Raw genomic sequence first — 281,716 nt, forward strand, 5'->3', positions numbered from 1 at the left:
TTTTTGCTTTCACACGTTGATTCATACACATCTCCGCTTCTTTTGACACTTTACCTGGGATTCTACACCTTCAGAAGCAGCACAAATCGTTGCACTATTGCAAGAAGGGCTCAGCCAGCGGGCTGTCGCACGTCAGCGCCACATAAGCCAGTCCTGGGTTTCGAAAGTTTTAAGACGCTTTCGGGAGACTGGTGGCTTTATCCCGAGACCAAGTTCTGAACAGCGCCGGCGCACAATAAGCAATAGAATTTAACTCCAAAAAGGCCTGCCACAGGCTCGAAACTGACGGCAGGTCACCGATAAGCACGCTTTCAATTTGCTCGTACACATCGCGATGTTAAGTCGAGCAAGCCACCCCCATAAGCCACTGTTTCAGCCAACCAGCACTGCACAAATCGCTCCTCAGGCCGCCTATAAACCCGACCTCTTCGACTGCTGCCCTGCAAACACAGTTCGCATTCATCGGAGAACAGAACTCGCCTCCATTACTCGCCTTCCCATCGAGATGTGTACGAGCAAATTGAAAGGGTGCTTATCGGTGACCTGCCGTCAGTTTCGAGCCTGTGGCAGGCCTTTATGGAGTCAAATTCTATTGCTTATATCTTAGACGAACTGTCCACTCGCTAACAGCTATCTTACGAACATTTCTGAGCTCTTGATGGACATCGATTCCAGTCAAATGACGATTTCATAGAGAGGTTGACATGAAAAAACGGTCTTCCCTCTGCGATGTGCACCGGCGCTGTTCAGAACTTGGTCTCGGGATAAAGCCACTAGTCTCCCGAAAGCGTCTTGAAACTTTCGAAACCCAGGACTGGCTTATGTGGCGCTGACGTGCGACAGCCCGCTGGCTGAGCCTTTCTTGCAATGGTGCAACGATTTGTGCTGCTTCTGAAGGTGTAGAATCCCAGGTAAAGTGTCAAAAGAAGCTGAGATGTGTATGAATCAACGTGTGAAAGCAAAAATCCGAAAACACGTGCTTTTATAGGGGGTAAATACGCCGCAACTCGCGACGTATCAAACAGTTCATACATGTCTTTTTCGTTACTTCTTCACATCAGCCGGGATATCTTTTTAAATGCTGGTGTGATTTAAATGAATTTGGTATCAATTTAAAGATAAAAGTTTAATCTTGAAAATGGTGCCACTTTTTTTGTTACTAACAAATTCGTTAGTACACAAGTTCGCGTGGAAACAACTTCATGTGAGTGATTCCATAGTTTTGCTCGCGAGTGTAGTTATAATGAAAGAAAATCATTGGTTCGAAAATCCTCATAACTGTTTTCATGACTTTTAAATTATCTGTGATAACATCCAATCTGTTTAAATATTTTTTCATTCATGATTAATGTTGTTTTTCAATCAGTTTACAAGTTTCTGCAGTGGTGTACTAAAAAAAAACAGTACTAGCAAAATTTCCTATAGAACTAGCTCTACCTACACCAGTAGGTAAAGATTTCGATGCGATTATCTTATAAAATACTAGCGGCCCGAACCGGCTTCGCACGGTTGCAATGGAATTGCTTTTCTCTTTTATAATATGCATGTTTTATACCTGTAAACCTTCCTCTTGAATCACTCTATCTATTAAAAAAACCGCATCAAAATAGTTCTAAACATCTAAGCATACATAGGGACAGACAGCAGAAAGTGACTTTGTTTTTATAGTGATGTTGAAATCATACCTCTACGATGTTCTGCGAGGGTCTGGTCAACCACGTCTGCAGCCCAGGGAACCGCTGGCAGTGCGGACAGAACTTCTGGTGGAAGTACGCCGCTCGGTTCGAGGCAACCATCTTCACTAACCTGTTGAAAGTAGTCAATCTTTAGTTCGTTCGTTCGTTCGTTTCAGCCGAATGACGTCCACTGCTGGACAAAGGCCTTCTCCAAGGTTTTCCACAATGAACGTCCTGCGCTGCCCGCATCCAGGCTCTTCCCGCTACCTTCACCAGAACGTCGGTCCACCTAGTAGGAGGCCTGCCCACGCTACGTCTTCCAGCCCGTGGTCGCCACTCTCGAAAACTTTTCTGCCCCAACGGCCATCGTCGTGATCGCAATTTTTAGTATCAGATAAATAATAATTATTGGTCGGACGGCACATCAAGGTAAAGTAAGGTTGACTTTGCAATGATATGTATGTACCTATAGCCTAATGTACTACGTCGTCTGTACATTAAGCCTAGGCGCAGACCACAGATTTTTTGTCGACCGATAGTTTAGTCGGGCAGTTAATCAGTATGGGCATGTATGGACACATTACACCGATTGATTCTTTATACAAATTAGAATCGGGCCCAACAATTAGCCGACTAAAATCGGTGGTCTGCACGTAGGCTAAAGCTTAGTTCAGATTTGTTCACGTCACTAGCCTAAAACTTAGAGGTAGCTCAGAGGTCAAGCTATCTCGCATAGCAGTTTGATTCAATCATTCTGGGACACCCTGTATAGCGTTCAATCTACAGCGCATCAATAAATGTATATTTCATTGTAAGACGCCACAATGACCAACTTGATGTGCCGTCCCCTGTTCAAGAGAACAGAATAAAGTACTTAGTTCTAGAAATTGTCCATGCATTAGATGCTGATATTGAATTCTTCAAAACAGTTGCTTACAAAATTAACTTGAAAATACTCCCGGTTTTATTAAAAAAAATCCGGGATTTCGAAGGCTTTGTTCGACAATAGCGATTCTAATCATGGCGGCTTCGATATTTCATCAGTCCTCAAAGCTTTGATTCCTTTAACGCAAAGAGTGACTTTTTTAATAATGGATGGATATTCGTATCCCCAGTTCCCCACAGATTTAATCAAAACAGTTTTTCGCGAAAAGTGAAAATCATTTTGACATTTACGCCGTCAACAATCCTCTGGAATTTAGGGAATTCGTTCTAACTTCGGAATTACTTTATTACAAGAAACTAAAATATAGATAGAAACGTATCAAGTAAATTTGTGATTTGCGAAGACATTTTTCCACTTAACGATAGGTTCTTCTTACCTACACTTGGATGGTTTATGACGTCATAATCGTTCTACAAAGTTTAATCACAGAATAATAATAAGTACTACGTACAGAAGTTTTACTTCGCGAAGGTATTTAAAAAAATGTATGCTCAATGTCAATAACAATATGGTGTAATTTAGCTTGTCTCAAGAGTCAAGCAAGTTTGTCAGAAGTTTTGTTGACAAACATCAGTGATCGGTACTGCGCCGAAGCTATTGGCTCTGTGCACGATTACAGCGCCAACTAGCGTCCACAACTTTGTGGGCTCTGTCACATTGACATTTAGGTCGTATATTTGGGAAAAAATATCGAAATGAAAAAATANAAATCGCAACCCTGCGAGTGTAATTACGGGTTTGTTAATCCAAAACGTGACACAGTGGCGAGCTAGTTTGCACTTTATTTCTTGGCCTGCAGAGTAGTTTTTAGGTAATCCTCGAGCTAGAACAATGCTGGTTGTGTCACTATATACTCTGTCACGCCGGTTGTCACGGTCACGTACAATATGACGTATAGCACACCACACTATACATTTACCCGCTCTCCTATTGTAGCGCAAAGTGCACGAATAAACTCGTAAGGAAAGGAAGCATACTCCCAGTTTCTAAATTGAGATTTTCAACTATTTTTCTTCTACTTAAGTATGAAAGTTCATAGACAATAGGTAGTGCTTCCCAAGTGTAAGTTTTAGGCCTTAATGAAAGAAACTGATTGGTTAGACTCATCACATAGTTCTTATTAACTTTTTAGGGCGAGAGTGAATAGGTACATACAGAGCAGATACGTACCATCCTAGACTGCATCTCATCTAACACCAGGAGCGATTGCGGTCAAATAGCTTGTTATCCTAACTATTAAATTTTAATCATCTGTGTAAATATTTTTTCATTCATAAATTAATATTGTTTTTCAATAAGCTTACAAGTGGTCTACTAAAAACTACCTACACCATTAGGTAAAGTTTTCGAAGCGATTATCTTATAAAATACTAGCGGCCCGCCCCGACTTCGGTTGCAATGGAATTTCCCGGCTTTTCTCTTCTATAATATGCATATTTTATACCTGTAAACCTTCCTCTTGAGTCACTCTATCTATTAAAAAAACCGCATCAAAATCCGTTGCGTAGTTCTAAAGATCTAAGCATACATAGGGACAGAGAGCGGAAAGCGACTTTGTTTTTACCCGACTACGGCAAAGCAAAAGGAGAGTTATGATTTTGACAGGCTATGTATGTATGTATGTATGTATGTTCATCTGTTCCCTCGTAACTTCTAAACTACTTATCAGAATTCGACAAATGACATATCATTAGAAGCGTCTTAATTGTCCGCTGGTTATAGGCTATAGGCGTAGTCACACGTTACATATACCTACCTACCGTAGCACTTTGACAACGTGTGACTGCGGTTTTCCAAACATGAAAATTACTATGCAATTCTACATTAGCAACTTTGTTCAGTTCAGTATTCTGAAAATCTTGTTTTATACTTTTTCAGCGTCGTTTGTTTCAGTGTCGTAGTTGGGTTTTATCTATGTAGTGATGTTATGGTCATACCTCTACGATGTTCTGCGAGGGTCTGGTCAGCCACGTCTGCAGACCAGGGAACCGCTGGCAGTGCGGGCAGAACTTCTGGTGGAAGTACGCCGCTCGGTTCGAGGCAACCATCTTCACTAACCTGTTGAAAGTGGTCAATCTTTAGTAACAAATACAATTATTTATCCTCCGGACGGCTCATCGAGGTAAATTGTAGGGCTGATTTTGCAATGAAATGTATAGCCTATACTACGTCATCTGTACATTAAGCCTAGGCGCAGACCACCGATTTTTTGTCGACCGATAGTTTAGTCGGGCAGTTAATCAGTATGGGCATGGGCATGTATAGAAGTGCGCACATTACACCGATTGATTCTACATACAAATTATAATCGGGCCCAACTATCGGCCGACTAAAAATCGGTGGTCTGCACATAGGCTAAAGCTTAGTTCAGATTTGTTCACGTCACTAGCCTAAAACTTAGAGGTAGCTCAGAGGTCAAGCTAGCATAACAGTTTGATTCAATCATTCTGGGACACCCTGTATAGCGTTCAATCTACAGCGCATCAATAAATGTATATTTCATTGTAAGACGCCACAATGACCACCTTGATGTGCCGTCCCCAGTACAAGAGAACAGAATAAAGTACCTACTTCGTTCTAGAAATTGTCCACGCTTAAGATGCAGATATTGAATTCTTCAAAACAGTTGCTTACAAAATTAACTTGAAAAAACTCCCGGTTTTATTAAAAAAATCCGGGATTTCGAAGGCTTTGTTCGACAATAGCGATTCTAATCATGGCGGCTTGGCAGCCTATGCCTTCGATATTTCATCAGTCCTCAAAGCTTTGATTCCTTTAACGCAGAGAGTGACTTTTTTAATAATGGATATTCGTATCCCCAGTTCCCCACAGATTTAATCAAAACAGTTTTTCGTGAAAAGTAAGAATCATTTTGACATTTACGCCGTCAACAATCCTCTGGAATTTAGGGAATTCGTTCTAACTTCGGAATTACTTTACAAGTAACTAAAATATAGATAGAAAAGTATCATGAAAGTTCGTGATTTGCGAAGTCATTTTTCCACTTAGCGATAGGTTCTTCTAACCTACACTTGGATGGTTTATGACGTCATAATCGTTCTACAAAGTTTAATTGCAATAACATGAACATATCACCGCCAAGTTGTTTTGAAACTAAAGGTGTTCTCACACTTAATACATTTAGACATCTGTGATTTTAAAACAATAAATGTTAATATGATAAAGCATTTTCGTTAAGCACACATTGGTTTTTTTCAAAGAAGGCCTGGCCCCTGGCCTGGCATGTTATAAGAAGTAGGTTTGCGAATTGTCAAGCAGCTTTCACTGCTTTTGAAACATCTTGTTTAGTTGCATAGGCGCTATATTCGCAACATCACAAACACTAATCCTCACTATCGCATCTATAGAAGCTATTCTGGTTGCTGATTGCGTCCAATCATCCAGAATTTCAGACGCTTTGGGTGATAAATTGCAAAATTTGCAAATCAATCACGCGTTCGGTTACAAATAGTTTGCGTTGGGGTTGAAATTCGCTTGTTAAAATTACAACGTACTTAGTTTTAAAGTTAACTGATATTTGGAAGAAAAACTCAGGTGCGTGTATAAGAAACTAAGAAAATAAAAGTAGCTTAGGAATTGCGGTTCATTGACTCATTGTTTAATGAATTTACTGACGCTACTGCTGTTTATCCAAAAAAACTCTACATTTTTTTATTTCTGTGAAGTGCTTACCTAAGCACTGTACTTACAGAAGTCAGAATGTCAAGCTACACACTGTGGCGTCTGGTGAACTTATAATAGGGATGAATTTACAATAATCTGTCGTCTGTGTACTTGAAAACCATCTCACTCAATAGGTGTAAGATCATAAAACAACTAGATTTAATAGATTCACGTCAAAGAACAATTATCCAAACCGATTTGTGCTAACGGACTAAAATCATACTTATGCCCGTTTTCATCATAAATCCCTAATTTTTAAGTGACCCCTATGTAAACAAAATTCCTGTTATTTGTTTCCATAGGGGTCACTTAAAAATTAGGGATTGATGGTGAAAACGGGCATTAATCGCGCAATTAAACTGATGGAGATTCATTAGAACTGCACTTAAACTCTATTACTTTAGTGTGAAGTCGCCTTTTACTGCATTTGCCTATTCGCTGGCACATTCCCGCGTGGCTTAGTCCTGATGGGGGAGAATTCGGCCAAGTTAGATAGGTTTGGGGCGATCGCTGCATAAACTCTGACTGTAAACGTTATTTTATGACGACAGCGGCAGTAACGTGGGGACTTTACGCCGGCTATACGCTTCGAGAACACGCCTGGGGCTAGACCTCATAGAATATGTAGGAGAATAATAAAATTGTGATGCTTCGATGGTTGTGAAGAGATAATAATCTTTATGAACGAAGGTGGTTTAAAATATGACGCAGATTTCTAATTAGGATAACAACGGTCGCCAACTTAATGAAAATAAAAATAAAAGTGTATCTATGAAATTACTTTTTGATTTAGGTAGAGCCACAATTTGTTAGAGTCAAATTTATGGAAAAAAGAACCGATTACACTTATTTACATGCTTGAGGAATAATACAATGATTTTCATAAATTCAATCACACAGTAGGGTACCGGGTACAAAATGACAAAAATCAAACGTAGTCTCTCTCCTAGACTTTTCCATTAAAGGGAAGTTTCTTGCACTCTAATTTGACGGAACGACAGTGAAAGTTGTAAAATCAGTCGTTTTTCGGTTTCCGTATGCCCCCTCAATGCCTGATGGACGATGTTTGAGTTTAACTGCTGGGCCAAATTTTATTTGATTGTAGAAATACGATCAAATAAACGAAAGAGGCATTATAATTATTATGCCGACGAACTTCAGAGTTTCGACGACTTTCTCGGTTTGAAGTCTTCAAAATATTTAAGAAATCGCGAAAACAGCAACTTTAGTTGCAAGTTTTGGGTACTAACAATAACTTTTGAATGGAAGTTTCTTAGTTTGTAGCTCTTTTAAAACAACTAACTACTTTTCGTCATGAAGTAGGCATAAATTGAAACTAATGTTTTTTATGCATAACAAGGCAGGTATTTGACCAAGAGTAAGGGCATGCTCAGTGCATACACTGCGTTGTTTTTTCACGCCTCATTTTTTCCAGGATAATATGTTTGTTCGCCCATAAATGAATTCATTTTCCAACAGAAAAGTCCGTGGATATAGCTCTCATTTTTCTGGATGCTCCAATGACTAGTTCATCCTTCAGGCGATGACAGGCACCGATTTGCCTTCTGATAACCCTTCGGGTCAACATCGTAGCGTCTGAGATAAAGAATGAGTCACCCGGTGATAGGGTTGCCAGGTGTCCGGCTTTAGCCGGACATGTTTGGCTTTTTACGGTCTTGTCCGGCCTGTCCGGCTTTTGTGAGGCTTTTTATGTAGCTGCCGCGCCAGTCGAAAGTCGAGCCACAGAATAATGTCAAGCGCTCGCATCAGGGTGTTGGGCAACCGATGATGATATGGTACTCACTCGTAACTCTCCGTGAGCTAAGCATCCCGTGACATGTCCGGCTTTTAGTGTAAAATGTCCGGCCAAATGAAGCACAGAGTCCGGCTTTTGTGTTTTTTGACCTGGCAACCCCACCCGGTGACCCTTTCAATGACATAGATATCTAGTGAAAATATCTGAGGAAAATATAAAAGCACTTTTATGAAAGTGTCGTGTTGAAGAAGACAACAGCCCTAGCACTAACTATATTGAAAATGAAGTCTTTTTTCTGAAACGGCACTTTACTCGATCCGAATTTAAGAACTAAGTTCATGTTTTTGGATTAAATATTGAAATTCACGTTATGAATCAATGAAGCCCAAAATAAATAAGTGGTGACTGAGTTTGTTCCGGCGTTTCTTCTCAGCACTTGCTATATGTTTGTCTCGAAGCGCTGGTAGGGCCCAAAAGATAAGGAGACATGTAAAGTGCCCCATAAGGGCTACCTTTTCTTTTTTTATTATTTTCTATTGACGTTCATAAGTGCCACTTGTGGTCTAAACTGAATAAATATTTTTGATTTTGAAATGAATACTTAACTTTTTGTTAATTGTTGTATTAATGTTTGATGTATCGTTCTATGATTACATGAACTTCATACTTTATATCAACACATACTTTATATTTTATGAAAATGGGTGTTGCAACATCTTTGAGCACTTGCATGTACTTTATTTACTTTTAGACGTATTTTAAACCTTTATTGAATTAAGAAGTCTGAAATGAGATGCAATGTTAGAAAGTTGTAGGTCTTTGTTTGGTAAATAAACCCACAATCACCGAAACTTAAAACATATCGCACCGCTTAAAAGTTTAGTTGATCTTTTAGAAATATGCACGCCATTCATATTTATTACGATACATTCCTTCCTTTCCAGTCACGTCTCTAAAACGAACAGATAGAGTCTTATAAAGGCTATTTTATGAAGAAAATGGGAGGACTTGCGCTGTAGAGACGTCCCTATGTGCCCACTTAGGATATTGAGGACGTCTAGTTGAGCGAGCTTTGAAAAATAACGTTTTCCGAGAATAGAGCTCAATGTATCTCTATTTTAATGCATTATCAATGCATAACTGATGGCTTGATTGATATTAAAAATTCCGAAGCTCAACCTCTAAAAAATCATTCTTTTTTACGGCTATCCTACTAAAATCTATAAGGGAATCGCATTAAGAGAACTGATGAATAATAAAATTGGTGGTTTCAATTACTAATTGTGTACAGATTTACCATGATCATATCAGCATCTAATGAACTAAGTTCAACAAACAAATCTACAATCTACTTCAAAAATCCCAGTGAATTTACATTTATTTGAAAATCGATAGGCAATAAAGCTTTGCTTAACGAACTCCTAATCAGCGTAACTCAGTCTTGTGTTTGCTCTAGCTACAACGTAGCACATTTAAATTCCAATGTACACAGCGCGAGTAATTCGCTCATTCATCCGCAAACACGAGCGCTCATTTATCAACTTACGTGTCTTTGTCGCGAGGGATCTCCTCCCCTCTCTCCACCTCGAACAGCGGTACTACAAAGACAGCCTTAGCGAATATACAGCCCTCGTCGCGTTTCTTATCGCCCATAAGTTTCCTCACCATTGTCAGAAATTTCGGAGCTAAGCCGTCACTCGGCACCATTTCTATATCCGACACTATAAAGTAGTTCGTCCTCGACGCATTCCTAGCTACGTTCCTCCCGACGTTTATTGGGTATATCATATTATACTCTCTTCTATACGTCGCAATATCAAACGTTTCCAACCCCGAACAATCGTCGAATCTCAAATTAGGCGCCAAAGTTCGCTTCTTCGGCATACGCACCATCATTCGCTGGATCTTGTTTTTTCTCACCCACTGTATGTATTCCGCTCTTGTTTTATTATTTAAATTCCTAAATTTATCCAATTTGGCTCTCAATATCTCCTCTATCGTGATATTCGATGTCGTCGTCGCGACAGTTGTAGTAGTCACCATTTCTTCTTTGGTCCTTATTTTCGGCGGATGTTTTCTAGGGTAAAATAAATGGAGGGATACTTTTGCCATTCCAGAATAGCAGTGACAAAGTTGGGTCATTATTTGCATGGTTAAATCCAAATCGTAACCCGGGACGAACACAGACAGACTTATGGGTCCGTCCCAGTACCTTGCGATTTCTATAATGTGGTAGATGAATTCGGGGGTGGATTGTGTGGCGTACGTTACTGCTTCAAACTTGCTGACATTCGAAAAGGCTTTTCCTTTGATGGCGTTATAAATGACACTGTATGGGCTTAAATGTCCCGCTTCGGGCGTTGGATGTACGCGGAAGGTTCCCCATTTCAGCGTTTCTGGCAGGCCGTATCGGAATTCGCAGTAGGAGGTATTCTCAAGCGGCTGTATGTCCTTAAGGAAGGACCCAGGCCTGTAGTCAAAATCACCGATCCTCGGTCTCATGTGTGGTTGCTCGTGGTGCCGGTAGGAGTACAGCTGCAGTACAATCGTGATCGTGAGGATAAACGATGCCAGGAGCAGCATCGTCGAGTGCCTCCTCGTCAGCCTGAACGAATAAGCTCCGAATATTCGCAGACATCTCGTCATTTTTAACAGACATTGTCCTTTTAGTTGATGTTACATATATTTTCCATTATGTTTATCACTGTTTATTGAACCTTTTTGCATCATTTGACTTCCATTCATTGCGACATTGATAAAATTGTGGATTCCCTTGAACTTTTTAAACTCATAAAAATGTACTAAAAACAAAATGTTGGACCGTTTAGCCGACCTCAATAATATCGCAAATAATAAGCCTTCCTTGTGTCTTGCTGGCCTTCACCCTCAAGTTAAACGGTTTAAAATCAATAGGCAGACAACCAACTGGTGTATTAAGTGTCCTATTACGAAACTATTTCCCTACTGTGCTGCTAGAGACCGGCAATGCAGGTGAAAAATCGGCCTTGGAGGCAGAAAGCCAAAAGAATATAATAATTCTAGAATAGTTACATTACTATGAGAAATTTAGATTTGATTTAATTACCAATAGGTATAATGAGGTAGGTATTAAGAAAGTCTAATCAGTATTGTTTACTTAATGGCTTAATGGTAATAAAATTGTTATCACAGAGTTGAATCCCACACTTTACCTAACCAAAAACCTACTTTATGTTGCTATGGAAATTTGCCGCATACGTGCTCTTTTGGTCATAATATTATCTAACAATGCATACAATATGATCAGAGGAAAACACGCTCTAACAATAGATTTGAATCAAAACAATAATGCTTTAAATATCATCAAAATATCCTTGTTTATCAATGCAGCACAGAACGTTCTGATTTTCGTCATTTCCCGGATTGGTATACACTAAAATAAACACTTTTTATATTATTCACGGCACTGGCAATAAGTTAAATAATATCACAGTAATAATTTCCACAAAACACTTGAATTATTTACATACAAATAATTTATATTTCAATCGCCTGATATTTCATTTTGACAGACGCTGCGCGCGCCGCCTGGCGAGAGTTTTCCGCACCAAAAAATCAATATTCCCGCCAAGAAGTTTGAGCGCGTTCTCGTTTACGAAGTTTGTTTCGGTTTTTAGTCTATGGAGGTAATGGAGAACAAACGTTCATGATCCTTGTTTTCTCAACAGAGTGGTGGTGAAGACTGGTTTCAAAATGAAGTAATACTTATTTTTAAGGCTTATTCTTGTGAATAAGTTAAAACTAATAACAACCTATTATTAATAACTTATTACTAGGAATCGAAGTAAAGACCCTCGAATTGAATGTCCGAGAACTATCGCCGATAGGTTAATGTCGCACTCTTTCATCAGTTGGTACCTAACTAAGTGGAATAATTATATCTAAATATATGGTTCTTATCATCATCATCATCATCTCAGCCATAGGACGTCCACTGCCGAACATAGGCCTCCCCCAATGCTTTCCATGCTGCCCGGTTGGTAGCGGCCTGCGTCCAGCGCCTTCCTGCTACCTTTATGATGTCGTCGGTCCACCTTGTGGGTGGACGTCCCACGCTGCGTTTTCCGGTATGGTTCTTATAGAAAATGGAAATAATAGGGTATAAATAAATCAGTAAAAGTGAAAAGGCTCTGAAGATGATCTTGGAAAATGTCGAGAGGGATAGTCTTTAACAATGTAACATAATGAAACTTGCAGCTGAAAGAACTTGTAAGCTATATTCTGCAGTATTTCTTAAAAGTGGACTAACCATAATGATGAATTTTCATCCCTTTTTCTTATTTAGGTTAACAGAAAATCATCATAAAACCTTTCATCTCAAAGCTTGGCTCTGATTTAAAAAATCTTTAATTAACTCATTTCCAAGTCGAGGTGTCAACGAAAAATATCGCAAGGCAACTTTTGTTTTTCACCAGCGAAGTGATCTATCACGTATATCCTAAAATACAACCTGTGTTAAATCTCCTTCAAGTCTACATTTATTGTCGCCCGGTTTGTGAGCACGTAGAATTTTGTCCAATGACCCCAAGCTACCCATCCTTATCGCTCGCGAGTAATTATGTTGCTGTCGCGCTCGCGCACTCACTGCGGGCGCCGCACAGTCGTGATAGCAATATATATGTATTTACGCGTCATTATTACGCTTAGGGTCATTGGACAAAATTCTACGTGCGCACAGACCAGACTACTCTTCAAGGCTCAACAAGATCGCATAGTTCAGAAGTTTTGAAAGAGGATAGTTTGGAGATATAGAAATAAGCTATATCGTAACTGAGTGGATTAACAAGTTGACATACCTATGTACTTAGGCAGAAACGCCTGCGTGATTGGGAATCGAATCAAAGGGTTTTGATTCGATTCCCAAGGGTGGCGCACGTAGTTGGTACCCAGTTTAGTTAAGAGATGAGACGGGTGCAAGCTTCAATCAACATGATTGTCCAAAAATAAATAGTAAGTATTCCATGCTCCAAGAAGAAGAAATAGCAGAGCAGAGAGCGCATTAATTGACTCTCTAAATGTATGTAGGTATTGGTAATTAGTACGAGTAGAACTTTGCTGGATGCAAGTCGCCTGCTACGACAACTTCTTTTTCGCTTGCTACATTCTCTTGGGTAGAATTAGAAGGAATTGAATTTTGAGCTTGACGTCATTGGGCTAATGATTATGATTAAAATAACTCCTTGGGTTATCCAAATAAGGTTTATTTTGATAGCAATCAATCTCCTATTAGATGCTATCGGCTCTCGTAATACGTCCCCGTTCGTCATTAAATCGATGCGGAGGCTTATTTGCATGTTTCTGTGAAAGGTTGACATGGACGAGGGCTGCTTAGAAATGCTAATAAACATACTACGTAATAAACAGGTTGGAGGCTTGAAAATATAAGAGAGAGAAAAAAAGGAAAAAGGAACCACGGTTTTCCAGTTTCGTTGTAAAATCGCACTTATTAGAAAGGAATAAGTTGCTAAAGTGTTTACCTTGATGTGTGGTCATTCTACTTTATTAATCTAAGGATTAGTAAGGCTTTATCACCCATGCAAGACCATGAGTAATCACCTTCAGGTCAATTACTTGGAAACTGACCTGCAGAAAAACAACCCTCTCTTTACTAATGATTTAACTATGATATTTGCCTTTACTCCTACAGCAGGTAGGCCTATACTATTGGTAATAGAGTAGTTTATAAAACAACAATACATGTTAGAGGCATTTCAATATACCATCAAAATTGTTTACAGCGCTCTGAATGTTAGAGACATAAAAATTAATGTAAATCGATAAGAAATCCCTTAGTTACTTGTCACGCGTGACGTGACGTTTTCCTCGAACGTAAAGCATATTATTCACCATGAGTGAAATGAGAAAAACATGTTAATACATGCCATTTATCTTGATATTCCTCCGCTGATGTAATGCGAAAGACGAAAATAATATATTTACTCCGCTCTGTTTGTTTACTTGCTAAAAAACATAAAATCAGTATGACATTTTTACTTACCAATCTTACAAAATCTTACCTATAACGACGATTTCGGCTTATTTCATATATTTGTTCTGCAACATTAAACACTGGCTTTTGCCCGTAGCTACACCTGTGTGTGTAACGATCTATTAAAAATAACTTTATCGCGAATGCTGTGTCCTCCTTAAAAAAAAATATGTATTTCTCTATACCAAAATTAATTTATTGAGTGGCTTAAGAGGGTCTAAGCGTGAAAAGGTAAGAAGGAAGTCCTTTGTCTGTTTTGTTTTTGCATTAATAATATCAGATTTTTTTCACAAAATATGAAAGATGATTCAATTTTGGTATAATAACAAATTGTAAGGAACAAAAAAAAACAAATCTCAGAATTTTGTCCCAAACTTTTTACATAAACAAAAACGTAATAAACAGTTAATAAAGTAAAGCAATAACTGTAAAGATATTACCATAATGCTCCCAATAAAGTTAATTCTACTCCATAAAATATATAATGAAATCTTACCGGTCCGATGGCTATTTCATTATTCAACAAAGACGGAAAATCAAGACAACTCATCAAAACGAAGTCTTAGAGGTACAGAATAAAATAATATTTTTACGGAATGAATTCCTAGAAACCAACATCTTTTCATTCAGTTTATCTCCCTGTGTAAAAGACTAACGCCCGTATTAATAAACATTACTATGAAGTCTCACAGTGCGCGTGAACGCACAGGGTGACACATGAGCCAATCACAGAGCTCTTCAACGCTGTGCGTTCGATTTGCTGCTTCACTTAAACAAGCATCGCTTGTGAGTTAAAATATCATAAACGATATTGTACTAGTACAACTTATTGACTTTATAAGGTCACTATAACGCTAGTCCTCTTGATTGGATACAGATTTCATAAACTAAATTCATGTTATTTTCCCTTTAATAGACACTATACCATTAGGTAATACCTTGCTTCAGTATTGTTAGCACATTTTTACAAATATGAGAAGATGTCAATTTTACCTGAAAATAAATCTAAGCGACACGGTATGTTATGTTCGCTAGGATGAGTAAGTAACGCTTGGTGTAACTTGGTATAAATATTCGTAAAAGGAGTTCCACGAACGGAATTTTTTGTGACAAAAATACCTTCTTCGAGAAGCCGTTTGTCATGGTAACCCTACCTCCTTAGCCCAACGTAATTCCGACGTGTAGGCTCGCATGCTAATTAGAGATCAAGTTTCAGACTTATTAATGCCTTTATAAGAGGAACATACGAGAGTCTTGGTATAATTATCTGCAAAATAAGCCTCTAACGACGCGCATTAACATAAAGTCAAGGATTACCGAATTTTATACTCAAACAAACATTGAAAAGGCTTCATGTGATCAAATAAGATTGATGAATGTCTGAAAGGTCAAAGCAACATCTAACTTGAAATTACCTAGTTGTAGTTGAAGGTTTTCTGGTTACACCATCACAAGGTGGACAGACGACCTCATAAATGTAGAAGGAAGGCGCTGGATGCAAGGCGCTACCAACCGTCCAATCTGGAAATCATTGGGAGACGCCTATGTTCAGCAGTGGACGTCCTGTGGCTAAAATAATGATGATGATGATGACACCATAGTAAGCTGATTAACGAACTTAGGACTATCAAAATGTATTTGCGTATTTGGCTACATATTAAAACAAAATATCAGCGTTAAATTATTCTATCTACACAGGAGTGTTGATCCTGGCTCACAGGAGTAGAAGAGGTGAGAACAGTCTTACTTTTAAAAACCTCTAGTAAACTCTAAAAAACCGATCATATCGTTAAACTCTCAACGCAAAACGGCAAAGGGATCTCCATTATGAAAAAAGTTTCGCCTGTTCCACATTCAGCGGTCCTAAGCAATGTAGGGTAGGACCGTACGTGGATACATAAAAGATGCATATGGACCCTCGTCTGTGTGAAAAACTAATTTGTCCACACGGGTTCGGCTTGTAACACTCCTTCCAGTGAGTGACAAGCCACATGACACCAACTCAATTTAAACTTTGTTTCTTTCGCGCTCTGGAATCGGGATGCCTTTGTGTGTGCGACTGACTTTTCCAAGTTGATTGACGACCCAATGATTGAATCTGTCGATGGTTAACTTTTTGCAACTTTTGGGTGATTTTCTTCATATGGTATGTTCAATATCGAAGTGCGAATAAATTGATCACATTAAAACAGCTGCGCATCAACTGTGTAAGCAAAAGTAACTTAACGTTAAGTCTTTTCTTAACATAAGTTAAGATTTCAGATAAAATTCTTATCCTTATATCCTCACAGTGCATACGAATGTATTTCCAATATTCAAAATCACGAATCAAGTCGCCCAGTGATTTATATGAAACGGACTTGTTCCAAACTAGGTTTGTTATTATTTTTCTGCATCAACATTAAGCTTCAACTGCTTTTAGAATTGTACCTTTTGAGAGAGATTGTAAGTACTTAAATACTTTAATAAATATTCTGTACCGAAAGAATTCTCAAGTAACAGGGTTAATTACTCCACATTTTCAAGCCTCGAACGAAAACAATATTGCGATTATACTGTCTTCGTGCCAATTCATTCAACAACCGACCAAAATTCGAAAACCTACTGTGAAAGTTTGGAAATTGATGAGCAATTACGATCGGCAAGCTACCCTACTCCAGTCTTCAAGTTTTAGCACGCTAGACCATATTCGGTTACCAGTCCCTTCGTAAAACCCTTCCTGAACACTCGGCAACATGAAGTCCTTGCACGCGAAATTCAAACAAAACGACAATTTTGTGAAACCCCTTTACAGAAAAGTGAAGTTCGGAAACAGGGTTAGGCCTATGAAAAAAATGTTTGTATCTGTTGACACGAAACCATGTGGCGATGGATTGCATGTCAAAAGAAAGGTCGTTACAAATAACAGTGTTGATTATAATGTTGTTGAAGTTAACAGTGAAAATAGTGATAATACTTTACCTGGAACCTGTGATAAGAGACTCCGAGATTATTATTCAAGATTTAAAATTAATAAACCTAAACTCGATTTTAAAGTAAGGAAAAATGCGCCATTTACAACTTACAGTTTAAAAGAAAGGAATTATGAGAAAATGGATGATGAAAAGCGATATAGTAGAGATGATAAATCTATTCAAGCCAAAAATAGTTCAATATTGATAGAAAAGGTAAAAGCATTTTTATGGGCACGAATGATCTGAATCGTAATAATTCAAAAATATTAAGGTACTTTTAAAGTTGAAGCTATGTAATGTCAACATAATAAATATCTAAATAACTGTGTAAAAATTAGAAGCTAAGGCTTGGTTTCCACCAAAGCGGAAAGGAAAATAAATGTAAGTGTTTGAATAACCATGCTGATTTCCGAACAGAATCTGAGCGGAGAGGTGATGTGGAAACAATGAAATCTGATTGGTTGTTCAAATACCACAACTCCTTTCCTCTTTTGAAAGGAGAGAAAAGTGGCTATTAAGCCAGATAGTAAAATAACTCAAGTGTTGAATTACATAATGTAAAGTAATCAATAACCAAGCTTTTTCCTGACATTCTTATTTCTACAAAAAATCTTTTATAGGTCCCAGAAACCTGGTTACGGGTGTACCCTGCCCCCCAGATCGCTCACGAGGCGACGTGTTCTGTCATCTTCAGATGCATCGTTTGTCAACTCGGACTGGCCACCTTTCTCGTCCTATGGAACATTTTGTGGGTGTTTGTCATACACAATTTTGAAGGTAAATACAGTTATGCACACTGTTTTAAAAATTGCAATGTTTTACAAAAAATACTTTGGTTCAACATTGCATATCACGGTTATTAACTAACATGTCACAGTATTCCACTTGATGTCAAATCTGTAACTTAATGTGTGTTAAAAATATTTTCCCTTGCACTATTAGAAGAGATAATATCAGGGACAAAATTTTACGAAATAAAAATAATGATACTAGGTATGTACTTTATCTTTCAGGGCCCTACGAAACTGAAGTGTCCATACTATTCGAGAAAGAACAGAATCAACTCGTCATTGACCTTGCTACGGAGTTAAGACAGGTAAGTGCTTTGTTTATTTATAAATAAAGCAATCAAAAATAACTTCAGTTAAAATGTTAGGGGAAGGAGAAGATAAGTCATTTAGTTCGCCAATAGTTCGTCTTATACATTTCCTATGTCAGTTAGTAATCAATATTTGGATATCGACATTTCATTTTGACTCCTTTTTTCGGCTTTTAGCTACATTACGCATCCCAAAACATGGGAATTCTCGTAACATTATTCTCCCTCAGGTTTGGCAGATTACAGACATTATTTCAAACTTTAGCGTGCTACACCTTTTCCCTTTCCTCCACGTGTAAGTAAACTTTTGATTGATGAATATTTAATTTGCGAGAGTTTGTAAAAACAATGTCTTTTTTCGTTGTGAAACACCCTCGTACACATTCAAAAAGAATTTTCCTCCAGAGATCACAGAGCTGTATTTCATTTTATTACTGTAGCGGCCATACTGGCCACCACGAAACTTTTTTCTTTTTTCGTCGACCAATATCGTTACTCATTTGTTATTTTTCACTCTGTATTTTTGCTCGCATTAGAACTTGTTTCGAAAGTTAGGGCTAATGAGTTAGGGCTTTCAAGACTGACATCAAGTAAACTTAATATAAAGCCTTTTTTGATGCGGATAAAACTTCTTTACGCATCATATTACCTTACATTGGTAGGTTATTTAGGAGTCCATTAGGAGTGACGACACTATCGGCTAAATAATAGACATCCAAGTATACCAATATAAAAGCTGCGCAAGTCCCTCTATAAACAAAACGTAGTAGTCGTTTTGTTAGCGTGATATCTGCCAATAAGCCAAACCTTAGTACCTAACGATACATAGAATTTTACTCAACCACATCGTCATGTATTACATAACATTACAACAACGTTATTCCGTACCGAGCTACCGCAAAAACGGTCCCTTATGATAGCGTCTCTTATCCCGAAACGTCTGGATTTTGCTAGAATATTCAAATTTCATTTTCGCGAGATGTGCAAATTGGTGCGTAACGTATTTCGGGTATTCCCCCGTATGGGGTATCGGTATGAAATATGAATAAATGTGCGTATTATATTAGGCTGGTGTCTATTGATGTTCCATAATCCATACTCCAAACCGCGGGGTAATAATAATAAACGAAAAAAGTATGAACTGCCTGATTTCTAAGGGATAACATTAGATTATTATATTATTATTAGATATTAGGGATAAGGGATATATTTTTTTAATCTAATTCGTGTTTCCAAAACATAAAAAATCTCTAACACCGAAATTAACATTAGTCAAAATAAACATTTTTAGCGTACTATCATTATTACCTTCTCTGTAGTACTAGGTACTTATACACAGTCACAAATTCTCAATAGTAAGGTTGCTTACTTGACATTCTTGAAACTTTTAAGACGAGGCTTCACTATTCCTAAACTAAACTAGGTATTATTCTGTAATGAATCTCTGCTCTTTGTCTCTTGGTCCCTAACCATTACTACCACATCACCGCAATTCGAATTCAATTGCCCAAATAGCATGCAGTCCGGACATTGCAAGAAATACCAGCTCATACTGAGCTAAGCGAGCTGAGCGCAATATAAACGCTGTTGTTAATCACAGCTCCGTAATTGGGAAAAGCGAGATTTGCCGGCATTCCTTGAATGCGCTTTCACCGGGGAATGTTGACTTTCGGGTGTCGTTTGTGCAACGAAAATTGCGTTTTAAATGGTGTGGACTAAGCGTTATGTTACTAGAATGATGATGCAATTTTAACGGTGATTTAGTTAGATAAAACTTCAATGGTCTTTTTAAGTGCATTTTAGGTGTTTTCTTTAAAAACTTGATGATAGCATCATATGGCAAGGAAAAAACGAATTAAATCAAAGCTGGAACGGGAAAACTAGGTCTTCATCACACCTGATGGAAAATGATTTTCAGGTCAAAGATGGAAGCGAGATCCAACTGGAATCCTAAACAAGTACAAAGCAACTGGCTATTTTACCTCCAACTGCCGATATACGTCGATATAATAACAATGTTATAAGTATATGTTACATACGAGTAAATGATTGCCCACAATGCATATGAAATGAAAATCCCATTGCCTCGATATTTCAGCCTCACATACTATTCCAGCGAGACTCTCTCTATCTAAAATTCTACTTTCTTTACCCAAAGGAATATTTTTATTCCCGTTCTATAATATTTACTATGCTCATGATATTTGCAACTCAACTACATTTTCCTTTATTCGCTTGAGCGGCGTTGGAAGCACCCATAGCGTTGGCACGCCGAATGGAAGGATGCCAAACCATTTGATAGTTTTCGAATTTAACACAGCTAGGTGTAGAAAGTACGTCAGAATCAATAGTGGAACCTACATTTTTGACTCTTGTATCTTTGGTACTAAGATACACACTGTCAAAAGTGCCTATCTACTTTTGATGCTCTCTGTGCATTAAGGGAGAGTCCGGTAATTTGGACCAGTTTTTTTTCAATCCCATTTTACACATAGTTTTCTTTTGTTTTTGCTAATGTTCATGGTATATAATTAAAGAGAAATTATTCAACTTACTATTTCATAGGTATTAATCAACACAATTGTTGTATATTTAGCACAAATCAACAAAATACGAGTTCAGAGCTTCGGTCCAATTTAGCCAACCGGTTCGATAATTTGTACCACAGGGTTACTAAATTGGATTTCAATAAATTTCAAGCCTAAAAAAAACTATAGCAAAATATTATACGATACATTCTTAACAAATTAGGTAAAGAAAAGGAACAGTAGTTAATAACATAGACAATCGATATTGTTTTACACGTTATCACGATTTTGAGTAAAAGTTTTGTAATTTCAATTATCGTAACGCACACTTGTACCTAATCTACTTTGCCAGTCTTTTGTTTTCATTTATTGTTAGTCAAACATAACTACGCTATTAAAACTTCAAAATATGATTTACTAAAAAAAATTCAAAATCCTTTGGTAAAGTTCCATACCTACAACTTGATGTGGTACAATTTAGCCGACTAGGTGATAGTGCTTTTAAAAAATATAGCATAAAAATACCGAAAAATGTTTCAAATAATTGTAATCCACACTAATTTACGCTTCTAAATAATATATTAGAAACACTCTGTCATTAAATTTAACAAAATTACAAACTAAACATGCATTGTCAAAAGTTACTTGAAAACAATGAAAAAAATCTTTTCAAAATAAAACCCACGTGTTCGTTGTCACGGCAAAAACCACATGGCCGATATTAATTGAATTTAGTTGTGTATCGCTGAGTGTTGCAATTACAGACATTCAATAAATACTTTACGAAATATAAGGGTGGTACAATTTACCCGGCGGTACAATATACCGAACTCTCCATATTAGAATTATGTGAAAAGAGTGGCATTGGTTTCTTCTATCGACTTGGCTGTTTTATTCTTTAAGCAGTTAATAAAGTTTCACAACGTTCGTTTGTGATGCTCCATTTTTCATATATTGCTATATGTGTATTTGACACCAGCATTTCGTATTTATCTCCTCCTTTAATAAAATATAACATTTCTCATGTACAGCTCCAGTTATGAGATTATGCATTGAAACTTTTTTGCTTATCTTCACCTGCGCCAAAAAACCAGACCGGTTCAAGCACTGCAAAAATGACTCTTATTTCAGGTGCACTTAAAGTTAAAAGTTTCAGTTTCAACATTTAACCCTTCCCGTGCTGTAGTACCACGAATGAATTTACATAAACCACTTGCTAACATAGGAGAATGCGGGTCAAAACGGGATGTTCCTTGGGAATAATCGACACAAGCGCTCCCTGAACAATTACAATATGTAAACCGGTTCTGCTTGTAATAATATCCCGGAAAACTTGGGCAGTAGAGAACTGGAATTTGGTCCTTTGAGTACTTGATATAATTTAATGGATAGACAGTGGAGGAACACTATCTGTGGTCGCGATCCTCATCAGTGAGGGACCGAGGAAGAAGAAGAAGACATGGTATAAAAATGACATTGTTTAATTTGAGATGTAATTGAACTAATGGGTTAACAATCTTCCCATTTTCTCCGGCAGCTAAATCGGATTTTTTGGGTTTTGATCCTGAATAGATTTTGGGACATAATTATGGTTATTCTTTATTAAAAAAAATAAGCAAGCTAATTAAAAGCCCCCACTTTTTTTTAAGTCAGTTAAAATATGTGCAATATTCCTATCTCAAGTTAAGATACTTTTTGTACTAGTTGGTATTATTAGAATCCATAGACATATAAATTGTTATACGGTAACCATGCCTCGTCTCCCAATGCAATAACATACCTAATAATTATGTAACCTAATCCAATCCTGTAGCTATTAGCGTCGCATTGCAGCCATTATAACCCGTTTGGCTCTAAATTGGCGACATAAACCACCATTGCATTGAACAGATCAACGCCCGCTTTGACCACTGGCCCGTCTGATTTCTAATTAGTCTATGGTAATTTGCTTTTAATTTATACAAGGTGTTTTATACTTGATTAACGACGAAGTCGGTTAAAAAGGGTTGGTTCTACTGCTCAAATGCAACAACATTTTCTAGAGGACCGTTATAAATACAATACAAGTTAAATCATACTAAATGACTTGATTGCTGATGGCAATTTGTATGTAAAGGTTTTTTTTACTAAAATTTTATAAAAATTTGAACTCTGTCTTTTTAGAAAAGTTGTTGCATATGAGTAGTAGCTTCAAACCTTTTCGTTTGATCAAGTATAAAAATAACACACTGTATAAAGGACAATAACACTCGTTGATAAAAAATAAATTTACTGGAATAAATTATACATATAAGAATAGCTCAAGTACCTAGTTGTATAAAAGGCGCTATCAATTCCAATAACACTTGAGACGATCTCTCCAAAGGCTTTCTAACGAACTGTACTCGTATATAAAAAGGCTATTTTGCTTATAAAATACTTTTTTATTTAGTAAATAGACCTTTTAAGTTTTCCATCATTTTACTTAGGTTTTTATTACATTTTCTGTACACAACAAATAAAAAGAAATGTAAAGAACGGGTAAAGTCACAAACTTATCGTCTTTTGTAGGCAGCGAAGCGATTCCAAAACGAATTTGTTATAAATGATACATTTCTTAGGCCCCAGAAAGGTTAAATACGTGGAAAAATACTTTATGAAGAATCCATACTTTGTGTGTAGTGTGCTTCAAGAAGACATACAAGTGTCTCTACATTGAATATATTCCAGAAAAAAACATTTAGATTAAGAAACTAGGAAGGTAACATGCCCAGAAATGTATCTACATATAGATAGTGCCATCCACGAAAACGCGCCCTACCTATGATTTGAGCGCCCCACCATTCTTCCGCTAATGTTTGAGTGTTATCGGTACACCCTAAATTATCTATGAGTGCACACGCACACTACAATAATGACGCTCGGATTGCTCGGATCAAACTCCCGCCCGCGCTTCCCTCGACCAAAAATTGGTGGGGCGCGCCTTCGTCGATGGCATGATCTTTAGGCCGCTAGCAGATTTCTTGTCTTATACAAAACTAGATGCCGTTTTACTCCCTTAGGGGTGGAGTTTCGTAAAATCCTTTTTAGCGGTTGCCTACGTCATAACATCTACCTACATGCCAAATTTCAGCCCGATCCGTCCAGTGGTTTGGGCTGTGCGTTGATAGATCACTATGTCAGTCAGTCAGTTACCTTTGAGTTATATACAATTTACATTGGATGCCCATACACTGAAAATAGTTACGTAAATACTCCTTTGCTTCGTCCAGCCACAACCACGCTATCGGAGTCATCCTCAAGGTGGTTTAGAAGCATTTGCGTCTATCGCAATCTGCCGAAACTTGGAACATTCTGGAACATTCCTCAGATGGTCTCGGGATGTCGCGGGCTTCGTCCTGCTGCATGCCATTGGTCGTACCTGACGAGCTCCTTTGACTAAATACTTGGCATAACTTGGTACTGAAATCTGTGGAATCTGGTACTAGTGTTGATAACTGTCTAGTTAACTGGGTAGGTAATTAATAAAGTTAGAGAAAGCTGCCAGAGCCTAATGAAACAATTAGGGAAATTCTTACTGTATCTGAGATAATTTAAAATTTCGTTTCGATTCTCAATTGCGATTGTTATTTTCTTTTTTGTAATTTATTTCAGACTACCACGCTACTTTTGCAAGACGCTTAAAAGTTGCTCCATTTCTAAAACCGTTTTGAATTTTCACTGTTCGGGATCCTACTAATCCTACTTAATATTATAAATGCGAGAGTTCGGATGTCTGGATGTTTGTTACTCTTTCACGCAAAAACTACTGAACGGATTTTGATGAAACATTACAGTATTATTGTTTATAATACCCAGAATAACATATAGGCTATATAAATTGAATAATGACGATCTGTGACAAACTAAATTTCACGCGGGTGAAGCCGCGGGCAAAAGCTAGTTCTAAATAAAGTTTCCACAATTATTATTCCGAATATTACAAGCACAAAGCCTATGGTATCTTTTAATCCTAATGCACGATAGGAGCTTTACTTCTCCATCAAAAAGTTCCCAAAAAAGGTAGATACTTAGATCTTTGTTATCCAAACGCATCACAAGAAGAACGAGCATTCGATATTCCATAACGACGTTAAGTCCCGGATTACAGGCATGTGTTGCATTATAAATTCAAATCTCGAGCACGTGCTCGATAAACTCTGGAACGGGATGGGCGCAATAACTCACAATATCGGAACCGGGATGCGGGAAAAGGGCGCAATCCCGGCTAGCGCTGTGACGATGTATCGGTCGAGCAATATCGATATATCGATTAAAATGCAGTGTTTGTAATGCAATATCGATATATCGGTTATGCAGTGTTTGTATTTATTGAATTAAAGCCTTACTTCTAAGGCAATTAAGTTTTGTGTAGTGTTAGCACATCAAGAGTCTTTTCACACCCATTTAGAAATAAATACGATATTAGTAATTTGCCATTTGCCAAAGTCATTAAACTCTCCAAGCCGTTATGGAAAAAGTACTTATAGCCTGACCAGGAACATAAAAACCCTGGCATAGAGGCGCGTCANAACTCATCAAAACGAAGTCTTAGAGGTACAGAATAAAATAATATTTTTACGGAATGAATTCCTAGAAACCAAAATATTTTCATTCAGTTTATCTCTCTGTGTAAAAGACTGACGCCCGTATTCATAAACATTTCTATGAGGTCTCACAGTGCGCGTGAACCAATCACAGAGCTCTATTCAACAATGTGCGTTCGATTTGCTTTGCAGCCTCACTTAAACAAGCATCGCTTGTGAGTTAAAATATCATAAACGATATTGTACTAATACAACTTATTGACTTTATAAGGTCACTATAACGCTAGTCCTCTTGATTGGGTACAGATTTCATAAACTTTATTTATGTTATTTTCTCTATAATAGACACTATACCATTAGGTAATACCTTGCTTCAGTATTATTAGCACATTTTTATAAAAAAATAAGAGATGTTTTTGCCTGAAAATAATCTAAGCGACACGGTGTGTTATGTTCGCTAGGATGAGTAAGTAACGCTTGATGTCACTTGGTATAAATATTCGTAAAAGGAGTTCCACGAACGGATTTTTTTTGTGACAAAAATACCTTCTTCGAGAAGCCGTTTGTCATGGTAACCCTACCTCCTTAGCCCAACGTAATTCCGACGTGTATGCTCGCATGCTAATTAGAGATCAAGTTTCAGACTTATTAATGCCTTTATAAGAGGAACATACGAGAGTCTTGGTATAATTATCTGCAAAATAAGCCTCTAACGACGCGCATTAACATAATTAGTCAAGGATTACCCAATTTTATACTTAAACAAACATTGAAAAGGCTTCATGTGATAAAATAAGATTGATGAATGTCTGAAAGGTCAAAGCAACATCTAACTTGAAATTACCTAGTTGTAGTTGAAGGTTTTCTGGTTACACCATCACAAGGTGGACAGACGACCTCATAAAGGTAGAAGGAAGGCGCTGGATGCAAGGCGCTACCAACCGTCCAATCTGGAAATCATTGGGAGACGCCTATGTTCAGCAGTGTGGCTAAAATAATGATGATGGTGATGACACCATAGTAAGCTGATTAACAAACTTAGGACTACCAGAATGTATTTGCATATTTGGCTACATATTAAGACAAAATATCAGCGTTAAATTATTCTATCTACACAGGAGTTTGATCCTGGCACACAGGAGTAGAAGAGGTGATAACAGTCCCGCTTTTAAAAACCTCTAGTAAACTTTAAAAAACCGATCATATCGTTAAACTCTCAACGCAAAACGGCAAAGGGATCTCCATTATGAAAAAAGTTTCGCCTGTTCCACATTCAGCGGTCCTAAGCAATGTAGGGTAGAACCGTACGTGGATACATAAAAGATGCATATGGACCCTCGTCTGTGTGAAAAACTAATTTGTCCACGCGGGTTTGGCTTGTAACACTCCTTCCAGTGAGTGACAAGCCACATGACACCAACTCAATTTAAACTTTGTTTCTTTCGCGCTCTGGAATCGGGATGCCTTTGTGTGTGCGACTGACTTTTCCAAGTTGATTGACGACCCAATGATTGAATCTGTCGATGGTTAACTTTTTGCGACTTTTGGGTGATTTTCTTTCATATGGTCTTATATTCGATATCGAAGTGCGAATAAATTGATCACATCAAAACAGCTGCGAACGGTGCGCACCAATATGTAAGAATAACTTAACCTTGTACTCATTACTTGATATAAAGTAAAGATTCAAGATAAAATTCTTATCACAAAGCATACGAACGTGCTTCCAACGGACTTGTACCAAATTAGATTTGATGAGTTTATTCTACGTCAACATTAAGCTCCAAGTAGGTACTTTTAGAACTGTACCTTTGATCGTACTCAATGTAAGTAAATGCAATTTGCAAAAAAGATTATCTACCGAAAGAATTCTCAAGTAAATTTCGTGCCAATTCATTCAAGAACCGACCAAAATTCCAAAACCTACTGTGAAAGTTTGGAAATTGATGAGCAATTACGATCGGCAAGCTACCCTACTCCAGTCTTCAAGTTTTAGCACGCTAGACCATATTCGGTTACCAGTCCCTTCGTAAAACCCTTCCAGAACACTCGGCAACATGAAGTCCTTGCACGCGAAATTCAAACAAAACGACAATTTTGTGAAACCCCTTTACAGAAAAGTGAAGTTCGGAAACAGGGTTAGGCCTATGAAAAAAATGTTTGTATCTGTTGACACAAAACCATGTGGCGATGGATTGCATGTCAAAAGAAAGGTCGTTACAAATAACAGTGTTGATTATAATGTTGTTGAAGTTAACAGTGAAAATAGTGATAATACTTTACCTGGAACCTGTGATAAGAGACTCCGAGATTATTATTCAAGATTCAAAATTAATAAACCTAAACTCGATTTTAAAGTAAGGAAAAATGCTCCATTTACAACTTACAGTTTAATAGAAAGGGATTATAAGAAAATGGAAGATGAAAAGCGATATAGTAGAGACGATAAATCTATTCAAGCCAAAAATAGTTCATTATTGATAGAAAAGGTAAAAACTATTTTATAGGCACAAATGTATTTAATGATCCTTCTGTAATGATCCAAAAAAAATGTAAGGCAGTTTTAATTTTAAGAAGGCCAGACACTATCAGTACTTTTGCTATCAATAATACTGATAATTCTTCCTTTGCCGATGATAGTCAATCTTCCCATTTACAAAACCAAATTGCCTTATCGCACTAATCGTCATTCCTTCATTCCAACCACCGTACTGTCTATCAGACAGATAGAGTCTGATCCGCTTTAAAATTTAAATGCAATGATTGAATTAAATGATGACATTGAAATAGAATATAACTTGTTGATATCATCTAAAATTATCAAATTCAAATTCTTTATTGCTCCGTGTTTGAATTTCCATCAGTGAATCATCTTTCTCTTTCTGATTTATGTCTCATTTACAGGTCCCAGAAACCTGGTTGCGCGTGTACCCTGCCCCCCAGGTTGCTCACGAGGCGACGTGTTCTGTCATCTTCAGATGCATCGTTTGTCAACTAGGACTGGCCACCTTTCTCGTCCTATGGAACATTTTGTGGGTGTTTGTCATACACAATTTTGAAGGTAAATACGATTTCTCTATATGCTCATCAGTCCACTTGACATTACTATACCACTGCACAGTGTTGTAAATCGCTAAAGATTATTATACAGGGTGTCCCAGAATGGGTGAATCAAATTGCTAGGGGAGGTAGCTCTACTAATGTAACTATCCCTAAAAAATATTTTTTTAAAAATTGAGTTCGGATTTTTTTTTTAAATAAAGTGCTCGAAATCGAAATCTAGTCATTATTTTCAAAAGTTTATAGATAAACGAAGCAATCATGTACAATTAATATTAGTAAGAAAAAAGTACAAATAAACTCCAAACGCAGCAATTATAGCCAGATACAGGCAAAGCTGATTTATTTTCACTTTTTCAAAAAAAAAAATGTATGTCCTTATGCGCTTTTTTTTTCATATTTTTTAGGGATAGTACATTAGTAGAGCTACCTCCCCAATCAGTTTGATTCACCCATTCTGGGAATACTTTAACTAAGTAATCATAATTTATAACATGTATATCACAGTATTAAACATGATGTGTATCGTATGTGTGTTAAGTATTATTTTCCCTAGACAAATAAAAATTAAATATTGTGTCTTACGTATTTTTTACGAAATAAAAATAATGATACTGTTATCTTTCAGGGCCCTACGAAACTGAAGTGTCCATACTATTCGAGAAGGAACAAAATCAACTTGTTATTGACCTTGCTACGGAGTTGAGACAGGTAAGTGATTAATTATTTTTTTTTTATGCATTCAAGGCAGGTATTTGACCACAATCGCACCTGATGTTAAGTAGGATGCAGTCTAGGAAATTAAAGCATTTAAAAAAGACTTGAGATAAAAATCTTAGGAGAAAGAGAAGAGAAGAAGGAAATGTATCATAAGACGAAATATTGGCATAAGCTAAACTAAATAGCTTATGCCAATATTTCGTGTTATGATACATTTCCTATGTCAGTTAGTAATCAATATTTGGATATCGACAATCTGATTTCATTGTTAATCCTCGGCTTTTAGTTACATTACTCATCCCAAAACATGGGTATTCTCGTAACGTTATTCTCCCTCAGGTTTGGCAGATTACAGACATTATTTCAAACTTTAGCGTGCTACACCTTTTCCCTTTCCTCCACGTGTAAGTAAACTTTTGATTGATGAATATTTAATTTGTGAGAGTTTGTAAAAACAATGTCTTTTTTCGTTGTGAAACACCCTCGTACACATTCAAAAAGAATTTTCCTCCAGAGATCACAGAGCTGTATTTCATTTTATTACTGTAGCGGCTAAACTGGCCACCACGAAACTTTTTTCTTTTTTCGTCGACCAATATCGTTACTCATTTGTTATTTTTCACTCTGTATTTTTGCTCGCATTAGAACTTGTTTCGAAAGTCGTAAGTGGTGGGGCTTTCAAGACTGACATCTATAATAGTAAACTTACGCCCGTATTCACAAACGATGCTTGCATAAGTGAAGCAGCAAATCGAACGCGCAGCGTTGAATAGAGCTCTGTGATTGGTTCGTATGTCACCCTGTGCGTCCACGCGCACTGTGAGATCTCATAGTAAAGTTTGTGAATACGGGCGTTAATGTTAATTGATGCGGATGAAACTTCTTTACGCATATTATCGGGATGTAGTTTATTTAGGACTCCCTTAGGAGTGACGACACTATCGGCTAAATAATAGACATCCAAGTATATGAATAAAAGCTGCGCGAGTCCTCTTTCCTCTACTACTTTGCGTGATCTTTGCCAATAAGCCAAATCTTTCGCTACATTGAATTTTACTCAACCACATTGTCATTTATGTATTATACATAACATTACAACAACGTTATTCCGTACCGAGCTACCGCAAAAACGGTCCCTTATGATAGCGTCTCTTATCCCGAAACATCTGGATTTTGCTAGAATATTCAAATTTCATTTTCGCGAGATGTGCAAATTGGTGCGTAACGTATTTCGGGTATTCCCCCGTATGGGGTATCGGTATGAATAAATGTGCGTATTATATTAGGCTGGTGTCTATTGATGTTCCATAATCCATACTCCAAACCGCAGGGTAATAATAATAAACGAAAAGAATATGAACTGCCTGATTTGAAAGGGATAACATTACGTTACGGATATTTTTTTTAAATCTAATTCGTGTTTCCAAAACATTAAAAATCTCTAACACCGAAATTAACTTTAGTCAAAACAAATATTCTTTAGCGTACTATCATTATTACCTACTCTGTGGTACTAGGTATTTAAACACATTCTCAATAGTTAGGTTGCTTACTTGACATTCTGGAAACTTTAAGACGAGGCTACACTATTCCTAAACTAAACTAGTTATTATTCTCAAATGAATCCGTGCTCTTTGTCTCTTGGTCCCTAACCATTACTACCACATCACCGCAATTAGAATTCAATTGCCCAAATATAGCTTGCAGTCCGGACATTGCAAGAAATACCAGCTCGTACCGAGCTAAGCGAGCTGAGCGCAATATAAACGCTGTTGTTAATCACAGCTCTGTAATTGGGAAAAGCGAGATTTGCCAGCATTCCTTGAATGCGCTTTCACCGGGGAATGTTGGATTTCGGGTGTCGTTTGTGCAACGAAAATTGCGTTTTAAATAGTGTGGACTAAGCGTTATGTTACTAGAATGAGGATGCAATTTTAACGGTGTTTAGTTGGATGAAACTTAATGTTCTTTTTAATATGTGTATTTTAGGTGTTTTCTTTAAAAACTTGATGACAGCATCATACGGCAAGGAAAAAACTAATTAAATCAAAGCTGGAACGGGAAAACCAGGTCTGCATCACACCTGAAGGAAAGTGATTTTCAGGTCAAAGATGGAAGCGAGATCCAACTGGAATCCTAAACAAATACAAAGCAACTGGCTATTACCTCCCACTGCCGTTATACGTCGGAATAATAACAATGTCATGTATGTTACATACGAGTAAATGATTGCTCACAATGCTTATAAAATGAAAATCGCATTGCTTCGATATTTCAGCCTCACAGACTATTCCAGCGAGACTCTGTATCTAAAATTGTACTTTCTTTACCCAAAGGAATATTTTTATTCCCGTTCTATAATATTTACTATGCTCATGATATTTGCAACTCAACTACATTTTCCTTTATTCGCTTGAGCGGCGTTGGAAGCACCCATAGCGTTGGCACGCCGAATGGAAGCATGCCAAACCATTTGATAGTTTTCGAATTTAACACAGCTAGGTATATAAAGTACATCAGAATACAATACATATAATACATACAATAGTGGACCTACATTTTTGACTCTTGTATCTTTGGTACTAAGATACACACTGTAAAAAGTATGTATCTACTTTTAATGCTCATGTGCATTATTATTAGAATAGGCTACTTTCCTAAAAAAATTTGTTTAGTCCGTCATGTTTAATATCAAAAAATATTGGACACTTATATTTTTATTTGTCAATCTAACAAATAATTACATAGTTATGGTGCGTTGAAGTTCCGCGCGACGTCACAAAGTGCGGCACTTTTATGCACTCATTGACGTCACGGGCATCTTCTTATGAACTTTGGCGCGCTTTATCTCTTTAAATTTTCATTAGTTTGAAAAAGTGAAAAATACGTGTAGAGTATTTTTTGATAATTTAATTGACGGACTAATTAAAACTCTTGCTTTTTGACCCAGGAAACATCCCTATTAGGTATGTGAAAAGAATGGCATTGGTTTCTTCTATCGACTTGGCTGTTTTGTTTTTAAAGCAGTTAATAAATTTTCATAACTTTCGTTTGTGATGCTCCATTTTCATATTGCTATTATGTGTATTTGACATCAGCATTTCGTACTTATCTCCTCCTTTAATAAAATATAACATTTTTCATGTACACACGGCCAGACTGTTAACTATCTATTTCCTTTTTTGACTGTTAATTATCTATTTCCTCTCATCAAATCGTGATTTTTTGCGATAGAACGAGACGACATGACCGGCAATGAGTAGTTAATACTGTTGCCGATAGTAGGTACGATCTCCAGTTATGAGATTATGCACAATGACATATCATATTTATGCATTGAAACTTTTTTGCTTGTCTTCACCTGTGCCAAAAAACCAGACCTACATGCACTGCAAAAATCGCTCTTATTTCAGGTGCACTTAAAGTTAAAAGTTTCAGTTTCAACACTTAACCCTTGCCGTGCTGTAGGATCACGAATGAATTTACATAAACCACTTGCTAAAACATAGGAGAATGCGGGTTAAAACGGGATGTTCCTTGGGAATAATCGACACAAGCGCTCCCTGAACAATTACAATATGTAAACCGATTCTGCTTGTAATAATATCCCGGAAAACTTGGGCAGAGAACTGAAATTTCCTACTATGTGTATTTGATATTAGTAGATAGACACAGTATAAAAAATACATTGTTTAATTTGGGATGTAATTGGAGTAATGGGTTAACAATCTTCTCATTTTCTGCAGCAGCTGAAGTCGGATTTTTTGAGTTTTGTTCCTGAATAGATTTTGGAACATAATTATGGTTATTCTTTATTAAAATAATAATCAAACTAATTTAAAGCCTCCACTTTTTTTCTGAAATCGGTCAAAATATGTGCACTAGGTACTCCTATCTCAAGTTAAGATACATATTTTTTGTATTATTTGGAATTATTATCATCCATAGACATAGAATAAGTATGATATACCTAAATTGTTATATTAATTGGTAACCATACCTCGTCTCTCAATGCAATAATACACCTAATAATTATGCAACCTAATCCAATCCTGTCAATATTAACTATTAGGCTGGGTTGCACCATCTTACTTTAACTTTGACAAACGTCAAAAATCTGTCAAACTCCATACAAAAAACCCCGGTTAATGTTATAGTTACGGTCAAAGTTATGTGGTGCAACTCAGCCTTAGCGTCGCATTACAGCCATTATATCCCGTTTGGCTCTAATTGCATTGAACAGATCAACGCCCGCTTTGACCACTGGCCCGTCTGATTTCTAATTAGTCTATGGTAATTTGCTTTTAATATACAGGGTGTTTTTATACTTGATTAACGATGAAGTCGGTTAAAAAGGGTTGGTTCTACTGCTCAAATGCAACAACTTTTTCTAGAGGACCGTTATAAATACAATACAAGTTATCATACATAATAACTGATTGATAATTGGATGTAATTTGTTTTTACCTGTTTTATTTGAACTCGGTTTTTTGCGAAAAGTTTTTGCGAATGAGCAGTAGAATGAAACCTTTTCGTTTGATCAAGTATAAAAATAACACACTGTATAATGGACAATGATACTCGTTGATAAGAATGAAATTTACTGGAATAAATTATATGTATAGAATAGCTCAAGTACCTAGTTGTATGAAAGACGCTATCAATTCCAATAACACTTGAGACGATCTCTCCAAAGGCTTTCAAACGAACTGTACTCGTATATAAAACAGCTCTTTTGCTCATAAAAATGCTTTTTTATTTAGTAAATAGACCTTTTAAGTTTTCCATCATTTTACTTACGTTTTTATTACATTTTCTGTACACAACAAATAAAAAGAAATGTAAAGAACGGGTAAAGTCACAAACTTATCGTCTTTTATACGCAGCGAAGCGATCCCAAAACGAATTTGTTATAAATGATACATTTCTTAGGCCCCAGAAAGGTTAAATACGTGGAAAAATACTTTATGAAGAATCCATACTTTGTGTATTGAATATATTCCAGAAAAAAACATTTGGATTAGAGAACTAGGAAGGTAACATGCCCAGAAATGTATCTATAGATAGTGCCATCCACGAAAACGCGCCCTACCTATGATTGAGCGCTCTACCATTCTTCCGCTAATGTTTGAGTGTTATCGGTACACGCTAAATTATCTATGAGTGCACACGCACACTACAATAATGACGCTCGGATTGCTCGGAATTCGGATCAAACTCCCCGCACCCCGCGCTTCCCTCGACCAAAAATTGGTGGGGCGCGCCTTCGTCGATGGCATGATCTATACTATACCCCTAGCAGATTTCGCGGTCTTTATACAAAACTAGCGGCTGCCCGCGACTTCGTACGCGTGGATCCCGTTTTACTCCCTTAGGGGTGGAGTTTCGTAAAATCCTTTTTTAGCGGATGTCTACGTCATAACATCTACCTGCATGCCTTTCAGCCCGATCCGTCCAGTGGTTTGGGCTGTGCGTTGATAGATCACTATGTCAGTCAGTCAGTTACCTTTGAGTTATATACAATTTACATTGGATGCCCATACACCATATTTTCAATAGTTACGTAAATACTCCTTTGCTTCGTCCAGCCACAACTACGCTATCGGGGTCATCCAAGGTGGTTGCAAAAGCATTTGCGTCGATCGCAATCTGCCGAAACTTGAAACATTCTGGAACATTCCTCAGATGGTCTCGGGATGTCGCGGGATTCGTCCTGCTGCATGCCATTGGTCGTACCTGACGAGCTCCTTTGACTAAATACTTGGCATAACTTGGTTCTGAAATCTGTGGAATCTGGTACTAGTGTTGATAACTGTCTAGTTAACTGGGTTGGCAATTAATGAAGTTAGAGAAAAGCTGCCAAATGAAATAATTTGGAAAATTCTTCCCGTGTTTGAGATAAAGTAACATTTCGTTTGATTTGATTTGATTCTCAATTGGGATTTTTATTTTCTTAAGCTCTTAGTGTTCAGTGTCCAATGTCTGGTATAAGCACTAACATCATAATTATTTCAGACTACCACGCTACTTTTGCAAGACGCTTAAAAGCTGCTACATTTCTAAAACTGTTTTTAATTCTCACTGTTCTGAATAGTGAGCATCATTCTAAATAACCCCAATTCTTTACTCCGAACATTACCTATCTACTTACAAGCACAAAGCCTATGGTATCTTTTAATCCTAATGCACGATAGGAGCTTTACTTCTCCATCAAAAAGTTCCCAAAAAGGTAGATACTTAGATCTTTGTTATCCAAGCGCATCACAAGAAGAACGAACATTCGATATTCCATAACGACGTTAAGTCCCGGATTACAGGCATGTGTTGCATTATAAATTCAAATCTCGAGCACGTGCTCGATAAACTCTGGAACGGGATGGGCGCATAACTCACAATATCGGAACCGGGATGCGGGAAAGGGCGCAATCCCGGCTAGCGCTGCGACGATGTATCGGTCGAGCAATGTCGATATATCGATTAAAATGCAGTGTTTATAATGCAATATCGATATATCGGTTATGCAGTGTTTGTTTTTATTGAATTAAAGCCTTACTTCTAAGGAACTTCATTTTTGTGTAGTGTTAGCACATCAAGAGTCTTTTCACACCCATTTAGAAACAAATACGATATTAATAATTTGCTAAAGTCATTAACTAAGAAACTCTGCAAGGCGTTATGGAAAAGTATCTACCTAAAATCATGCAGGGTCATATCATCATGCAATATAGAAAAAAAAGAATAAACAAATTCAACAAAAAGAACTCAAATAATAAATGCCAAGCTTTTACCAATGTTTCCGATACACCCAGTTTTTAGATGAATCAGATCAAAAAATCTCTTTCAGCTAATCTATCCATGTACATGAGTCTTGTGTTTGAAACGCCAGGGCTGGAAAGCAAAAACAACCGTGAACTAGGTTCTATTTTAGTGTCGGTCGATAGTCGATATCCACAATCAAACAATGATTGATATCGATGTCTTTGAATCGATATTTTCACCGCTATGCAATCACATCCTTTACCGGGATTTTCCAAGACGCTCTCGTTAAATGAAGCGCAAGGATTGATGCGGAGACAATCGCCTGTGTCCTTGATAAAGTTCTGAACTGAAGAAAATGCAATATTTATTTTGTATCTATACTAATATTATAAAGAGGAAAACTTTGTTTGTTTGTTTGTTTGTAATGAATATTCTCAAAAACTACTGGACCGTTTTTAAAAATTCTTTCACCATTCGAAAGCTACATTATTAACGAGTAACATAGGCTAAATTCTATTTTGGAAAAAAATAGGTTTCAGTGGTCCATGCGCGCGAAGCCGCGGGCGGAAAGCTAGTCTTTTATATGTCTGTTGCCTCCTCTCCAGAACCTTGCTGCCCCATCGGCCGTCAATTCTGCGTACAATGTGCCCTGCCCATTGCCATTTCAGCTTGCTAATCCGTCGGACTATGTCAGTGACCGTACCGGAAAACGCAGCGTGGGACGTCTACCTACAAGGTGGACCGACAACCTGATAAAGGTAGTAGGAAGGCGGTGGATGCAGGCCGCTACCAAACGTGCGATGTGGAAGTCATTGGGGTAGGTAGGCCTATGTTCAGCAGTGCACTTCTTGTGGATGAAATGATGATGATGATGATACCTTAAGTCTATTGTTACTTTGGGGCTAGATGGCGCTGTGTGAGATTGTCCAAAGATATTTATTATTTATTATTATTTATTGTTTAGTTAATAAATTATATAACTTCAGCTTCAGGCGCGTTAATTTCAGTTCCTCACAGAAGGTCTTCATCGCGCGATTACCCCATTCATAAACTCAATGAGGTAATGAGTTTTCATAAATGATTAATTTCCCCACACAAACTTTCATCCCCTAGATATTTAACTCTTTCAAGTTTTATTTTCAGTGGGAAAAGGTATCAGAAATCGGAGTTACTTTTGCATTTACATCTCTATAATATCTATGTATAATAGCGCTAGTATCATGAACACGTTTTATCGGATTTGTGTAACTTATTTTCTTTTCCAACTTTTCATTTTCCTTTTCATCTATTTCCAAGAATGACTTCTCTCTTATTATGGATGAATTCTTCGGAAGTGGACCTTAACATAACTAGCAGCCGCCCGCGACTTAGGGGTGGAGTTTCGTAAAATCCGTTCTTAGCAGATGTCCACACCCTATAAGAAACCTACCTACTTGCCAAATTACACGTTTGTAGGTGTTATAGTTTCTGAGATTTCGTGATGAGTGAGTCAGTCAGTGACCTTTCGCTTTTATAAATGAATTAATAATAATATGGGCTATTGTTTGCCTATATTAATATTCATTAATAACACCCAAACCCAATATTGGCTATTTCATGGTCCCCCAATCCTTCTGCCCCAGTTGGTCCTGTCAAATGCATCGGCAGTTGATGTGAAGTGGGATAATTAAGGTCGCTTCAACGCCCGCTCAAGGCTTTAGCAGGATCAGTGGATTTACCTGATTCACTGACCCTTTAATGTAGGAATTACGAGTGTTTTAGCATATTAACCTCAAAAGTTCCTCAAAAGAATGGCATATGGCATTAAGTTCGCCTTTTAATATTTTTTTTATTTTTATTAAGAGACAATTATCACAGACTATCATTAGGTTTATGTTAATCTTATGATTTTATCTATTCTTTATTGCTACTAAAAATGAATCGGCGAAGCTTTCTAGCGATTCCTTGCTATTTACCCATTTTAACGGTAAAAACCACGACCAAAGTTCAAAGGAAGTCCAAATATTTCCATCAGTATTTGTTTTTACATATAAAGTGCATTCCAACGGCCCAGAATATAAAACACCGCATTTTTAATGTCCCGCTAAATCTGTAGAAGTTTAACATGACAAAGGGAATCCCGGCACAGCGGCGACACTCCCGAATTCCCGGGATTCCCCGCGGAATACCGCCCTCTGATTTTAGGCTAAGAATTCAGCAGCAATATTGCCACAGTGGAAATTTTGTTACGCTTTAAATAACGCTGTAGCGGATATTTTAGGGTACCGCTCTAACGTAAAAAATAGTTTTTCCAAAACGCACTAGGTACCCAAGTACCTACTCATTAGTACTCATAGATACAAGTTAAATACGAGTACAACTACAAGTTAAATACGAGCGCTGCTTCTTCTCAGAACTGGCCCATTTACTGTCCCGAAGCAGTGGTAGGGTTAATACTGGGACCTGTAAAAGTGCTTTATAAAAGCCTATTTGCAAATATAAATGAGTTTTATGAGCCTTTTATGAGTTTTTTAAGATGTTAATCTAGTCGGCTGTTACAGCCAATTTCCAGATAAAAGAATTAGGTAGTAGATTTCAAAGTGATCTACAGGATGTATTGAGTAAAGAGGAAGGTTTTTATTTAAAGCGTCCATCGCTCAAAGCTTCATTCAATCTATAATTATATAAGAGACATGTTAAAAATAATGTGTGTGCCATGAAAACATATTGGATCCTCTGTACGCCACTATAACTCTCACTTGATGGTTTTTATTTTATTTTAAAAACTGTACCATGCACAAAAAGTTTCATAAAGGATGATACGCGAAAAAGTTATGAAATGAACGCGTTCAGGTTCATATTGCAGTTGAAATTGATATTAAAAACAGTGTTCAGAACTACAGACAGAAAAACTGTTGCCGGATTAATTTTGCATACTGCTATGAATCCAAAATGTTAACTTTTGAAACTATTGTAAAAGAAATGAATATTCAAAATGTTTTTACATTCTGCTCGGGAAAATTATGAATTTAAATTACATAGTAATTTTCTTTCAGGAACAATTCCTTACAAAACTTAACTTACTAAGTTTTTCCAACTTTTTATCGTTTCGTCAAACTCTTCTGATGATAGTATCATCAAAATAATCAGCCTCTAAAACTCCAATGCTGAAAACAAACTTAACGTAGTTGTCAGTTGATTTCTTTTGTACTTTTTTACTAGTAGGTATTAAATTGTAACCAAAAATATACCGTAGTAGCTAGAAGCTGTCTAGAATGATGTTGTGAATCCTTGAAATATTTGTAAGTAGTATTGGTTGCTGTTTGTATTCCATATAAAAACCTACATGAAGGGGGCAGAGCACAATTTAAAAAATATCTTGGTTAAGAGGGTAAGATAACTTTCAAATTACAGAAAGATGTCAAGTTAATCCAAAGCAAACTTTACATAGGCACATCCTTCACTCACTGGACCTATCCTGTTGATTCAGGTCTTAGCTTTTTCGTCGGTTTTCTTTCTATATTTACCCGGACGATGTGATGGATTTGAAGCCCACACAATATTGACCTTTAAATCAAAGATTTTATCTGCTATTTGTAGAAGTGGTTAATCCAGAAGAGACTGATGGATAGAGATACCTACCTACGTATCAGTTTTGAATATTAATCCACCAACCAAACAACCAAAATATATTGGCATGCAAGTAGCTTACAACTACATAAGCAGTTCTGTGTACTATGTGCCCTGCCCATTGCCACTTCAGCTTGCTAATCCGTCGGGCTATGTCAGTGACTTTAGTTCTTTTACCAATCTCTGATTTGATCTCCTAAAGAAATCAATAAATACATACTACATAATATACCTACTAGCTACTGAACTTTTACTGCGTTGAACTCTCAATTTAAAGGTTCGAAATCAGAAATTCGGTTTCACATTTCTTAAATTTTAACGAACACGTATGAATGTAAAACCGGTATTCAGGACATGACTGGTTTTATCAAAGGGTGGAAATTGAGTGGAATGTTTAATCAAATATTGGCGAAACGAATTTTGGGGTTGATCAACGCTTGTTCGTTTTTGGTCCTCGGTTTTTGCACGTGGGGACAAACTCCAGCATAGTTATTTAATTTTTAGCGTTAAGGCTGGGTTGCACCATCTTACTTTAACTTTGACAAACGTCAAAAATCTGTCAAACTCCATACAAAAAACACCGGTTATCATCAAGTTACGGTCAAAGTTAGGTGGTGCAACTCGGCCTAAGAGTCGCATCAGTTGGAAGAGCAGTCGCCCGGCAAGTGGAAGGTCGCGGTTTCAATTCCCGCCTTAGACAGTTCTATTTTTTCAAGTTATTTATAATTTTCAAACTCCAGCATGTCAAGATAAATATTGCAGTAGGTACCTTATGTAATCGTAAAAGGTACTATTTTGCAATAAAAATGTATAGTCTGAATTGATATCAACTCTACCATTGAAAGTTTAAGGTTTGATTTAAATAAAACACGATACCTACCTAAAAGCTTAATCAGGTTTAAATCCTGGAGACGAATGGTTTTCGTACGATTAGAGCCATTGACAGTGAGTCATCATTTCAGCCATTGATAGTCTACAACTGTACAGAGTACTACAAGTCAAGTTATCCGCTTTTTGACATCCAGTCATCGTCTTAAGGTCGTCTGTCCATCAATCAACAAGGTATTCTACACGTGTTCTCCATTCAATAACCCTTAGTCTAGTCCACCTTATTCTGCGACAGATATGTACACAAACACATTCTACTTTTATCTACATATCTTAAAAACATTATCCCCTTTATGATCCTTATTTACTTCATCAGTTAAATCAACATACATTTTTAGCTTCGAGATGGCCATTCCTAAACAAATAACCGGAAATATAATGAAAAGGAAAATCGACAAAATAAGGCTTGCCAAATAGCGTGTTTGTTTTGTGCTTGAGTAAATAATAGACCGTTTAGGGAATGTGTTGGCTAGTTTTTATCAATATTATCGAAGATAAATAGCAACACTTATTAGCTTTGTGTATATTTTTTTTCGTTTTTTATCACAAGGGTGTCTCATCTGAAACAACAACGGTATTTTCAGGCAAGTTTATTTATATGAGCCGTCACTTTTATCATGGCATGGGTCTATTAAACCAACAACTTATCGTGCCCTCCTAAAGTCCGAAGAAGAAATTATTTTAGCACGTAATGTCTTAGCATGTTACGAGTACGCAAAGTAATTTTTCAATTCGTGTGCCTCATTTTGGAATCGAACCCGGTACCTCTGTATCGAGAAAAATCAACTCGCACTCATAATCACGAAGGCTCTCAGAATGACTAAAAGTAGATATTTTCAGCTCCATTTTCAGTAATAAATAATTAATTTCGCTTCGCAAATAACTGGAAAATGTACATACGATCCGCCGCAAAATTTCACCGAAATTCAATTTCCCGTGTGAAATAAAACGTGACAAAACAAGTTGTACAACCTACTTTTTAATAGTTTGCACAATCGAGCAAATTCTCGCTTCGAAATGTTAGGTTTCACGTTGTTTCTCTTTTGCGGATTTTTTAGCAAACTAGTGGTAATTGGAAAATAAACTGCTTTACTATTTTAAATGCAAGGTAAAAGCTTTGTTTTTATAGTAGCTATAGCCCGCGTGAACTCAAAGACTTATAGAAATAACAGTAATGTAAAGGTTTATCAAAATTGTTATAAAAGTTTATTTGCGCGAAAGACTGACAAACATACATCTTACAGTAAAATGTCATGCTTAAAACAAGCGTGCTAGAATAACTCGAAAAGAGCCTGCTTATTTTTTTTATGCATGCTTATAATTTATAAACACATGCTACAAAGTAACTATTGATCAACAGTGGCATGCTTTCGTACTAGAAATGAGCATCTGTATTTGTGTAGCTTTATATGGTGTATCGGCGTATCTAGGGTTCTTTTTCAGGGGGGGACATGAGTATAGTACAGCCTGGCGAGTATTAAATATCTAGAAGCAAGCAGCCTTTGGAGATAGATAAATATACTATGTTGGATATCATTAGAGAAAACGATTCAAGTTGTCCTTTTGTACTAACTCCCAAGCTACGATTAGAATTCTACAATTTGAATCCTGGAACGAATTTAATCTAAATTCTTGCTACATTACCAACAACGTCTCGTTCTAAAGTGTAAGAGCAAATAAATAGTGCTTTAGAATTCCTTTTGAATCAAATGTATTTGTACTATTTAATTAATTACGTACCTACGAAAAGGGTAGGTAATTTATTTGTTTTGTAGTAAGCCGTTACTACAGTGTTCACTAAGGAAAAACACAGGAGGCATTTTTAAGGTCAGGAAAAGAGCTAGAGATTTTTTGAGGAAAGTAGCTTTTAGAAATTCTATACTATCTGCACAATGGGGTGTGGTTTAATATCTAAATACTGCACGTAATAAAATCGTATGTAAATATTTTCATGCTTTGTCGATGGAACATAATTTGCGGAAAATTGATAGTGTGGAGATAGAGACTCGCTGAAAGAGAGAACTTCTATCGTAGCGAATTTTTTGATATTTGCCACTCACTTAATCCAAGAAAAATACCTAAACCAACTACTGGAAAGCAACAAAACATATTACAATACAATAATGAATTCAGCAATTATTACCACGAGCAACTAATTAATTAATTGCCTATGCTTAAAACTTGTTAACCTGTTAAGTGCCTAATTATCCACATCGTCAATATTACGTCATCGTTCGTACTTAACCTAATTCTGACCCTGAGGGGAGAAGCGGAAACCAATACATAGCAGTGACAGGGTCAACAGTCCCTGCATTTGACATACCTGCCTAATGGAGCATACGTCTACACACTAGGGATGTAAGATAACATATACGTTTCACGAGCACGACAGAATCAAAAACCGGTGATTATACAAATCAAAAGCCACACGTTTTTATCGAATCAGAGAATCAGGATTAGTAATCTAGATGCTAGCTAGATGCTATTACTTTGGTTATAGCTCTAGATTTAGTCCGTGGAAGGTTGTTTCTTATGAAAGGAATAGGTATTACTTGGAATCCAAAATATCGTTTGCTTTACTATAAGATATAGGACTGTTTGATTAAGCGACCTTTATCTTTTAACTAGTAAGTACTAATACCTGAGGTACCTAAACACCAATATTATGTAATATTTTCTCCGCAGCATACGCTACAACAAGCCGCTCGAATCAACATTATAGATTTATAAATATTTTTTCACACAACATACGTCGTCATAATGACGTAACCACGTTATATCGAATCGAGAAGAAATACGAACATCGCACATCCCTACGTACACTTAAGCGCAATGAAATAGGTATTAGGAAGCCATTAGGCGCCCATGCAAGCTTCATGCAACTCCATCACGGCACGATTAACGCTTTCATGAAACTAACGTGCATGAAATTAATTAAATTCTTGTTTTCCGATGACATGCCTTCAATTCGATTTATAGTATGTATTCTTTTGTTTCAAAATTTATAATATGCAAATATGTAGGTATTAACTTTGTATTATACTCGTAGATTAGTCTTATCTCGTGGAACCTAAGTGGTCGCATGAGACCGCGGTAACAACTGATTGTATAGTCTCGATTCGCTGGTACTTAAAGGATTGTTCAATATAGAGGGATGGACATCTTAAAACGTCAGTTTGAAGAGATAAGTCTGAAATCCGAGCGTCAAACTGGTAAAATAAGGATTTGCATAAAGGTTCGGANTCAGGCTATACATAAAAATAAATTCTGATATTGATACTTTATTCTAAAACCATATAGTTGAACGATGGTAGCGCCCCCCTGTCATTGAGTTTGGTGGGACAGTTCAGCGTGGGTCATCTATACATCGATTTTAAAAAACAGAAACGTCACAGTGACAAATTTCGCGATGATCGCTGATCGCTGCGTGCAGACGCTGCATAGATCGCCGCGACCAATGACAGGACGCGTTGATGTGAACACATCGCTACAAATTCATACACGCTGTCTGGTCGCCATCGCCATCGTCATCGTGCACGCCGGCTGCACGCGTTGGTCTGGTCTAACCTTTACTTAATACAAGAGTACACTGACGGACAAGAAAACAAGTATTTGTGTATGTTTTGACAGCAGACTATAGGTATTAGGTATACATATCATTCACTCACTAGAAGTACCTAGTTGTGGGACTATTCATACGTCTGTAACTTCTGTGTAAACGATCTAAAGCTTGACCGTCAATAAAACCCAAGGTTAAACGGAATTAATGCAAAGACTTGGACACCTTCCGAATGTTATTGTTTATGTCTTATGTCAATCAAAATAGATTGCATTTATCTGTGGTTCGTAGCTCTACCACAATCATAATCTGCCTGTAAATTATGAAAGTGTATTCTAATTATTCTTGCTGGGGAAAATGCCACTAATTAAAGTTGCTATGATAACGTTTCATCTGGAATCGAATTTAGAAGTTGTTTGCGAGTAATCTCGTCTTTACTAATTTCACGCCCGAACTCGAACATAATTGTCATCAGAGAATAGTTAATGATGTGCTATCGTCACTGTTTATCGATGAAAACTATAAATTACGTAGATTATAAAAAAAGTGAACATATTCACATTGGCTTACTTTGATTTAGACCTCGTCGGGTTCCTGGTGTAACGAGAACGATATTACCTACGATAGTTATTAAAATTTGCTGTTAAGAGTTGCCTCTCGATCTAAATATTTTTTGTCGTGGTATCGATTCCCACGTTAGGCAGTTCGATTTGTTCAAGTCATTTTAAAAAAAATATTACCTTCTCCTTTTTTGCGTTTGATTTAGTAGAAATGTTACATAGCTTTGCTTTAAAAATATGCAGCTTTAATAGCTCATGACACTTGAACAATCAGTTTATAATAATTCGTCAGCCGTTTGGTGTAGTGGTTCGAAACGGACTACTATTCCGGAGGTTGCGGGTTCGATTCCCGCACAGTACAAATATTTGTGTGCATGAATATATTGGTTTGTATTGGACTGGGTGTTTTCTATGTATAATATGTATGTATTTATTAAAAAAAAAGTATTTAAAAAGTATGTTTATCCGTTGTCTAGTACCCAAAGTACAAGCTTTGCTTAGTTTGGGACTAGAAGCGCAGTGTAAAATGTCCAAGGATATTTATTATTTATTTATTATTTATAATGTGGATTGCCACATACTTAAGATATCGAACACCTGTAAACCCACAACACTAAAGCATAAAGACAGCTAATTTGTACTCAATTAAAACTTTATCTCCACTCGTGGCCTGGAGTGTAAGCTCGCGTGCACTCTCACAGAAAATCGTCCTCTTACTCCCTTAGGCCCAGACTCAGACAGTGCGGAGATGGCCGAAGCGGAGACGAGAAGAGACAAGCTGAGCTGTATGTGCTGGCTAGAGAATGTGTGCGATGAGCATTAAATGTGATCGCATAGTTTAACGCGATCGGACACTGGTCACTTTTTAGCTTTTGTAAGTTTGCGGGCACAGCTGACATCTTTGGTTTTTTCGCTTCGCTTTGTATCCGCCGCCCGGCCTAATTTTAGCAAGGCACAGGACACATCACCGCTTGCATGCAAATATGACACATTCCAGTATCCACTTACTAAAGCTGAGTGGCGACAATAAGTGTCATCATCATCATCATTTCAGCTATAGGACGTCCACTGCTGAACATAGGCCTCCCCCAATGATTTCCTTAAAGACCGGTTGGTAGCGGCCTGCATCCAGCGCCTTCTGCTACCTTTATGAGGTCGTCGGTCCACCTTGTGGGTGGACGTCATACGCTGCGCTTGCCGGTACAGGGCCTCCACTCCAGAACCTTGCTGCCCGATCGGCCGTCCGTTTTGGGTAACTTCGAAGTTCTGCGACAATAAGTGTGGATAACATAATATAAAATACGAAATTATATTGGTTATTTAATGTGAGTCGCTCCGCTAGTCTCGTTTCCGCTTTGGTGGAGGCCAGGCTTTAACAGAGCAACTGAAGCCAATGGTCCAGAAAACAACGGTACTTAGGCGAATTAAATTCAGCTCAGGGTCGATTAATCACCGGAACCATCCGACCCACAATGCCTTATAAGGATTTATGGCGCCGATACCGGATTGCTTATTTATGCGCACTTTAGAGATAGGACGCTAGCATAAATAAAACTTTAACTTTTTTACCTAGCGTCTATATTTCTTCAGTTATGTTAATAATATAGTTACAATCAAACTGCCGAGAACGGCGCGCGCGCGTGTTCCTACGTTTATTGTGGATGATTGACATAGTAATTTATAAGTTGACAGCCTTGAATCGCTATTTTTATAGCTCATTGCCCACAAAAGAAACAATAGAACGTTATAAAAATACAGTTTCTCATTTACGTCCGTATTTATAAACATTACTATGAGGTCTCACAGTGCGCGTGGACGCACAGAGCTCTATTCAACGCTGCGAGTTCGATTTTCTGCTTCACTTAATCATCAAGCATAGATTGTGTGTATCATTGCTAGAAATACCAACATGTGCGAGTGTCACTTAAAGACCAATTACTAGATCTACAATATTAACTAAAACATCGCACACAGTTTGTGAAAATTCACTAAAATATTCTCATAAATTAAAATTTCTTAAATAAATCAAAGTTAGGTAACCAAATTAACCCGCGTTTTCTTTGCAAACTAATTACAGGGGAGATTCCCTTTTGATTTTCCCACCGCGTAGTTAGACCCAATTGGGATTGTCTCTGGTCGGGGCTGCACCGGAAGTACCGGCATTAGAGGCTTAGTTCCTGTAAGCTTGGAGGCTCGTGTTTATAAACGGATCCGGATTTGGAACGTAAAGGAATTACTCAGTGTATAATCATGTTGGAACCTTATTCATTTGCCTGTGAAATTACACGGTCTAACTTTGACTATGTCTAAACATTTATTTGTATAGAACTATAAAAGTCTAAATTATTGTGTAAACTATGGTTTACCAAACCAAGTGGTCCATTAAGTTTAAAACAAATGAAAGTAGTTTTTCATAAATGACATAAAGTACTTATAATGTTTCTGCGAAAGGACCACATGTTTTTTGTTACTTACGTTATGAAAGTTTGGCTAGATCTAAAACTATTATTTAATTTGTTATTGAATTTTTGTTTTGCTCACATTGCATTATTGTTTTATTAATACAACAACTTTACCAAGTACGGGTAAAGTTGTTTGTATTTATAAAATACAATACCGTTTTGAGGTACCTAATATTCCAAAATATTATCTTGAAAAGCAAGATCGGTTTAAAAATAAAACTTGTCTTGCCAACCGTGAAAAATTTATCTAACCCTTGAACAGTGGGCTTCTACCTTTTTGTAGGCGCTGCCCGAATTTTAATTAGTTTTTGTTTTTTGGGCAAGAACCCCTTTTAATAAACTTTAGGCATTTATAACATGAACAAGCTTATTAACATTCCTTGTTTTAAAAGTAACCATTTTTTGTTTCGGTGGGTAGAGGAACACGTAAAATCATACCTACCTGACAGTACTTAGTGTGTGAGTGTACGTCTACCTACGTTTTGGTCACTTTATGAAAATTTTGGAAAGATGTGTTTATGTAAATAGGTCAAACAAATAATTTGTGTTTTTCATGACATACCTTATTAGATAGATTGTGGCACAACGGTGCCGAAACCTTATAAATTGGTTTTTCGGTTTGTGAGCATTGTTTTGCAGGCATTCTTGGATTCAATTCCCAGTTAGTAACTGTATGTGGATGACGTACCGTCTTTTTGTTGATGATTACATTTTTAGACTATTACTTATTTATTCTATTGCAGATCACGCCCTTATCCCCAAAATGGAAGCACGCCATAGAGAAGCGGATCGAAGACGAACGCCAGCTGACTATGCTGGCGATGGCGCGCGGAGCCAAACTGCACCCCGGCCAGTTCTGGGACCTCAGCGGGACGTTCCTGTTCAGTGTCTACGTTATGACTGCTCTGGGTAAGCATCCTGACTCTTCTCTTTATTCTATTAAGATTGCATTTTGTTTACCTGCACCCCAGCCAGTTCTGGGATCTTAGAGGGATCTTACTGTTCAGTGTCTACGTCATGAACGCCTTGGGTATGCTTCTTTGAGTCTTCTTCTTGTCTTCTTGTGACGAGAGGAAGAAACTATATTTTGCATAAAGCCAGCTGACGATGCTGAAGCTGACGATCTATGCTTGCGATGGCGGAGCCAAGCTGCACCCCGGCCAGTTCTGAGACCGTAGAGGGATCTTACTGTTCAGTGTCTACGTTATGACTGCTCAGGGTACGATCTTGAGTTTTGTCCTTATGCTATTAAGAGTGTATTTTGCATAAAACCATGGTATTATGCTGACGATGGCTCGTGGAGCCAAGCTGAACCCCGGCCAGTTCTTGGACCTCAGCGGGACGTTCCTGTTCAGTGTTTACGTCATGACTGCTTTAGGTACGATTTTCAGTCTTTTGCTTCTACTGTTGAGACTGTATTTTGCATAAAACCCCTAGTAGTGCCAGCTGACGATGCTGGCGATGGCGCGCGGAGCCAAACTGCACCCCGGCCAGTTCTGGGATCTCAGCGGAACCTTCCTGTTCAGTGTCTACGTCATGACTGCTTTAGGTGGGTAGTTTGAGTCTTCTCCTTATGCTATTAAGAGTGTATTTTGCATAAAGCCAACTGACGATGCTGGGGCTGGTTCGCAGAGCCAAGCTACTCGTCGTTAGGGAGCGGGACATCCCAGTTCAGTGTCTACGATGACTGCTCTGGGTACGATCTTGATTCTTCTTCTATTGCTACTATGCATATTGAGTCTGAAGAAACTGAAGGCAAAGGATAACTTACCTCTATTATCTACGCAAATAAATAACATGAATATGTTTGTTCCAGGTTTCGGAGCTCCAGTACCGCAAACAACGTGGGGTAGAACTTCAGCTTTAATTTACGCAGTACTAGCTGTTCCTATACACATTTACCTTAGTAAGTTAATCAACTACTTCCTATCTTAATTTAGTGACATTTGCGAATTTTAATAGCGAAGTAAGTCCATGTTTTCTTTACAGTGGTCAACGCAAGCACATGCGTGGTAGCAAAGGTTGGCTCGTGGGTTGAAAAACTAAGAACTCGACTTGAAAAAAGAAGACATAGTGCAGATAATGGAACAACTGCAGGCTTTAATAGAGGTAATTATTATTTTAGCTTTATAAAGGAAAGTTCTCGAGTGGCGACCACGGGCTGGAAGACGTAGCGTGGGCAGGCCTCCTACTAGGTGGACCGACGATCTGGTAAAGGTCGCGGGAAGAGCCTGGATGCGGGCAGCGCAGGACCGTTCATTGTGGAAAACCTTGGGGGAGGCCTTTGTCCAGCAGTGGACGTCATTTGGCTGAAAAAAGAAAAAGAAAGAAAAAGGTGGCCCGCATCGCGACAGAAACAGGAGACCGAGACGGGAGACCGCGAACGTTTCTCGCCTTAGTCAAGTACGGTCACGGTCTCCCGTCTCGGTCTCGTGTCTCGGTCTCCTGTCTATGTCGCGGTGCGAACCGCCACCTTAAGACCTTAGGAAAAGCTTTCTGAGAGTTATTTACTCTTACTTACCTAATTTAGCTCATCATTAGTTTCCCAAATCTGAAGGTTATCAATATTTTTTGTAATTTTCTTTAGACAAGTAGGTAGGTATCTACAATTCCTTACAGACTACTTAGTTACATTTAATTGGCCTCTCAAATCTAAAGGTAATCATCATATATTTTTAGACTTATTACGATATACAAGTACCTATTACCTACCTACTTACGAATTTGCTTATGGAAATACAAACTACTTAAAATAAGAACGCTAAAAGGTCAACAATAACTAAAGGTTCATAAATTATGCAAACTCTAAGAAGTTGTAGGAAGTTTTTTCACTATTCAAACCTTTCTTCCATTCTATTATATTTTGGCATACCAATAGCGTTTTCCGATACTCAAATAAAAGAACCATAAGAATCGGAAAGCAGTAAAGAAGTGGAGCTAGCCAAACGCTTGGGGTTGCCAACTCCAAGTTTCAGCACACCACGACGAATTTATGAATTCGACTGTTTGTGAAAAGGTTGTATAAATTGTCAATAACCAAAGTCATAAAGAAAATAGATAGACTGTAGGAAATCTTTGATGAAATTAGTTGGAGGTGCTTATCAGATTTCTTTACCTACACCATGTCTTGAATCAAGCAACTAATATTTATACGTTCGGGAGGAGATCAGGACAAACCAATGAAATCTCTTAATATACAGGGTGTCCCAAAAACAATGGATAACCCTGTAACCATCGATAGGCCTCGCCATGGTCTCCCTAACGTATAATTTTGACCCCAGTAAAAATATCACCGTTTTCAAGATTTTTAAGTTTTTGTGCAAATTTAGAAAATTGCCACCTGCGATTACTTTTTCTCATGCCATTTCTACAAATGAGGATACTTTTCAATCTAGTTTTTTTCCTTATCACAAGGGATAGTTGGGCTATCAAAAGAAAAGATTAAAGTTCAACAAACTAGTTTAAAAGTATGAAAATTTTAAGAAATTGCAGAGAAGAAGGAAAATTTCATTCATTGTCTTGCACTTTTGATCAGCCATCGTGTAAAAAAAATGTAGGAAGACCATCGTGCCCATTACCTTAAAAACTTCCTTGGTTAATTGAGATTCTAAAAAGGTATCACAAGCCAATGTATCCTGTATCATTTTTATCTTATGGCTACTTAAATAGCAACTAGTATGAAAACTGCAAAAATGAGATTTTCTCGTAATAGTTAAACTAGGACTGCATAGTGGCATTAAATACAAATGGATAATTTTTAGCGTAGGAATTTTAATAAAGCAACGTTTTATCATCATCATCATCATCATTTCAGCCATAGGACGTCCACTGCTGAACATAGGCCTGTACCCCAATGCTTTTCATAATGACCGCTTGGTAGCGGCCTGCATCCAGCACCTCCCTGCTTACCTTTATGAGGTCGTCGGTCCACTTTGTAGGTGGACGTCCTACGATGCGCTTTCCGGTACGTAGCCTCCACTTGAACCCTGTTGCCCCATTGGCCGTCCGTTCTGCGTTTTTGTGATTACTTATTTTTTGTTTTAAACCTTATAAATGTGCCTATAGACAGATACCCGTGATAATACACGGCTCGGAAACGTGGATTTTTTGGACAGCGTGCTATGGAGGGGCTATGCTCGGGTTTCTTGACGAAATCATATCAGAAATTAGGAGATCCGTAAATGAACTTAAGTCGCTGACATAGCTCGACGGATCAGCAAGCTGAAGTGGCAATGGGCAGGGCACAAGTTTGCAAAACTGAGGCAGCATGGTTAAAGTGGAGGCTACATACCGGAAAGCGCATCGTAGGACGTCCACCTACAAAGTGGACCGACGACCTCATAAAGGTAAGCAGGGAGGTGCTGGATGCAGGCCGCTACCAAGCGGTCATTATGAAAAGCATTGGGGTACAGGCCTATGTTCAGCAGTGGACGTCCTATGGCTGAAATGATGATGATGATGATGATGATAAAACGTTGCTTTATTAAAATTCCTACGCTAAAAATTATCCATTTGTATTTAATGCCACTATGCAGTCCTAGTTTAACTATTACGAGAAAATCTCATTTTTGCAGTTTTCATACTAGTTGCTATTCAAGTAGCCATAAGATAAAAATGATACAGGATACATTGGCTTGTGATACCTTTTTAGAATCTCAATTAACCAAGGAAGTTTTTAAGGTAATGGGCACGATGGTCTTCCTACATTTTTTTTACACGATGGCTGATCAAAAGTGCAAGACAATGAATGAATTTTTCCTTCTTCTTTGCAATTTCTTAAATTTTTCATACTTTTAAACTAGTTTGTTGAACTTTAATCTTTTCTTTTGATAGCCCAACTATCCCTTGTGATAAGGAAAAAAACTAGATTGAAAAGTATCCTCATTTGTAGAAATGGCATGAGAAAAAGTAATCGCAGGTGGCAATTTCCTAAAAATGCACAAAAACTTAAATATCTTGAAAACGGTGATATTTTTACTGGGGTCAAAATTGGACGTTAGGGAGACCATGGCGAGGCCTATCGATGGTTACAGGGTTATCCATTGTTTTTGGGACACCCTGTATATTTGGTAGATAGAGCACATTACATGGCCTTGGATGTGGGTCCAGATATAATGTATTACAGATTTACCACTCAATAGAAGATTAAAAGTATTCTATCATGCTGATAACAATTAACATTACAGTCCTCTGTTTCTTGCTTGTTAAAATAATTTGTAATTTGTAACCACGATAGCCGACCGGTGAAGGGGTCGGAGTGGCCGACTCGAGATCCGAAGAACGCGGGTTCGAATCCCACCTCGACTATTGTGGTGATCCCACTCGTAACACAAGCTTATTTAGCTTAACACGAGGGGCTAATGGGACTATTAGTAATTCGGCAATACAAATTGCTAATAATATTCAAAGAAAAATATCTAGGTAACTAGGAGTCGACAGCCCTACGCCTAGGAATAGGTACAAACAATGCACAGAACACACCGCAAGCTAATTTTATCTTAGCTTAGGTCACGTAGCTGCTGTGATCTTTATATGGAAGCTAAAAGAGCTGAATATGAGCTAATTAAACAATGTCTATATCTACTTGCCAACAGTAAACAGATGGACCTAATTTGAAAATTATAAATAACCTGAAAAAATCAAACTACCTAAGGCGGGAATTGAACTCACAACCTTCCGCTTGCCGGGCGAATGCTCTTCCAACGGAGCTACTTAGACACTGGATGAACCCGTCGAAATTTTCAAGTATAATACGCTGTTACGGCCAGCGCTTGTTTCATCAATGTTGGGTATACCTACCCTTAAAGATGGACCTAGCCAAGATAAGTGAGCTTTGTCGCATTCTTGCCTGTATATTATACTAACTTACTAATATTTTTTATCCCACTACCTACCTACTCAGTAACATGATAAATAGGTGAGCGATTTTGAGATTCAATTTACGAGGTGTTTTCAACGACAATCCGAAAATGAGTTTTACTCGTAGTTTGCCATCACAATTACGTATGGTAGTTTAAAGTGTAACTAGTAATCTTGTTAACCCCTAAGCTAGATAAATGTTCATGTAGGTAATGGTTTTACCAAAATAATCTACTTAGCCGTCGAAGAGGATCAAACTACCGACCCTCGATGCCTACGCCGCTATTGTCACTACATTTTAGCTAAGATAGGTTAACCAAGCTTATATTTTAAGCTTACGTGCACCCACTTGTTATGTAAGTGGGCCCGTATTTACAAACATTACTATTACTATGTCTTACAGTGCGCGTGGCCGCACAGGGTGACATTACCAATCGCAGAGCTCTATTCAACGCTGTGCATTCGATTTGCTGCATCACTAGCAAGCTTAAGTGAAGCAGGCTGGTTGGTGGTAGGGCTTGTTCTAAGTACGCCTGGCTAGCTACCACCATCTTACCTAAGTCTGTCGCCATAACAACAATGTTAACAGCATTGTTGTGTTCCGGCAGTTAGAGGTAAGATAGCCAGTTCGTCCGTGGTTGAGGATTCCGGGTGAAGCTCGCTTCCACCTTCGGCCTGATCGTCACTTACCATCAGGTGAGATACAGGCCAAGAGCTTCTTCGTTGTGGATAAAAAAAGCATCATTTGTGAATACGGGCGTTAGTTAACTCATAGTGTGGTTTGACCTTAGCTCGCATTGCAGGAATAGCTGCGGTAAACGTACCATTATTACACGTACTTGTTAGCTCTGGTCGGTTAAGCTGAACTATTGTGGAATTAATTGGAAATGTTTATTGCCCCGACTAGAGCTTTCTTTTGTTCGGTTTCTTCTCTGGTATTTTACGCTAGACTTAAAATAAAAGTGTTTAAAGCACTTTGAATTTGTGTCTTTACTTAGGTAATAAGAAATGTACAATAAAAGTGGTTTAATTCCATCTTAGACATGTGCAATGTGCGTTGTACATTTTATTTAAAATTTGAGTTAGAGACGATGATTTCAAAAGTTATCTACCTACTACAAAACGCTTTTGAATTTGGAATTTCTCCCCTTTAAGACAGGGACGGATTCAGAAACAAGGCTACCCCCAAATCAAGGAAATCATAGAGTCCCATTAAACGCGGACATCGATGATATCAGTCTTAAAAACGCTTCGCCATAGATATGTAAACATTGCAAAAATCTTCATAGCACTAAGTAGCGCTACATTGAATGTTTTGTTTAGTGGGACTTGCATTAAAACTTTTTAATTACATGCTGAATCACAATCAGTATCTATTACCAGGTGACCTATAAAACACGTTTACCTCATAAATTAATGAATTCATTGTCTTCCGAGAGGCACTTATCTAGAGGCTTCCCAAATCCCGTCCGGTCCCCACCGGCATCGATTTAACGGCGTTAGCAAATTAAGCGCGATTATAACACCAAAAGCGATTGTAACAGGCGCCCGAGCACGCTTGTTCAGCGTGTTTACAGACTGGGAAATTGCTGAGCAAGCTCACTTTGTTGGTGTACGAAAAACCCATTATAATAATTAATAACGTATAAGTTATGTCCTTTCCTGTTTCATCAGATTAGTGACACTTCATCACTGCTGTTATAAAGTATTAAACAAGCTGAAACACTAACATTTTGTGATATACTTAGCCTTGCCTAGCTAAATTCTAACAAAAAAATACCTATAATTTGTGTTTTTGTTGTAGTTCCACCACATTAGTCCAGCGTTCGACGCAGTTCGTGAAATGATATCAAATTCAGATTGCTTATTCAGTACATAGGCCCTTTCTAGGGCATTTATACGCGTCCCAAATATAGCTTGCCCTACCACCACTTCGGGGCAACATTATGGGCTGGTGCTGAGAAGAAGTGGCGGAAGAAACTCAGTCACCTTTGTCAGCCTCTTTTTCAATAAAATACAGTAATTTATAGCTTACATGACACGCAATAAGTGCTAGCTAGGCAGGTTAAATCCACGCACTCCTGTCATTTAAATATCATTCACTTTATAGTATCCTTTTTTCATCCGATCTTTGGATTATTGTCGTGTAATTTTCTCTTCACTCGATCAAATTCCTCCATTAAGAATCCAAAATACGGTTAAACATGTGAAGGTAATGGGAAGCATTAAAATTTGTCAACGCTGTAAACCATTTTAAGAGCCCTAAAGAGCTTTCACGCTTCACACTCAATGTAATAATAAACAAAGCATTTGTTAATTAAGAGCGATTATTAACACTGCTGTAACGCGCCGAATAGCAGCATTTACGCACAGTTCAGTATTCACAGTGCAATAAAGCGGTAATTATATTACATAATTGGTACCTACCTTACTTGTTAAGTACCTATTCCATTAAATAAGGGCACTTCTAAGATCTCAATTTAATTGACCCATTGCAATGGTTACTAATTATCTACGTATATCCCGAGCAATGATGAAATTACACGACCTCTCTCTCCAATTTTTGCCCCAAAAGTTGACTGGAAGAGAATGTCATATGGGATTATAGTTTTCAGAGACGCTTTCCTACAAAGTGACAAACTTTAGATGAAAGTAAATTATACCTAAGAGAATATTAAAAGCAAATGCGCCACTGGTACGTAATCACTCAAATGACCATCGATCGTTCTCCGCAAATGTATCCGTTAATAACAAGTGTTCGATGGAAACAAAGCAAACACTCATTCACTAATTAAGCATCGCAAACGAGGCCGCCGCAGGCCTACCGCAGGCCTGCGGCGGCCTACGCGGCGTTATTTCGCACCTAGTTAAGTAATCGTAATAGCTAGCCTTCATTTGAAATCGCCAGAGCTAATCTATTTGACTTTACAACAGTCATGTTTTGTATCTTTGTCTAGGGGCCTAGGGGGCATAGTTCTTTAAATTGAAATAAGGGATTTCATCATCTTCACCACCCTACAGGAGTCTATTGTCATAGACCTCCCTTTTGCTTCCTGTCCTTAGCTTACGCATCAAGCTTCTGCAAACTTCGCAAGTAGAAACTCTACATATCTGGAAGGTTACTTTAGTTAGGCTGTTATAGATCTTTTTATCCACGAAGACGCGCCCCACCATTCTTCCACCAAAATGTTTGAGTGTTATCAGTACACGCTAAATCATCCATAAGTGCTCGGATCAAACTCCCCGCACCCCGCGCTTCCCTCGACCAAAAATTGGGGCGCGTCTTCGTGGATGAAACGAACTACATATTACCATTGTAATCTACAAGAAGAAAGGGTTACCTATGAACTGCTGGAAACCTACAATTACCAATCTGCTTTCTCTCTCTGTAAACTACAGCACCTGAAAGTTTACTCTATAATGCGTTGGGCGTCTCTTAATCAGGTAAATTGACGGGCGTTTGTATGCCGTTGTATGATTTCTGTTTACGTTCCACCGTCCATTGAAAATGGAAAACTTAGATTAAGGTTTTCAAAAGTTCTCAAATGGACATTAGACTCTACCATAGATAAAATTAAGGATTTATGCATGACTACATTATGGTTGCAAATAAGGATTTTTGGACCATGGTCCAGCTGTGTGGTCCTGCTTGTCATACAGGCCAATTTTTACGTAGTTATTTGCAATTTCCAAATCAAATCTAGGTCTGTTTTCCCCTTTAAATAGAATGTTTAATCAATACAATGCCCTGTCTAGGTCCATTAATGTTAATGTTGATATTTTTTTCCTTAGTTTACGTAAATACAAGTCCACATGCTTGGACAAATCTCACCGATTTGAACAAGCATAGGGACTTCTTTACACCATATTAAATATTTTCAGTTTTAACCCCTAAGTAATTGCTGTTGCTTTACTCTCTAACGCATGATGTTTTCTTCACCTTTAATTAAGTTTGCATTTAACAAGTGTCATTTTTTATAGTTACCTACTTTTGTGAAGCCTCAATGTAACCTTGTTGGTGTTTAAATAAATAAATTTCATGAAGCCACAGTGTTTAGTTTGATGTACCGTCGTTTATAGTTGTTAGTAGACAATGTAACATTAATTTCTGTTCGCATTCTTGAAAGACGCACGCACACATCAAAGTTTATCCAAATTAGGGATGTAGCGAGAGGATCAGGAAATCGATTTTCGATAAAATGTGCAATGTTAGGATTGTTCCCTGAGGAAAGAAAACATTTTGCCTAAAAAAAGCAAACAACCGCTGGAAGCAGCTTAAAGTAAAAAATGCTCAGCAAAATATCAGGATTTTTATAACGCTGAGTGCTGGTAAAAGCTGTTTCTATTATCTCTGAGCGTAAGTAGAGTGTTAGGTTTGTTTAAGTAATATTATGAAACTAGCTTTTGCAAGTGGATTCGCCCGCGGGATATCTAATAACAAAGTCTCGATGCAGTTTATTTCTCGACTATTTTCTCTTATCCTTAAGAAATTAAGGGCAGTACAACAAATTGTCTTTTATGTCTATTTCACATGATTGAAGTTTTCTTGGTAGCTATTTGTAGCATAGTAAATCTTCTTTCAGGTTCATTAAGTAGGTATTTTTTAATTTAATTAAAAATACTTGCTACTTAAGTAAACAAGTACTTAGCGTTGTTAAACTGTTCTACTTATTTCAGAGAGTCCAAACTGCAGAAGAAACACGGAGTTAATGAAAGTGAAGAAACGCAAAGCTTTTATTCTGCGTCGGAGAATACTGGTTAGTTAATTAAAGGGAAACACCACAGACACTGGATTGTATAGAGCAGTGGTTCCCAAACTTATTTAGTCTACTGCCCACTTTGAGAATAAATTATTTTTAGCGCCCCCCATTTTTGTAGTCAAGAGTCGAGCTCAGTCGATGTCTAAGAGTCCTTCTAGTAGATGACGCCTCCCAAGCCTCTACACAACGTCCCGATTTCTTTTCTGGGTCTTATACCGCCCCCCTTTAAGCCTGCAGCGCCCACAAGGGGGCGTTATCGCCCACTTTCGGAAAGACTGGTATAGAGCATTGGTTCCCAAAGTGGGAGGCGCGCCCCCCAGGAAGGGCGCAAAGACCTTTAAAGGGGGACGCGGGCCATCTGTAAGAAACCTGCGACCGCTGAGAGAATGCATTCCAGACTGCTCGATACGACCAATAAATAATCATGACTGGAGGAGGGGGGCGCGGAATTTTTTGTATGGTCGAAAGGGGGCGCGTCTCAAATAGTTTGGGAACCAATGGTATAGAGCTTGCTTACCTTTTAGTATCATTGAAGTTTACACAAAGACCTAACTTTCTATTTTCTAAAGTAGTCATTTCATAGAGCCCTCAATGTTTTAAGTACTGTGTACCTAGTGTAGTGTCTGCGATGTTGTTACACATTTTTAATTCCCAAGGAGGAATATTAACTTTATGGTTTTATTTAGATTACTGTAGTAGGTATCACGGTGTGCGTAATCCCAGCAAAATGCTGTCTCCTTTCAAAAATCTAATGATGCAAATAAGTAGGGCCCTATCTGGTGTTCCTAAATGTGCCCGAAATTTTAAATTTGAGCCTTCAGCCGTTTCAGCAGTATTAAAAAAAGCGGATTCTACCAACGTTACGTACAGAACGTTATCGCAGCTACACTATTTTTATCTGTCTAGGTGGATGAAAAGTAGGTACATATATCATTACATTAGAGAGCTTATATTCGAGCCTAATTGTATCCTAAAATAAAATTTTCAATGCCAAAAAATGTTTATGACCACTATTTTTTTTTCCAGCGATTTCTCAACGCCCTCTGCATAGGCCGCTGCGTGCCAGCGGCCGCGGTGCTATACTACGTGGGCGGCGCCATTTGCTTCGGAGCGATGCGCGGGCGCACGCCGCTGGAAACCATTATGTTCCCTTTGGAGTTCACTACCACGGGCGGGTTGGAGAATGTAAGCCTAAAAAACCTGTCTAATCAGCGTGGGGAGTGTCGGAAGATAAAGTTAAGCGTCCACATATCGGTATCGTACGCATCGGACGTATCGCACGCAACGGATCGTAGTATTATTTATATGGAAACTCATATAAGTGCGTCCACCTGTCCGCATCGTACGCATCGCACATCCGATACGATGTGTTTCGTACGATGCGTCCGTTGCGTACGATACCGGCAAGTGGACGCTTAGCTTAATCCTCCATTCGCCTCTACAACACGGTCGAGTTAAACTACGCACCTGGCAGCCGTGACGTCACATCGACGCTCTGGTACGGACGGGTGAACGCGGGGAGGTGCGCGGTTAAGGCTAAGTTGTCACGGCGCGATTTTCCCCCGCGCCAGCGGCGGTTGTGGAATTACGGTTTTATTTCAAAACTCACGGGAGCGGTTATTTGCGCGGTTATTCACGGCGCGGTTTTAAATCGCGTCGCGTGCTAAGTCACTGGTACGAAATGTTCGCCCCCCGATCGGGCGGGCGAAAACCGCCGAGCGGGACCCATTACAACCGCGCCCGCTGCGGGCGAAAACCGTGTCGTGTGTTGTGCATTAGTTTTTACATAAGTAATATCGCGCCATGAGTTCTTAGCCTAAGTGGGAGGGAGAGTCGCATTCGAGGTGCGCAGTTAGCTCGATCGGGTTGTAGTAAATTACGTAGTGCAGAGGAGCAGTGGAGACTAAATCTGAAGACAATGATTGAATGAATGAATGACTACTCTGCCGTGCTAGCAATACCAACAGTAACTCAATTTTTTGGCAAAACTATGACTTACTTGACTTATGGTCCTATGTCCCCTAGATGGGGCAGAGGGCGTCCACAACAGTCCTCCATCTCGTTCGGTCTTGAGCTTCTCGCTTGATCTCGCTCCAGGTCTTGCCGATCTTCTTCGCCTCGTCCGCTACAGTGCGCCGCCAAGTTTGGCAAAACTATAATCAGCTCTATTTCAGATGAGCTGACAGGAGTTTTTTTAACAGCACAATATTGGAGTTACTACTGATATCGCTAGCACGGAAGTACTGTGGACGTAAAATTCTCCACCGCGTACACCGTCTCCAGCTTTCTCATCCAGCGACTTTCAGCTATTTTTTTCTGATTGTAGATCAATCTAGCAATTTTTGCGTCGTACACTAAGGTCTTTAGAACTAGTGTACTTTAGTATAACTGTATAATCAATTGACTAAATGTGAACTAGCCTATTGACTTAATTTCAGGTGGAGAACTACATCCGAATTTTATACGGCTTCTACATAGAGGGCGCTATGGCGTTGCTGGCTTGCGCACTAGCCACATTGCGGGCGCACAGCAGCGCGACTGTCAACTTTATGTCCGACAAATACAGACTATTTACGATTAACAAACAAAACTAGGACTCCTTGGAGGTAAAGTGACATGCAGCATCGTGTTTAGTAAGTTTTTTTTTATTTGTTCGTTTCAGTCGAAAGACGTCCACTGCTAGACAAAGGCCTCCCCCAAGGATTTCCACAAAGACCGGGCCTGCGCCGCTCGAATCCATTTTTAGTGTTTAGTAGATTTTTTTAACTATGAAATAGATATTTATGAACTTTGTAACAAGTGCGGTTAAGGTTGTTTTATAATACAATAATGTTACGGAAAAAGTTATTTCAGAGGGTATAGTCAAGTCAAGGACCAGTATTGGTACTGGTTTTTAATAGACTTATTGCTGTGGTAGGTATTTATTACGTAGAGTTAGAAGCATTGTCCGTGTAAATACTTACGTTTTAAGTAAGTAGCATAAAATATAATATTAGGGTTTGTAATAAAAATGCCACATTATTGTAATGTATTGTTTTAATTTCCTACAAACTAGTCAACGGCTATGTACAGCTTTCTTTGATCATTTTATGTTTAGCAACATATTACAATTTGGTATTTTGATAGAGTATGTTTTGTTAAATCAACCAGATAATATAATCGTTATATTCGTTTTAAATTGTATCTAGTGAGTCCAAAAAAAATAATATCGAAAAACGAAAACATATCTTTTGCATTAGCTAATGTATCACAGAGTGTACCTACATGTATTAACGTTACAATGTTCCAGCATTCGAAATTGTAAAATAAAAATACCCAAATAATTATAAACATATCCAATTCGAAACATCGAAAATGTATGACCTAAAAATTGGAATTGGCTATTCTTCATCCATCCTCCCTTTAGAATGGCAGTCCAAGAAACTACAAAATTACAGTGCAACCATCTTCCAAAAATATCCATCCAACAAGAAAAATAACTCGATGATAGAGGGCGCCACATAGCTTTAAGTCACGACAAAAGTGGCAATTTTTATAAAATTCCATTCCATTCTCTAAAACAAAGATCTTTCTTATTTAAAAGTCCTTATTAGTTGTCGAATTTCGAACAAACACTATTCAAAAAAGTCCCATCGCTAAAAAAGCGCTTTTACACTGCGCGGAAATTAGCCAAGTCAAAAAAACAGTGGGGTGGGGATGAAAAAATTAGGCGGTTATCACACTGCGCCGCGCTCCGTCGCGGAGCGCGGGGCGACAGATTTAATCATTGTATGCAAGTACCTCAGTTTGTATAGAAAACACGCGCGGCACTTCACACTGACAACGCGTCCGCGCGCGTGATTTTTTATATGAAAATCACGCGCTCCGCGGCGGAGCGCGGCGCAGTATGATAACCGCCTTAATTAATTTCATCCCCACTCCCCTGGTTTTTTTACTTGACTCGGCTAATTTCCGCGTAGTGTAAATCCGCCAAAAGATTGGCACACCAAATCATTGCCCAAAACTTGTGATTACTTGGTTTTCTTCAACTCCATTTTCAGTCAATTTCACGTAATCCACATTAAAAAAAACACGTTCTGTGGACTGCCGATCTAATACTAAATCTTTACATAAAATACCTAACCTATCCCTTGCTCCTCTTGGATTCCTTCATGACGTCATCGTCCGGAGTCTCGGGCGAGTCTTGACTACCCTCGATGGTCTTCTTGTCCTTGATCGCCTCTTTCACGGCGTCCACCAAGTCTTGGGGATCAGAAACTGATATTTTCTTACCTGAAAATGTTCGGGTGGTGTTATGGGATTCTACTTATTGTGATAGAGAATATACTTGAATAACATCAAAATCTAAAAAACTACGTATTCTACACCTCTTCACCACCCAAAGGAATCGTTTCGCTGTCAGTTGTTTTGTTATGTATAACTTTTATTAATTAGGAATTTACCTTATTTTACGTTTTATTGTGTTCTTTATTACTAAAAACTATCACTTATAGCAACTGTCTACGAGTCGTCAAGTTACTATTGAGTAGTCTTACGCCCGTATTCACAAACATTACTATGAGGTCTCACAGTGCGCGTGGACGCACAGGGTTACACATGAACCAATCACAGAGCTCTTTTCAACGCTGTACGTTCGATTTGCTGCTTTCAAGCATGGTTTGTGAAGACGGGCGTTCAAATTAGGTATAGGTCGCACAGCAAGAGTTGAGACGATCAAAACAAGCAAAGATCTACCTATACGGTTGTCGCGCTGAAGTATTCCGATTGTTTTGTGTGTTCTGTATTCAAATATTATAGCCCGACCAGGAACATAAAAACCCTCGCCATGTTGCGGAAAACTAATGGTACTATTTTCTTTTAATGGCAACAGTAACTGAAAACTTCATTGACATGTCACCTTGCATGTCAGTCTATTGCTGTCAAAGTGTAAACAAACTTTATTTTAAATGTGCGCAATTGATTTTGTGAATTAAATTGCTAAAATATTTTTATAGTCGTGAAAGAAAAGTGGTTCACAATGTGTTAAAGTATTTGTCGAAGAAAAATACTAAGGGTTCGGACAATATTTTCATTGAATAATGTTTCCGACAAAGATTGTCAAATTGACTGACATGTTTATCGTATCGTACAGTCCACTATGAAAATTAGCTGTGGTTTGTTTCAACTACCTATTTTAAAGATTTTTTTCACTTCGTAAGTGTTGAATTTTATGGAATTGGGAAAGAAGTACCGAGCTTGAAACGTTCATGAGCAGACATTGCAGTTGAATATTCAAGTTCTGAATTTGATTATTGATGAATAATAAAATAAGTCCTACTAGCTCGATTGAGGGTTTCATTTAATTTATTTAAACCAGGTTACCTATAATAATATTTTTTCGTTAATTTATGAAAATATCAAATTAGCCCGTAATCCTGAATCCTGATACATAAAGTTAGCCTATTAATTTAACACAGTTACGACTGTACTCAGTGTTGCACTATCAAATGCAATTGACGCGCCTCTATGTCAGGGTTTTTATGTTCCTGGTCAGGCTATACATTAGTATGCTTGTGTTCGCCTCAACTTTCGTCGCGCGACCTATACCTATCTACGGTTGATTTTTCAAACTACCTACATTACTTCTGAGAACTATCTACCATTTATTTGAAAGTGTATCCAATAGGAATAGACTCACAAAACGTTTAACTGCTCTCATCATTAGATTGTATCACCTAAACGAGCAAAGAAAATAGTTTTTAATCGCAATTCTGTTATACCATTTTCTCTAAGCTTTTATCAAACTAAAACGGATTTATAACAGAGACTATCACCTATAACGTATCATTTATTATTTTCTAGTAATCTGTCTGTCGCTGCTGGTCATGCCAGTATCACATTATGAGTGAGAAAGATAAAAATACAGAAAAGTTCTAAGTTTTGTTTACAGTTTAGTGAATCAGAAGCGGAACTATGTATGTATGTAAATTAAAAATTTTGAAAGCTACTCAGAATTTGGTATTATTCAGGATTATAGCATGATGGTGTAAGGGAATCCAAATGGGTTACAAATAAAACAACAGATAGCGTTGAATTTCGTATATTCATTAAATTATTTACATCATTATGTATGACCATCATACTATAGCCCTTGCTAAACTACATACACAGGCATACACTCATCTCTCACTCATTGTAAATAAATACAACATTTACATAACAACAATAAGTCAAAAGTAAACTCCAAATATGCAAAATCGCAGACAATCAACTGATTTATAATATGAACTTATTTAATTTGTGTTCGCAACTAATTAAGTATAACACGCTATGTGATAAGTATTTGAACCCATTAATTAAGATTTAGTATATTATTCAACCCATTTTATTCCTATCTGATAATACATTCTGAACCGTATCTCCTTTACTTTGGCCTAAGCGCAGACCACCGATTTTTAGTTGGCCGATAGTTGGGCCCGATTCTAATTTGTGTGAAGAATCAGCCGATACCAAATCGGTGTAATGTTAGCACTTTCATACATGTCCATACTGATTAACAGCCCGACCCAACCATCGGCCAACTAAAAGTCGGCGGTCTGCGCGTAGGCTTAAGCTTCATTCGTCATAACCATCAACTCAAGCGTCATACAATTCTGGATTCTGTTCCTTTTGCCTTTTCAACGCTCTCTCATACCCTAAAGGCTTATCTGGCTCTCTTATCACTCTGTTATCATACTCTCTCGCATACCTATGCACAAAATTATCAGGGTCATTGTCCTGTAGCATTATCATCGTATAAATGACCACAGACATCAAAAATCCTACAACAAACGCTGGTCGATGCGCATTGTATGTATCGACTAGGTTTTCTAGAAATGTCCACGCTTTCGTTTTGTCTCGCTCTGTTTCTTCGGAGTCTCTGTTCAATGGGTGTACTTTTTGGTTATCGTCTTTAGTGCTATTTTTGGTCTTGTCTGCAAAACAAATTTGGTTTTATCCCCGAACGTTTTGGAAAAGGAAGAGCAAAGCAATATAAACTTTAAATGAAAAGAAAGAAAAGTATTCCCCTGTGACTAACTAAGACGGTTTTCCTTTCTCTCAAACCCATTTAGAAAAAGCAATCATTAATGTTCCTATGTAATTATCGCCATTATCGGAACAAAATCACATCATTAAAATTATCTAGGCTCCTAAAATGATAAAACAGATAGTGAGAACATCAATCAACAAAAAGTAGTGTATAAATAGCAATAAATCCAACTAAATTATTGTACTCGAATATTAAAAAGTCGTTTTGACCCAATAATGAAATTAATAATGTCTGGCTATAAAAAAAGTGTATAAAATGCAATCAATTAAAACAAACAAACGAAAAGAGATACTCTATGATTCACTCTTTTATGATTCACTCTTTTATTGTCTTTGGCGGTTAACATCGCATTAGTGCTAACTAGTAAAGATAAAACAGCAATTAATGTCTGGTCGCCAAACACGTAGAATTTTGTCCAATGACCCCAAGCTACCTAATACCGTAATTATATTGCTGTCGCGACTGTGCGACGGGCGGCAGCAGTGAGTGTGCGAGCGCGACAGCAATATAATTACGCGCGAGCGATAAGCATAGGTAGCTTGGGGTCATTGGACAAAATTCTACGTGCTCGCAGATCAGATTATAGTAAAGATAAAACAGCAATTAGTAATATGCCTGGCCTATAAATTAACTATGTTTGATGTCCTCACTTCCCGTTTTTAACCTAACAATCAAATAAAAATGCACAGACAGCACCATTTATTGTTATTTAGTTTATTTCTTACCGTCTCTGTCGTACGAGACGCCGTGAATTTGTCCGGGCGTGTCCTCCTCTAATTCCGCGTATGCATACACCAACGCCTTCTGTTTGTCGCTCAGTGACTTTGGTACCTGGAAATGAAAGAGATTACGTATTGTTGATAACTTGAAACTAACGAAACTTCCTTAAAACGCAAAATAGCCCTGAAGGCTAGTTTCCTAAAAAAATTTTTTTAGTCCGTCATGTCTATTATCAAAAAATATTGGACACATATATTTTTATTTGTCAATCTAACAAATAATTACATAGCTATGGTGCTTTTAAGTTCCGCGCCACGTCACAAAGTGCAGCACTTTTATGCACTCATTGACGTCACGGGCCTCTTCTTATGAACTTTGGCGCGCTTTATCTCTTAAAATTTTCAATAGTTTGAAAAAGTGAAAAATACGTGTAGAGTATTTTTTGATAAGTTAACTGACGGACTAATTAAAACTTTTGCTTTTTGACCCAGGAAACATCCCTATTGTATTGTGTCTTGTAAAAGTAAGTATAACTTAACGTAAATTCGCTGATAGTGCAATAAAAAGTGCAAATGAGACAGCGCAAATAATGCACGCTTACCCCGGGCCACACACATCGCAAAGACCCGAAGATTCGCGATATGTAGTCAAGTATTCGCGTACGTTTCGGCGCTTTTTAGCATTCGCACTTCGCTCCGCTGTCGCCCGAATGTTATCGCCATGTGTGTGGTCCAGGAGATCAGTAATTGAGTTGGTGAAAAAGTTACGTCAAACCATGTGACAATGTTTTGACAGCTCGTAAATTGGGGAGAGAATTATTGACATGATAAGTGAAATGACATCATTAATCTGTATTTTTTTCTCTATCATAATCTTTTGGTTGGTTGGTTGACAGTTGGAAGATCGTATTTACCTGTATTTTGACGTGCACATAATGGTCTCCATAGCCGTGTTGGCTGACTCTCTTCATGCCTTTGCGGGACAGGCGGATACTAGTGTGGGACGATGTGCCGGGCATTATCTATAAAAACAATAAATTAGTTCATAAAAATTATACTGTATACAGAACATTTGCATTTGTTGAATGGCAACTGCTTTTTTAATTTTAATTTTTATACTAACCTGGATAGTATGGTCTTCATATAAGCCTTGTATTCTCACAGTACCACCTAGTAGGGCTTGCGATACGGAAATCTGAAAGCAAACAGGATATCTTGTGTTTATTTAAGAAACAGCACATTTTAATATAAGATAAAAAGTGCCAATGTTATTCGAGCTTTGAAGTAGACACACAGATTGATCTTGAAACGGAAGTAATTTAATCGTAATGAATGTTAATCAGTTGGCGCCACTGTAGTTGTTTTGGTGGCTTAGTGGCACCAACAACAGTTCAAAAGTGCCTAAAAGATATCTATTTATTTCATTTCATTTCAACAGTTGGGCTCTAAAATGCTACTCTGACAAACGTTACTTCGACATTACATTACTCTGACACTATACTACTCAGACAAAGGCGAATATCCTTTGTCTGAGTAGTGTAGTGTCGAAGTAAACCAGTGGTTCCCAAACTTATTTTGTCTACTGCCCACTTCGAGAATAAATTCTTTTTAGCGCCCCCATTTGTAGTCGCGTGTCGAGTGCTTAGTCGGTGTCTAAGAGTCCTTATAGTAAATGACGCCTCCCAAGCCTCTACACAACGTCCCGATTTTTTTTTCTGGGTCTCTTACCGCCCCCCTTTATCTGCAGCGCCCACAAGGGGGCGTTATCGCCCACTTTGGGAAAGATTGAAGTAAACTCATGTCGATATTCACTAGTGTCAGAGTAACGTAATGTCGAAGTAACTTTTGTCGGAGTTTACTTAGGTAGCCCAACATTTGAGCCAAATACGAAAGGCTTCATTCGCATTCCATTATACAAAAACTCCGCTCACTACACTACTTTGTGGTAAACAACCACAAAATACTATACAGCAAAGACACAAAACTTTGCACTCTTACTTTGCAGTAAATAATTAGACACAGACAACTTACAGCGCAATCAGTGTGGACATCAGGCCCGTCCCTCTTGAAGTAAGCCGACTTCTCGACCTTGAAGGTGACGAAGATCTCGTTGCTTCCGACCGCCATGCGGACCGTCTGTCCATCCTCGACGCCGGCCGGCACTGGCACTGTTACCTTCTTGCGTTGGACCTGAAAAAAATCATGACATTTGATTAATATACTCACATGTCTAGTCAAGTAACTGAGATTGGCAGATAACTGCGTGGCGATCTACGCGCTTCAGCTGGACTATAGGACTAAGGAAATAAAAAACTTGATAAAATTGTGACTGCTGGGCTGGGGTTCCACAGCATGAAGACATTAGGCTTAATTGTTTTAAGGGCTGAGTTGAATCACCGTATTTTAACCGTAACATTATCTGGTGCTTTTTGTATGGAGTTTGATAGATCTTGACGTTTGTCAAAGTTAAAGTAAGATGGTGCAACACAGCCTAAGTGTTTTCACAGCATTACAAACTTTTCATGTCTTAAATTCAAGTCTGGCCTGCTAAGTTTTATACCAACGCAATACACATAAGTCAACTATGTAAAATTATGATCTAACATCTATTTCTTGGAAAGAATGCATTCTGGTCATAAAACGCTTACTTCAATAACTGCTTAATTATTATACTTACAGACTGCCCTTTTCCTTCACACTCAACACAAGGGAATTTAATCAGCATTCTGGTGCCATGACAATGCCGACATGTAGAACGCATCACAAATGGACCTGAAATAAATGCATAGAAACATTATTCTATTGTCATAATAGATAACATTCGTGTCATCATATGTTGTGACAACACACTCCCAATCTTCCTGTGAGAGTCGTTAATGGCGATTAAGGGCTATGCTAGCATCAAACCTCCTAATTCTGTCATCATTATCATCATCTTCAGCCATAGGACGACCACTGCTGAACATAGGCCTCCCCCCGTGATTTCCACAATGGCTGGTTGGTGGCGGCCTGCATCTAGTGCCTTCCCTCATTTTGTGCCTCTGTATAATTAGATAATGTAGTGCTCTTTACATTATAACTTTAACGACTTACCTCTAGAGAAGGTTTCCATGCCAGTTCCACTGCAGTAAGTACACTTGATGGCCTTTGTGCCTGGCTCACAGCGGGAGCCCTGGCACTTTGGGCAGGTGTCCACCACATTGATGTTGATATCCTTGTTCACCCCACGAGCTGCTTCAGTGAACCGGAGATTAACAATCACCTGGAGAAAGAGGAGTCATTTAGGTGCTGGTGTAATAGTTGGAATGCATGAAAAAGATATTGATCAATTACAGATTTTTTTTTTTTATGCAAGACAAGGCAGGTTGACTGCAATCGCAACTGATGTTAAGATTCTAGAGTTAAGTTAAGAATCACATCTATTCTATTCTAATATTATTACAGGTACCAAAATGAATATTGGATTAAGGTGCTAGTAGATTATGAATAGTCAAATGAAAGTTGTTTTATTAGCTGAAAGAAACTGTTCTATTAGTAATCATTGTTACTATCATTGTGCCTATAGATCAGTGCAAACTACTGCTAATAAACTGTTTACATGGACTAAAATCAATTTGAAGCTATAACAAACAATAGACAAGGTTATGCTTAAAACAACTACCTCTTGTGCTGCACCAAACCCAAACTGGCTCTCTGCAAAGTCACTGAATGCCTCACTCTTGAACCCAGCATCACCGAATATCTTCCGGAACAGTTCCTCAGGGTCTATGGTGGACTTGTACTGCCATTGGTGAGTAAAACCGTCTGGGCCACTCGGGCCTCCACCCATGCCCATTTGTTCTGATGTTGTGCCGAATGTATCATATTGCTTGCGCTTGTTTTCATCTGAGAGGATCTGTAAATAAATATGTAATGTTGAAATACTGGTCTATTATCTTAGCTTCTAATTTAAATAAGACATACACTTTTTAATTATTGTAAACACAAAATATTACTAAAAATGTACAATGAATGAACTCAATCTACTAGTCTACAAAAATTGTTAAGAGAACATCTAGATTACTGGTAGATAACATTGTTACAGCCAACTTACTTCATAAGCTTCAGAAACTTCTTGAAACTTCTTAGAAGCCTCCGGGTCAGACTTATTTGCATCTGGATGGTATTTCTTGGCAAGCTGATAGTACGCCTTCTTGATGTCTTTGGCTGAAGCATTCTTAGCCACCCCGAGCACTTTATAGTAATCAGCACGAGCGTTTACACTGTTTGTAGTATGAATGTACCGATAATTTTTGACCGAAACATCTGAAATAGATTGAGGTTATGTTTCAAATAATATTGCGAAACACTAATAGTAGTTTTGTAAAACTGTGATATCATAATTAAGAAGATAAATAAAGTGATACAGACTTAAACAAAACAGTTTTACTCAAGGAAATAACCCTGGATGATGTAATGAAAGCATGTAAAACTTACGACTAAAATCTTTACGACCTAAAACTGCACCGGACAAAGCCGGGGCACCCAAATATTGGTCACAATAATTACTGCACTTATGAACAAATCTGCAGGGTGTTTTAGATAAATTACTAGAAATTACAGCGGTAATCGCTTTGGGGTTCAAAAATCCCAGAATACTCCGGGTAGGAGCCATCTTGAAAGAAAATGACATGACTGACAGCTGTCACACATTACCCCGTGACCATAGAGTGAAGAGCCGATTGTATACAGATTATAAAAGAGTTCAATTGGAATTCAATTGAATATTAATTATTCACCGAAATCATGTATGCTAGCCTTAATAGAAAAACTACCAAAATCTACTAAATTTATATTTCAGTAATGTAATGATTGTGGCAACATTATTTTCCGGGGCAACGGTAGGCAAGATGATTTATAAACAAAAATGAGCTTACAAAATGCCAATTATTCTATTTAAATTTTGAGATAAAAGTTTAATGAAACAGTTAATATTTGTATCGAGTGGTAGTGTAAATATTGTAACACGAAGAAACCTCTGTGACCATGGCTTCAATAAATGTTCGCGATCAAAAGATCGAACAGCAAGTGAGTTTGCGTTTTAAATTTAATTTACTTGAAAAATCGTTACAGTTTCAGCATTTGGGGCAGCTTTTGAATAAATAATTGACATTCATACTTAATTTTTGTAGCGTCAATTGATGGAGCAAAAAATGAAGCAGAAAAGGCAGAATTCAGGAATGGTCCAAGCCAACGATCTGCGGGTCGGTTCAGCTAAACGTCCGATATCTGGTAGTCGCTCCAGAGAACTCCATGGTATGTTCTTCAATCTATTCTTGCCTGAACATATTTTATGTTTAGTTTTTTGTATGCATGTTTCATGTTGTCAGTGCATTTAATTTTTTTATGCGCATTTTATTTTCATAACAGGCTATGATGGTCCGATGCAATTTCTTATGTCGCCAGTCAACCCAGACCAAGTTATTCCGCTTCAAACAAATAGAATGTCAACGTATGACGGTAAGTAAAGAGCTCGGTGGAGAATATCTACATCGTAGCAATAGTGTTTAACACCACACATTTTTTACTATTAATGACTTCAATATTCAGTCAAATCATACAACTTAGACTTGCAACAAACATAGCCACCCACAGGGATCAGTAATGATTTTTAGAAAAAACATTTTCAAGGGGCAAATTATTTTTATTCTTACTCGCACTTACTAAACATTTGATAGTATTCAATTAATTTCTTGCAAGTGTAATTTTTATATTATTTTACTGTTCTATGTCAATTCTAGCAACTTATTTGGCATGTTTTTTGTTAATTTTACAATTGCTTCTTGTCATTTTTCTCTTAGATTTTGATTATTGATGTGAAATGATCAAATTCTTTTATACTCGCTCAAGGTTGTCCTGAAACTTTAAAATCGAGAATAATAAAGTCCTTAAATGTGTTTAAAATAAAAACAAACATTTTGAATTTCAATAAAATGTATTTATTCATTTAAAATTTGTCATAAAACAAAGCTTCCACAAAACATTTTAAAAAAAAAACTCATTAACCTACTGCATGATTGACCCAGTTAAAATACCTACTACCTTAATTTTGTTTCAATGAACATGTAAACAATGAAAAACTGAGTCTTTTGTTATTTTGTGAGTCATTTTCATTTGAATGAATCAATGATGTATGACTGTATGACCATGATATCATTGGTTCACAAAACTTACAAATGTCAACCATCCATTACTGATCTATTTTACATCATGGCAACATTGTCAGGGTGTCCATCGTACTTACACAAGTATACCAAATTTCAGCTCAATTGATTAAGGAGAACTGGTTTTAAATTCAGTTGTAAGATTTATCCCATACTAACTAACAAGCGAAGTGCTTGTAAAAATGTACGCATATCTTTTTTGCGACTAGGTTTCTTAGAGTACCATTTTGGAATCTTGCATAGTTGCGTCAACTTTGAAAAAACTTGCCGCAGTAGTGTTCATACTTTTTTTTTACAAAACGATGAGTCAAAGTGGAGTGAAAGTAAAAATCGTTCAAAATTTTAAGGAAATAAAATATTTTGATTAACTTATGTGTAAAAACTGCAAGGATTCTGGGGGTTTTAAGAGTTGTGGTGAACAGCAGCACTACTTAAGTTGCCGATATAAACAGAAAACCAGGAATAATTGAAAAATTGTGGTCGTGGTAATGTAAAATATCATAAGGGGTGTCAATTTTCGTTGAATTTCATAATTTATTGTGTAAGTTAAAAAATAATTGAGATAGATTTTTTTCTTATGTTTCCTAAAGTAGTCATGACTATGTCCATCCTGTGGGGTCCGTGGCCGAGTCCCCCTGTGTTCGATGCACCCGTGGTCGACGCCCCCGGTCAGATAGAAGCAATTTTTAATCAAATGTACAGTCAGTCACAAAAATATTTATAAACGAATAAATATTTATACTGATCGTACAAATAAATGTTTAATATTATTTTAAAAATATAATAGGTTTTATTTATCTATAATAACATGTAAATCGTTTTACCTAATCAAAATAATTGTAACAATCAGTCTTTAAAATAACTCTACTCTCTCTACGTTTAACTAACTACAAATAAAAGTTTTAATTATAAAAGTTTTAAGTATTTTTAACAAAAAATTAAATACATCATTTTAAATAGCGTCAAACATGCATGGTTTTCGTTGACTGTACTTAGTGCAAAAGGCGAAAAAAATATGATATTAAATTTATTTAAATCGGGGGCTTCAACCACGGGTGTGTCGAATACTGGGGGACTCGGCCACGGACCCATCCTGTGGCGTCGGCTTATCCTTGAATTTTGGGACACGTATACATAGTTGGTCAGGGAATTTTGAAAAAATAGTCAGGGAAAGTCAGGGAAAAGTCAGGGAATTTTTTCGAACATTTGCAGTGGACACCCTGATTGTGAATAATTTATCTAATATCTTCTAATATTGTGATTATCTGCTGCTATGTATTTAAAAGGAAGGATATTTTTTATTTTTTTATGCATGTATAGCCATGGGCGAAATCTAGATAAGATTTACTACAACTATAAGTGCTTTTAGAATTTAATTTTTAAAATAAATGAAAAAACAACTTTAATATAAATACAATCAACAGCATATCACCTAACCAAAAAATAGCACACTTCCCCAGTGTTTTGTATTTTATATCCTAATGTTGCAGACAAACAACAGAATCTCAAATCATAAGTTTTCATTGCAAAATAGTGCTTATTACAACTACATAGGACCCCAGTGTGTTTAGCTTGATATGCCGTCGTCTGTACCTAATTACTAATTAAATTAATTTTGTTTTAATATTATACGGAAATTTCCGCGCTGCAGTATACCTCACTATTATACAAACTAAAGCATTATTCGGTGTATGCCAGACTTAGCATATTTGCTCAGGCATAAAGGTATTCCACGTTTCAAACATTTCATGCTGGAACTAGGGTTACCATTCGTCCGGATATGTCCGGACTTTTAGACTAGTTCTCTCATCAATTTGTCCGGTTTTTTTAATTAGGAATACTTATTATGGGGAGGCCTTTGTCCAGCAGTGGACGTCATTTGGCTGAAACGAACGAACGAACGATTATGAGTAATAAAACAATGCGAGCGTCTACTACCATGCTCACTCTAATGTAACTGAGTAATGTTTCCATTTCTTGACTAAAAAGCCCGAACTAAAGAAATGTCAGGACTTTTCAAATTCCTAAAATGGTAACCCTAGTTGGAACTTGGAACTGCGTGATTTCTTTCGCTTGAACTCAAAACTGCTTTACTGCCTTCGCTCACGCGAATAGCTCTATGGAAATATCGGTATTACGAATCTTATGGCGTGTGTTATCATTACCGTTGCTTGTTACGTAAATAGCAACCAAACAGATACAGATGGCATGTCAAGCTTGACACTAGCATCTTAAGTGGTTGTAATAGGGGCTAAAATCAAACAAACATGTAAAGGATGATGTGCTGTTGCTATACTGTTTGATAACTAAAATAGGCGATAGCCGTGAAGACGGAAACGATGTTTATCATTTATCTAAAATCGATTTTAAACAACTATAGGCTCCATTACTGCTCTTTAGTTCGGAGTTAACTTATCTGGCGTAAAGAATATTTCTGTGAAACTTTCTGAACTGCAAAAAATCGTTAGTTAAATAATGTGAGAACATAAGTTATTTGACTGGAATTGCAGGCGATAACTTTATTCATCATAATTCAGTGAAAAATTAAAATGGGTGAGACTCAGATTCATTCAGAGAGACGAATAATCATGTTGATGACGGTTGCTTTATAGTCCGTCTACATTTTTTTACGTAGAACCTACTTGAAATTGTAAAATGTACGGATTGATCGGAATCTGTAAAATAAAGCCATAAATTCACCAAGGAATAAGCAACATGTTACGTAGTGCATCTCAGTAAAGTCGGATACTTTGCCAAAAGATTGAACACGCGTTGCCAAAAATTCTGGGGCCAGTAACATCCTTTTGAACTTAATTGCCTTTATATTTAGGTCCAAAAACTAGAAAAAATTTACTTGTTTGTGAGCTAATACACTGTAATGCTTCAACTACACCAACGCGTGCAGATCGCCATCGCCGGCGCGATCATAGGCCAATGACAGGTCGCGCGAACTGTGGTCGCGCCGGCGATGGCGATTTGCACGCGTTGGTGTGGTTAAAGCTTAACTAAATAAATAAATAAATATCCTTGGACATTTTACACTGCGCTTCTAGTCCCAAACTAAGCAAAGCTTGTACTATGGGTACTAGACAACGGATATAAACATACTTAAATACTTTTTTTTTTTGTAAATACATACATATTATACATAGAAAACACCCAGTCCAATACAAACAAATATGTTCATGCACACAAATGTTTGTACTGTGCGGGAATCGAACCCGCAACCTCCGGAATAGTAGTCCGTTTCGAACCACTACACCAAACGGCCGACTATTACTAACTCAGACTATTATTTAACTCAAACAAATGCTGCATCTGTGATCATACAAACCATCCTTCCAGAACTAGGCAACCAAATAGAGGTGCTGACGGTAGGCGACGGCTCCGGTAGCGGAGAGGAGGAAGAGGAGAGCGTGCCCGTTTGTAGCGTTGGCCGCGACGCGAGCGCCGATGACGTATGTGCCGACGCGGCCGTCGCTCCCCTTCAGCCGAGGGGCGCTGTGCGCAGGGACCTGTCTCCGAGCCAGGTGAGCGCGGTGACGGAGCGGAGAGGAGAGCGGAGCGGGCCCGTGTGCAGCGTGGGCCGCGACGTGTGCGCCGACGCGGCCGTCGCTCCCCTACAGCCGAGGGGCGCTGTGCGCAGGGACCTGTCTCCGAGCCAGGTGAGCGCGGTGACGGAGCGGAGAGGAGAGCGGAGCGGGCCCGTGTGCAGCGTGAGTCGCGATGTGTATGCCGACGCGGCCGTCGCTCCCCTTCAGCCGAGGGGCGCTGTGCGCAGGGACGTGTCTCCCAGCCAGGTGAGCGAGGTGACGGAGCGGAGAGGAGAGCGGAGCGGGCCCGTATGCAGTGTGGGTCGCGATGTGTATGCCGACGCGGCCGTCGCTCCCCTTCAGCCGAGGGGCGCTGTGCGCAGGGACCTGTCTCTTAGCCAGGTGAGCGAGGTGACGGAGCGGAGAGGAGAGCGGAGCGGGCCCGTATGCAGTGTGGGTCGCGATGTGTATGCCGACGCGGCCGTCGCTCCCCTTCAGCCGAGGGGCGCTGTGCGCAGGGACCTGTCTCCTAGCCAGGTGAGCGAGGTGACGGAGCGGAGAGGAAAGCGGAGCAGGCCCGTGTGCAGCGTGGGCCGCGACGCGAGCGCCGACATCAGGTCATTTAGTCCACAAGTTTTGTCGTGAAAAATACAAATACAGTGCACTTTTAGCAACATCTTGATAACATAAAGTATTATTTTTAGAAACATTTAACATTATTTGCACAAGTAAAAGCCAGTTATCAATGTTAACCCACTTGTGGACGTACAACCGAAACAATCTGCTTGATAACGTGAATTTGTTTGTCTAATTACTTACTACCTCATGTTGGTAGGTACAAGTGCATTTTCACGCGATGTTTTATTTAGGTATTATTGTGGTTTGCCTTGTTTTAATAAATAGTAGTATTTCCCTAATATGAAACCAAACTGTATTTATCTATCTATATATATAAAAATGAAACCCGTTTCGCGTTGTCACGGCATCACGTGTGAACGGCTGAACCGATTTCGATAATTCTTTTTTTTAAATGTTTGTGGAAGTCCAAGGATGGTTCTTACGGAAAAAAATATTAAGAAAATCTCTACGCTAAGGCGGTACGAAGTTCGCCGGGTCAGCTAGTACTAATATAATATGAAATCTAACGAATCCGTAAGCTTCAAACTCGCGAAAGTTTAAACTTTATTTGAAAGCCGCTCTTATTTGATAAGGTCCTGGATTACTCACAGGTTTACAGGTAAATTCCTCGCAAGAAAAACATAGGCTAATAATACACCGCATAAAAATAAAGAATAGAAGGTGGAAAGGGCACAAAAGTGGCAAGGTCACTGCAGACAACCACTAGTTGATATGGTAACCTTTGAACTTTGAAACCTTGAAATAAAGAGTTCCTTTCAGTCCCTGAGTGGTCCAGACAGTATCAAAATCGAATTAAAACATTTAACTACTAGTGGCCGCCCGCGACTTCGTACGCGTGGACCCCGTTTTACCCCAGGGGTTGAATTTAGCAAAATCCCGTCTTAATGAGCATCTACTTTCTAAAAGGAACTTCCATGCAAAATTTGAGACTCCTAGCACTTCTTCTTTCTTTCTTTTCGTGTCGACAACAAACCTACACAGTGTCCGCCCAAAACTCCGCCACAAGAGTGGCGTTGTCAGTAGCACTCATCAAATCCTCCTGAGTGCACTTCTAGTGTCTGAGATATCAGGATGAGTGGGTCAGTCAGTGACCTATAGATTACTTAGGCCCTTTCAATGACACTTGCAAACGACGTCCCAAATATAGGTAGCTAGCCCTACAACCACTTCGGGTCAGCCTCTTTTTCACACTTTAAGACGTATGTAATACATAGGTAGGTAGATTACACAAGGTTTCAAAGTAAACAGTAGATCTTTGGACTAATCAAGTTAGATATTATTGCGATAAGTACCATAATATCTAATTTTAACAAGTACCTGAAAGTTGTTAATTCGTCTTCCAGACAGCAGAGATCGAGGGTTCCGTAGAAGGAGCAGTGGAGATGTTCGTAGTGACCCCTGCTAAGCACGGCACCCTGTATAAGTGCCGGATAGCACGCGACCGCAAGGGAATGGATAGGGGGCTGTATCCTACCTACTTTCTGCACCTGGAGAAGGATTACGGAAAGAAAGTTTTCTTACTGGCTGGTGAGTTGGTTTTGTATTACTGGTCTCTCTGTCTACAATTTTGGTATGTCACAACAAAAAACCGTTGATTTTTCGTCGGCCGATAGTTTAGTCGGGCTGTTGATCAGTATGGGCATGTATGGGAGTGCGCACACTACGCCGATTCGATTTGGCCGATTCTTCATACTATTTGAAATCGGGCACAACTATCGGCCAACTAAAAATCAACGGTGTGCGCCTACTCTAAACCGAAATTGGTAAAAATTTGTACAGCTGTTTAAACTTGATTGACTACCATGACAATATACAGAGTAATTTAACATTTATAATGATAGTCTGGATTAGTTTTAGCTGCATATTCCAAGTAGTAAGTTTAGTTTAATCATCAGCCACAGGACGTCCACTGCTAGACGTAGGCCTCCCCCAATGATTAGAATATGTACTCGTAATTTAATCATAGATAAAACTAGTCAATCAAGTTGCTAAATATCTCTTAAAAATGTTTTGTTATTTAAATAATATCGTATTTATTTGCTAAAGTCAAGGCTCAAAGCACAGCGACCGTAAAATTTTTGACAAAGGCTTTGAACTCTGCCTATTTGCATGTAAAGCAAGTTAAACCGCACTTATTACCGATAAATTTATTCACGCACTCTCAATGAGTAACCCCAATAAGCGTCACCATGGTTTTGAGAGAGTTGTAAACAATGAATCACACGTACAGTCAGCGACAAATAGTTCGTGACTCCTAGTGGCAAAAAGTTGACAACACACCTTATTCCAATGTAACAAAGACGTCTTGCGAACTTTATCGCTACTTTGGGTGTCACGAACTTTTGACGCTGACTGTACCTCTGATGAACTTTATTGTGAACTATTGGGTCGTTATTAAATAGTAGTTCTTTATCGAGCTTGTTTGTTGAATCATAATTTTGCTATTACCTCCATAGGTATTCATTGTCATTTATGTACCATCAAAAATATTGTCTTCTTGTTAAGATTAATTATGAGTGTATTCCGATTTTGATTGAAAGTACCTAGTAAAGGTGAAAGTACCAACTGATAACATTATAATTCAAAAAAATCCCCCAATGATTGCCATAATGACCGGTTGGTAGCGGCCTGCATCCAGTGCCTTCCTGTTACCTTTATGCGGTCGTCGGTCCACCTTGTAGTTGAACGTCCTACGCTGCGCTTTCTGTGGCCTCCACTTCAGAACCTTATTGCCCCATCGGCCGTCAGTTCTGCGTACTGAATCCAATTCTTAAATTTTTTGCTAAGTATTGTATTAGGTCTCTTAATAAATTAAAATAACTTATAACTTTATCAATAAATATCATTTCCCAGCTCGCAAGCGCAAGAAGTCAGCCACCTCCAACTACCTGATCTCAACTGACCCTACGGAACTGACGCGTACCGCTGACAGTTTCGCTGGAAAACTCCGCTCCAATCTCCTGGGGACTGCCTTCACGGTGTATGATAACGGCAAGGCTTGGAGAAAGCACGACCACGCAAGAACCAGACACGAGCTAGCAGCAGTAGTTTATGTAAGTGGGCTTATAAACTTTTATTGCTAAAGCCCGGTCTGTGAGCACGTAGAATTTTGTCCAATGACCCCAAGCTACCCATCCTTATCGCTCGCGCGTAATTATATTGCTGTCGCGACTGTGCGACGGGCGCCCGCAGTGAGTGTGCGAGCGATCCTTCCAATGCCTGTGTGGTCCAGTCAGTAGCCTTTCACATCTAGCTTTTCATCACAACGCGCACTAGGCTTGGCAGCTATGTATGTGAGTTGATATAATCAGTTCCGAATTTAGACCAAGAGATGGCGCTGTCCTGCTTTACTTTTCAATATCAAAATATTTCTATATGCTATTGTAAGCGATTGAAAACATTTCTGGCCCAGCTGCAGTAGTTTTAAAAAGAGATGTATTATGATATAGTACTGTATGACATCGGTTAGTTTGCGGAAGCATGACGACGCGCGCACAAGACCCGAGCTGCCGTTAATTGTTTAGTTCTAAATATGACCAAGAGAGGGCGCTATCCGATTTTACTTTATTTTTATTTTACTTTAACATTAATCTAGGTACAACTTGTAATTCAATGTTACTTATTTACTTTACAGGACACAAACGTCTTAGGCTTCAAAGGACCTCGCAAAATGACGGTAATCCTGCCGGGCATGACACCAGACCGGCAACGCGTCACCATCGCACCCCAAGACGACAGCGAAACGCTCCTTGAAAGATTGAAAGCCCAAAACCTGGACGACATAGTAGTACTACACAACAAAACGCCAGTATGGAACGACGAGACCCAGTCGTACGTGCTAAACTTCCACGGTAGAGTGACTCAAGCCAGTGTGAAAAATTTCCAAATAGTGCACGATTCGGAACCGGACTATGTGGTGATGCAGTTTGGCAGGATATCCGAGGATGTCTTCACGATGGACTTCAGGTATCCGCTGTGTGCATTGCAAGCGTTTGGCATCGCTCTCAGCTCGTTTGACAGCAAACTTGCTTGCGAGTAAGTTTAGTGTTTTAATATGGTTAACTGGTTTGAAATGTTGGAGAGATACTATTGAGATTTATTTCAGCTAATCTCAACGTCACAAATGATTTTATTCACTTTTACCTTTATCAAGTAAGTTCTATTTATTTATTTATTTAAAGACTATTGCACACACAACAATGTTCTGTACAAAAAGGCGAGCTTAATGCCATATTTACATTCTATGTATATTTACAGTCACAATTACTAACGGACAATTTCAAAACAGTTAACTGTATTTACTCTGACGAATTTATGTATAGTTTAGTTATGGGTACGTCATGGGTAGAAATTAAAAGATATCTACTGTAAATTCCCAGCATTTGCTTATGTATTTAAGGGTTTATCGTTTGAATACATAATCCACAGAGAAGAGAGCTGATCAGAAAAACTTCTAATTTCTGCCCATGATAAATTATTATCAAATATTAGATAGCAATGTGTTAATAAACAAATGCGCACATTTTAGTTTGGTGCTTGTCGTGACGTAGGTTGTGTTAGCGTTTTGACTTTTATCGATTGTATTCATAAGTCTCATTTTGTTTCTCATTGAGGCTTGTACAAATGTACAGCCAAATGGACCGTTTTATGAAGATGATTGTAGGCAAATAATCCATGTAATAACATAAACTGCTGGAGTAATATTATTTATATTTTTAAAATGATATCCCAGTGTCTGAAAACTTGTTTCTCAGTATTCGTATATCAACTAAAGTCTGGTCGCGGAGCACGTAGAATTTTGTCCAATGATCCCAAGCTACCCATCCTTATCGCTCGCGCGTAATTATATTGCTGTTGCGCTCGCACACCCACTGCTGCTGCCCGTCGCACAGTCGCGACAGAAATATAATTACGCCCGAGCGATAAGGATAGGTAGCTTGGGGTCATTGGACAAAATTCTACGTGCTCGGCGACCAGACTATAGCTAGCGATATATCGCTAATCATTACCGAAAAAGGGAATCTGACTAAATTACTTATATCCTTTTAAATTTTGTATTCGATTTTGTTCCTAAAAATAAATTACGTAATTTATATTTTAGTAAATGTAGATTGTAGAGCCATTGATACTAAGCTCCACTTTTTTAAGCTTGGCCGTATCTTTCCCGTGGTTGGTAAGGCGTAACGCACAGGCGGTTTATATTTTTAAAGCAGATGTGATGGAAGCGTTGTTCTTTATGCGGATTCTTTATTTTACCGCCGCATTGCTATGAAAAATTCCTACCCGTTTTTGTGTGTAATGTCCCTTACAATAAAAATGCCACTTGTCACAATAAAAACAATGTCACAAAAGTGTACAAATAATATCATAGCATAGTAATTAAGTTAACTAGTCATTTTATGTAAATATTCGATTTGTTGCATTTAAATTGCCATTATTGTAGGTGTATTTTAATTGATTATGAATTGAGTCTATTATGTTTAATTATTTTCATGATTTTTTCAGTAATCCTAAGAATTAATTGATTATACGTAACTACAATAAAATAAAAATGTACATTTCGTACTTACTTTGTACATAATGGTTGATTGAATCCTGATGATTGAAATTTCATGTATGAGATTTTATTTTTTAACAAAAATGTGACCTAATCTCAATATTATGGTGATTACTTATTTTGGCTTTTAAAGAACAGTTTAAATACTATAATGTACTTAATCAAGTACCTAAGTACTTTTTTAAACTTTAGTTTTAATGTTTCTTTCATTAAGTTATGCACATAATGAAATCCAAAACCAAATCAGTATTATAATGTAATTAATCGTAATTTAATGGTTGCTTAACATTTTGGCACCAACTTTACTCAATAACAATTCTTTCTAAAGATCTTTGTACTGGTGATAATCTATGATAAATAATCGTCTAAAATAATAATGGTCGTCTTCAAATAGAGCTATTTCTGGCCGTTAATCCAAAGACGTGGCTTAAGAATTTCCATAGTAAAATAGAAGTAGTATATCATCTCGAACCATTTGAATACTGGCGCTACGACAAAACTACGTCATCTAACGTAAAGCACACATAATGGCAGACTACTACTTCAGATATTCCGTCACTAAAACGTGGTTGGTACGTACGCGAAACTTCGCAACGAGCTAGGAGACATCAAACTCACTTATGCCCGTTTCACCATCAATCCCTAATTTTTAAGTAACCCCTATGAAAACAAAATGCCTGTTAAGTGTTACCAGAGAAATCACTTAAAAATTAGGGATTGATGGTGAAAACGGGCCTAATTCGGGGCGTATGCCCTATGTGAATGTTCCTACCTTTAGCCAGTCTTAACACGAAGCTAGATCAATTACGAAGATGTTTTACTGTTCTCTTTTACTATGCCATTAGTTTCAAGCTCTTGCAATTCGCCATACTTGGCTTGCTCGGATTGTCCCACTAACTTTACTGTATTAACCTTCTACACTGCCTCTTCTAGTTTTATTTGTAAGATGATAAACTAAATAATATGGATAAATAAATGTGTGCCTATGATAGGTTATGTGTCTAGATAGCTAAAATGGGAAAATAAATATTGTAACTAACACGCGTCAATACTAATGAGCTTCTGTAGTAAACGGGCGTTGTGCTCGTACACCTAAATATATCTCTATCTTAAATGTTGTAGGAATTGTATTATAAATCATCATGAATTAATATTTACTTACCTATGGCGGTAGACAGTGCAACATTCTTCATATTCATTTAATTTTATGTTACAATATATGTTAATCTCCAGCCTACCACAGGCAAAACAGTATGAGTATGAGATGTTGTTTACATTACAAAATAATAATAATAAAATGAGATCTAAACTTACTCTAAATAAATATTTTCTATTTTTGCTTTGAAATACTTGGAACAGTTATTTTCTAGACACGCACATTATACTAATATCATAATCATTTATCCGGTATTCTGGGACTAATTTAATATATCTGTATGTCTATGTAATAAATAGTATAAGTTGATGTGATGTGTATAATAAAATTAAATAAATATTTGGTCCACTACATTTGGAAAGTGTTATAGTAATATGTATGTATAAATAATATGAATATAAAATTATGAAATGTACTTTATACGAGGGCGGCACTGAAAATTTCGGGAATCAAGGAAGTGAAACAACATTACTATTTAAAAATGTATTTATTGCTTTTTAAAGTATTCTCCACGAACTTTGACACATTTTTCNTAGTTCCAAAATACTGGACTGTCCTGTCGATGACATTGACAGTGGGGCGCCACCGTCTATACCGGATCGCTGGTTCAGATTTTTGCCATGTTGGAAGCCATATAGTTGAACGATGGTAGCGCCCCCCTGTCATTGAGTTTGGTGGGACAGTTCAGCGTGGGTCATCTATAATTAGATTACTTTCATATAGTTTTTTTTTTCAGGATTAGAGTGATCTATGATATGTTTTTTTTTGTCTTAACTAGATTACTCCTTTTTGTTTTAATAGTTGTACTTTATTGTCGATGTGAAAGTGCAACTTATAACTAATTATTTCTTGATTTGATTATTGAGTGCAGACTAGTGAGCAGTTCACTGTGAGTGCTATTAATACAGGGTGGAAACGATAAGTGATCTCATTCGATTATTTCTAAACTTCACAAGATNATCGCTCTTGAATTTTCTCGAGTCAATTCCATTTTCTCAACGACTAAACAAGTTTGACAAGACCTTGTGATACGACCGAGAATCTTTTTTTAAATAAATAAATGGTATACGATTTTTAAAACCCTGGAGTTTGCAATTAAATAGATTTTAATATGACTGGAACAGTGGAAATATTCCATTCCCGATACTTTTAGTGCAGCCCTCGTACTCCAAAATTCCCATAACATTGGATATTTATAACATTATTTGTCTAATATCCTGTATTATTGTAAGTAACCTACTTGGATGAATTTTGGTGTATTGTGCCTTTGTAAGGGTAGGTTAAATGTTTGTGCCTTTTATTTTTCATGTCTACTATGTATTTTGTACCTGAAGCTTTTCATAGACGCTACTAGCCCCCTAATAGAAAACAATGCTTTATGTCCTTTTAGATTGTTAGAAGTTTGATAGGAGTGAAGCTCTTGGTAGTATAGGAACTTGTAGATGGATGTTTAATATCAACAAAGAACAATAATATACTTGTTTAGTCTCTTATAACTTTATATTATAACAGAACGTTTGATCTTGCAAACTTGATCTTGTGCACAAAGTATTTTCCTGAACAATTTAAATATTATAATGAAATCAAATTGATAATATTAAGTATGTAGATAATGAGTAATTATACAAGCTCAAATACTTTTTCTCTTTAACTTACAGTACAAACTAATTTAAAGTTATTTTAGTTTATGGGTATACTTTTTGAAATATTAAAGACAGACTACATGTTTTTTTTAAATAATATCATTATTTTTGGTGATATTACATAATGAATTTCTATGCATATCAAAATTCTTGTTAGAATTATTTGCTCTATTCATTTCTCGTATACAGTTCATTTGTTTATAATAAATCTATGTAAATAAATATTATAAATTAACTTGAAGCAAGGAATGTTTCTGTACTAAATAATGTATTGAATATTTGAAGCGAAAGCACTGCATTTATTGTGTATTTATATAATGTCCATTTACAATGTGATTTAGTCCAAAATTATGTATGATATAGATTTTTTAAAATCATGTGAGGCTAGTTTATTCAATATTTCACAGTTAACCAGTGTTATTAGTAGTGCGTTATATTTTACATTCCAAATGTTTGTGATGGTAATCATGGTTTGTTTTGAATAAAATATATTATAATGCATAAACAAACATATCTTTTTTCTTTTAATCCATTAAATTACTTTTTCAGATTTAATCTTCTGGCTGGCAAAACTTTGCTCCAGAATCAGGGTTCGAAAATATCCGATATTTATTATAAATATCAAAATATCGGATATTTATGATATATATCCGATATATATCAACTTTGATATATATCAATTTTGTATGAAAGCCATAGTATTATTTTATTGTATTATTCATGAATACTATTGCATATGTGTTACATAAACATGTTTTTAATGTTTTAAACCTTAAAATCAGACAAATAAAGCAAAAACATAAAATATCTTTAAAATACGGCAAAATAAACTAAAAAAATAAAAATCGTATGTCAAAAAGTACAAATACAGTGACAAATTTTAAAAGTTGATATATATCATCAAAACCGGCTTGATATATATCGGATATATATCCGATATATATCTTGATATATATCCCTTGATATATATCCTCGAACCCTGTCCAGAATATTTAGCAATTGTAATAGAAGAAAACTTATACAAGCTTATGGTCAATAATGATGGCAATAGCTCCCCCCAAGCCTAGTGAGTCTAGAATCTAGACTAGACATCTACTCTAGATGTAGAATGCAAAGTTCCAGTGATGAATAGACTGCTGTCCATAATCACAGGCTCACAGAATTGCACATGAACTGTACAGCAAACCAAGTACTTGAGAGCGATTAATGATTGTAAACAAATAATATTGTATATTAAAAAACTATCTTACTAGATATTTACTTTATACCTATCTGGAAGTTTAAATGGGATATCTCAATGTGGTGAAGTGGTGATCCTATTGTTTCTTTCCCATACAAGGTGATGGACTCAAAAGTAACATCTAGGAAAAGTCTGAAAACTAAATAATATGTAATTATTTATGCTAAATTTACAGTATACAAACTAAATGAAATTATTAGATATTGTAACAAGGAATAGTACTAATATGAAATGAAAAAGGTTATAGTTTTTTAACTTTTTTTATTAATCCCTTACATGTTAAAATTATTCTGTCTTGGCAGCTGCCGCCTTAGGTTTCTTCGCCTTGATGGGCCTCTGAGACCTGAGGATGGCAGACGCGCGACGAAGGGTAGCCTTGCAAAGGTCGGTGCGGTAGTGGTTGGCTTTCAGCAGTCTCTTTACCTTGAAGAGGGACCTCCTGGCGCCGGCTTTGAATGGCCGCCTAACAGTGTTCTTGGCGGGCTTGTGGGTTGCCTTAGCCTTTTTGTACACAACTGTGAATCCTTTCCTGTCCGGGTTCTCAACCACGCTGACGGCCTTCTTGTGGATCAAGCCATTGTATCGGTACGAGTTGAGGTTAGTCACATTGTTGGGCTCCTTGCTGAACGGCTTTTTGATGTTCTTCTTCTTGACGAGGAAGGCGTTGTTGTTACGAATGATCATCCAGTTGAGATGGGACGACATTTTTGTAGTTTTTACCGTAAAAACTACACTCAATACAACGTGCTCACGACGTGTCCGTAGACAAAAAGGAAGATGTCGCTAAATTATTTGTCTATGAATTTGACATTGTCAAAAACTGACGTTTAGTGTTGCTACACATATTACAAATTATTCCCTTTCATTCCATTTCGATTAAGCTATGCGATTAAGGGTTCTCCGTTCAATGAATTTTCTTATTTTTGTAGTCGAGTGTAATATAGTTATTTTTATAACATTGAAAAACTTGAGTCCATGAAAAATTAAAAGAACCAACTAACTTAACCGTGTTTCGTTTCAGCCAAATGACGTCCACTGCTGGACAAAGGCCTCCCGTGTTTATTTTGTCCAATAATTTTGTCAATATTTTAAATCAACATTGGAAGAAATTAAAGACTAGAATAACCATTGAATTAAAAGTACCTTGGGCCAAAATAACATGGACTTTATTCAATAGATAAAAAAAAGTTGATTGTGTGTTAAAAAAGTACAAAAATTGCTAAAACCGCTCAACATGACGTCACAAAATTAAAATTAAAGGCTAGGTCAAGGTGGAATATGAAGCATAGATAAGTACGCTCCATCACTATACATAATTTTAGTCCATACTTCATATCCACTACGAAAATTGACTTAGCCCACCTTAAGTATCAAAATATTTATAAATATGGACTTGACGAGCGTGTGCGTGGAATATGACGTGAATTGTGTGAGTGAGCCTACTAGCTCTCTCACACAATTCACGCAATCATGGTAGTAGGGCAAGCTAGTAAGCTTGCCCTACCCTACTACCACTTCGGGACAATAATATTATCTCAGTCACCTATAGTTATGATGATAGGTGATTAATGGGAAGAACAAGGAAGCCTTTTAATGTCTTAATAGTGATTAGTTTTCATCTGAAGAAAACAAAATGCATTACAAATTGTTTGTGTAACAGTGTGATTATGATTCAACATTGACATAGATAGACAGCATCTCACTTAATATTAGTGAGTGCTACTACTGATTACGCCACTCTTGTGGCGGAGTTTTGGGCTGACACTGTGTAGGTTTGTTGTCGACACGAAAAGAAGAAGAAGGTACGGTTGCGGTTAAATACCTGCATGTTCTGCATAAAACAAATTGGCTGAAAGATTGAACATCATTTCATTACTATCATGATGTACATTGTTATAGCTTTGTCAATATTTTGATCGGTAGTTGGACTACTTTCTTGCTCGAGGAACGTTAAAACTTTAATGGACAGAACTTGAAGTCTCTCGCCAAGGGATCATTCATTTCAAGATTTACAGTGGTCTAATTGACATAACTTTACCCTGGTTACTTTGTAAAATTTAAAGCTGTCAACACTTTCCATTAAATCATAGACAATTGAAAGAGTTTTTTTTTATTAGTTATCAATCAAACAAAAGTAGTAATAAGGTTGGGTTTTAACTAGATCTAACCGCGTGAAAATTAACAAAAATGTATAAAAGGCAATAGATTTTAGTATAAAGATATTTGCCGTAATTGTAAAAGGGTTATTTAATTTTTGAAACAGTAATTTTCTTTTGGGAACCATCTATAGGTTTGTCTATGGAAATTACCGTTGTTTCTTTCTTTTTTTTTGGCAGATTGCTTATGGCGATATGTCAAATTCCAAACTAAACTTGTCTGGGACAATTTCGTGTTGGTTCTACTAAAATAACATCTTTTTCTTTATATTTATACAGTATTCTTTATATTAAATGTAGTTCTTGTTTAAAATTCATATGTGATTTGTGTCAAGTGCCAAATTGATGTTTCGACATTACTGGTATTATGAATCAGGCTGATCAAAATATAAACAAAGATATGTTCGATTCTGATCTGATCGACGTGGAATCTTTGGATTTTTCCGATAACCAGACATGGTGAGTACAATTTAAGTTACTTAAAATGGCAGGAAATGGGTTATGTACCGTGATAAGTCCTAATTTTGGGTCACCTGTGAATGTCTCACGTTGGGTGGAAATGTCAGTTTTTCTATCAATAGTCGACTTGTAACTTGTTCCAATTAATCAACAAGTTGTATCATTTCCAGTCTGACCGGTATACAGTTGGATGTTGTCTTGACGCCTTTCAATGATTCATCTCAATAAAGACCCCAGACATGTCTATGCAGTTTTCCAATTGTCTAGTGCAAATTCACCCAGACCATTTACAGAATTTAAATTTCAAAATTCATACCTAATTACATATAGAATGCACATATTGGTGTTCAAATAATTATGCGCTTGTAACAATAATTTCCTGTTTAGCTTAGGAAATATTTTTCAACTTACTGAAGCTATATAGCTATATTCCTTCAGTTTAATATAATATGATTGCTTTGTAGCAGCTAATTTTATTGCTATTGTGATAAATGTGTTAAATAATTTATTAGTTACTAGTCTGGAACATATAATTTAACTACTTTTATTTATTGTTAAAATCAGTTGTTGGATATTAAATTGTGATTAACATAAAATTGTGTAACTTTTTTTTATATAAAAAGTTGTGTAACGCCTCAACGCGACTGCGACCGCTCTGCCAAGAGAGAAACAAATGAGAAGAAGAACTTTCCTGAGTAGATTAATATTTTTTCTTTTAGATACTCTTCCTATTTGTTTAATGTAGGTACAGTAATCACCAAAAAAAATATTCTAATAAGAAAACTTACATTATTTATTTTAAATTTTGTCAGTCAAAATCTATTTTTTATCAATTGCTCTGTGTAAAATGCTAAATTTTGCATTATAATATCTAGATGCACTTGATAAGGCTAATTTAGAACTTACAGATAGTGTTTATTGTTGATTACATATGAAAATACATAAACAACTGCATTGATATTACTCAATTTAAAAAGTAGATTTCAAAATTAAAAGTATAATTTTGATAATGGGCTTACATTTGTTATTGTTTACTTTTCTACATCCAAAATTATTAAAATACAGTTTTAAATTGTTATTTTTTGTAAAAATCAAAATCAAATATTGAAATTATTGGATTAGGAATAATTAACCCACAAATAAGTACAAAAAATATGTTAAGGAAATCATATTTGTTTACATAGTATTACAGATTACTACATTAATCAATCACAGTTTAATTGGATATAGCTAAATAATAATAACCTAGTTCATTTTAATTCTAGTTAGAAACATTGCTAAATCTTCTTGAATTCAAAATATCTGATTAAAATAGCCCTGAATTAGGCAATTTACTAAATAAACTGGATTTAGACCTACTTAAACATAGGTACCTACTTCATAATATCACATTGTATCCAGATAGAAAAACAAAGAATTGTTGTCAATCCAATTGACGTTCCCTGATCCAAACCCTTCACAGATAAATAAACGTCTTATGTGGAATTGTTATCAGTTTTTAAAAACTTAAAACATTGCATGCAGCCCCCTTGTCAATTCTAGATCCAGTTACCATTATTGAATGCATATTGACGGTGTATTATTTTTTCCCACAGGTTGTACACAGTCCCCAATGACTCTGGCAATAAGGTGGACATTGTGGATTGGAACCTGTCCTGCGACTGGCCCGGCAACGAAGACAATGATTACCAGCGGATGGAAAAGGAACTCAACACACTCCTCGATGATATACTTAAAAGTAAGTCTTTTTTGTCATAAACTTAGGCCTTGCTTCCACCAATTGGATTGAATAACCGATCAGATTTCATTCTCTAACAATGAAACCACTTCGCGTTGCTGGAAACCGGGCCTTAGCTATTCCTAATCTTACTAACATTATAAATGCGAAAGTTTGTGTGGATGTTTGTTACTCTTTCACGCAAAAACTACTGAACGGATTTTGATGAAACTTTACAGTATTATTGTTTATAACCCAGAATAACATATAGGCTATAATTTATGACGATCTATGACAAACTAAATTTCACACGGGTGAAGCCGCGGGCAAAAGCTAGTTTACTCATAATTTCATTGTATAAAATTAGATAGTCTCCACCATTAGAAACTGGCAGTTTTTTAAAGAAATAAAATCAAATTACTACAGCCTCGCTTCACCACTCATTATTATGTTTGAGTAACCGTCAAGGTCGTCTCAAAAACAAAAGAATCAATTCTTCTCATAAGTCAATGCGTGTAATTAAATAAAGTTTCAAACAAAGCCCCAATTAGCCAATCAGCTGCAGTTGTAGTGAAAATAATGATATGAGTATAACTACTGCAACTTTAAAGCTTCAAAAGTGGGTGTTAGTAGTGTATCTGAACTAGCCTTGCTACCTGTTTGAAAGCAGCTTAGTGCCCCCAGTTAGATTTGACTTTACCAACAAATGATTTGCCTATAGGGGCTTGAACCTAAGTAATAAAAAAAACTTAAACAATGTTCTTGTTTAATTGTAGATCCCAGCTTTACCTCTGTTATTATAAAAAAACAGTGGGTTAGGTAAGCACACGCCACCAACAATCCGGTATTGCGTGAGCTTCATAGTTCTGTTTCTTCCGATTTAGATTGTACTCGACACATCCTAGTCTACGGACGACGTCGTCATATCACACGACACTATGACTATGCATGGCATATTTATGTAGTTGTGGTGATAGATGCTATTTTTCAACAAAGTTGTGTCTCAATACGCTAAGAGTCCCTGCAAACTTTTTCTCAGCCGATAAATGGCAATGCCAGATTTTGTATGGAATTTCTTACAAAACTTGCGCGCAAAAAGCAAATCTAGTAGTATGTAAAATCATCAAACTTCTAATGCTCGTAACTCAGTTCATCAGACTGAATTTAGAGGTATACATGTCATATTAAGTTTGGTTTATTATACTATTTTGTAGCCAAAAAACATGGTTTGGTCGATGGCCGCGCGAAAAAAAAAGACGCCAATTTCCGGCATTGTCTTTTGATCGGCATATAATTTTTATGAGGAATCGGCCGATACCAAATCGTTGCAATGTGAGTTTCAATGCGTACTTTCATACTTGTTCAAACCGATTAACAGGCCGACCACATGAGCATCTTTACTTTACTTAGGTATATGACCGTACTAAACTATCGGCCGATAAAAAGTCTCTAGTCTGTAGAGAATCTTAATGTTCTTATTTCTTATCGATCACAGACTTCATATCGGGTCTGAAATCAATTGGGAACACCGCTATGATTCCATATTGGCTGCTGTGGTTTGTCTAGCTACTAGGCAAGCCAGCCATTTCATTCATGTTTTGTGAAATGCACATTACGAAAAGTGCCCCTTGTAAGAAATGCACCTTCTATGAAATGTACTATCGGCCACAGTAACAGACAGAACTCTCGCTCTCATTGAATGGTGATTCTTTGCGATAGAACGAGACGACATGACCAGAAATGTACACATAATAGGAAAGAAAAAAGGTAGCTAGAAGTGCTGGAACTGTGGCCGATAGTACATTTGCTCATTTTGCGAAGTGCGCATTCTGCATCAAACCCCCTACACAGTATGTGCTTATCCAAAGAGTATCACTACCCCAGAGGCCCAGACAGTAATCAATGGCTGATCTCCGACACCCGATACGCACCATGAGCTGGGGACAAAGATCGGATTACCAATACACCCACACATGTATACCTGGGAATGTGTGCAGTCGTCTGGAAATTCTTGTACATAAGTACAACAGACGACAGATCAGACTATACATTTTTATTGCAAAATCTCCATTATTACCAATACATAAGATGCCACATTGCTGTGTAGCCAGGATCTACAGCTTGACCACCAATAAAAAACCCAACCAGTGAAGTCAAGTTTGTCCCGGGGGAAAGTTAAACTGTCATTAGACCCGGAACGAAATAAATCAGAAGAACATACACAAAACATACAATACTTGTATTACAAGCGCTGTCCCTTTTGAAAAACACTCAAAATCAATATTGAGCTTTGCAATTATTGTCACTGGGACAAGTTAATCCTCAAACCAAATTTTCCTCATGCCGTCTCTGGGGAATGTTACCTTTAGCTAAATAACCAAACCGGACTTTATCTTTGCATTTAAGTAACATGTAAAAAGCTCTTATGTGCAGCAAACTGTAGTTTCGTCGGACTGTTAAACTTACCTTTACTTAAAAGTAAAACTTTGACATTCGAATATAATTTAAATAAATCATTGATGATTCATGTTTGGTTATTGTGTTACTAATCGATCAATCATAAAGATCATGCATCTATTTGTAAGCTGTAATTAAGCTTTTATTTTTAACGCAGTGTAACAACAAAAATAAATTCTGTTGCTGTACCTAAATAAATAAATAAATAAATTACTTGACAAAAATGCTTAGCCTCGCAAAATCGTGGCACTAGATCAATCGACTAACTGTGGTTAACTCTGAAGAAATAATTAGGCAAGAAAACAAAAACTACGTGAGATCTAGTTTGCTAGTTCTTATAATAGGCGTAACCTTTCATTCAGTTTCTGGCACGTCCCAGTCGTTTTCACTTAACGTAAAATGCTAAAAATAGTAACAAATATCGTCGTAAATGATATGTGATTGTCAATAATTAACACTTTGATTCATTCTACTAAATCATAACATAAAACAGCAGTGTTTCTTTTACAATAAATCGTGAAATAGGGGAACATTATATTTCCGAAAAGTCGCAATTTCTCTTCTACCGGATGATTTTTTTATTCCGCAAAGAAAATAATGTAGCATGCTAAGTAAGTTAAGTAGAATGCAATCATGTTGTTTTTATAAAATTAATGTAACTTAATTTTACTAATTACCTGCGTCAATAAAAAACTAACGCGGCTACGGAAATAAAAAGTTAAGAAAAACTGTAACCCAACTGTGAAATTATAATGTAGCCTGTTACGCCATATTAGAGAATCGATTGACACCTTATCAAAATCGGATGAATAGTTTATGAGCTACAGAGAAACTTACGTAAATAAAATCATACATACCTAGACTTCTGAAATTCCCTTCCTCCCCGAAAAAAATAAGATTTCTAATTTTTAGTCATGTTCCTATCATTTTCTTCATGTGTGTGTGTTTTGCTCTAGGCTTCTTATATGATAGTAATTTGACGACATCACAATCAAATTCTCATTAAGGTCTAGTCAATGCCTTATTATGAGTTATGAAACATGTCTCATCGTCTAGCCTGACAGACGTTTTAGTGGACTTGAAGAGATGTCAGAAAAAGGAATTACCTACATATTTTATAAACCCAAAGGTCTTAGTGCCAATAAGTAGAAGGTTTATATGTAGAGTCCACAAGATTAAGGCACTCGTTTCGTGGGTGTATAATGTGGGATTTATTCTTTTGTCTACGATTGCAACTGATTTAGAGTGGCGCCAAGTAGCTATCAGAACATGTTTGTGTCTTGGCCCTGTGCTCATGCACGGAGGCAATCGATGAGCACAGGAGAAATCGGGAGAATAAAATCAGTATTTTAATATAAAAGTTTCAATAACGAATACATAATACCGGTATAGTCGAAAGTTAATATTTTTTGGGGAAAAAGAAATCGGAAAGTTACGCCTGACTAATTAAACGGTTTAACGGTCCATTCGCGACTTATAAGGAGCTGATGGAGCTTACAAAGACATCCCACAAACATGACGCATTATACACAAACTGAACCGCAAAGAAAAAGGGTCGGTTAGAAAATCTTCAATATCTCAAAAGTACTGACTGTAGTTTTCTAGTAACTTTTATTTCATAAAGCTAGATAAAGTATTTTTGAAGATGTACAAAATTTTCCAACTGGCGCTTTTTCTTTGCGGTGTCCCAGTATACATTTGTTCGTATATCGACTTCCTAATGTAACTGATGACTCTCCCAACCCATTGATCGCTGCGCATGATTGTTCATTTGTCGATTATTCGATGGCCAGACGGCAGCCATTGTAGGTACGGCTCGATTCAATGTCAGCGAGGCAATTTTTCAATTACGTACATCCATTTGCCGTCGTGGGCATAGGAAACCTAGCTTGTTCTAAATCTCGAACGGTGAAGGTTTAATACGATATTGCTTCGATTTTCTTGTGAGAATACGGTAAAGTGATATTATACTTTCATTCATGATGATACATTCAACGCCAATATTCTCTGATTACAGAAAACTGCTTAGTTAAACTTCAGTTCTCCAAATAATATAATTTAGTCCCTATAAAAGGTATATTTATAGATAACAAGTGCGATGAGGTTTCGATGATAACTTATTATATGGAGTTCCCAAGTGACGAAGCCCGCAGATACATTTCACTAAAACGACGTGACTCACTCAACTTGACAAGGGTGAAGCTTACACATGTCACTCTATAAATGTACTCAAGTTTTAGTTATAAAAAGGTCGTTTTGTAAAATGTGATTGGTCTATAAAATGGGCAGAAAAGCTTTTATGGTTAATTAGGTCAATGCTGCCTTTTTAGATACTTGTTTGAATTAAACATGAAGACAAAACTGTACTTTTTCCTCAAAACCTATCTCAAATACAACCAAAGCAAGTATTCACTGAGGCGAATATAACACGAAGTCGCATAAATGCAAATTCCTTATATCGTAGAACTTCAGATATTTGCATCGGTATCCAGTTTCAACCCACTCTGCTTACGGTATTATGTCGGTTGCGTTGCGCATATTTCGTTTCGTATCACATCAAGTTTCCGCAACTCAGTAAAACATACGTGCACATTAGTATTCTCAACTCAGGAAGCAGGCGAGGAAGCGAGCTCGTTGCACGAGAATTCTCCCATAATACAGACGTCCTCGTCGATCCATTGATTGTATTGCTATAAACGTATAAACGCCACAAGAGCAATTATAAATTCCGTAGAGGATTAGAAACACTCGGAAACTGAACCGGGTACTTTATTCGTACCGCTTAGTGAAACTTCAATTGCATGTATGGATAGAGTCTACATTGTTAGACTTATCTCATCAGCAGGATACACTGTCCCACATTTAGTTGCCATAGCAAATATTAGCACCGTTGTGACGCCACTCTATCATGTTACGTTTGTTTATTGTAATGAAGACAATCCATATACATCAAGGAAAGTCACGCCCACGAGCCGATTGCCATTGGCGTTCGGAACTTGTTTCATAAACGGCGAGTTAGTTTCACTTTTTGCAACACCGAAAAAAGTTTTAAACTAATTGAGAATTTTTACGGCAGTGCGGTTATGCATTGTAGCATGTCATTGACGTCTATATTTTAGAACTTGGGATGATGTTACATAAATTATAGTTGCGGTATGAGGAAGTACGTTGATGGATGCAAAAACTGGCTGTCGAGTGTTGACTGTAATCAATGCATGCCGATGAAAGTTCGCAGAAGTGTATAAAGGCATGAGTGCACTGATCCATGTGAGGTCTTGTTGCGTTGTGGTTTAGATGAATTTCTATTGGCAATAGAGAGAAAAAAAGTCTTCTACTCAATTGCCGCTGTGGTCTAGTGGTTAGACCACCTGCTTCAGACGCAGAGGTCCCGGGTTCGATCCCCAGTGGGGGGAAGAATTTTCTGTTCGGTTTGGTTGGTGGTAGGGCTTGTTCCAAGTCCGCCTGGCTAGCTACCACCATCTTACCTAAGTCTGTCGCCATAACAACAATGTTAACAGCATTGTTGTGTTCCGGCAGTTAGAGGTAAGATAGCCAGTTCCTCTATGGTTGAGGATTCCGGGTGAAGCTCGCTTCCACCTTCGGCCTGATCATCACTTACCATCAGATAAGATACAGGCCAAGAGCTTCCTCGTTGTGGATAAAAAAAAAGTGTACCATGACCTTTTATGACAAGTCTTTTCGTTTATCACTGTGGCCCTTTTTGGGAACATCACAAGCGCGTGGGCCGAAGTAGGAAGGGAATTACCTATGGTCGGACGCACCGTGCATGGACAAGTAGCGCAATGAATCGTAATAAACGTTATTTACCGCTTTCTTTTCGTAAATTATGGCCGTCCAGATAATTGCTTTGAACAAGATAAGGAAATTGTATTAGGGTCAATACAACACTCATTCGTTATATCTTATCGTATCGTCTACGCATTTGTGTTTTGGCACAAAGATATTTTGGTCATAATCATCAAAATAAAAACACTAATGACACTAGTAATAATAGTCTCTCAAAGTCCTATTATCGCGTCACCGTCTTTCTTATTGTGTGCAATTTTATTGTCTTAAAACGTCTTACTTAGAAGTCTTCAAGCAATAATTTCATCATCATCATTCCCTAATAAGGCAGTGAAAGTACGTATAGGTCAAGACCAGCTTAATTGTTACAAAGTGAAAGACATTAAATGAGCATGTCATTATGAACACATGACACCAAACGTTTCATAACGATCATCGACCTGCCGATCAGGTGTCACCACCACCATAAACAATACGTATAACAGCTGTCAATACTGTCACCCAAGTTCCTGACGGAACCCAGCCGCAATGCATACCAATTGCAAATCGTTCACCAATTTGGGCGCCAATTACTTCAATGGCGTCGCCAACTGAATTTCGAACTCTTTATTTTGCATCACTCCATCTATAATTTCTTAACCCACCAAAATGCAACGTTTCACTCAAGCCATAAGGTGGAATTTCCTGTGGTGCGATTTGGTCAAGTTTTAGATGCGATTTTTCAAATGGGTTTGTTAACCTCTTCGCTCGGTTATCTGCCGCGACCGTCTCTAAAATTGGGACTGATGTAACGACGTGAATACTGAATACCTCAATGTAATTTGGATTAGGCAGGCTCTTCCAAATATGTAATAGGTTTCGGAATGTGATTTCAATTAATATTTTTAATTGCAGCTCCAAAATCGTAACGTAATAGAACTATTTATAGATAGTTTACCTAAATGTAATTTAAGTAAATTATATGCTCATCTTCTATCTTAAATTAATAAGAAATTCAATCAAGATGCTGTTCCCGTATTACTGGTTCCAACAGCATCCACCAGCTTCCGCTCATTTTCCTTATCTTAGTTACGTCTTCCTTGCCTTAATCCAAGTTAGGCCAGTGACCTTAAACTTGCTCTTGACAAAGCTCATTGTTTGATGCGCATACGTTTGAACCATAGGGTTAACAATTTCAATTTGTTCCAGATGAAGTCCTCTCAATGCCAGATAAGCACAAATTCGACTCCCGCACATACGTCAAGCCGAAGAAACGCGTCCAGCGTCCGTCTATACAGAGCATCGTCGAGGTTTCTTCCAACAACGCATCGCCGAACAACTCGCTGCATCAGTCCGCCAACAAATACCTGACGTACAACAAATACAGCATGCCTTTGGGGCCCATCAGTCCCATGCTGAGGCTGAAGACGTTCAATGTGGATACGAATACAGATAACAGTACGGCGGTCAAAGAGTACGCGATGAAGAGACGGAGTTTAGTACAAGATGACGATCCACAGGTATGTACCGATTCATCATCATTATTTCAGCCACAGGACGTCATCTACAGTATAGACGACAGCACGTTAGATGTTGCAAATATCGCTCTTAATACAACTGTCAGTGTTTACCTTCACGTGCCCTCGTCTGTACATTACGCCCGTATTCACAAACATCGCACAGGGTGACACGCGAACCAATCAGACAGCTCGATCGCTTCGATTTGCTGCTTCACTTAAGTTTAAGGATTTCTAGTTTGACTGGTTGGAAGCGCCCTGTATATGCACCGTTCGATGAGTCTTCCTTGTTATACAACTATACATGTTTGTTGCAAAATAATATAATATTCTACATAACAACCTTCATAAAATTGTGTTAAACTTGATGATCAATACCTTTAATCTGTACGTAATTGCTATTTGTCATCGACTGATAAAGAAATAATTAGATTTTCCCCCTCCTCTCTTGTTTTTATAAGGGTTAACGCTCCAACGATTGTCAACCTTCTTAGTCAGGTTCATGACTCAGTATTATTTATTTTCTCCGGTCCAGATTCAATATTATTACCCACTTTTTAAGATGTGTAAAGTTTTTAAGTAGATTTCTTTCCAGTTTAACAATCGGCTAATGCAGTGTAAGTAGTTTTCCAATAGCTTTTACAACCCCATTTTTCCCCATAAAAAAACTTTAGGATATTTTCGGAAATACTCGAACTATATATACATATATGAGAGTATGAGACTCATAAATCGATATGTCAACATTGTTTTACACAGTATTATTATTATTTACGGACTATTATTTGGGACAATCGAGTAATTGTTTTAAATAATAGTCAACATACAAATAATCAATCACGCAAAGTTTCATTACATTATGTAGGTACTAGTTAGATAGATGTAATACATCTATACTTAATAATAATTATTATAAAGTTGAAGAGTTTGTTTGTTCGCCATCTCAGGAACTACTGGTCCGAATTTTAAAATTATTTTTGTGTTAAATAGCCCATTTATCAATGAAGGTTTTAGGCTAAATAACGTCACCCTTACAGCCAATAGGGGCGGAGCAGTAAAGAAAAATGTTACAGAAAACGGAAAATGTTATTCAAAATATTTATTACACGCGTACGAAGTCGTTACACAGCTACTGTAGTATATTTTGTTAACATTATGATATGAAACAATGTAGGAAGCGTAGCCCAATTATTATTATGTACCAACTATTAGTCATAACTCAGAATTATCTAGGATGGCGGCAAGTGTCTAGAATGCAATGCAAGTTGCCAAAATTACAGCTTTAAGGGGATGATTCATTCTTTGGCGAGCCTTGAAACTATATGATCATTTCTTCTTGTATTTCTTGATTTAAACAATTTGACGTCGAAACTAATTCTAGAGAAGAAACATAGAGTTACATAATTCAAGTGGGCTGGTGTTTCGCGTATATGACCACGAAACCAGTCTAGTAGTGGATTCGAATCTCTACAGAGTCAAAATAGCATGATAAAAAGCATCTGGGGCAAAAGTAGCTGACGCCCGTATTCACAAACGATGCTTGCTTAAGTGAAGCAGCAAATCGAACGCACAGCGTTGAATAGAGCTCTGTGGCTCTGTCATTCGTTCGTGTATCACCCTGTGCGTCCACGCGCACTGTGAGACCTCATAGTAATGTTTGTGAATACGGGCGTTAGTTTCTTCAGCCACTTCTCAGCACTAGCCCATATGTTGTCCCGAAGTAGTGACTGGGCAAGCTATTTGTATTTGGGACGTTTATAAGCGCCCTGGAAAGGGCCTAAACTGAATAAAAAACTTTGGCAATTTATATTTATTGTAGTATTATTATTATTTACTAGCTTTCCGCCCGCGGCTTCGCCCACGTGGAATTTTGTCTATCACATAAAAAAACTTTATCGCGCGCGTCCCTGTTTCAAAACCGGGATTAAAACTATCCTATGTCCTTTCCCGGGACTCGAAACTATCTCTACGCCAAATTTCATCAAAATCGGTTCAGTGGTTTAGGCGTGAAAGCAAGACAGACAGACAGAGTTACTTTCGCATTTATAATATTAGTATAGATTATTTATTATGTATTTTTATACGTTGACTGGTAGATGTAAAAAACCTTTAATTTTCTATTAATATTGAATTAAAATGAACAACGTCAATATTAAATCTAGAAAAGAAGCATGAGTAATATTATTTAAGTAGGTTACACGACTGTACTAATGTTACCTCTCACAAACTGTGCGAACGGTTATGTAAAAGTTAACAATAAAGGTTAGCGTGACCGTGAAATGATGTTGCATAATTAGATATTATTTACACAATAAAATACATTCCTACTTCTTTCATTAATAGTCTTATTTAATGTATGTCACGTATGTATAATTGTTGTTCGAATGCGCACCATGCTATACATTTGGGTGGCAAAATGACACTTATGACAACTGCCTAAGGTACACCAGTATTTAACTTCACGCGCTATATGTAGTGTGACGCACACAAGTGAGCATATAGGCCACATTACTTTAGTTACAAAATATACACAAACAAGTTATTTACTAACTAAGCGTCGCATGTGATTGTCGTTTAATAATGCAACCTTTTTCCTAAGAAATAAGTATTGTTTTAACTTGTAATTGTAGTTAAATGTTTACTAACAGCAGTATATTTTTTTAAATAAAGATAAACGATGCTACTATGATTTATTGTAATAGGAAGTGACTTAATTTTCTACTCGTCAGTTTTTAACATCGGTAATATTAGCAGATACTGCATTGAAATTTGAAATTGTAGAGACGATGGTATTTTAACTTTACAGTAGCATTTGCTTTTCCTTATACAATTAAAATATTTTGTTTTTTAATTTATATTATTACAAATTGCTTTCTTACGACTTCGTGAGTCGATATTTTTTAAAATCAAACAGTGTAAAATGTAAATAATCGTATAAAACAAGGAGTATTGCCAGTATTGTTCTTTTTATTGACGCATGCTTGGCTGAGTGTTTACATAGGTGCATAAAAAGCACCCGACTATGTAAATGTTGTGTGAATGCTGTAATAAACTACATTTTAACGGTTAGCAAACGTATGTTACTTTAGCACTTGTTCTTGTAGCAAGATTACCGAAATAAAATTAATATCCTCAACTTATGAAGGATGGAAATAATGGAATGTAGTCTATCAAAAGCTGTGACCGCGACTTCGTACGCGTGAAAATAGTTTGAATATTTTTCATGTTTTTGCGATATTTTTCATCGTTGCTATTGCTCTTAACGTGATATTTTATAGCTTTCCTCGATAAACGGACTATCTAACACAAAAAGGTTTTTTCAACCAGTAGTCTTGACATTAGGGCGTTTAACCAAACAAACTCTTCAGTTTTATATTAGTGTGATCAACTCAAACATCGCACAAAGATTTCGGAAACTTGTGATTCATGCGTATTCGATTAGATAATTTGCATTTATGATTTATAAAACACAGAACATAGCCAGGGCGGCCCGTTAGTAATTTCATAAATAAACACCAAATTACCCGTAAATCACCTTTTCTGGTTATTGTTTTCAATTAACATTCTTTATCTATCAGTTGCATAACGATATGATTTGAAAGTAACGAAATGATGAGGAACTCTCACTCGAAAGTTTAGTCGATATTTTCTCTCTCTACCCAAACATTGAACGCCATCTTTTCGCTTAGTGAACCTTTTTTTTCGAGTCAAAACCAGAGAAACATGTACAGTTAGCAATCAACCAACCTGCCTTTTCTTTATCCATTTTGAGTTGTAAACTAAAGATACAAAGTCCAAAATACATCGTTGGATTGATGTACAACCCGAATTCATTAATCAATTGGGAAAATTTAGTCTCACGGTAAAATACAGAGGTATTCAGTCTTAAAACTTATGGGAACTTCATTAACAAGGTTTTATAAACTCTACCTTTGTTCTAATATTCTAATCTAAAAAAAAATAAGAATAGACGGTAACATACTATTGTTTTTCTTCACCATTAACCGTAGCTTTGCCCGTGTCAAATGTTTTGTAATGTAGCATGTATTTTAGAAGAACTAACCGTATTGTGCACCATGGATGCAAGCCGCCACCAACCGGCCATTGTGGAAATCATTGGGGGGGCCTGTGTTCAGCAGTGGACGTCCTATGGCTGAAATGATGATGATGATGATGACCCGTATTGTGTAACTACCACATCTCACATTTTGGTATTACTTTGAGTACGTTCGAGAAAGAATCTATGATGTAGAAGAAACGTTAAATGGAACACTAGGGAATGCAATGTCAATGAGAACATCCATTATGGCTTGTGACGTCATAATCCCACACCCTGATCGCGCCCGCCCTATATTTCATTACGAGGCAGTCCGTGACGTAATACAGTGCAATATTGTCTTCAGTCCACGGTCCATTGGCCTTGCCCGCGGTTGATTAGCCGGTAATCTGTCTGTGTAGCTTAGTTTTTGTCTAACGTTCACAATTAGGCTTTATTTCAACCCGCTTGTCTCACTTGATTGGTGTGCAAATAGATGATGGCTGTATTAGGTTCGTCAGACTTACAAACTCTTTTTTTGTTATAAGTTCAGACAGAAATCGACGCTGCTCTATAACATGAAAACAAATAAAGCTTACTTAATCACACATAATATGCATTCGACTAAACTTAATGAACTTTGGTTTTCCTTAGATAATTTATTAATACAACAATTAAATTTTTTATGAACTATCTTTCTACTTACTTTTCTCAGTGCTATTCTGCAATACGGAATCAAAACCTAATTAGAGAGACTATGTTCCCAGGGGAAATAAATATGTAATAAACTCCGTTCCCGCGTCTAGTAGAAGTCACGTCCCTATCTCATGTACGAGATTAACCTTCAGTTCAAATATACTTCACCAAGTTATGTTTTTCCAGTTGGAAGACTTAGACGTGACGCTGGCGTCCGAGGTTTCGGACCGGCTGTCGTCGGAGCACCTGCCGTCCAAACCGATCAACATAGACCTGTCACAACCGGCGCACAACCTGCACAATACATTCAACAAGTAAGTACATGATAACACGTTCGTTAGTTTCAGCCGAAAGACGTCCACTGCTGGGCAAAGGCCTCCCCCAAGGCTTTCCACAAAGAACGGTCCTGCGCCGCTCGCATCCATTCACCTCCCGCGACCCTCACCAGATCGTCGGTCCACCTAGTGGGAGGCCTGCTCAAGCTACGTCTTCCGGCTTGTGGTCGCCACTCAAGAACTTTCCTGCCCCAGCGGCCATCAGGTCTACGAGCTATGTGCCCCGCCCACTGCCACTTGATTTTAGCGATGCGGGCTATGTCAGTCACTCTGGATCTCCTTATTTCTGATTCGATCACGCAGGGAAACTCCGAGCATAGCACGATTATATCCTTTTTGATCACTCCGAAAATCGAATCTCTTCACGGAGCGACGTAACTAAAAGACGCCGGAGCGAAAGCCTTTCGAAATTACAATTGTCACGTTTTGCCACTTGTCTAGTGGGGCAGGTTATTTAGTCGCAACTACAGGAACGAACGAACAGGAACTGAGGAGTTAAGTTTATTTATCCGTTATTCGCCTTTTTACGACATCCACTGGAGGGGTGGGGGTGGTCCTATTCTTCTCTACCGTAACCACACGGTATCCGAAATCCATGTAAATAAATAAACGAAATTTCGGTACCTTACTTAGTCCCATCCCATTATTTCCATGGTAAAGTTCTCTTCACGCTTTACAACACAGGTTTATGTTCTGCTAAACGATGATAATGATGATGAATGATGATAAAATTCTCTAATGGTTAAAAATGGCTTAATTTATCTAGTCGATTCAATGCTACTGCAGACGCACAATAACTTTTAGATGTAGCTTAATCTAATCTAATTCACAGATGAGTCGTTACATTATATTTTGTGAATGAACGAGCGTCAGTCACCGGACAATAGTAATTGAATGCTGACTGTCAAAATAAAAAGACAACCGCGTTGCCGCCTTTCTTGTCAATCATCTCGAATGACTCCGCATGTACTAAGTAGATGATACACGAGAAAGTGTATGGCTTTGCTAAAAATAGTACAACACTTTCTAATTCGTCAACATCTGATAGACGATTATCCACGCGATCAGCTCCAACACAATGTTGTTATACATACATCTTAATAATGTAGACTAATGAATTTCCTCGTCTAAAATAATGTCTTATTGATAAAAAATTTACGTGCACGCTACGTAATCGCTGTTATTTAAACTAATTGCTATTTACATATTGTAGTGTGTACTCATTGTAATTACATACGTCGTTGCAAATCCATCAGCGTGGTAGTTGTACAAATCAATCGTTAAACTCGTGTCAGGTATTCTAAACGAGTAAACTCAATTAACGTTCAGTTGGTATTACTTCCATAAAAATAGGACATTGGTGTTACAATTTGCATTAACTTTAATCTTTGAATGCAAGCAAACATGTAGAAAAGACAATGTCTATACCGTTTTAGTAATCAAATAAGATTTTATTTGTGTAAAAAAATTCTTCGTCGAAGGACCGTTTAGTTAGCATCTTTACTGGGACTTTTGATGCTCAGTTCAGTTAATAAACACATTTAGGCCAAAAGAAGACATGAATAATACTGTCCTTACCTTATTATTAGTTTGTAACCAGCAGATAATATTGACATTATCTATTTTCAGCCCTGTCTGTATTCTTTCTTACAATGAAAAAATAGTGTTCAAATGAACTTCTCTTATTTCCTCAGAGGTCTAACAAACATGATGAACGAGCGCGGCAGTCTGAACATGTACCAAAGCGGCGAGTCGCTGATGAGGATGTCTCCGCCGAGCCTGGTGTCCTCTCTGCTTATGGAGAGCTCGGGCACCTTCAACCCCGAGTCTCTGGACAGCAGGAAGTCTATCACCTCGCACAGGGACTCTGGTAAGTCTATCACCTCGCACAGGGACTCCGGTAAGTTTTATCACCTCGCACATGGACTCTGGTGAGTCTATCACCTCGCACAGGGACTCTGGTAAGTCTATCACCTGGCACAGGGACTCTGGTAAGTCTATCACCTGGCACAGGGACTCTGGTAAGTCTATCACCTGGCACAGGGACTCTGGTAAGTCTATCACCTGGCACAGGGACTCTGGTAAGTCTATCACCTCGCACAGGGACTCTGGTAAGTCTATCACCTCGCACAGGGACTCTGGTAAGTCTATCACCTGGCACAGGGACTCTGGTAAGTCTATCACCTCGCACAGGGACTCTGGTAAGTCTATCACCTCGCACAGGGACTCTGGTTAGTCTTATCACCTCGCACAGGGACTCTGGTAAGTCTGAACATGTACCAAAGCGGCGAGTCGCTGATGAGGATGTCTCCGCCGAGCCTGGTGTCCTCTCTGCTCATGGAGAGCTCCGGCACCTTCAACCCCGAGTCTCTGGACAGCAGGAAGTCTATCACCTCGCACAGGGACTCTGGTAAGTCTGAACATGTACCAAAGCGGCGAGTCGCTGATGAGGATGTCTCCGCCGAGCCTGGTGTCCTCTCTGCTCATGGAGAGCTCCGGCACCTTCAACCCCGAGTCTCTGGACAGCAGGAAGTCTATCACCTCGCACAGGGACTCTGGTGAGTCTCACCTCGCACAGGGACTCTGGTAAGTCTTATCTCCTCGCACTGGGACTCTGGTATGTCTGTCACCTCGCACAGGGACTCTGGTAAGTCCATCACCTCGCACAGGAATTCTGGTAAGCCTATCACCTCGCACAGGGACTCTGGTAAGTCTGAACATGTACCAAAGCGGCGAGTCGCTGATGAGGATGTCTCCGCCGAGCCTGGTGTTCTCTCTGCTCATGGAGAGCTCCGGCACCTTCAACCCCGAGTCTCTGGACAGCAGGAAGTCTATCACCTCGCATAGGGACTCTGGTAAGTCTTGAAAATAACATGGAGAATGTGATTTTTGTAAAAGACATCCCAACTGGTAGTTTAGAACCAACAGCGTCTTCTTACGAATGATAATGTTAGACAATTTTGGCAGTTTTGATTAGAAAGTGGCGCTACGAGTAATAACACCTAATGTAGGTACGCACGTGCTCCTCTCTTGAAAATTACTTTGTAATCGTTTCAAATTATAGTCTCTTGCTTGACCAGTTGAAAATTAAATTACCATAACCTACCTCTACCTCATAAGTAATGATGAAATAGATGTTTAATGTTTATATTTCTACAGGTATTCCACCGTCCGGTCGCGACAGCATCGATCCCATGATGACGAGTATGACCTTAAGTATTCTAGACGAAAAGGACATGAGCACAAGTTTCCTCTCACAAACCACGTACCCAGACAACGATAGTTTGATGGACTCCCTCCCGCCTAGCCTCGTCAGCTCCGTCAACTCTTCCTACGTCGTCTCCAACACGTCCAAGCCCAAAACAGACACTCCGGATTCCAACATCTTCAGTTCGGCCACGTTCACACACCTGGAACAATCAGAAAAACTCCTCTCAGCCAGACCAAGGTGCCAACTCTTCAACAGCTTCACAAGACGAGAATCGGGCCTAAGAAATTCGGAAAGCTACACAAAATCACGAGAGGAAGCCTGCCAAATAGACACGAGCAAAGTCCTCAATGAAAACTGCGACAACAAAGACTCGCCCAAAACGATTCCGAAGTCGAGTCCCGATATGACGGAGACGATAACGCTGCACTACTCCAACACAAAGTTCAGACGAAACAACGATTCTGAAAAGGAGAACTTGAATGCGACTTTCGAACAGGACGACGCGTTCTACAAAGATATGGGCATGCAGAGGACGGTTGATCTGGGCAAAAACAGTCTGAACGTCACGCTCGATAAACAGGAGTTGAACGAGATAATTCAGGCGCGACAAAAGATATCTTTAGCTCGGAAGGCGTTGCCGACGGAGCCGGATAAGCTTCCGAATCAGCCGGACCCATCGCCGATAAAGACGATTCAGCTGCCGAATCAGACGATCACAGTGCCAAGACAGAGTATGGAGAATGCGTCAGAGCTATTGTCGAGGCGGAGAGTGGTGAATGGGGGCTTTGACAGACACGAGGAGCCGCCGGCGAGGGAGACTCCCAAACGGAACGCGACCTTCAAGAAAGCATCTCCGAAGATGAGCTCGATGGATACGACAGTGGTGTATGTGAAGGCTGAAGAACCGAACCAGATGATCGACATCAATTCGGCGACCTTGAACCTGATCGATGCGAGCGAAAGGACGCTGCAGCAAGAGGTAACATTTCATTCTTATGCTGAGTTGCACCACCTAACTTTAACGGTGACTATTACGATAACCGGAACTTTTTGTATTAACTTTGAGAGATTTTTGACTTTAGTCAAAGTTAAAGTAAGATAGTGCAACCCAGCCTTACTCTTTAATTTCTTGATATGCTATTCCTATTGACTGTCAAACAAAACAAACAAATCTCTTCATACGTGAAATATTGCAATAGGATGTTAGTTTCACACTTGTGCAGTGTGTGAAATATACCTAGTACATGCTTTAAGCATTATGTAGTGACATTTTGGTAGATACTGCTTAAATTATAGTGAAATTGTTCGTTTGTTTCTAAAGGTCTTGACAGACAGAAAGTGTTGTCAGGTGTTAAATTCACGTAACGCGTTGATACATTTTCATACACGCGAGTATTTCGATAATGCGATTTGAATTTCACGCTCAGACACGATTTCTGCAGATAACTTTATTTTGCATACTGAATTGCAATGCAATAGGCTATTTGACACCACCAATCAATTGACGTACTTTTTAATACGAGACTCTCCCATAGATTTTGTATGGTAATTCAAACAAGCGACATCACTATTTTGTCAATTTAATTGAACTACTTTTTTCAATTAAAATGCAACCAAAATTCTTAATTTACAGTAAATTTTAAATTAATTAAGTTTTTAAGACCAGAATGCAGTGTCTTTTAAAAAAAAGTTTTATTTTAAATTATTCAGCAATGGTGTCAAATAAAGCCTGGTCCGTGAGCACGTAGAATTTTGTCCAATGACCCCAAGCTACCCATCCTTATCGCTCGCGCGTAATTATATTGCTGTCGCGACTGTGCGACGCGCGCCCGCAGTGAGTGTGCGAGCGAGACAGCAATATAATTACGCGCGAGCGATAAGGATGGGTAGCTTGGGGTCATTGGACAAAATTCTACGTGCTCACGGACCAGGCTTTAGTATATTCAAATAACATACTAACGTTGAATATTTAATCAGTGTTAATTTATTTTTGCACAGGAATGGGGTTCCCAGGAGCGCGCGATGGTGGGTTCAAGTGAGAGCACAGACACGGGCACGTTCAGTTCATCCAGTCCGCCTGATAGCGTGCCAGACACCGCCGCTCATGACCCTCGTAAGTGTCAATGTCAAATAATAGTGACAGGATGTCAAAGGGGCGGGGCAATCGATAGAATGACATGTGAACAACTTTTCACGTAACGTTTGGAGTCGCATCTCAAACTAAATTATAAATACCCGCGCGCTTAAAGATCGTGGTTTCGATTTCCGCCTTAGACAGTTCGATTTTTTCAGTTATCCATAACTTTTCACATCACAAGAAGTCAAAGAATTTGTGAATATCGTCTGATTACATTGTGAATTCAGAACACATATATTAAACATCGAATACACTAGCTACCTCGCTCTTGCTAAATGTGTGCAAGCGAGATAGAAAACACTTATCAGTCTGACTACGCAAGAAGTAAGCGCGGCGAGCGTATACAGATACAAATCTTTGCAAATGTGCGCGACTTATAACACAGAAATTGCGACAAATAAGAACTTAAATGAAAATGTTCACATATCATTACTGTTATTGTTCGATAATGGGAATTGGGAGTTAGGTGTGGTAAAAGGGGAAAATGGGTATTTTATAAGATTGTCATTGGGCCATGAAAACGGGTTCGCCTGCTTTATTATCACTGAACACAATGTACTCGTGGTTAATGTTTTTGTGTCAATTTAATGACGTTTTTCAGAAACCAGAATATTTTTTTTAATAAGAAGCCACTGTGAGTGTTATAAATAACGAATTCGCTCAGTCTGGCAAGGCTCCTAAATCGTCGCACTTAAGACAAGGCAATAAGGTTCCAAATGTTGTAACTTAATATTCACTTAACTTCTTATCATCAACAGCCCTTTACAGTCCACTGCTGGACTATGAGCCTCCTCCACTATAGTGGAGGGTTTTGCCATAATCTCCACGCTTGGCAGGCGGGTTGGAGATCCCAGTTTAAAAGATTGATGTTTTTCAGAGAGCGCTGCTGCCTTCTTATATGCCGACTTAATCAAGAGTTCATAACACTCTTGGATCAGTGAATAATAAATAAAAAATATCGTATTGGTGTAACTAACATAACTCACTTGTCCTCAAAATAGGCGTACATGAACTAAAATAAATTGCAGGCGCACAAATAGCTTCCACCCCTCTAATGACACTGAAGAAGGGATCCAAGAACGACCTGCTAAACCTGCACAGCACGATATCCCCCATATACGATATGATCGACGACAAATCCTACACCTTGACCAAGGTAGCGAGCACAAACTCCTCAGGGATGGAGAGAACTTATGACATGCACAATACCACGGTCATAAACAGTGCCACAATGGTCAAGAAGTCGTCGGCCAAAAGGGATATATTAGCATCGAAGACTAGTCCTGAAAAGAAGATCCTGGGACCTACTCCTCAAAGGTCACCGCCTAGTAGAATGTCTCCAACGCATGCAGGTAAGAAAAGACAATGCCGGAAATTGGCGTCTTTTTTTTTCGCGCGGCCATCGACCAAATCATGTTTTTTAGATACAAAATAGTGTAATAAACCAAACTTACTATGACATGTATACCTCTAAACTCAGTCTGAACTGAGTTACGAGCATTAGAAGTTTGATGATTTACATACTAAATTTGCTTTTTGCGCGCAAGTTTTGTAAGAAATTGCAACAAAATAGTGACATTGTATGTGTAAACAAACAATACCATCCATTAAAGGCTCCAGACATTCAGTGTGGAGTAGAATCAGCGCAATAAGAAAATATCGCAATATTTTGTTGCAATTTCTTACAAAACTTGCGCGCAAAAAGCAAATCTAGTATGTAAATCATCAAACTTCTAATGCTCGTAACTCAGTTCAGACTGAGTTTAGAAGTATACATGCCATAGTAAGTTTGGTTTATTATATAATCTATATATATAAAAATGAAACCCGTTTCGCGTTGTCACGGCATCACGTGTGAACGGCTGAACCGATTTCGATAATTCTTTTTTTTAAATGTTTGTGGAAGTCCAAGGATGGTTCTTACGGAAAAAAATATTAAGAAAATCTCTACGCTAAGGCGGTACGAAGTTCGCCGGGTCAGCTATTTTGTAATAAAAAAACAGAGTTTGGTCGATGGCCGCGCGAAAAAAAAAAGACGCCACCTTCCATACAAAATCTGGCATTGCCATTTGAGAGTTTGTGTGCGTGTGACTTTTAAGGCTTGCGCAGACGAAGGACTTTTGTCCACAGAGGACATTTTATATTGAAGGACAAAAAAGTTTCTCGTTAATAGTCTCTCGTCTGCTCAGACCTTTATAAAAGCGTGCAAATAACGTGTGTGGACATTTCGTGGGTTTGATCAGTGTAAAACTGGTAATACGTATTGTTTATGGTTGTATAACGATTGTTTGTTTACTTACTGTAACTTTTGTTTTTAGGGTTTTGTTGTGTGGGGTGTTGCACAAAATCGAACATTATCAATGTGAATACTCATTACTTTCGTCCATACATACCATTGCTATTCATCAATTTATATTTTCTTAGAATCATATTCAAGCTAAGTTTATTTATTTCCCAAATTCGTGTATAAAAACTACGACCTTTAGAAAGAGACCCAGATAAAAAAGACTTTCTTATAAGCCATAGTATGACAGCTTATAAGCCTAATAGCACCTAATAAAAATAAATAAGATGCCAAAGTATTTAGCTCGTTAAGCTGTCTTTACTAACATAATATCAATGGCTTGTCAGTCACATACAGCAAAAACTAAAACAGATCTAACGAAACTTCTAAATGTCGTTGTTTATGAAACTAGTTGTGCATCCGCATAGCAATGTCCGCACAACAACACAACATTAACATACAACCGGATCGAGTTAACTGCGTACTTGGCGGCTGTGACGTCACATCGACGCTCTATTACGGACGGGGCGAATACGGGGAGGAGTGCGGGTAAGTGGGAGGGAGAGTCGCATTCTAACGAGGTGCACAGTTAGCAGAAGCAAGATTCTGTGGAGGCCACATACTGGGTAACGCAACGCGCATCTTATAAAGCTTGCAGGAATGCGTTGTATGCAGGCTGCTACCGACCGGGTGATATGGAAATCATTGGGGGACGCCTATGTTCAGCAGTGGACGTCATGTGGCTGAAATGATGATGAACTACACGCGTTCGTTTCGTTTCAGCCAAATGACGTCCACTGCTGGACAAAGGCCTCCCCCAAGATTTTCTACAATGAACGGTTCTGCGCTGTCCGCATCCAGGCTCTTCCAGTGACCTTTACCAGATCGTCGGTCCACCTAGTAGGAGGCCTGCCTACGCTACGTCTTCCAGTCCGTGGTCGCCACTCGAGAACTTTTCTGCCCCAACGGCCATCGTCACTACGACCTAAGTGCCCTGCCAACTGCCACTTGATTTTAGCAATTCTGCGAGCTATGCCGGTCACTTTGGTTCTCCTGCGGTTCTCCTCATTTCTGATTCGATTCGACACGCCAAGAAGAAGAATGATGACGATGATGATGCACAGTTAACTCGATCAGGTTCTGCGCTTACCCAGCTTGGTTAACGCTTCGCACGTAGTCTCACCCTTTGTATGTTGCAGGGTCATACGGCATGGCGCCTCCCACCGCGGTCCCTAGGAAGACCGGTTTGCCAACGTCGAAGCTTAGGCAATACAGTTCGCATAGGGAGCTTAGCAGGATACCTGGTGAGCTAGCACGCGTTTGATAACAGTTTGCTGGGCTTGGGCTAAGGTCACATTCGTGGGTGATAGTGGTGGGTTAGGAGTTTGAGCACTAACTTTGGCAGTGGTTGCAAATGTGTGTGATGCCATATAGGTCAGTTTTGCTTAGGAAAACTCGATAGTTATTAAGATAACTATTTTCTTCTACAAAGATGGAAGAAGGTAGTATAACATTTTAAACTTTTTATAAAATTTCAACTGAAATAGAGAAACACGGGTCTCAACGCTAGTCTGCTTGTGATCACTGCTGCAACAAGCAGCCGAAACGTCAAGCCGTGAGTACATAATTATGTAATTCGTATAAAAAATGACGAGTTGAGACCCGTGTTTCTCAATTTTAGATGAAAAAGTTGCAAAGGCTATTATGTAACTAGCTGCGAGTTTTTCGCATGTTGAGAGAGTACAGTTTAAAAAATATTATACTGGCATCAAATCAAATCAAATCATTTATTTGTAAAACATAGGTAAATGTAGAATTCAGGTGGTACATAATAATGGGTAGAGCTCTATGTTTGGCCTATGTTGGTATCAATATTGGATGCACTGCATAGATAAGAGAGCAACTTTTAGCAACACTCGACGCTTCGGGCAATATAATCTCCTATCCTAGTTAGACTATAAACGACTTCCTGGTATCACCACTAATGACCCTCTAATGTGGCCTTAGCTTTACAGTTGATTGACACTAATGCACGGGACTTAACAATGAGACGACAGCGAGGAAGTGACGTACTACAATCCGTAATAAACTAGTTCTAACGGACTAGTTATTACAATTTAAGTGACTTTTGGCTGATTTACACGTATTAAGTAGTTAAGTTGGTAACTCAATTTTAACTTAATTTTAAGTCTATGTCCAAATGTCAAGTTCTTGTGTACTATGAAACTGCTTGTCAATATGTGTCAAATGACAAGCCCCACCCGCCAACTTACCCGAAAAATTAAGTTAAAATTTAGTTACCTTCATAACTACTTAATACGTGTAAATCAGTCACTACGGACTAGTTATTACAATCTATTTATGTGAGGTACAGTCAGCGTCAAGTACGTGACACCCAAAGTAGCCGAAAAAATGCCAAGCCAATTGGAATAAGGTTGTTTTGTCAACTTATTGGCCAATTTGGGTGTCACGAACTATTTGAAGCTGGCTGTACAAGAATATATGTATATCTTTTGCAGATAGTCAACTGTTATTTACTATTTTAAGATCGATTTAATCTGATTCCTAGTGGCGGTTTTCCGTATCATCATGATGTAGATAGTTATGATGCACTATTATGTTTAGGTTGCCGTCACCCTCTTTTATTTGTCACGTAGAATGCATTTATAATCAGCACACTTCTTTCACTCACTAAGACGGGATTTTGCAAAATTCAACCCCTTAAGGGGTAAAACGGGTCCACGCGTACGAAGTTGCGGGCGGCCGCTCTAGTATAAACTAAACGCAGTGGACTTACTTTAGTAGTGCAGTGGGTTTCAGGATTATGTAGGCCTGATATTAGCATGTTTTGTTCAGGAATAGGGCAACATTGAATAAAATAATAATAGACGTATTGACACCACCAATCAATTGACGTACTTTTTTAAACTGTCAAAACGAGACTCCCATTGATTTCGTATGGCAACACAAGCAAGTGACGTCACTATTTTATCAACTCAAATAAACTACTTTTTCCAGTTGCAATGCAACCAAAAATCTTAATTTACAGGTAATTTCAAATTAGTTAAGTTTTTAAGACCAGTGATGGCCAATGAAGTGTGAAATGGGTTCTAGTATTAATTAGTATTTTTGAATTAATTTAACTTTAATTTTAAATTTTTCACTTATAAAATTTTCATTTGTAAAATATTATAAAGTGTACTTATTTATTTATTTTGTTCTATCCACACTAAACGCATTAAATTAAATTTGCCTACCTACTGTAATATTGTTATGGAAGAGCGGTGCTTCCTAGCACAAGTATCATCTGTTGCTTAACAGGAAGCTCCAACAACTTGTAACTGAACTAGGCTAAGTTAAAGAAATAAACGAATTTGAATTTGAAGTGTATTCTTAAAAAAGTTGTAATTTGAAATATTGGGGAATGGAGTCAAATAGTCCATTTGCTATTCTCAGGCAATCCCACGCCGCTGTCCCGCACGGCGGTGACGCGAGGGACGGGCGGGATGGCACGGCGCGGCGTGTACGCGTCCAACCCGGCGCTCAGCCCCACCGCGCCCGCGCCGCCGCTGCGCCGGGACTCCTACACGCTCGCCGCCGAGCCGCAGGTGGGACACAGGTCGCAGCGGGCTCCAGGCAGCCAGGCGTCCCGCGCCGCTGTCCCGCGCGGCGTGACGCGTCCAACCCGGCGCTCAGCCCCACCGCGCCCGCGCCGCCGCTGCGCCGGGACTCCTACACGCTCGCCGCCGAGCCGCAGGTGGGATATAGGGAGTCTGAAGTCTAATCTGATCTACGGGAGGGGGGTAAATCAGATATGTTGGAGCTTTCTCCTGAGCTCCCCTCAGTCCGCCTTGTCACGCCGCTGTCTCTCACGGCGACGGGACGGTTAGACTCCCACACACCTGCCGCGGAGATTAATTGGAGCTAGCACTTTAGTGGAGATGGCCTGTGCCTTTTAAATCAAGAACCTGAAGTCTATAAGCCTGCCAGAACCCAGCTTCTGGCCTGGGGATAAGGGCAGTCTTATCCAGGGGGTTGGATTGGAGTCTGATCCGGAGGAGGGGGGCATATCAGATATGTTGGAGCTTTCTCCTGACCTTGAACTCCCCTTGGTACGTCTCTCGCACGGCGATGGGACGGGCGGACTCCTACACGCTCGCNGCCTGGTCCGTGAACACGTAGAATCCCGGCCAATGACCCCAAGCTACCCATCCTTGTCGCTCGCACGTAATTATGTTGCTGTCGCGCTCGCACACTCACTGCGGGCGCGCGTCGCACAGTCGCGACAGCAATATAATTACGCGCGAGCGATAAGGATGGGTAGCTTGGGGTCATTGGACGGGATTCTACGTGCTCACGGACCAGGCTTTACACGCTCGCCGCCGAGCCGCAGGTGAGACACAGTCGAGTCAGGAGTCTGCTGAAGTCTAATCCGGGAGAAGGGAATAAATCAAATATGTTGGAGATTTCTTCTGACCTCGCCTTTTGTCACGCCGCTGTCTCTCACGGCGACGGGACTTGTAGACTCCTACACTAGGTTGGTTTAATTGCAGCGAGCTTTCTGGTGGAGACGGCCTGTGCCTTTTAAATCAAGAATCTCACACCTCAAGCCTGCCAGAACCCAGCTTCTGGACCAGGGAAAAGGTCAGTCTTATCCAGTGGGTTGGAGTCTAATCCGGGAGAAGGGAATAAATCAGATATGTTGGAGATTTCTTCTGACCTCGCCTTGTCACGCCGCTGTCTCTCTCTCTCCTACACTAGGTTGGCTTAATTGCAGCGAGCTTTCTGGTGGAGATGGCCTGTGCCTTTTAAATCAAGAACCTGAACAGGGGGGCATATCAGATTATGTTGGAACTTTCTCCTGACCTTGAACTCCCATTGGTACGCCTCTCGCACGGCGCTGCGCCGGGACTCCTACACGCTCGCCGCCGAGCCACAGGTGGGATATAGTCGAGTCGGGAGCCTGAAGTCTGATCCGAGGGAAAAGGCAATCTGATGCAAGAGACAGTGTGATCCAGGATTCTCCCCCTGATGCGGAAGGGGAGAATTTGATACGGGAGGGCAAATCAGATATGTAGGGACCTCCCCAAGGTACGCCATGTTACGACACCGCTGAGATACCGGCGAGACGCACGGCGACGGGACGGGTGGACTTCTACACACTTGCCGCGGAGCCGCAGGTAGGCTTAATTGCAGCGAGCTTTCTCGTGGAGATGGCCTGTGCCTTTTAAATCAAGAATCTCACACCTCAAGCCTGCCAGAACCCAGCTTCTGGACCGGGGAAAAGGGCAGTCTTATTCAAGGGGTTGGAGTCTGATCCGGGGGAGGGGGGCATATCAGATATGTTGGAGCTTTCTCCTGACCTTGAACTCCCCTTGGTACTCCTCTCGCACGGCGCTGCGCCGGGACTCCTACACGCTCGCCGCCGAGCCGCAGGTGGGACACAATCGAGTCGGGAGTCTGCTGAAGTCTGAACCGGGAGAAGGGAATAAATCAGATATGTTGGAGATTTCTTCTGACCTCGCCTTTTGTCACGCCGCTGTCTCTCACGGCGACGGGACGGGTGGTCTACACTCTTGCCGCGGAGCCGCAGGTGGGACACAGTCGAGTCGGGAGTCTGCTGAAGTCTGAACCGGTGGAGCAAATCAGATATGTTGGAGATTTCTTCTGACCTCGCCTTGTCACGCCGCTGTCTCTCACGGCGACGGGACTTGTAGACTCCTACACTAGGTGGGCTTAATTGCAGCGAGCTTTCTCGTTGAGACGGCCTGTGCCTTTTAAATCAAGAACCTGAAGTCTATAAGCCTGCCAGAACCCCGCTTCTGGCCGGGGAAAAGGGCAGTCTTATCCAGGGGATTAGATTGGAGTCTGATCCAGGGGAGGGGGGCACATCAGATATGTTGGAGCTTTCTCCTGACCTTGAACTCCCCTTGATACGCCTCTCGCACGGCGCTGCGCCGGGACTCCTACACGCTCGCCGCCGAGCCGCAGGTGGGACACAGGTCGCAGCGGGCTCCAGGCAGCCAGGCGTCCCGCGCCGCTGTCCCGCGCGGCGTGACGCGTCCAACCCGGCGCTCAGCCCCACCGCGCCCGCGCCGCCGCTGCGCCGGGACTCCTCGCGACTGTGCGACGCGCGCCCGCAGTGAGTGTGCGAGCGCGACAACAACATAATTACGTGCGAGCGACAAGGATGGGTAGCTTGGGGTCATTGGCCGGGATTCTACGTGCTCATGGACCAGGCTTTACACGCTCGCCGCCGAGCCGCAGGTTGGACACAGTCGAGTTAGGAGTCTGCTGAAGTCTGATCCGGGAGAAGGGAATAAATCAGATATGTTGGAGATTTCTTCTGACCTCGCCTTGTCACGCCGCTGTCTCTCAACGCGACGGGACTGGTAGACTCCTACACTAGGTTGGCTTAATTGCAGCGAGCTTTCTCGTGGAGACGGCCTGTGCCTTTTAAATCAAGAACCTGAAGTCTATAAGCCTGCCAGAACCTCGCTTCTGGCATGGGGAAAAGGGCAGTCTTATCTAGGGGGCTGGAGTCTGATCCGGGGGAGGGGGGCACATCAGATATGTAGGGGCTTTCTCCTGACCTTGACCTCCCCTTGGTACGCCTCTCGCACGGCGATGGGACGGGCGGACTCCTACACGCTCGCCGCCGAGCCGCAGGTGGGACACAGTCGGGTCGGGAGTCTGAAGTCTGATCCAAGGGAAAAGGCAATCTGATGCAAGAGACAGTGTGATCCAGGATTCTCCCCCTGATGCGGAAGGGGAGAATTTTATACGGGAGGGCAAATCAGATATTTAGGGACCTCCTCAAGGTACGCCATGTTACGACACCGCTGAGATACCGGCGAGACGCACGGCGACGGGACGGTTAGACTTCTACACGCTTGCCGCGGAGCAGCAGGTAGGCTTAATTGGAGCTAGCTCTATAGATGACATGGCCTAGGCCCTTTAAGTCAGAGAACCACACGCCGATAAGCCTGCCAGAACCCAGCTTCTGGCATAGGGAAAAGGGCAGTCTTATCCAGGGGGTTGGAGTCTGATTCGGGGGAGGGGGACATATCAGATAATAATATGTTGGAGCTTTCTCCTGACCTTGACTTCCCCTTGGTACACCTCTCGTACGGCGATGGGACGGGACTCCTAAACGCTCGCCGCCGAGCCACAGGTGGGACATAGTCGAGTCAGGAGTCTGCTGAAGTCTGAACCGGAAGAAGGGAATAAATCAGATATGTTGGAGATTTCTTCTGACCTCGCCTTTTGTCACGCCGCTGTCTCTCACGGCGACGGGACTTGTAGACTCCTACACTAGGTTGGTTTAAGCAAGCCTGCCAGAACCCAGCTTCTGGACCGGGGAAAAGGTCAGTCTTATCCAGGGGGTTGGATTGGAGTCTGATCCGGAGGAGGGGGGCATATCAGATATGTTGATTGTTGAACTCCCCATGCTACGCCTCTCGCACGGCGATGGGACGGGCGGATTCCTACACTCTCGCCGCCGAGCCGCAGGTGGGACACAGGGTCGTGTACGCTCGCAGCGGGATGGCTTGATGCACCGACGACCTTTAGGAAGTCAGAGAACTTTACGCCCATTTGCGTACCTAATTTCTGACTCTAGGGGATAGTCTGATCCGAAGGGGAGTGTTAGATTGATAGGGAGGGGATCAATCTAGTACGGGGAGGGGAGAAATCTGATACGGAGAGGGGAGAAAGCTAATCGGGGNCCTCAACTACAGAGGAATTAGCCGTCCTACCTCCAATTGAAAAACACTTGTTATGGCGACAGAATAAGGTAAGATCCAAATGGAGCAGAAAGTTTTTCCCCCACTGGGAACAAAGATTGTGATAATGACTGGAAGCATCTGGATAAATTTTTATTATAACTGAGATAGAAGCTATTTGTAAAGAAAATTAACCACAATCTGTGCAGTGTAATGCGTTTAAAACCTCAATCTTAAACACATTTTAAATAATTCCAGAAAGAAGAAGAGAAGACAGCGCCCAAAGTACCGCCCACGCCCGCGCTCGTGCGGCAAGGGACTGAGACGCTGCGCCGGGAGCGGCCCCAAAGCCAGCTGGTGGCGCCCAGAGATGTGAGTATTTGGAATAAATACGCTATGAAATGGAAATAGAGTTCTTTGTACGGTAAATCCGGAGAAGAAATGGGCTTGCCTGAGTATAGATCGTTTCATCCACGAAGACACGCCCCACTATTTTTCCACTTATGTTTGAGTGTTATCAGTACACGCTAAATTATCCATGAGTGTGCACTGTGCACGCACACTACAATAATGACGCTCGGATTGCTCGGATCAAACCTCCGCACTCCGATGAAACGATCTATACTTGTGATTGTGCTATGGTGTTGGTTATATCAAACTAAAACATTTGTGCTGTATCAGTAACATTCATGGTCCTATATTTAATTCATTGTCTATAATTAACTTTGTGTTTTAACCAGAACCATTTTTGTAATAACATTTGTGTCTCAGCTTGCGCAGTGTATACCAAATCTGAATCGTCAACGGAATAATATTTTCCATCGTTTTTAGGGTTCCGTACCTCATAAGGAAAAAACGGAACCCTTATAGGATCACTTTGTTGTCCGTCCGTCCGTCTGTCAAGACCCTTTATCTCAAGAACGCGTGAACGTATCAAGCTGAAATTCACATGAAATACTCAGGTCTATTGTCCCTTTAAGCTGTGAAAATATCAAACTTCTAAGCCAAGCCAATCAAAAGATACAGCCGATTATGTCGATATTTTCAACAAATTTTCGACACTCGCAAAGGAATCAAAACCTACAGGATACTTCCCGTAAACTCAGAATCTTGAAATTTGGCATAAAGCATTGTCATATAATGCAAATATAGGAAAAATTGCGAAAATTACATTTTTTTAGTTATATAATATAATAAAAATATTTTAATAAAATGAAACTTACTACCTTATTTCTCACGAACGAATAAAGGTATCAAATTGAAATTTATACCAAATACCTAGATCTATTGTCCCTTTAAGAAGTAAAAAAATCAAACTTCTAAGTTAACGCGATCAAAAGATACAGCAGTTTATACCGACACCTTAGACGAATTTCCGTCACACGCTAGGGAATCAAAACCTACAAGGTACTTCCTGTGAACTCAGAATCTTGAAATTCGGCACGAAGCAACGTTATATAGTACAGATAAAGGAAAAATTGCGAAAATGATAAATTTGAAGTTATATAAAATTTAAAATATTATTTTTGCTTACATGACATAAAATATTTTTTTAATAATTATAAACTTACTACCTACCCTTTTTCACATGAACGCGTAGAGATATTAAAGTTGAAATTCATATCAAACACTTCTTAAATCTAATTGCCTCTAAACTGTGAGAAATTCTAAATCAACGCAAAAATTCAAAACGCTGAGGTAGGTACCTACCTATAATGCAAATATAGGAAAAATAAATAAATAAAGAATAAACATACCGCATATTTTGAAATTCGCCACTACTCGCAACGGAATCAAGTAAGTAATTTGATTTAATACGTCATAAATTGTAAACCGCTACGTTTGTACGGCGGAACCCTCGGTGTGCGAGCCCGACTCGCACTTGGCCGGTTTTTTATTGATAACAAACCGCTAATAGCTAATTTGAGTTACTTTACTGTTACAATATTTAGCTATTCATCTTCCCGTTAAAATAAAATAAGCCTGCCTCTAACTAAAGTGGCGTAACTTGTCAAAGCAATCCTGGCTCATAGATTTTAATATTTAGGGGTGAATTCGTGCCTAATTCATGCCATACGTCCAATATTATGCTATAATCTTATGGTAAATATACATGTCTTTCCGACCAAATGTTAGGTGTTTGAGAGAATCAAAGATATTTTTTTAAAGTCAGGCAATAAACTCTTCTGCTCGGATGTCTCGCCATCAATTTTCCATTCAATGCATTTTCAAGCCTTCTTCTCGAATATCTCACCATCAATCTTCCATTCGATTCTGCCCCCTCCCCCATAAACAATAGCGGTTACTTTGGTATACGCTGCGCGCGCGTCATAACCATGTGTTGCGACAGCTTCGAGGCGCGGCGGGCAGCGGCGTGCCGGTGTCGATGCGAAGCCACCACATACCCGTGAGTGTCCGTGTTAACAATGCACAGTCAGCGTCGAATAGTTCGTGACACCCGAAGTAGCCAAAAAGTTCTTAACACGTCTTCCTAAAAAAACTTTTAGTCCGTTAATTTTTTTTTGTCGGCCGTTTGGTGTAGTGTTTCAGAACGGACTACTATGCCGAGAGGTCCCGGGTTCGATTCCCAGTCGGGCAGAAATTGAAATGATGAATTTCAATTTCTGTGACGGGTCTGGGTGTTTTCTATGTATAATATGGTATGCATTTACAAAAAAAGTATTTAAGTATGTTTATATCCGTTGTCTAGTACCCATAGTACAAGCTTTGCTTAGTTTGGGACTAGCGACGCAGTGTAAAATGTTTAAAGATATTTATTTAATTATATTATCAATAAATATTGTCATGTATATTTTTATTTGTCAATCAAACTAGTAATTACGAAGTTATGGCGCGTTGAAGTTCCATGTGACGTCAAAAAGTGCTACTCTTTTAAGCACTCCTTGACGTCACGTGCCTCTTCTTTTTAATTTTGGCGCGCTTTATCTCTTTAAATCATTAGTTTGAAAAAATTAAAAATAAGGGTCGAGTATTTTTTGATAAGTTAACTGACGGATTCAAACTCCTAATTTTTTATCCAGGAAACATCCCTATTGGAATAAGGTTGTGTTGTCAACTTTTTGGCCGCTTTGAGTGTTACGAACTATTTGACGCTGACTATACCTGTAATTGGGGTCCGATTCTCCTAATAACCTTAGCCGTATCAGTACCGTAAAAGTTAAAAATGTGCACCATTAAGTATTTGTTACATAGCGCGACAAGATTGATTTTAAACATTTTTATTACGAGAATTGGTGAGAAGTAGAGTACCTAGTTGTTGATTTAGGTTTACATAGTAATCGTTTTCGTGATAGCAACATTTATCTCTAATACACTTTTTAAACATCACAATTACATATTTTGTTTGTATATTTAAATGGAACATTACTCGTACATGCTGAATACATAAAAATAATCCTTTTCATTTATTATGTATCTTCCATCCAGTCCATGTTAACTGAATAATATTACATGTGCATGCTTATATGTTTCAAATAATATGGGGGTTTTCATAAATATGCAATATTGGTCTTTATATTCTTTAATTTACTGTTGTATTGTAGCCACCAACGACACGACCGTACTCGATAGCGGGGGCGTCACAACTCCGCGTCTCAAGGCCGACGTCTGTTCCTTTACAAAAACCAGCTCCAGGTTGGTACACTATAATAATAATGAGGGCTATCGTTTTTATACTTAACAGTTGGCACCCCTGGCGATTGACAGGACCTTACTCTACAGTGGCGCTGAACGAAATACGTCACCGACACTACGAGAGATTATTTGATTGAAAGGCTTTGTGGTGTAAAAATAAAATTATATTGTAAAAATAAAATCAAGTTACATGTTTAGTTCGAAGTAGAAAAGTCAAGAGAAGAGAAACAAGTGACAATCGATAAAAAACATAAAAAGTAAAAAGAAGTTTCTCGCCGGCCAGGCGCGCGGCCAAGGAGTTTGGTCACACATTTGCGACCTCTACCATTTTTTCCTAGGCCGTCATTAGACAGACCTGTACAGGCGCCATCTTTATGAGTGCAAATGCGATAGTCCTCCTACCACTTTAGCGCTCACAAGTTGGCGCCACTGTCTTCGCTACTAGCAAGTGACAGGACCTTACTCTACAGTGGCGCTAACTGGTGAGCGCTAAAACGATAGCCCTCATTATAAACATCATCATAGTCATTTACAGGCAGGAAGACTAAGGGGCCCAGAACAGACGGTGAAAGTTTCAAATTTTCAAACTGGTCGCGTCATGTGTGGTCTCAACGGACGCTATGGCAGAAACTTAGATGCAACTCAAAAGTAACTAGCAGTTGCAGTTTCCTTGCAGTTGCGTTTCACCGTCTGTTCTGGGCCTAAGAGAAATCTAGACTGCTTCTAACTTAACATCAGGTGCGATTGCAGTCCAATACCTGCGTTGTTTTTTAATGCAGAACAACGCAGGTAATGGACTGCAATACCTGCGTTGTTCTGCATTAAAAAAAATACCTCCAAGTCATTTAATTTTCACTGCAGGAGGAAAACCGTCGAGTTCACAGAAGCAGTTCCTTAGTCTATTTATGACATCCACGGGAAGAGGGCTCTATTCTATTCTGTCTAAACCACGCGGTGTTGTTATGAAAGACGGCTAAGGGAGAAACCAACATCGAATGTTAACCTTATACTAATAGCATTAAAGTTCATAATCCATTTAATGTTCCAGTGCCAGTAGTGACGACGGAACAACCGCGGCCGGCGTCAAGCTCAGAAGCGCGAGTTTCTGCGTTGCCGAGGCCTTCGCGACTGCCTGCGCCACGCCGCGCGCTAAGGTAATGTGGTTCTTGTGTAAAGCCCGGTCTGTGAGCACGTAGAATTTTGTCCAATGACCCCCAGCTGCCCATCCTTATCGCTCGCGCGTAATTATATTGCTGTCGCGACTGTGCGACGGGCGCCCGCAGTGAGTGTGCGAGCGCGATAGCAACATAATTACGCGCGAGCGATAAGGATGGGTAGCTTGGGGTCATTGGACAAAATTCTACGTGCTCACAGACCAGACTATAGTTGTGATAAGTTTTATATTGGAACAAAGCTGTAGTCTGAGGCCGGCGTCGAGCTCAGAAGCGCGCGTGTCTGCGCCCCGCCGCGCGCTAAGGTAATGTGGCTCTTATGGTATTGTGATAGGTACTATATTGGAACAAAGTTGTAGTCTGCGGCCGGCGTCAAGCTCAGAAGCGCGAGTCTGCGCCCCGCCGCGCGCTAAGGTAATGTGGTCCTTATGCTATTGTGATAAGTACTATATTGGAACAAAGTTGTAGTCTGCAGCCGCGTCGAGCTCAGAAGCACGAGTCTCTGCGCTAAGGTAATGTGGGTCTTGTGGTATTGTGATAGGTGTTATATTGGAACAAAGCTGTAGTCTGCGGCCGGCGTCGAGCAAGTTAGCGCGCGTGTCTGCGTTGCCCAATTCGCACTAAGGTAATATGGTTCTTGTGCAGTTGTAATAGGTGCTATATTGGAACAAAGTTGTAGTCTGCGGCCGCCGTCGAGTAAGGAAGCGCGCGTGTCTGCGCCCCGCCTCGCGCTAAGGTAATGTGGTTCTTATGTAGTTGTGATAAGTGCTATATTGGTACGAAGTTGGTCTGCGGCCGGCGTCGAGCACGGAAGCGCGACGGTCTGCGCCCCGCCGCGCGCTAAGGTAATGTGGGTCTTGTGGTATTGTGATAAGTGCTATATTGGAACAAAGTAGTCTGATAGAAAGTTGACACTATACGTGTACTTATGTCAATGTAACACTCGCCTGTATTCAAAAACGATACTTTCTTAAATGAAGCAGCAAATCGAACGCACAGCGTTGATTAGAGCTCTGTGATTGGTTCATGAGTGACCTTGTGCGTCCACGCGCACTGTGAGGCCTCATAGTAATGTTTGTGAATACGGGCGACTGTCCATGTGTAAGAGTCCTCTATCGTGTGGATTTCATTACTCAGGCCAGGAGCCGACTGAAAAGTGCCAGTAAGGCCGGTTTCTACTAAATCAGAAAGGAAAGGAAACGAGATGTGTTTGGAATCATCACATTTCAGATTTCGTTATTTCCATATCTAGAGAAAGGAGGTTCAGGATCAGAAACCTGAGGTGGAATTGTGTATAGCAATCGTAATCATTTGACAGTTCATAATGTACGATTAATCTGTCAAACGCTTTGTTTAACTGACTTTATCGTACGTTATGAACTGTCAAAATGAATGATTACGATTGCTTTACCAATTCCACCTCTGATTGGTTACAAAACACATCTCTCCTCTCCGCTTTAATGGAAACTGAGCTTTACCAAACACCAAATAATATTTCTTTCCGACTACTCAAGGGACATTAAACATGTTTTATTTCCCCCAGGCCCCCATCGGTGTATTCCGTCGCGCCGACGGACGCGGAGCAATACTGACCCGCGTGTTGCGGGCTCTGGCCGCGCTCACCTCACGACTGATCAGAGTAACGCTGTCTTCGCAGCCATTTGGCGCCTGCGGACTTTTTAGGCTAAAAACTCACGCGGATTATCAGCTCGCGGTTGTGGAATGAGGGTTTTCGCGAATGAAAAATCCGCCAGATGGCAATACGTAGACGCGAGGTCCAAATGCTGCATGATTGGTTATTTTTGACATGACATTGACAGATATGTCAAAATCCACCAATCACGCAGCAGTCAGACCCCACATCCACGTCCCGCCATCTAGCGGATCTTTCATTCGCGAAAACCCTCATTGCGGTTTCATTTCAAAACTCACGGGACCGGTTAGTTGCGCGGTTATGCAGCCGCCGATCATCGCCCGCAAACGTGGCGGGCGGTTGCAAGACGGGTAGTTAAGTCACTGGTACAAAATGATCGCCCGCCAATCGATCGCAGAGCGTGCGGGCGCAAACCGCAGAGACTACTAGTTGCCCGCCGGTACCAAATACAAACTCAAATAGTACCGATACAAACCGCGTCGTGAGTTGTGCATTAATTTTTACATAAGTATGTGCATTCTACAGAAGCTGCGGGCCCGCAACCGCCGCGGGCGCGGGTGAAAATCGCGCCGTGAGTTCTTAGCCTTACAGCTCAACGAAATCCGCACGCCACAGAAACAAGGCTGCACCAACTACTACTACCCTATTTATTAATTATCAAGCTTTTTTTACTAAATTTCATCAACTGTACATTCTCATCGCTAACTTTTATCGACATTTACTCATCGACGGCGTCGGTAGATTAGTTAAAATTTAACGTCGTTCGGTGTTGCTATATGAAAAAATATTTTAACTAAACGACCGATCGCCGTGTTACGTTTTAGAAATCTTTTAATATGACCAATTAATTAATTAAAAGCAATTTTTGGAGATAGTTATTGTCATTGTAAAAATTACGGTATTGTTTGTTGACAATAATTTGTACGAGGGAGAAAAACAGCGATTACCAGTTTTGGAGTGTCAAATTGAATTTAAAAATTATGACTGTCCTATTCATATACGTTGTTTGTTGACATTTTTTTATATTTGTGTTTTTTCATTCGTAATTTTGGTCTCGGCATACAAAATTTTTCCTGTAAAAGTTTTGCTCATGTCCTTGATGTGAGGTGAGAAATTCGCTTTTCGTTTCTCTGAAAAGTCGTAACATTTCTACCTCGAGGGTGTGCTCCTCGCAAGAGGGAACGAGAAAACTTTTAAATATTATCACTTCGACGACGACGATTTGTATTTTAAGGTTGATGACCGTGTATCGAATACAGTTGACTGCACGGGGAAGTAAAATTTCGACAATGTCGGACTCTATTACAAGGGAGTAAGCTTCCAAATGTAACAGAAGTGTTAAGGAATCCTGTGCATCGACTGTATGTGAATCGCGTCAGTTCTCGACTCCCTGGGGCGCGCCGTGAAGTCTGTTCGGTAAAGCTCTCTCGTTTGTTCTCGTTGACGAAGCTCAAAATTACAAAATTTCTGCCTAAATCATGATTTGGTACAAAGACATACAAATAAGATATTATTCCTATATTATTAACAAATGTAGTATTTTAGTATATTATGAGTCGTTAACTTGGGGCTTAGTAATTTATTTCAGATTAAGATTTTTGCATTTTGTTTAGAGTTTGTAATCTTATAGGAAAATTGTAATTTTACTGTACTCTTGCTTTGGATGTAAAACTTTAAATACTCTATTGTAACATAACAAATATTGAAGTATACGCACAGCACTCGCATCCATTATGCTGCAGGAATAACAAACTTTGCAGGTTTACACCATCTCTATCACAAACGATATGACAGTAAGCGCACATGTATATTGTTAAAATAACTCTTCTTGTACATTTTGTAAATTTTACCATTGCTTTATACATTAATACATGTCTATTTAACCTTGTATTACTGATATTTTCTCATCAACTAGGTAACATATCGAAATGAATAATAGACTTTGTTAAATTGCTATTAAATGACTTTTAATGATGCTATTAGAAAATGTTAACCGTCATATTTTTACACGTTGTTCTTGTTTGAAGTTTATATTGTTTGGTATAAAATTCGTTATTAGCACATCGATTCGCGTACCGGCAACTAAAGTATTAGACAGAGCAATATATTCGTTACCTACCAGCACGTTCGTTTTACAGCAAAATGTATATTTTGTAAACTGAGTATTTATGTACAGGGACTGATTTTAGTATGTACCGTTTTGTAATATGAATTGTTTCCCGCTACTGTATCGTTCGCCGTGCTGTGAGAGACTGGTGCGCGCTACGCGGTTTATTTGGACACGTCGTGCCTTATTTAGGTAGTGTAAGGAATTTTGTTTTCATTTTCTAATAAAACTATGTATTTACAAGTCTGTTGTTTTATTTTCTTTTATTTAGTTTAAAATGTGTAGCTATCTATCCGGTCGGAGCCTAAAGACGAAGAACAGAACAGACTGGTCTGTTTCTATCTAGACGCTTCTCTCAAATTAAAAGCTCGTCCATCCGTAGAATTTTAAAAATTAGGCACAAAGAGATTCGCGCGTGAACGAACTAAAGTCGCTGTCATAGCCCGACGGATTAGCAAGCTGAAGTGGCAATGGGCAGGGCAGATAGTACGCAGAACCAGAACTAACACGCGATGTTCAGCAGTAGACGTCCTATGGCTGAGAGGATGACGAGTTATTCGCTATATTTTTTCTAGTTGTAACATTTAGGTATTTACAAATCTTTAAAAGTATGCGATATCTTCCTATTTCTAGTTAGCATTTGCTCATTATCCTATGTTACTATTTACCTCTCACTGTATAGCCAGGCACCTTTTGAGTTAGTGCGCAATATTTTTTTCATATGGTCATGGCCACTCATTTATTGAAACAGGAGTATATCCTCTAAAATACTTTCTACTCTATGGGTGCCAATAAACTTAAAAACCTGATGCTCAAGTCCGTGAAACATGAGACAGTGAATTTAAAAAGTTGTGATGACATTCTAACTCCCAGTGTTACCAGAAGAAATAAATAATTGCATCATTTTTATTTGCAAAAACTGTTTCAAATGTACTAAATAAATTAGTTTCAATTAAATGCGGCTATGACAAATTAATTTTGCATCGATACAATGCAAGATAAACAAATAATTAAGATTTTTTGAAGATTTTACTAACTAACGACACAACACAAGCTTCGAACTGTCAACTCGTTTAACTACATGTGTGTGTGTGAGTAAAACACGAAATCGCACGTTACGTGAGTGTGCGACGTCGTGAATGCTGACTACGAGTGAATTTTGCTTTGTACGTTTTTATTTTTGTAATTAAAACTGTTGTAGACATTGTGTTTAGTAATGTAGATACCTCAAGTGATAACAATTGTGATATATGGAACGTTATGGCCCTCAAAGTACGCAGTGTTTTCGTCTTCTATGTGATCCCGTGCAATAACTCGTCACTTGGGTTGTTTGTCAATGACGTCTGCGTTTAGCGCAGCAAAAAGTGGATTTTTAGTTTAATTGTGACAAATAGTGTGACCAAAAATAGCAAAACTAGTGCAAATTGACAAGTGTTTATAAAATGGATAAGTGTTTTCTTCATTGGAACCTTCTTACACCAACTGGGGCCATCAGAGGTGGCTCATGAAGAAAGGGTTAGTTTACCTGTTTGTGTTTACTTCGTATATTTCATGTACCTATGCTTATATGTGTAGCAACTATTTTTATCTAATTACGGCATCGTTGCTGAAGATATTCATAACATTACATAGGTGTATAGGTTATAAGTTCTGCCATAGTAGTTGTTTATTGAGTCATACCATCTAAAATATGTGTTGGGATTGAGTAACAGGATTATTGAGTTGTGTAGGCAGTTCCTCATGAGGCGGATGTAGTGGATTCTCTGATTAGGGCTAAGATATGTTATTTTCTTTTGTTACTTTCTCTTAGCCAAGGAGTGAAGGGAGTGAAAAGGATAGATGATGGAGATTGTCGGTAAGAGCGAGCGAGAGAGCGCGCTACAAGGCGAGGTGGCCGTGTTTTTGGTGTCCACAGTCCACATATGACAAATGCCTTACTTTCCTATATTAAATAGAGGAATATTATTACCATATTTAATTATTTCACTAACAGATTAATACACAAATTCGTCGTAAAATTACTTATTGCTGTGAGCATTCTTTTTCAAATACAGTTGTCCTAGATTGAGAATCTATTGAATACATAGTCAGTGGGTTCACTCCCAATGCTCAGGAAGGCATAAAATTATATTTTATAATGACATAATGCCAGTTACTGGTTAATAAAACTAAAAATAAACTAGCAGTTACTGTTTTCCTTTAAGTGCAATAAAAATACAAAATATGATTGCAGAAATGTAATTTAACATAATATTATGTTCAATCAATTATTTTAAGTTGAGAAATATACTATGTTACATAATAGGTACTGGAGTATATTGAGCTTAATTGTTTCAACATTATTAACCTTTAACTATGGACTTGAAAAAATAATCACACTCCCATGGACGTCGGGACTCACAGACCCCTATCTAACATTCTTCTTATTTTCATATCTGAATCAATTTGAATTTATTAAAGAGTTGATATATATCTAATAACTATTAATAAAGGATTTAGTAGTAAATGTAATCAAATTTTAACCATCATTTAATTATTTTTTTGCAAATTTAAAAAACTTAGACATTTTTCAGTGTAAATTGACTTGCCATCACATAGGCTCCTTGATTACAGTCGATCATTAATAAATGAAAGTAATATTGTTTTCTTTGCTAATTAATAACCATGTAACATAAAAACATGAACAGAATTTCTGAAGGACATAAAATAAAAATTTTGACCAGGGTTAAAGTTACTAAAATTATACACAGTGGCCTAGAACACTAAAGACAAGTTATTTCTACATGCATGTGTTATCTTTCTTTGAGACCTTTAGTAGGCAAAATGTACACCATTCAGAATCGGAATCTGCTGCAATGGTGAATTCTAAGACATCTAAACTTAAATTCTCTGTTTTGTTTAATTTTCTGGTTAGCTGGAAGAGAATGCCACATGGCATTAAGCTCGCCTGTTGTACCACTGTATTTTTATGTGTGCAATAAAGATTTTAAATAAATAAATAAATAAACTTAAAAGCAGAATCGTCTACAAGTAATACCTTACTCCTGAAATGTTCTTTAGATAGTTGGGCTAATAATATAGCTGATGTACTCAGATACTTTCTGCCATTATGTATTCTTAAACTAGAACAATTGACTTAAGATTATAATAATATAATATAAAAAAATTATAGTTGACCAGTCACAGCCATACAAGTATGTTTGTATGGAAATTATAGTCATCGGGTCTCCCAGACCCGGACAAAATTTTGAATGGTTATTACTCACGTAATAAGTACCGGAAGACGCGATTTTATGCCTTCTCGGTCCAAACACAGTTAAAACTGAAGCTACTGAGATGGTCGAGAGCAACACTTGGCGGGAAGGTGTTTAAACCGAGAAATCGGAAAGGGGGTGGGCCTCTGAGACCCGACGTCCATAGTTAAAGGTTAAACTGAATTTCTCTTAGATACAAGACTTGGATTAAAGAGAAAAATTTACATTCCAAGGAATTCAAACTCAAGAGTTCGGTATTTAGGTCAAGAGTTTATTTCACTTGTAAATCTTGTAATAGTTTTATTAATTTCTATATAAAATTATTTAAAATATGACCTACTCGATAACATTAATAGTCAGTTTGATTCACCAGAAATGTAATCAAAGTAAAATACATATCATGAAATATTTATCAACAGTGATGACACTGTATCAAATAATTATTAACAATTGATGCATAAATTGTCCTACTTGAAAGTATAAATTATCTTTTTATAATAAAAATAAGAAACTTCATAGCAAATAGCAGCCGCCACTGAATTAAGAGTTTTGAACGCCTTTGAAATTACAAACATAAGATACCTTTTTTTCATTGAACAAATACTAGCTCCAATGGAAAGGTAATTAATAAAAATCTATCAAACAATGATCAAGATTCAATAAATCAACCAACACTAGTTGAACATTAAGGAATTTAATCAACTTAAGAAAATATCCGATTTTCCTCAAATAAAATGATATCTTAGACTTAGAGAGACTTCTTAAATATGTTCTAAAGTCTGTGAAAGCAGCTTATCCATATTTCTTACAAAATTTTAACTTCATGAAAGTTTACCAATTTTGTTTTAATAAACTTTATCCTTTGTCTAACTTTGTCCAGCAGTGGACATCTTTCGGCTGAAACGAACGAACGAAACTTTATTATTAATGAAGAATAATTAGGTTTTATTTGAAAACAAAATTATTGTAGTTTTATACCACTTTAAAATGTTTGCAATTTCAGATTGTCTATCATGTATTTTAAAAAGATTTGTGTTGTGTTGAAATTTATTAAAAAAACTAAACCTTAAAGGCAAAACTCAACTATTTTAATTAGGTATAAATAAAAAAATAAAATAGCTAGTCAAGAATTAAAAAATAATAACTTGATAAATACAATAAAAGGCAATTGTTTTGTGGGTCTTTTAACCTGTTTAGCAACAAAGCTCAATTTGACATCCTACATTTTTATGTGGACCAGTGCAAGTGGCAAGTTTGCCAAACCAGGAGGTATTTTGGCAAGCAGACCACCTTGACCTCCATCAAGATTTCACTGTGTCAAGGGCTGAATATGGCCATAAGGGGGGGACTCTGCAATGTGGACAATGTCGGATATTATTAAACATTATGTAATAAAATTTCTCCAATGATTCCACAATTTTAGAGTAATGATGATTCATCAAAAATATTTTAGTTAATGCTGGTTGATGGCTGGCTGGATTTTAAGAGTATTACTTGCATCTAAAAAACAGCATGTGGAAAGATAATTATTATGTACTAATTATGTATGGATTACATAATAATTTATTATGTGCAACATCAATCTTGGGTCATAAATACTGCTTGATGTAATAATATGTGTATAACGTGCCAGATAAATAGATTTTGAAAAAATATTTCTCAGATTTCAAGAGTAGAGCCCTTCCCCTAATCCCCTTGCACTAATATGGTATACTGTCCATTAGAGATGAAACGGATATCCGGTAACTATCCGGTAGGCCGGATATCCGGCCTAAATTTACTATCCGGCCGGATACCGGATAGTAACTCACTATCCGGCCGGATACCGGATATTAAAAAACTACGAAAATTTCCTAATAATAAAATGAAATACATTAATCTTTGAGGGAAATATCAATAAAATGGCTTATAATAATTAGGGCTTTTATTTAAAGTCCAGAAAGTTACAAAAAAGCCACATAAAGGCCTTTCAAAAAACTAATTTCTTTTTCTGAGCTATTCACTCTAATGATGAATACATAAATATACTCAACATCAAATAAATCGCACCGTCCGCGACGCGAACTTTAAAGATTTTCTTCTGACACAATCATGGTGCCCCAACAATATTGGTGTTATTTGAAAGCCCAATAAATAAACTTAAAGAAAAACACTTTTTTTTTATTAACATGTACCATAAATGTGACTTGAAAAAAGGCCTCACTTTTTTTATGTGACAGGAGGAAAACGAGCAGACGGATCACCTGATGGTAAGTGATTACCGTCGCCCATAGACACCCGCAGACCCAGGGGCGTTACAGGTGCGTTGCTGGCCTTTACTTGGGGCTCACCTCTGGGACCAATACCCGTTTTCACCATCAATCCCTAATTTTTAAGTGACCCGTATGAAAACAAAATTCATGTAATGTGTTACCATAGGGGTCACTTAAAAATTAGGGATTGATAGTGAAAATGGGCACAAGTAGACCAATTTCAGTGGTTATAAAACCAAATAATGATCTTAAGTGTTCTTTTTAACAGATGAATAACAATTAATCCCAATTTAACAGTTTTATAGCCATAAAAGTTGGCTCGAGCGTAACTACCTATTTTTTGAAGTAGTGACTCTGGATCCTTCTAAAGACACATTTTTGGGGTAAAAACCTTTCCTTTAATGAAATGAAGTTTAGAACTAGGCTTTCAAATGGTTCCAATGTTGTTGGGAAGTGGGGATGCATACGTTTGATAAGTGCTTGTCGCGGGAGGTGCGATTTATTTGATACCGAGTGTAGTAAATATCTGTTAATGTCGAAATATTGCCAAATAAAATAGGCGATCTTTTTTTCACTGATGGTCTACTAAAATAATTTAATTTTCACTATTCAATCAAACACGATGGTAACCGAAATCACCCGAATTGAACTGCCCCCTAGACAAGTGGCAAAATCTGACATTCTATTCGGACGGATTCGATTTTCGAAAAGTGTGACTAGTCTAGCCTACTAATAGACCCATTGATCGCGTTCGAAGCACCTGTGCGGCGCTAAACTGGCCACGACATGCAACGAGACAATGGGCCAACTATCCGGCCGCCGGATATCCGGCTATCCGGCCTAGCAGCTGGCCGGATATCCGGTATCCGGTATCCGGCCAAACAACTATCCGTTTCATCTCTACTGTCCATCTCTCTGTCATGTCATATACACTTCAATGAAGCAGGACATAATGATCATCGTTTTTAACTTGCGCGTAGGTTCAAGTAAGGGTCATTCTAAGTTAAGAGGTAATGTGTTGTATGGAGCGACGGCACGGCATTTTTTTAAATATTTTTACTTAAGTATATATCTGTTTTATGGAAACCTTTAAGTTGAAAATGTTTACAAAGTGGCCAGTCAATTTGTTGGTTTTTTCTCGTTTTATAAGCGACCAGGGTAAATACTCAGTCCAGGGTAGAGACAAGGTGCACAGGGGAGAAAACATTATGGACAGGGAAGAGACATAGACATAATAAAAACANCACAAATGTATCTTCCCTGGACATTAAGAATCTCCCCTGCCATCAAAAAAGCCAGGGGAAATACGCCAGGGGAGATACATTTTCGATCAATATCTAAAATAGCCGTAAAAGTGTTTCTCGTACGCAATTCACAACCAAACGTAACAATGTATGCACTATTCATAGTAAATATTGAAGTTTACATTAGTATTTTAACAAATAATTGCTAAATAAAACTTACCAGAGGAAAGACTGCATTCACTCATCACTTCTACACCTAGCGAGGCGGCGTGATTGAAATGGCGGTTAAAATGACTTCGCAGTCGGCTTATGCGCCTCTTGTTGATAGCTTCACGTTACATCCTATGCACTAAAGGCCACAACTTCCACAAAATAGTAAAACAAAACTGATTTTTAAAGAAAAACAAAAAGCCAGGGGACGAGACACAAAATACGGAGGACAAATTTCGGCATTGATATTATTTATGAAAAATTTGAATTTATGTAATTTGACTTATAAGACAGTGTTCCTAAGTTATTGTTCTGTATAAAATTAATGATGATGAAGTAATTATTTAATTTTAATACATTCATAATAACTGGTTTACAAATAAAGTCGGGTTTGGGACAGCCCAGGGGAGTGACTTTTTTCTTGTATTAGAACTTATTGTGACTAAACTGTGTACATTTCTGTAATAAAATTAAGTGAGCATGTAGAAGACATTTAGTTTTAAGCTATAAATAGGTTAATTAGGTAGTTAGAATAAAAAAAATGTACTTTTTTGCCCTTGCCATCGAAAGTACCTCTTAACTTAGAATGACCCGTAAACCAAATAAATCAATAACGTCACGCGCTGAATACACAATAATGGTGGGCAATTAATCTAATCGCCTGTAGTTGCGCACGCGCTGCTCTTATAACAGGCTCGTTATCGCCGTTTTACGATTGGTCCATTTCGCTCCTAAACTCCAAACGCACGGTAATTCAGATGTAAATGTAACAACACTATTATTGGGCTATTTGAGAGTAACTAACGTTAAGTGATTATTGTTACCCCCATGGGTTATCGATTAATTTAATGATATGGCGTTTATCGATCGCCTTCGGCATCTGTATTGGTTTGTTTTTATTGGGGGCGGCTGAGGAGTTAAGAGGACTAGAGTTAAATATACATAGTACGTGTTATTTTGTACCATAAAAATCACTTCCTCTTATAGGCCCAACATGTTTTGTCTTTCACTCGTTAAATCAAATGTAATCAACTAATTTGAGTACGTGTTATTTTGTACCATAAAAATCACTTCCTCTTATAGGCCCAACATGTTTTGTCTTTCACTCGTTAAATCAAATGTAATCAACTAATTTGTTGTGTTCCAATCAAATTAGTGTGATAGGTATGAATCGTTACGTTACAAGTGTATATTTAGCCATTGGAGAATCAGATAAATAGTACACTAATTGTTTTGGCAATGCAAATGTTACGAGTGACGTACTTGAACATAAAGACGAATGATTAATGATTGAGAAGCGAAAGCAGATGTCTAGAATCCAGCAGCTGCTAAAATTGGTACGCGTTTATAAGGACTTGGAGAAACTCACGTAACCGTGTTGATACTAGGAGGTTAGACCACCCATATGCTCTGTTTGTTTTTGTTACTTCCCTAACTAGAGACATTAACAATTTCAAGTGGCCTCTCCCTCCCCCCCACTATGCGTCGTAAAAGGGCGACAACGGAGTAAACCATAAATCCCCACGGGTCACAATAAACTGGCCGCCCGTACTATCGGTTTAAAAAGATCCTTCTGCGCGAACCTTGCCTTTTTTGTAGGCGTGTCGACCTACCTTACTTCACGGAGCCCTCGGTTCGTTAACCTTGCCGACACCGTTCAAAGTTTCTACAGAAGTTTAAAGTAAGTAGTCAATCATTTGCAGTCTTTATTATCAACGAATTGATCGGTATTGAAATACAAATATTGTACTTCACTTCCTCAAAGTAGAGCACGGTGAATGAATGAAATAGTAAGGCCTCCGCAGTCTGTAGAGAAAGCGTGCAAAATCTGGCAACATTTATGGTACCAGATATAAAGCATTGATGTCTTTTTCGTGTCGCGTGGTTAAATATTCAAGAGTCAAGACTAATAATAATTCTGATGTGTTGACAAGACTCTTCTTCTTCTTCTTCTTCATTTATTGATGGCGATGGACTTGTGTTTTTTCGCCACTGGGGGCACACTGTTCCGCCAATGTCACGTGCGCAGCTTTTACACAATGTTAAAAATAAATATAAAAAATAATAATTCAACTGCAAAACTAAGCGGACTTATCGTACCTAAAACAAAAAAGACATACCCCTTGAATCAAATGTTTGTCAACAACGCATAACCCGAAACTGGTAGGAAAATTCCCTTATTGCACGGCAACACGTTACGCTAAATATTTTTGAAATTTTCCTCCTTAAATGATGAAATAAAACGCTGAAATGTTTTTGGGAAACCCGAAACTTACGTAAAAAAGTTGGAAGCACGTGGAACGACGTTTCGCAATGAAAGACCTGAAAATAAAAGCTTTTATTTACCCGATCCATTATAAATCTCGATGCACCAATTGGAACGAAGTGTTCCATCGGTCGATAGCATGGCAGCTTTCGCGAATCCGCAAATAATTGCAATAAATACCGAACACAGTAGATCCTCGCAATGGTGTTGGCAAAACGCCCACGACACAACTCTGTTAATGTCTAAATCGTTTACTATATCTTGAGGAGAGCGCGCTACTTACGAATATCCTTGCTGGAACTGCGAGTTAAATGCTTTATGCACGGAATAGCATACGTCGGCTTAAACAGAGTAATGAAACTGTCACTTGAAACCCAAATTAGATGCAAATTAACTACTTCCTTTATAAAATAGTTTTCTCATCCCATTATTACAGTGCGATTCGACCTTGAGCTTGAGTGTTTTAATAAAATGAAAACTGAAAAATGCTGACACATATTTGGCTCCAACATAGTCACTTGTGCGAAGTTTTATTTGAGCTATACTCACAAAATGTACAGATTAGTTAGAAGTAATAGTTAAATACTTACTTCAATTTATTAAATCAAAAACCTAAAAATAGTGCGTTTCAATCGCCAATAGCTCTCAGTATCTACTCTCTGATCCGCTTATCGGCCCCAGTCATTATTTGGTTATATTGCGCGAAATGTAAGATAATCCCTTACCTTATCCCAAACTAATGATACAATATGAAATTCGTTAGGGTTGTTTCATATTGTTGCCTCTTTCGTTCCAGGAAGGGTCAGTAATATCGAACGTTCCCCTTTCTTTGCTTTCCCCGGAATCTATTTGTTTATGTTACTCGTCACTTTTGTCGCTGTGATCGTTTCCTGGTGAACCACTTCTATCAGAAACCATTACGTTATGTCATTAGTTATTATTATCTTTATTGCTCTGATCAAGAGCAAGCTGCTTATCATCTATATTAATTATTGTGATAGCAATATTTTATAGGGCATTGTTATTTATGATGATATTTACCTCTACGGAAGTTGAGTTGAGTGAGTGAGAGGGTTGTAATTGACGCCAATTTTCTAACGGAATGTTGTAGGTCGTTGGCCGATAACGAGATTCGTTGGTCATCGTTGCGTATGTAATAACGAATTAGTTACGGGAATACGCGCCTTTTGAGAATAAACGTCCAACAGAGGAAAGTCTATTGAGATTATTTCCGAATAGATACTATATTAGGGAATAATTCTCCATAGCGTGTGTGCCGCATAGATGGGCATTCGAGCAGATCTTAAAGTACGGACAAAGGCACATAAAGCTAAAACTGTGGCATCTAATATGAGCTAATTTGCAACATAATTTATACTCTGATGTTTAGTCAACTGTATTTAACTGCCTACCATATCAATGAAATATGTAGATTATTAGACCCCTAGCCTAGGTAGGTAGCAAGAATTCATGATAAGTTTCGCAACATGCGTTTTGGTTGAACAAAACGAATTTTAATCTGCGAAACCGCACCGCACTGTGGCTGATATCCGCTTGATGTTACGGTCTTTGAGCGTGGCACACATAACATACTTCGAACGCCAATACAGATTTTACAAAGGCAACTGATGTGGCGTAAGTTATTATAGCATACAAAAGTCGAGTATTTAATACATTTTGCAAATTATTACTCATTGTGAATTCTACCATATACCTACATAGTTTGAATTCTTAAATTCGTTTGTTCAAGTGTCGACAAAGTTTCACTACACATTTTTCGCCTAAAGAAAATACGCGACTGTTCTGTTTTTCTCTGATATGTTTCTACGGGATAGCAATCAATAGTAGCCCTCATCCAGGTGTAAGATATGTATGCTTAACCCTCCCTTGCGATGCCAATAGGGGACGGACGGACGGGACAACCCTCTTTCTGATAACGAATGTGGCATTTGGTTACAAATATACCAGGAAAGGATTTATTTAGATAATTTGATTTGATGTTTACGTGCCGCCTTGTTGTCAAAAATGTAATGTTCCAAGATTCACGCCAAAATGAGCACAGCTTGTCTTGTAAGGGGCGGCATATGCATTTGCAATATGTGCATCAAAAATTATACATGTCATTACAATAAAATGTGCCCCCAGGGTTAGAATTCATCAGCACCTACCTGCTTTAGTCGTTGTTGTAGCCGTTAGGCGATCCTCCATGCCAGAAGAGTTAATATGAGGAAATCTGCTTTGGAAGGCTCACTTAGGACATTTTATAACTCATTGTTACAGTAATAGCTTACAAATGTCCTTAGTTCCTAAATAAATTATTTCGTCTACGAATAGTTCATAATGTCCCATTTGTTTCACCATGAAAGGTATTGTTTTGTTCTATTTCTGTTCCCTTAACATCTTCGTGGTGACTTAGTGTTACGTCACCCGCAATTACTAAACGGTTTTATTTTTGAGTTCCTTCACCCCAAATAACGTAAGTCGCTATTTTTACCCTCAAAAATCTTAACAAACCTATTTATATCCTTGAGCCCTTATTGTGTTCTATGTATTCGGTTTATTGATTTCTTGTTTCCGCTATTTTGAGTTGTTTTTGAATGAAGCAGACGTTTTTACTTGCTCCTGGCTTAGGGGATTGCTCCCTATACCGCCCCGTGATTGAAAAGGTGACATTTGGCCCGACTATTTTAAGGCATAATCCAATATATTACTTCTGGTTGTTTGTTGTACTATTATTAGAGCTTTGGAACACAGGCATGACTGTAGCGCGACGTGAGTTCAGTGTTACGTTTCCATATAATTAAATAGTAGTCGCTTCTTCGGGTCAAGTTAATTAGGTAATTACACTATCCCACTCGCTCACGGCTGTCAATTTGTTGTTGGAAACGTCACGCAAAATTGCGTCGCACTTACGCCGGCTGTATTCAGAGACTTAGTAGACTTTTGTTGGTACATAAGACATTTTACCTCTATTACTTACATTTTATGATATCGTCGATTATGAATGACATAGCAACAATCTTTACAATGAACAACAGACCATTCTCGTCTCGCATCCTTAAAAACAAAATTAGAGTCAGTTCATTATAAAATTAATTCCGTTTTAAACGAGAACGATTTCCAAAAATGACTTTTGTGTGTTTTGAATTTTAAATTGGGGTCATATCAATGAATTACTTCATCAGCTTTTCGAAAACTAGTTATGTTACGTTGTTTTAAATTCATCTCGCATAGAAACGAACGCATTTCATTACAAGGATCATATGTACGTGCTACTTAGTGCGCGTGCTTTCAATACCAATTATGGGCATTTGAAAATGTTTTTGTTGCTAATACGCAATACTAATTTGTATAGCGTTATTGTTCAAGTTCAGCGCGTTTTCTATTACACAGTTATATCACAGCTGTATTATTATTATGTCATCCATGTAACTAAAGACATACTAGCAAATCTTTCCTCTCTCTATTAATGCTCAGATTACTTACGCCCGTATCTTCTACCAACGAAGCTTGCTCAAGTGAAGCAGCATTTCGATCGCACAGAGTTTAATAGAGCTCTGTGAGACATCATAGTAATGTTTGTGAATAAATACGGGCGCTAATCTTCTTTCGTTCATTTTCTAACGTCTCCAACTTGGTTCATGGGTTTTAGTTCTGGCTCCTGTTACCATAGTGAACGTTAATTAGACTTTATGGGTCATTTTCAGACGGCCGTCGACTTTGTTTGCCCTTGGGTCATTAGCGTCAGTCATTAGTGAAATCATCTATCGGTGTTTTAAAGTGCAGCGACGTAATAAATTATCGCGCACGAAGACTGGGACGGTAGCTTAAAACATAGCGAAGTGAAGTGAGTCGCGATCGCGAGGAACTTAATTAATAACTAAGTTAGCTCCGGAACAAAGGATCCCACGGAAAGAACTTCAATTATTTTCTCTCACTAAACAAGCTTGCACGGAGTTGCGGCAACTTGGCGGATTAAGGACTATGGGAGATCGCATAACGCCAATGTGCATGTTTATTGCCCGAACGGAATGTGAACGCGTATTGTTATCGTATTAGGTGTAAAGCGTGATTTTAATGTGCAAATCTCAGTAGGTACCTACTACGCGTAGTAATTCGGCCTTCTACACTACATACTTACATTCTGCTGCACTAAAGAATTTAATCCACTCAGGAATTTTCTTCAGTTCAAAATGACATTCTTTTTCACTGTTTTCTTGCTCTAGATGTTGATAAATTCGGATAGTTTAAAAATTGCGCATTAAAGTCTAGTTTCGCATGAGTTTTTTAATGTAGAGCGAAGAAGATCACATTAAGACAAGTATCTACATTGGAATTTTGTCGCAAATCGCTCCTTATTCTAATGGAGAAAGTGAACATGGTTTTTGCGCATGTGACCGGCAATGGTGCCATTCCACGGCGGCCGGTCCGAACTGGGTCACCCGGGGCAAGCGCGCGCGCAACGTTACCTCAGCTACACATCTTGCTTCGACGAAGTACCGAAGTTAGCCGAGTAGTGTAGTCAGGCATTGTGTTCAACCTTTAAAATTCTTCGGGCCCTTTGACTCAGGCGCAATACCGACAACATTCGGAAGTTGAGCGAGACGAGGTGAGTGCGTGTCTACACTATCTATCTTACTTCGGCCGACTTCGCAAGTAGTGTATTGAGGTATTATGTTATAGTTGTCCAGCATTATCTTACCGCTTACGGATCGATTGTAGAACTATAGTGTGCTGACGACGCTCCGCGGCGAATGTAACAAACCAGTGAAAGTGCATTCCTCTATTCGAATAAATTGTTTTCTTCACGACTCTACGTTCGATTCTATGATCGCGAATGACCGAGAGAACATCCCTACTCTAATTATTAGATAATTATCTATCCCGGGCACAAAAATATATACTTTGGTGTCTTATTCTTATGTAGCTAGTAGATGCCGTTTTTCTACAAAATTGTGCCTAATGTTTTACACATTTGCAAACGTAACGTGACTTTTGAGGTAAAACACGTTTTAATGTTCGTCATGAACGTGACACAAATTCTTTTGAATTTTTCTGAATACATTATTTATAAATTAGTAATATACGTAAAATATGATATTTCTTATTTGCTACTAATTTTAACAAAAAACCGATATTACTTATATTGTATACTATAATTGGCGCAAAAAGGTTTAAAATTTAAATGAATATGAAAACACTACAAACATTAGATAATTCGTGTAGGAAGGTTACATTCTTTTGATATTTAATTAAGCTTTGATTGTAAGCCATCTTTTATACCTTGTGCGAATTAATCGAAGGTTAATAGCAATATTAATTAGCAGTGCATGTTTTTGATCACCCAAAAACCGTTATCGATTGCTAATAATCGATCTTCTATTTAGACTTTTTAAATGACGCGATGATAATTTAGTTTTACTGCTCAATAGTTTAACACTATTTTATTGAAGTTTAGTAATTGGGATTAAAAACACACCCTTACATACTCGTGCTTTAAAACATTAAACTTCCAAAAATAAAAGGCTTTTTATAATGACAAAGCAAACCTTTTAACACATTGAACGCCAACGCGGTCAATGTTGTCCGACACTGCACTTTCCTACCAGGCCAAGTAAAAATTTCAATTTTTTTCAATTTTCGTCGATTGTTTTTTTTTGTTAAATCGTTACATTATAAACATAAATAAAGGATTTTATTAACATATAGTTGTTTTTGAGTCTCTACATCGTATTATTAAGCGTCGGACATCATTAACCCCCATGGCCCCAGCGAGCGAAAATTCGAAAATCCGTTCCGTAGGGCCGCGCGGTCATGTTGTCGACCATCCCCGCTCGCATCCAAAAAAAAAAGGAGAACAACCAAAAAAATAAAGAGTTGTACATTGGTAGGTTTTTGATATATTATATTACGCATAAATAGGAATATTATAAGGTATAAAATGAGAAACGAAACTAGCAGGATAAGTCTTAAATAGTGATTAAAAATAATAATAAATAAATCGATGATACCGTAAAAGGAACGCTAAAAGTGATTTTTTTCAAATTGTTTTAATTAAAAAAGGTTTAAATTTTATTTAAAAAATTGAATTTATCAATAATTCGTATAAAAGTTGTCCAAAACTGAGCCGTCCCAGCTATGGCATTGTCAGGAAGGCGCTACTATCAATACTGAACTATTAGTTCCCATTTTTGCCTCGTTGGACAGCCATATAATTATGAAATTTACAGGAAGGTGCTACTAACAACTGGGTTATTAATCCAATTTTTGCGACTTGACGTTTTAGAAATTGTTTGACTGTATTTTGAATTTTTCATCCATCACTGTAGTGTCACTTTCGATCGGTTCTTTTTTCAAAACAATATTGAATTGTCAATATATCTACAAATAATATTTAAAAATATACTTAAAATTAAAAATAATTATAATGACATAGCTGATTTAACATGCCAATACTTTGACCAACATGAATAATAAAAAAAAGTTCTAGAATAGAGTATTGATAAGAGAAAAAATGATTTTTTCATACATTAAACAAATCTATTTTTCTCGACAATCCTGCTAGGTGTAAGCATCTAATAAGTACAATAATTTATGCCACTAATAAGGTTTTAAATGGCATAAGTTTTGTAGTTGTACAAAGAACTTAGTACCTGTACCAACCCTTCATACAAAGTGGTTGTTCAACAATGAAAGTGATTTTTTTTTATTGTCCTGCAGAATATAAATTATGTAAAATAAGTAAACGATATGTTTTAATTAATAAACCGTTATTATCTTGCTAAAAAGTTGATACATTTGCAAAAATGCATTGTATAATTACCATGTTTCATTGCGCTACCGTTATCCACATTTTTTTTTCTAAGTCCGAGCTTTACTTGAGAACCAAGTGACGTACACTAATCTTGGGAGCCGCGCGGGTCAGCTTATATGAGAATTATTGAAGAAATGCTGTCCATCGGCTCAATACAGAGGTTTGAACATAGGTCTGACTCGCGGTCATCATTTTCCGACGCGGCCCGAACGGAAAGTTAAAGTGTCGCCCATCATTGTCCCCCATGGCCCGAACGGAATAGTGCCATTTTTAGGCTGGCAGCGAAGGTGTTAAGATAATAATACTTTTGTCTCTAGATTTAATAATGTAATTGGATATTTTTTAAATACATTATTTTGTGGAGGAAAATAAAAAATATCATATTGGCAATAAAATTGTTGTTTTATGAGACAACGAAGATTGTAGTATTTTTAGGTTCACCTCTCAGCCACCTGGCAGTCATCTGTAAAAAAAAAGTTCAGTCTTTTATTAATTTCCTTATAGTTTTAGTGCTAAGGTAGAATATTAAGAGGCCGTTAACACTTATTATAGTGCCATAAATTTCGCATTTCGGTGGGAAATTATTTTCATCGTCAGTCGCTTTTGATTTATCGCCGTCGGCAACGAGTAATAGTTTCACGATGGCGACCGAACTAGCCGAATATATTCGATGTGATCCCCGTATTGGTAAATTGCAATTGAAAATATTGAAACATGCGTTTGATAAACGCTCTTCAAACGATGTTTTCGTGATATTACACCTTGTTTTCTAAAAGTTCCGATTTTTAGATATTTCCTGTGTTTGTAGGTAAATTAGGAACATTATTAATAAGTTATCTAAGAAATAAGAGAAGACTCGGTAATAACTCTGTAATAAATCATAAAAAATAAAAAAGCCGATAAGACTAACTCTCTTAGTTTTTTAACCAATGAAAATGTAATTAATAAAAATATCGAAGAAAACTATTTTCATCGAAATAAGATATTCATAGAAAATTAAGAATTTTCTTGGAAAGTAGAGCAGATTGTATTATTGCAGGTCTTTGATCGGCTATTATTAAAATTGTAAAATACATACTCTGAACATTGACCAGGTATTAGGTAGGTTGCTAGCCACGTCTTTGTGTAGGGTAAAATACAATAGATCTAGCCTAGGCACTAAGTATCTATCATCTTAGGGTTCAGACGGTATTTATTTTACTCACCAATGGGCGTAATCCGTTCCCTTTATTCCCGACCGCGTCGTTCTTTTATTTCTTTCTTCCATTGATATCAGCCTCCCTAGCTCACAGCCTGTCCGCCAGAGATTTTTGTAACTAAACATTTTTGTAACAGCTTCGTCTGTCTAGTGTTTGATTTTAATACAAATAATATCCGATGTATACCATTCGGGATATTTATAGTCAACATCATAATATTGTTCAAAGTCTGAAGCCATTGGCTAAGCTATTTTTTGCAAACGGGCTTTTCAAAGTAACTTGTACATAGATAGGAGCTGGGTAGTGAAATTAAATCAATAATTCAGTTTAGTTAGACTGTTAGACCATAACTTCACTTATGAACGTCAAAAATAAATAAATAAAAGTAGCTCGGTCCCCATATCTTTAGGCTCTACCAGCTCTTCGAGTTAAACATTATAGCAATTTCTGAGAAGAAGTTACGTAACATTCCAAACATTTCACTTAAATTGCTTCAACACTAAGTTACACTATAATTAACAGCTCCAGCAGTAGTTAAATTAGATATTGAACACACTATTCTGTCAATACTTCGCAATCCGCAGTCGGTTATAGCGAGGGAAAGTGAGGTCGTGTCATGCCCCTGCCTCGGCGTTGGCAATGCAAAACTGCTCAGATGACGGCGCATCAAGCTGAATACTGTGACATTTTATGTAGTTGTAATAGGGGTTATATTGCAACAACAATGTGTAGACATGTGCTGACTAAAGGTGAGTATAGACTAGAGCATTTCTATGTAATGTAACGTTCTTACGAATGGCACAAGTTAAAACTCAGTTTCTATTAACATTTTCATGTAAGGTAACATTCTGGCGAATGTTCACAGCGAGTGTACATCCGTAACACTTCGTTGTACCTTTCTTTCACTCTTTACTGAAATGTGCATCGCCCGTGCTCGTCCAAAGGCTCGACGAAATGTTGTTGTGTGTTGTTGGTTTGTACAATTAGGTTGTTACAAAACGGCGAGCGCGCTCTACGTTTGGTTCCTGAAAGTATGATACACTAGATTCACTAGAACTGTGTTTTTCAACCTGTGGGTCTGGGCCCCTGGGGGGTCGCGAAGCCTCTATAGGGGAGTCGCGAGAGGTCGTAAAAACTACCTCAGTAAAAAAATAGTAAAGTTTTAAAGTTAGATTCATCCGAAATCTAATTATGCAAATGCATAAATGTTGTACATAGATTGAAGAATTTGGTCCCTGCAACATCTTCGTAAAAGGCATGAAAAAAAGCGAAAACACTGCACTAGAACATATCATAGAGCGGCTCGTTCGCGTTTTTCTGTTACAAGTAAATGCTCTAATCTATACTCACCTTTATGGGCCTTATCTTAATAATAAACAGTGTATCTTCAATTGGTTTGTGTAAGCTTTACTTGGATTGACATTATGAGGACTGTTTTTGTATTCGTCACGTGCGAGATCGTATACAAATTATCTGTGACACGTGACAGCTAGAGCTGATATTGTGACAGAAAGATCCACGATACAATTAACATATTTCCTTTAATAAATGCCTAAATGATTAACATATTGGATTTTAGAATAAAATGGTAATTTGAAAATTGTGATTCTAATCTAAATGCAACGTTGAGGACTAACTTTGCTAATAGAGCATTCAATTAAATTATTTTTTCTATAGCTCGTTTTATTCTGAACGTTAGGGTTAAAATTGCCTATATATACCTTTTGATTTTACTTTAAATTACATACTAAGTATGTACCTTACGTATGTGACTCTATGAAGAATCATACATGAATGAAAATGCTTAATAAATAATATAGTCATGAGTAACACATTAATTTTACTTTTGCAATCATGTTTGACGTAAGCTCAATTTGACGCAACTAACATGCTTATTTATCATGTACTTAACTATTATTTAATTTATACTAGTTTACTTAAATTTATCAAATTAAGATGCAATTGAGATACTGACACGTGAAATCTTGTCTTGAAATACTTATCTGACAAAAAATACAATTAAAAGTTGAATTGTATTTCATTAATTAATTTATTAACATTAACAAGGCATGCACATACATACATTATTAAAGGCAAAACAATAATAATGTAGTCTTAGTATAATAGCTTGAAACAGATAAAATGTATGATAGATAGATATTAATTATTAATGCTAATAATTAATTAAAATTAGGATTGATATTATCGATTTTTATTAGTTAACAGTATTAGCTGTCAATTATAATATTCTTAGGATAATTTGAATTTTGTTAAAGATGAGGTATTTATTATAAAGTTAGTCGCAATGTAGGCAATATTATATTATTATTTAAGTAACCTTCCTAGTATTTGCGCCATTCGAATGTAAACATTGACTCAATGAACTATAGTTAAAATTATGTTAGAATTTTGATATCACCGAGTTGATAGAAACTATAGGTACCTATTACAAAACTTATATTTGTTGTATTGTATGTAATATCTTATCAATTCGCATTGCTATTTTAAATTATGAACTGATACTTGCACAGCCGTTTGAAACGGCCTTGTACAGGATTTTGTATTTTCTCTTTATGCTGTTACGACTCAATTTAGATTGCAAGACATTGTAACATATTCAGTGTTATTTAAAATTATCTACACCCGGCATTGTGCAGTGCTTGGTTATAATTAAATATGTAATCAAATGTCGATCGATTCAATTTGAATACCTAACTGATAAATTGTCCATGTCTTTATTATTACTTATTAGTTTTATTTGGCGGCTGCTAGATACCGGACTATAATGTCATTTGTCATAAACGGGGACAAATGTGATGAACTCGAGTTTTAGGTAAACTCAGACTTAGATTAGTACATGATATGATGAGTAATAAGTATGTTAATTCGCTATCTAATCGCCATAACTTGGTCTTAGATCTATTTTAGGGCTATGGGTCATTAATTTGCTAAAGCGTCTACAACACCAATGTTTTACCCGATTGAAAATCCGTCTTAAAGTTTGTCTTTTCGTCTAATAATGACACAATGTTAATTACTTCACGCAATTTGTAATTGGTTCGCTAAAGAAATACTATTTATTAAATATTTATTACACCAATAGATTGAAGTTGGACTGTAATGATGATTCGCTTTCCTCTTAAATAACAAAAACCCATTCAACCTTTATTTTTTCAATCATTTATTGTTCAGACTAGAGCACACCAGACTATTCATTTTTGTTGCAAAATAGCACATAAGACAACGAAATAAGATGCTACATTGTTAAGCTTGATGAGCATCACTCTACGTGATATCCGACTGATTGCGCAAACGCCGTATAAAATGCTCAATTTTACCCAACTTTTGCGTGCAAAATGAAGATTGTAAAAGCTCATAAGAATTACAAATCGTTTATTAACTTATTAAAACGTTACATAATTGTGGCTGCAAGCTGCGTTTTGCCAGTGGGTGCAATATAATAATATTATTATTAATGCAGTTGATTTGCATTGCACTCCTGCGCATGACGGGTGACGGAACGGATTCGCTGATCCATTGATAGTGTCTCTGAAGGCACTTCCTTTGAACGAACTGAATGAATTTAAAAAAGGAAGAACAATTTTATTTTTTAATAACAGTGTCAAGATTTTTTTCAAAACTGTGTCAATGGAACTCTTTTAAAGCTGTGTTTGCGCTAAAAAAGATTTCGCTTGATCAATGTATTAAAATAATAGAGCTAGAATAACTAGCTTTAAATGAGATTTAGATTTAAAAATGCTGTTTTATGACTTTAAGCAGTAAATTGACATTTTAATGATCATTAAAATGTCCATTATAATACTATATTACAAGAAAGTCGTGTTTTATGTATTGTTATGCGGTTTTATGGTTTTTATGCGATTTTCGACATCATTTAGTTACTTTAATTTCATAAAGAAGGTTAACATTAACATTCATAAACACAGGCCGGCGCGATGCGTTAATATTTCATAAAAATAATTTCACAACGACTGATTTGCATTGCTTACAAACATTTATGAGGCTGTTTTTTGAAGACAGATCTTTTAAAACTACCGCTTCGCACGAAAAGAACTTAAAAATAAAACTTGCATTTAGTTTCATTTCAGATTTTACATATTATGTATTTACAAGTTAAATACAAGTTCAAAGTCGAATTATGTCATTGTTTACTTAGCTGCAAATGCTGAAATATTTCGAATACCTATCCTTTGGTTGAAAAATTTTATTTCTTCACATTTGGATGGAATTTAATATCACACCTCACAGAGAGAGCGAGATTTCAATACGTGATCGACAATCGAAATTATTCATATTTTCACAAAAATCTAAGCATTTTGATTGAACATAATATTATTATCTAGTGAAACTCATTAGAAATTGGTAGACTTTGTAAAATTGTCCCAAGTATTAAAGTAGGTCCTTTAACGATTCAGTTATGTTCTTACATAAGTAGGTGTAAAACGCTCAATTATATTAGTACCTATGTCAAACAAGGACTACAGTCTACATAAGAGTATAAATCGCAAAATAGCCTCTATTCCAACTGTATAAGCACCGTGTTAGCTTGACGTGCCGCCTGTACGTCTGGCGACCTTGTCCCGTGCCGCAAATGTTAACGAATCGCTCGGGGTTACGGTTGTCGACGCGAATCCACAGACGCACTTGTAATAATAAAGTCAAGGGCTCGCATATCGAGTAGATAACCCAATTGTAATTTTAAAAGTTATACAAGAGTTACAGTTAAGGCTAGGTTTCACGGTGCCCCATCTTGCTTTAACTTTGACAAACGTCAAAAATCGGTCAAACTCCATTAAAAAAATACCGGTTATCGTTATAGTTACGGTCTAAGTTAGGTGGTGCAAATCAGCCTAAGCGTTTTTATTTTCACGACGTAGGTATGGCCAAAACTGAAATCTACTACAGCACAGAATAAGAGAGCAATTTTGCTTGAAGGTACTCGAATCTCCGGAACGATGCTATGTATTACCAATCTCACGACTAAAAGACACCAATAAAACAGTTGTTCTACCTACTCTTGCACTATTAACAATTCTGTTGGTGATAAATTATCATAATAGTCAGAATAACAATAACATATATGGCAGCTAGTGAAAAGAGATTGATAAATAACTAGTGACATTTATTTTCATCCTCCAATCAATTAAAAGCTTCAACTTTAATTGCTAGTTTATCGTCATTTGTTTACCCCGTCCGTATCAAACTGTACACCTGGCAACACCGGTCATAGTGGTCATGCAACTCATGCGCTACGGCCTTGCACGGCGATGTCGTCGAACTTCTGAATTAGCACCTTTTGTATTATGAATTTTTCATCCTGAAATCAATTAAGAGCGACTTAAAAATGTTCAAGTTTATCGGTATTGTTTAACCCAAGTCTTCCAGTGACTTGGCCCACTTTTAGCTTAGTCCACGGGCCAAGTCGCTAGATTTAATTTTTAAATATTTTTTCTTCCGCCAACTAGGCCCCACTAAGATTCTAGAGAAGATTTTTGTTGATTTGGTGTTTAATTTGTTAATATGCACATTGAAAGAAAAAATCTATCTCTCTCTATCTATAGCAGCCTTTAGGGGGTTCGCCTTCGAACATAGGCCTCCTTTCAACCCTCCACCGACTTCTATACCTGGCCACACGCACCCAGTTCACTCCAACCTGCTGCCGTATGTCGTCTGAAAGAAAAAAAAAATTAAAAAAAAATCCAGCCACTTGGCCTGTGGACTAAGTCGCTGAAAGACTCCTGGAAGTATGAACACCTGGCAACACCGGTCACAGTGGTCATACAACTCACGCGCAGCGTCCTTGCACGGCGATGTCGTCGAACTACTGAATTAGCACCTATTGTATTATGAATTTTTATCCTGAAATCAATTAAAAGCGACTTTAAAAGTTTATCGGCATTGTTAACTTACAAGCGTATCAACGTGGGAGTCCTAGGCCTTTGCCCGTGGACCAAGTCGCTAGATTGAATTATTAAATATTTTTCTTCCGGCAACTGGGCCCTAGAGTACATTTTTGTTGATTTGGTGTTCAATTTGTTAATCAATATGCACATTGAAGGTGGGTCAATTGTCGGAAGAAAAAATGTTGAAAAATTTAATCCGGCAACTTGGCCCGTGGACCAAGTCGCTGAAAGACTCCTGGAAGTATGAACACCTGGCAACACCGGCCACAGTGGATACAACTCACGCGCAGCGTCCTTGCACGACAATGTCGTCGAACTACTTAATTAGCGCCTTTTATCTTTCAGTGGAGTAGTGGACCTTTCCGTCTTAATTTATGTGCGCATCGCGCACGTATTTATGGGGCCTTGAATATTAATTGTGCGCAGTGACATGCAAATTGTACGATTTTGTATTCAGTGATTGTTAATTGAATATACCTAAAGTGAGTTTACAAAAAAACATGTCTAGTTTGAATTTGTTGAAGAATTGTAACTACTAGACTTATAATGTATCTCCGTTGAATGATTTTATATTAAATAAAAATTTGTTAGCAGAACAGAATAGATACTTGATTAATAAAGCTTTTAGCTGCTTTATTACTTCGTGATTTTTGATAAGTATATTTAATATATCTTTTAAAGATGCGTGAATGGTAAAAGTAGAGAAATATTCAATAAAATACTATCGCAGATGCCACCAACAGATTATCAGACCATTATCAATAATCAAACTTTATCAGTACTTAACCATACTTGTTATTTTTGCCTTTATTCTTGAGCACTCGTGTGAACGGGTCACACTGCACGTACAAAGGTTTCACAAAAAGTAAGTGCTTGTGTATTCACTAAAGAGCAGTTGAAAAGCCAATTTCACAACTGGCCAGGCTTCATGTATGAGTGCATTTAATTAATTCATGGTTAAAGTCATAATAACATTGTTTTCAGTGTCAGCGATTTATTATTTTTGATATTGACACCGATTTAAACGGGAAAATGTGATTTGGGTAATTAAAATCTGGTGTTTTCCTGTACATGAAATTAACACGCGATAAGCTTAAAATACTATTTGATACTTAAATCCTCTTATGATCAACACCTTATTAACTCCAGAAGATAAAGCTTTGTGGCCAAAGTGAGTATAAGATTCCCTGAAATAATATCAACAGTTAATAACATAGGTGTGTGCTTCTGTGTATTTCTAATTACAACATAAACCGAATAAATATTAGAGTAAACCAATTTAATCCGAGTTAATCTCCAGTATACAGATTATATCTAATTAGAGTGTGAACTGCGAACTTATCGTGCGGAAGTGGAGCGTATCAGATGCGTAGTCTGTGACATTGTGTCGTAATTTCCTATTATTTCCCGAGCAGAGTGCGTGGGCGCGCCGGAAGCGGTCTGCATCCCGGTGCATAATGGTCGTCGGGTACCTGAGGGTACCGGTAACATTATGGTTAGTTGCTGTCGAATTTTTTTGGCAAGGATACTGTCTACAGATAAAGAAACATTGAGGTAAAGCCGTGGCATTATGTGCAGTAGAAATAGGTGCCATTTTGCAAACATTTACCGAAAAGTACAGACAACGCCACATCGAAACAAACGCTGCTCTATGGTTTTTATGCAGTTCTCAAGGGTGCGAGTTTACAAAATTTTTTTGCGATTTATGTGTTTGCAAGTTAACTGCGCAAGGATGGTCTTATTGTCCAATTATAACAAACAAGTTAACTAACCATCGAGGTACCAAAAAGGTTTCTGCGCCGAAACTAACGGCGATTGAATCTCCCATGAAATTCTTAGGTATTCTAGTTGAAAGAAAACTGACACTAAGTCAATAATTTTAGTTCATGTTTACAAGTCTATTCTAAGGCTAAATCTAATCAGATTGGTGTAATCACACCAATGCCTCTACATTCTTCTGAGTGTACGTCTTCACTCATAAAATTATTCTACTTGTTATTTATTCCTTAGCCATTATAAATCACCAATAAAAATCCCCTGAAATAGAACTAAGATTCCTCCTCCATTTCCGTTTTCCATCATCGCTAAATTAATTCAATAATCTGGCTTATAACTTAAAAAGTATCCGCTCCGGTATCTCGCAGTGGCATCGGTTCTACACTCAATTTCCCCAATGGAAATGTCGGGGATTGATTGAATATGCACTTGAGAGCAAAATAAACAAAAACAGAGCTATTTCTTGAACTAGAATTGTTTACATGTGTGGGAATTTGCCTTTTATGTTTTCATTAAGTAGACTTTATGGACATTGTCATGTTAGATTGCGCGTTTAAAAAGAACTGTTACGGCCCACACGATGAATGAAAAACATTTTATTTTGCAATTCATTTCAATCTAAATCTAGTTTCATTATAGGTTTTTTTATTCAGATATTCAGAATATATTGCTAAGTAAGGCGTGTGCACTACAAAACACGATAACCCCATATTTAAATTTTTTGCGCAACTAAAATCTCTTCCCATTCAAGCTTTACTTAGTTTGAGACTAGATGGCGTTGTTAAACATATTGAATACTAAAAGATCCGTAACATTGTCAGAAGTCGTTAGAATAATAATAATGTATCACAGACTGTATAAACCTAATGCGTTGTAATACCGAAATTACTCGTATTAAGAAGGATCTCGAAAATTAAGCGGGGAGGCAGGGCAACTTGCCAAGTCGAACTAGCGGCGATAGTATGGTTTGGTAGCTTTATACTGAAGGTAACATTATTTCAGCATAAAGCCAACCAAAGTCCTCAATGCCAAAAAATTGCGAGAAAATATTAAAACTGCTCATGCTCTAATAAAAAAAACTGGATGTTTGTCTTTTAATTCTAATAATTTCTTTAACCACAACGATAGCTGGTTCGTCTATTCTGGTAACTCATTAACACACTATTTTCATCGTAAAAATACTGTCTGTGAATACTGCTACCGCTGATAGTTGGCCATCTTGGGTTTGACCCACTTTAGGACATACATTTAAATGAGTGGGCACCTTCCTGAACTCATTTTCAATGCCCATGGACATAGATGCTTGACACTGGTAGGTATATTCTAATATTAAAGCAGTATTTGTCATCACCATTTTTGGAAGAATTTATCAATGTTGATGTTCGCCAGTTGCTGTAATCAACGTTTTTTTTACTTCACGAAACTCATTTCCAGCTGATATCATTTAGTGTAAATATTTTGGTTCTTTCAAGATTGTTCAAATAAATTAAACTGACAAAGGGTTATCGCCTCTGGACCCAGATTGTCTGTTTGTATTGACGTCAAATTTTTGCTGGAAACATTATTATCACGTTAATTGTTTGTAATGAGGTTCGTTCGTTCGTTCGTTTCAGCCGAAAGACGTCCACTGCTGGACAAAGGCCTCCCCCAAGGATTTCCACAAAGACCGGTCCTGCGCCGCTTGCATCCAGGTACTTCCCGCGACCTTCACCAGATCGTCGGTCCACCTAGTGGGAGGCCTGCCCACGCTAAGTCTTCCAGCTCGTGGTCGCCACTCAAGAACTTTCCTGCCCCAGCGGCCGTCAGCTCTTCGAGCTATGTGCCCCGCCCACTGCCACTTGATTTTAGCGATTCTGCGGGCTATGTCAGTCACTCTGGTTCTCCTACGGATCTCCTCATTTCTGATTCGATCACGCAGGGAAACTCCGAGCATAGCACGCTCCATCGCTCTTTGGGTGACCTTGAGCCTTCTTATGAGGCCCATAGTAAGCGACCACGTCTCATGTAATGAGGTAACTCGCATTAACTGGGTTAAGTAACTAATACAATTACCTACACTGCTACTGTGTGGAACGCGTGGTAAAATGCAAGGGGTCGTCATAGTCAATTTAATGTAATGTTTGTTAGACATTTTGAATTAATCATTTTAGGCTCCGTTTACAGAGATTTTTATCACGTTGTTAATGTTAATTAAATATCTTATTAGGAGTTTTATTTATTATTTTATGATTGTTTGTTTTGTTGTGATATGTCTGTCTGACCATAGCGATAACAATTTAGCTCTATTTAAAGTTGAACGAAAATAGTTAATTTGATTTTATACATTAAATGGCTTACGCGGTTGTTAAAACGCACGTTAAGTCATTGTTTGAGAAGCGTGAAACAAGTTAATAGCTATTTATCGAAAGAAGTAATGAGTTTCACCAGTTTCACGTCTTCCTCAAAATTAATGGACAAATGCCGCTTACGACGTTTGTTTCTTGCACCTCGCGCCTGTAATACGGCGACGGTGGCGCTCCCGCGCGCTGCCTGCCCGACGACTAATGACTACGTCACGCAACAACAAAAACACTTTCATCTTCCTCTTTCCTAAGAAACAAACCGCGGCCGTCTCCGTCGCACAACACCCGGAGCGGCAACGTAGCGTTTTAACCCGGATAAATTACGTCCTATTAACTTCGTTCCGGTGCTCGATTTACGCTTTAATGTTTTAAGGCGTAAGGATTAAAATTGAATAAGAATTTTGGCGTCCCAGCAAATATTTACGTTGGACTCTATCGATTACATTATAGAGCCGAGTTTGGATCGCGGCTGATGTTAGTTACGCCATTTTGGTCTCGTTTGTGATTATTAATTTGCTGTCAAATAAAGGGGCCGCTCACTTGGGCGTGCGTGTCGGCGCAAATTTCTGCCATACTTCGGAATCGGTGATTATTTTTTTGTTGCCATGTCTCTGGATTCGCAGACTGACAGACATTAGTGCTCAGTATTTTAGTCCGATATCGTAGGTGGAATGCATGTCTGTGTTTTAATTAGGTGTTGTAGATGGAGCTGGGCGATAACGAAATTACAGTTGGCTTTGAATTCTAAGCTACAATTTTCCTCGTATGGAGTTCATATCTAGTTAAAAGTTTTAATTCATCATTTTAAAGGGAAACAAATGACATTTCTTATAAACGCCTAAAACAAAGACATTGCTGTACATATAATATGTTGTACCTAACATAGATTTTATCTTTCCCTGATCCAATTTGACCTCATTCTTATTCAAGTCACTCTGCCTGAAACGGATTCTGGTAGGGTAATTGCGCCGGTNTAGCGCACTTACCCTACAACATTTCGAATGCATTAGGATTTTTACGAATACCCGCGGTTGGGCGGTTTTAAACATACACGTGTGTATTTTTTATTACGGAATCACTTCCCTTTGAATGTTAATTTAATTTTAAAAGCCAATGAAATCGTTCAACCCAATGGAGAGTTATGACAAAAAAAAAATTTAATGTCTATTTCGCAAAAGATCTAAATAAAATATGTTTGCTATTTTTTTAAGTTACGGCTTATTATTATTGTTCTATCTAAAGATTAATGTCAAAGTCATCGCCATCAAAAAACCAAAAAACAAACTTACACACATCTGCAACTCGGCCGTTCTTTAAACTTTAAAAAGCATTCCGATTTGAATATCCGTATCACAGCAAACTACAAGATAAAGATCAAACTCGTTATCTTAACGTATTCCCAATTTGAGGCAAGTTTGCGAGTAAGTTATAACAAATTGACGAGGGGGGCAGGGAGGGTCTACTCGCGGGGTGGTCCCGGCGCGCCACCCCCCGAATTGGCCTTTAAAGGTGAAAACGCCAGTTAATTGAAAATATAATTGTTATTAAAATCACGATTTAGTTAAATCACGATCGCATTTACGGCTGTGAACTATTCAACGTGAATGATCTGTTGATGTAGTCGTAAGTTAGATTTGTTTAATGTTTTCACGATAGAGCTTTGAATACACATTTAAACGCATGTTTTGCTGTAAAGCTAATTTACCAGACAGTTAATACGTAAAATAACAGTGTTTGTTGTACAAACAACACAAAATATACATCAATATTATAATAATTAAAATAAGAAATAAAAAAAGAACATATAAACATATTTTTGATCTCCTCATTTTTAATAAGGGCAAGGATTTGCTTTGATATTTGCTTTCCGTTAAAAAGGCATTAAAGGGTATACTTTAGATTAAATATTAGGTATCTGGGGGCACGGCAGTGCCCCCGCCAAGTCGAGCGCGAAGCAAACATTATTACTTACTTGCATATTCCCTACAAATCGTGTGTTCTGTATTTGATGATTCACGATGATACACAATATTTGTCTGTTCAAGTATAGCCGTTGAGGAAAATACGTTGACTCCAGTAAACAAAAGGCATCGCTGCTAACTTTTTAATTAATGGCAGGTACTTACAGACAAATGAAATAGTTATCAAACCTTTACAACGTTAATTTTACTGTAAATCAATCTGTTTTTGTTATTATTATTTATTTTTAATCGGATAGTTTTGTTTATTTATTTAAGGCTCACAAAACAAGTTACAGTCATATTTAGGCACAGATAATAATCCATAGATTGATCTAAACCGCAACTCTTAACATGTGTGCAGTGTGCACAGAATGAATTGAAAATTATGAAATAAAGAGGGTAAGTAGTTTAACTTATTGTATACTTAGTATTTAATGTTATTGTTATTAAAGTTTAAGTTTTCGATTAATATTCGGTCAGAATAAGGTAAAATTAAGTTTTCAGATTTATTTTAAAAATAAGCCTCGTTTAATTAAATTTTTAGTTAATTAAACGATATTGTATCGTGCAAGTAATATAACATAATACAATAATGAGTATTATGCTTTTATTTTTGTACATTGTACCGGTTAATATGTTATAATTTGTGATATTTCGTTTATAAAGTCAAATTATTTCTGATTTATTATTAGTTGAAATCATTTTTACTAATGCATTACGAAAGTTTTCATTTATAAAAATTCTGAAACGATTGAACTAAAAACTAAAAAATCAGTATCTCTAACGCATTGTATCAAAATGGGTATAATTTCTGCATCAATTACACTCACCGTGACAATATCACCTTTGAATATCATGTAGAAATGTAACATTTGAGTTAATAAGGCAACAGTTTGCGTTAAGATGGCCAGTTAACATTTTAAAGTCAAAGGTTGTGTCGGAACACGGCACCCACGGCGCCTCCGCCCCCACGTACACTTAATGACATTAGTGCGGCTACTGCATATAAGGGTAGTCGCTCACGGGTCCTCAGATACGGCTAATGCAAGCATAAAGGCGCTCATGGACCTTAAGATGCGGATCGTTCGTTCGTTTCAGCCGAATAACGTCCACTGCTGGACAAAGGCCTCCCCCAAAAATTTCCACAAAGACCGGTCTTGTGCCGATCGCATCCAGGCACCTTCACCAGATCGTTGGTCCACCTAGTGGGAGGCTTGCCCATGCTAGCTACGTCTTCCGGCTCGTGGTCGCCACTCAAGAACTTTCCTGCCCCTGCTGCACTAAGATGCGGATACTACAAGAATAACGCACTCGCACTGCACTCGCTCATTTACCCTAATGATCTTCTCACATCGGTAGCCGACATGATATGCATGCATCGCTCTATGGCCCTAAGGATCCTCAAACGCTGGACATTGGCAACCGACATGATATGCATTACATTACAGGCAGCTCACGCTCTTGGCGGCCAAGAACAAGGCTGCTACGGCCTTTAGAACATGTCACACAGTGATTTCTGCAGTTGAAATAGGAGCTATTTTGCTACAGAAATGTTTTGTATGAAATGCTATCGACTCTAGTACTATGATGTGCTGTTCCCGGTAATGTTTCTCAGGTAGTTCTGGTTGCGTTCCTGAAATGTTCCCCTGAGTCGGGTCTCTATCTAATTCTGGCTCTTACTAGTGCAATAGTGTCCGTCCGTATAGTTTACTTGCCACAAATTACAGCTAAAAATATCCGGAACAAAAATCGTAGTATCACGTAGGAAAGTAATGCAACCAAATCACTCAGTCAAAAATTGGTCAACGTCCAAAACGCTGGAGACAAGGAGATTGACTTGTCAGCTAGTTCCTAATTACTCCTTAACATTTCGATTGATGCACCCAATTTATGTCGTGCGTGGGGGTTCTAAGACGTAGTACTATTTCTGTGCCCTAAGAGTAAGTGCCTAACGCAGAGACGCGATCGCATCCATCAACCCGGCGTCAGATCGGCACCGCCACGCCTCAATCGCGCCACAGGAATAGCACCGTCAACGGGTTTGCATCTCCGAGATGTCAACGTGATCGCACTTGACAGACGATGAATATTGGAAATAATCTCGTCACTTTAAAGTACACTACAGAACAACAGTTTTTGTTGCAAAATAGCACGAATTACAACAGCTTAAGATGAAATAGTGTGTAGCTTGGTGGTAAACCAGCACTGAAAAAGTCACTGCTGTCAGATAAATAAATCGGCATGTGTGTGAATACCTTTACGTCGCTTGCTCAACGATGTACGTGCGAGGATGTTGTTGAATTTTGATACCGTTATATCTAGATGATCTACGCGTATGTTCTCTGGTATTTATTTTGTTTGCATTAGCCATCTACATGCAACTTTCATAGACTCTTTAGTTTGTATATGAATGCATAGCGCAGTAGCTATGAAATAAAGTGTCTGCATGTGGCAGACACGTGTCATTGTGTCATATAGGAAGTATGATAGAGCGTTGTCCGCAGGTCGCTAGTCTATAACGGTGTCGTGTAATCCCTGCGCAAGTGCCCTTAATGTTTGCTCAACGATTGTGAACAAAAACGTATGCTCTTCAGATCTTGACTCGATCATATCATGATGATGGCGTTCTAACCGCTTTGTACTGGGCCACTCTGCACTGTTTGCATCATTTGACTATACTGTAAACTTATGACATTAGACGCTATCTTATCGTAATGCAATGTAACTATTTGCTATGGCTATTGTTTTCGATGTTAATGTGTTTGACGGAGCTGACGTACATTTTCTGATTTTGATGCTATACGCATTGGATTTTACTTTTATTAGCATTTTAGTTAATGGGAATGAAGTTTCTGTCTTTAGAGTTGCTTAATGGCTTAGGCAATTTTTGTAGAATTGATAGTGGTTTCGAAGAATATTGAAGTGGGTAGGTTCTTACTTAAATATGCTTTATTTTTAAAAAGTATGCCAGCGATCTCTTGAAACATTCGTGGCTATATTGGACTTTTAAAATTAATAGAACTTACGAAAAGAAAAACAATTCGACCAGCGCGCTCAGTGCAGTGCATATCTTAGGCTACGGCTACACTGCACTAGGGAACTATTCATAGTAGCTGTTCAAGTAAAATGAGAAGAATTTTTAGCCTAAGTCCAAATATCCAGTTATTTGTAGTGACTCTAGCTAGAGATTACCCTTTAAATGTAATAAAAATAATTAAATTTGCTCTTCTAAAGGGAGAGCCCTTTCTTAGTACTAATTTGTATAGAGTTAACTCAAGTTATAATATCTTTTAGCAGTAGCTACGAGGGGCGGCTGAAAAGTTTTGAGCCTAAGTATCTTCAAGTGTTATTATTGACTCGGGCTAAATTTAATTAATTTGCCAATAACCTCCTTAGTATATGTACAAAGGTTCATTTCATTAGCGTCATCACGCTTTTAGTAATTAATCCGTAAACATCATCATGTCTCAGTCATCCGCGCAATGTACGAAATTGAAGTACACAGTTGTCATAAAATACCTCAAAAAGAGGAACAAAACGCTGACGGTAACATTTGAAGAGATGTCTACAGTTTATGGGGAGTCTGGGCCTTCATTTGCCACCATGAAAGATTTGATCCAATAATTCAAGCATGGCAGGGAGTCGCTAAAAGATGACCGCAAGTCAGGGCCGCCGGATTTCGCCATTAACGAATAAAATAATGAAAATTTAAAGAATCTTGCTTTAGAGATCAGCTAATTAAGCTGTGACATATAGCTGAAGCCATAGGCATTAGCAAGGAACGTATCGGCGATATTTTTCATACTCATTTGCACATGAAATAGGGGTGCGTGCGATGGGTGCCAAAAATGCTCACGCCGTTCGACAACCAGCGTCGAGTCACAACTTCGCAGGAGTTTTAGGACATCTTTGGCCATAATCCTGACAATTTTTTTTCTCACATTGTCGCTATTGATTAATAATAGATCCGGCAGTATGATCTAGACTCAAAATTAGAGTCAATGAAATGGATTCAACAGGGAAAACGCCGCCGCGGAAATTCAAAGTGGAGCGATCGACACCCAAGCTCATAGCCACTATTTTTGGGATTGTGGAGGAATTTTATTCATTGACTACCTACTTAAAAAAACTACAATGAACGGGGATTATTATGCTGTACTGTTGATAAAAGTGCGTCAAGTGATTGTTGAAATATTAAGAGGCAAACTGGCGAAAGGAAATCTGTTATTGCAATACAATTCGCCCGCGCACACAGCGCATTTTGCATGGCTTGCCCCGGGTAAAACTGGATTTCAAGAAATTAATCACCCACCACATAGTTTAGTCCGAATCCCTAGCTCTTTTGTCTAATTCTCAAATTGGAAAAAAAACCTCCAGGTACGAAGATTTTTGAGTGACAAAGAAATGAAGGCGGCGTTAAAGGTTCATTTCGAAGGCAAAGATTGTGAATTTTTTTTCACTGGGTTAAAAGCTCTTTTACACAAATGTAAGAAGTCCGTTGTAGTAGAGGGAGATCAAATAGAAAAATATATTTTTTATACTTTTCTATCGGCATTTTTAATACCCTAGGCTCAAAACTTTTCAGCCGCCCCTCGTATGCACCAATTCTGCCATCGGGGACAGAGAAACAGTATCTTTGGCGAGTCCGAAACTTAGGCGTTTAGTTAAAGGTCATCGGAAACAAGAGACAAATCTAATAGCTCTGCGAATACATAAAACGATTGCGTACACGTCACATTTAAATGGACATCTTGCATAAACATATCGATTCTAGGTGTATATCATAAAACACATCAAAGTTGATAAAGATTTGGAAAGGCACCACTATACAATAGATTGGCTAGGTCGCGAGCTTATGTGACTTGTGACGTAATATGCGGACGTCCAGTGTGTTCGTCGCCTTAGGCATCTACTCGCGAGCTAAAACAAAAAGGTCAAAGCGACAAGGCCGTTGGAAAGGGACTTATCGCCGGTTGGTACGACCTGAAGACGATGAAATTGCGATAAAACAGTCAGCTTTCGCCTCAAATTATAACCTTTTGGGAATTGGAATAGGGCCCTTGATAAGTCGTGTTCCACTGAAATTAATACCGTTTTGTTATTGTTACAGGTATGTACAACACTATTCGAGATACCATCGCTTCGGTTTGCGAAGGAGTGGAGAAGTCTTCTACAAAAAATATTTGCGTCTATTTAAATGTCCACAACATAGAGTTTCGTAAAGCGCATAACAAATTAAGATTTGTATTGTTATGAGGATATAAATAACTGTCACCGTCATTCGTGCCGGTCTGTTAACAAATCGTAACTTATTCCGAAGTTTTACGACTATCGTCACATTTTTATCGTTAAAACCTAAATTAGCATGCATAAAACATCGACTTAGTGGTTGTGGCTGTACGTACGCATACTAATTTGTTGCCTAACTTCGCCCGAGTCTTGTTTAATGGAAGGGTACCGCCATTAACTAGTCGCTCATTACATTAGTCGTTAGTCGCATTGACCCCATCATCATTCCGTGGTTTATTAGTATATGATCAGCTCCACGCAATTCGTTATTCCATTAACAAAACAAATTGCTGTTTTTATCTTCAGATGCTCATAAAAAGTTTTTTAAACACTGGTTTCGATTAATCAAACAATTTTACTAATTTAATCACTGTTAAAGGATTAAATATTTGATTAGGTTGAAAACAGATGGTAAATAAATCTGTTATCGCCTTATCGTTAGATTGAATTCCACCAATGCTGATGTCTGGCTGCATTGTATTGACACAAGCATCTAATCGTAGCATCTCGCCTTGTTATGTAACCAATATTGCTACAGAAAAATAGATCATATTTCAAATGCTGACAGCACAAGAACTAAAAAATCCACTGTAGCTGTACGTCTTAAACCGTCTCGCGCTATCCACGCGGTCTGTCAACGCTGTATTTCCCCAATGAAATATGAAAATACTATTAAAACTGAAATCCGTACACTATTCAGTCGGAAATTAGTCGCTGGGAGGCGGCTGGTGTGTAGATTGCTCCCACTGCCCCACTTTATGCCCCCCCTTTAGGCTGGATCGCGAGTGTACGAGTCAAAGTTTCGTGCACAAGTGCATTTTCATACTTGAATAAATAATCGCCGGTTTGTAACCAGACACTTGTTTTCACTACCGTGTGTTAAAATTGAATAATTGATTCGACAATTAATATCTAATACTTTAAATATATTTTTAGACATATGTATACATTACCAAGTACATTTAATTGACGACACAGTGAAAGGTAGTTGGGAAAATGAGCTCAACGCGGAGCACAAGAAACATAAATAAATAATAAATAAATCTTTGGATAATTACACACAGCGCCAGCTAGCCCCAAAGTAAGCAACTTAATGCTTGTGTTATGGGTGCTAGCTTAACGGATATACTACATATATCCTTTTTTTTTTAAATACATACATATTATACATAGTTACAACATATTAATAAACAAAAAAAATATAAACAAACATGAATACGGACCAAGAGTTTGTAGAAAGAAATTAATAACATTAAAAAAATATGCCAAACAACGAACTCTATCTATAACCCATGTAAAATGACATGGAAATCTTTTTATGAACAAAGGATGTCATTTTTTTTTTGTTTTTCATTGTTGTAATCATATAAGCACTTTACATACAATACAAAACATTATCCGTGTAAATAGCGTCAAGTATTGTAGCGTTCAAAGTCAGTTTATGTATGTTTATTAATATTCTTCACGTGTGATTTGCGTGTGACACTTGAAATCTTATAGTATTTTAATCGAAATAATCATATGTTATTTAAAAAGAATAGTAAATCCATTCTCGCTTTCAATAAATTGACTAAGTATCAAATAACTGACCTACATGTTACAGCAAATCATCTAAGCAACAGTAGATTAAAATAGCATAATTAAATAACCCATTCGTTCGTTCGTTCGTTCGTTTCAGCCAAATGACGTCCACTGCTGGACAAAGGCCTCCTCCAAGGCTTTCCACAATGCACGGTCCTGCGCTGCCCGCATCCAGGCTCTTCCCGCGACCTTTACGAGATCGTCGGTCCACCTAGTAGGAGGCCTGCCCACGCTACGTCTTCCAGCCCGTGGTCGCCACTCGAGAACTTTTCTGCCCCAACGGCCATCGTCTCTACGAGCTATGTGCCCCGCCCACTGCCACTTGGTTTTAGCAATTCTGCGAGCTATGTCGGTCACTTTGGTTCTCCTGCGGATCTCCTCATTAAATAACCCATTGCGTCGATTAAACAACCCACGCCGCATTTAATATGTGAAAATATTAATAAATAATCTTACTAGTGGGGCTGAAAACGCCCGTTCTTCCCGTGGGACGCCTCCCACGCCGGGCAATACGTAGGATTTGCTTAGTATTACACTAACATTACCACCACATCCAACAGAATATATCCTACTAATATTATAAATGCGAAAGTTTGTGTGGATGTCTGGATACGGGACTATTCCCACCTCTCGTTCCCACTACTGCAACTCCTGTGTAGCCAGGATCTACAGCTTGACCGCCATAAAAACCCAACCAATGAAGGTCAAGTTTGTCCCTGGTGAAAGCTAAACCATCATTGGACCCGCAACGAAATTAATCAGAAGAACATAGGAGGAGTTCGAAATTAAAGCGGATGACAGGTGACAGGATGTCTGGATATTTGTTACTCTTTCACGCAAAAACTACTGAACGGGTTTTGAAACTTTGCAGTATTATTGTTTACTAGCGGCCGCCCGCGACTTCGTACGCGTGGATCCCGTTTTACCCCCTTCATCTATCTTACACGGTTAAGATTTTTTCATACAAATGTTTTTTTTCCCGCTAACTCCCGTACCCGTGGGAATTTTGCAATATCCTGTTGTATCTAAGCTTTAAGTTTACTAAAGTACCTGCATGCCAAATTTCAAGCGTCTAAATTAAGCAGTTTAGATGTTTCACACAAAAAGATTTTCCCGCTAATTCCCGGTCCCGTGGGAATTCCTAAGTATCCTATAACCTGCCCAGGAGTATGAAGAATAATTGTACCAAGTTTCGTTAAAATCCGTCGAGTAGTTTTTGTTTCTATAAGGAACATACAGACAGACAGACAGACAGACAAAAATTTTAATGATTGCATTTTTGGCATCAGTATCGATCACTAATCACCCCCTGATAGTTATTTTGAAAATATATTTCATGTACAGAATTGACCTCTGTACAGATTTATTATAAGTATGATAACCCAGAATAACATATAGGTTATAATTTATGACGATCTGTGAGAAACTAAATTTCACGCGGGTGAAGCCGCGGGCAAAAGCTAGTATAATACACGGCAGCAATAGAAAATGTACAAAACACAAATTCTGAACTTGTCGTTTGCAGATGCGCGTATATTGTTTGCGTAGGTAGTGGGTATCAGATTCTATGGTATCAGTGACAAGCCTCCGGGTTCAGAATACCGATTAAACGGTGTTTTATGGCAATCGTAATTTCATTTTCATTCCATAAGTGACATTAAAAATCTCGTAATGAAAAGTAACTAAAAGAGGGTTTGAATGTAAAGCAAGTTTTTGAATAGTTTTTAAGTAATTTAAATAATGTAGAGTACACTAATCAACACTCTAGCTGTGATTATGAGTGGCATTAGGGCATCATAACTTGAAATCCGGATTAGGTGGCATTAAGGTAAACGATGATGATGATCAACCATCTGTCAGATATATAGGCTTAACAGTATTTTCTTATTCGTTATAACGCTTACTATAATATCCGAGAGGGTTGTTTGGGAAAGGACAGTTTACCCAAATTACCATAAATAGTATCCTTCGAAGTAGGAAAGATTATTTTTTCGATAATGGTTAAATACGACTTCCTTTACCAATTTATTCCGCGATGCCCCTAAAGTCACTGGTATAGATTACAAAGCCCTCGGTAAATCAAATCAATACTGCTCAAATGGCTTCTGTCTGAAAAGCTTCTCCGCTTTAAGAAAATTCGATTCTCATTATAATATTATTGATACTTCATATAATACTTCGAATCTAGTCAGATCAAATTATATTTGCGTAAAGCTCCTTAAAATGTATTGTCTCCATTCAAAGATATTTGTATTCGTAATCTTTTCTCTTTTGATAAAAATATTTTATTGTATTGTATATTTGTCTTACAATTGGAATTTTTCCACCGCTATTTCAAAAGGTAAATAAAATGTTTTTAACACGTGGGCCAAGTCTAGGCCCACATAGTCAGGACATCGGACATGTTCCTAGAATAAAAAGTAACGGTACGCCGAAGTTTTAGCGCTAACTTTAGAGTTCGTTCGTTCGTTCGTTTCAGCCAAATGACGTCCACTGCTGGACAAAGGCCTCCCCCAAGGTTTTCCACAATGAACGGTCCTGCGCTGCCCGCATCCAGGCTCTTCCCGCGACCTTTACCAGATCGTCGGTCCACCTAGTAGGAGGCCTGCCCACGCTACGTTTTCCAGCCCGTGGTCGCCACTCGAGAACTTTCCTGCCCCACCGGCCATCGTCTCTACGAGCTATGTGCCCCGCCCACTGCCACTTGATTTTAGCAATTCTGCGAGCTATGTCGGTTACTTTGGTTCTCCTACGGATCTCCTCATTTCTGATTCGATCACGCAGGGAAACTCCGAGCATAGCCCGCTCCATCGCCCTTTGGGTGACCTTGAGCCTTCTTATGAGGCCCATAGTAAGCTTTAGAGTATGGCATTTAAAGTTTCTTTATTTCCAGAAACTAGACAAAATGAAGTTATCGTATCGAGTAGAGGTATGAGAGTAGTCTTTTCCATGTTCATAAGTAATACAAGCACTTTATTTTAGTGTTCAAACTTCGATTGTTGTATTCCCAGGCAAGTTTTCTTCTTTATTCTCTCTCAGACGTCATCCATTCATAGCCGAGTGACGTATTATTGTAGAGCGGGTACTTTCGTACTATCGCCACCCACAAACGCCCACGCGCTTGATTGTTACCGCCATTCAAAGAATTTCTTCAAATATTTTGTTTAAACATTATCTTAATTCAATAAGGCAAATAAATGATTATTATTATTATTTTTATTAACTTTGGTTCTTAATTTTAAATAGTTTTTTACAATGTAAATTATCAAAAAAAAAATTATTATTATTATTAAGTACTTCATTACGAAAGTTATATTTTTGAACTCTACATTGTCATTATTAAAAAATACGAGTACATTACACGTTTTTGCAACTTAAACCATACATTTTCTCAGTATCACGATTAAAAACTTGTTAAAAAATACAGAATAACATAATAAATAAAAATCGGTAACGATAACTGATGCCATGGGAACAAAACTTGGAAATTGTTTGTGTGATATTAAACAATTGGACGTGCAAATGTAAATAAATTTACATGTCACTTATCACATTACCATCATAAATACCACAACACAAACGGTGTAACGTTTTGGTATTCTAAGTTCTCGTCTCGCTCACGTGGGAACTCGGTCATTTCCAAGGAATTTGTCCAATACATAATAAGGCTATCCACTTCGAAGTTCGAACTATGGAGAATCGGTCTCTAGGAATTAATACGTATAAAGACTAATTTATCATCTATTATTACATAATCATTAATACTCGGTGTCATATTTTAGAGCTGCAATTAATTTACCTTATAATTTATGATGTATTTTGTTCGAGCACGCCTCAGTTTTTCTCATGAACATTCCATTATGTGTAAGTTAGATACAATCTTTATTATGCGCATCAAGTTGTTAGTTGTCATCCGAGAGAATAGTCCTAGGTTCACTGTCCAAGCGAACCGGGTGTAAAGTTCCGAGATTATTAAAAAGCACATATTCTCGCGTGTTTCCGAGAAAAGCTCAGCGGCGAGCGTAGTCGAACATGGGGATCTTCCGAGCTGGCAGTGTGCTTTTAAATAAGGCTACGCACTCATGATGACGATTTATCTTAAATCTCTTGATTCGGAGTTCATTCTTAAATCAATCGGGTTATAATAGAAATGTTCTTAAGGTAAATGACTGCTTAATTGAAGCTTATTATCGTCACAGCATCATTTCAGCCATAGGATGTCTGCTGAACATAGACCTCCCCCAATGATTTCTACATCGCCCGGTTGTCTGCATCCAGCACCTTCCTGCTACCTTTATGAGGTCTTCGGTCCACCTTGTGGGTGGACGCTTATTACATAGATAGATCAAGGGACAAATAGAGCTTGTCAAAAATATTTCTTTAAAAAATTCAATTACATATTTTACTTAGAAGAGGATACTGGAGGGCCAAACATAGCAAACATTGTAAATTCCCGCAAAGTGTGATGTTGTCCGGATTCACTGACGATGTATTTTGTACCTGCAACGACGCTGTACGCAATTCCGCGAACGGGCCGGGCCCTTCGCCCTGAGGGCGTGAATTTCAATATCGGCGTTTCGCACGTTTCGATTTTCGTATTTTAGATTTTGAACCTCGATTTGTTTACGGGAACTAGATGCTAAAACGTTTAAAACAATTCGCGCTTGTGTTAGATTGGAATTAAATTGATGTTAACATTTTAATAAATTATGCTAGTTAAGCAGTTGGTAATATTAGGCTGAGTATGGGCTATTTCGGTTCAATGTTCGGTATTTGAGCCGTAAAATGACAACAGACTAATGTAATTTATGCTAACACCATGCCAGAGTAATCAATCTGTCTGTAAACTTTAAACGCGTCTGAATGAATTTCATAAATTATGGGGAGATGGATTGGACCTTGGAGAAGGACATAGTTTTGCCGCGAAAATAGAATTAATGATGAAAACTCATTAGTCTGCTTTTGATAATAATAAACCTAGAGTTTCTGAATAAAGGACGTGCACTTCATTCTGTGACTGACTGTGACGGACCGTAATTCCACGCGAGTGACGCTGTGAGCAAACCCTAGTCACAAAATAAGTGAGAAAAATAGCTTGTGAGTTCACAGCCTACGAAATAAAAGGAACATTCCAAGTACAGCGACTGATTTTGCCGCCGCGAAAATAAAATTGATGATATGAAAACTCATTAGTATGCGATTGATAATACTACATAGAGATTCTGAATAAAGGACGCGCATGTCATTCTGTGACTCTGACTGTGACGGACCGTAATTCCACGCGAGTGACGCTGTGAGCAAACCCTAGTCAGAAAATTTGCGAGAAAAATAGCTCGTGAGTTCACAGCCTACGAAATAAAGGGAACATTCCGAGTACAGCGACTGATTTTGCCGCCGCGAAAATAAAATTCATTATAATATGAAAACTCATTAATAGTCTGCTTTTGATAAATAATAAACCAATGCCAAATTTTCACCATCAATACCTAATTTTTAAGTGACCCTTATGGTAACACATAACAGGAATTTTGTTTACATAGGGGTCACTTTAAAATTAGGGATTGATGAAGAAAATGGACACTAGAGTTTCTGTGCGCGTTTCGGACGCTGCAGCTGTGAGTAAACCCTAGTTATAAAATAAATGAGAATAATAGCTCGTGAGCTCACAGCCTACGAAATAAAGGGAACACTCCGAGTACAGACAGCTACTGAATACTTATCGATACCACAGATTTATGCGGCGGGATTCTTATTGAATCTCACTCCATATTTTATTTCTAAATATTTATTTATAGAGCCGTCTCGAAGACAAGTGATTGGTATTTACATTTATGTACTCGACGTGTTTACAAACCAACTCGTTCATTTGTAATGGTAATTTCGGTGTTATGATACATAATAATTATTGGTTTAACAATTGATTGATAAGATATTTGGGTTAATTGCTAGTTTGCTTCTATTTGGTTGAAATTTATTACGTTTTACGTCCATTTTGCTTGGAGATCTTTTATTTCATTTGATTAATTAACGAATTGTTAAGCTCGACACTCGTAGCTGCATTGATCTCAAAATTAAAGTAAATAAAGACATTACCATAAAAAGATATGATAACAGAAGGAATATTAAGGAAATAGGCATTAATTTGTTTCCTTGTTTCCATCAGTCAATCTAGGAAGATGACTAATGACATATTTACAGACCAGTTTGCAAGTTGATGATGAAAATAGCACTCTCGTTATATTTCAATTAAAGATCGCTATCACGGTTAGAGAATAGTGATGTCTATGTTTAGTCCGCAGAATGTTCAGTAAACGACACAATATTAGCCAGTAAAATGTTTAGCTGGGTAAACGAGTGGCCAACGATTAGCCGAGTTATTAATCTGCCTAATCCAGAGCTAGACGTCGCCCAGTCTAGATTAGCCGCCGACCGTAGACAAATGTTTACACATTTATCGCGGTGCACCCACGCAGATACGGATTTCGGAGTTTGGTGCCGCGCTACTCTCGTGTCTGTAGGTGTTTAGTTGCACGCGCCGCCGATAGATGGCGTTAGGTGTCGCGTAACAAATGTAGAGATTTTTATTTTTGGGAAAATATCGCTTGTATTGTAGATAGGGGGGTACATTTGATACACCAATCAATTTCGTACTTTATAAACTGACATTTTGTATCGAAATACAATCGGATGACGTCACTATTTTGTCACAAAATAGTGATAACTCAATTACTAAACTTAAGAGCACCTAAAAGTTTAAAATAAATCAAAACGAATTGAGCTTTTCAGACCAGAATTATAGGTATTTTTCATAGTAAAATTGTGCTTTGAAAATGTAAATGTCAGATGATTACTATCAGTATATGATTAAAGTGACTTTCACTGACGACGTGAATAATAACTGTGGTTATTTATTGGTTGGAGGCACACAGGTTTTTTAGACTCTACTGAAATGAAAATTTTAAAATAGTCTCTCCATGTCTAATGATGATACATAAACTGAGAAATTAGCAGCCTGTTACGCTTGTATTGTGCTAATCTTCAAGTTTATTTGCCTACCTGATGGTGATAACTACATTATCTCACATATATCGCATCCATCACTTCTAGGTCGCGATCGGCTGTACGATTGATATATCGACGTGCAAATACAAATCGACTATTACTGATAAGGTAATGTTCGCGTTCAATCGATATTGATATCACTTTCATCGAGTACGCCTGTTGCGCACTTCATGGTCTGAGTGAATTGATAATATTGAGCATTAATTTTAATATTCTGAAAATTATTAAGAGTTAAAAGTCTTGCTATAAAATGAATAATGAATGTGGTGGCCAATAAAGGTTCAGAAGCTATCGAGGATGGATTGGATGACGTCATGCATTGAACATGTCTGACGGTCGGGACTTGCGGTAGTCACCAATTTGCTTACTCTCAAATGGAAATAATAAGATCTTTCAGACATCTTAAAGTTTTGTAATTTATATAATTTTTAATCTAAGTGGCTTCTATGTGGAAGTCATTGGGGGAGCCGTATGTTCAGCAGTGGACATACTGTGGCTGAAATGATGATGATGAAGTAGTCATTTCAGTCAATGACAGTTAAGTTTCTTGAAGTGACTCTATGTCTAAAAAGAGACCTAGCAGTTCTCGATTTGCTGACCATGCGCTGACGCTTTAGCTGTTTGTTAATGAAATATAGGTACATACACCTACTATATTGGTATAGTATAGATAGATAGATGTGCATTTGATGATGACATTACGCAAGTGCTTGATGTGACAGTAAATTATTGCGCGGGCGACCGGATCCATATTGTCTAGCGGTCTAGTCACCACTCTAGTGTGTCAGTATGTCATTGTCATAGGGCTGCCAACGCGATGTATTTTTATCGACTTTTCACTGTTATGTCAGTTGCCAATTTTCATTGGCCGTGACATCTGCAATAAAATTGTGTCGACCAAAGAGTTATGTTGTTAGATGCAAAAACAAAGCTTGTGGCGATAATTGTGATTTTATGAAATACTGATAAACATAAATATTAAAACCGTTGTTTTCATAGATCAAAAATTCCATTCGAATGCATCAGAAAATGAAAGTAAAACAATAGTTTTTTTTTCTTTCTTTCTTTCTTTTCAGCCAAATGACGTTATTTAACCCATTATAATAGCTAGTGTGTGGGCATTGATTTCAAATCCGCAAGAGTGTGATGACATCATTATTTCTATGTTTGAGAATTTCAGTCTTGACACAGTAAACTCTAGTTCAACATAAATGTACTTATGTATTACATTTGGCAAGAGAGCCAAATGCGTTCGGTTAATGGATTGCGTTGATAAGAGGAAGGTAAATTGAGCACTATCAAAGCAAACTCTGTTGCTCGAAAAGTTTAAAAAACCGGTTTATTATTTATAACCGATGTTTTGGCAGCCCTGCCGTGTTTAAAAATACATGACCGCATTAAAACAATCACTGTTTACTATTAGTATTTATTATGATTCACCCAGTTAGGTTAGTTGTGTGCTTGTGTGTCTAAAATCTGATGATTTTCAATAATACCTTTAATTCATTATTTTCCTTAGGTATTCAGCTTCGAACTTCCTCCAATAAGTTTAAAATTCGTTACGATTTGGAACTCTATATCCATTAGGCTTCATGCAGACTTCAAAGGCCTGATGATACATTAATTTTACTAAGTCATCATTGTTGTACAGTCAAATCAACAGCACATCAGAATGTACATTTTTGTTGTAAAACAGCACCTATTGCAACGTCATAAGATGACAAGAGTTCAGCGTGATATGCTGTCGTCTCCATGCTTAGAAAGACTTGATGATCAACAGATAATTACTATGCCATCCGTTTCGGGGGTCTCCTTAACATTTGTAACCCGATACGGGCACGGATCCAAGGTTAACAATCTTTATTACAAACAAAAGAGGAGGCCGGCTCGTTAACCGTCCTCGTGATTGGGTTCGATGGCCCCAACATTGACAAATTACATTTTCCAGCCGTCTGTTATTTTTTAGTCGTAAAGTTATTTGATTAACTTTTTAATGAGAAGCTATCAAACCTCTTTGGGATAACGTTTTAAGACGTGATAGCAAATTGGCATAGACATTGCAACGTAAAATTCCTGTCACTAACGCCCGTATTCGTATTAACGCTTAAGTGAAGCAGCAAATGGAACGTACAGCGTTGAATAGAGCTCTGTGATTGGTTCGTGTGCCACCCTGTGCGTCCACGCGCACTGTGAGACCTCATAGTAATGTTTGTGAATACGGGCGTCAGTTTAAAACTTTATCATAAGGTTGAACTTTAGGAACAAAAATTCACAATACATCAACTGGTGTTGTTGTCAAATGAATGTCAATTGTCATGTTTGTTTAAAGTGCGCACTGCAGTTGAAATAGAAAGAGCAACGATCAGTCGACACACGACTGTGATGCGCTGATTGATGCAGACTGTTTGCAGGCGGCGACAGGCGACGCTAGGGACGTGCGAATGTGGTTCTGTAGTGGCATTACGGGACTATTCCCATCCCTCTTCCCACCGCTGCAACTCCTGTGTAGCCAGGATCTACAGCTTGACCGCCAATAAAAAGCCAACCAGTGAAGGTCAAATTTGTCCAGTATATTGGAATTAGTGACTGGTTTTGTGGTATTGTTTACAGTAGACAGTAAAATTACTCTAACGACCCTGTTATTAGCTTATTACAATCCATTTTCAGCCGTTTTTAAACATAATTTGTGACAGCGTTTTATGAGTGCAGGCAGGTACAGCCCTAATAAATTCAACTTTTAAGCATTCCTATCAGAAGATCCTAGAACTTTAAAACCACAGACTGCTCACAGCTTTCACGGGAGAGGCTATTATCAGAATAGATTCTATTCTGTGACAGGAGACAGCGACCATCCGACACGCTCTGTTTGGTGCTGTATGCAGTCGCTGCGACAGTGATACTACAGAAGCAGAGATGCAGTGAAAAATCAGTTGAGTCGACACGCTATTTAATCTAATGCAGTAGTGGCAAAGGGCACACAGCTGTCGCACGAGACAGCGATCACTCACCGCGCGTCAGACACAAAGTCGGACAACAAATTAATGGAGTCGTTCAGAGTTGACTTTTTTTCGGCCAATACGTACTCGGGCTGTTCTTCTTCTTATCGTGTCGACAACAAAACTACATAGTGTCAGCCCAAAACTCCGCTACAAGAGTGGCTTTGTCCGCAGCATTAATTAAATCCTCCTGCGTGCAGTTGCTCGGGCACTCAGGGCACGACATCATGTGGGTTAATCGACTGTTAATCAGTGAACATCTATAAATGGCGCACATAACACCGAATTGGTACACCTAGAAGCCGACCAAACTATCGCCCGTTAAAAAGTCTCTAGCCTGCGGGGACTCTATCGTCCCTCAACACACGCAAGTGTATCGCATCTCTAGCGGATGACGCGCGTCGCATCCGGCTCGCGTCGCGAGTTACCGTTATGCGATTGGGCGGCCCTCGGCACGCTCTTGTTACGCGTGACGCCATCTGAGACGTTACGTTTATTGTATTGTTATTGCGGGAGGATGCGCTTATAGTGACGGCCGAGCAGGGTTGCCGATAAACGGGCAGTTTTGCAGCCGATTTATGACTGAATTGATCTTTCATGGATTTGTGAACAGTTCCAATAGTTTATTGGCCTAATTTTTCTTCGATTGATATCGGTGTGCTGTTAATACTTGGATATTTTTTAAAGAATTGGAGTACAGTTTACGTTAGCAATGCTCAAGCTATTTTCTTAATTCCTTCATCATAATATCATCAGTCCACTGTTGTTCGCATACATTGCCCTATATTAATTACTTCGACGAGTTTCCAAGCATACGTTTCTTCTTTCTATTGTTCACTGAATGTGTGTAATTTATGAGCAAGCTTTGCTGTCATGTTCAGATTCCTATTTTTCAAAGTTTTTAGAGCATTGAATTTGAATCTGAATTAAATAAAATTGTAGAATTCTAAATCTAACGACGAAGCCCGCGCAACAAGTTCTACTTATTTTAATGAATTAATTTTATTTTAAAAACTTCGGGTGCGGGTCGAGGACCGCGACGCGTTGCGCTTGCGACTGTCCCGTTACTTCTCCCGGCCTATATTCTCCTAGTACCTCCTATATTATTCTAGGTTTCAAAGCCAGGTGCAAAAATAATCGTATACAATACATTTACTTCTCCCGGCCTATATTCTCCTAGTACCTCCTCTACTATATCCTTGATTTCAGAGCCTGTTATGACAATAATCGTATACATTTATTATTAAAATCGTCTCGCAAAACCACTTTTCCGATAAATGTGTTCTGCGAAACAACGGATTGAAAAGAAGAACGGTCATCTGTGACCCAGACCCGACAGAAACGAGACATGCCTCAGTTTTTTTGTCATGTCTTAATTAGTTAAATTATATATTTTTTATATTCGAAATCTATGTTTAACACCAAATTATTAGGGTAAGGTTGCCACTATTGGACCACTTAACTTTAAAATGACATAACAGCGGAATTGTGATAGATAGGAGCAACATGATTCAACATTTTAATAAGCCTTACATATAAGAACTTGCATGTGTCATTTGTGATTTTTAGCATTAACCATAAACAGAGAAAATAGAAAAAAACTGTTTTGCCATGGTTGCTTTCTTTGGACCACTGTTTCTTTAATTGGACCAGTGAGTTGCTATCATTGGACTTAGAAAAATTTGTGCAGTAGTCCATTCAACGGTACCATGAGAATTCAAACAAATAAAAGACAATAATAATATAATAATCAATTTTATTAACCTACAATTAGTCAACGCTTTATAAAGCTATTTTGTAAGTAAGCTTCTGACATCTTTTGGCGTGATTCCGTATAAACAGCTTTCCAACTCCAAAATATGATCGACTAACTTTTTCTCTAAGTCAGGAGTAAGGTCACCTATCGAACCAATTATTTGTTTTGCACCTTTTGCTCTTAAATTTTTGTCGTCCAGCCTTCTTTTTTGCGTCGCTTTTGGTACACCATAANGATAGGGCAAGTCTTTTACGCGATATAACCGTAAAACCGAAAAAACGCCCCTTTCGGGGGCCCCCACCACTTTAGCACAACTCCGTCGAAGTCAAAAATTTAGGATAGTCTTAATGGGTAACAAATGAAGCCATTGAAACAATAAAATCTTTTGTAGGAATTATTTCCGATTTTAAAATTCTACTGGCCTATTAGGCAGTTCGATTTTTTAAGTTGTTTATTTAATCAATATTGATTTCTATTATTTTCATTAAAACGTCATTAGCAGGTTAGTAACTAATAACAATGTCAGTTACCAACTGGTTGGTTACTTCATTCAATGATTAAACATTTTTTTTTTATATTTTCAAAATAAAAATTATTTAAAAATATCCCCAAGGATATTCCTAGTTATATGAGTATTAATTTACATACTATTCTCGTATTGAAAGCGGTTAATAACTTCATAAAATAACATCAAAGACTTGAAAGATCACCTACCGAAAATTCAAAATTTCCAAAGCTTGGTATATGCAAAGCGGCACCCAAAGGCACAAGAATTGTATGTCATCTTGATCGCCGTGTATGGTGCAATAGCTCATGTGAGTACCAGCCCTTCAGTTCTATTCAGTTTAAAAAAAATCCACTTTAAGTGTTTTTTTCCATACAAAAAAAATGAAAATATTTTTTTTCTCACACATGGAGCTACATATACCCTTCATACTATATTAGTAACACAAAGGGAGGTATACTAAACATAATACATATTTTTATTGATTAATTTCTGACATTAAGTTTCTATGGTATGGGAGCTTCATTTTCAGACCACCGTGCGCCGGCTTGACACGGAGCGAACGAAGCGGAGAAGTGGAAATAATGAAATCCGATTGGTTATTCAATCATGAGTTTTGAGATTATGACCAATTATAGTTATTTTTAAAGTATTCTTGTTCGATGCGTCCGCGTCACCACTACCACTACCTCGCGGTGTCAGTGTGGACGGACGTGGAAACCCTTTAGGCAGGATTCCCATTGACCAGCGCGAGTTGGCGCGCAGCGCAGCGTCCGTTCAACCCACAATGTGGTGGAAGTGGAATGCGCGCGCGTATCCGCTGGAATACGCTCGGAGCCAACCGGCTTCCGGTTCCGAGGCATGCTCGCGCATCCGTCCGGATTAAAATGTCAGTTAATCAGTTCTAAGCAATTACGACTCGAACTGTTAATAAAATATGGTTAAAGATATTTATTTCTCAAAAAGATTACAATTAGTCCAGTCAATAAAGCATTATAGATGGAAAACTGTAGAACACAATTTCTGACTTCAGGACTTTATTTAGACTAGTTAGGAGGTGAACATAGCAAAAGTCCCCGCCCTTAGCCCTTGAGCCGGCGGGGAGAGGGGGGTTTAAAGGTGCCACTTTTCGGTTTTTCGCTTAATCCTCGGAAACTATGCGTCCTAGTGACATGACTACTTTGAACCAAAAAAAGCATATTCAATTTGCTACAGGTGAGATAAACAAGTTTTTCTATAAATTGTATAGTTTTCGCGGCATCTGCTCTAGAAGGTCTGTAATATTGGAAATTTTATTTTTGTCTTACATGTTTCCATCAGGAGAAAATCGACTAAATCAACATTGAGCAATCATTCTAGACATGCGGGAGCATGTTAAGCCTAGTTCCAGCGAGGGGACTTACCATTTGTTTTTGTTCAGGCGTCATACAAAAACTAATACAAAATGCCTATTTATCACCAAAATTGGTAAATGTATGTACCTAAATAGCTGCTAGGGAATGTATCTAGGTGACTTGGAAATACAGCCGGATTATACAGGGTGGAAACGAGAAGTTACAAAATCCAAAAATTCAATTTTACCAGCTTCCATAATCTGTAACCTATTATTGGTGCCGTTTGAAAGAGCTCATGAAGCACTTTCAGAATCAGTAACTAGTTTTTCGATATCTTGTATAGTTTAGAAATAATCGAGTGAGATCACTTATCGTTCCATATGTATAACCACCCTGTATAATCCGGCTGTATCTCCAGGTCACCTAGATACATTCCATAGCAGCTGTAATAGACATGTAGGTACATACATTTACCAATTTTGGTGATAAATAGGCATTTTGTATTAGTTTTTGTATAACGCCTGAACAAAAACAAAGGGTAATATTTTGGTGTTATACATAGATTTCGAATATAAAAATATATAATTTAACTAATTAAGACATGACAAAAAAACTGAGGTATGTCTCGTTTCTGTCGGGTCTGGGTTTTTTTTGTATGGGGCGTGACCGTTCTTCTTTAAATCTCTTTTTCTTAGTACAACTATAAAAACATATTCGTGGAATTTCGTCGCGTTTTATGCTAAAGAGTAGGCCTAATGAAGTTTTGTCTTTCGGGAATCACAGGCTTTTCAGTACTTTGCTCTCCTTAAATTGGATTATGTCGGCTAGTGTTACAAGAAATGAAGTTAACAAAACTTTGTCATTCGTCATTCATTGTAGAATTCTGATAAGGCTTAAAAGCTGAACACAACAATGCATAAGTTCAATGGAACTTTTTGAAAATACCTGCGCACACGCATTGTATTCATTGTACAGTCAACAGTACAACACGACTATAAATTTTCATTGCAAAATAGCTCCTATAGCAGTCACATAAGACGCTGCAGTGCAGCTTAACGTGTGTCTGTCTGTAGTACCGATTCCGTGGGAAACCGTACGCAGGAGCGCGGTCCGTTCAGTGGCTTATCGCTGAAATATCGCCGCTGACAACACGGCTCGCTAACTGCCATGCTGCCACGATGCCGCGGAAAATTGTTAGCGGCTGCCCATTAATTTTATTTAGTCGCCGAGGAAAGTATTTCGGCACTAATTTAACGACTGATTAACTAACGTAAGGTTGTGTAACATCGGACATGAGGTTATAACGATGTGTTGTTTCATTTTACAAATTAGGAGCATCAAGAGCATTTGTATGAAATACAAATACATAAGATATAAAACATTCTATCTTATTTCCAAGCTGAGCAAAACCTTTTACTACGGGTACAAAACAAAAAATAAATGATTGGATCAAGTTTACATAAAGACCTATTATTTAGCATATTCATAGAGCTCATAAAATAGTAACTATTTCAACATAAAAAATAAATTAACGCTTAGAACAGAAGACTGTCGATTTTTAGAATAATTATTAATAAGACGTTTAAAGATTTAAATGGAATTTCAGCTAAAAGAGCTGTCCTCCAAGAAACCTACAGACATAAAGTATATCATTTTATTGCTACGATATCAATGTGACCTATGCAATTAGGTCAAATTGCCTTGTTTCACCTTCAGCCTTATTCAGCACAACGCCGATTACTCTCGAGAAAAAGCCTAAAAGATACTTGAGCTAAGATTTATCTCAGACCGTATTATTTATACAGCGCACATCTAAGCACTCGTTACTGATGAATTGAGGGAAGTGGCTAAGCCTCTCATCAGTTTTACTGTCTATTTAATATCACAAAGATGGTAGAATATGTCAAAATAAATCGTCGTCCTTCGCTAATATTGAGCGCGCCGTGATAAGAGTCTCGACTCGTAGATATGGTAATGAAGGAAGCAGTAGTTTTGTCTGTGTGCACCGTCGTCGCCGACAAATAAATGTCGTGCACCAGACAGATTTACGCTTTGACGTCGGGAAATGTACTCAACAGCTTGTAGCCTTACCAAGAAACAACTATTTTTGCAGCGCGACGAGATTTTAGCGCAGCAAACATTTTAATGCCACGTAATACTTCAAAAGATTTGATCGTTTTAGGGTTTCCAACGGTATTTTAATGCAAGGTTTTAATTAAGCTAGTCAACAAACCGTTTTCGACTACGGAAAAGTACTAAAGTAGCAGTGTGAAAAATTGTTATTTGCTCTTTCCCTATATCCTTAGTTCCAAGAAAAGGAAAATCAAATAATGAATCAAATAATGTTACGGATACTTCCGATGCGAAAATAGGAAGTATCGCTACATTTTTTTATTTTCTCTATTGTCTTTAATAGGATATTGGGAAAGGAAACGGATTAAGATAGTCGGGAGGGCAACGAGATCAAAATAGGTCGGCCATGTTCCGGGCGTAACAATAAGTTTCACCTCACAGCCACTTTCTGCAGACGAATGACTGAATAAATGTAAAATAGTCGGTTGAATTTACATTTTGATTGGAAATTGTCGGGCTACTCTTCAATTGTGCTCGTGTGGCGAGCCAGGGAAAAGTTGATTCACTGAAGGGACATGGTAATGAGATGGCGAATCGATACCGCTCGATCTGCCGGCAATAAATTATGAATCTACAACTACTTGGGGAAATGCTCTCCTGTATCGTTCAATTAACTCTCGTTTATTTACTCTAGTGCCCACATAACTCGATTTAATCGAGTCGATTTCATCTACACTCGATTTTTGTATCCACTCGATCGTGTCTAGATGTAATCTGACCGTAAATTATTTTGAACACCAATTGTTCTCCACGGAAAAGGTTTAAATGCATTTATGTTATTCATGGAAACTGAACGAGTGGGCGCGGTTATTCGACTACTATTTCTGTAATTAATAAAGTTAATATCCATTAACAGTGTGCTATAGTTTTTGTACGTGGTGTGGAAAATGGAGAGATGCAATTAAACTAAGTATGTCGAATATCAATCATAGGCACATCAAGCTAAAGACTAGGGTTTTATGAAAGTATTTTACATTAGGACGTGAAATTGACAACCTAAACTGCAAAACTGACTTGGCTATTAGTACTACAAAAACATGAATATCAATTTGCAATGTTAAATCAGTTACTACAATACAAGCCAATGCTCCCGGTGAGTGACCATCTTAACAAATGTATAGAAACACCACATCCGTAAATGTATTATTAATGTTATTCAAAACAGCAATGCTACAATCATCATGTGTTTTTCAAACATGTTTGCCATTAAAAAATTGGTTGGTAAAAGTTGTATTGTGAAAACCAGCTGGTTGAGTGTTCTGACGCGCTAGTAGTACATTAGGACGTGAAATTGACAACCTAAACTGCAAAACTGACTTGGGTAATAGTACTACAAAAACATGAATATCAATTTGCAATGTTAAATCAGTTACTACAATACAAGCCAATGCTCCCGGTGAGTGACCATCTTAACAAATGTATAGAAACCACATCCGTAAATGTATTATTAATGTTATTCAAAACAGCAATGCTACAAGTATGATGTGTTTTTCAAACATGTTTTCCACTGAAAAATTGGTTGGTAAAAGTTGTATTGTAAAAACCAGCTGGTTGATTTGACGCGCAAGGTCACCAGGCCCGGCTGTCCGGCTGGTTCCCGTTCTGGGTGGCCGGTGCAGGGATGCCTGCAAACAAGTTTCCCCACATGCCAAAATATTTCTACTTCTTGGCCTCAATGGTCGTGCTAGTGGCAAACGCGAGCGAGCAGAACTCGGGGACTTTGACCCCAATCAATTGACGTTCAGGTTTTCACTTGTTTATTCCTTTTGTGATGCTTGTTTACTGAAACCGAGCGGGTGTTGTTATTCAACAATGATCTCAAGATATTTATAAATTTTATTACATAATACAGAACTTTTTTTCTTTTTGCCTCTAGTAAATTAAAGACTGCTCCTTCAGTGGAGGCTAAATGAACTGATGATGATTGTGATGATTACTGAAACCGTTACAATTGAGAATGTTACTAGGTATGCAAAATCACTTGAAACCTATGTTACAGTTAGGCTTTTACATTTACAAATACATTAGTTTTTATTTCATTCAAAAATACCCAGTAGTTATGATTTTATAGGCATCCAAATTTCGCTTAAATATTGAGTCCCGCCGACGGTCACGTGACCCCGCGTGACGTACATTCACAGTGTCCGCTCACTAGAAAACGGATATAAACATACTTAAATACATTTTTTTTTGTAAATACAAACTTATTATACATATTAACAACCAGACCCATCACAGAAATTAAAATTGAACCAAACCCAAACTTGATGCGATTGTGTCGTTTTATTGCGAATTACCTTCCAGCTCCATCATTAGGCCCTGATTACTATATAGAATTAAAGTACTCATCAATACAAAACGAACGAGCCCAAACTCGATGGATTTAAGTCGTTTTATTATAGAGTTCCTATGGCCACATTCCAGCTCCATCATCAGATCAGCTCCATGTCATCATAATATTGCATGGTCATCCAAATCACATATGTTTGCGAAATTTCAGCTTAATCGGTTGCCTGGAAGTGGGTCTTAATTCAGCTTGCAAGATTCCACCCATACAAATATGAGCCAGTCGCTGTAATATGACGTCACGCGCATAAAATGGCAGGCCGGCCGCCGCCCGCACTTTTAAAGTTCAATATCTTGGAAACTAATTGACGTATCGAAATAATTCTTTGACGTGTATTTTTTATTTTTAACAGAGAATACAGAAAGCTAAAAAACAAAATTAGTGAACATTCTTCATTTATAAATTATTGTTATTTGACAATAATCTCAAGATCTGAAACAAAATTTTAATACAGAACTAACTCCTAAAAACGCCTTAAAAATTAGTGATGCCAATCCTGCCAAGACATGCGATGATCCGTGAATTCCGTGATACATCTGGGCGTATCCGTCCAAATGGTATCCGATATCCGAAACCGTTGCCATGGCGACAGCCAGGATAACAGTTCACACGTACGCGTCACGCGACATCCTGCGAGGTCGTTATACCCCGTGTCTTTGACTTTGACTTTGGTTTTGATGTTTAAAAGTCGATTAAAGTTGTGCCACACGAGTCGTTTAATTTTTCACGCGTGTTTCTTGTACGAGTATACCTGTTGGTTTGTTAGTAAATGGATACTTTTTAGTTAGTTTTAGTTTTTTCCGATATGTAAGATGATTAAGTGGATGCCAATATACCTTAATATGTCCGCACTTTCATATTAGTGATTTTTAAATAGATGTCATCATAACATGGATTACATTGTTATCATATTTAACATTCCAAATACAAGCTAACATACTAACTGTACCTACCGATAAATGTGTCCATACAACGTCGAATCATCCAATAAAGTCCACTAAAACAAGTTGTAGGCCTTTAATCGCCGATAACCTAATCAATGTTGTGAGACCGAGCTTTTTAATTAAATTTAAATACGAAATCTTGCTGTGAAATGTTGTGTTGACTAGGGTTGACAGATTCTAAAACAAATCTACATAGAGACGACACATTTTCGGCAATTAGTCTCAGATTAATTTAAATCGTGATAATGAATAATATTATATCGGTAAATAATATAATTATATGTATTAATTAAAATATAAATAATGTTTTATTATCAAGTCCCTCATACTTAATGTCAGATTAGCCTTAACAGGATTTGAGACCTGATTGTCATTGCTAACTCTACAATTTTTTTTAGAACTTGCATGGTGTCAATTAAAATCTAATAACGCGCCAATTTATTCATCTTGCCATAGTAATCTAGATATTATATTGCCTAAATCTGCAAAGCATAACAGATGTCTATCCTATTCCTATTTCAGTAACTTAGACACGAAAATTACATTTCTTGAGCTCTTAACAGGTTCATTTATCAAGCGACCTAGTTTCTTTATATCTCTACCTTTTTATTCTATTTGTTGTGTAGTAGGTACTATCCGAAACTTTGTGAAAAGGACTGGTATTTTAAATGACAACTTCTAAAAATTACTTTAACTTAGTACTTTTTGAGTACGTTGACAATATTAGTTTGAAAGATAGTAATTAAATTAATTATTATATTTTGTTGAAACCTATAATTTTGATCTAATGTTTGACGGATTGCTACACTGTGATAATTTACTATTAGCTGGCAACCCCGTCTTAACCGGAATTACGTAACGTGCGACAATATCGCACGTTTGGATGAATATTCGTGCATTTCGTGCATATGTATGGAGATTTCGTCACGCATTTTGTACGTGACCGGGTTTTTTACGACCTAAAATCTAATAGGTGAAGATGTGGAAAATGGAGGGATCCCCCGCATTTATATTTGGCATTTTCTAACGCGAATAGAAGTGGGTTTGAAGTGGGGCTCTATGTTTTATTGTCTGGTCATAAATGAGTCGACAATTTAATAAAAGTGACTGTATTCCAAACTAGCGGCCGCCAGCGACTTCGTACGCGTGGATCCCGTTTTACCCCCTTAGGGGTGGAGTTTCGTAAAATCCTTTCTTAGCGGATGCCTACGTCATAACATCTACCTGCATGCCTATTTCAGCCCGATCCGTCCAGTGGTGTGGGCTGTGCGTTGATAGATCACTATGTCAGTCAGTCACCTTTGAGTTATAAATATGTATATGTATTTAGAGTTTACGCTGTAACGTAAACTTTTATCGCCTTTCGCCTCCACTCCTGAAACTACTGTAAACTGTATTGCCAGGTTCTACAGTTGGGCCTTGGGCCGCCTATAAACCTAAAGCTTGTCTTAATACATAATCTGGTCATTCATTATCCATTTCGGAAGCTCGACCCTCACAAACTCACCGTACTATAAAGTTTGTAAGCATATCGCTTCTTGTTTTCGGTTTATCTATTTAAGTTTTATTGCCATCTATAGACTAGTTTTGCTGACGTTGCTTTTCATTCTGATGTCAGCGGTCGTCAAATACCAATCGGGTGGCCGCACACTGCAATCGCAGTGCTCGAGCATATGAAATTAGCGTACTTGGTGAACTCATAAGCGTCGAGTGCGTCGAGCGTGGGAAGCGTTGCGCTGCACCGCACAGGTTGGCGTAAACGTGGTTAGTAACGAAAATGCCGTATGGTTCAGGCAATAAAGGCGAAAGAGCTTAGTCATCAAAATGACAACTTCTCAAAATGACAACCGGGACGGAAAATGTCCACAAATAATCGAAATATCCGAAATAGACAATATTATTATGAGTAGTTGTCTTTTAGCGAAGTTGACATTTTAAGAAGCCGGCGAAAGGTGGTGGAGAATAAGAGCAGTGGGTTTTACACCGTGCAATATTCTATGGAGTTTGATTAATGAAATTCAAGTGATTTCAATAAATTAGGCCTTAAGTGTTATGAGAGCCTATGATAAGAAGAATAGTATTCCTATATTCTGTATCATCTTACGGTTTGCTTACATAACATATCCCCACATAACTCGTAAAGAGTTGAACTAAACCTTACAGTCGGTCCTTTGTAGGAAAGTCGGCGGAGAATTAGTGGAGTTGGTAAACTCACTCTGTCAAGAGCTGACGTTTCACGGTACGCAGAGCATGAGCACTGTCTTGCGCCATGCGAGATGCCACGGTACTTCACTAGTTACTGTTCATTAGAATCCAAAGGTAAAAGATGAGAGTTGGTGCAAATTTAATTTTGACGAAAAATGATTCCATAATGAAATTTTTATTGTTCCATGTGTATGGATGTAAGCATACCACCACAATCGCCTTGATACAAATAACTTGAAAGTTATTAACAGAAGAATCTACGTGTTTAAAATGATTAAAAATTACTACGCGTTTCGCTTAAAAAACGCCATTATTAATGTGCTTTAATTGTGATATTAATTGGATCACAAAGTGATCCCTTCATTATCGCGTAATTGTACAGTCGGCGGCTCACCAGACTGCATTTTTGTTCCAAAATAGCGCTTAATACAACGACATAAGATGTCAAATTGTTTTGATGTCGGTACAAGTCGGGTTTGATAGAGCGTGGCCGGCGCATGTTCGCGCACGCTCCGCTCGCCGTGCTAATGAGGCCCTAGACTTAGTGTGCGTCTACCTTTTATTATGGTTTAACTAGGATGCTTAGCTATATGACTCCAATTTGTGGAGGATTGTGAGTGCCTGAAGTGTGTACGGCATTTTTGAAGGACCACTATCCCATCCTTTCATCCCTTTTATCCGTTGGTAGTTAACAAAGAGTTTATATTACTCTGACATAATGATCAGTCCGTTTAGTAACAAGAAAAATTTAAGTCATGGTCAAAATATGGATCAACACAACCTCGTGTCGCCTGTGCAAGCATACCTATTAACCCTAACTGGGTCGATTCGTCATACTTTTGATAGCTGTGTAAATTGTGCCTACTACATAATTTTCAACGCCGACCTCAATTTCTAACGTGCCGCCTGTAAGACACTTGTAGTTTTATTTCTTCGCCCACCGGGAACACCGACGTACCCATACATTAAGGTTACAGGTGCGATTAACCGAACGCTGAACTCGTTTTTATCAAAATTCATATTTTCCTCAGCAAAAAGTCTCGATACATCCGCTATAAATTGGAGGGCTCCAAATTTCGCATTGTCGGTCCTTAGCTCAATTATTAGGAGCTCGCCGTTTGGCTAATTCATCAAAACGAAATTACAGACCAGTTGCCCGCGCGAGCGGTCCTTCCACAGAATTTTCAAGAACACCACTTGATCTAGATAAACAGATTAACAAGATTTCGCCACAAAAACGCTTCTGTTTTAAAGTTGTAAAACACTGACAAGTTTAATATTCATTTTTCGCGTCACACCGCATAAAATTATAGACGAAACGTTTCCAACGACATGAAAGAGAATTCGTCCGCAGTTAATTTGAAATTTTGCTTTTATTTGTGCGGTTCGCGTCATCTCGTTTATAAACATTTCAACTACTTTATGCTTATTTCAGTTAAGAACTAAATTCTGTGTCCGTGTGCGAGTGGTTATGCGCTCATTTGCAATTCGTAATGTTTCACATGCCTCACCAAACCGACTCTACGCTACTCAACCTTGAAGTTGACTGCATTCTTTTTTACATTAACAATATAGTAAAGTAATAATAAAACAAGGAAACAATTATGCTCCTCAGAGACGTCTTTACGCAAGAAGGTAAGGTCATTAGAACGAGAAATATCAAGGATGTTTCTAATACTTTTTTCTGATATATCGTAAATTAAATCTTTGTAAGTGCCGACGACCCGTTACGCGGAACCGATCGTGGAAATGTGAGCTCTGTTCGTTCTTTTCATAAAACACATTTATTATGACATACAAAGGCTCTTGTAAAAAAATAGACGTTCATTTTTATGGCTCGGATGTTAGGGTAAGAAGTCCTTTGTACTTTCCCTAAAGCGAGCGATTTCGGGCGCAAATCTACCTGCTAACAGAGCAGGATGTTACGTTAGCCGCCTTACCGAGCGCGATATGAGTCGTGATTCTATTATTGAAATTGATTTATTGTCCGACTATGATTTGAATAATCTGTACGTACTACAGTCGTGACTTAATTAGCATTGTTTTATGTATAGCAATTACAATAGATGGAACAACCTTTGAGACACCTGTGTCACCTCGCGAATGATGATATCACAATTTATCATAAGGCATAATGTGTTCTAAGTGGGCATGTTAATTGTAACTCCAATAAATTCCGAAGAGCTTATTCTGTCTTTGTCGTGTCTGTTATGCCTATACACGAGCAAACAGGGATCTTTAAAGATGAAAAAGAAACTAAACGATTTTACGTCTTCATTTTGCAAAATATTAGGGCCGATATAAAACCATGGGACTACCGCAGGACGATAATAGGGCAAAATGAACATTGTCAATTACCGGCGCAGGAGTGCAACGGCGTAAGTGGCGATATTAAAATGGATAAGACGGCGTGTCATAATGTTATCTCCGGATGTGGCGAACTGGCGACGCGACGTGGATTGCTGTGTGCGTTTAGGGTTGCTTGTTGCAGTGCTTAAAATCAATAACTTCGTCGGGCAATTCGGATCAGGGAAAGAGGAATAGCATTTCTGCTTTAAGGATTTGGAAGATTGTAATGTTTCATAAATTTTACAATTAGTTAAAACCAAAATGAGCTGTAAAGCAAGTATGGTAGTCGATCTAGCATGAACTAGTATTAATTACTCGTATACTATAAACGCCCATACTGTGTTGTGTAAAGTGATATCAATTAATATGCTAATTGCTAGGTATTTCAAAAAGAAGAAAGGAAGGCTAAGAAAATCTCAAAAACGGAAAAGATTTCATTTTATCTTCTTTTAGTCCAATACTGGCTGAACGCTTCGTCTTATTAGAGCAAGAGGGCAAGTTATAAAGGTCTTTCATACCCGTCTGTATCCGTTCTAGCAACCCTACGAGCGTTACAATAGGGCTGGCGTGTGTATCGTTTTTGTAACCTTTTAAAATTTCCCATCGTGCAATGTAGAAAGTGTCTGTCATTGAATTAGCAGAGCCTGGCACTAATAAGACGAGACATATAAAAGTTTTGACGATAAAAACAAAGTTCAAGTTTCCAATTTAAGATAGTGAATGAACTTTTATATAGATTTTTTAATAAGACTCTATCGAGGATTGCTCTTTCAATGTTCAACAAGTTTTATGCGAGATAACGACAAATACTTTATTACGACGAGATAAAAATATCTCGTCGTAATAAAATAAAAATTTGTAAGAATAAATCGGTAAATATCACCATCATGATTTAGCTAGATACTATTCATTTGATCAATACAAGACATATTCAATGAGCCATTACTTGAAGAGTATTGGTTAAAGATCAGCCTTCTCCTCCATCTCAGGGGAACTTACCCCCAAGCCAACTCCCAAAGTACAACAATGTTTTAAACATTGTTGTTATGTCGATAGGCTTGGTGGCTAGCCAGGCTTATGAGAAAAGTGAAGATGAACGAATTCATAAACAGGAAATAGCTCCTGTTTATGAATTCGTTCATCTTCTAAGTCTACAAGTATTTTCGCAAAGAATCTTTGTAACAAAAGTGGCAACCCTAGCTTACTCATTGGTACATACAGATATAATGCATGGCGGTGTTATGTTACCGGCGCTATGTGACGGACATTCGTTTTATTGTTTATAAGTATGGCTTATTGTGTTACACCATTATTGGCGATTAATACAGACAAGTGGGTCAGTCGATCTATTGTAATAGGAAAATACGGATTTTTTGATAACAATAACGATATTCATGCAATTATCTTTCTTAAGCTCGATTCTTCCAAACTTTTATCCGAAAATAACTCCTGGTATAACTGGCACATTGACAGTTTCAGTACGGGAAATAAAATATGTCAAATCTGACGATTTATTCTGAGATTAATATTTACTCTTGGTCGAATCCACCCTCAAAATTTAATCTAATTATAGGGATAAGAAATCCCGATTCGTTTAAAACAAAACTTCATATCTATAGGTTCTTTTACACAACTGTTAAGTTAGGACAGAACATGCATTGTCAAAGTTTTGTAATAAACTTTTTTAATGGCTCCTAAAGCTAAACTTGTAAGTACTATTAATAATTCTAATCATATCTTAACATAAGTGTAAACTTCTAAAGTTATGTCATTCGTCATCGTGAGAAATCGTAATGCCCTATCTAATCAAGCATGATGATTTGAAAGCTATTAGAGCGAGACCAGCCATGATTGAGCAGGATGCGGTGCGGTCACAGTTTCCTATCCTTCCCAGGATAGACTGGGAACATGATTGTATATTGACTGGTTAACCTCCGACACGTACTCGTAATTGATAGGTGACGAAAGTTATACAGGGTGTAAGCAGCGCGGTGGCTTAAAAAAGTAGAACAGCTATTTCTGACTGATTTGTCTTAAAACAGTTAATTTTCGTTTTTTTTTTTACTCCTGGCTGACGTTTAATATCCTTCCCAGGATTGAGACTGCTTGGGAACATAATTCTAAATTGACTTGGTTAACCTCCGATATGTAATTGATAGGTGACGAAAGTTATATAGGGTGTAAGCGGTTAAAAAAATGTAGAGCAGTTTTTTTGGCTATGTTCACCAAGACGCAATAGTTTATTAGCTATTGACAGTGTTCTTTTTGTACAGTTTTTTTACTTCTGTCTGACATGGGCCTGTTTTGAATTTAACATCTGCTAGTAAACTTGGGCTTATGAAGCCGATAGAACAGTAAAGTTCTGTCACAAAAGTTATTATTTTCTCAACTGTTATTTTTTACATTGTATTATTTTTTCGTACAAATATTTGGTTCTTATTCAATACATCAGTATGAAACGGGAACTTTCCACTAGTATTTCCGGGATAAAAATATAATAAAATATTGAATATCAGATTCGGATTTCTCTTTACACCCTTTATGTTTGCGTCAACACAAACGATATAATTGACTGTCTTACATAAAGGTAAAAAATGTTCTCGAAAAAGGAAAAGGATGGGCCTATCATTAGATAAAATATATTGCTTTTAAATGCAATCTAGAAAAAATACACATGGAGAATTTTTTTTTCTACCTTTAGTAGTGAAGTGACGAGTACTAATTAGTTGAAACAATTTTAAGTGAAAATAACATACGGTTCTGAACAAACTTTAACCAGACTTATTGTGTTTGTATACGCAGCAAAAAATAGAAAGTGCAAATATCTCAGTTGCAATTATTACATGGAGGTGCGCGGTATTAATTGATACATTCATTGCTGTTGATTTATATTTATATAGTCACGCGATCATCCGAGTACACGAGGACTCGTTCGTCATGGCCAGTGACCATATTATCTTTCACCGACACCTATTTGTGTTTTTCTAGTAACGCTGCTTCTTTTACGCAGATTAATCGTACAGTTTTTAAAGGCGTTCTGATTTGGATGATTTTTATAGTGTTCATAAATCGTCATAGCGATAAAATCTGTAGTCTGAGCAACTATGTGTAGTATATTGCTTGAATGGTACGGATAAAGCGAAGATTGAGGACTTATAGATAAATTCTTAAATATTTTAAGCGGCTGCTCCTCGAATTAATGTATAAGTAGATATGGACGGATAGTAGATAATACTACTACAATTTTTATGGAGCTACCAAAGATTTATTGCTAAAATATTAAAAGGCAATTGCAATGACACATTTACATGATCAATTTAATTAGTGCAATGATCAATATTATTTTACTGCGTCACCTCGCAAAATTAACTAATCAACTTACTCGGGATAAGTTTATTAATTACGGCATTAGGTAATACAAATTAGAGCCGTGAGAGCTCATTAATGGTTCCACAGTCTGCATTAAGCATGTTTTGCTTGACACATTGGTATTGCCGGGTAATTATACGCAACTCGATTAATAAAACTGATTAGCAACTGTCGCTCTACAAACAACTTATGTAGTTGAAATAGGTACCATTTTCCAACAAAAATGTATAGTCTTATGCTGTCGACTGTTCTTAATTGTATTGATTAATTTGCGTATTTCCCCACTTGATATGAACAATAAAAAGTTAATCCTAAAGTAAGAATGACAGCACGACAGCAGAGTTATAAAAGGATTTGTAATTAGATATTTCGACACAATCTGGCCGAGAGTTTATGAGTTTTAAGAAGATAATACAATGTAAATATCGCAGGCAAATTGTATGATTCCGCATTTTACAAACGGCGTCGTCAGTTTACAAACGCTCGCTGTTCTATGAAATGCCGAAGGCAAATTGGCGACTCGTTCAATTGATAATTTCGACTATGATTGTTGCAATAGGGTGACCATCATAAAACACATGTCGGACAAATCAGACTTTATTTCAAAAACCAGGAATCTATTTATTCAAATAGGACAAACTTAATTAAAATATTTTCGTAACAAAAACAACACTAAACTAATTTAAACTGATGACGCGACGTACCTAAGTATCAATAATACATAATTTTATGAATAATATGGTACTTTCGACTAAAGACAAACGGATAGGTAGGTACATAAAACTATGACACAAAATAAGTTACGATAATCAGTTCTTTAATTAAGTCCTAGAACTCCTAGACTGTATCCCACTTAACACCAGATCACTGTGGTTGATATGCATAAAAAAAAAACATTTTAATTATACCTGGAAGAAGCCATAACACTATATTTTTTATGCCAATAATATTCCGCAGAAGTCCTCCGAGCACCAGATTCCATTGTCACTTTAGCGTTTTTTACGTGCGGGATAACCTCAAAAACGTTTTCATTTGTTCACGGCTTTTTCACTGCTCCTATTTGTGAATCGTTAAATTTCCTCAATGCACTATAATACATGTCTTTAAAACAATAGTTTTTTGGGAAAAGTCCTTTGAATACGTACGTTTTCTGTATCACAATACCACTACTCGACGCCATTTTTCTTGTTTTGATAAGCAGCGCCTCGCGTGGTAAGAAAAAGAACTAAATACTTCAATTTGCCGCGGCATTTTGTAAACGGCGATTGAATTGGCTATCAAAGAAGAACGGTCATCTGTGACCCAGGCCCGACAGAAACGAGACATGCCTCAGTTTTTTTGTCATGTCTTAATTAGTTAAATTATATATTTTTTATATTCGAAATCTATGTATAACACCAAATTATTACCCTTTGTTTTTGTTCAGGCGTCATACAAAAACTAATACAAAATGCCTATTTATCACCAAAATTGGTAAATGTATGTACCTAAATAGCTGTTATGGAATGTATCTAGGTGACCTGGAGATACAGCCGGATTATACAGGGTGGAAACGAGAAGTTACAAAATCCAAAAATTCGGTGTTACCAGCTTCCATAATCTGTAACCTATTTATTGGTACCATTTGAAAGAGCTCGTGAAGCACTTTCAGAATCAGTAACTAGTTTTTCGATATCTTGTATAGTTTAGAAATAATGAGTCGAAACCATATGTATAACCACCCTGTATAATCCGGCTGTATCTCCAGGTCACCTAAATTCATTCCATAGCAGCTGTAATAGACATTTAGGTACATACATTTACCAATTTTGGTGATAAATAGGCATTTTGTATTAGTTTTTGTATGACGCCTGAACAAAAACAAAGGGTAATAATTTGGTGTTATACATAGATTTCGAATATAAAAAATATATAATTTAACTAATTAAGACATGACAAAAAAACTGAGGTATGTCTCGTTTCTGTCGGGTCTGGGTTTTTTTTGTATGGGGAGTGACCGTTCTTCTTTTGTGGCATATTATAAAGTGCCAAGGCAATTTACATTTTGCCTTCGGCATTTCATAGAACAGCGAGCGTTTGTGAACTGACGACGCCGTTTGTAAAATGCAGAATCATACAATTTGCCTGCGACATCAACACTGTAAATCACGTCTAGTCAGTTTGACGAAATTTATTATTAAGTGGAAAAGTCTATTGGAAAAGAACTAACGCCCGTATTCACACACATTACTATGAGGTCTCATATTGCGCGTGGACACACATGGTCACACACGAACCAACACAACAGAGCTCTATTCAACGCTGTGCGTTTGATTTGCTGCTTCACTTAAACAAGCAAGGTTTGTGAATAAGGGCGTAAGGCATTTTTCTTCGGTCAGTGAAGAGAGCTGTAGTAAAAATAACAATAATATTCGTTTGCTGATCAATGTGAAATATTGGGATATGAAATGCAGCAAATCTATTTCAGTATTTAAGAAGCACATGTAACTGAAATTCGGTGGGCGTGTCTTATAATTATTACCAACAAATGTTTTCAAAACACGTGTTGATTTGATTTCGTTTATCATTCGCGTTATCCACCAGATTGCGCTATCTAGACATTGGACAAGTTTCGCGGGCGATAGCCACGCTTGCACGATTTTTGGCTATCTTTTACAATAACATTTATAGTACATACTTGTGTGTTTGTTATCGCTGATAACAGTTTTAATGACATTGGTCTTTTTCTTTCTACTATCTTTATTACTTAATTAAGGTCATTTTAGGATTTCAAAAGTAGTTTCACTGTCAAATATTTTAACTTTGTTGATATACAGAGGAGCCTGTATTCCACGAGAGGGAAACCTAGCGTAGATAACACAGCAACAAAGATTTGTAATCTAGTTAGAGAAAAATTGAGTTTTCATTTCATACTCTAATAATATTATTTTCTTGCCTTTTCCGCCAAAACAGCCCATTCCATTACTTTATTTCCATATGCTCTATAATCCGTTTATTAACAATTTAGGGATCCATACGATGGGAATATACATAATGATATTTCTTCTGACGTCACGTTATCGTAACCTTCCCCTTACATTTCGTCACACCCAGTTAACTTCATCCCTGAGAAATTGTCGTTCTGTATGGATATAGCCACTAACGATGATCGTAATATAAAATAGCCTTCTTTAAAATATTGTTATGTAATCATTTCTTACGGACTGCGTAATCTGGAGCGATAAGAATGAACTATTTTTGCGATTTACACTATGTTTTATAAAATTCAAACGCGTATAAATTCCTACTTAAAATGAAGATAAATTTTATGAAAGCTAATGTTTTAACGTTAGTTTTAGATAATAGCAGCTTATTTTCGCAATTTGCAAACTCCAAATCTAATTACGCTGTTATCATTTTGATAGCGGTAAATTAATTTGTTATGTATCATTTACTTCATTTGTTGATAAAGAACTGCCTGTCAGAACTTGGCAGTAACGAGAAGCAGTCTCAAAAACAGCATTTTGATCATCCATGTGTAATAGTTGGTGATTCATACAATTTAAATGCATTTTACAAGGTGCTCGACCCAGATCGCTGTGCACTTGACCGAGCCGGGTTCGAATCGTGAACTGTTAACGTAAACGCTCCATTATTCCGTAGGCGTACGAATTATTTCATGCTATTTACGCGGTTACGGCCGAATGGGCGGGCCTTCATCAATTTCTTACTGGCGTGGAAAAATATTTATGTCCATTCGAAATCAAGAATAACGTTATTTTATGAAAGGCAAGGCATTGAAATGCTTAATATCAAGATATATTCTACGGGTTCGTGTTGCTGTTTAGCTATTGTATATTTATTGGAGGGAAAATAGATTGCCCACTGATTCTTATTACAATCGATTACAGTCAATTGTAATTTTTACCTAGTTACAAATACAGTCGGTTTTTGTATCAATAAAGAATTGAGCACTGGTCTATTTATTGTCCTGAAGCTGTGATATGTTTAAAATAATACTAGGTCGTGTAACAGCGCCATTTAAAAGCCTATTTGCAGAAAATAAATGACCACCCAAAGTATTTGTAATACGATTTGTGTATGAAATACGAAAATTGTCTTTAAGATAACCTAGTAAATCCCACCGCGGCAGAGTCAAAGGAGTTTTTACGTTTCCCTCCTATTATAAAGTTAACTTTAAGTTCTGAGTGCTCCGCGGAGTCTGTAAAATAAAGCGACCTCCATTAAAAGCTCATAATTTTGTCAAGAAGCGACTTGAAAAGTAAATAGGGCCTTCAAATAAAATGTCTTACCCAAATGATGCCAAATATTGTCCCCGGGGTGATCGCTCAATACCTAGCGGATGAACGTCTACAACCCCTTGGCCATGAATTCTCAAACTTGAAGGACGGTTGCCCCCCTTATGTATGTACCAGACGGCCAAAAGCAAGACTTAGTAAATTAGATTGCAATGATTTGTTGCGATCATTGAACACCGCTTAGCTTAGGCGCAGACCACCGACTTTATGTCGTGCTTTTTGGGTCGGGCTGTTAATCAGTATGAACAAGTATGGAAGTGCGCACATTTCTGTCGGCCGATTATTCATACAAATTAGAATCGGGCCCAACTATCGGCCAACTAAAAGTCGGTGGTCTGCGCCTAGGCTTACAATGGCCCTCAAAAGAAGGCTTAAGGTCGCCCAAAGGACGATGAAGCGTGCTATTCTAGGAGTTTCCCTGTGTGATCGAATTAACAATGAGGAGATCTGCAGGAAATCCAAAGTAACCGATATACCCCGCAGAATTTCCAAACTTAAGTGGCAGTGAGCCGTGAAAAGTTCTCCAGTGACGACCTCGTAAGCTTTTCAATGTACCTGAAATATGCCCAATATTACTAAAAGTCCCATGCTTTATTTAGTAACTTAGCACACGCACAGGTGGGGCGTTACAGACTTTGGAAATAAGTGGAATAGGAGATTATCGTGATTGGTCTGCGGTCGTTGTCCTGCTCCGTTCTATTTTCATGAGGATACCTTTGCGTTCGCGAAATCGGGACCTCACAAATCGGTTATGTGAATATTAGATGAAGTTATAAAGATTATTTTACATTTGCCTTTTTTCGCATAATAAATAGGTTTATAACTTTACTGTGTGCGCAGTAGGCATCTTCAGACAGCAGTTATAGCTAAAATATGATGTCTGCTATTTAATTGGTAAATGTAACCGAGTTACGCTATAAATCTTACTGAAAGTTTGAATACCAATAACTGCGTAAATGCACGAACATTAAAGAAATTGTACTATCAAAAACGTAAATCCCCTAAATGAGTCCCAAAGCGAATTATAAAGTAGATAACCTTTTAGTGCTTTTCAGGTGTATTTAGCCTAATCAAAGGCTATTGGCAACTTGGGAATATGTCCGAGCCTTTCAGTTAATCCCACACTTAAACCGATTGACGAAGTTCAACGGCAGAGCCCTTATTTTGTAGAGCCTTTGACTGCTCATAGATAAAAGCTACTGTACTATCCAAGAGTACTTCAAAGACAGTTTGTATGGATGTCTGGAATTCTGGATGTTAACATGTTTGTTACTCTTTCGCGCAAAAACTACTGAACGGATTTTGATGAAACTTTGCAGTATTATTGTTTATAGCCCAGAATAACATATAGGCTATGTAATGACGATCTGTGACAAACTATATTTCACGCGGGTGAAGCCACGGGCAAAAGCTAGTATACGATAAATCTTTCTCCTCTAATTTTTGCCTGACAGGGTCCTTATTATTTTGATGATACAAATGTAACGCGAGGAATAGCTCTATAATAAAGAATTTGAATTATAAGGCACTAGTGTCAGTGTATGTGACATTTGGACAAGTAATAATGAATCAATTTTTTTTACAGGCCACACAAAATGATGCTGGAGTCGAGCCGGTAAGAACTGTTTGGTGATGGTGGTTTGGTTGCTTATCGCTGCGGTGTTGGTATTTACAGTATTTATTTCATCTCTGAGCGGAAAAGTTGGATTAAAAGTGATATAAAGTCATTGAATAGTCACTATACTATTCGCGTGAAAATGGTTTGAATATTTTTACCGTTTCCGCAACATTTTTCATTGATGCTCTCGCTCGCTTCTATTGGTCTTAGCGTGGTATAGTCTGCCTTCCTCCATGAATGGGCTATCCAAAGATTTTTCAAATCGTACCTGATATTAGCGCGTTCAACAAACAAACTCTTTACCTTTATGATATTAGTTCAGACTTTTCAATAAAACTAGTAGGTCGAATAGATCAGGAATTCAAACAGGACATAATATTTTCAGTAGGTATTCAGACGGCGGGGAGCGGTCCCCAGTAAATCACCGGGATTGGTAGCATCTGTAACTATGGCCGTCGTCAGATGCCCGCAGATATATCGGTGTGCTAGTGATGTACTTAGTTATTTAATTAAGATAAAGTTTAACCTCATTTCTAAATTCTTTTACTTTTATTGCCGGTTCCTTCTGCCAGTTCTGCAAAGTTTTGAAGACGGTCCTCCGCGGTCGTAGCTCCTAGAATCCTAGAGGTTTTCTTATTATCGAAAGCTATGCAAACATTTTGTTTTCTACGTTTGTTCACACGAAATTGAGGCTATTATTTCATTAAATAAGAGTAGGTAATTGAGGTAATTCGACTGTTGCAATGATAAAACATATTGCATAAGATGATAAACCGATAAAAATACACAAACATTTATAAATTATCTGCATCTTATCAATTCTCAACAAATGACCTCCACATCCCTACGCGTCTTATGAATAAGCGAGTATCTGCTAGAATCTAGAATTCTAGATTAATCTCAAAGGGAGTTCTGTTACAGACCTCCAGTATAGGTCGAGGTGAACACACCCTTGCCCTGAAAAACATAGCACTTAACTTGATAGTGATGCTTGTGATAAGCCTTACGTGAAACACTTATTTCTATTTATAAACTACATTTGAGAGAGCGCTTCGGTACTCGTTTGGGAGGACCCGTGGTGACACCCACGCGAGGGTCTTATTTATTTACATCGAGAGGTGTGATCTTTTATAAACAAACTCATTTATTTTTGCAAATAGGCTTTTAAGAAGCACTTTTACACCTCCCAGTATTAACCCTACCACTGCTTCGGGACAATCAATGGGCCAGTGCTAAGAAGAAGCAGCGCAAGAAACTCAGTCACTATTATAAGTATGTAGTATATGTCCAATGGGCATATATCTTGTGTGGGGCCAGTTTTCACCAAAGTGGAGCAGAGCGGAGAAGTGTATAAGTAGTAGGTATAATATTCATAAATATTTAAAAGAATAATAGAGCTGTGACATGCATGCAAACATAACAAAATTAAATCAATTTAACGAAGATGTTCTTTAATTTGCATAGTTATTTTAAAAAGTAAAACTTGTATTTATTGAATTAATTTAAATGATCCGTAAATGTATATTGTAGAAAGTTTTCAAACGGGTAATAAATATAATGTTTTCACCTATTATAGAATCGGCCTCGAACGCGCATAATTATGAGAACTTGCGCGTGACGTCACATTCGCGAGCTCACCACGCCCTCATACAAATAATCATGTATAGGATGAACCGCGCAGTTTTTTCTGTTTGTGTATGAGATATGATGTCACACGCGGGACTTTTCTTAAAGGACTCTACTTTTTTATTATTATTTTTTTCATAACTTAATGTTTGTATTTTGAATCCCTTAGAAACGGAGCAAAACATTTTTTGTTAGCTTTTGAACTTGACTCGAGTTTTTTTCTTCGAATTTTTTGAGCTTAAAGACAATATTCTCATTATGAAGTTTGAAACGTAGATTTATGTGATCGCCTTACTTTACGTTGGATTAATAAAAAAAAACTTCTACAAATAACTCATAACCCTTCGCTTGTTCCTTTTTCTAGGGTAATTTAAAATATGTATGTATTCATAATAAACCTTAATGTAGTCTACTTAGATCATTTTTAAGCTCGTCTCCATTCAAGTGTGCGAGGTGGCCACTCGAGTGTGCCATCTGCATCGTAATTAGTCGAATTGCTTTACGTTTGTTCCTATGAAATAGTTCTTATTTGCACAAATACCTTCTGCTCTTCCCTTACTCTTTATTTGTAAGGTTTAGAAGTGTATTTGAAAATTAACCTTATTATAGTCTGCTTAGATCATCTTTAAGCTCGACTCCATTCAAGTGTGCGAGGTGGCAACTCGAGTGTGCCATTTGCATCGTAATTAGTCGAATTGCTTTACGTTTGTTTCTATGAAATTGTTCTTTGCTCAAATACCTTCTGCTCTTCCCTTACTCTTTATTTGTAAGGTTTAGAAGTGTATTTGAAAATTAACCTTATTATAGTCTACTTAGATCATCTTTAAGCTCGTCTCCATTCAAGTGTGCGAGGTGGCAACTCGAGTTTGCCATTTGCATCGTAATTAGTCGAATTGCTTTACGTTTGTTCCTATGAAATAGTTCTTATTTGCACAAATACCTTCTGCTCTTCCCTTACTCTTTATTTGTAAGGTTTAGAAGTGTATTTTAAAATTAACCTTATTATAGTTTGCTTAGATCATCTTTAAGCTCGTCGCCATTCAAGTGTGCGAGGTGGCCACTCGAGTGTGCCATCTGCATCGTAATTAGTCGAATTGCTTTACGTTTGTTCCTATGAAATAGTTCTTATTTGCTTAAATACCTTCTGCTCTTCCCTTACTCTTTATTTGTAAGGTTTAGAAGTGTATTTCAAAATTAACCTTATTATAGTCTGCTTAGATCATCTTTAAGCTCGTCTCCATTCAAGTGTGCGAGGTGGCCACTCGAGTGTGCCATCTGCATCGTAATTAGTCGAATTGCTTTACGTTTGTTCCTATGAAATAGTTCTTATTTGCACAAATACCTTCTGCTCTTCCCTTACTCTTTATTTGTAAGGTTTAGAAGTGTATTTGAAAATTAACCTTATTATAGTCTGCTTAGATCATCTTTAAGCTCGTCTCCATTCAAGTGTGCGAGGTGGCAACTCGAGTGTGCCATTTGCATCGTAATTAGTCGAATTGCTTTACGTTTGTTCCTATGAAATAGTTCTTATTTGCACAAATACCTTCTGCTCTTCCCTTACTCTTTATTTGTAAGGTTTAGAAGTGTATTTGAAAATTAACCTTATTATAGTCTGCTTAGATCATCTTTAAGCTCGTCTCCATTCAAGTGTGCGAGGTGGCCACTCGAGTGTGCCATCTGCATCGTAATTAGTCGACTTGCTTTACGTTTATTCCTATGAAATAGTTCCTATTTGCACAAATACCTTCTGCTCTTCCCCTACTCTTTATTTGTAAGGTTTAGAAGTGTATTTGAAAATTAACCTTATTATAGTCTGCTTAGATCATCTTTAAGCTCGTCTCCATTCAAGTGTGCGAGGTGGCCACTCGAGTGTGCCATCTGCATCGTAATTAGTCGCGCTCATTTTCCACAATGTCGTCAATTACTCGCGAAAGTCGAACCATTTTGATGATTCGTAACTTCTAGATAAGCACATTTTTAGCTATAACAGCGCTTAACATCACATAATCTGGTACCGGGACAAATGAGTATTTTTCATTTAAAACATTTTATAACTTAGCTGAATTTATTCAAGATGTCAAGGACTTTTACTTGTTTGCCGGTCAAGGTTTCATAGTTGTATTTTAATTTTTTAGTCAAATTAGGGTTAGGATTAGGATACTAGGGTTTCATTACTTAGTTTCCAAGCTATCCCAAGTAACATTTTACTCCATTTAAGAGTTCAATAGTCGTTCACATGTACTCCACAAGCTGTGTATGTCAGCTGTATACGAGCTGTATAGCTTGCTATAATGCTTTTATAGAACCAGTTTGGGCACAAATTAGACAGCTTTAGCAGTACATTAGCAGTATAATAGCATTATAATAGCAGTTTAAGTAGTAACATCGTACTTAAGGCTGACTTACGGCACTATATGGGACGCAGTGTGAACCAGCATACAACGTACGTGAGGACAATAAAGAGTAACAAGTGGCTAAATGCACAGCTTTCAAAGTTATAAAGTCCGACAAAAGTACTCCAATGCTACCTAAAGTTCACTTGTGTCTTAAATTATTTCCACATTTTAATATTAGTTTGGTATTTGTACGTGAGTGCCAAGAGGNATTAATTGCAATAATACAGCTTATACATCACGAGTGAACTGTACTAATGCTTTAAGTACACATTGGAACTAAATGTGAACTCTTAAATGGAGTAAAATGTTACTTGGGATTACCTACACAGACTTTATTATAAAAGAGATATGGCCCAATTTTGTGGGATAATACCTAGTTCAGGGTTGTAATTATATAATTTATTTACTTGTCTATTAATGATAATTTTTGTGCGCAAGAAACTTGCGAAAATAACGACCGGCAGTTTACAGTTTACACAGTTCATATACAACATTGGGCTTTATTACAAAAGTCATTGACGCGTGTATTTTTCTTGCGTGTGCCGTACAACAATGCGTAGAATTCTCAACAGTGAATACTCAAGATGGTACCTACTCAAGCTTTTATACGGTTGTTAAGCAGAGTAGCTCGGGACGAAAGATAATGGCGGCGTGTTATACGATTTGTATACAGCGAAAATTCTGTGGTGTAACGTTTTTTCGAATAACATTAAAACAATGTCGTGTTCGATGATAAGAAATTTTGTATTAATGAATGAATAAACAGTAGTTGTATACGTAGTACGTAAAGGACCTAAAGAAGTTAGCTTATTCTAATTCAGGCAGAGCTCAAGTAATGCAATCATAATCTGAAAAAGAAGTTATCAAACCGTTGCTAATTTAGAATTTCAGTGCTGTCTAAATGAAGAGGAAACTAAAGTAAAGCTTGTGGTCAGTAATAAAACAACTAGCACAATACTGACCGACTGCTATAAGTAGGACTTTACTTCAAAAAAAGGTTTGTGGTGAAAAATATTTGTAAGTCCGAAAAAAGGAAAAGAATGTAGTGCACTTGCAAAAACACGAAGAGTTAAACGCTCGTGGTAACTAGTCTAAAAGAAAATAACCAAGAATTCATATTACTCGTACAAATTCTAATACACGCTCCTTTCGAATGTCACACGAAAAATACAGTTGCGAAAGCATGTAGGTATGTACTTTAGTTGAAACGAGATTTATCTTTAATTAAACATTCACCTTTGAATCAGACCTTGTGCAAGCGCAGCTATAGAAGGTCCAAACAAGCGCTAGTAATTGCTTTGTCCAATTAAAAGTTGAGCTAGTCGCTGGTTTGATGCTTAGACGGTCTGATATCATTCGCTGAAAATTATCCATCGGCGATTTAGTTGTGTGCTCTTAATTAAAGCAAAATTCTGGGAACTTTTGTATTTTTTTTTTGTTATAAGTGGATTGGATTTGCTTTTATTTTATAAACGTAAATAGTATTTTGTTGCCAACTGGATCTATACTTTTTTTGAAAAATATATTCAGTAATAATTTGTGCAGGATTTCCTCCAATAGAGGAATCTAGCTACATCTATCTCAAGCTCTACATTACTAAGTACTAAGGCTGAGTTGCACCACCATAATTTAACCGTGACTATATGAGTTTGATTTGACAGACTTAACGTTTGTTAAAGTTAAAGTAAAATGGTGCAATCCAGCCTTACTTGAAGTTGAATATAAAATATTCCAGTTAGACTTATGTAATGATATAGGTACAACAAACAATGTACGAATACAATAACAAGGTGGACTTGCCTACCTAACTAATGTACTGTACGCCTCTAGGTTATGTATCATATTAAACACCTACTTGTTTTTCACGTCCAAGAGTGCAAATGCTTTATGTATTATACGATACAACAAGCGTATGTTTACATCCACGAGGAAAACCATTAACATAAAGCGAAGACATTTTATTTTACTAACGAGCGAAGTTTCATTGAGTAAATCATATTTTCTTGTTGCAAGGTCTTATCGTCTTTCCTCGTAAAATAAAGGCAAATTATAACTTCGATGCTTACGGAGGTGTGTTGCAAGCTGGTGATATTATATTGCATGGACCAGCTCGTTAGTGTAAAGCCTGGAGTATACTTGGCTAAAGAACGTATTCTGGGTTTCTATACTATTTACGAGGTGATTTTGAAACGTTAGTGTACAAAAGCTAAAGTAAGCTCTAGTTCGTGTTTGACTGCTATTTTAAACATTCATTTGTTAATCGATTAGGACAATCAAAATAGTTTGAAGTTCAATAGTCGACCAAGTACAGCAAACTCTACATTTTTGCTGCAAAACGCAAAACTCTTTTTTTATTAGGAAAACCAACAGCAATACAAATACAAATAATGAGACCTCAAATTATGTATCTGCTTAGCCATTTATAGGTAATCGCAAATGGAAGTCAAGATGCAAATAGACCATACGCTGTTATAAGAGCAGACATTTAAAGAATTTACAAGTGAAAACTTAACAGTCAACAGTACTTTTTAAGCGCCGCTTCATACAACTTCTTAAGCTTCTTACAACTACATAACATATCATAGAAAGTGTTTATTATATGCAATTCTCTTGTCTATAAAACATAATAGACCAGATATCAGCGTCCCCTTTTTCTGACTTTAACACTAATAAGCCTCTCGTAAATTTTCGTTTGAAAGAGATCACCAACAACAGACAAAATAGCCGGAATCTAAACAAAGTTAAGAATGATTGTGTAAACCCAAGAACTTCAAGAGAACGATACGTCACGTCAGCGATGCGGTCGTATCTGTATCGTTGATATAAATAGTTTTAATGGATATCTGGCGTTTGAGCCAGTCGTTAGTCCAATTGATTAATACTTTAATGGATTGTTTACTAGCGTTACAAACAAGTGCAATGATGAACTCATTGATGATCATTAGTATTAAATTGTGGTGCCTTATTTATATTAATGTCTAATGAACCTAAACTATAAAACGTTTTTATGAAGGCACAAGGCAAGCTTCACACATGCTTATCGGTAGAGTTATGCAAATGAGATAAAATAATTATTTTATGGCGTCATAATCATTATAAATGGACTAGCACATGTAGTAAGTAGCCAAGTTTATGTAAACGCGGCGAGGCAATAAATCACGATTGGAAAGAGACCGCCTGCTGACTCATGGAGCTAACCTGCTGTTGTACGAAAGGGACAGATGTTAAGATTGAGCTTCGTCCGACCATGAACTGTTCGAGAAAATAATTTAAACAAGGCGTTTTGTCATCGCGAGTACTTTCTTTCAAATATTCTGTTAATCTATGAATAGAAATGATTCATGTGCTGCCCGTGAGATGTGCATTGATGATGTTTTAGAAGCGTTACTATAAAGAGATGAAATGATGTTCCGTACGCGTGACTCATGTTGGATGTATTTTGTATGCGTCAAGCAAATAATATTTGGAAATATAAATTTTAGTTTCTTCTTTGTCTTATGTCCATTAAAGGGTAAATAAATGTAATAAATACTTAATATAATAAAGATCAGACCTTGATTTCACTTTGCAATCAAAAATAAGTTAATAGACATCACTAGGATTAAACCATCTTGTCTGCAATGTCGAGGATAATCGGGCCTTAATGGTTGGCAAGCTTTCCAGTTTCCATCGAGCGTTTAGTGCGTCTATTTCGTTATTATTAGATAATATCTAAGCGTTCGCACGGACATAATTCGCAGCCGATGAAACGGGGTGAAATTTACAATCATAATAGAGTGCGGCCATGCGGAGGATGTCACAGTCACGGCACCGCTAATCTGTGTCACCGGAGCCCTATCGAGCGATCGCTGCGCCCGCGATGTAGGGTCATGGTGCCTGTTTGTGTCCGACTAGCTATACCTATGCGTCTATGACGGATCATTCTTTAAAAACTTAGGAGTATTTTCTCTCTGACACTGAGGTGACCTGTATGGTGACTGAGTTTGTTGCGGCGCTTCTTTTCAGCACTTGCTATTGCAAAATGTTGCTCTCGAAGGTGCTGGAAGGGCAAAGAGGCACGCCTAAAGTTTTTATTATATGTTTTTTTCTATGTATTTTTTAGTACTACATATTTTTAAATATCTACTATACAATCGTCCAAACAGGTATTTGTAGAAGGCCTTCGATTTTATAAATGTGTCGAAATTTTTATTTTCCACTACATGCGAATACGGTGGTGGACGCGAACAAGCAACATGACCCTATGCGTCGGCGCGGCTCTGAAATTATTCCATTTTTGCATGTAAGCGCACTTGTAGATGATTAGGCACCGTGAATAATGAGGCTATCTACGGTCGAATCCGGTGATCGGTCCAGGTAGCTGCTGCTTGGGGGTAGGTCTGTAGGTGGTCTCGGGCGGCGAATAGACGAGGCGAGTCACGTAGCCGTAGGGATACGGTTTTTATTTTAATTGATTTTTTTCATTGGTCACACAGTCGATATAAAGACTTTTACCTTAGTAGGTCGAAATCAATCCTAATTTGAAATCGATCCAAAAATATAAATTAGTTCCGCAGTTTCGCATGGTCTTGGATGTTTTCTATTCATATAACCTTTTTGAAATATGCAAATGCGTCAATTATGATGAGTTAAAAACATAATGTTTTATTTTATTATCTAAATCAAATTTGATTACGCTATAAACAGCTGAGTGCCTTGGCCGCACAAAAATTCCTTCTCACGGACGCAACGGTACCGACTCACGCGCACACCGGTAAGGTCAACTGACTGAGCTATATGCGTCCCACTCTTACACCCATTAAGGTTGTCGGCGAGAGCGAGACAGCTGAATGCAAATGAATGGCGGCAAAAAACGACCGTTTGACTTACTGTGGCGAGACTCCGTGATTGATTGGATGCACCATTTTTTGGATTCCCTATTCTTTGCGAAGGGCGTTTCTGTGAATTATATTTTCGATTCCTCTTGAATGTTTTAAATAAATCAGATTACATTCAAGCATTTAACGTTGTCGTTAACAGCAATTAATTATCAAGAGCTGGGCGATGTGGCGTTCCAATTATAGAAGTAAAGCCGATGGAGTACAATGAAACTCAAAAGACTCGCGTGTGAGTAATGCACAGAAAGGTTGTGGTCGGAGCCTTGAAGACACCGCATCAAATCGTGCACAACGATATTTTTTCTCTTTGTTCTAAACACCATTCCGTGAAACGGGGCCGGTGCGCGCTTCGGCCATTGTTTCAACACACACATTACACACCTTGCCACAGTGTAAAATGAACAGCCAATATTTTATTAGGTGACAAACTTTTAATTTATAATATTTTAAAGTTTAGTAACAAAAGTATAATAATATCTCGCACATACGGAAATGAGGATCAAGATCAACTCTGATAAAAATTAGACTGATTGGAATATCAGGTCAGGACCAATAATGGCAAATTAAACTAGACTGCTGTCCCGATTGGCTTAATTACAAAACAAATTGTACAACGAATTAACGACAAGAGAAAACATTACATTATGAATAAACATTATCTTGATATTTAATCCATATACCTAGGTATTCATTTCATCTGATAACAATAAAAATTTGCATTGCAAAATTATATCGCCTTAAGTATAGTAAATTCTGCATAACGAATAGACTATTTATGCATGTCTGCCATGTTTAATTTGTGCTGTGAGGTTTAGACTTGCAATGATCTAATCACAAATTATAGCCTTGTCCCTGCGACCGAAGCGTTATTCCATTTCCTGTGGAACGTTAAAAACTATTGCATATTATTATTCCACATTCAATGAATCCACATGTCTTTCTTTCAAAAGAATTTCCCATGTCACAGTTGTAATTATATGGTATGTTCAGGGAAGGAAAGTAAGTGGAAACGCGAGTAAAATTGCATAGAGCATTTCACAGCAAAATATAACATCCATCGGTAGAATTATTCTGATAGAGATCTACGAAATTTTTTGAATATTAGCAACCGGAAAAGTATTTCTGAATAATTGTGCATGAGTTGGTCCAATTCTTCTTTCATAAAGCAACCTTCCCATATTCCCTAGAATTAAGAGTAAACTTAAATTATCTAAGGAGGATTTCTTTCACATCGATCAATGGAAAGTAAATGTAAGAAACAAACTAACCAATTTGACCTGTTAAAAAGTCGCCTTTACGATATCCGCACAGAGGGCCACGCTACACGATACCAAGAGCACGTTTTATTGCATTTAGTTTCTCTTCATCCGCGTTCTCAAAGTGAAAGGTAATGTTTTAATCTCCAAAGCGAGGAAGCGTTACAGATGGACAAACATAATGATCGTTTGACCCGCGGTAACGTCGGTACCACGAGTTTGCGCACAAAAAGCGCTAATTGTCGGAAGGCGAACGTAATCCTCTTGTTTAAATTTTTGGCTCGATTATGATGTTCAATCCAAGGTTACATGGGCTTAAGCCGATTACAGGGATGCTAATTATTACTCACAATTAACGTAGGTGCCCCTTTGTAATCCATTGTTAGATTAGCATAATAGTTTGTTGACTCGAATTAAAGATTTGTGTCTATTTTGCCAATTTAATTAAAACTGCTGAAGATTTGATCGGTGAAATAAAAATGATGTTTTTCATAAATGTAAAATATGAGATAAGAAGTTAATATCTAAAGACTTCATAATAACAGGACAAACAAATAAAATCTTTTGGATATGAGGCTACTTTGTTGTTGTTGTGTGCAAAACAGGTGGTTGTTAAAAGTTTGATTATTATAACACGTTGATAACATTTGTCCACGTGTCATCGAGTCAAGGTGATCGACGTTACATAAACACACCAAGAGCCAGTGCAAATTGAACCTTAAAAGAATGATGCAAAACGTCTAAATTGAATCGCGGTTAGGTGATTATTCCTGCGCTAATAAACGAGTTACACTGTCGGCTTTGATATGAAAACTAATGTATTTTAAAAACAATAAGTGGTGGAAAAATTGCATAAATGAAAAACTGGATGACTGACGAATGCTGTAGAAAATTCTGGATTAAAAGTAGATCGTCTTCAGTTGATTTGGAATGGAAATAACCGGGAATAATAAAGGTAAAAACAATACAAATAAAGCTAAAGACAAATTGTTTTTCCGTCAGCAAATGCACAATCCTAGTTGAAGTTTTAGACGCAAGCCGCAGTCAGGGTTCGATGCTCCAGATCCGAGATGTGGCTAAAGTTGAGCCCGACTCCAAAGTGCCTATTCAGTGTTGTTTTGGAGATCTACGTCACAACAAAAACGAGCTCAGCAGAGTCGTTTTAAATGTGCCATAAAAAATGTAATTTGACCCGTCTCTACCGTCTACAAAGTTTGTTAAATTTTTCCACTGCTGTAAAAAGATCCTCAGTTCTCTCTAAATATTTATATCCAAAGCTTTCGTTGTCGCTGCATTTTCTTCTTAAGAAATTTCACTTGACTAGCTTATTCCTAAGAAACAGCCCTTCTGCATCTCCTATTACATGCCTAGATTGTACACGCTCAGGAATTCAGGGCCAGGACGAGCGCGCTTGCTTGACGTCACGTTCATTATGCCCTCGCCAGTTTCAAGAGTTGTAGACTAGCTAGGCTATGACTTCATTAAAAATTAACAAAAGTGAAGCCGCCTTTTGGAAATACAACCTCGTTTGTAGGTCAAAAGCTGTATGGCTTCTTTTAGTCTGACGTCCAAGACTTGTGGAAAATATTCTAACTTTGAAATTCTGTAGCTGTCCTATTATTTCAATGGTGTCCTTTTCAAACTGTTTGCAGTTAGGGCTACCTCGTTTATTTTGCAGTGGTATTCATTTATTAATTCCGTTATTTACCGTGGCCGGTGAGCGATATGATCTCGCTCGGCCGCGTGTGCAAACACTGGTCGCATGCTTGCATCGAATATGCATACGTGTTCCACAGGATACATTTATGGCCAACTTTTGACCTGCGGGTAACGACTTTTACCTGAAATAATTGGCTATTGCTATCTGAATTATATGTATATTGTCACGTTCAGTTTCGCTCTGCTAAAAGTTGTAACTGTACCTTGTAGTATTTATTCGTACATAGACGAAACAATGTATTTAAACCAGTACCTACCTATTCATGACAATACACGCATGATTGCCGTAAAACCCACTCGGCAAGCATTTGAACCTTGACAATGATACATGTAGGCACCCAAAATATACAATTCTAAACAGCTTTGTTCTACGCTGTAGCCATTATGTAATTAAATTCGTTGCTATTCACTTTCCATTTTGTACCGTTACTTGGACCCACTTGTACGAAAGTGAGTGGAAGAAAGTATTTTACGACGAGTATCATGAAAATTATGTTTTACAATTTTGCAATTCTTGCATAAGTGTGACAAAGGCCACGGATAATTTTTTGTGGTGCTTTAATAACCTTTGTTTTTTGTCCACGTTGTTTCAAGGTCTGTGTTCAACGGTGAGAAACAAAAACAGCAGCTCATCTTCCGAGATCCAAATAAAAACGAATTGTTTCCGTGGTTTCTTTCTGCAAGCAAATACTTGCTTGGGAATATCTTCATTTATATTAGCACCGACGGCAGAGTAATTAACTCCTTACGATTCATACCAGAGATATCCTTTAGCCAGTGAATCAACAGGTTGTCTTGAAGGTATTGCCGTTGCCTAGTTCGGACTTAACGCTGTTCGTGCACGTTGATTAATCTCCAGCTCTCGGTTGCTGCTGAAGCACTAAGCAAACTCGTAATTGATGTTGAGAAATGTTGCTTCTAATGGCTTATTACCCTGGATTGCACCGCAATCATAGCCTGCCGCCCGACCAGGGTTACGTCGCATATCACGTAAGCAACAACTGGTACAAATATTTCTTCTAAATTATACATTTACATCTAACTGCGATGGAAAGACGACAGCACGTCAAACTAAACACGGTGCTCACTTATGAACTAAGTAATAGAGGCGATTTTGCAACAAAAATGTATATTCTTATATGCTGTCGTCTGAACATTGAAACTGGAATAGCAGATGACGCTTTCATTAGCACTGTATCAAAAATAATGAAACGATCGTGATAAGCAAATTAAACTACTCAGAATTTCTCAAACGATTCCACTTAAGGCCAGTGCTAAAAACTGTGAAGCCGCCAGGAAACAAAGAGAGGAGAGTTCGCCGCTAAAATCACTATGTAAACGACTCAGATGAAAACGTTAATAAAAATTTTCCGCCAGTTTTCAACGGCACTGTCTGCCCTTAATGGCCAATTAAATAAATCCGAATGAAACACGCCCCATATCATGCGATATCTTTTGCACAAACATAACTCACTTCATAATAGCCGCTGTATCGGATTACATCGCAATATTATGTACATTTCGTTCCGAATTCGAGTTGGCTCCGACCCGAAGTGAATAGAGGAAGGAATAAAAACAAAAAGTGTGTGAAAACCGTGTCTCATATGAAATATCACCCCGTCCGTTGGCTGGTCGTATCGTCGACTCGGCTATTTTACTTGTGCTAGCGGCTACATCATACAAGTCTGTTGAGGGCAAGCCCTACTGGATTAATGAAGCTCGTGTTATGAAATTTCGCTTACAAGAATTTTCAGAATATCATTTTTAAGTTTTCTTATAATAAAAAAACTGCAACCATTATCGAAGAATTGATGATAATTATAATGATTATGCAAACGAAAATGAATTAGTAAACCAACATGGAGCAATAAAGAATTTGAAACCTCAGAAAATTGCAATGGCAAAAATTCTTCACTAGACCTAGCTACCAATGTGATATTTAGGCTGACTTCTCACAGTGCCGGATGATAGACATCTAAAATTGCACTCGGTTGGGACCCAACGTTTACATACCGACGCGGTCCCAATCCTTCCCGGCAGGTATTTCAATTATCCGTCCATAGACGTTCGGTGCCCGGCGCACGTCGCAAGAATCGATTGCGGGACATTCCTCGACAGGGCCCGCCGTTGTCACCCACTAGTGGAGACGTATTACAGCGTGTGCGATGCATTTGTACGATTGTTGCGGCTAGAGATGGGAAATATCGATGTGAGAGTCCTGTGATTGTCTTTAATTTGATTGCTCATCTTCTTTGATTTGACTCACCACCTCTGTTGTGGAATATAAATCGAGAGCGCCCATTGCGTCGTTATACCCATTAGCGTATAAACTCTATTGCGTTCTCTTTCGGCTATTAAATGGCGAATATTGTTGCGATTTATGGTGTCGATATTAAAATATAATTGATATGACTTTCTGAAGGTCCTGGATGAGCATTGTGATTGTGTGGTGGCATTTCTTGGCTTGCTCTAAATTTTTCTCTTTGTTTTACTGTGCCACCTGTGTTATGTCCTTTCTTTGTGACGTATGTAATAAAATTATTTTTCTTTTTGTTTAATAGTTGGACATTTACACAGCTGTACGTGGTCTCGTACTTTTACTTGGACAAAGTGATTTGAAAACCTATGTAGGTTATCTAATAATTGCAGGAATTTTCTTGTTTGGAGCGAGCCGTTGTCACCCGACAGAGATGTCATTTTGCAGCTTGTGTTCATCATCATTGTATGACGGTTGGATTTGGGATTTTTTGCCTGCTTTGGGGATTGAAATGTCGATATACTTTTGAATAGATGGCAAATTCTACGAATATCCTCTTCCTGGAAAACGAAATGTAAAAATTTCTACGTAGTGATTAAGATTTGGCAACTATCAATGCAATAGATACACATTTTCCATTCTAAAAGTCTGCTACGATTTCTATAAAAGTCTGCCATGGTTTCTATTTGTAATTTTGTATATATTTTCGGTTCTTTTTTATAAATAGTGCCTATTGACTGTTAAGGTCATGGCCATCAGAATGTCGTAGTTAGTTTCCTGTTATGAAAGGTCACCACCACTTCATAGCGATTTAACAATAGCAAGATATTGGCGCATTTTCAAATACAGAACTGTAGTTGTTGATGTTTCCGAAACTATTTTGGTGCTCCAAGAAATTGAAAATATGATTTCATAGCACTGGAGTTATTTCCAGTAGTACAAGTGCATTAAGTGCAAACAAAGTGTCTATTTCATAGTAGAAGAATTATTCGAGTGGAAGTTGGTTTTCTTTTTATGACATTTTGCTTCGCTTTATAGCTTGGCACTGCTAACAAATGAACGAGTGTGCAGGCGTGTCGCACTTACACTTCATTGGCTGTATTTGAACGTGTAGGTACATGAAATATGATCAAAGGTTTTATAAATCCTAAACATCCGTCAATATAAAAGGCATTTTAATTTATAAGCCTCTTCAAACTAACGGAGTCTTGTTGTACGTAACCTGATCATTAACATTTTGTAGTTGACGCTTTGCAGACAGTTGAATGGACCAGCACAATAGGCCTCCGCTAAGCCGGGACTGGGACCTACGTGATCGAAAGCCCATACCTGTGCGTTTTATGATCAGGTCGTAATGTTGAGTTTCATATTTACGTACTTTGCTGAAGTTTTGTGTTTTAAGTTATAACTCGGAAGTAAGGCGCAGATTATTTTAACACTAATCTCGAAGAAATGTGCGTACAAGCTTCAACGAGGGAAACTTTTGTATTATTCGGTGTCAGAAATCATGATAAAGCAACAAGTCCATTTGTGCCACATTTGCGGCGATATTTCGTCGTCACTTCACCGCGTAACGGAGTCGGGTGGAGGAAGGCAGGGGTGGGAGGCCGAGGGGGCACTCTCGCAGCCATAATTATTTCATACTCCGCACTCGGCGTTCGGGCCGCGCAAACAATCGAGGACTTTGTATTTTTCCGTCTGGTTACCGGGGGTGGAGACCCAGACTTTTCTCTTTCGATAAATACGCTGCCTTTGTTTTGGCTTTGGCGCTCCTGTCACTGTGACGTGTGCGACCGTTGACACGCGTGTCTGCAGTTTCGTGTAATACAGTTTTAATGAAACTGGCGTGTGCATATCGTTTCCTTCAATAGAAGCAAATTAAATATTCTTATAGATATCAATTTAGAAAGTTATCGACTTCCTGTCATCGATCAGTGTCAACGTTGATGACCTTGTTGGAATGTTTCACACGTTATTTTTTGCTTTTTTAATTAAAGTTAATTAAAAAGGAAAGGGTTTATTATATTATCAAATGCACCTAACTTCTTATCTACGAGTAGGAAAAAACATTTCCATTTAAAATCACTGTAATGATTTGCAAATGACGTCATCTCAAAATATTCTGAATTCTAAACCAATATATCCTGTTGGGCTATCACATTCCTCTTCAATCCCATCATTTGTACAATCGTCAGACAATTATCGGTCGCCGTATCCGAGCCGGGCTGGAATCGACTAAATCAAATTTGTGCAGTATCGCCGTCCGCTGCGCTGCTGACTCCGGATGTTTTTATTGTGGGTACTTTGATTCGCTCTTTTGAGTGGGGATACTCGACTTCCTAGTTTAAACTCTATTAATAGTTACAGTAGTCTCGATCTAAAGTCCGATTTATATCGATTTTTTAACACTCCACTTAAATACTTTATGGACAGAACTTATAGCTTTTATAGTAGTATAGAAGTTGAAACATGCCAAAAGACCTCATTTAAGGAGCTTCATTTTCGCTTCTTCGTATATTTATGCGCTAATCTTTATTTATATCCTTGTAGGAGTTTTATGCATTTTAGTTAGTAGTTTTAACGTCAATAAAGCCAAAGATCATCTGTAGTGAACACGAGTAAAGGATCTTAATTGGCTTCAAATGACCCTGCACGCCTCCATATAAAAGTTATTATCTTCATCTAAAAGGTACCCCTGATTGTTAAATTGTTGTGGCTCTACCTACGACGACCTATGTTTTGTGTAGGTGTTTTTTTATAATTTGTTCCCTTTTAAATATCACCATAATAATTGCTCGTTTTTCAAGTTTTCGCGTATTAGTCAATACCACACAACGCTCATTTTTAAATGATCATGTATTTTATGACCTTTGCTAATATTGATTTGACTTTGAATTGAAATGTTAAAAAAATATTTTTTATTTGATTCAATAAAATAACATAATAACATAACTTTTTAACATAATGTCTGCCTAATAAGAAAAGCTATTTGTTGTTCACAAATGTTTAAACCGTCTCTTCGCAGGGATTAGTGAAGATACATAGACTCGAATGTAGAGTTTGTTCTTGAACGGTTGCCATATTCGGAAGCATTTCATCCAGAATGTCGCCGGCGATAAGAGGCTCCGTGGGCGACGACCGACGACCCTGGCGGTGTTTCAACTCATCGCCACATTTAATGATATTGCAAATTTCACGGCTCTCTGATTACACCTCGCTTCACGTTGTTCCAGAAACTAACTTCAAAGTGATGTTCTACTTCTACTTTTAACAGTTTACGCCGTTGAAGACAAGTTTTTTATCTATTTTGTTTTATATTAACCAGTCATCATCATCTTCACCACTATCGTCATCATCATCATCATCATCATCATCATCATCATAAGGTCTACCTAAACGTAACTGATCGCCTGTTGGTAGTTCTTCGGGCCGTTGCGTATCGCCAGTTACTTCTCTGATCTACTAATATGTGTTAATTAACTTGGATATTTAACTATTTATCATTTCCATGGCCAATTGAAGCTAGTGTAGATACTCTGCATTTTGGATAACAATTCTAACTTGTGTAATCACGTCAATTAACTTAACAAAGTTCAAGTCGAGCGAAATCGCGTGCCCAATAACTGATAAACGAACACATGCCACTTTTGGACACACTGGGAACGGTGGAGCGATAACCGCCGTATGAGCGATAAGCTCCCCGAATCTTTTGACTCGTCGGCCAACCGGTAATGATGTTGCAAATTTTACGCAAATTTCATTACGCCCCTCCAAAACTTTGAGATTTGTTAATATTTTGTAAGAGTCGCTTATAGCGAGCGCCGGAACACTGAATATTACTTATGTTGACATTTTATCTTTACAAATTAGGTCAAGTTTATCGATTCTTGTGGTGATGAGTTAAAACAACAATTTGCCTGTCTAGACTTTGAGAGGTAGTAAAGAATTATCTTTTTGATTTGTTATGTCGCCCACGCCTGCAACTAATGATGCTAACGTAAAAGAACATCGTACTAAACCGTAATTGACTTCGGATTTTCCTTTCTAGAAAGAAATAAGTGTCACGCTCGCTGCTCTCAATTCCCAACTGGCTTGCCATTGAAAACAAGCATGGGAAAAAATTACACATTCAATTAACATCGAACGATTTTCAATCAAGGTTCGAACAGTTTAAATTCTCATCAAGCTGAAATGTACGTTGAAATATTACGTGGCGCGTATACCAATGGACCGTTACTTCCGTGCAAGTAAACATGTATACGGAGTAATTACATTAAGTAGTACTTCCTACAGTTCTTTAGTGGAGCACCAATTCCCGCTGCGGATCGTTCGCATGCATATTTAACCGGGGATTTTGGTCCCTCTGCCCTCCTGTGAAGCGGAATTACTGGAACAATCCCGAATATAATTAATTACGGGACGCTTCGGTGTAACTGCGCCCTAATCTTGCTGGAGCTAATTCGGAGTACTGTCCTGGATACCCGTTTATGAAAATTCTGTCAACATGAATTTCTATTAGCCATTTCGAAGAAACAAATTATTTTGGTTTTAACGTTTCGTGTGAGAGATTCGCATAATTGTGGGTACTTGATTTGTATACTATTCCGCTTTATCCACAATAGTGTGACTGAAATAGACGCCACTTTCGCTCTGTAGCTGTCCCGGGAAAGTGTTAAATTGATACTATGAAAGGAGACGACCTTCAGTTAATCTTATCATGGTTTTTAGTATATTCAAGTGATACTCGTAGATAACATTCAAGAATAGCAATTACCGAGCTAAATCTTTATTTGAAGTCCATCACTGCAAAATATCAGTGGTGAAAATGTTTGTAACCTTTTTTCAAACTTTTGTTTCAGTTAATAGACTTTTGTGTTGGGTTAGCCTGTCTGGATTTTTGTGCATTTTTTTCGTTTGCACTGCACTGCACTGCATGTCAATCTGTGCATTTCAGTTTCCATATACAGGGTCAAAATGAAACCACGTTGTTCCAAAAATGTTGCACAGTTTGTGAACAGGCATTTTCAGAAGGGGATATACATTTTACAAAACCATGATTTTCCCCCTACGATTTTAATAAGGTTAGTTATCTGACGATGGGATATTTAATGGCATTGACGCACTATCTCGTGGAAAGTAGAGCCCATCTATGGACCGCTGCCCTCTCCCCAGGGACTATCAGCTACTTCCGCAGCACGGCTCGAGGTCGCCACTTGTCACCCCGAATTTGGGTCACCACAACGAATCACTTATCCATGCGCAATTCACTTAATGGTCAGCTCTGCATTTAGTCAGCCCCATCACGCACACCGTGTTGACACAAGCGACGGAATAAGCCTGGAACACACACCTAAGTAATTGACGTCAATGTGTATTTTAAGTATCAAGCAAGGCAATAAACGTTATGCGGAGCCGTGCTAATTAGAAATCGCGCCGCTACACTGCTTCCATTTAACAAGCGCTCCGTTACAACTCTTAATCGTATTATTTCTATTTAATTATTATTTGAACATTCATAACCAGACGTTTCCAACTCCCAGAGACGCGTTCGTTCACAATCCACCGCAAAAATCTCAAAGAACTGAAACAGCAATCAAGCAAGCTCGCTTCCCCACAACAACCAAAATATAAACCTACACAACGTCTTGCTAAATGGAAATATGCGCCAGCCCATTTCCCAGAAACAATAGTTTTGGACCTTATGATCGATGCAATATGATTATATTTACAGTCTATGAGGTGCCTCTAGTAATATCCAGTAATACAAAACGTGTCATCCGCATTAATGCCGGCAATGCGTTAACAACTCCAATACAATCACGATACGGTATACATTCGGAAGGTCGTCAAAATATCAACATTATTCATTCTGAATAAGAGTGTGTGTGCTTATACACGGCTTAGCGATATGTTATCCTAAGTTTTCTGCCACAAGTGTGATTTTCGTTTGGCTGAGGACTTAGCGTGGGACAATCAAATTACGGCCGGTGTTTTGCGTCGGGCGCGCGCGTTCACTTCGATGAGTGATATTCTTCGCTAATATTTCTTTGTTGGTACAATTTTCAGACATCTTGAATTCATGTAGAGTTTACCAAGTCCAAAATTCTGAATGATTTCATTCATAATGCGGAATTTATTGGTCCTTCGAACCCGATTATAAGCAACTAATAATTGTGCCACAATGTTAATTTGATATACTTAATTAATCATTTATACAAAATATTGAATATTTATTTACAATTCGAGCGAAATTGAGAGGAAATCCTCATAATTGATTCGGCCATTACCATAACAATTTTCTTCAACCTAAAATGCGCTAGATTAGTCATTCCATTAAAGAAATTATTCAATTGATCTGGCACAAAGCTCGAGGAGGTGGTCTGACGCTGCAACATTCGGCATCTCGGTATATTCGGAGCGTTTACAACATAATAGAGAGCATTAGTCCGATCCACTTTTGACATCATTATCTGTGTAGTCGACTCACGATAACCTGCGAGCGGCGTTCGTCGCTCCCGCCCCGCGTCGCGAGCGGCGAGCGGCAGTCGAGCGCGTCGCCGCCCGCAGTCTGGTCGTCCGCAGCGCTGCGCTCTCGCACTGAGCCTTCCCTTCAAGGGTACTCGGTACACTTCGGTTTTGGCGGGTTTTCGCACGGACGTGATGCGCCTTGCATTTGCGGGCGGAATGCGCGCGCGTTGTCAACTCGCCCACCGACCGTACACGCCGTCACGTCGTAGTGAAATCTGTGGCGAGGACTGTCAGTGATCGCTAACTTGGATTGCAGTGTTGGATCGTAGGATCGGGTCGGATGCGGCCACCTCCACGGGTTTTTTGTAAGAATCGCTCCGGCGGATATAATGTCCATGATGTTGACTCATGCATGACGCATTTGATTGCTGGAACTGGGAATTTATTTATGATTTACTGTTACCAATTGTGAATCTGTAATTCAGTTCATTATTGTCTTGTGTAACTGCTTAGGATTCATGTCTCGAGGTCAATAATAATTCTATTATGAAATTAAGGATATAAATAAATATACCAGACTTCATTATCAGCTATAGCGTTTAAAAAAGAAGCTCTACATCTCAAACATTGCAAAATGTATTGATTCGTATGATCGTTATCTACCAAAAATAATGACGAACATTGAAAAATATTAAATCAATCACGCATCATTAAATGATATTGATAATTAAGCAATAAAAATAACCAGTAAATAAAGTCATTCAATGTATCTGCAGAATGTAAGTAGGTAGGTACTTAAATTGAATCTAGAATAAGCACAAGGCCAAAGTTGATAACACTTGTTCCGAGTGTAATTTAAAATATAGGCATTGTTTATCGCAGACGCGATGAACTGCTTCAAGAACTATTAAATACTTAAATATATTAATTACATAAGCTATCAGTTGGGTAACCACGTCGTTATGTTTAAAGATACCGCTATTATTTCATTTTAAGGTCCACATTTCACTGTTTGTTTGGATATCTCTCAAACGTTGCTCGCGTTTGAATCAGAGACCCTTTTTTATTATCGTTTTCTTCGGTGGTATAAAAAGGAATGTTGCATTGTTGAATTTTATATTAGGAAAGTGCCTAACGTCCATCAACCCAACCCTCGAATCTATGGCTAAATGAATTTATTTTTCATTCTTTACCGGGCGTTTGAATAGTAAGTTGAGAATAGTGCGAGTCAACGGTCAGTTGTTCCCTCACAAATCTTAACCCAACATAGATCTTCCCACGGGCACGACAAGGGTTGTAGAAGCCCATGGGTTATCTTCTATAGACTCACGTAAGCCGACCATCTCTCTCTTGGAAATATGTCTCCCTTAAAACACATTAATTTGATATAACTCGGCACCTTCTCAACGGCTTTGTATCCAAGATTTAATGCGCTATTAAAACACATGATTTGTTTTAATAAACAAACTTAATGGGTTATATTTGAAAAGTCTAAGCTTACCGCAGTTTCGACTTTAACACCAGCGATAAAACCCTCTAATAAATTGTCAAGACCACCATTAACATAATCAATCCCTTTGTTAAAGTGGTATTGTCCCACTGCCAGAATATTCCACATTTTATCCCAATTAATATCTGCTATTCTTCTTGTTATTATTCCATCCACAATTCGAATTTGCAAAATTAAATGTTTCGCTTTCAACAAATCCCTTCGTCAAAGTGGTCATAGCTCGGCCTCGGATTTAAACTGGGTTAATGTATAGCAGATTTAGGACAGTATCTTTTTCGTTCTGCACAGAAAATTTCCTCAAATTGTTGCTGTGGTAATGGTAACCTTGACAGATTCATAAAGTTTTATTGTTATGCCCGCATGGCATTGCCGCCGCGGATCGTAGCTCCTGTCATTGTGCCGAAGTCGAACCAATGATGGGCTTTTGTTATGAACAGCGGGGTGATTTTTGTATTGCGCGAAATTGTTTCCCCAACCATAATCATAAAGTAATGCCCTGCGAAACGGGAAAGAGTTCGGAACAATAAAGTTGGCTCGTAATTGTTTATTCCTCCTTCCTTCTTTTGCCTATTTCATTAAATCCCTTACGGATTGATTCCCTGTGACATTGTTAAGCTTCTTCGAATGTTTATGTTTTATCCACCCATTTGTCATGTTTATAGATTCGGATATTTCCTTAGTTTTTCTTGTAGTAACACAAATAGCGAGGACCAGCTCAATCAAATAGCTTATGTTCGTGCAAAATAGGAGTCGTCTTGAAGATATCGAATATCCGCTAATATATTACCCGGGCTCGGAATAGTTGACGGCGGTATCAAAAGGGTGCATACTTACTAACTGACTGATCCGGACGGGGATAGGCGCGAAACACCGATCAATCACACGGGAAAACACCCGAGTAATGGCTCCTCATGACCCTACGAAAAAAGCCGCCACAACCTATTTACTCGACGATACCGACCACGGGCTAAATAATGCAAAAAGTATACGAGGGACAGGCCCACAATTAATCATCGGCCCGCCCGGAAAATTCGCAAGTAATCACTGTTTCTTAATTCAAGATCGCACCTTGTTACGATAAAAAAATCTCGTTCCGTATTCATTCGTCTTGTTGGATGATATCGCTGCCTTTATTTGGTGATTCGGGAACGTTTTTTATCTGAATTACGTGACTCACCATGAAGACGTCACTTGTCAGTAATCGTTGATCTGGTTACTAGGATGATGACGACACGCGAGATTGGATTATGGTCTTTTAAAGTGCTTTCATAGTTACATGAAATCGACTAAGTGTTACGAATAAAATAATCACATTCGTCTTGGTCTTGCATACCTTAATTGAAAGCGCCTGACTACATGCGAAATAAAACTTGTTTGCCAATTAACCACATTAGATAAAGAATCGCAATAGGTTATATCATACGTTTCCTTGACATTGACATGGTTGTAGAGTTCTTACGTCGACATGTAAACAAATGTGTCACATGTCAGACTTGATTTACCTCTTTCCGTGCGAGGAAAACGTTGTTATTATGAGTGACAATGCAGGAATTATTTCCCAAGTTGTGATTGTGCTCCTTTTCTCGAAACAAGACTTTGATCTTCAGCGTTCTGTTAGAAAAGGTTAAATCAATTGCATGTAAAGCGAAATTTTTGACGTCACAGTTTCCTCGAACCGCAATGACGTCACCGCGATATGGTCTTGCTCATTTCGAACTTGTTACATACGTCGGCCCAGGTCTCCTTGTGTTCTCAATAATTGCGGTCGCGCGGAAGGTTAACAATTTAACTCACGTCTCCATCCCAGTTAAATAAAACCAGTTATATATTTTTCACTCGTAATGACTGACGTTCAACGATCGCGATGCGAACGTGTTTTTTATTATATTCCTGCTCACAATAAAAACGTTGCAATTAAAGATTCTTTACGTCGCTTCATTATTTAGTACAGACGCCTTGTACATGAATGTAATTTATTGCTGAACGCACGATCATAATATTTATATTATTATAGGTTTTTAATAAGCTGATTTTTATTTGTAGGTAATAAGCATAACGCGAATCGTTTTGTTACTTAATAACAACGTTAAGGTAATAAATTGCTCCATTCCGGAAAAAAAATCAATGACGTCACGGATATTATGTAGAGCTTTAGGAAAAGTTCCAACCCCGTTGCAACACCCCTTCTCGCCTCGTGAAAGCGAGATATAGGTACTTGACTGAAGTTTCCAAACGGATTCAATATTCAGCCGTATACAGAAACGACTTCTTGCAAGAAATTGCTGCAGATTGACACAACTATCAAGCCATTATAGCTCTACAATTTGTCCATATAAGAGCGTCTTTCAGTTTAATATCTTTTAAAACTGCTATGCTGCAAAACTAATTCCTTGTAACGATTCGATCGGAATATCCCCACAACAATAGCATAATCAGTTGCAGCAATCAAATGTGTCTTTGTGACACGAACCCGCCTTTTTAGGGTTCCGTATTCACTCTAAGGCGCGAAACTAATGCAAAAATCCTTTTACAGAGATAGGCCCGCTCCGTACTCTCCGATGAATGTTTTACAAACATGTTTGTGCGTGGTGTAGATTGAACATTGTATTTGAAATATTAAACGTATCGTGAAAAACGCAGTGATATTTTTTTATGTGAAGTGTGAATAAAGTTGGAATAATTTCGTTCAGTGCGGATAAGAAGGGCAGAGTGTCTGGCATGCATATGTGCTATGAGAGGCCCGGTGTGGTGCCCCCACTAAACGGCGCTGTTGGGTAAGTTATTATGTACATTATTTAAAATATATATATATATTACATGAATAATTTTTATATGAAGTCTCGTAATATGTTACTGTTTATAAAGAGTATTCAGAGAGCGTTTATTGAGGATAATGAACACAATTATTACACAAATCATATGAATGACAACAAAGTTAATAGTGATGACGCGAAGTATAGTGTAATGAAATATCCCTATGTCTACCACATTCATTGTTTGCGGAACTTTTTTTACGATAAAAAGTTTACTGGCATAAAGTCCAATCGTAGGATAATGAAATGAAAATGAAATGAAAATACTTTTATTAAATAAACACTTTACAATTACAAGATATGTGCCGTAATCGTAGGATACTTATTTCTTTTTTTACAAAAATAAAAATGTGAGTTTGACTGTCTCTACTTTTGCCTGTTCTACTTATTACTTTTATTCACCTACATGATACGAAAAAAAAAACAGAAATATCGTAAAGAACGCTGAAATATTATTAATTCACTCATTATGTCATTAAGTAATTCTAAAAAAGCTACAACCCTATTCTGAAACTGTTCGCAAAGGCTTCATAATTTCACCATAACATTAATTTGTATCTAACAAGATAGGTGGAATAATTAACCATGATCTCATGAATAATAATCGCGAGCCAGGGTATGGGCAATCTGTCAGTTTCCCCTCGATTTCTAATAAAACGTAAGCATTACTTACTTCGACAGGTGTGTAAGACGCACGCAATACAGAATCAATTGCTTGTGAGTTGGTGAGATCATCTGATATCGGAATAAATACCTCCCTTGCTCTAATTGCAACTGTTAAAAGAGGATTAACCCATATTGTTCATGACTCATTTGTTCTTTAATTCATCAAGTATCGAGGAGTCATTTGTTTTTCTCTACACATATGTAGTATCAAATTAATTACCTACAATTAAACGTGCATTGAACGCACGTAGTATTTAATTGAAATTAGGACTTACAATATTAATTAACTAAGACTAACTCGATAATAACAACTAATGTTCATGTAGAATGCAGACGGTGGTTTTATGTAAACACGTCTATAAATTATAAATTGACGGTAGTCATGTTATTAAGTCAAGTATAGTCACAAACAGTGATTTATTACTACTTAGGCATGGCGATTAAATTGCCAAGAGTAAATAGTAAATATCGGTCTTATCAAAATTTATCCACTTAAGTATTGCAACTCTCAAAATTCTAAAATTTATAAAGTATATTGCCGAAGATAAGTAAACTCGTCATAAGTTTCATTTCGAGCCTGTAAGGCGGCAGCACTGCCGTTTAAAGGCACTCGCGCCGCGTAAAACTTGGAACAATAACATGGGTGTAGGGTTACCATATACAAAATTGGAAATTCCTATTAAAATCCGCGAATTTTACGCACAGAGAGAACTTGTACTCACTAGCGTTCAGCGCACGTTTTACAGAAAACGTTCGCGAAATTTTTCAATATTACTAAAACTTTAACAATTTGGAACCTGATGTGTCCCAACAAATCTGATCGCATGGTGACCCCACTCGGGTGCATACTCGACTGCTCGTTGCAATTTTATGTCCGCGGGTCATGCAACCGAAATCAATTCCAAGCTGTGTTAGCCTATTCACTGTAAACTGCTGTGAAGTAAATCAAGGCTAAGATTTATTTATTATAGTGTTAGCAATTCTGCTGCACGGCTGCACCATTCTCTAAACCAAAACTTGACCACTCTTTTTCTCGTTAAACTAGTTTTATCACAAATCTCACTTTGGATGTGCACTTTTCAATATTTGATAAGATTTTATATAATCAAGAGCTGAAGCCAACGAACGCATTTAGTTTAAAGAAACTTTTTTTATAACTGGCAACACTTAAAACAAGAATTAATGCCAAATATGTGTGACTACAGCTAATGCTTACAACAATAACAGAGACAATAATGTTATTAGCACGGCTACGGTTTGACACGATGTCGTCACAACATTGCAGCGTTGTTTGTATAAGTCTTACAGGACAAGCTGTTGTGACGGCTACGAAATACCTGATACTTAGCTAAATATGTAGACTATGCAGGAAAATACACTGGCTGATTGATTGATACAAGGATTGATAAACTATCTGAACTGTAGTTATGAAAATGGCCGCAGGGACTGCCGTTTCAGTTTTATTTAATTTAGTTAGGTAATGTGATATTTCTATGTCCAATTATTGTCTATTAAATTGTAAACTCATAAAAATCATTTATTTTTGCAAATAGGCTTTTAAAAAGCACTTATACAAGGCCCAATATTAACCCTACCACTGCTACGGGACAATAAATGGGCCAGTGCTGAGAAGAAGCAGCGTAAGAAACTAGTCACTGGTCAGTCATTGGTTACTACAACAGACTGAATGTTTGGGACCTTATCTCGCCTAACCGATAACACAACACAATATTATGTTCTTTTCCATGTTTAACTTGATTGTCATTTGTGTAACGGTAACGTTACCACTACATTCATTGAACATCACTATATTTTTGACATGCTAAACTAGCTTGTATGCATGTAGTAATAAGTCTCCAGGGACAAAAGATATCACACGACACCGGTCGGAACGCGAGATAATCTAATAATCCAATAAACTGAATTGGAAGTGACTCGAATTAACCTTCTTGGTTACAATAGTGATGTGCTTACAACCTTTGGATGCGACAAAAACTAATAGTTATAATAATGTTTTAGTAGCAAACAAAAAGCCAAACTTAGGTATAGATTGCCTTGAAATAACCAACCTGTTTGTAAACAGTGACAGCTGGTTGCGATAGTGGTTATAATGGTGTGAATGTGTTTACTTGAACTGTAATATGTAATAGCAACATTTCCGATAGTGGCATTATAGCGGTGTTTGCGTGCGTGCAAGAGTGTGCGTGTTTGAGTTCGAGCACGTAGAGTGAAATACTGAAATAGGTACATATTACTCTGATCATAAAGTAGCGTTGATAGCAATATTGTCTACTTTTCCCTTCACTGATAAGATATTTACTTTGATAAAGCGTTATTCGTCGTATCAAGTAAACTCTGCGAGTAATTTAATAATAATAGTACTATATTGAATTACTTTTATCGCCTAATACACTATCAAAATGATTTGCTAATAGATTTAACACTAGAAGGGCCGGGCAGCAAGCCATACCTTCAAAGACCGCGACCGTCAAATTGACGCTATAGTAAATGTTTGTGATATAGAACAAATTATGAATTTTAACGGATGAACCTTTTTTTTTAAGATAGCAGAATAGTAGCATAGCCATAGAGCGTAGACATTATTTGATCGCTAGAGTAGTAGTGAGCGACGTATAAGGCTCAGGCGGAATCAGAGCCGGCAGGTTTAAGATTAACCGGACATGTTTGTTTTTTTAGGGACTATATCGGCCAAATATTGTCTTGTCCGGCATGTCCGACTTTTGTTAGGCTTTTTTGTGGCTACCGCGCCAGTCCAAACTCAAGCCACAGAATAATCTATTACGCTAATTGCACCCCGTTAGCTGTATGTCCGGCTTTTAGGGTAAAATGTCCGGATAAATGAAGCACAGAGTCCGGCTTTTGTGTTTTTGGACCTGGCAACCCTAGCGGGTTGTAAAATGACAACAATTAATGCAGGATGTCTCGGCACTTCAGTGTTGCATTTTTCGCTGCGTCCGCCGATCACAGCACGTGATCACCAGTAATTGCTACTTAGCGCCGACTACCGACCGCTGTATGACTAAAGGTAATATAACGGCACCGAGGATTAACTCCAAGGCCGACGTTTATGCTTTTATACTGCACACCATCTTTACATACTCAAATATCTATTGTTGTTACCGCTTGTCCGAAACAAACAAATGATTTTAAGAAGGATGTTACAAAGAGTTTACGGCAGTGACGGTACGGTGGAGACTTTCTGAAGGTCACTTCTGCGAAATAATCGTTTTGTTGTTAGCCGAAATTAAGTAGGAGCTTATTTATGTTGTATAAAATGTGGTTTCAAAGTTTTTATTCGCTCCGGAATGTTAATAAACTTCCAAGTTTATTTAATCCATTTGCTTCAGATTTAAAATGAACACGGCTCATTACTCGGAACAACGAAAGCGTCTCGCCGCAACAAATACAAGTAAAGCGCTGCAGTTTGTGTGGTTACCGACGGACTCGTACTAACCCTCCGCAAACATTGCTGTCAAGCCCTAGGGCTGTATCATTAGACTTTAGACGCTTTGAGCAGAACGCCAGTAAGCGTTTGCAAGACCGCACAATAAAGCTGAGTTACACAATCTTAATAAGTTCATTTGCGACGACAGTGTGACATCTTCAATTAGATTAATATAGGAGATGTCACACTGTCGTCTCAAAAGGACATTATGAACTTCAACAATCGTCAAAAATCCGTCAAGTTCCCCAACATCAGTTATTGTCAGAGTTACGGTTAAAGTAAGTTGTTGCAACTCTGCCTTACTGTTGGTAACTGACATTTCCAACGCAGTTTTAATCATTTGTGTGCGGCTCTCCAAACGTATGCCTTATGTCCGGCTCAAAACGCTTATTCAAAAGTGTCCCTACTGTTAGCTCCCTCCGCTGTGACTACGGTATTCATTACGCAAATTTTATACCACGCCGGTTTAGCACATCTGCAGCTGTAGTACTAATTCTTGAAATGTCTATTAGGGGGCTTGCGCACGAATGTCTGGGAATAAAGCTGCTACATTTTGAGTAATTAACAAGTATTAGAGGCTGGTAGATATATTTTCATACATAAAACACTGAATACTCAACTTTCACATTTTATTGCCTTAATTAAAAATACAATCCATCACGTCACCGTCACATTCGGGAGTCGTCACCGCGCGTCCCTCTATTCTAACCTTTGATTCTATTGTGACATTGACATTACGTCAATGTCACTATGACAACCGCTCATTGGCCATAACGATACCGTTATTTTAGGTTTTTCACAATTAATACAAGTATACTTTTTTATCTTCGAAAAAGGTTTGTGTGTGAGTAGGGTGGTCCTTATTCCTACGAAAAAAAAATTTTTTTCTTATATTTTGCGGGGCACCACGTAATTTGAATATAATAATATACCATATGAAAGGGGCCGTCCATATATTACGTCATTCTAAATTAGGGGGGGNTTCTACAAGTGTTTTAATTTTGTCAAACTGGTAATGACGTCAATTTTGGGAGAAGGGGGGGGGGTCATTAAGAAATGACGCTAGGATGATTGTAGGGGGGGGGGGTCTAAAATCTGAAAAAATCGATGACGTAATTTATGGACGGCCCCAAAGTCTTTCATTATTATTTTTTTAATTTTTAAAAGACATTTAGGGGTCGCTACCAAGGTTTAAATTTGAAGTAAAAACACAAAATCTGTATTTGTTACATTCATTTATTTTTAGCCAAAGCCAAATAAAAATATTACAAAATTATTGTTGTTGCTATGAACTAAGATATGATGTACAATGTACATATTTGAATCAATTATTTTTAAGATATAAGAGTTGACTTGTTAGTATCTCGACGTGTCGGTACCATGGTCGGTAGAGAAAATGTGATATAAACACTTAAATAAAACATTTATGAAACCATGATAAGATCTTCAAAGCTTTCTGTAAATATTTTGTGAGCTGGTAGCGACCTCTAAATCTTAACCAAAAAAAATAAACAAAAAAAGCTAATTTCATATTTAGAGGTATGTAATCGAATGAGAAAGTGCCCCGGGGATAATTCAAAAGTCGAAAAATAAGGACCACCCTACTACATAGATATGTAGAATCTTTTGTTTCCACAGTTACAGAAAGTAAAATATTTGGCGTAGTACAATTTATTTAATCATAGGTATTGTAATCCTCTTTGTTAGCGTTCTATTTTTGGAATTCTCAGAAATATTTCTACGGTCTCCAGTAGGCCTTTATTAAGTCGAGGAGTATTACTTTTTATCCTGTTTATACCCTATCTCGTAACTTACAAAATCGTCTATATTTCTATCAGCTAATTGACAACATTTCTAAATTCTGTCAATTTACCTTCACGGAGTTCGTATTAGAACAATCTTGTCATCCTTAATTATTATCTACTACTTTGTTTGTTCTTGTACACACATCATCGTAGCAGTTTATAATGGCTGTTATAGTTTACAACTAAGATAAGTGTTAACTCGCTCATTATTCAGCGTTATTGTCCGCCTTCCGAAATGAGAAACCATTATGTTCGGGACTTGCGCAAGGAATGTAACTAGGTCCAGTTTATTGTACCAACTTTAGACATCATGAGGTTATTAAACAGAATTGATTGATTGATTGACCAACAATAAGTTACATTCGAATACATGGAATTCTTGCCGACCCAAGAATATTGCGTTTACAAATATTTTTGTCCCTTTGGAAACTTGGTTGTATAGGTAATTGATTTATCCAAAAAAAGCAGACCCTTCAGTTTTTCTTCCATATGTTTCTACGAATTGGTTAGTCTGTTGTATCGAGGGATGCCGTCTTCCGAGAAAACAACTTTAACACTACTTAGCAAATACTTACAGAATCTAACAAGTAAGATTATAATTTGTAAGTACTCACTTCCATGTATAAATTATTTTCAAGAATGTATTGAACGGCGTTGTAAATTTTCGTACTGACGGAATCAGAAACGTATTGCCTATTTCTTTTCTTCATATTCTTCATATCAGATGCCTTGTCTGTTCGTCACTTTTGCTTTACCATAACTATTTTATTAACCAAAATTACATCAACATCATACAACCTGTGTTCTGCTCTCATACAGTTACGTTGCTAATCAAGAATCATGTAGTGCGGAAATAGTAAACCAAAAACGATTTAACATTTAGGTAATAAGTATACACTTGCCCCATTCGGTGTAATTTAACTTCACTGCCAAGTTACGCAACTGGTAACCGGCACAGTTTGTCAGTATCTGACAAATGTTTCATTGTTCATACTTTACCACTGATCGATCAGTGTAGAGTTGTAAAGTGTAAACCTATAAGTGTTACCTTTAACCTTACGATATATTTTATCTTGCTTCATGAAGCTTCAGTGCCTTATCTTATTATGCAACCAGTAACTGGCAGCATCTAGTCTGTTTATATGTTTTTGACAAATTACTTCTCATTTGAGCCGCTAACCAGCTTTAAGTGCGAATTTGTATAAGTGTTACCTTTAACCTTAAAATTTATTTCTCTTGCTATCTGGTCGCGTAGCTACTACTTCTACCGAGTTACGCAACCGGCCGCACTGGTGTTGACAAATGCGCCGCTCATTTACTTAACATTTGTGCCGCCACGAGAATTGGTTAATTACGTACCGGTGCAGTGTGCACTACGATATTGTGTGCAGCTCGTATTACCAGAATAAATTGTGTTTGCTCGCCGATCATGTGTTAAATGTCAACTACTTGCACATTGTAATGGTAATGGATTCGCATAGGCACTTGAGGAGTAAACAAGAAGATAGACCTTAATGTATTTGCTATTTCTTTAAATAAATGTCACTGAATTATGAAACTTTATTAATACTCTTAAAAATAGCCGTGAACTTTGTCCTGATTGTATTAGTTTAGAAGTGGAAGGCATAAAGATTCTGCATATCTACGATGGCACATCGAGACTATCCTTTTTTGTTGCAAAATATGCCGCTGTGTATAGTTTAGTGAGCCGTCATCTACAAAAGAAATACAAATAATTTAATGTTTATTTAGAACTGAAACCTCTTTTCTTTCCAAGTTGTCGTTGCACGCACCAACGATTATGCTCTATGCTTATGAGCTTGTGAGCGTACTAGTTAGTATTTATTCTGTAGCGTAGAGTATTTTATAGCAGTCAATCATGAGTAGCGTGGTCGTCGCAAATTACGATACGATCGCGTAGCTTGTGTCACGATCACTAGCTGTAACGTAAGATTATACCAGCATGTTTGCACATAATGGAGAATACGAAAACTTGTAGAAATTATAACTGAATTTTGATAAGAGTTTTTTTCACTATACTTCATAAATTAGCCGTGTAGTTTGGCTATACTTGTTTACCTTTACATACAATACATTTAATTAAAATATTCATTGTATTATATGCGACATGAAATGTAACTGTAAAGGCTAATGTAAGTACGAAACTTAGTTACATGAGATGTGTTTGGAATCCGGAGATATAAAAACACATGTCAATCCGTTCAAAAGATAGAACCGAATGGTTAAAAGTAGAGATGAGACGTATTTACTAGAACAGATCCACACACTAGGTATTTTACAGTACTAAGTGGCACCTATTCCAATTTTTAAAATACTTGATCCACCTAGTATTTTTTAAATTACACGATTTCCGACCCTACCATCAAAGTAATAGAGGTTATTATTGCATAATCCGTAGTCGTGTATTACGCGCACCGCGTATTTCTCGCTAAGCTTATGTGCGAACGTAAAGATTCACTCCGTCTCTGTCTGACAAACAAATTTGAGCGCAGGCAGGTGTGAGATAGGAATAGCCTGTTGAATCAACAGCCAGCAAAAACATTATTATTCAATTTCAAATTGCATTATTAATACGGTTAGTACCGGGTGTATCTTTTCAAAGAAAATTGTATTTTAAAGTCATAATACGTGGATTAGTCCGCACTAGTCGCGTCAAGTATGGTAAATTACTACGTACTAGGTGGAATAGGTATTTGGATCAAGTATTAATAAATACTTGGAATAGGTGCACCTAGTATCAAATTTACCTAGTATAACCCATCTCTAGTTAAAAGCCCTCTAAACTTATAATCTTCAGCACTAAGATTCTTTTCTTAAGATCGATTGAAGCATGAAAAGATGTAGAATGAGACGACTCTTCCAATTTGGCGAATAACTTGAAAAGAAAAGAGACAGAAGGCGATTGGAACGTGATCGCGCATCAGTTGAGTTTGCATTATACACTGCATAGAAAACTATTCCAACTACTCTTGTTAATGAAGTGCAAAATCAATTGGAATCATGTAAGTAATTTTTTCATTTGTTTTTTGGTTTAATGCACAATTGAAAATGACGCATGATCAGTTTGATGCATTGCAATATAATGATTTATTGATGTTTTGGTGAAATTTTATTGATGTAATTGGGATCTAAAGATTTAAGAGTGATCTAAATCTAGTGAATGAAAAGATTTATAAATCCATGTCCCGTTAAAACATGTTTTCTGTCTGCATTATTGCTGTAGTCTGTAAATTACTTGAGCAAGTAGAAGATGAATTTTGTCTATGACTAGCAGTAAAAGTAACAAACAAACGGCAGAACGATATTTGGTGCAGTTTCAAAAAATCCGTCGCTAACTGAATCGTGCCCGGCTCTGACGAATGTCTAGTACGATTCCTGATTGTGTCAATTTGGAAAACGAACTTTTTTGAATTGGTATAGTTCGTGGGTAAACTCGCGCTAGAGATAATTGTCATAGTGATAGTCTACTGTAGTCTTTTTATACTACATTTAAATTCGTTCACACGTTTGTATGTTTTGTATTTTACTAATAAAATTTTGCCTTTTTGGTTGGGGTTTATCTCAGATCATAGAAGGGATCTGAGGGGTTTATTCAGGAATGCCTTGTAACATGAAAATACAGTGAAGGTAGAGCACGCGTGTACTACCATTAATACATAATGTAATAAGGGTAGCGCATTTTCTTATATGAAGAGAGATTATTATGAACACAAATCGGTAGTAAGACAAAGAATAGGATTTAGAATTTTATGTGAGCCAATATAGAACCTGTAATAAGACATGATATGTATCGTACTTTTTATCCGAGCTTATTTCATTTCTCTACTTCAGATTTGAAAAGTATGACTATTCTTATGTTAGGTCGCATATTTTTAAGCTTTAGCCACAATAAGAATAAATAACAATAATTTAACTCTCAACTATTTGTAATGTGACATTTAACCGGGCAATAGAATCAGTGGCAGCGTAGGCGTGCCTAGATGGACGTCCCCCACACATGCTATGCAAACCGTCCATACACGTAAACTTCTGTTTGCGACGTGTACAGCAACTTTACGATACCATTGTTGTGGTTAAAAATAACGTACAAACGACTGAAAAGGCACAATATGAAAGCTATTCATTAACGTTAATAGTCTAAGAATTGCAGTTTCTGCACTTAAAGTTGAGGTAATATTAAGTGGTCAATATGAAAAGTATTTCGTTCTATTCAAGAATTCAATGACTTCTATTTCATGGGCAATCTAATTTGCGTGTTCTCCAATCCAATTTGACATCGGCTGAATCGCAGCGGTACATTTACGCGCTTGAGCGGGAATGAAGCAATAAAAATGGACAACATCGACTGCATTATGAAACTACCTTTGACTGATAAGCAATTCCGACGTACGATAAATCTTATAAGGAAGTTTCATTCATGATTTGATTAAGCTATAAAAGTCGAATACGCTATAGAGATGTACAAACAAATCACATTATCTTAGAGCACGTTAGTCGTCCGTTTTCAGGACCGGGAAAGGAAAATTCTATGACAGCTGCGTTGGAATAAAAATGTTAAGTACCAACAGTTAGTGTGAGACCTTGTCTTAATCTTGAAAAACTCTTCCCAAATGGTTTTCTTATTTCAGTATTCATAACTTATTAAATGGTGATGATGATGCCATTTACACTGCTAAACTTAGTAAAGAATAATAATGCTTGTTTATAGACCTTTCTCTTCTGAACTAGACCATTGCCAAAACTATTTAACGTCGTCAGTTTAAAAAGGGTTGTTCTACTACCCTTCAGCCAGCCAACCTTGCCAAACTGTCTAGACAACCTCAAATACACCCGTCTGCTCCTCCCGATACAAAATAACAAAAATCCTAAATTAAGACACCCACGACACGACCCTGTACTAATTTGCCCAGTTACAAAAATGCGTGGTACTAATTAAAACTTTCCAAGAAAAACAGGCGAGAAGCTCAAAGGATTATGACTAAACCGAATATTTCTGTGGATTAGATGCTATTAATTAATGGAATTAAGCGATTACGAAAGTCCTACTCAATAACATTTCACGATAGTAAACCTTAATTACTTGTAGCTTAAGCTTTTTATTTGTACTTAAAAGTAGTGATGAGAAAATGTTTACTTGGCCAGATATTTGAATAATTAGTGGCAACACTACTGCCGAAGAATTCGCCGTAAAACTAGTAAATTAAACTAAATCACAATGGACAGACATTTATGTTCTCGGTTAAGTAGGTGGCTCGCCTTTTATGGTAAATGCCACAATTTATTGAGGAAACGCAAAAATGTTCTTAATTGTATTTTAAACAAATGGCCACTTACGTTATTTCCCTCTGGCAAATTAGCGAGCATTTAAGCTGATGGGTTTGTTCGTTTGAATATGTTGTTATTTTTAAGTGTTTTGTTCTTGAATGCAATCTGAGGGAGCGTGGGTGGGGGTTTGAGTTAGAACTTACCTATTTTTTAACATCTAGGCACTTACTTTTCCTAGTTTCCTAAATCTTGATTCAAAGTAGGAATTCTTTTCTTCTGCTGTATAAGGTAAGGATATGCCTATGAGAGATAAACAAGAACCTTGGTAATTGCAAACATCAGCGTCACCATAGTTAACGAATCGCTATGACGAGCACGTACACTGATAATTAAATATTGCAACACCACAAACACTGCTAGGGTTGCCAGATAGAAAATATATTTGCGGATATCGCAAATCCCAAGGATTTGACTCGGAAATAGAAATGACAAACAAGTACATAAATCTGTTTTTGAAACATTTTTTTCAATTCAGATATCAAATGGATGAATAAGTGAGTAAATAATTGAAAAACAATCCCGGGAAATCTCGAGTACAGTCGGAAGGAATGGAATGTATCAAATATCGAACCTTATCTGAGTGTAATAAAGTTAAACTTTGTTTAAACTGTAAACATTCCTGTACGCGTGACAGACTTATTCGAATCGAAATCGACTCTACTAGCTAAAGACTTTATGTCATTGAAAACCCGTATGTCTTTGTTTTCAACTGTTTTCTTAACTTTTCGTGCGGCACAAGCATTCATTGTGATGTAATCAAGAGCTATGTTTGTTCATTGTAGTCGACGAAATTGCTACGAATCGTAGTTCCACTTCGACCATAGTGGTTACATAAAAACCGCTCAACTTCAATGCTATAAGAGTAAATGAATTCTGAACGATAATAATGCTAGTAATTGAATTTGTAGTGAACGGTCATGAATCTTGAAACGCCTGAAACCTGAATTCACCTAATAAAGCTCGGTACTCCCTCATCGTAAACTTTCGGCGGTTAGCCTAGACCCAACTTCGGACCTAGGTTAAATATTTAATAAATTACCCACCGGCCAGAGAGGACAGGACAGGGCAAGTAATTTATAACAGGGTTTATTTTTGATTGATTAAATTTTTCGCCGCCATATTAATTACGTTTAAAGGTGCTTGTAAAGTTGTAATTGGGTGTTATTTTGAATATTAATGTATCATGTCTATTTTGGATTTCCGTTTTATATTTTTTAAATTTTTTGTCTATAATTTTTTGAGCTAATCAAGCATAACAACCGAAGGAAATAAATTATATCCACACCAAAAATATTTAACAAAATGCATTTACGAATGAAGCTATCAAAAGGAATTATGTTTTTGTACATTTACATTTTTTAACAGAAGTAAAAGAGCAAAGAGTTCAAAAGTTAATGAAATAAAACTGGACCCTCTCTATCTTCTTTCTATTCATTGGGATGCTGAGCAAATGTCACAACCCTGGTGGCAGATTATATCAGCCTGCTTTATTTTATGACTTCATGAACTAAGTAAGCTTAATTTACTTTGCAATCAAAGAAATGATAATTCTTTGCAATGAAATACTTTAATGTTATTATGGGGGAAAATGAAAGATCGCTCTAGTCTATGAACGTGGACATTATGTATTTATATTCCTCAAATTGCCATTGAAACCTTATTCATTATAAATATAGAAAATCACTCACACATTTTTGGTAACTTCATTGATGAAATTGATGGAATTTGGTATCGTTGACCTGTGATTGGCTTCGCCCACGCACGCGGTGTGTTAGAAGACAAGTTAAACATTGACAGGCAGTATTTGTATACACATTTCTTACATTTTTTGTTAATTTACCTGAATATTTGTGTCATTATGACTATTACTTGGAAAATAATTATTTGGAAGACGGCCAGAATCAATAGACACAATTCTATACACAAGTATTTTGTCTATTACACGTGTTTTGTTGTCTCAAATCGTTAATGTCCTAAATAGCAACAGCGTGCTAACGCTGCCGCGCCTTGTATTAGCTGTTATCGGGAAACCGCCCGCTTATCACCAGTTTGTCCTCTAAAAATATGCCAAGTGTCAACGACCGGCCAACCTATGACATAGGCCGGCGAACTCGCGACGAACCCGAATATAATCCACTTAGGGGCCATCCATAAAGTACGTCACACGAATTTCATGATTTTTTGACCCCCCCTCCGTCCTTGTCACAGGTGGTCACATTTCTGAGACCCCCCCCCCCCCCCCTCCCTAGTGTGACGTCACATGTTTTGCAATTTCACATCGAAAAATTATTAAATTAACAGCAGTTCCGAAATTACTTTTAATTCCATTTAAATTAAGTACTTTTTTTATGAAATCAACATTATATATCAAATATTTGAAACAATTAAAATGTGATGTCACGAAACTTAGGACCCCTCCCACCCCTTGTCACACCATGTCACACTTTGTCAACCCCCTCCCCCCCTCTTTACGTGTGACGTACTTTATGGATGACCCCTTACTTGATGTATTCAAACATCAATATTCCGAAAACGCACTTCAACTAAGAAAGCAAATGATGGTTTTAGAGAACTCTCAGCGCGGAGCAGCTTTTCGTGTACGTTTAATGTTTATGGATTACGCTGCTTCGATCACGTAGACGGTGATTACTGAATTAGTTGTTAGAAGGCAATGTTCTTTTAATGAAAACAATATAATTCGGTGTTGATCACGTAGACGCTTATAACATTGAATTACTGATTAAAGTAATGTTCTTTTTTAATGAAGCCAATATAATTATAACCAGCCTAAATCCAGTTTTAGTTTGCGCACCTAGTTGGTTGGCTCAAACAGAGCATACGTCTGCGACTTAATTAAGTACTAGACACTTGAACTCCAAACTGAATTAGCCTCGCACTGGATCCGTTTTCAGCCGGCTTTTGTCTGATTATTACCTAGGCTAATAAAAATACGACCTGCCTTCCGCGTATTGTTTGCAGGCGCCAGATTCAAATGGAGTTAAACGGTGGAGCATTATGTTTTTTTGACGTTTATTTGTGCATCTTATTACATTGGCACAAGGTTTTAAATCTATTTATAGTTTCCGGATGAAGTCCCTGGTTGAGTTGTTAAAAATTTTAATCCCTTTTGTGGTGTTTGATTTGTATTTTGTGTGCTCTATTGTTAATTATCTAAAATATTCATTGTACGTTTCTTTAAGCGATAAGCAAAGAGCTGTGTTGACGCTTAAACAATGTATTAAAATTACTCAAGCATGTGCAAGTATTATCTTATCGCTTATTTATTATTACCGAATACATTATCTGTCTTTCAAATTCTGTAACTTTGTGCGTCATCGACATTTTGTTTACATTCTACCGAAAAATATTTAATTTCGTAAACATGCAAATCTTTTTTTTCCACACTTTTCATGACTTTCACGATCTGTCACCTTCACAGCAGCATCAGTGATGTCAATACTGTCGCTTTTGACTATATTTCATTTGTTTATGTTGGAGTCGACACGATTCTTTCTGTCTTCGCCTCATAAAATCGCTTCTAAATCGGTGCTGTGGCGCAGGCGCATCCGTGCTAGGGTTGCCATTTTGACATGCTCGCAGTTTTAAACTTAATAATTATTCGTATTTTTTGTGTTATGTATTCGTAAATAAGTACCATTTAAGGTAGTTAAAGCTGTTTTTAATATGGTTTGGTTATGTAGAATCATGTATACACGCGACCTCAAAGTATCATTCATTCCATACCATTAAGATCAAGTCACAACACAATAAAAACAAAACCGGCTCCATTTTTTTTCTGATCGACCTCAATATAAATACGCCAAAAGATTTCAAATAACAGTTCAGTGTGTGGCAAGATTTTATTTGGCCTTCGTCATCTGCGCCGACGGCGTAATGCCGGGACCACACTAATGATATGCCATTGATTAACGCGTTGATGGACATTAAACATAGCTTTATCTGCAACTTCTCGCGATAATTTGCCGTTTGACATTAGGTGATAAGGTGGTGATACAACAAAGAGATTTAGCTGGAGAATTTAATTACAGCGTTGAAGTAGCATCACTTTCGTTTGCCGTTGTACATCTAGAGCTGATTCAAGGAATATTTCACCATTGTCATCAGATCGTTTATGTAGTTTATGTAGTCTCCATTTGGAGGCGCACGACCCTCTCTAATTTACAGAACACTCCACCCACGCTGCTGGCCAGACGACTTGAAGACGCAACGAATTCAAGATTGGCCAATAATATCGCCATTGGCCTAATCGGTCAAGTGTGGCCGTATCGCGATTGTATTTAGCGCTTTATTTTCGCGATGTGTAGATATAACGTTGACGTTGAAATTACGTTAGTGTGCTCGCAGCGTTAGCAACCTTGGCGTGACGTCGCGCGCACAGGGCGTGTCGTGCGCGCGCGTCGTGTCGTGTGCCGTCCCGTTGGCGGCGCGGGCGTCGCACGAGCTCTTGTTTACTTTGCGAAGTGCGAAACTGAATGAGTAATGTCCGACTTCTGCTGCGTTTCTCAATAATATGGCGCCGTCATTTGTTTTCAGTTGGCAATGTAAACATGCTAGGTACACTTACGATTTTCCATCACCACGGGCACAGGTTTAATTGGAGGCCAAGATCCTATACAGGAGTTGCTGTGGTGGGACAAGTCCCGTTTCCATCACCACGATAGTCATGGTAGAGCTGCCGAGCTATTTGAGTATTAGGCAAGGGCCTAACGAATTCACATTTAGGAACCCTTTGGTACAAGAAGTCCAAAAATATCTAGAGGTGAATAAAGAAAGTACAAAAATTAAAGTGACCAAGAACCAACACACTTTTGTTTACATTTCGATTTAGGCCACCGTCTCACAGCCGTACAACAGCACATCAGACTATACAATTTCGTTGAAACATAGCACCTATTACAACTGCATAAAATGCTCAGTGTTAAGCTTGTCGTGCATTCATTTCGCAGCGCGCACGCTCGGCCTTGCCGCTTCCGCGGCGCGAGGTGCCAGCAACCGGCACACCTTTTGTTTTTATTTGGGAAGGAAACTCGCGCGCAGTTTGCTTTCAATCGTATTTCTTTTTGGTACAGTTAACGTCAAATAGTTCGCGACATCCAAAGTGTCCAAAAGTTAACACAACCTTATTCCTATTATAACAAGGAGGTGTTGCGAACTGTTTGGATACTTTGGGTGTCATTGTAATTGCACTGCAGACGAGGGCATTTATGCATTTTTGTAGTACATAAAATTGCGAAGAGCAACACTAATTTGGAGAAAGTTGCAAACCAAACTTGAATAATTAATATGCATATTTTCTTCCTTGATTCCATCAAACTCAATATTCGATCATTAAACTTATAACAAATCATTATTTCAGCAATTAGCTTATTATTATAATTTCACTTACTCAATAAAAAACAACAATTACCTCATAGAGTTATAGAAGTTAGTCACGCTTATGACCGTCTGCTCTGATCGTTAGTTAATTAAAACTCTTCTATGTTAAGTAGGTACTTTACTATCGATGTTACAGAAATGTGTGATCATGATCAGCATTAATATTTAATTATTAGTAGACTCTAATTGGTCAACCATAAAATGAACTTTATATCAGTCAGTGTAAGGTGCAAAATCAATTGAGGATTCTTAACATTAGCTGGTGACTGTACATTACTAATTTAGGTTTCAATAATTAATGGAATGCCATACATTACTTGATTAGCAGCACTTTACTCACACATCCACTTGTATTTAATATTAAAAAATGAAAGAAAAACAACTGATTATGTAATTTTATATTCCATACAGACTTATAAGGACATGGTGTCTTGTGATTTAAAGTGTGACAGAATTAATTGCTAGTTTTAATTGTATTCAGCAACAGCTACACACACTTTTATGATCTAATTGCACAGTTTAGAGATGCTCAAGCTAGAAATCTCAATTCAGAAAATGACAAGACTATACTAGCTATGGTATTATTACTGTCTGCTAGCAATCGTCGTTCGTTCGTTCGTCTCAGCCAAATGACGTCCACTGCTGGACAAAGGCCTCCCTCAAGGTTTTCCACAATGAACGGTCCTGCGTTGCCCACATCCAGACTCTTCCCGCGACCTTTACCAGATCGTCGGTCCACCTAGTAGGAGGCCTGCCCACGCTACGTCTTCCAGCCCGTGGTTGCCATTGCCACTCGAGAACTTTCCTGCCCCAACAGCCATCGTCTCTACGAGCTATCTACTAGCAATAATAAAGAATAACGTATGGTATCCTGGTCTTTTCTTATCTAACTAAACACAACTTTAGTACCTACCTATTGTAACAACTTGCGACATTCATTAACTCATATCGCGATGAGCTTTTAATACCGTTATACCGTTATTTTAAATATTTCTCCCTCGTTACGAAGCAGATAGTATCACCTACATTCGTCGGCGATTTTAAAAGCGTCAGCGACACTGTTTGTTGTTCTTATCTAACTGAAATGGGAAAATGGTGGACTCACGGTAAATGCCCGGTCTGTTAGCACAATGTTTGGTTGATGTTGGGAAATGTAGAGTACTAACTTTGCCCGCGGCATCGTCTGCGTGAGTTTTGGGTTATTTCTACACCGTTCTTACTGAATGGGGAATTGTGGAAGAATACTTAATTGATGGAGCGAATCGAGTTGAATAACCCTGAATTTCGGTGTGTCTCAGAAATAATATAGCGCGCGTTTTCCCTTTTCAAAATCCGGGATAAAAACTATCCTAAGACTCTCCCTGGGTCTCAAACTTTCTGTATCTATATATATAAAAATGAAACCCGTTTCGCGTTGTCACGGCATCACGTGTGAACGGCTGAACCGATTTCGATAATTCTTTTTTTTAAATGTTTGTGGAAGTCCAAGGATGGTTCTTACGGAAAAAAATATTAAGAAAATCTCTACGCTAAGGCGGTACGAAGTTCGCCGGGTCAGCTAGTACCAAATAAATTAGCAATGTGAGACCCTGTTTCAAGTATATTGGTTCAGTGGTTTGAGCTTGAAAAGGTAACAGACAGACAGACAGAGTTACTTTAGGTTTAATATTTGTCGTATTTTGTGCCACTTCTTGAATGTTCAGCCTTTGTTGTCGCGCTTCTTTCTTGTGGGCGGAGGTTATTTCGAGAATTGATTAATACGGCTTTCCTTTTGTCGCAATTTTTCGAGTATTTCGTTATGCTATCTGTATTACGGGTTTAAGGTTAATGAAGTCATAAGCTTCGTCGTTAAGTGATTAAACATTTCTGTAGGTCTTTAATAAGCGTTATTGTTTGAGAATGATTTGAAGAACTTAATTATTGTGTTTATTATGAATGAGTATTTATTTACTGTGACGCATGATCCACAGGTAAAGAATACAAAATAGAGGGATCCCTGTCTAATCTAAAGTAAAAAGATTTTAACTTTCACAATCATCGAGTTAATCACACGTGCGCTGTAACAATGAACGTGCCGAGAAAAGGTCACAACAAAAGGCTGAGTGGAGTCTATAGCTTAAGTTTATTTGTCTCTAAGCGTGTAACATAAAGCCCAGCAAACGTGCTAAAGCGATGTTAGTAATTACGCGAATAAACCGACCGCCCGCTGACGGGCCAGTGAAAGTGAATTAGTTAAAAGTATTTCGTAATTATGCCTTCGTGTGAAGAATATTGTTTTAGAGTTCATTTGCAGCCACTAAGAAGAGTATGAATTGCATTTTGTTCTCATGCAATGCGGAATTTAGAGCGCTTTTTATCTGTGCAGCCATGAAATAGGTCAGATGACTGTACGGGCCTTTTCGTAATCATATTTTACGGTCCGCTGTCACAGAAGCGACAATGATTCGGCAACTGAATATTGTGAATGCAATATTGAATGCGGTTCATACTTTTAGTAGTATTATTGATATTTTAAAACGGTATTTAATACTTGAGCGTTATTATAAAATATAATTTCCTATTTTACCAAGCTCCAATATGATTCATATTGTTATGCTCGTAAGTTGTAACTAGTACATGTGCTAGTACCTACTCTAATAAATGCGTATTACCGATTCGGTTATGTAATTCGTTTCCCGATTACACGATAATATGTTTCAATGTAAGAATTTGCAAAAATCGATTGGACTCACCAAAATCGACCGCAAAGTTAAACATAAACGTATTGATAAAGCACGAATACCCGATTGATATAGTAGAGACAAGAATCGCGCACGATATGTTACGTTCCGTACAAGACAAAGTCGCTTATTACAAGTTACACGCCGTGACGGATCATTCCTCATCTAGTGTCATAATAAATAAATCGAAGTGAAAACTCGTTTCAATCCATAGCATAATATATTAGCCAAGGACACGGGCAAGCGAGCAAGACTCACTCACACACACATCTCACATACACACACGAGTACAGCCATCTGTGACGATACACAGAGCCGTACTGAGGACGCGTGTTCATTTTTAAAGTACTGTTAGATTCTTATTGTGAAACGGCTCTTAGTATAAATTGAGAACCAAGAATAGAAAGACTGAATTTAAATGTGGAAAATCACCAGTTACAGGCTCGACTCTACATTGTGCGACATTTCAGAAAATTTACTGTCTACATAAATTACCATATAATTACACGATCGCTTGGATACGTTTATACTTAATAAATTCCGTCTATTACGAAAACTGATTATGAAATAGTTCATATACCTACTAAACAAACTCTTATTTAAAGTTAACGGTCGATCTCACTTCAGGAACTATGTACATTTTTTTTTAATGTACCACGCGCAATAATTTTCAATTATTCAATAACATTAGTAAACAATTACAAAATGACCAGCTAATTATTAAAAGTGTATTGTGTGAAAAAAAATGAGTGTGCAAACACGATAAGCCGATTGGCTGCTGCGTGGTCTTTATCAAGCAAATTTCAAGATGGCGCTAATTATCAGCGGTGACCGGTGGCGCACGCGCCGAAACAACGCATTCTGTCTCCGACCGCCGACGCGCACGGACGTTGAGACTTCGGGATTAACGTTTAGTGAAATGACCAGTGAGTGACAGTGATAAAAATGACAGGTTTACATTGGACTGCAAAAATATCGAAGGAGATGGATAAGAGGATGCATTATGGATTTACGTGAGTTTTAGCTATATGCCTTTAAATTGTGAACAAAAAAAATACTTTTGTTTCTCATTGTATGCGTTGTTAATAAGAATATAATGTTTTGTAATTTGTGAGTGATTTTTTTGCAAATAAAACTGTGTAAAAGTGCTTTTTAAAATCCTATTTGCAAAAATAAATGAGTTTTATGAGTTTTCATGTGCGGACGAAATGATAAATAAATAAACGAATATCGATTGAAAATTGCGTTATTATTTTATTAAAACTTTATATTTTATTAAAAATTCAGTTCTAAGAACGTTAAACGAGATTCATGGATTCAAAACATTTGTGGAATGCAATCAACATTTTGTTAATTAAATACCACGCAGTGCTGCAAAATTCCCAAGACTGTAACTATCGGGAATATCTGTTTACTTTTGTATCGGTCAATGAGAATCTTTAGGTCAATATCCTTCTCTACCTCGAGTAGATTATTGAATGAATTCATTCATGGAGGTTTATTGTTTTTCATTCACAGTTTCCTAGAATCTGAAAAGTGTGAAAACTTTCATATAAATATTCGCCGGCTATTGACCGTGCACCGGGCTTGTAGAATAGTTTTTCTATCGGGTTGCAAAATAAAGACTGGTAAAATGATTTGTAGTTTAAAAAAATGGTTAAAATTCTAATAAGCTACATTCTTATTTTTCTGACTTAAATATAAATAATAAGCGGCCGCCCGCGACCTCGTACGCGTGAATTCCGTTTTACCCCTTTAAGGGTTGAATTTTGCAAAATTCCAAAAGGAACCCCCATGCAATGAAACTCCTAGCAGTTGTAGTTTCTGAGATTACGTGATGAGTGAGTGAGTCAGTCAGTCAGTGCTTTTTAGATAGCCACATATTATGAACTCAAACAACGTTATGAAAATTATAATAAATAAGTATCAAACGTAAACATCTAATTCACAACTCTAATTTTCCTTAGACAGAAAAATATAACTCAGTAAAAGTTTGTTTAAAAAATATTAATATGATTCTATAAATGAATCCCTGCATACGTCCCCTTGCTCATGACCGATCGTAATGCTCGTCGCGCGCGCATATGCCTTAGCGGCCATGTTTGTTTATAAATATTGTTAGCGACCACTGCATTCGCGTTTAAAATATTATTCGTTTATCGCAAACATGAATCGGCGATCACTTAAAGCGTATTTATTGAACTCTAGAAGTTATAAGTTATTAAAGTTCAAAGCAAGAGTAACGACCCAATCGATATTGCGATGCGAACGAATCCTAAATTCCTGTTGGTAAATTGTTTTGTAAATACTGAACTTTTCATAATGTTTGTACATGAGGAAAATGTTGGCTGCCGCGGCGGAAAGTTATGACTATCTAATGTGCTCGCGGAAATTGGCTTTTGTACTAACTCAGCAAAAATCCTTACGTTACACGTTATTTATTTAGATTACCTGCCTGGGCGTTTTAAAAAAGGATGAATATTTAATGTAACAAATTAAGCGGCGCGAATTATCATATACATACCTACACTTAAACAAAAGTTACCTAAAGTTATACTAAAATACTTATATGTAGTATTGTACATTGTATTCGTGTGAGAAAACATGATACTGACTTCGAATTTCAATCTTCTTTAAATAACATAGCATAACATACTGCACACACACGTTTTAAGAGTAGATGTGTCACAATAGCTAGCTAAGTCATTGGCCAATAACGCAAATTAAAAAAAAGCTAGTCTCCAAAAGTCCAGATGCACAACGATGTGTTCATGTGTCTTTGCGAGGTAGGCTTAAGAAATAGTAGGGGAGCCCAAGCGGGGTTTTCCCCATTCAGCATCGTAAGCTCGGTGAAAACTAAAATACGTGCATATGGAATAGTTTTGTCGTACTTATAAGAGTTACATCACATCATAAAGAAATAATGAATTAAGTAACATATATTTAAGCAGGAATCATAATTTGTTAGAGAAAGCAAATGTTTGTTTTAAGCTGTACCACAGAATAATAATAAGTACTACGTACAGAAGTTTTACTTCGCGAAGATATTTTAAAAAATGTATGCTCAATGTCATTAACAATATGGTGTAATTTAGCCTGTCTCAAGAGTCCAGCATCATTTTGTTGACAAACGTCAGTGATCGGCATTGTGTCGAAGCTATAGGGCTGACTTCGGTAAAATGATGTGACGTGAGGTGCCAAACTGCGGAAAATGGCGGAGGAAATACATGATTTACCACTCAGTGTCTTGAGGCAACTTAAAAAAGTACATTCTGTGTTTTTATTATTATTTAGGCAGTTAAATACTGCACAGTATTTAGTACACCATTTTCTTTATTTTCTTCCATCATACACAAGAATACGCGTGCGTGAGTCAATGCTCGCTCGTATGTGAAGCCTTGTCTAATAGTATCCTGTAGGTGGGCCATCGTGCGTGTTTTGTTTTCGATGTAAACTCGCGGAGATGAACAGGCCTGGCTGTACTTACAATTACCTTCCATTGTTCCAGGTACGACAAGTGGGACCGGGACCGGGGCGGGGGCGGCGGGGCCGGCGGCGGCGGCGGCCCCGGCGCGTGGGCCGGCCGCGACCGCGAGCGGGACCGCGAGCGCGAGCGGCAGGCGCGCGCGCACCAGATGTCCCACGCGCACGCCGCCGAGCCCGACGCCTCGTCGCTCTTCCAGGCGCCTTTTAGGGTGAGTTTTTTGTCATCTTCTGTGTGCTTACCATGAGTTTACGTTACGTGTGCTCGCTAGCGACTGCGTAAAAATTACATTTTAATGTATGACAGATTGTACGTACAGCTACTTTGAGGAACTAGAATCTTCATAGATTTTTAGACGTACACTCACTAGCGAGCATACCTAACGTAAACTCATGGTAAGCACACTGTATCATGAAAGTACTATATCCAGGAGTTTGTCTCGTTCCCAACCTGCGAGTACCTACACTTTGATCTTTTGATCACATGAAACCCTGACTAAAGCCTGACTTACCCAACCCGCCTGGCCAGTGGCGGGAGTGTCAGACTTATGCCCTTTTGCGTCTGCTTAACTTACCATTTTGTGTCCGTATTGTGAAACTGCTGGATATAATAGAATAGGATGATATCCCACCCTTCTCGTGGATGTCGTAAATTCGTAATAGGTCTGTCCAACGTGGATAGTGAAGACCAAATCTTCCATTTGCTTCAAGTAAATTCGACAGACAGGGTCGTGTAGTCGTGTTGCTGCAGTAAAGACTAACTGGTCTGATGATGATTAAGATGAAGGTTCGTCCTCATCCTCTTTCTATTCTATACAGCTTATTTCGTCCACCTAGTTCATCGTAATCGGTCTTTTTTGAAATATACAGCTGGACCTAACTACAATGTCACTTTAATCTTCGTTATGATTTATTGAATAACTTGGAAAAATAATCTAGACGAAGTAGGCTTTGCTCTCTAAACGTGACTTACCCTTACTTGCGTAAGGATAGCGCGTGTGAGGCTAGCCAGATGGCGGTGACAAACGCGACTACCCCCTGCGTGTATCATTGACACCTGTTCAAACGGACATCAATTGCAGCCTTCGATATCTGTAGGAATTTTGCGCGTGTATTGGTCGCATCAAACAATTTTTATTATTATTCACACAAGAAGAATAAGAATCACCATGTCCAAAATAATCCATAAGTCACAGAAAAACAGACCATATAAATGTTTCTGTGAGGAAGAGTGAGGTAACAATAACCCAGACTTCATTAATATTGTAACGGCCATTACGAAATATTTCATAAATCTTGTAACCATTGGAATCTATGCACTGAGATAAAGATTCGTGACAATTCGATTATCAACGGTTGAAGAGTTTGTTGCATGCTCAGCTGTGTGCTGTCTTTCACGCAATATCAATCACGCATCTGAAAAATGTGGATCAAAGACTAACATGTTGGAGAAATTCATAAAGTATTGTTTTTTTTAATGTAAGTCATGAATTAACGCGAGGGCATAAAACATAAAAATAATCATCAACAGTGATATCAATAACAACGAAATGTAGAGTCTAAAGACTCAGAAAATTATATCCTTGTTAAATACGAAAGTCTAACCGCAGACGTATATTTAGGCCAAAACCAAACAGTCGTCACGTTTTTGCTTTACTTTTCGTTCACTAAGGCAACATTAATGTTCTCAAATCAGATTCCACTGGCGCTGGAAATATCAAGTTGCAGCGTTAAATACGCGAATAAACAAGCACTGGAGCAAAAGAACGAGGGCCGTGTGGCTGTGACATTAGACTATTTACAATACGGCGAATTACTCCAGTCGAGAGGAAAAGAAACTGCGAATGCAGTAATGGCTACAGCTACAGCTACAGCTAATCTAGGAGCCTTGTTCATTGGAGCCAAGTAACAATCTGCACCAGCTTTTGCTTGTTTCTTTGCGAAATATAGAGGAGAATTTAAACAATTGTGCAACAACTAAAAGTGTCAAATTGGTTTGAATTACAAGTTTTGGAGATTTGCCTACAAATTACTGACAAAGTATAATACTTTAATGTATAGACTTGATATGATAAGCCTGGGATGGAGACTATCGAAAGTTTCCAAGTCAGCTTGATCTTGGATGAAGGTGAAACTCGACCGCGGGCTGAGTGGCTGCCGCGAATTGTTCGCTTGTCGCTTTCGACATCAAGGGAAAGTGAGCTATCAGATCCTATAGAATATATAGCATCTTAAAAGTCATTATCTTTTACATGAAATAATTTCTCCACTTGAAGTGTTTCAGTGGGTAAAAGTGGATTGATTCTGCCATAAATAATGGATTGAGGTAAATAATTGGGGAGTATTAGAGGCAATTTGAATAAGTAACGATAAAAATGTCCCAATAATATCCGATTTTTTACAATAAATGCGAAGATTGCAATATGATTTGTTTATGCGGATGTAATAAATAATATTAACGATTAAATTAGTAGGTACTAACACGCAACTGTAAATATCATTGCACGTTCGTTTTCTAACAGGCGATACCATTTCACATTTGTGTACATACATTCCTTTGTTGGGAGCGATTAGCGATCACGTGGCGATACTGGCCGTGCATGTGACGTACGAGCAGCCAATAGATTCATCAATGCACGTATTGTGATGGGGAAATGAGAGCACAACAACACAATTAAATTGTACAAAAATGCAAAAGCTGAAGATAGCAATGTGGATCAATGAACTAGTTAGTAGGTACGCCGCAATCAAATAAAACTCGTCACAAAGTTTAACAACTTTCAAAGAGGTACCTCCACAGTTCTCGTAAGATATAACTTAGAAGTACGCGCGTGCATTGCAACTTTCCTAGAGACGCAACATGGAATACTTGTCGGAGCGCTGCACAAATAACACTTTCTGGGAAGCCTATCTACCGGTCGCGCTGTCGTCTGCGGATCGCGTGATCAGCTACAGTAAAAGTGAAGTATGCGGTTTACAGTCTTCGCAGTTCGCACGTGCCCTGCGTTCGGGATTCACGTAGATTCACGCGCCTCCCACCGATGATAGCTGTTCAAGTGTTCATCTGCCCTACGCAGACCCGCGGCGATGTCGCAACACTCTTCAAAAACATATCAAGACTAATGACTCACAGCGGGTCGCGGCAGATCAAGCGGTTTTGGACGAAACCAATGTCAAGCGTGCCTGCCGACGCTTGTTTACGCGCCGACACCGTAATTACGCTTACGTTTCGTCGGAACGCTTAGAAAATATGTTGCCAAATTGTATAAAAGTTGAATAAAATGTTTACGTTGCCGAGTTAAGAGTACGATAACGAGTGCCGCGACTCGCGATTACGATAATTTTGATGTTTACGCTGTTCTATCTCGACGGTTACGCTTTTAGATTGTTTATCTTTAAATTATGTAATTTAGTTTAAATAGTTGACACTATTTACTCTTCAAATTCCAATGTCAGTATTATTGAGTGGACCGATCTGATTCGGGTGTCGAAAACGAACGAACAAAGTGGAGTTATAATAACGTTTTAAAAGCGGTCCGCTTATCTCAGTTGGCTGGCTGCACTCGCCGACCCAGTTCGCGAGGTACAACGACACATATGTGCATAAACAAGTGTAATTAAACCTCCCGCCTCCCGCGGCATAACAAACTGGATCCGATGGGAGCACAGGAGGCTACATGTGTCTAGGGCTGAATTCTTCGAATATCTCAAAAGAAATATGACTCAAGCCTTTTAATAAATCCATGGGAAAAATTTAGATATTTAACAAATTAAATCGAATTCAAAACTTCCTTGACTCTTACCAACCGTTGATAGCTAAGTCTTGAGATAGTTAACATACAAGTAGTTTTTAGACACTTGCAGAAAGTCTATAATGCATGTAAAATGCATTTCGTAACGAACACATAGTCAGTAGTAAATTTATCTTAGAATTTATCGGTTGATTACCCCATTTGGATGGCGTCCAAATTAGGCAAATCTAGACAGATGACAGCCCTGCATCTGCCCAACATACCAATGTTAATGTCTAACATATTCAACTCTAAATTGAGTGTTTGTAAACCGAAGATAATGGCGGAATGACTGTGTTCCTCGAAGTAAACAAAGACTTACATTGTCGCGTTCCACCTGATTTCACTTTTATTTGTACCGCTGTTCTTGTTTTTAGTCATTCCAATACAATACTAAAAATCACAATTAAGTTTAAAACGAGCCTTTCAACGAATGAAATAACAATTTATTTTATATATCACACACACTTAGAACTTTAACGAAAAAATGACCTAAACGTCAAAAATCGGATCTAAAATCCAAAACGTCGGAATGAAGACTATTTGTCTCGGTAATGACTGTCATTTGTTTCTATACTGGTTTTAATGCGAGGTGTACGAAGCAGCTTTTAAAAGGTGATTAAACAACAATGTAAATATACCAGTTCACGTCTCACCTTGTCAAGGTCCCACAAACTGAGGTGATGGCTGCACGTGTTTCTATCGTATCCAGTTTATCTTCATTTGAGCGTTCATATGAACTTCTTTGTCTTTTGTCTCGCTCGTGTACCTTTTACTAACGAGGGACGGGGAGCATGGTTTCTCTCGGGGAGTAATATCCATTTCCAACGCTTCTTTATATGTTGTTATTCTTTGTTGTTGCGAACTTTATGTTTATGCCGCTATTAATCTGCCTTATATTTTCTCCGTTTAATAAAGGACTGCCTACAGATGAGAAAGTTTCGCGCCATTAAATGCGATTAAATGCATTCGGCCTTATAATGTGTGGTGAAATCTTTCTAGTCAATAGAACAAGCTATAAATAAAGGTTAAAGTTTTTTATTAGACTTTTGTTTTTGTTACAGATCTTGCAATTATTTCTTTGTAGTATCAATAACCAACTGAATATCTGATACGAGAGTTCAATGATGAATTATGTAGGATTCATCCCTCACCACCTTAACCCCTGATTAATCTCGCATTAGGCGGTAATTAAACAAATCGCCTCAACCACACCTGAAATCGTTAATTAGTTCCCTCATTATTCATTAATGCTCACGATAAGCTAAGGGGAAATGTAGTTTGTGGTACCATACGATATGCACAGGTACAGGCACATCAAGCTGAACACTGAAGGGTCTTATGTAGTTGTAATAGAGATGAGTTTGCCACAAAAATGTAATACTTATGTCTGTACAACGGAGTATAAGGTCTACAATGAGCGCGGCGTCTAGACAGTACTATTACACCCCGCCCCCCTCCCCTCCCAGTCAAATGTCTAATGAAAATATGCCTAGTTAATCATGCCGAGTACAGCTGGGAGAAAAAAGTGCTAAACGTGATTCTTTTTCGGATTCGTTGTCGCTGGATTCTTCTTTGCCTCTTTCTTTATTTATTTACGTCGAAGCTAGACTGACGTCAGTTGTTTTCTTCATTTGTTTTTAATTGTCACATGTATTGAAGTGTAAAGTTTAGTGTGATTTATTTACGCATTTGTTTTTTCTATGCTCGTAGTGAACATTTATTACTTACTAGCTTTCCGCCCGCGGCTTCGCCCGCGTGGAATTTTGTCTGTCACAGAAAAACTTTATCGCGCGCGTCCCTGTTTCAAAAACCGGGATAAAAACTATCCTATGTTCTTTCCCGGGACTCAAACTATCTCTATGCCAAATTTCATCAAAATCGGTTGCGAGGTTTAAGCGGGAAAGCGTAACAGACAGACAGACAGACAGAGTTACTTTCGCATTTATAATATTAGTTGGGATTAGTTGGGATTTGAATGTATTACTGTTGATACAGTTGTTAGATAATATCGTGTTTTCATTAATGTTTTCGTAACATTCGGTAACCTTAGCTGAATTTTAAATTATTTGGCACGTAGATTCGTTTAGACTAAAGATGTGATTTCATTTCATACGAATTTAAAATTATCACCGCACCGTTAGCAAGAGATCATGTATTTTGGTAGCAATATTGATTGAATTAGGAAAATTTCAAATTGTTGGGGTTTATAGTAAAAATCAATTCTGCTTATTCTTCAAATAAACAGCAATTTACTCTTCAAATAAACAGCAATTTACTTAAGTTCAGGGTTGCCAACGGAGGGGATTGCGTGCCAAGCGTCCCCCAAAACTAAAAGAAAATCATGTTCCATTTGACGCCCATCAAATTAATTGTCTATTGTGTTATAGGTACGGCAACAGCACATCAGATTATCAATTTTTGTTCGAAAATAGCTCCTATCAAAATGACATAAGAGACCCCTGTTTAGGCTCAGTTGCACTTTACTCTACTTATTACAATAACCGCTGTATTTTGTATCGAATAAGACAGATTTTTGACGTTTGTAAAAGTTAAAGTAAAGATGGTGCAACTCAGTCCTACGCCCGTGTTCACAAACTATGCTTGCTTAAGAAAACCAGCAAATCGAACGCACAGCGTTGAATAGAGCTTTGTGATTGGTTCCTGTGTCACCCTGTGCGTCCATACGGGCGTTAGTGCTTAGCTGGATGTGCATAATCTGTACATTGAGTTGTAGTGACCCTTCTGGCCGAGTCTGGCTCTCCGACGCAGCCGAGGTGGGTCATTGACTGCCCCCGATTCAGGTCGCGCTTTTAGGCTATTTGTTATTTCTACAGATCTCAGATTTAAGATTAACACAAGGTTAGACGTTTATTTATTATTAACTCCGGCCGCATGTTTATCCAGCGAATTTTCTCGGAATGACTGCATCAGAGTCTTCAAGGAAAGTTAATATCCTGCGAATTTCATCATCATCGTTTCCCTTTAAATTCTTCACTAAAATGAAGTCAGTTCTTTTTTGTATCAAAGTATTTTTAGAACTTAGGAATCATTTTGCAATTATGATTCCTGAAAATAACGGAAAATGTTAACGTATTAAGATTTAACAAGTATTTTAAATACGCTTTACATATTTTTTTCATTATACCAGTTTCCAGCGCTGTTTTTCGCACATAAAAGGCATCATAATATAAACTTTAAATAAAACGGTTTAGGTAAAATACCGTAACGTAAGAGAGATAAGATTTTTTTTATTTGAAACTAAGAGAAACGGGTCTCAAATGCGTCATTTATTACGTAGTACATGAGCACTTACAGCTGACTGAGCTGTGTTGCTACAGCAATTAACTTTTTTATTTTTTTCAAAGGTGTCATCCCAGTAAACCTTTATCAGAACTATATTTATAACTTAACTATCCCGGATGTAATCACAATCCCAAGTAAGTGACACTCCCTGTCGCGTAGGGGTGCTCGCCCGTCTGAAGTCAACGGCCGGGACGGCTGGGGCGGCGAGAGGGCACGCGGGCATACTCGAGGGCGGGCCTACGCATAAATCTCCTGCACTTTCTGATGCTGCACTAATTAATAGGGAAGGTGATCTGGTAGAGTAGTGTCCTGGGAAACCTAAATATGATGGGACAAAACTACGATGTTAGGTAACATCGATATAATGGAACCAATTGGAGAGGCTGTTGCTGATTTGCAAGCGAAAGGATTACATTTTTCTGCTGGGTTATTGTCTTATGTAAAAGATAACCTTAAAAATAGTGACTGATCGATTTGTGATGAAAGAAATCGGAAATAGAATTTGACATAATGTATTTGGAGTAAAAATAATAAAGGATAATATACTTACTTAAATATTCGATTGACAAATTACATTACAAATTACAATTTGTGCCATGTATGTATGGCACAAATCATAAAAACAAAGTTGAAAAACAGAATCAGATGCCTAAGACAGTAAGATACTACATTTCAAGGATACTGACTTGTAGATGCAAATCTAAATGTTATTTATTCGTTAGATATGCATTTTGAAGATTGTACCATCGCTACTAGGTATACTGCGAGCTGTGCATGTGAAATATTAGAAACGATTTGAGCCTTAAGGGACAAGGTAACCGTAGCAAATCTAACCGGCAAATTGCTTATTGCTGTAAGGTTTCGCTTATGTGAGGTTCTCACGAATTCATCATCGTTTATTTCGTAAGTGCCTAACATTTTTCGACTAAAGTTTTTATTTATTTACCGTAGACAATACTGGCTACTAGATTATTTATTGCCTAAGTTCTATTCACAAATATTGCTAGCTAAACGCGGTACATCCTTGAAACTTCTTGGCTAAAGTTTGGGAGTCCATAACGGAACATCGATCAATAGTGGCATCGTTTGACGCAGGTTTTAAAATTTCTTTGGCAATCCATTTAAATTGACCCAATTCGCTTTAGTCAGAATCTGGAATGCAGGTAATCCGTTTCCATCTATCGTTTCCATGACAGCGCCATTCTTGGAGCGAATTCCCTGGAACGAGATTTCATCGAAAATAGACATTTGCATATTTCCAATAAGACTTGCAAAACACGACTTGGAATGATGATAATACATGAATCATGTGAAGATGCGTGCGACATTGAGATCGGATTATTTAGGGCATGGAGCCCGCAGTGGTGCAGGCCATATGGTGAGCACGGCCTCGCTTGAGCATGACGCTTTTTATGGATGTTTTCCTTGTGCAGACTACCAATAAAGGTGGATCGAATTCGGCTCGCGTAAAATATATTAGTGTGATAAATTCGAGCGTTCTCTAAAAGGATGATGTAGAGCTGTTTGATGCGTTTATCGTTTACATCGATTCCCCTGAAGTTTATTCGTTGTTCTTCTGTTTTAAAAAAGTTCACCCAAAATAAACTGGGCACCTTTTCTAAATATGTCAGTATTAGTTATGATTGTGATTGTGTATTATACCCTTTTTATGTATGTTTATCCGTTATCTCAAGAAGATGATTGAGGCCGCCCAAGTGTTGAGAAAATATTTATATAATTATGAAATAATTATACCCACTTTGTATTGTGCGGGGAGTCCCATAAACCATAGCGATCTCCCCATATCATTACCGAAAAGAATGCGTGTATATTGAATCGTGAGAATGATTGCCGAGTTCTGAGACTGAGGGGCGTAGGGTTGCCAGATGGAAACTTACCAAATCCGTGACAATCCTACTAGGACAACGGTGTTGGGACATGGCCATAGTAAAAATATCTTGGTTTCCCAAATGATTTAATTTGTATTTTAAAAGAAAAATGCCATTTACTTTTAAATACACACTTTTATTAAATAAGTAATGTACGTCAAACGTACATAATAGGACTCACAGGCAGGCCAGCCGTGTCATTTGTTATTACATATATTGGTTTATTTTGACACCGGGACAGTAATGTCTAATTACTGGACACGGGACAAGACGCAAAATTCAATTCCGAGACAATCCCGGATTTCCCGGGCATCTGGCAACCCTAGAGGGGCGTGTCCTCGGAGTGCCGATGGCTCGGAGGGGCCGCACGTGTCCGCATTCACGTCACTTCGCTGCCGTATCATTTGTGTCCTGCATTAAATTATAAATGACAGATTGACACATATACGAGCTCGCGATAAGGCTTAATAATTTAAAATGCCGCGTTTCTCGTCCATTTTCCACTTTATTAGTCACCGGTCTACTTAGAAATCAATTAACCTATTAACTAGTTTTAATAAAGTGACGATGGAATTTATACCCTGAATGTATGAATGCACTACTCCAAGATTTATGGCATTTATGCTATTTGCCTCGAATTACTTACTACGTGTGTAGGTATCACTACTACGAAACTGGCTTAAATCTACATAGATGTAGTCTCTTAAGGCAACGACTTGTGAAGATATTTCATGTTCAATGTCATAAGGTCTGATTTACCCCAGTTCGCGTCAATTAAATACTCACGATTTCAAGCCACTCCGAAATCGACCGCGACAAATGACTGTTGGACTACTTATTTCGACTTAGTCATGCGCTAAACAGAAACTCCCGATCAAAGGGTAGATAGACAAAGAAAAGGCGATGTGACGATTGAATTTGGTACTAGGATTTTCAATTAGAGGATTTAAAGACATTGCGAGGGGTGTTGCGAGAGAATTCTGACCGAATAAAAAGTACGCAATAATTACGCATATACCATTACTTTAACTAAACTTTTTTTTTATTTATAGACTATTTTTGAGGGCAATGCATTATTAGTACAACCACAGGAGACCACAAGTTTATGTTACTACATAGCTCCTTTTACAAATACCATGATGTCATGTAGATGTTCAGTATTTTTCCTTGAGAATGGCTTTTCCAGCTTCTTCTGGTAATAGGTGACCAGGCCCAGACGTCTCTCGCCCTCAAAATTTAAACATTAACCCCGACTTAGCGGCGCGCCCAAGTGTGGCTTGGCCCTGCAAATTCAAGCAAGCCTAACCTATCGGCGAACCAATTGGGGTTTTAACCTCTAAATTCAGTACTGACCTGGCTATGTCTTCCACAGGTGACGGGCAACAGAGACCGCGTGAGCCAGCAGATTCAGCACAAGCTAGGCGACTACCACCTCGCCCAGTCGCTCATCGACGACCCCAGCAAGTCGATCGGCATATACGCCGAGCCGCAAAGCCCAGCGCCATGTGAGTACCTATTTGACTCTACATTTATACATAGTTGTTGCAATTCATGAAAGCGAGTGAGCTTCACACGTGTGGTGGCTCGCTACTGACCGTTTTTCAAAAGTTTGACAGATTACACTATCGTTATGTACACGTACACACGCAAATAAAGCTCACTCGCCTTCGTGAGTTGCAACAACTTTATTAGATCTTGTGTGTTTAGGACTATTAGAAATTGATGCAAGAGCTTCCATTATCCCGGTTAGAAAAACTACAAATATCGTAAAATCTCGTGAATACGGTCTTGAAACTATTAGATAGAATACATGTGAATACCTATTTGACTCTACATTTTCTAGAACTTTTGTGTTTGGGACTTTTAGAAATTGATGTAGACTAGGAGCTTCTCCGTTGTAGCTCAAACTGAGATTTACAGGCTAAGAGCTTCACTAGTATGTTATAGTATAATACTACTATAAAAACTACAAATGTTGGACAAGAATCCTTTGAGAATTAGCGAGTTATATGTTGCTCTTACTCCAGGCGATATTATTAGGCTCTGAGTGAATTCTCAACTTAAATCTAAGAAAATCGTTATTGAAATTAACGAGTACCTAAGGCGAAATTTATTGCCAAATAACCTTTATACTCTAATAAATAATACCTGGTAATACACAAATTTCAATATTGCAAGTTATAAAAATTTCTTATTTCATTCATTAAAAAGTTTTTTGATATAGGTACCAGCTTCGTAGAAGTCGACCTTTCATTTTTATATGTAAAATTAGGTTCATAAGCTTGTGACCTTCTAACCTTAAAAATACATTTAATACATTATTTGCAAGTTTTCTAACTATGTATTTCAATTTATTTCGTAGATAAGAATGAAAACTTTTGTTAACGCTTGTTTTTTTTTCATATGCCTTGTCCCGCGTTTAATAAATAGAATAACTTAGATCAAAACTGAAAATACATTTGCTTGGGTAAACAGAATTATCATAAACTACTATTTTGGCCAGCTCACATGAAGGCTCGCAGTATATAAAAGCATTTGCATATATCAGCATAATCGAAATAGGTTTCGATCATCTGAGACCACTTCCACTTTTGCCGCACTTCTATAGTTCTACGATTTTATATCGGTTTCAACAAAAAATATGGCACCAGTCGATTTATATTCATGAGATTATTTGATCAACTCTGAAATAGTATTATGCAAGTCAAGATGGCTTGATTGAGCATAACCTATAGTTTTTAAATATTGTCGAGGAGTATTCTCTTCCAGACTCCCCCCCTCCTTTATAATTTAGATATCTTTCGATTAGGATTAAGTGCCTCATGATTTTTTTAAATTAACGTGGATTTAGCCTTGCGTTAAAAAAAGAAAAACTTGTTATTCTATAAATAACAGTTTTACTCAATTTATATGTACGAGTATAACACGTGCCACTATAAAAAAATGCTACCAGTATTTTAGTTTGTTAGTTGATCCCAAAAAGAACGTGACGCCTTAATATCATATTAGTTTCAGTAATACGGTATTACTGTAGAATAGTGTTTGCCGTAAATATAATCTAAAACGGGACCTCCATTATAATAACCTAGATCCTAGCTAGATCAACGGTTTGAAGCAATAAAAGCGCTTCAGGGGAGCTCCTGTTCTACATTTTTTACACGTACTCCGCTCCGCTTTAGTCTTAACGATCCGACTCGCTCGCTATCCGTTCCTTTGTTTGATTTCACAAAACAGAACCGCTTTTATTAATAAAATTGGTCAGAAGTTCAACGTGTCAGAAATGGCAACTGGAACGACCGGTAGCCATTGCGCAATTAGATTGTAGGCCCAGCGACATTCACGAGCGCATTGTTACTGGGATCTGCGCTAATAAATATAAACGATACCGACACAAAAGAACCTTTGTGGACTGTGGAAGTTCCTATAATAACCTCGGGGTTTCTTTGATTTACTTAACGTTTTATTCGAAGAATAACGACACCGAGCGAAAATGCGTTTCGCTTGGTTTACTCAGCAGACATGGCGCAGGGCTGCCGCGTTTGATCATCTCCGCACGGACATACCTCTCGGAAAGGGTTCAAAGATTCACAACTCGTTCGAGTGGAAATTCGATTTAATTCAGTACAGATTTCCTTTTCGAGGGTTACGCGTGCGGCATGTAGTTTCAGGAATTAAGCCAATATAAACCGTGTGCCGTCGCTGAAACGTTCTTTAGCAACCCTGAATATCGATTTGCAGGTTGTAACTTTCCAGAGGTAATCCCGTCTCGGATCGGATAGCGTTTGCGAGTAAATAAGCTTGTGTATGGCAATCCTCACTTTTATGGTTCTCGAGATTATGCGTAGAGCAGATAATTTGGTGGGGCATTACCATGACAAAAGCGGGAGTTATTTGATACTTGGGTCGCGCGGAACCTCCGTTTCAGGTGCGGCCAACGTAGATATCGGATATTTTTTCGCTGCGGCCCTCGGATGATTTGCATAATAGCTAATTTGGGCCAATTTGTATACTCGCTCGTCCCGCGGCCGTGCATGTGGAATGGATTGTCTCGCGGTGGCTCGTTGCGCCCGACGTTCAATTATGAAATGGTTTCGCGCTTTTGGACGGATAATGCTTGCACTGAAACTGGTTTTCCGCATTATGTATCTATTTATTTGAATTTATAGAAAGTGTATTCTGTTAATGAAACAAATATAAATGTATGGTAGAACAATCTTCTTTCGCTACTATACCAATTTTTAACTCTCAATATCATACGAGTAATAGGAACATTGATTTCCTACTGTTTAAAATACTCTCTTTAAAATAATATAACCTACAAAATTTGGGTAATTGAAAGTAAACATATTAATTTACGTCCAATAAAATGTCACGCCAAAATTACAATACGCGTCAGTAATTAGTGCGACACCAAACACTATAATCCGCAGTTTAATCATACAGTTAATTTGCGTATTTGCACGTAGAGGCAATCAAACGGCCCTAAAAGGGTGAGCGAGTTGATACCAATGCAATGTAATCGAGATGTTGGGACGAGCGATGCTGAATTTATAATCGGTATTTGTAGGAAAAATCGGTATAACTTTGTGAACAATTGGTATTAGGTAGAGTACGTAAATAACATAGCGAAGGAGCACAGGTTAAATTCTGATTTGAAAATCAAAATTTGTGGTACATCTATCAATTAATAGAGTGGAGAAAAGTGTCTCCGAGTGTGGTAGAGTTTTTAGTTAACAGTACATACGTTAAAGGCAATGCGGTTGAAACTAAAAAATTAGGCTATCTAAATTCTAAAATCATTTCAAAATCGGTATCAATTTTAAATGAATATTCTTCAAGCTAGCACCCTTAACACAAGCATATTAGTTGCTTACTTTGAGGCTAGATGGCGCTGTGTGAAATTGCCCAAAGATATTTGTTTATCGTTATAAGCAGATTAATATTCACTATCCCTATTTAATCGTCATTATAACCACACACTGAATAAATAATCGAATTCTGAAATCGGTATCGAAACCTGAAATGGGATTAGTCCAGCCATGGGGTAGTTGAATTTTCGAGCTGATTGGCGACAAGCGACCGGTTTGACCAGGGGCGGAATAGGGTTAAAGCACCGTACAAAGCATGTGTCAAATTCAATTTATGCGTTTATGAACTTGTTAGCAGTGAACACTAGGGGTGGAAGGGACCGTCATCACCTGTGTTGATTGTGTTAATTTAATTTGAATGCTGATCAGCCTAATTAATGAGGGTGACAAGTTCGTATGCAGAAACGGATTTTCGTCCATTGTTGAGAATGTATGGCCCTGCTTTATCGTAATTGGTTGGTTGAATAAGTGTTGTTAGTTTAAACTTCCCAGTTCCACAGTTCTTCGAAAATCAGATTTTTTTACGGAAGTCATTAAAAATGCAATGAGAATGATATTATTTCAACAAAAACTAATGAGTAACTAATGAAATGGGTCTAATAAACACTAAAGAGATTCACTTTGAAATTTTGCTACTTCAACTACTGGACTGGACACTGAAAGTTTATGTAGCATTTTAGATGGATTAATTTTCAAAATCCAACCGATTAATTTGAAACCACCTACTAGCTGTAATATTTACTCAGTTTTATCAGTATAGCTTTAGCCAGCATCACAATTCACAAACATTCCAGCAGCCTGGCCAGCCGCGGTAATGACCTGAGAACCCAGTCGCCATTGTCGCGCGGTGATAAATTATTGAGCGCAGGCGCACCGCGCCGCTTCAACTTGACGACACTACCTACCGAATGACGGACGATGATAGGGTTGACAAATATACCCGTATTTTTTTTATGCAGAACAAAGCAGGTCAAAGATGGTACAACTCGTTTGCATTTGACTTGACATGTACCTTCTGTAACTAGTCTGGTCAGCAAGGAACCATAGGCCAAAACCTCTTTTTGCTTCTTGTAAATTATAGAGAGTCTTACTCCTGCAGTGAAAACTAAATGACGTGATGGTGATATTTAATTTATGTTAAGTACTCTTTGCTCGCGATTTCGGCCATTTACATTGAAATTTTTCGGTGATTTTGCATATTTCTGCGAAAATAGCGTATGAAAGTTTTGTAACATTCTATTGACGTTAAGACGAAATCTTTCGATAGAACTCCCCACTGTACGAAAGTTCGCATAGATACTGATTAAATCAGCCCAAACTCAGCTGTAATTATGTCTTCTATAAATAAACAAGATTAACTTACACAACTATGCGAGTTCACTGTTCGCGCCTCCCCAGAACTGGATAGAGCAAAGGTCAACGTTTACCTGGAAGGATAAGTTGTCTATTTTTGTATTTCTATTCATAGAAATGTCTGAAGATAAACTAGTGTTACATTAAAACTATTGATTAACACGTTCATTGACCAGCAAATTACGTAATGTGGAAGTTACAGGTTACAGACAGTACATCAAGCTAAACATTGACACCTTATGTGCTTCCAATAAAGATCTTTTTGCAATGAAATAGTCAATGATCGTCAACGTGACTCGATACGCGTCTGAGCTAATCGCTTTTATAATTGGACATTTGGTTTCCGTTACAACGATTTCATAGCATTATTTTGCTTATTACACGGCGAAATGGGTGAACTAATTCTATAAACAACTTTAGCCGTAACCATTGTGTGTCGTAATTTTTTTTAATGACTTATTTACGTACTTTTGCCTGCGACTTAGACCGTGTAGAGTTCGTAAAAAAGTTACAGAAGGAAGTATTAGTATTATTTTTATTTATACGCTGTAATATCTGTCCTGTAGTTTTTCTTGTTGTAATAACAGACATTGCTTCATTTCCACAAACTTGTAATTTATAAGTAACATCATGTATTAAACTTTGTAGCAAGTAGAGTCTTATAAAGTATTTCCATACTTTTCTAAATGCATAATCAAATTCCTTGCAGAAATCAAACCCAAAATCGATGTGTTATAAATAGATTCAATAATTTAGGCAACCCTAGACGTGTCGTAGCGTAGTCCACAGTTTGTATTGCCAATGTGACGCGCTACTCGGCGTAGTGACGTGATGAAACGTCACGCGGCCGTCGACTAATCGCTGCCGATCGCCCGGCCCTCGACTCTACCTGTCTGTTTCATTCACCAATCTATCTGCCCATGTGCGAGAGCGACAGGCATAGGCAATATTTCGCAATTGTTTTGTAAAGTAGACCCATTTGGCAACGTGTTAATAACTGTCGATACGGATTTTCCCGGCTGTATACTAACAATTTTCGAGCTGTTAACACGTCTATTTATTGCTAGTTAAAATTAGATGCTATTCCGAGTAGCGTAGTCGGTCACCTTTCGATGACGATTTTATCGTGGAAATCTTATTAATTAATAACGTAAAGTGAAATTGAAACCAGTTGCACACTTAAACTTACCGGTAGCTACTTAAAAACTTAAGTATGAGTTTGAATAGACGAAGGGTCTCTTCGTTTAACATAATTACCACTTTGAAATATTAAAGCCCAAACCTTACTGCTTCACCGATAAAAATACCGATCACAAATTCATATCTTTCCGATCCGTCCAATAAGATCGTAAAATAGAATCTTGTGGCAGCACTAATGTATTCCATCAGTATCAGAATGGAGTAATAGTAAAATGTCCCATAAAAACTTTACGAGGAATCGACAATTCAAACTTTAAACTGCAGTTAAAACCGGTTAATTGAGTTGCTTATTGAGATCGTGGGGTATTAACGGATCAAGCCAAACTGTAGCATCTTATGTAGCTTTTAATAGATGCGATTTTGCATCAAAATGTAGATATAAGTTAAGTTCTGATCTATAAATCTACATTAATGAGAAAATATCGTGGAGAAAAAAGGTTTACGCGGGGAAAATCCAGTGGTAAACTTACCTATATTGAAAGGTACACGTAATTCCTTCGTTAAAGTAACAATTAGTTAATCTTTAAGTATTAGATGTAATTAACCCTGTTCTAAAACAATTACGTTGTTTTGTTTGGCGTGTTTAATTTTGCGCGTAAGTTTTAATCTTTTAATCACGCGCCAGAATAAGAACATGGTAACTTACTTTTTAGGTTAGCTTTAATTTGGGTCAGTAAAATCTACAAGTACCGTACGTACTACGCCATATCAAACTAAACAAATATTATGATAACTTTTGTAAGTAATAGGTGCTATTTAAAAAAAAGATGTAGCCATAAATTATAAGTATAATTTCTAATAGCGCCAAATAAACATAAATAACAGTTGTTTGTACTAATTAAAATGCTTGGCGGTTAATGAAAAGTTATCGGAACAGGAAACCCATAATCAATTTAAGGATAACAAGTTTGGTTTTATTCGACACTCGTCCATAATGGCACCCAACGGCGCATTATCACGCGACGCTCGGAGGCGAGCCGAACGAAGGCAATCAATGTATTGCTTTTAATGCGATCGCTTCGTAATGAAGAGTGACCCAGTTTCGGCAGGAACCGGTCGAACCGTGAAAAAGAGTAAACAGCCGGTTGATAAATGATTCAAAAATCGCAAGAGACGGTCGCCGATACAGCATGAGAGATCAGCCAGCTTGTTGTGACAAACCATCATCAATCTACTCATAATTTTCTCAATTTTTATTGTCATGTTCAGGCAACATCAAACAATTTCTCTGAGGTGAAAAAGTATGACGTGAAGCTCGACATTCTTCATTCTTCAATGGTCTTTAAAATGTTCATACTAAGTATATTATCGAGTGCCGTCTGTCAGTTGTACAGCTTTTATTTTTGGTCTGTGCATAAACACGCGACATCCCGCTCGCGTGACGGCCGCGTCATAACGGGCGCACAGTATGCGACTAATGACACGACAAAGCCGTCTGTCTTGTGTAGGCGACAATTTGCATTTACAGATGTTTACTTTTCGCTCGTATCTGATCGAGAGGTTTAAATTATTGACGTCACCGTATCATTGCAAATTATCTCGCCTTTGAGCTTGCGCCACTGATGCTCATACTGAGTTATTGAAGCTTCAGATCAAAGCGACAGAACAAAGCAACTTTGCACGTTTTATTAGCTCAGCATGTTACGAATTTCATTTAAAATTAAAACGACAATCAATTTGGATTAAACAGATACGCAAATAACTTTTAAACAACGTTCATTTTCTGTTGTTTACAATTCCGTACTATGCGTACTTTTAACTAAAGTAATACATAACATCTTTAAATGTAGCTCTTAGTTAAATTATGATTGAACTGATAAACTTACATGTCAATTCGTTTTGAATCAATTCCAGTACTCTTTCAAAGGTTGAGATCAATCTTACATCGATACTTTAATCATAAGGAAACAAAAAATGTGATACTATTATTGTCTCAATTAACAAAGCAATTGATTGACCAATAAAAAGCAATTAAAATGATTATCCAAACGATTAAATCCCGATAGCAATCTAAAGACTAACGTAGTACCATATAGTTACTATAGTTACAGACTATGGTTGCCGGGGGTAAGTCAGACTTGGCCTTATCGAGCTGACTTATGGTCTATTTGTTTTGCATTACGTCACGCTACTGGCCGTATTTGTTGCCGCGAGGAAAATGCTATGTACGACCTTTTGTCTGTGGGTCGCGGTACGTGCATTAATTTCAATAGAGGACACTTAAAATATAACGGATTGGAATGTAGACCAAGATATGTCAAGGTCATGAAGACGGATGTATCTAAACATGTAACTTTTTTATAGTGGTCTCATCTAATAAAATGATCTAATCTAATAAAGACGTCTACTACAACAATTCCGTCATTGCAAAGGCAAATTAATAAGACATCGCGATATGAAACGTATCATCATTATTTTTTATGACAGCATTTCGTAATTGTCCGTAATGACAGTGGCACACGCTGGAGCTGGCTGTTAAAGTAATGAGTACGAGTACTAGTATTTGTTTCATGTTAGACCAACTATCCATTTGCCAGCGGAATGTGTTCATTGTTTTTACTGCCCCTTAAAGTGTTCATTTGTTCAAACAGCGGATGTTCATTTTCATAAAAATAACAATAATTAATGTCTTTAAATTAAATTTCGCTAATAGTGTCTTAAAAGGCTCTAGTCCGGTCTTCTTAGGTGGTCCCATCACTGTCGGTTTTTGAATGACGTAATTTTTCTCCTGATATTGATGATGATGAAAGTTTCAAAAATTCCGTTTTGATAATAACATCACTTGCTACATCTTGGTTTATGGCTAATTTTCACATAGGTCCCTTAATGATAGAAATCGATATAGACAACTTTGGATATTATCATTTTGATTTTAGACCTTTTAAAACTTATAAAAAAAATCGTGTAAACATGAAAGGTATTTTAACTCAGGACTTGGCTATTAATGAAAATGTAATTGTTCTTAATTAGCTACTAGGACATCTTGAGGTTTAATTCCAGTATGATAAAATGGTCAATAAATATATCGTTCCTAGCTGTCGACAGCGGCATTTTTCGCTTTGTAACATGCCGCAGCCTATTCGTCGTGTGGCGTTGACAAATCGTCATCATGATGCACTCCCGTATCCACTATCCTGGGGACAGGGACGTATTCAACTAGTATAGGTCTAGAAAATTATTTTACTAATGGTCCGTGACCCTCACTCGGCACACTGAAAACCAGCGCCGTGGCCTTCGTCACCGTGGGCCACGGCATATGCTGAGTGGGGTCCCGTTGCAGTGGGCATCTTGTTGGTGAATGGGTGGCACTGCTCAGTTTACTTTTGTTTTTTTTTTCTTCTTCCATTATTATGTGCCACTGTCATGTCTATGTAATTGCCTGTATTTGTGTGATGTCCATTGTAATAAATGTATCTTTCTTTCTTTCTTTCTTCTTTCAAAATCTAGATTGTGTAGGAAAGAAGGTACCTACTACTAGTTTGGCTTGACGCAACTTAGAAGCGCAAACGTGCTAAAAAGATTTCAGATGTCGACTGTCTGCACGAATGTGGTATCTTGATGCTCATGCTTTTATAGAACAAGGAAGTCGCCTTTCTTTGAATAGAAGTCCAAGTAAAGATAATATAAATTCTTATAAAGTATTTGAGTTTCATAAAGATGCTACTGATAACAGATCTGTCTAAATATTAAGTAATTGTCTTATCATCTGCTTTAGTCTTATTAATGTTTTCGCTATTTTCTTTAGAAAATCGGTTTAAAAAACGGTTCTCAACTTATTCGTTTATTAAACTAGACACGATAAATCAAAAATTATTAAGTTACTTCGTCATAATTTTGTAATATAAATTATTATACTATCAAGCCCGCCGTTCCTATTCTAACCTCTAAATGATCCCTTTAAGGTTCAGCCAAACCAACGCGATCAGCCGGCGTGCAGCGATGGCGATCAATGTACTTAAGTCTGATCGACTTTATTCCAATAACTCATGTTTAAGTGAAGTCCACCGTGGGTCTTCATACTGTTGACAGTAATAGCTCGATTGGCCCCTAATAGCTCCTGGGCCCGGTCCTGCAGCAGTTGCAAATTGACTCGTCACCCGATTGTGGCGGTAATGGCCGCTAGATGCTTGGAAATGCAATAACTGCGGCCGACTCTTTGTGATGGATCGACCGGTAATTACCACCATGGGAACCGACCACACCGGTTACGAGTGGTCGACTACTCGACCACTCAGATGCGAGCGATTAGGTACAGTTGTATTGCATTTAAAACAGGTTTATGTGTGTCATAAAGTTTTGCAAATTGAAAACAAAAGTAGGCGTAACACAGCTTTGTTAAAGGCAAGTTATAATTATGTACATTTGTAATACATACAGAAAGTTTATAAACTTCAAACTAATATAATATTAAAGAAGTTTTGATTGGTATATTTTAAAATTTAGGCATTTTCAGTTTTGTAACTAGTTTATGCTTGAACAAAGTCTTTATTACTTTTATTAGACCTAGAGTACCTACACCCACCTTAGTCGTAAAATACGGAAACCTTTATGTCACTTTTATCTCTGGATTTCCAGAGTTAAAGTACATTTTATAGGGACGACTGACTGCTTTCATCTGCGACTAAATGTAGGTTGCACAATCAGAAATGATAATGGTACTGAAGCCGCACCCAGTATCGACTTAATAAAATTATTTAAATAATCCACTTGCCTTTGTGTAAGTTGTTTATATCACATAACTTTAAATATTATGTATGTGACACACAATATCGATCAAAGTAGGATCTAAATTGATCCTTACAAGTCACTAGAATCCACCACAGTACGCATTTTCATGTAAATAGGACTAGGTCGACTGGAAACGATTTCCACGCATACAATATTGTTGGCTCAACTTTTATGAGTCGAATTATTTCGCAAAAATATTAAGTTACGTCAGAGAAAATGTGCTCCGATAACATTTTCTTAGAAAATCGGTATCCTAATATTTCGGAGTAGACAGTTATAAACCCTAGTGTAATAAGATCGGCGAATACACAAAAATAAAACACCCTATTCAGTATCTTTTTAAATAACAGACATCAGGTCTAAAATGTTCTTTTGTGTAGGCAATTTGTTAAAAGCGTAGACTTTCGTATTATAATCACATTATGCCTGAGATTGTTTATTTGAATTATGAAAATTGTGGAAAGTTTGTATTTATTTTGTTGTTGTTTGTTGGATTTTTTTTATTTGTAGCAAGGTGTTATGAGACACGATGCGTTTTCATAATATTTATTTAATAACATTTGGTCATTCTAAACGTCTCATTAACTTATAATTTACCTAACAAGTTCTTTTAAATCAGTAATTTTTCAACTTTTAAAAAAGTAACAATTAATGAATTAAGAATAAATATTTGGTTACTAATCAAATTACGGTCACAAACGGTTCTGTTTACAACACGATTGAAGAACTAATAACCAATAACTGTTGAGGACAACGACAATATTTAGTAATTACAAACATTGTGTTAATTAATTAATAATGTCAACACGATAAGGCCACAGCTACACTACTGGTTTCGATACAAAGTTTAATAGCCAGCGCAATCTTAGTTAACGGATAATTTTTCGAAGTCGGTGTGGTCTATTGGTGCGAACTTGTTTCTTTTTTAGTGGTATGACTGGTACTTAATTTTTAGTTGCCATTAAACTTTCAAATCACGACTCAATTTCAATTTGTAGGAATGGGAACTAGCAAATAATAAATCTTCTAATGTGTTTTGTTTCTAAACTGTTATAAAAACAAAGTCTGGTTTATTTTATTAAAACTCTGTCTATATTTTTCTTTTTGTTGAATCTGTCTCAAGTAATAGATTTAATAAATATGTTAACATAGGAAAACTGATCAATAAATTTAATTATGGGCGTGTCTGTTAATCAGCCCCACTTAGTAGGACTGGTGTGGCCTCGCCTTAACGTTTAAGCTCGGTAATAAAGGCCGGGATAAAAAGTGAGGTGGTTATGAAGCGGTTCAGTGGCGGCTTGTTTTATTTACTCGTATCGCGGCGGGCGCGGGCCCGCGAGAATTAGCGCGAGGATTTATAAGCGGAAGCGGGAGCGGGCTGGTTGAGCTGTCCAACACCAAAAAGCGATTAAATGCAGATATATTAATATCTGTTCTACGGCGAGAGTTCGGCTGAATTCGTTCGCGGGTAATATTTATACCTCTTAGAATCCTTGTGAAACTTTTTTCACAAGGAAACTTTTTTTTGTGAAGTGGCTGAATGATGAGACTTACAAAGCTGACTGAGTTTTTTCCACCACTTCTCAATACCAGCCGATATTTTACCAAAAATTGTGGTAGAGCTAGTATTACAGGCGTGTGTATAATGTATAAGTGTCTTGAAAAAGGCTTACATACTTACTCATATTTTGAATTTGAAAGATTTTATACCAAACTGAAATTAAATGTAAATGACAATAGTTGATATTTCTTCTAAATGAAATTGCTGCTTCAAGGCTACAAAGTAAAAGAAAAATAATAGATGACCGAATTAACTATTTCAGCAACTTCTAACTATTCGCTACCCGCTCTCACACACGCCCCAGCCCGCGGCTTCCATTATATCATGCGCTTTAGACTTGGCGGGCGCAATAAAACACTTTTCCAAGTAATTTTCGACCTCTGTATTTTGGAGAGACTTCTGACGTTACGCTCGTTAAATATTTCACATATGTGACGGTAGAGTTTTCCCTCCGAATGTGTTTTGGTGGTTTCTTACTTATTTGGTTACAGCATTGATCTTAATTATTTATTTACTTGTAAATTACATTTCATATTTTTTAAATTAAGGGAGAGTCCGGTAATTTGGACCAGTTTTTTTCAATTCCATTTTACACATAGTTTTCTTTTGTTTTTGCTAATGTCCATGGTATATAATTAAAGAGAAATTATTCAACTTACTATTTCATAGGTATTAGTCAACAAAATTGTTGTATATTTAGCACAAATCAACAAAATACGAGTTCAGAGCATCGGTCCAATTTAGCCAACCGGTTCGATAATTTGTACCGCAGTGTTACTAAATTGGATTTCAATAAATTTCAAGCCTATAAAAAAACTATGGCAAAATATTATACGTTACATTCTTAACAAATTAGGTAACGAAAAGGAACAGTAGTTAATAACATAGACAATCGATATTGTTTTACACGTTACCACGATTTTGAGTAAAAATTTTGTAATTCCAATTATCGTAACGCACACTTGTACCTAATCTACTTTGCCAGTCTTTTGCTTTCATTTATTGTTAGTCAAACATAACTACGCTGTTATAACTTCAAAATATGATTTACTAAAAAAAAATCAAAAATCCTTTGGTAAAGTTCCATACAACTTGACGTGGTACAATTTAGCCGACTAGGTGATAGTGCTTTTAAAAAATCGGTAAAAAATAAAGCTTATAAATACCGAAAAATGTTTCAAATAATTGTAATCCACACTAATTTACGCTTCTAAATAATATATTAGAAACACCCTGTGATTAAATTTAACAAAATTACAAACTTAACATGCATTGTCAAAAGTTACTTGAAAACAATGAAAAAATACTTTTCAAAATAAAACACACGTGTTCGTTGTCACGGCAAAAACCACATGGCCGATATTAATTGATTTTAGTTGTGTATCGCTGAGTGTTGCAATTACAGACATTCAATAAATACTTTACGAAATATGAGGGTGGTACAATTTACCCGGCGGTACAATATACCGAACTCTCCCCTAATAAATATAACTTAGACATTATTACACTGCGCCGACGCGTACATGAACTAAAAAAAGGAAGTAGGATGTAATTATTTTGAGAAAAGATATTCTTCCAAAATGCCCAATGGAAACTGATGTAAGGCCTTATACACACTTAACGGGTATTCGCCAGGACGACTCACGAACGGAAGAAGCTTGTAACTTTAAATCAGGAACAAAGCGAGTTCACTTCAAACTGGTAACGCCACTCACCGCGAAATTCATCCCGTGGATATACCGCATTACACGCGATTACGACATCATGGCGTCCATCAGTGAATATGAATGAACCTCTGTAGTCTGTAATATTAAATTAATTAATGATGGTTCATTGCTGAATTTAAATTTTTGTGGAACTAATATTATGCGGGCGCATGCCAATGAATATGCAATTGACAGAAATTAATATGAGTGCACCCGACTTTATGTCATACAGGGTGTTTAAGAAAAAATATTTATCAATGACTTCCCAAGTTTAAAATCAGTACCTGTAGTAGGTGTCTACTTTCGATGTTACTGTAAGGGACTGCAGAAAAAATACACTTGTACACATTAGTGCCTTTTACAACTAAGATGCCGCAGGGTTTATTTAGCTTCAGTTGCTCTTGTCCGTACATTAATGAATAAAATATAAATGTAAGAATTAAAATGTAAAAATATGTTTTTTAAATACTAATTAATATTGAATTGGATATCCGAATTCACCGTTTAAAGATATGCCAACATCTCCCTTACACCCTGTTTAGCGCCTGGCTGGTTTTTAATAAGTCTTCATTCACGGGTATAAATGAGCAAACTTGATATTCATTAATAAGGTTCACACAAAACTTATTGTATAATAACCACTTTAATTTGGACGCTATGACGCTCAGTTTCAGAAATATCTTTAGCATTGAATAAATCGTAACAATATGATGCTTGTAATCTTATTTTCTGAGTAAATTTTATGAAAAGATGTTATTAACGTGGAATTCTTATGTCTTGATGTACTGCTTTGAATCTGAAATTATTATGAAGACATTTTTGGTTCTTTTAACTTATGAATCTTAAAATTAGTAGAGGCAAATATTTTATTTTATTACACAGATTCTGATTATAATTTTCCTCTCACGCCGCGCAGTACATCTCAACAAACAATAAAGTAACATCTTGATGACTCATTAAAAAGATAATGTATGTATGATACAATACATGCAAATGGAGTAGGGCTCTATCAGCTCTCCTGAATGAACTATTTAGTGTATAAGCTTTATTTGGTGCATTGTTTTAATAAACTCTTTTGCTCACCTCTTTTTTTCTATTTTCAATATTTTGTAGCATACTTGCACAGACAGCACATCAGACTATACATTTCTATCCATTTACGTACTTATTACAACTACATTAAGATGTTACGGTGTTTATCTTGAGGTGCCGTCGTCTATACTTCTGATCACAGTTAATAAAATTTCATCCTACAAATTTTGCTCCTGCTAATATCACGTTATGTACCCAATGTCACTTTAACTCTTAAGCTTAATGCGCACTGGCCCTACCGCCCACATATTAGCTGTGATAACAAATGATAAACCGAGCGTTCGCCGCTTGGCAAGACCACTCGGAAGTGGAAGGTTACGCGTCTCGCGTGCACTTCCTGCATGTGTGCACTGCGCATAACATAACATGCACGCTTACTGGTGGACTTGATGAGTAGGAGCTGACCTATGAGGGACCTTATCAATTTCAAATTCAGATCGTTCCGACCTAAAATTGTACTTTGTAAGTGAACGTTGTAGGTTAGTTGACACGTATAAGGACATTTAAAATGATGCCCGTATACACGGGTTATTACATACGTAATAAGTTAACTGCAATGATAGGTAGCCCAATTAATTTCATTAATTTCTCGTATTCTACTGAACTTTTTCGTAGGTACATGTACCTAATTACTTAACCTTATTTAATATTCATTAAGCCGAATTATGTACTAAGTAATTAGTAATTCATAGTAGAGCCATCTAGCTAGAGCAAAAGATTTGAACTAGCGGTCGGTGCAGTTTTGTATACCTTTGTAACTCAACGTTTAACTTTAAACAACTTGACCAGTATAACCTTGTCGTACCGTAACTTTTTCAATTCGTTTTTATTGCAAACCTAAAAAAGTTTTGATCGGTTTTTATAGCAATATAAAAAGGTTAATTATTTAGCGCAATATTGTCTAGACTGCCAAAAACTGGTATAGGTTAGTCAAAGTTACCTCCGACTGTGACCTACATCCGTTTTTAGTCACATAGGCGTCGTTAATAATTTTTATGCTTCTAATTCATAACTCGAACGAGCCCCGCAACGATCGCGTAAAGCGACAAGAGTGCAAATCGAATTTTATGTTCTGGGCCATAAGAGCAAAATTGTGGTGTTCGCGTGACCTACATCGGGACGCTCTAGGCATATCGGCTCGCGTCGCCTATATGATCCATAGGCCCCCCGGGACAAGCGGGAATTGATTCCCGTTTGCAAAAACCAACAACACGCGAAAAATTGTTAAAACCGCTAAATATCCGCCCGCGATGAGTATATGGCATTCATACATAATTTTTAAGATTTTGTTACACGCGCAGATAGCGTCCAAGGCAAAGAACAATGTTTTTGGTAGACGTGGGCTCAAACATTAATATCGCGGTTGATGTCAACATTTATTTGAATACAAAAGTAAAGAAAGGACATAAATAATGTTCCAAAATGTGTAAGCTTTTGTTAAAAAAGGTGCCATTAAACTTTTTTAACCTCACTCATTTATGTTCCCGTTAAGCCCTTTACCAACAGATAAATCATCACAAAATTAAGTATAGACGATTAACCTCAATTCATAAAGGCTGCGTCATCGCACCACCAGTGTTAATAGGTTATTAGAAACACGTACGGAACCCCGAATGCGTGGAGCTTGGAATTGTGGTCGTAAACCGACCTGCGCAAGATTTATCGCCATTTGACACTGGACGCGTGTAAAGTGCGAGGAACCCTGTCCCGATAGCCCCGTGATTAAGGCATGTCCCGTCCCTGTCGAAATACTTCCAGTTTGGAGTGATTGGCAAGTCATGTACCGTAAGACACTGAAGGCATTCGTCAACTGATTGTTTTAAAAGAAAGATTATGTGCTTCGGAAAATTTCCCATCGGTCTGATCCGGTCATGTCCTGCCCATGGTGGTCCATAAAGTCTTGTTTTAAAACCCACTCGATTAAAATAAGAGGAAAATACCTACTTAGTAACTAACTGAAAGTTTATTGATTAAGAATTTGAATTTCCTAATACCACCTATTTTTAGCTCAAATAAAAAGTTCGAAAGTTCGTTGCCAGCCAAACTGTAGCAGCTGATACAAGTTAATTTCTCCATAAGTAGTATGCATAACTTTACAAGTTTCCAACTACCTCTACTTTCGAGAACCTATCCAACGCGTCCCGAAATTGAGACGCTTGTATCGATCCCGCGAGTCCCGGTCCCGGTGCAATATCTGGCAACCCTAACGCTCACTTTTATTCTTATTCCGCACACGGTGTTGCCATTCTCGTTGTGTACTGAAGACAAATGTTGCTCGGATGCGGGAATACCTACGCTTATATCGCAAGATTCGCTAGTTTAACTGTAGTCGGGTGAATGTGTTCGATTTCTTCCTCTATTACTTTTGCTTTGTTTAGTACTGTCAATTTAATTAGAAACAGCCTTTTGTGCAATGTTTGTATATTAATTATGAATTTGTTTTCAAAGAGTTGTATGTTCTTTGGTGAGTAATCGTCAAGGATCAAGATTTGTTATTCTGCAAATTCACGAGTGTTCATAAGTGTTTAGTCTTTGACGTTTATTTATTCGTATTATACTCAGTACTAGTTGTATCTAATTTTAGCTTGTTTGTCCGTTATCTAGACGCCACAGTACAAGCTCTGTGTGGTTTTGGATTAGGTAGTGGGTATGATATTAATGATATCAATTTGTACGACATCTCTAAGAAGCATTTTATTTGTCCATATTTTACTTTTTCGACGTCTTTAAAAAACAGTTAAAAGTGAGTTTCAGTCAAATCTTAACTGTTTTTCAAAGACAGTTAAAAGGTCAAAAGTTCAAGGCTATTTTTACAACTAGATGCGTTTATTGTAAAAAATCATGACTTGAGCGACATTTAAAGTAATATTGATCCTTTTTTTATTACATACGTCGTCGTGACGTTAATAACACATTTTAAAGTCAACATAGTAAACATTTGCGTACGAACGTGACTTCCTGACTTAAACTATAGTGTTAATTAGCATAATCACATACATTAAAAACAGTGATCTTTACTTGACCTTTCAAAGTGAAGCCGTTGTGCCTTTAATGATATGACATTTTTACTTGGCACTGGTCTCAAAGGCAATATTTGAATAGCCAATAAATAGTGTTGACGTTTAAAACACAAGCGATGCCGCTAAATGTCCTATCCTATTGACTAATGTTTGTTACTCTTAAGCTCTTGTAGGTACGCGAAAACTATTGAACGGATTTTGATGAAACTTCACAGATTAAAAAACAAACTTTATTCAATTTAGACCAATATTGGCACTTATGAACGTCAAAATTATTGTTACTATTGTTTTCATACAGCTTTAATTTATAACGATCTGTGACAGACTGGACTGACTGAACTTCACGCGAGCGAAGCAGCGGTCAAAATCTGGTGTCTCTCTAATAAATTGTTTTGAAGTTTAAAATACGGCGCCACACATGATATCTATTCATGTCATGTCGACAGAATTTTATTTCTAATAGTGGACATAACTTTAATTTGTCTGTCGTAATTCTTTTGTACAGACAGCATATCAAGCTTAACACTGAGGTCTCTTATGTAGTGGTAATACAGGCGACTTTGTAATAAAAATGTATAGTCGGTACTTCATTTAAAGGCCCCCTTGCTGTACCGTCTGCATACAAATCTACTGGGGCTTGCGTTGCACTCCGTGACTATTATTAAGAATTATGGCTTCCAATTATTGTGGAAACGTTTGTGGATGACTAATAATTTACGTAGTGTGTTACTAAATTGTTGTGAAATAATTCCGAAATTCCTGAAATGTCTGAAATTGAACTTTGAAATCGCAACTTACAATAAAACAATTAAAAGGGGCGTAGTTTTGCATGTCTAAAAATAAATTGCGGTCTAGTGAAACTAACGAACAATGTTCATTATTATTTACATACATAATAGAAATAATAGTATACTATTATTTAGAACGACATTGATACGTACGTTTATAAGTGACTTGGTGAGTCGTAACGTTCATCAGAAATAATATAGGATTTTAACGGTAAAAGATTTTTTCAAAGTCCAGTAGGTACCTAGGTCGAAGTTGATGTGCCATCGTTTATAGCAATAGCAATGCAAACAAACACTGTAAAATATTTGCTCTTTATAATAATGTAGAAAACAACAATCAACATAACACATAAATACTGTCTAAAACTGCCGTAGTCGTGAATGTAGGACTGGCTTAAAACCTGGTTTAGTCAAGTTGAACTGCCGGCTATGAATATCCCAGGATTACTGTTTGTTTAGGAAGTTTATTTTGATAGGTTAATCTGATGTTGTGATAGTAACTACTATAATAATGAACTCACAAAATTAATGATTGATAACGCTTTTTTATTGTGACATAGGATAAAGTAAACATTCCTAAAACATAATCTGAGCCCGATAAATACGAGTATTCATTACACAATGTATTATGGGTTTTTACTAAATCGATTGATTTATCACTCACTTGTAGCCGTTTTAGGCTTTTCCCATATTAAAAACGATTGGCTTTTTATCAGGTATTGATTTCTCATAATTTACCTATTACAAATTGACTCTTGGGATTTCCCCTAGCCTAGTTACTGCTTCATTTCTGAATTAATTAAAAAAATATGTACAGGCGTTGGCACATCAAACTAAATACTATGGCATCTCAAAAATGTGCTTATTTGCAGATTTGTTCAGTAATTAATTCATTCTTACTAAGACAGCTTTCTTCTTATTATCTTCATCTTATTAATTCTTTAATTTATTTTGACCCAAATTCTCCAGCCCTTAAATCGCCTTTAATCAGATTTCCATACATTATGACATTACAACGCAGGTTCCGTCATAAGTGACATTTTCATTCAAGTTGTACTTGCGTAGTGACTTCCTTGTGCCGAGAAAAAGCGAGAGACCGATCGCATTGACCCGCTTATTCCCCGCGTGACCTCGCGCGGCGCGTGCGCAGCGTACAGTCGACCGCTCATCAGACTATGCATTTTGGTTCAATGTAACTCTTATTGCAAGTGCATAAGATGCCACTGTTTTTAACTTGATGTGCTGACGTCTGTAATCTATGAAACTAGTGTAGACAGTCATAAAAAATATTTATCCCCCAATACCTGAATACGATATCCTCGACTTAGGGCGACTGTATCATTCAGCAATTCATAACATTAAAACATGTAATCAGTTACTGTCAGCAACAGACTTTTATGTATGACGCAACTAGGTGACAAAAGAAAACATGGCACCTTTGATCAGAATCGTTTACTGAAGAACTTGGAAAATGGGATAAAACCCCAGCACAACAAAGATTATGGCAAATACTCCGTACCAGGATAAATAATGTAACTTGATAACATTCTACTAATATATTTTCCTGTTTTGTGTCTTAACATCAGTTACTTCGATACGATTAGATTTACGTCTTCCTGGTTTATCAAATAATAATACTTAATTGAACTCATTTGGCATCCCATTCCGGTCATTTCACATCACAGCAGCGGATTTCTTAGCAACAAGTGTGCTTGAAATGTATGACAGATTGTACAGCGCCCCTAACGGTTACTTTTCAGGAACTAAAATATTCATAATTTTTTTCGACGCACTCGTTAGCGACGTTTAATGTAAACTCATGGTAAAGCTACAGAGGTGACAGGTCGTAGTTAACACGTTAACCCTGTAGTTACGGTTCGCATTTCCCCAGGTGGACATAACCATTTCTTCACATTATTAAGTAACAAAGGAAGGAGTTTGTTTTGAGTTTGTAACTGCGATTGGTCACGTAAATATTGATCATAAGCAGTGCGCTCAGTTTTGCAGAGTATTGCGCTATTTAAAAGTAGTATTGTATCAAACTCAATTCGATCGATTAGAACCCTATGCTAGGAAAAATCGTCATTATTTATATGATGTACGCAAGGACAGTTTCGCATGATGTCACTTGACGTCACACCGGAAGTAGTGATACCGCGAAAATCACCGGTCATTCGCCTGTGACCAGTGAGTGACCAGCTAGTAAAAGGTTAACATGGTAACCGACCATTGCAATGGTTAGGCCATAGATGAGTCACTCAGATGTCACTTAAGTTGAACGGCCTAAAATTTTCCACACTAATGAATTTACATAAAATCTAACTTTGTTAACTGTAATTCTTACTAAAAACTTAACTGCACAAAATTTGACAGGGTGGGTACATAATAAAATGTTCTAGCTCAATTTTTTAAAAGACGCGTACTTTGTAAATTAAATACTGCGGAACTTGAAAACTCCGTACAGCATAAATAAAGAAAAAAAGGTCAAAGGTTTCCCCCAACAAGCTATGGTGGTCTATACGAGTAAAACGAAAACATCAGACCGCTATTTGTAATTTTAATAGCGTTGTAAACATTAGCCAAAGTTTGAATCCTCAAATTTCAAGCGATTTGTTCAGTTTTAAACTTGTGTTATAAGTATACTAAATCATTTTAAAGGCTCCGTAAACAACTGCTCGATGATTTGTTTGAACAAGACGAGACAGCTACTAATTATAGCTCTGGAAACCTATAGCGAGTGCAAGTAGGTTTAATATGTCTTAATGTGTGTGCCAATCCAGCTAATTGGCGAGGTAAGCAACCGGCTGGTGGTTTGATGGAACATAAGCGGTCGCGGATTTTGTAAACTTGCTGATTTTTTGTAGCATAGTTGAAATTAATGGTTTTAAAACTGAGTTCACGGACTATTTATGGCTTTAAATAAAATTACATGCATGATGATGAGCCGAGAACTAAATCTCAAGCCTGAAACTGTGTCAATGCTGAATATTGTTTAAGGTCAAGTCTGGGTCATCAAAAATATTTTGAAATACGTCTAACTGAAAAATACAATGTTTCTGATTTCAATTGTAAAGTAAAGCATTAAAGATATTATGATTATTATTGTTGTGATGAGTTTTTGAAAAATAAATCTTTGAACCGAATACTTATTGTTGCGTTGCGTCTTTCGTTATCAACATGAAGTAATACATTATTTTGACTATGATTTCTGTTATGTAGAGTTAATGTTAGTAAAAAATATGAGTTATGGAATGGATATGCTCATAATAAATCAAGATGCAACAAATCGCTACCGCTTCCGCCCATGTCCCGCCAGCCGCATACTTAGGCGGGCTGCGCCGGCGCACGCGTGTCAACGTCCGCAGGTGCGCGTGCGTCGTTGGCCACTGGACGCCACCCCCGCCCCGTCCCGCCCACCGCCCGTTCAAGGATGTATAACATATGATTTAATACCTAGATTATCTTCGTTTGGCAACTAGTACTCCGCCAAACTGTTTATGATAATTAAATACATGCTAATCCTGAGTGTGTGTAGGCTAAAATCTCCTCACGCTCCTGTAGTGGAGAGTGGAGACTTAATAAAATGACCTTAAGGACCACGACGAGTGATGATGATTATAAAAAAATCCTCCTGTCTCCTGTTAAGTTATATGATGTCTGATGACACGACGTGTTTGACACTTGTAAAATGAAGGTAGACCATTGTGCCTGTTTTTCTAAGACGTAATACACGAAAGACATTCTAACGCAGTTAATTAATTGTAACCAATATCAATGAACGACAATAATGATTAGCTCTTCTATTGGAATGAAGTAACTCTTTGAATTTGGCGGAAGCACGTTAAGCATTATACTGTAGCATTTTGGGTAGTTGGTATTTTACAACAAAAATATGCTTTTGATTGTAGGTACCACCGAAAAAGTCCTTTGAGAGAATATCGGTCGTTTCCCATCGTACATCTGGCACTAGTCGGCTTAATTGTTACCGGTCCCCAGAGCGAATCCCCGAAAACGAGGCTGCGGTCATGTGAGCGATCCACAAACATTTCAAAATACGCGATCTGCCACGTCCGTTTGCTACAAAGAGATTTCGATTTGACCTTTTGTCCAGGGCTTAATCTGTTGACGTAACCTGAACAGGCTCCGCTCTGTGCGAAACAATAGTGTACAGTAAGGCGGAAAATTAAGTGCCCATTTTTCACCGTGAGTGTGCCCGATAAAGCCTAAAGGTGGTTTCATATTTTCACACCTGACTGTATCTATGTCGTAACGCGGGCGACGATATAATAACGGTCGGGCCGTTTCGCGAGCAGATTTAAATTCGCGCAGTATTAACGTAAATGGCTAATGTTCCTTTGATTTGAGCGAGGATTTGTGGTTGGAAAATGAATGAGGATCATAATGTTATGTCACCACGCCCTTTTCTTATGTGTGGATTGTAACTACGTTACCACGTCAAACTTTATGAGCTAATAGAAAGACTTGGATAAAACTACACTTGTGGTTACAAAATAATAAGTAGTAACAGTTGGTTGTTACTTCGAAGCGACACCAAGCTCAAATTATTGATGATACCGGTAAAAGGAATCCACAACAAAATTAATTTGTGTCTCAAAATAGCTCTGCAATGTATTTTAGGACCGTCTATCCCCGTTCAAGGTTGGAAGCCTAATAGATTTACTTCAAAGCGTATAAAATATTTATAATTTCTTTTCAGTTTACTCTCTACTTTATGATATTACGCTTTGTGGGTGGCCCATGACAGTACTAATTGAAGTATAGACGCCTATCGACGCCATATGTAGTCTGTTTTACACGTCGAACGTAATAAACTAGGCAGTAAATAGGTAAATGTTACTAAACAAAGACACAAGAATAGAAGTAGGCAAGTAACCAATTTTCCGAGGTGTCAAACTGTCAATGTCACACTTGTCACACATAACCTTTGTCTATAAGCGAGTTTCAGCATCTATTTTTGGCAGAAGTCATTATTTGCCGATTTAGTATTATTTCGCAAACTTGGAATGTATAAAATTATAAACGTTTTTTTTTTTTTATGCTAGCCAAGGCAGGTATTTGACCGCAATCGCACCTGGTGTTAAGTGAGATGCAGTTTGCAGTGAGCTCAAATGCAGAGTGAGTTTACATATCAACTAGCGGCCGCCCGCGACTACGTACGCGTGGATCCCCTTAGTTAGAGGTTGAATTATGCAAAATCCCGTCTTAGTAAGCAAACGTTACTAAAAGGAACCCCCATGCAAAATTTGAGACTCCTAGCACTTGTAGTTTCTGAGATTTCGTGATGAGTGAGTGAGTGACCTCTCGCTTTTATAGATAAACTAGCTGACCCGGCGAACTTTGTTCCGCCTAAATGGCAATAAATAAGCAGACTTTTTTTTTTATTTCGAACGGGATAAAAAGTATCCTATGTCCTTCTCCTGGCTCTAAACTACCTCCCTGACAATTTTCAGCTAAATCGATTCAGCCGTTCTTGAGTTATAAGTGGAGTAACTAACACGACTTTCTTTTATATATATAGATATGTAGAATAATGTAGATAGAGCTAATTATTCCTCGATATCTCATTGAATGTACGAGTATTATCATTATCTATAATTTTAATTACTCTACACTGTAATTTAGTTTTAACTGATAGTACACAGACTTGCAAGTCTCATTAATAAAGTATTAAACAATATTCATTCATACCAATGATGTGATTAATTGGACCGTAATACTGATTAGGGCTACTTCATGCTAGTTACCTACTCTTTGATATTATTCTTTGTGGTAGTCAATCATGTGTAGACTGCAGAAAAGAAAAGAGAAAACGTCTTATTTTTTAAATTTAACAACTAGTTCCGAAAAATATTATTATCTAATTATAATTATTTTATTCTTTTTCAAAATTATCCCCTATTGAAATCTCAAAAACATACGCGCGAATCACACAAAGATGCCGAACGCATAAAAATAACGATTGCACACGATATCAATGCTATCTGATGTTCCCCAGGTTATTTACACCTCGGCAAGTGTAGGGTTACCCTGAGATGGGAAGGTTTCTGACATTTTCGGAAGTTTAGCTGTTTTAAGCGACATTCAAATAGAAGAAAATTAAAAGTGTGGATTAAGTAATTTCTTGAGTTTCTTCACATTAATATATTAATATAGAAATGTAGAGTATTTATAGACCCATAAAATATTGCCCCAAATAGAGATAAAAAATATCATTTTTTATTAATTTGTGATTTTTATGATTAATTTGCCATTTATCTGTCTATGTTCCAGCAGCTGCATACATTAGTACTATTAAAATTGACGAAAAAAATTCAGCTACTTTTCTGAAAAATCATAGATATTGATCCTATAATCTTAATTTCTTGTTCGTAATTCTTTATCGAATCGACATCTAAAGAAAATTAAATTATCTACGTAGGTAACCCTACGCCCAAGTCAACGTCCACTAACGGCGAGAATAACGCGCGCGTTTGGGTTTCGCTTTCGCCGGCATTTGCATATCAATAAAATGATAAGTGAATTAAAGGCCGCGGCCGCAGCGCCTGCGGTCGCGAATTGATTCCTTTATGTTTACACGATGGGATTTCGTATGGTGGTTGCGGGTTCGGTTCTTAGTGGTGTTTTGTCGGACGAGTTCTGTCAGGCCGTGTTAGGATGGAATCGGTTTTATACATTTAGGCTGAGTTGCACCACCTAATTTTGACTGTAACTATAACGATAACCGGTGTTTTTATATAGAATTTGACAGATTTTTGACGTTTGTCTAAGTTAAAGTAAGATGGTGCAACCCAGCCTTAGTGTAGTAACGTTTAAAGTAGTGTTGTGAGGTGTCGGGATGGCTTCGGACGTGTCGCATACTGAATAAAACCGATTCCGTTCAGATGCGTCACCCACGATACAATACGTTAGACAATTTTTTGTCTTTATTTATGGCTTATCTTTCTTTCTATTCTTACGTATTTTTGACCCACATCGGAGAAGCTCTTGGCTTGCACCTCATTCTCGCCTCTCTATGATGGAAACTGATGCATGCATATTCAGTTTTTACTAAAATATCTTTCTTTACAGCATCAAGGTAGCTTTCCATTGTGAATCCAGATCAATTATAATAAGATTACAGCTGAGAAAGACTGGAGTATGTAACTAGTGCGTTTAATGTCACCTCGTTAGGATCGAGCCAGTTTCTCCACTTTCGTTTGTATTTCTCTCTTGCTGGTCACATTAAGACTATAATTTAATCTTACGTCTACATGTGTGTTATAACGTCCTTTGAACTGTCTATTAAACACATTTTGATGATTTATTATTTATTTGTAGTTTAATTTCCGCCCGAGGCTTCGTTCACGTGTATTTCGGTCTCTCCGGAAAAATTGCTTCATTCTTATCTATTTCTTTCTCATCAAGGACATAAATAGGTACGTTATTTCTTCTTGCGAATCTCTGCCAAAATTCATGAAGAAAGATTTTGTGGTTCCTATGTAAAAACGTCATCCAATAACATAGAAAATTAGGTATGAAATAGATTCTATGTTAGTTAGATGTCCAGATGATAGCAAATCGAGCTTAAACTTAAATATTGCGTAGTAAAATATGTAAAAAATTGGTAGTCTGATGTGCTGTCGACTATAGAAATAATAACTTTATACACGATATAATAAAGTCCTAATCCAATCAAACTCAATCAGCCCAACTCATTGCGAGCGTTTGAAACGGAACGAGTTTATCAATTGCCTCCAGGAGACAGTTGTCGATGTTTTTAATAGATTCGGACAGATAGCGCCATCGGGCTAAATCCAATAAGCCGGTTACCCATCTGGCTGGAGCCAGCCGTTTTAGAGGTTGCCCGGGAAGAGGATGCTCGCCTCTTAAATGAAAGGCTGGCAAAAACTTAGAAAAGATTAATGTCACAAAATACGATATCATTCATTAGTGTTACGATAGTAACAGGCTAACGGACTTTTTTGTTTCGTTACTTAATGTATGAAAAAATAACAAAATATCATACTGTTTCTAACGCCATAACGTGCAGCAACTTAGTAGAGTTTACTGTACATCATAGTGGAGTTACCTTATGTTGCCCAAAAACAACCTACGTAAACGTTTCGCTAATCTGTCTACTAATAATTTTTAAAAAGTTGCAATTATAAGAGAAAAATCCACTGGCGGTCAACTAAAAAGCAGCATTGTCTGCAGTGTTTCAGTTTTGCCAACCTGTCCCTTACACTGTATTCTAATTTTGCTGAAAAACTCATTTGTCGCGGGTAAAAAAGTTTCCATTTTTTTGGAACTAACAGATAACCATGCACCTACCAAATCCGTTTTAATTGGAAACTTCGGATTTTAATAGTTTGGATTGACTGGCGTGAGCACTGAGCATACCTCAATGAATTTTGTAAGTAGGTAGTTCCTCCCACAAACGGGCACGAGTGTGGGTGTTGTGACGTTTTCAGGCGATTCAATGGCAAAACTTAACGTCACGCTACGTCACGCGCGCAGACGATCTGTCAAATTGTGTGAAAACGTCACGCCAACACAAAATACATTTTACACCGCGGCTACAAATACTCCAACGTTTGAAAGTAATCCACACTCACTGTCAGTGGTTCTTAGTGTCGTTTATCCGCGTAAAACCTTTCTATAAATAAATGTGGAAGAATCCATTTCCCAACACCTACACTGTGAAACTACACGAAACACTTGAAGTCGAGGAAATCTATACAATTGGGAACAGCTGCAGCGCCATGATCGCAAATGAACTGGACTGGAGTAATAAGAAGCAGAGACTACTCTTAAATTTTTATCAGCGTTTTATGTTCTTTAACGAACTAAAGTCGCTGACATGTCCCGACGGATTAGCAAGCTGAAGTGGCAATGGGCAGGGCATACGCAGAACTGACGGCCGAAGGGGCAGCAAAGTTCTGGAATAGAGGCCGCGTACCGGACCGCAGCGTGGGACGTCAACCTACAAGGTGGACCGATGACATCGTAAAGGTAGCGGGGAAGCGCTGGACGCAGGCCGCTACCAATCGATCAACATGGAAAGCATTGGGGGAGGCCTATGTTCAGCAGTGGACGTCCTATGGCTGAAATGATGATGATCTTCTTTAACTTTTTTACCAAGTCTGGCATTGTCACAGAGACTATGACGTCACATAAAAGTGTGCGCCATAAGTATTCAAATTCAAATTCAAATTCAAATTATTTATTTGCTCAAAAAATAGGGTAAT

At 37.8% G+C, this 281,716-nt stretch overlaps 6 protein-coding genes and 1 long non-coding RNA gene across 14 annotated transcripts in view; 4 read left to right on the forward strand and 3 right to left on the reverse strand.

The window, feature by feature from the left end:
* Positions 1-11,643, reverse strand: part of LOC114352229 (uncharacterized) — a 22,336-nt gene extending 10,693 nt beyond the window's left edge. The window contains exons 1-3 of one of the 3 annotated variants that reach the window (XM_028303751.1): positions 11,572-11,643; positions 9,609-10,834; positions 4,560-4,680 (exon numbers count right to left, since the gene is read on the reverse strand). In XM_028303751.1, the coding sequence (XP_028159552.1) occupies positions 4,560-4,680; positions 9,609-10,708 (1,221 nt within the window). In that variant the 5' untranslated portion in view covers positions 10,709-10,834; positions 11,572-11,643. Of the gene's footprint in view, positions 1-4,559; positions 4,681-9,608; positions 10,841-11,571 lie in introns of all 3 variants that reach the window. The other 2 variants (XM_028303750.1, XM_028303752.1) reach the window with 2 other exon arrangements.
* A 15,650-nt stretch (positions 11,644-27,293) lies between these two features.
* LOC114352219 (uncharacterized) lies at positions 27,294-60,418 on the forward strand. The gene is made up of 9 exons (XM_028303735.1): positions 27,294-27,374; positions 28,141-28,297; positions 28,925-29,007; positions 47,597-47,762; positions 48,670-48,759; positions 48,843-48,962; positions 57,390-57,469; positions 58,499-58,657; positions 59,911-60,418. The coding sequence occupies exons 1-9, from the start codon at positions 27,294-27,296 to the stop codon at positions 60,064-60,066; spliced, it is 1,092 nt and encodes a 363-aa protein (XP_028159536.1). The 3' UTR covers positions 60,067-60,418.
* A 902-nt stretch (positions 60,419-61,320) lies between these two features.
* Positions 61,321-69,949, reverse strand: DnaJ-14 (protein tumorous imaginal discs, mitochondrial-like). Of its 2 annotated transcripts, none has more exons than XM_028303745.1 (10): positions 69,737-69,949; positions 69,354-69,565; positions 68,922-69,155; positions 68,354-68,522; positions 67,938-68,032; positions 67,292-67,450; positions 66,384-66,455; positions 66,175-66,282; positions 65,267-65,372; positions 61,321-61,744 (listed from the first exon to the last, which is right to left on the reverse strand). In XM_028303745.1, exons 1-10 carry the CDS (start codon positions 69,930-69,932, stop codon positions 61,596-61,598), a joined length of 1,500 nt encoding a protein of 499 aa, XP_028159546.1. In that variant the 5' UTR covers positions 69,933-69,949; the 3' UTR covers positions 61,321-61,595. The 2 variants fall into 2 exon arrangements, with proteins under 2 accessions (XP_028159546.1, XP_028159544.1); XM_028303743.1 differs by lacking the exon at positions 61,321-61,744 and adding an exon at positions 63,536-64,425.
* Positions 69,950-70,285: 336 nt separating this feature from the next.
* Positions 70,286-80,440, forward strand: ktub (Tub domain-containing protein ktub). The gene is made up of 7 exons (XM_028303748.1): positions 70,286-70,327; positions 70,432-70,555; positions 70,670-70,759; positions 74,809-74,993; positions 76,979-77,162; positions 78,489-78,688; positions 79,270-80,440. The coding sequence occupies exons 1-7, from the start codon at positions 70,286-70,288 to the stop codon at positions 79,672-79,674; spliced, it is 1,230 nt and encodes a 409-aa protein (XP_028159549.1). The 3' UTR covers positions 79,675-80,440.
* A 5,035-nt stretch (positions 80,441-85,475) lies between these two features.
* Positions 85,476-86,022, reverse strand: RpL28 (ribosomal protein L28). The gene has a single exon (XM_028303742.1). The coding sequence runs from the start codon at positions 85,934-85,936 to the stop codon at positions 85,517-85,519; it is 420 nt and encodes a 139-aa protein (XP_028159543.1). The 5' UTR covers positions 85,937-86,022; the 3' UTR covers positions 85,476-85,516.
* Positions 86,023-87,559: 1,537 nt separating this feature from the next.
* Positions 87,560-124,342, forward strand: LOC114352220 (proteoglycan 4). Of its 4 annotated transcripts, XM_028303737.1 has the most exons (16): positions 87,560-87,846; positions 89,442-89,584; positions 97,016-97,326; positions 102,242-102,369; positions 104,085-104,126; positions 104,667-104,800; positions 105,550-106,580; positions 107,600-107,714; positions 108,767-109,090; positions 111,222-111,326; positions 113,479-113,630; positions 118,005-118,118; positions 120,097-120,153; positions 121,310-121,400; positions 122,449-122,554; positions 124,116-124,341. In XM_028303737.1, exons 1-16 carry the CDS (start codon positions 87,755-87,757, stop codon positions 124,162-124,164), a joined length of 2,994 nt encoding a protein of 997 aa, XP_028159538.1. In that variant the 5' UTR covers positions 87,560-87,754; the 3' UTR covers positions 124,165-124,341. The 4 variants fall into 4 exon arrangements, with proteins under 4 accessions (XP_028159538.1, XP_028159542.1, XP_028159537.1 ...); XM_028303736.1 differs by lacking the exon at positions 104,667-104,800 and having other exon boundaries at positions 87,561-87,846; positions 104,085-104,260; XM_028303741.1 differs by lacking the exons at positions 104,667-104,800; positions 108,767-109,090 and having other exon boundaries at positions 104,085-104,260; positions 124,116-124,342.
* A 3,092-nt stretch (positions 124,343-127,434) lies between these two features.
* Positions 127,435-243,235, forward strand: LOC114352226 (uncharacterized). Of its 2 annotated transcripts, none has more exons than XR_003655842.1 (3): positions 127,435-127,848; positions 195,329-195,358; positions 243,192-243,227. It is a non-coding gene; the product is annotated as an uncharacterized LOC114352226 (long non-coding RNA). The 2 variants fall into 2 exon arrangements; XR_003655841.1 differs by lacking the exons at positions 127,435-127,848; positions 195,329-195,358 and adding exons at positions 216,039-216,325; positions 220,004-220,244 and having other exon boundaries at positions 243,192-243,235.
* Positions 243,236-281,716: the final 38,481 nt, after the last annotated feature.

Source organism: Ostrinia furnacalis, unplaced genomic scaffold (genome assembly GCF_004193835.3).
Source record: "Ostrinia furnacalis isolate ACB-3 unplaced genomic scaffold, ASM419383v2 OfSCF1276, whole genome shotgun sequence".
NCBI classification, from domain to species: Eukaryota; Metazoa; Arthropoda; class Insecta; order Lepidoptera; family Crambidae; genus Ostrinia; species Ostrinia furnacalis.

What these genes read in the sequence shown, in the direction of transcription:
- ktub (XM_028303748.1), top strand. Translation starts at nt 70,286, where the DNA reads ATGGCTTCAATAAATGTTCGCGATCAAAAGATCGAACAGCAA. An exon ending in TAGAATGTCAACGTATGACG is followed by an intron (nt 70,760 to 74,808) that starts GTAAGTAAAGAG and finishes CCATCCTTCCAG; the next exon opens with AACTAGGCAACCAAATAGAG. An exon ending in GAAAGTTTTCTTACTGGCTG is followed by an intron (nt 77,163 to 78,488) that starts GTGAGTTGGTTT and finishes ATCATTTCCCAG; the next exon opens with CTCGCAAGCGCAAGAAGTCA.
- LOC114352219 (XM_028303735.1), top strand. Translation starts at nt 27,294, where the DNA reads ATGAAGTCCTTGCACGCGAAATTCAAACAAAACGACAATTTTGTGAAA. An exon ending in AAGTGAAGTTCGGAAACAGG is followed by an intron (nt 27,375 to 28,140) that starts GTTAGGCCTATG and finishes TCTCATTTACAG; the next exon opens with GTCCCAGAAACCTGGTTGCG. An exon ending in TTGCTACGGAGTTGAGACAG is followed by an intron (nt 29,008 to 47,596) that starts GTAAGTGATTAA and finishes ATTCTATTGCAG; the next exon opens with ATCACGCCCTTATCCCCAAA.
- RpL28 (XM_028303742.1), bottom strand. Translation starts at nt 85,936, where the DNA reads ATGTCGTCCCATCTCAACTGGATGATCATTCGTAACAACAACGCCTTC.
- LOC114352220 (XM_028303737.1), top strand. Translation starts at nt 87,755, where the DNA reads ATGAATCAGGCTGATCAAAATATAAACAAAGATATGTTCGATTCTGAT. An exon ending in GAGCGCGGCAGTCTGAACAT is followed by an intron (nt 104,127 to 104,666) that starts GTACCAAAGCGG and finishes AAGTCTGAACAT; the next exon opens with GTACCAAAGCGGCGAGTCGC. An exon ending in AAAGGACGCTGCAGCAAGAG is followed by an intron (nt 106,581 to 107,599) that starts GTAACATTTCAT and finishes ATTTTTGCACAG; the next exon opens with GAATGGGGTTCCCAGGAGCG.
- DnaJ-14 (XM_028303743.1), bottom strand. Translation starts at nt 69,932, where the DNA reads ATGTCATTTTCTTTCAAGATGGCTCCTACCCGGAGTATTCTGGGATTT. An exon ending in AGGTCGTAAAGATTTTAGTC is followed by an intron (nt 69,566 to 69,736) that starts GTAAGTTTTACA and finishes AATCTATTTCAG; the next exon opens with ATGTTTCGGTCAAAAATTAT. An exon ending in GGTTTGGTGCAGCACAAGAG is followed by an intron (nt 68,523 to 68,921) that starts GTAGTTGTTTTA and finishes CTCTTTCTCCAG; the next exon opens with GTGATTGTTAATCTCCGGTT.